General features: G+C 49.0%; 3 protein-coding genes and 2 long non-coding RNA genes across 5 annotated transcripts in view; 4 read left to right on the top strand and 1 right to left on the bottom strand.

The window, feature by feature from the left end:
• Nucleotides 1–785: 785 nt before the first annotated feature.
• Nucleotides 786–43,133, bottom strand: STARD10 (StAR related lipid transfer domain containing 10). Its single transcript, XM_039508658.1, has 6 exons — nt 42,373–43,133; nt 6,567–6,714; nt 5,765–5,868; nt 4,571–4,688; nt 3,554–3,606; nt 786–2,129 (listed from the first exon to the last, which is right to left on the bottom strand). Exons 1-6 carry the CDS (start codon nt 42,532–42,534, stop codon nt 1,902–1,904), a joined length of 813 nt encoding a protein of 270 aa, XP_039364592.1. The 5' UTR covers nt 42,535–43,133; the 3' UTR covers nt 786–1,901.
• On the top strand, nt 5,103–8,555 carry LOC120387691. Its single transcript, XR_005590299.1, has 3 exons — nt 5,103–5,250; nt 7,139–7,298; nt 7,450–8,555. It is a non-coding gene; the product is annotated as an uncharacterized LOC120387691 (long non-coding RNA).
• Nucleotides 43,134–43,140: 7 nt separating the features above from the next.
• LOC120387688 lies at nt 43,141–48,365 on the top strand. The gene is made up of 3 exons (XR_005590297.1): nt 43,141–43,364; nt 44,479–44,886; nt 45,355–48,365. It is a non-coding gene; the product is annotated as an uncharacterized LOC120387688 (long non-coding RNA).
• Nucleotides 48,366–63,304: 14,939 nt separating this feature from the next.
• CLPB (caseinolytic mitochondrial matrix peptidase chaperone subunit B) lies at nt 63,305–200,765 on the top strand. Its single transcript, XM_039520746.1, has 16 exons — nt 63,305–64,002; nt 68,327–68,378; nt 82,772–82,858; nt 96,870–96,973; nt 114,599–114,727; nt 147,783–147,880; nt 162,586–162,700; nt 175,187–175,264; nt 177,401–177,456; nt 181,160–181,204; nt 186,313–186,474; nt 190,563–190,719; nt 195,743–195,816; nt 198,448–198,567; nt 199,157–199,261; nt 199,860–200,765. Exons 1-16 carry the CDS (start codon nt 63,453–63,455, stop codon nt 200,109–200,111), a joined length of 2,184 nt encoding a protein of 727 aa, XP_039376680.1. The 5' UTR covers nt 63,305–63,452; the 3' UTR covers nt 200,112–200,765.
• Nucleotides 200,766–234,863: 34,098 nt separating this feature from the next.
• Nucleotides 234,864–235,018, top strand: part of PHOX2A (paired like homeobox 2A) — a 10,602-nt gene continuing 10,447 nt past the window's right edge. Inside the window, exon 1 of the mRNA XM_039518349.1 lies at nt 234,864–235,018. This exon is cut by the window's right edge and continues 68 nt beyond it. Within this exon, the coding sequence (XP_039374283.1) occupies nt 234,864–235,018 (155 nt within the window).

Genomic DNA, 235,018 nt, shown 5'->3' with positions numbered 1-235,018 from the left:
GCTGCACTCTAGGACTGGCTAGATTAGATCACAGCTTCCCCCCTTCCTGGGCATCTGTCCCAGTTGACCAGACAGAGACTTGGCTTTAGCTCCCTACTCCTATCTCCCAAAGAATAATGCCATCCCCCATGTGTCTAATTACTCACCGATGTTTACCAGCCAGAGCCTGCTGCCTCCTATTCATTTATGCTTGGTCTGATGCACAGCTGGGGCGTCAGCTGTGACTACAAAGCTGAGATCGGGAACAGCCGAAGCTCCAGTGCAGGTGAAGGTGTTTGCAGTGGAAGAGGAGGCAGGGAACGGGGGCCCAGCAGACCTCAGTCTGGATTAGCTCCGTGCTGTGAGATTCAGGTTGCAACCACAGTAGGGGAAGGTTTGAATCCCAATGAAACTCAGCAGGGCAGGTGATCTTAGCATCCCCATCTCCAAAGCCAGAACGCTGGGCCACAGGTAAGTGGATGGGAACCTGGCACCTGTAAAGAACGTGCAACCAAGGGCAGGGAAAGCCCGCAGGTGTGTCATAGCTAATAAAAACCACAGCCAAGGGTGGCACAATCCAGCCTGAGACCTCACTGGAGAGCAGGGCGAAGCCAAGCAGCGGCAGGCAGCTAGAGACTCCCCTTCCATGAGCTCCTGGACCCAGCTGGACAATAATCTGAGCACATCCCCATCCACCGTCACCTCTACCTGGGGCTAGTTGCCAGGTCGGTGGGAGAAGGCAGCGGGTCTGATGACGCAGGGGGCCCGACGGGTGGCGACCAAGCGGTAAGGAAAACGCCGAGCCATCCTGCTTGCCTGATTTATTCATTTTATTCCTAAATAAACTGCTCCAGTACAAGGTACAAAATCTCCTTTTCCCCCCATGAAACAGAACATGGGGTTTTCAGGGAGTGCTTTCAAGGAACCGGCTTCAAAATCCAGATCCAAGGCCTCTAATTCTAGCGCAGAGAAAATATTCAGACGTCAAGACCTCTGGGTCCCCTCTCACAGGAGAGCCCAGGGCCCCTAGGGGGTCCCACCCTCTCCGGAGAGTCCCAAAGTAGCTGGGCACACCCCTAGGGAGATGGGTCCGTAAACTGGTCCCCATCAGAAAAAGGCAGTTCTAACCGTTACAGGAGAACAAAGAAAACAGAGACGACAGCCATTTAACGACATGGGGAGCATGCGGCTTTCCAGGAGAGCCAGTCCCGCTTCAGTCATTTCGTTCACCAAAGGGTAGGTGTTTCCCAAGCCCTCCTCCCTTGGGGGAACCATGCCTGACACCCTCTCCCGCCACAGGCTCCATTCCCCGCTCCCTGCAGGGAGTGACTCTCCCTGAACGCTGACGGCACTGGCACCCGTTGAAGGGCCCCTGCCCTCTGAGAAGGCAGCGCCCAGCCTACAGTGCCGGGCAGACCAGGGAAGGTGGCTCACGCTCCCAAAGGCCCCCGTGAGATTGATTTTGAACATCGCTCGGCCCATGGTGACTTCTGCAGTGCCGCGGATTCCCCCCACACCCTGCTCTCCTCAGCCAGGACAGAGACAAGCTTCCCCTCAAGCTACGGGGCAGCCATCCTGCTCGGTGCTAGAGCGCTGGTGTTCCCACTGAACCCTGACCCTGAAAGGTATTCGACACTTAAGTCCCAGTGGGAGTTATACCTTTCAGGGTCCAGGCCTAAAGTACTAGCAGGGCTCAGCCTTGGGGAAATCCAGATTTCTGGCATCAAGGGCGGGACAGTCCCTCTCCCACCCCTGGCCTGCTTGAGAAATGCCCTAACAGCAGCCCTGTTAGCCAGGGTGGGGAGTGATGGGGTGGGGGAGTGTGTTACACGACCTGCACTGGATACACAGACAAAATAAACCCGGTTGGGCGGGTGCAGAGGGGTGAGGGGCTGGGGGGAGGAGGGGGGAGCGAGGGCGGCTCAGTTGACGCTGTCCTCGTCGCTGCCCTCGCCCCTGTCGTCTTTGGTCTCGGACAGGCTGCTCTCGTCGATGTTCTCCAGCGAGTCGGCGTGCTGGATGGAGAGCTCCGAGAGCGCCACGGTGGGGAGGGTGCTCTGCTCGGGGAACAGCCAGGGCTTGAAGTGAGGGTTGTGCTTCTGCTTCCAGTCAGGGTACTTCAGGCAGGCTTTGTACATCTTCTTCATGGCCTGAGGGAGCGGGCGGAGAAGGCAGGAGACAGGTCAGAGCCGCTCGAGCCATCACCGAATGAGGCATCTGCACCTAGGGCGGCAGATTGGGCCACTGGGTGCTACTCAAGTGTGGGGTGGCTGCCCCTCCATCGTGATGGAGGGTCTTCCGGGTCCAATCTGCCGGCCTAGGCCTATGGGGAGTGCGCTCAAGCTTTGCCCAAGGCTGCGGATTGTCTAGAGTGGCCTCTGGTCAGAGCCAAGGCTAAGAAACAACTAGGGACCGGCGCGGGGTCAAGAAGGCTACATCACGGCTGCATCTTCCCACCTGGATGCTTTCTGCAGCCAGCGTGGGCCTCAACCTTGGCTTAGGAGGGGCAGCGGGGCTGACTGAATCGACCCTGTCGCCTCGAGCCCATCCGCGAGGCACCGCTCTGAGCAGCGAGCCCGGCGCAGTCCACGACAGACCGCAGGAGGGTCACGCCTGCCTCCGGAGGCCCGTGAGCAACACCGAATGCACCAGTACAACTCAAGGGATTTGCAGCCTGTCGCTGGCACGTCAGCGACTCCTCCCCAGCCCAAGTGGGCAGGGATTGAAGCCCATCGGGTGACCTATGTGAACTGGGCAGTGGGGTCTCATCCTAGTTCAGGGAGAAGCAGAACCGGACTCTGCAGGCAGCCCTGTCCCGTGGGTCTCTCTGGCTGATCCAGTTCCCTTAACCCCCTGCAATCTGCCTTCTACCCCACCCATGTCACCAGAACTGCCCTTACCAAGAACCTGTGGTTGAACGAGACCCTCTTTTAGAAAGCCACCCCATCCCACCGCCACACGATGACCTCACCACTGCCCCAGAGCAGCAGTTCCAGTGGTCCGTGACCCTCACTCTTAGAGATCTCCAATTTCCATCCGGGATATTTTCTTATCTCAACTGCCAGCCTCTGGATCTCATCATGCCTTGGTCTGCTGGGATAAAGGCACCCTGACACCTGGCATCTTCTCCCTGGGCTGCTACTTATAGACTATGATGGAGTCGCCTCTTCATCTGCTCTTTGGAGAAATGATGGATGGCGGCTACCGCAAAGCCAGTCAGCCAAGAGGCAGAAATCACTGGGGCTCTAATGAAACTGTGGCGTCAGCAGCAGGTATCTCCATTTGCCACCATCCATCACTCTCTGACAATGTTCCAGGCGGAGGCTGGAGGTGACAGATTCCCGAACAGCCGCACCACCTGAGCTAATGCATTAAGTGCTGGGCTGATGGCAAACCAAAGCGACCCTGTGATAGCGAAGACCTGGGAGCGTCTTACAGCCGGCCACGTTTGCTAGGTCTGTGGATGTGACAGCTACAATCCAGAGCCAGAAGCTCAGGGTCCCAGGCAAGTGCCTACAGCGAGAGACGTGAACATGGGCTAGAATCGATAGCCAGGCCAGAGTGGGACACTCACCTTTGGAGCCAGAAATTGAGATGATTTGTTCACCACCCACTTGGGCAAAGAACCTACAAAACAGAGACAAGAAGAATGAGGCAGAGACCTGGGACCGCAGCTAGTCCGCACAGCACATCCCCAAATGCCTTGGAGACGACCGCCAGTTTGGCCAACACACCGGGGTTCGAAACACGAACCTCCGAAGCTAGAAGTATGAGCTGCAACCGCTTGAGCTAACGAACTGAAGCTCTGTAGCTGGGGCTGTAGAAGACTCATTTCCTCTGTGGATCAGCACAGAGGTGGGATCTGTAACACACTCACCAGTGGGTTAGACCTTCAAGGTAGTGGCAGTGAGCTGCTTCCAGCCCTCAGCGCTATTGGGGTCTGAAGAAAGCCATTCTGGGAGGGGTCATTCAGAGGAAAGTCTGCTTGAGGGATGGCACAGGTCAAGACCACCTTGAGAGCAAGTAGCAGTGGAGGAAGCATGTGGGGAGATGGCGGAAGTCAGGAGACGAAGAGGTCTAGATGGCAGAGTAAGTCCGAGACGGAGGGAGCATTCCAGAGCATGCAGGAGAGGGCCGGGGGGCCGGGGTCTGCCTATCTCCCTGAGCACCGCTGTAAAGGGAGCCCCTTGCTCTAAGCAGAACCGCAGTCTGCACCTGACAGGGCCCTGGGATCTCCCACCCACAGTGTTTCCCTGACGCTGCACAAAATCAATTTTTTCCTTGGAAAGATGGCGCCGCGCAAGTGCTCCACCGGAGTGTGCTACAGCAGGGCCTCAGCGACGCGGTTTATTCCGCAGCTTCCCACAGACAAAGGCCTCTCCTCCCAAAGAGGCGAGATTGCTAAGGAGAGGGGGTTAGTGACAGACAGGGATCCTGAAATGAATGGGGAGCTCATGGACGAGGTGATGTGGTTACAGCTCTTTGGACCCGCGAGCAATGGAAAGCGGTGGGGAAAGGGCTCTGATAGCGTCCCTAGAGAAACAGCCTCTCGGCCCCTCGGAGCCGGGAAGGCCCCAGGCCGCACAGTTACCTTTGGGGTCAACCTGGGCCAGGTAGGTGATGGAGCAGCTCTTGACTCCTCGCCCCTGGATCAAGTAGCCCGTCTGGATGGACACTGCTCTCACCAGGTCTTTCCTTGGAGGGTATTTCTGCAGAGAGTGGGGAAGGGGAACAGAAACAGGCTGATTGCGACTTGGTCTGGGGAGGACAGGGAAGGGACTGGATAACGCGCACTCAGCTGGTTAGCCAGAGGGTCCATTGGTCAGCAGCCCACGCCTAGCCCCCCACCCCCAGAGCTTGACTCCATGTAGAACTCAGAGCGTTGGCTAGTGAGGAGGAGGTAGCTCTGCTGGACAGCTGAGCCACGGGGCCTCCGTTCTGACCCACAGCTGCACCGGCCTGGCCTCTCCGGAGCAGCTAGGATCAAGGGGGGGCAGATTACACGCTGGCTTTGTGATCTACGGTAAGATCATAAAGGGCAGTAAGCCGAGAGCAGACCATTAAATCCAGACACGCAGAGATCAAAGCCTACTGCACGACTTAACCCCGTGCCCCACCACAGAGCCTTTCCCTACGGAACAATGGTGCACCGCAAGGCACTGTGGGTAGTGCAAGCACCACTGCTTACACCTGCATTATTGTTATACTAATAGTGAGGTGAACTGATGCGGTGTGTGCATGCCTGTGCAATACTGCCCTCTACTGGACAGGGTAAGAGTGCCCAGCTGTGTGTCAGAGGCCATATATGAGCTAATGGAGATTCTCCCTTAGGCCCCTGTTGCTTGATCCATCCTTTGGTGCAGGAGGACCCGAGCTCTAGCCCTGCTGTGAGGTTCCACGTGACCCTAGTGAGTAAAATTTCTTGGCTGTGAGAGTCCTGGGTGACCACAGCGTTGCTAGGACAGCTGATGTTTCTGGGATTCCTTTCACCCCCACATGCAGCCATCTCTAGTGTGCTAAGGCCCCGGCAGCGCTCGGCCTGCTGCACCACAGCAAGGAGGGGACAGGGCACTGGGGGCAACCCCTGGTCTTATGGGATCTTTAATGTCTGTGCAGAGTCGCCCTGCCAGGGTTTCAGCCTGTGGTTCTGGGGCACATGTGGAGTTGTGGCCTCCTGTGTCCTACTGAGCCAGTGCTGCAGGCAAGTTACGGTCAGAGCTCACAGCTGATCCCTTCCGACCCCCCAGCTCAGTCCATCCCGCCCCCTGGCGGGCAGGGCACTCACGGGGTGTTTGACCGAGTAGTTCATGATGATGTAATCGGCCCCCATGGGCAGCCAGGAGCGCAGGGTGATGACGTCTCTGTTCTTCAGGGGCTTGGGGCACTTCCCTGGGAAGGGAGATAGGGGGGAAGAAAGGGGATTTGGCTCTTGAGTTGTGATAAAAAGACTTCCCCCTCCCAACTCCCCAGGAGCGAGGGGAGAGAGCAGGGTGTCCTCTGTATCAGTAAACCGTCCCAGAGCCCCCTCCCCATCAGCCCCATGCTAGTATCCATTCCCAGATCACATCGTCAGCCCCATGCTAGTATCCATCCCCAGACAGGCCCAGATCCCCCATCAGCCCCATACTAGTATCCACTCCCTGCCCCCTCCCATCGCCCCCACCCTAATACATTCCCCAGACCTTCTCTTTACCAAAGCATTTACGCTGGGCTTCTCCTCAGGATGCTCGGGTCCCACATCCCCCCACCACTTACCCCCCAGCATTGTCTGAGATCCCTTGCCCCCACCCCCAGCCTTTCAGCAGAGGACAATGCTGCCCCTTCAGTGTCCCTGGCCCTGCTCCCTCCTTGCTGTGGGCTCTGTTCACGCTCAATGCAGCGGATCAGGCGCACTAGAGAGGCGACTGACCCGACGCTGTCCGAACCCCGTGCCCAGCCTGGTGCTCCAGTGCTAGCGCCCACTTCAAGCCCCTCCAGAGCGCCCCGCTAACCAACCCCCTTCCTCTACAGCAGCCGCTGCACAGATTTGGGGGGGGGAGGGGGCTCTATTCCCCTGGGACTCAGCCCTGCTCCCCCCAGCTCCTCACAGGCGTAGTAGCCCACGTCCGAGTTGACCGTCAGCTTCCCAATGTCGAAGGTCTCGATGACGTTCGTGTCCCACTTTTTCCGGTACTCGATGTCGTGCAGCACGTCATAGAGCGTCTCCGCGGCGATGTCCTTGCACTCCATCCTGCACTGCAGAGACAGACCGGGTGAGAACCTGACACGTGCAAGAAGGGCCACTGCCCCACTCCAGGTTGGCGCCTGGAATCCTACAGGACCGGCTTGGCCTGGCCTATAGACCGCAAGCTGTTCGGGGCACAGACCTGCGAAGGCAGGGAAATATTTGCAGATCAGAGAGGAAGGTCAACCCAGGGGTTAGGCACTAAACGAGGACTCGAACCCAGGTCTCCTATGTCCCCCCCCCCCCCGCTCTGCCTCTGTGACCGGGGGCAAGTCACTTAGACACTGCGTGCCTCAGTTTCCCCATCTGTACAGTGCTCTGCCCCATGCACTGAAGATTGTGAAGTGCTCCAGTACGGTGGCAATGGGTGTCGTATACCCACGGCAGATAAACGGCATGAGGAGAGCTGATCTAACCCTCCGTTACTCCTTCCAGAAGCTTTGGGAGAGGCACATACATCTCACCCAACGGGCTCTACACAGGTAGACGGGGCTGGAAGGCACCTCCAAGGCACAACCGTTGCGAAGGTAGGTCACTGGCTTAACCAACGTTTTGAATCGAGAACACACTGCACCGCCAAGCGGGCTACCTCAAGGTAAGTGGTTATTTAGATGTCCCGTGTCGATTAGCCCCCTTGAAGCCCAGCCCCTGTTCCAGAGGTTTTACCAATATAAATCTCCCCCCGCCCCCAGCACTGCAAGATTCAGTCAATCCAGCCAGCAGCAGAATCATTACGTCTCTTGCAGGCACCGAGGACCTCCTGGTTTCAGGCAGTGTACAAACGAATAACTGGGTTCAAGCCAACTGTGCATTTCTCTCGCTGCCTCTAGCTCCCTCTTGTGTCACGAAGTCTGTATTGCACTGCCTCCCTCAGGCCCTATTCAACTGCCGTCAGATGCAGCAAGTCTCTGGCAAAGGAACCAGGAGCGGTCTCGTCCCGAGTCTCGCCATAAATCAGGAACATCAACAGGGTCCGATAGGATGAGATTAAAGAGGTTTGAAGATTGACAGCTGGCTACGGAGCAGCACTACTTCCCAAAGGATGCCCTCCCCCCATCCCCACAGGCCAGTGATGTAGCAGCTATGATCAGAGGGTATTAAAGTGGGCTTCAGCGTGGACACCAACGGCACACGATAACATACAGCTGGAGTCTTTGCTTTAAGAGCTGACAGAGAGCGCCATTTCTCAGCATATTAACTGACACATCTAGAACGCCTGTGTCTCACAGCGCTTCATAGGCTGTGCACAGGCAGAGATCTCCTCCTTCACCACTGAAACGCAGCCAGCTCTGGGGAGGAAGGTGGCAGCTGTTTAGCAACGCAGTGCAGAAGCTATGGAGCCGTTTAGGACAGGAAGTGAAGAATGCTGTACCCCACTGAAGGTGGGGCAAGGGGTAGTTATAGCGAGGTGGGATGCAGTCCCATATCACTAGATATGATATTCAGCCAGGACACTGGAGCCAACATCTCTGCTCTTGGAAAAACAACATGAAGAAGTGGGATATTTGAGTCCTTAAGAAGATCAGCAGCACAGCACCCCCTGCGACACTGCTGGGCCACTATTTCGTACAGATTCCAGCGAGAGGGAAGAGCGCCACCTACTGAATCCCCAACACTGCACCCTGCAGCACCTGGATTTTCCTGCCCATCTACTGACCCTGCCTGACTACTCAGTGCGTGAGATCTGATGAAAACCCAGCCTATGGCTGCAGCATCTTAGAAGCCAAGACCCCCGGACAAGTCACATGGTCCGTCAGTGGCTCTTCGGCTCAGAGCAATAAAAACATCCTCACCATAGGGTGTCTGGACTTAAATTTCCTTCACCCTCTCTCTGTCCATCCCATCGGGGTGGAGGAAGGCGAAAACGCCTTCTAGATCCTCTCCCACTGAACTGCAAAGCTCAATTGCCCGAAGTCAGCAGCCTCTGAGCTGGATGATCAAAGCCGGGATGTGATCCAGACCCAGGGGGGGGTCACAATGGGATCAGAGGCAGGTTTAATTGATCAAAATACAAAGCGCCAGCTCCTCTCCGCCTCCCGCTCACTGTCTGCAGTAACAATCATACAGACAGTTGCCAGCAGATCCTCGGAACAGGCAGATCTAATTATTCCCATTTCACGGGCAGAGCAGCGGAGACCCTGGGAGGTTCAGTAACAACGGGGACCAAAGGGCAAGGGACAGGGATCAGGACGTGACCTCCCGGCGCGATTACGGGTACGTCTACGCTGCAGCTAGAGTGAACAGTCCAGCCCGGCTTGTGCTAGGGTGCTAAGAATAGCACCCATGCTGGCAGAGGCCCAGGCTGGCCACCTCACCTTGGACCTGGCGGGCAGGGTGGGTCCAACCCTTTGCCCACGGCCCCACCGTTATTTTCAGTGCACTAGCACGAGCCCTGCTAGCTCAAGTCTGCTGGCCCGGGCTGAGAGGCTCAGGCCCAGCTGCAGGGCAGGCATGCCGTAAGAGGGTGAACACAGCCCTGGGGCGTATAAGTAGAGGAACAGGGTGAGGGTGTCACCTCTGCATACGGCATTAGCATTCCTGGAGTGCTGGGTACGGTTCTGGGGTTTGCGTTTCAAAAAGGAGGTGGAAAAATCAGAAAGGCTTCGGAGAAGAGCGACGAGAACGGTTTGAGGTCAGGAAAATCCATCTGCCTGGTATTGAGAGAGTCAAACAGCTCGAATTACTCATTCAACAGAATTCAGAGTAGCAGCCGTGTTAGTCTGTATCCGCAAAAAGAACAGGAGTACTTGTGGCACCTTAAAGACTAACAAATTTATTGTAGCATGAGCTTTCGTGAGCTGTAGCCACAAGTGCCACAAGTACTCCTGTTCTTTTCATTCAACAGAAGGATCAGAGGTCATGATCACAGAGTCTCCGTACCTACTAGGGGAGGAGACTTGATAGCAGTGGGCTCTTTGATCTACCAGAAAGAGCCAGTGAGAGCCAATGGCTGGCAGCTGAAGCTAGATAAAAGTTTGTGCCTTATTTCTCATCTGAATTTAACGGGGAGGGAAATTAACAATTGGAACAACTTAGGAAGGGACAGGGTGGATCCTCCATCACCTGGAGTCTTTACAAAAAAGACAGGTGGTCTAAGAGCTCTGCTCTAGCTCCACCAGAAGCCATGGGCTTGATGCAGGAATTATGGTGGCAAAGTTCTCTGGCCTGTGCTATGCAGGAGGTCAGACTAGACAACCATAATGGTCTCTTTTTTTTTTTTTTTAGGCCAGAAAACTATCAGCTCGGGAATCCCTGGCCCCCAGGCCTGTGTTCCGACCACTCAACCTCCAAGCCGCTCTCCTTCAACTGGCATCCAGAAATGCCCTGCCCTCCTTCCAGCTCCTCACACCACGGGACCATGGGTTAGTTCACGTCACACAGGATGTCACAGGGACAGGCAGGGTGCTTTAATTATAGGGTCTGTTTCAGTGACTCCCACTCAAGCAGCTGGGTGGGGGTGGACAGGATGCCCTCAGGAAACACCCATCTCCCCATTGCATTAGCAGTGTCCAATATCAGACACTGCGACAGATTCCTCAGTGCAGATCCCAGCCAGGCCTCCTCCTCCGAGCCCCCCACCCACTCGCTCCCAGCTCAGAGCGCCCAGCCTTCCCTTGCACAGACGCCCTCTCTGTTCTGAGGCCCTGACCCCGCTGCCATCGACCGCGGCAGCAAAACTCTCCGAACTCGGTGCCTGAGAACAGGCTGTCAGAGGATCAGCCCGTTTCCGCAGCACGTTTTCCAGGCCGCGGAGCTCCAGGCATGTGGGTGTGCGCTGGAGGACTCTGCTCCTCGGGGGGCCTGTGCTGAGCGAAGCCACCTGCTCCAGGAACACCGATTGCTTTGCCGCTGCGCTTGTCCCTGAGGGAGGCCGGGCGGCAAGGCTGCCTTTGCCAGAACTGCCCAGGCACGTCCCCGGGCAGCACTCCCCCTTATAGCCACGAGACCCTTCAGCCTCATCTAACCCAGCCTCCAGCGTTACCCCACCACCGAACCCTGCTCAGAGCCTGGTGGTAGGAACACCCGCACCCTGGCTATGGTAGTGCTCCTGTAACACTGCGCCCTGGCTGGCCAATCGGGACCAAACCTGCGACCCTGGGTTCTGAGCACACGCGGCTCTACTCGAGCTAAGAGAGCTCAGTTAGCTAACGCTGTAGCTCGCGCTATGGCCCAGCCACCACCACAGGGAGACAGCACTGGGTGGGGCGGGTTACTCCCAACATTGATGCCGCAGCGGCGGACGATCAGAAAAAGGCCTGTGTAGACACAGCCAAGTTGTGGTGTCACCCGGCCTGAGGAGATCCCCAGCAGCTGCAGGCAGCCAGGGGAGAGGCTCTCCGAAGAATGAAGAGAGCCACGCAGGTCTGAACTAGGAGCACCCAACAACTCACCTGCTCCATGAGAGGACGGATGGGCTCCTGTGTAGGACCAGGACATCGCTAAGGAGAATGGGTGAACCAAGCCCTGGCTTTACCCCCAAGGACGGTGCAGGGTGGGGAGGCAGAGACACGTAGTAGTTAAACGCTTTACGTCCATGGTAAGACATGGCTTGGGACCCGCGCAGCAGATGATTGCAGAGGAGGGACCCCTCATCAGAGGTTCCTCATGGGAGGGCTGGGGTAATTACCAGCACCAAGAGGCAGTCTTGTCTAGTGGCTACAGCACTAGAGTGGGACACAGGAGACCTAGGTTCATTCACGGCTCTGGCACTGGCCTACCAGGTGATGGCCCCTCGGTTCCCCATCTGTAAAAAAGGTGGGGTGACTTTCTGACTTTCTTTGGAAAGCCCTTAGGAGGTCTGCTAATGAAAAAAGCTCTATGTAAAAGCCAGAGATTACAATTATTATGAATAAAACACAGGTGAGTACTGGGGTGCCTGGTAGGACTGAAGTCTGGTTATCACAATGTGCTGCTCTTGTTTGTATTAATCCTGTTCACTGGTTTCACTAAACTCTCCTGAACACACACCACCAAGGGAGGGGCAGACAGACGGAGTTCCCTGGGATAGACGTCCTGTGCCATACACAGGCTTATGTCTGGAGCTAGTCACTCAGATACCATGGCAATGGAGGGCCAGAGAAACAGATTAGATTAGATGGCTGGAAATAAAAAGGACGCTCCTAATGAAGTGTGTCCTCCTAGTACAGCCAACGAACGCCAATATCTTTCACCTTCCAGCCGCTATGATCCCGCAGGTGATGGCTTCAGACTCATACAGATCAGGAGAAACCCACTGAAATGGGGGCGCGACAGTAATACAGAAACCAGAGCGCCGTGTCGCTTGATGCGCAGGGGTTAGCGTGTGCGAGGCGGCACGGAACTCATGAGATCGGTGAGCTAAGGCAAGGGGGATTTGCTCGGGTCAGAGAGTCACAGAGACAGGTTCTTCCCGTGAAGGCCAGTGGAGCCGTCTGTTCTTTCCCGACTTGATTGCTGCAAAAGAATAGCCGGTGTCTTGAGACAATCCCATGCCGCGTGGGACTGACAACCACACAGCGAAGCAGAGAGAAACACAGCCACCATCGAGAGCTGCTCGGGAGGATAAGAGACACTTCGGAACACAGTTAGACTGAAGGGGCAGAGCGCTGAAGGAACACGGGAGCGAGGTGATTTTACAACCCAGCAGAAGATGAGAAACCAATGTGCTTTGTGCCGGGATGTGGAACGAAAGCTCCCACGTGAGAGGATTAGAACAGAAGGGCCGCATGCGAGCAGAGGCGGTTCAGCGCTAGGAGTCACGTCTTTCCTCTGCCTAGCCAACAGCCACCATAACCTGCCCCCAGGTCGGTATCTGGAAAGCAAAGCAGCACCTGGGACGGAGCAACAGGCGAAATATCAGCTCTCAGCGTGGTGCTGCTACGGGAAAGCTGGTGGTATTCACACAGGAACAGCACTGGAACAAATCTGCAGTCGGCTAGAACCCCAGAATGCGGCGCCCCCCACCGAGCTTCACAGCCACGGAGGGAACGGAAGTCAGGCCCTCCTGCTTCAGCAGTCACGGGGCCCTCACCAGTGATGAGCTGCCAAAATCTTAACAACCGGTTCCCTATAAAAAGTTCTGATTTAAGGGATGTGCCACAGTATGTATCTTTTGTGCCAACAGGGTTACCATACGTCCGTATTTTCCCAGGAGGATCCTCCACCTGCCCTGGGCAGTGGGGCTGGGGGGCAGGAACACTGGGTGGGGGGCTGCTTGGGGAAGGTCCACTGCAGCTAGGCACAGCTGCCCGCCTGGCTCTTACTGTGCCTGGGCTGAAGCGCCGAGCCACCATCCTCCTAGGGGAGAGCCGGGCGGGCAGCTGTGGGGAGCTGCAGCGTACCCTCCTCCAGCTCCACAGGTCTCCTCCCCTCCCCCAGCCAGAGAGCCGTGGCGGACCCTCCACCTACCCGCAGTGTGGGGGTGGGGGGCTGAGAGCAGCCTACGAGGGCAGGTTGAAGGTCCGTGACTTCATGCGGGCTCCCCACAGCTGCTCACATGCCTCTCCCCGACCAGGCTCTGGCAGGGGAGATGCCTCGGCACCTTAGCCAAGCCCCCAACGTAGAGCCCTGCAAATCTGGGGAGACCTGCATCCATGGATGTGGAGATCAGTAGATGATTTTTGCGGATAGTGCGTCGGATTTGGATACACATTTGTGTATCCACGCAGGGCTCTACACATACACAGAGACTTCAGAGTCTCTCTCTCAGGTTCTTAGCAGTATTGGTGCGTTTGCTGGCTTAAGAGTCCCTCTGGATCACACCCACAGCTTGGATGGGGCATTCAGTCCTTTGCTCAGAGCTTCGGCTGTAGCGAAGTCACACCAGAAGCAGGAATGAAGAGACAATGGAGAAGATGCAGCTGCCCTTTATATTCCTTTTGCCATGTGGCTGGTACTTCCTGTGTCCCAAACACAAGCCCCGCAGAGCCTGGCACAGAAAAGCCTTAGAGCTCCATCCATAGCCAGGCCTCTGCACGTCCTGCTGACTCACGGTGCAGTCCGTGGTCTCTCAAGGGGTTTATTGTACAGCTGATGGGCCATGGACAGGCCAGGCAGTGCTGATGCCAGTCGATATGGGGGTGTCACCCCAACACAGCACACATACCGTACCCTACGTATCTATAGCCCACAATACAAAAGGTGATACAAAACATATCAACAAGATGACCCTAGTTAGGGAATTATAACTCCCCCGCTGATTGCTGACCCGCTAGATCTGGCACGATTCAGTGCACTTTTACAATATCGGTATCAACAATATCATAAAGTATCTCCCATATTCCACGCAGCGTGTCGCTGCCCCGGCTGTGCCAAGTCCTACTCCCCACCGCAGAGCAAGGTATTAGACAGGCAAGCTAAGAAGCCACAAGCTGGAGATAAGGCAGGCAAAGATTCGGCTCCATGCACAGAGAAGAGTTCTTCACGGCAAGAGCAGCTGGGAAATGGGACACCGAGTCCCCGGGGAGACCAGTAATAGCAAAGACTTGGGGGCAGGTTAGCGGGGAAGATGAAGCCACATCCTATGGAGTCCACAGTGGCCCAGTGGCTTGTTATTGGCCTTGATTTTGGCTCCGGATCCCCAGCCCGAGTGTCCTGTCCCAAAAGTAGCCACCTCTTCCAGCTCAGCACTGTGCCCCCAGGCTCCATCTTCACCCCGCACCCCCAGTGCTCATGCCCCCTCCCACCTCCTGGTGTCAGGTGGCACTTTCAGAAAAAGAACTTCACACTGATTTCATAAGCAGTCAGGCTGCGGAGTCCTGCAGAGCCGCACCAAACCAGGCCCCTTTCTTTGGAGAGCCGCTTTGATGCGAGCGCCTGCTGTCCTCCTCCCGGGCTCCCGCTAATTAAGGAGCCCAGCTCCCCGGAATACATTTCCAGCGATTTCCATTCCGCTATTTGATCTTTCCTGAAGACGACCAGCTTTGATCTGAGCGAGTCAGCTGTCTCCATCTCCACGGCAGCTTCCACTAAACAGACACAAACACGGAGAGCTTCGTTCCCACTATTAACACCACAAACTATGACTATTAAGTATGCCAGAGAGCCGCATTTATTTTTACAGGGGCGGCTAGCGTTTGGATGAGATGGAAAATGGAGATTAGGGCCCCGGTGACAATGCTCCCCTGGCACCTTTTGCCAGATGTTAACCCCAGGGCCCCGGCTGAGTTCCAGATCTGACAATTACATCCCCTGTCTAAATTCCCCCATCATTTCAATTAGGCACGCTACGTTCACCCCCTTACCCAAGTTAGACTGCAAGCGCCTTGAGGCATAGACCTGGCCTTCTCGGTATTTGGAATGCACCGAGGGCTACAGCACTCGAGAGATCAGTTTCCGACTCTAAAACGTAGTGTGGTGTTGCTGAACAGCTGCTGCGTTCCACCCCAGAAGCAGCTGCATTTCAGTGATCCTTATGGCAACGGTTTGCAAAGCACTGTGAGATCTTTGTCTACATAGGTTTCAGTCTGAATATTTGCCATTACATCCTCCCATCCCACTGCCTCGATACAGTGAGTTACCCCACAGAGGGTGACCCCCAGGTGAAGAACACCAGGGCTAGTCTAGGTCCCTGGGTTTCTCCACTAACACCTCCCTAACCCACCTCCTTTGGGGTGCCGGCCGATACTGTTCAAACTGGCCAGAGGGTCACTGTTGACCACTGAGCATACCACTAACTCTGAGCATACCACTATGAGCATACCACTAACTCTGCACCCATCGCAGGCTTTGCTGGTCCAGGGAGCGAGAGCCTGGGGCAGTCTCACTCAGATCTCCTGGGCCACCATGCACCGATCACCCCATCAGACCTTCTTCCACGGTCGACCTTCTGAAGAGCCCCCCCTCCCCCCGGCAGGATGGCTCTGTGGGGTCGCTTTCATTTGCTTGTCCCCCTTTATAGACTAACACACAGCCGGATGCAGGGCACATAGAAAGCAAGTGACAGCCTCACAAAGGCATCACAGCCCCGAGTATCGTCCTGGATCACGTCGGGCAAAGAAAGGGTTAAAAGGAAAATGGATCCAACATTATCTCCTGCTTGCCGCGGGGGACATCAGCCCGGTCTCTGCCTGGGATACCGGATTCCTGTACCAACGGCAAACTAGAGAGGGCAGCTGGCATAGGCAGAGACTGTATCTGTAGTTGTCTGGCACGACACGCTGGGTTAGCAGAGAAGCACAGATCTCTGGTGTGCATCACTCCACTGAAAGAAAACAGCGCCGCACACAGAAAGGTTTATCCAGCAACAGGCAAGGCTAGCGATTGGACTAAAGCAAGAGAAAGGAGCAGGTTTTAACCCACTGGAAGCTCTTTTGGGGTGTGCTGGAGTTTCTAACCCATTAACAGAATGCAATGAACTGGCAAGGGCGTATAGACATGGCTGCCCACTGAAAGGAGTTTGAATGGTGTGTCAGACCCTATACAGATGACTGGTAATGGAGATTCTCCATTCACTCAAGTGGCAGGGCTTTCAGGGCAGGGGGGTCTGATTTCAATCCCTGCTCTTGCTGGGAAGTTCCCAGTGGCTGCACAACTGTCAGTCTGCTGGTGGTCGTGGATTGTAACCTGCAAACCTAGACAGGAGATTTAACCTGCTGCTAATGCAGAGTTCAGATCCCAGACCTGGTCCCTGGAAGTCCCAGCTCCTGCCCTGCTGGGACACAGCAGAGGGGCTCACTCCCCAGGAGAGCAGAGAAATGCCCACTGCCGTCACACCAATCTCTTCCCCAAGGGCGGCAAGGCAGCCTGAATGGCCTAGAAAGCCCAAGCAACTTTGGAGCAGGGGACACGGTGCTCAGACACCCCAGCATGGGACAGATCAACTGGGTAGGAAAGAATCAGCCCATCATCTCTGAGACGGGAGGCCTCTTTTCACAGCGCAGGGCCAGGCCTGGGCAGTGGCAGAGCCAGTTTCCCCTGCCCTGTCCACAAGCCTGTTCCAGCACGACCGTCTCCGGGACCTTGGCCGCTGCTGCTGTCGCTAGCAAGGAGCTCACGTAGTGGCCAAAGGTTTTGTGATTAGACACCCCCTGACTCCTAGGAACAGGGCTGAGAGAATCCACCGACCTGGTTCACACAGGGGCTGCAAAACAGCTGTTAGTAGACAGTGGCAGCTTGCAGGCAGAGCTAGCCGGAGCTGGATTGAAACTGGCGAGCGATAGGTAAAAGGCTCCATATCCCATTACCAGCTTGTGCTCTGAAGAGAAGGTTCTCGAGTGCCCTTGTCAGGTTTCCAGACATTTTGTATGGAGAGCCTTTGTTTCCAGGTGAGGCCAGGCCCAGTGCCAGCTCTCCGCATGGGACCTGGCTTTGTTCGGGTAGAGCTGTTCAAACAGCCTCGTTTCTCCTTCCAAGAACCGGCTTTGCAGAGATTCAGGGCAAGCCATGCAGACCGCAGCGACGTACAGATTCCTTCCTCTCAGTGCAGAGGGACTACAAAAGCAGCTTGCAAACACATACCGAGTATGTTATATTACTCTACACATTCCACGCAAATGCAGCCACCTCTGCAGTGGAATGTGGCAGCTGTTTAGCAGGACGTAACCACTCAACAGGTTAGGGCAGGAAGTAGAGTGCCATATGCGGCTGGTGTTGCAAGGGGGTGAGGGAAGGAGAGAATATCATTTGTTAACAAGTTTTGCAAACAAGGACCCACTAAAATTGTGATGATGTACCTAAAACACGGACATCATTGCAACGGACCAGGGCACAGTCCAGCTAGTGCCCGATATTGGGCAGTGAGTCCTGGGCAGAATTCCTTCCTGAGCCCAGCCAGAGTGCAGATCTGAGCAAGCCTTGAGCAGTAGCCCTGGCCATTGATTATCTTGAGTATGCTAGCCAGGAGACAAACTACACTATCTAAAAATGAGCAGAGAAAACATCCTTCCCCCATAGCCTGGAGCGAAGAGCCTGGCATTGGCTGTCATGACAGGGCCTGGGCGGTCTGACCTGTGATCGGAGCAGGAGTCAGCCTGGGTCAGGTACCAGGAGGCCAGAGGGCAAAACGGAGAGTCAGGTGTCAGGAAGCAGTTTACCAGGGGATCAGCAGGAGCAGGTGTCCCAGGGAAAGGATCCTGAGCAGGGAGAACCCAGTTGCATGGACAACTTCCTGTTCCTGTACTTGAGTTAACTAGAGGGTGGGGACTAATCAGATCCCGGGACGGGAGTCCTCAGTTAGAGTTCAGCTGCTATCTGGCAGCTGTTAACATCTTGGGACCGGGTAGCTCCTAAGAGCCCACGGTCCCTGACATCACCCTCTCCCCAAGGGGTGCCCTCAGGGCGATGGGGGCACCAGGCTTTTCGGGGTCATTCCTAGGGAATGTTTGCACAAGTGCAGGAGCGGGTGTAACCCGCACACCTCCTGGGCAGCTCTCACACACAGGTGCTGGAACTCAGGGACCGCCGCATCCCCTGGCGGGAAGTGGTTTCCATCATATCCAGGGTTTACTGTTTGGTTCAATGGTTCTCAGCGCACCCGCTATACAAAATTGTTCCCATGCCCCTGCTCCCACGCAATCCAGCAACTTGCGAATCCGGGGTAGCGGGTAACAATTCCTGATGGCTATCTGGTTCAATGCACAGTAATCAACGCAGAGTTGGAGACTGCCATCTTTCTTCTCAATGGAAAGGACTGGTGCACCAGCCAGCGAGGTTGACTTGCAGATAAACCCTCGGGACAGGTTCTTCTGGAAGTTCTCTCGGGAGCGCTGTCAGCTTGGGATCTGACATGGCACGAATGTGTCCAAATGGTATTTTTGCACTAGGCTGCAGCTCTGTTGGGCAGGTCAGAGTCCCAGCGTGGAGGTAGTGGTTCTGCATTCTTCTTTTTCAAAAAGATCGGCATAGTCTTGGTCACCCGAGGGGAGTTCAGAGGTGACATCCCTGGAAGGCTCTGGGAGTGGGTTGGGTAGGGTCAGCCAGGAAATAGCAAGGAGCAGGAGCAGGGGAAAGCAGAGAATGGATCACACCAAATGGTAACATTTCTCCGTGCTCCTGAATCATGGCCTCTAGGGGAGCTGTGTCCTCCGTTACTGGGACAAGAAGAGAAAGGGGAACTGTTAGTAGCCCATGTAAAGTGAGGAGTGGCCTTGTGTCACAGGGGAACCTGCAGGATCTGGGTGGCCACAGAGTCTATGAAGCAGTCAGCTATGCCGAAGTCAATGAAGGCTGGTAGATGGGATTTTGCAGGGGCACCCCCGGTACATGCAACTGGGCTGACCCCTGCAAGCGGGGAGACTTCAGGCAGGGCTCTGGATGTGTTCCAGTCCAGAGGTGACTTTTCCCTGATGCCCTGGAGTTCGAACGAGGCTGGCAGAGATGAAGTGCCCTGACTCGCTGCAGTACAAGCGGAGATGGTGCTGGCGGCGGCATGGGGGTGAGCCTTCGATGGCCCACGTCTACCGTCATCGACTCAGCAGGAGGCAGAGGTGAAAAGGCCACAGTAGCTGGATGGGAAGGTTGCAAGACCACCCTGGTTTCCACCCTTTGTTCCCATAACCGACTGTCTCTACAAACCCAACCGCTCACAGTCTTCCACTCTCCTGGAGAGCTCCTCCATCCCCTCCCGTTTCCTTTGCTATTCTGCGGATGCTGGGACCGGCTTCCCAGGCTCCTGCCGTATCATGCGCACCCTTGGTCGGACTCTGCTGCGGCCAGTCCATGCTCTCCCTGGGCAGGAGCTGGTCTGTCTCTGATCCAGAGGACGTTTCTCTTCCCCCAGACAGTTACGGTGACCAGACAGCAGGCGTAAAAAGTTGGGACGGGGGTGGGGGGGGGCAATAGGAGCCTATATAAGAAAAAGGCCCAAAAATCGGGACTGTCCCTATAAAATCAGGACATCTGGTCACTCTACAGCCAGTCTTCCTGAAAGGGTAGCCCCTAGCTGTTGCTGGAGAACCCATGGTACTAGGTCTCACTTGTATCCCGATGTTAGGGATTGTGGGTTTTGAACCCTGGTTCTTCAGAGCCAGGAATCGAACCCATGTCGCCCATACCCCAAGCCAGTGCCCAACTCAGTGTACGTCCTGCCTCCCACACTGGGACTGGGTGGTGGGCACTGAAGAGTTCCGAGCACCCCTTGCCACAGACTCTTCCTCCCTTGGGGCACTTACAGCCAGGAAAGGGGCCACAAGGATGCCCCGTGGAGCTGCTCTGTTCGGTGTGGCCAATTCTCCTGATTGTCTCGGGAGCTGTGAGATATTTGGTGGCTTTGCTAAAGCCCCAGCTCCCAAAGCCAGGGTTGTAGGCCAGAATCTCATACTAGGGCTGCAGAGAAAAGCTTAGAAATGTTCGGTTTGGTTTAAAGTCTCATGATTTTAACGCCACCCTCACAACTTTGGGGGGCCCCAACTCATGCATCTGGAGTGCTGGGCGTTGGCAGCACCAGGCATTGCATCTCACAGCAACCCCAGGCCCCACACACCTTTCCCCCAACTAAAGAAGTGATTTTTCTAACCGCTAGCACCAATCCTCAACCATCTCTAGGGGAACGCCAGCAACGGAAACCTTTCCAGCACAGCTCTGCTGCTGCTGCTGCACGAGGCACAACAGACTACTGCTTGTCATCCCAATCGCAGCCCTGCAGAGCTGGCACTGCGAACAGGAGTGATGAGTCAGCAGACGGAAGCCCCAGACCCCCAGGGAGCAGGGGATGCTGAGCCAGAACGGGGCCATTTTTAGAGTCACTTATCAGACCAGAAAAGCACCTTACAGGCCATTATGTGGCTTAAAAATTTCACACGTCATCACTGCTGGGGCCCATTAGTGCTACTCCTTCCAACCAGCAGAGGGCGATACTGCTACAGGTAAGAATCTCCCAGACCAGCTGATCAGACAAACCTCTGCACTCTGGCTACCCCCAATCTGCCAATCGCCAGCCCCCGGCAATGGAATATCTGGCTCCTCTAGTCACGGTCCGAGGCTCCCGGATCGTGCTGGGAAGCCGTTTTCAGAGGTTGAATCACAGGATTTGACTGCTCTCCCCTCAGAGCATCCTGGGTGAATGGAAACAGACCCATGCAGAGCTTTTAGAGTGATTACTCGGCCTGGCTGGACAGGTGGGGGGAGGAGGGTGTCTTAATATCCCTGTTCCCACCCCGGCCAAACCCTCCCAGCTTTACTCGGAACTGCGCAAAAAAAAAAGATTGGGTGGAAAATAATTCATAAATACCACCCCACTCAAACCAACCAACCCACCCAGCATTTTGTTTCATACAATTTCCTCTCCCGGTGACATCTTGGGGGGTTTCTGGGAAGTTTCAGGAGCTGGGACATTTTCTGTAGTGAAGAAAGTGGGGCAAGAAAGACAAGAATTAAAACAGCTACATTTGCTCAAAAATTTGCCTTTAGAATCTCACACACACACACACACACCCCTCCCCTAAAAGGCAGCCTGTGCTAACAGACCGAGCAGAGGGCTGGCAGGAACAGCTCCACCAACAGGCTATTCTCACCGGATCTACTCTGAAAAGGGCTTTGTAAAAAGGGCTTTGGGGGGCTCCATTCTACCATCTCCCAAAACAAATCCGATCAGCTCACGAGTCAAGAGATGCAGTTTTCCTTACTGCCGTCGCTGCAAACACCCTAGCATCTCTCGAGTCAAGCTGGCCTCAGGCCTCCCTGACAACAAAGATGCAGCCACTGGCACTTCGCTAATCACTAGTAGCGGAAAGCCTGCGCTTTCACACGGGCGCAGTTTGCAAAGTCACGTGAGTAAGGAAGCCAGCAATGTCTGAGCACTGAAAACACTGGACGGTAATGGATTGCAAATCCCAGTGATGATTGAACCTGGTCATGTTCTAAATAAAAAGAGCTCTCAGATGTGGTTGGAGCGGTTTCCATCGCTTCACGCTGCCTCAGACATTCCTGGCTTCAGAGTGATGTTTGGGTTATGGTGTGGGTGGGTCGTTTGGATTTGTATGGGTAGCAAGTGAGGAGTGAGCATTGCAGCGAGGGGCTGTGCGTGTCTGGGGTTATGGTGTGGGCTGGTTGTGTTGATTTGCATCCGAGGGGGTTGTGCACCTCTCCTTGTGTTGATTTGGTCAGGTGGCAATGAAATGGTTGCATGCAAATTAGCTGCAGAGTAAGGGTGGGGATTGGCTGAGTTACCTGTGATCTCACAACCGGCTCGGTCTCTCAGCCTGGCATAGAGACATAGCTCACTGGAGCCGCACACCACACGGGGTTAATCCATGAAGTCAAAATGGCTGAGGATGTAAAAGCCGGATGGTAATAGACCATGAGTCCCAGTGACGGGTCAGCCCGGAGAGATCCTGAACTGAGGGAGCTCTAGCCTCTCAGCCAGGCCTGTAGCTGGGTCCCTCCTCTCACACCCACTCAGACGTTTCAGGCTTCAGAGCAACACACCGAGCGACAGTCCTAGAACCCTCTTACCCAGGTGGGAGCCGCTCCCGCCCCCGGAGCTGCACTGGCTCTGCAGGGTGAATATCTTTTTGTCACGACGGCCGTCGCACATGGGACGCACATGGGACGGCAGGTCTAGCGAGCCAGGTGCTGCTTTCCCCGCAGCGGCACCGGGGCCTTTCCGCAGCCCTCTGTAAGCTGTAAGCAGACCTCGATCAGCAGCTAGCCCAGCTCACAACAGAAATAAACCGAGGGGCTCGGAAGAGAACCCAGAGCTCAGCGCCCAGGCCAGTGCTGAATCCAGTGCTCAAGTCCGTCCCTTCCGCTCTGTAGGTCCCAGATCCCCTGTCTTTCAAATGCAGAGAATGACCCCTGCCCACTGCCTTCCTGACAGGGGCCAGCTGGCTTGGCTTGCTGAGTCTCACTGGGCTCCTGGCATTCAGCGTCTCGGGGTATATCAATGATGCTTTGCAAGGCAACATTACAGTCCTAATATTCTGAGGGATGGAGGCGAGCATCCTCCAGGATCCCCCCCACACCCGCGTTCCTCTTTCCTCTTCTGGCATCATGAGGCAGCTGGACTGGGCCACTTACTCACCAGCGTTGGCACGATAGGAAGAAAGCCTCAAAAGGTCGGGAGCTAAGGAAAGGGAATCCAGGCCAGGCCCCTGCTCTGCTCTCAGTCTCCTGCCATTTGCTTTTCCTGACTAGGGTGACTGGGGATCACGCCGGCCGACCGCAGCTCCTCTCCCCAGCCGCTCAGTGAATCCACCACCCACAGGAGACCAGGGGGGCTGGCACTGGCCATAAGCTCCACCCCATCTTCCCCCCTCCACATTGGCATTCACTAGTATCCCCTGCAATCGCCACATGCTGGATCGACGCCCTCCATCAAGATGGCTGCAGGGAAACGATTTTTTCATCATGGCCGTACAGCACCGAGCGTAACGGGGCCACGGTCCGGATTGGGCCTCGTGTGATCACAAACTGCGCTCACCACCAGCACGAGCACGCAGCCAGAACCGGTTCCTGTCCCCTCCCAAGGCCGGTGCAAGGCAGCGGTGCAGCATTCGCTGTCAAAACGCGCCCGTGGCAGTGAACTCAGTGCATGAATCTCTGGGAGATACACCCACCACAGGGGGTTCAGAGAAACTCACGGTAACCATGACAGCAAAAATATCATCCAAAGAGATTCTGAGAAGGAAAAAAACCCCACCATCTTACCCAAAACAGAGGCCGGCAGCGGTACACTGCATTAGGGAACTGGCCTTTCTACTCTATAGGCCAGGACTCAAAATCCCAGCTCTGCTCACGTGGCAAGAGAGCAAGCGGCTTGAGGGTGCCAGGTTTGTATAATTTTTGGTGGTGCCCAGAACGGGTCCAAGCCCCGGGACGGACTGGGGCTACTGCCCCGGGGCCCACACTTCAGGTGGACACGGGATCCAGGGCGGCCTGGGGGATGAGCAGGGGGCCTGGTGCTGGCAGCAGCAAGCGACCTGGTGCCAGCCCGCCCCATCGGCTCCGGGCGTCACTCGGGGGAAGGGGCAGAATCCGGAAAGAGGCGGGGCGGGGGGCAGAGCAGGGCAGGGGGGGAAAAAGAGATGGGGCAGAGTGAAGTCACTTGCTGCTGCCAGTGCCAGGCCCCCCCACTAACCCCCCAGGCTGCCCTGGGCCCCATGTCCCCCTGAAGCACGGGGCCCCCCAAAGCACCGGGCCTGGGGCAATTGCCCCGGTCTGTCCTATGGATGGGACGGCTCTGAAAATATAACCCCAAACATTGGTGGAGCCGGGCCCACCTTCCTGAATATTGGTGGAGCACAGGCATCATGGGCCCATATAACTCACCGCCTATGGTGGCTCTCTCTTAATCCCCAACAGATATTGGTCTTCTGGACAAAGCCGTTTTGCATGAGTAGGGCTAGAGTAGCAGGTGAGGGGTGGGCAGGACTACACCAGGCGGGGGGCTGCGAGTCAAGCACGAGGTGCATCAGCAGAGCACCCGAGAACTGGGCTAGCAGGGACTTTTGCAGAATAGGGTCGAAATGCACTGGGAGAACTGGATTGGAGTCATGTCGAGGGGCTTGGATTGCGATAGCAGGGTGGGGAAGTTTGCATGAAGTGGCAGGGAGCAGAGGGGGAAGGAGGCCCTGCACACGCTGGAGACTGGAGAGCAGGAAGATGAAATTCAGTAACAGGAATAGTACGCAATCATGCCACATGCTGTTCTTACACACAGAGGAAACATTTGCATCTTGGGCGCATTCCAGCACAGGTAATTGCAGCCTGACTCAACGTGGCAATCGGATGCAGAGACTTCTTCCCTTCCTGTTCTGAACTTCCTTGTGCAGTGATGCTGAGCGCTGTTAAAAACAGCTGCTGCGTTCCAGCCCAGAAGTGGCTGCATTTCAGCATGGCTGAAGCAATCCCTGGAACGGTATATAGTTTGCATGAAATGCTTTGTGGGCAGTTACTTTAGGGCATCCCATGGTGACACTAACACATCTCGAAGGGGGCACACCTGGGAGAGAAACAGTGCGGTATGGGGGAGAGACCCCCTGTGGCCTGAAAGACAGGAGACTGGAGGGAGAGAACGGTGATGAACCGAGATGGCCAAGGGTCGCACTGCTCCTAGAATCCCCCTTCCCTGCAGGTGGTGGAAAGTTTCTGAGTCCAACTAGCCCAGGCTGATCAGAACAGGGACCCTTGTCCCCAAAGGGTCTGCAGTTTCCCCTGAAAATGAGGGTTCAGGTGGACCCCACTGCACCCCCAAAAGGGGAACCTTAAGACCTAATCCAACCCACCTCTGCTTTGCATGGGACTCCCAGAGAATTTCAGTGCTGCCTGAAGGGCTACTCGGCTCCACCGACATCCATAGGAGCTGGGATTAGGCCCCGAATCAGTGGGACAAGTAGGACTCCCTCCAGGAGAGGCCAAGCACGCTGCTAGCCTGACCCTCCAGGGCCGACAGACTCTAGCTCCGCTCTTCTGCGCAGCCATCTGGAGCGCTAACCACTAGGGCTTGCTGCCGCCCTGGAAACAAATGGGGTTAGTGCAAAGTGCACACAACACTAACGGAGCAGCCCGGACTGCACCAACGAAGTGGGAAGAGGAGCCGGACTCTGGCCTGGGGCAGGGAGCTGCTCTCAGCTCTGCTAGGCAGCGGGAGCCCAGCCAGCCATTCAAGGGGAGGTGACCCTGGCCAAGGGCGAGCCATTCAAAACCCCAAGCCAGGGACCATCCAAATCCCCTGCTGCTCGCACAGGATGCAACAAGCTAGCAGAGAGCTCTGAGTGTGGGCAGTTATTTCCCCACTCAGAGGAGCCTCACAGGCAGCACTCAGGGCGGCAAATATTCGGGTAGCATCCCACAGCCCCCAGTATGTGAAAATGGGGCCCTGATCCAGCACATGGTGAGAGAGACTCTGTCCCTACAGCTTACAGCCTGAATAGGCCGGACAGACAGAGGGGAAATAGCTAACCCCAGGTCAGACACCATGTCAGGGACCCCCTGGCTCCCCTTCCAGGGTCCAATCCACTACAGCCCACTAAAGCAGAATTCGTTGTTGGGTGTCTGTGCAGCTCCTAGCACAGTGTGTGTGTGTGTGTGTGTGCGCGCTCCTAGGTGCTGCTGCAATACGCACAAATGATGATAAACCCAAACAGGTCGTAACAGCCACTTCTGCCTGGAGCGTCGCCTACCAACGGGTGCAAAGCAAAGGGACAAGGTCTGCAGCATCGTCAGGCTGGGAGAGGGAAGCATCACACCCAGAACTAGAGGAGGGAGGCTACATTTCGGGCAGACACACAGGTGATGATGCCCATTCCCATCCCAGTCCAAGTCTAGCAGGTATCAGCGGGCACTCATGTCTGCCAGCACTGAATTAAACACGGCGCACAGGCTCTAACCGAGCTGCGTGAGCTACGCTAGGGTGAGGATCCTCGCCTGAAACCCAGCCAGAAGTCAGCAGCAGCAGCAACACTTGGCAGCAGATAGGGTCGGCCAGTCCATGGGCAGGCGGCATTACCGGCTCTGTAAAACAGAGCAAGTAACGAAGGCAAGAAGGATGCTCAGGACACTAGCTGAGGCCTATGTTCAAGTCCCCGATCTGCCGGACTTGGGTCAGACACTTGGCCGCTCCGTGCCTCAGTTTCCCCATCCATATAATGGGGATAACAGCCCTGCCCCATAGGGGGCGTTGTGACAAGGAATGGAATCAGAGCAGTGTACAGCTGGAAGAGGTCTTTTAGTCCACCCTCCCCGCCAAAGCAGATTATGAAGAGATCAGATACTACGGTGAGAGGCCAGAGAGGTGAGGTGCCCCAGGACACACAGGGAGTCAGCACAAGGAGCAGGACTGGAACACAGGTTGCCTGGCCCAGCGCTGTACGTACGAGATCACACTTGCCTCGGGCGCGTTACCTCAGACTGGCCAAACCAGCTGGGACACTTGACTCGCGAGAGACACGGCGAGCCAGGTTCTGCACCGGAACGGAGCACTCCTGGATCGACAGCGTACGGCCCGCGCCAGAACCAAACACGGACGCTGCTGTGAGCGATGAAGCAGCACTAGCTAAGCAGGAGAAGCCAGCATCACTGAGTACTTATAATGCACTTCCTGGGTCGCTGAGCGAACTCTGTTCCCTTTGGAAGGCTCAACACTGGCCTGAGTCAGTGAAGAGCACTTCCAAAATCTGCCCCCCCCCACCCCCCTCCCCCAGCTAGGGTGACCAGATGTAACAGTTATAGTGACAGTCCTGATTTTTGGGTCTTTTTCTTATATAGGCTCCTATTACCCCCCCACCCCCGTCCCAATTTTTCACATTTGCTGTCTGGTCACCCTACCGCCACCCCCGGCAGGTTCAGAGTGCCAGCAAATCAGTGGTGTAATGGGAGGAAAGAAGTGTGTGGAACTAACCTAAACTCCACATTCCCCAAAAGAGAAGCGGGTACAAGCTGTTTCACGGGATTGTACGTAGGGAACAGCGTGTACAGCTCACCGCTGGGACGAGCTACATACATGGGAAGGAGGGGCCAATCCTTCAGAAGGAAGCAAGATCCACCAGTCTGGGGTGTCAGGCTGAGTTTGGGCCCCCAGACCAACAGTGTCCTCTCTCTCTCTCTCCTTTCTCCCGGGGCTCAGCATCTGTTTTCCTTCTGGCTTCCAAGGACAATAACCCTCACATCCCATTCTTCTCTGGGGAGTCAGGAGGGGCTATTAAACCCATTTCACAGACAGGGACACTGAGGCTTAGCTTGACTGACTGACAGTGGCTTTGGGCAAGTCACGTAGTGTCAGAGCCAGGAACCCAAGCCAGACCTGCCTGACTCCAACCCTGTTCGTTCCCCCAGACTGCACCGCCCCCTGGACTTGGGGATTCATTCACAGGCAGATGCATAGCTCAGGAGGCGTCCAGCCTGTGGTCCTTGGGGAAGCTCAATTGTGGCCCTCAAGGGTGACTGCGCCAGAGAGAAGACATGTGCATCTGTATTTGATGAGGAACAGAAAAGGCATTTCGCCTAGAATGTTACTCAGTAGCGGAGGGGGAGCTAGGGACAGAGCTGGGGCCGGGACAGGGAGAGATCAGAGCCCTGGAGCTTTCCCAGGCTGGGGAGGGGAGCCTGGGAACAGCACAGCAGCTGGTGCAGGAGGAGCCGGGGTCCCCGAGACAGAGAACAGGAGGAGACAGGCAGCAGCAATTAGGATGTGTGCGTGTGTGTGGGGGGGGCAGCTGAATTTGAGCGTGGAGCAGGGGAAATAGTTTGAGAAAGGGCCAGCTCCAATGTTCCCTCTCATTTTTTACATCTATACGCGGAATGAATTTTGTCATGCGCACCAATATGGAGGGGATGTGTGTGGGGCCGAGGGGTTCAGAGTGGGGAAGGGGGATCAGGGCTGGGGGTCAGGGCTCTGGCTAGGGGTGTGGGCTGTGTGGTGGGGGTGGGGCCGAGGGGTTCAGAGTGGGGAAGGGGGATCAGGGCTGGGGCAGAGGGTTGGAGTGCAGGGGCTCAGGGCTCTGACTGGGAGTGTGGACTCTGGGGTGGGGCCAGGGATGAGGAGTTTGGGGTACAGGCTGAGCCAGGGAGAGAGGACTCCCCCCAGCCCTCTCTCACTGCAGCAGCACGGGGCTGGGGGAGAGGCGCCTCTCCAGTCCAGGCCCTGTGGCTGTGTGCCGGGGTGGCCCTTGATAGCCTGCTGCGTGGCCATGCGGCCTAGAGGGAACTTAGGTCCGCTCTGGGGCAGAATGGGTGGGGGTGGGGGGTCATGGAGGGACACATGGGAAAGCAGGCAGATTTGGAAGCCGCTCCTGGGAATACGGCCTGAGCTCCCAGGGGCTGGCTAGGAGGTAGGGGAGCAGGCCAGGCATCCCACGGGATAGAGGGATTTGTGCTCAGTCTTAAGTCGGCATTTCCCTGTCTGCAGCTGATCTAACTGCCCAGGACGAGCACAAGGAGAAAATTAAGCAAAAGGCCAGTTTGAGTTAACGATCAGGGACTAGCAGATCTGGCTGCTCTCAGAATCACCTACCCAGCGGGAAAGGCGGAAACCCCCTTCCACCAAGTCCTGTCAGTCATTCATTATTGGTATCACCGTCGTGCCTATTAGTCCCGCTGTGCCGGGCGCTGCGCAAACACAGAACAAAGCGGGTCCCTGCCCCAAGCAGCTCGCAGTCGAAGACAATGGCTGGACACAGACAAACCAACAGGGGAGCATTGAGCCTGTACTGGGCAGAGGATGGGCAGTGGTGTCAGTGCAACACCTGCAAGTTACGTTGTAGGCTGGAGAACCCAATCCTGTGCTGGCCCGAGGGAGAGACAAGCTGGAGCCTCTCTCCAATAATGTGATTTCGTACATCTACAGCAGCTCAGAGGAGGATCTCCGAGCACCTCACTATGCTTATTAGTTACCTGTATTACGAGAGCACCTGGGGACCCCTCTGAGATCAGTGCTGGATGCTTCACAGACGCATGCTCAAGGCAGGGACAGTCTGTCTGAAGAGTTTCCAAGCTCAGCAGGCAAGACAAAGGGTTGTGGGGAAACTGAGGCAGGGAGCGGGAACATGACTTGCCTAAGTTCACACAGAGTCAGGGGCAGAGACAGGAAGAGAACTCAGTTCTCCTGACTCCCAATGCAGCGGTCTAGCCACTAGACCATGTTGCTTTCCATAACCTCCCTCGGAGGTGAATGTTGACAGATTGGTAAACTGAGGCACAGGTTGGCACAGCAAGTTGCCCAAGCTCACACAAGGAGTCTGAGGCAGAGCAGGGGCTAGCACCCAGGATCGCTAGCTCCCAGCCAACAGCTCTAACCACTAGGTAGCACTCCCTCCTGATGATGCACATTAGAGTCCTAGCGCATGGCGTACTTGGGACAAAGGGATCAGCTGACTCGAAGCGCCTGTGTCTATGCCTACGTGTCACACGCTGGCCAGAACCGGCCCAACTGGAATGGTGGCAGCGGGTGAGTCAGCTCCCTCCAGCGAGAGGGGAGGAAGGAGACTGCCCGGTGAGGTCTGTCAGTATCTCCACACCCTCAGGCGACCAAGCCGGCACCGTGATCCTCAGCAATAGCCGGCCAGTCCCACATCACCAGGTGGGGACGGCACACGGATCTGGGCTGGGCAGGGTCTGTGACGTCGGCAGGTCCGGGAAGTCTCTCGGGTCTCACTGCATTCTGCAGCCTTGAATCAATATTGACTCTTGGGCTGTGACAGCAGGCGAAGGAGGAGGGGAGAAGGGCAGAGGAGAAGAGCCAGTGAGGTAGGGCAAATTGCCATTGTTTTTCTGTGTATTACAGTAGCACCCAACAGAGATTAGGGCCTGGACGTGCTGCACACTCTGGGTATCTCCACACTGCAGTTGGAGGGGCCGTTGCAGCACGTGTCAGCGCACTGAGCTGGCTTTCACCTAGGTAGTGTGAATACCAAGAGTGGCGAGATGGTGGCAACACGGATGGTCCAAGCCCACCCAGCCCCTGGGGTACATTGTTATCCCCCAGCTTTGCTGCTGCTGGTACCTGTGCCAGCTAGATCAAAGCTAGTGCCGGTACCTCTACATGTGCTGTGGTCTCCCTCTGACCACCGCTCCGAGGGTGCATCTAGCCAGCTGCGAGCCCCTGCTCCACAGAGCTCACGTTCTAAAGAGATGAGGGTGGTAGGAGGAAACCGAGACACAGGGAAGGGACGTGACTGGCCTGAGGTCACCCAGCAGCTGAGCTAAGAACAGACCCCAGGTCTCCCAATCCCAGGCCAGTAGCCTGGCCACTGAAGCATGCCAGCCCCGCCCCGCCACCAGTGGCCAAAGTCACAGGCTCTGTTCTCGTGGGTGCAACCAGAACCCTGCAAGACTCCAATTCGTTCCCAGCTCAATAAGCAGTAGATGAAAGGACACGAGGAAGATCTTGGGGTTAAGACAAAGAGCTGGGAGATGAGACAGCTTGGTTCAATCCCCCAGCTCTGCCACAGACTCTCTGTAGAACCTTGGAAAAGTCACGGATGCCTTCTGCCTCAGTTTCCCCAGCTGTAAACTGAGGGCACCAAGAGCAGCCGTATCACAGGGTGGTTGCAAGTCTTCAGCTGCTAACATCTGAGATTCTCACATGACTGTGCTAGGGCAGGGCAGAGTCTGAGCGATATTAATGCCACGCCGGCATCGGAATATCAGCGTGCCACCAGCATGCCCACCACCATAGCGTCTAGGCACCACTGTAATGTCCAGGGGCCACCGTGCCCCAGTACCACCTCCTGATGCAGTGACCCAGCAGGGATGTTAAGACAAAGCGGGCTCTCCCAGGCAGTTTACATCCGCGGATGAATTAGCCCTCCCAGAAGGAAGGCCTTATTGCCTCCATCTTACAGCTAGAGAATCTGAGCAACGGGGCCGTTAAGTGACTTGCCCAGAGTCACATGGCAACTCAGTAACCAGGAACAGAACCTAGGAATCCTGACACCTAGTTTCCCTCTCCATCCACTAAACCTCATTTCCTCCCAGATCTGAAGAGAGCCCCCAGGATGGTTTGAGCATTGGCCTGCTAAACCCAGGGTTGTGAGTTCAATCCTTGAGGGGGCCACTTAGGGATCTGGGGCAAAATCAGTACGTAGTCCTGCTAGTGAAGGCAGGGGGCTGGACTCGATGACCCTTCGGGGTCCCTTCCAGTTCTAGGAGATTATATATATATATATAAAATATAAACCAGAGTCCTAAGTCTGCTTTGACCCACAGCACGTGCTGTCTCCCTATTTTACCCCAGACGGTCAGCCTAGACTGTTAACAGCTGGACTCGGGCCACGCCGCAGCGGCTACAGAGCACGTGGGCAACCACGGGCACGGAGAGCAGCTGTCGCCGTGGGTCTGGAAGGAATGAGAAGATTTCCCAACCACACGGAGACATGGGTCAAACGCACAGCCAAGCCACAAGCTCTGGCTGACTCCAGTGAGACGCTCCCGAGCGTGTGTCTACTGTTGATGGGCGCTAGGCTCCTGCAACATCTCCCACTGCCCAGAGCCCGCCTAGGCCCCTGCAGAGCCTCTGGGAAGCAGCTGGCTAGCTTTCCTGGAGCCAGGTCTCCTGCTGGTTAGGGAGTGACCCAAATATTGGTCCTCCTGCACATTGCCATGGAGCGGTGAGGGGCTGGGGGGCGTTTGGGTGATTTAAACCAGATCCCAGGGTCTCTCTCTCCTCATTGCCTAGATAGATGCAGCTAGTAAAATAACTGGCATTGGCTAGTTCAAGGTACCCTGCAAAGGCTGGTGAACTCATTTGCTTTCTCTGAGATGAAGCAGCAAGCGCCTGGAAGCCTTTTCACGTCAATACCATCAGGAACATCCAATCTGCTCTTCCCTAGGGGACCCACCATGGGCTCGGTCACAGAGTGGCCTTCTTCTGCCTTTAATCGAATCCAGCACTTGCCAGACTGACCCGATCAGAGCTCAGGTCCCAGCAGCCCATCTCAGACAGCGACCAGCACTGGCTGCTCCAGAGCAAGGTGCCAGAAATGCCTCAGGGACCCATTTTGGAATCATCTGCTCCTGGAGGAAGTTTCTTCCTGACAGTGGGTGGCTTGTGCCCTGAAGCATGGAAGTTTATATCCCCAATGTTGATATTTTTAGCCTCTCCTGTAATTCTAGATTAAGACACAAACCACTAATCCTTCCCCACCACCAAGGGGTGGGGGAAGCTGAAACGTCCATCCCCCAAATGTTTCCCAGGCATTTGAGTCAAAGGCAGAGGATTTTAAACAGCCTGACTAAGTTCACCATGCAAGGGAAAGCTGGTTGCTCCGATGTCATAAATCTGTCAGGTTCCCAACCAGACGCAGACTGAGGCGGAAACAGATTAGACAAGACCTGAATTTCTAATGTAAAAACAAATCAGGAAAATGGCTTTAAGAGAGGCTGAGTTTCCTTTAATCACCCTAAAGCAACAGAACCAAAAAAAGGAGGTACAATCCCTTCCCCCGGCCCTGTCCTGTTGCTGGCCACCTTTACGCTGCTAGCCCCGGATGGCTGGACATGGTCATTTGCTCACATCCTTCACCCCACATCACTGCGCACTCGGTGGGGCTGAACATACCCCTGCTTTCACTCTCAGGAGCTTCCGGCTTTCCCACAGTGCCAAGCGCACCAGAGGAGACTCGCATCCCGGCGCGGGGGTGGTGGGTTTGCTTTTGGAGGAGCTGGGGGAAAAGCAGCCAAGACGAGAGGAGAGAGGAAGCAGCCGAGAAGCAAAAGGAGCAGGGAGGGAGGACCCCCCGGTGCAGAGCGAATCCTCCAGTGACAGGACACACCCTGCAGCCAGCGAGTCAGTGAGGTTTTATAACAGGGCCGACGCTCCCACACGGTGCCCCCACCCTCTAGGCATATGGCAGGCACAAGGCACCCAAAGCTGCACCCAGCGTGCACTGGAACGCCAACCCCTCGCAGTTTCCGGCATCCCCCCGGCCTGGCTGGCCTGCCACCTGCTAGTGCTGAGCAGGCTACGGACGCCAGCTCAGGAGCGGGATCTGTTTCCAGCAAGGCGTGCGGCAGAACCTGTCTGACGGGAAACTCAGGCACACAGGATGTCAACGGAGCGCGCCAGGGCTGGATTAGAGATCGCGGCCTGCCATGGGCTGCCCCTGGCCGGGAGCTGGTGAAGAGGCCTGCAGGGAGCAGGGGACAACACTGCGGCTTGCAGTGGCTGCAGGATGCCCCTCTGCTCCACCCCAATTCCATTCTCCCTTGTTCCTGCAGCAGGGGAGGGGCCATCTCTGAGCGAGCAAAGGCCTGGGCCAGCAGGCCCAAGGTCCCTCCCACTCTCCTCCTGCTCTGGCCACCTGAGGCGACCAGTTGAGCTGGAAAGCTGCTGGCTGGTCGACCTCGGAGCCCATCAGGACAGCGACGGAGCAACCTCTGCCTCCCTCGTGAGCCGGAGGGGCAGGGAGCTGGGTGGCTTTAGCCAGGTCAGCCCATGTCAGGGCCAGTGAGTGCCAGCTGCCTGGAGTGCACTAACACCTAGCGGTCCCACTCTCCTAGGCGCTGCCCCTGCCCCGAAGAGCTAGGCACAGTCTGGCTGTCTTACCGTTCCTATGCCCCAATACATACTCGGACTTTCCCTCCAGGTCACTGCCCCATCCTTGCCCACACGCCAGCTGTTCCGGGAACCCGACTAGACCCCTCGATCAGACGGGGCATGTCAGAGGCCAGGTTCTAGTCCACTGCATTCTGGTGCCAGCACGAGACAGACCCAAGCCACAATCCTGAATACCCCGTGCTACCCCAAAAAGGTGCCACCTTTTTCCCCCCTTCCCCCAAAGTTTATTCTGTGTTAGCTCAGCCCCTCTGGAAGTCTCTCTGTCTCTCACACACACACGTCCCCAGCCTCCTCGGAAGTAACCTTCAACGGCTTTTATCACAGATCAGTTTGGCCCAGTGGGTTGCATCCCTCCTGCGGAAGGGGCAGCAGAGTCCAGCGAATTGAATTCCCAAGTAGGTTACAAAGGGGTTTAATTATTAACCACAAGGTGCCATTCATATGTTCCAAACATGTCATTTGAGCCCAAGTCAGCACATCCTATTGTACGGTCTCAGGCTGTTTTTCTGCCGGATGGCTAATCATTACAGGCGACGATGCTCCATGACGCAACCAGAATACAAGCAGAGCTCTTCTACCTCCCTCTCATTCATACACCACGAAACCTTCCGCGCTTGGCACCGCTCAGCTCGGCCCCTTGGATAAACAGTCGTTTCCATACCGCCCTTGATCTTCCAAGGAGCCGAGAGTGCTTTCCACCCCCCACAGCCATGGCTTCCCCCACTGCTGGAATGTCAGACAGCCGCCTGCCCAAGAGTCCCGGGCACGAAGGGAAGCAGAATGCCATGCTGAAATCGCAGAGGGTGGCTTTGATCTGAGAACCGAAATCAAAGCCTCTGCCTCGGCCCCCCCAACTGGAGCGTGGCAGCACGTTTCCGTAAGCTCACAGGGGCCAACCAACGTCCAACAGGACGAGGACGGGAAATCCCTGCGCACAGCTGGAACCACACGGACAGTTTCAGAGGCTGTCCCGTGGGCAGGCCAAGCACATTTAACCAGAGTGGGATTTACCAGCTGGGCCAGTGCTATCACCTCCCACAGTGGCCAAGAGTCCCCTAGAGGTTTCCTGTCCAAGCCCAGACCAGTTAAAGCCCAGCTCATAGGCAGTGGCGCTGTTTCACTTCTGGAGATGGGGGTCACTGGGGCATCCCACAGAGACCCGTGGCCAGCAGCAAGTCCGCTAGCGGTTAAAGCACAGGAATGCAGCTCTCCCAGCTCCCACACAAGTCCTGTCTCAGCCATGGCTTGGCTAGGTGCTTATACAGCTCCCATCTCCAGCATCCTCGCGCCTGACAAACCTCGGCTCCAGCGAGGGCTCCGCTACATGAAACAAGAGCCACTTCCCGTCACAGACCGAGCATATGCCCATCAGGAGGTGTTTCTAGAGAAAGGCGGCAACTCTGACCTCTTCCAGGCCGCTGGAGCGCAGGTGAGTGCCAGCAAGTCCAACCCCACCCACTCAGACCTGAGACCAACCCCACCTGCTCAGCGAGTTTCTTTTGACGCACAGGCCTAACCTGGGAAGCTCCTTGGTTTGTGAATCCACGCTCAGGGTCAGAGGTAAGTGACTCCTATTGATCGGAGTAGGAGCTACCCTGTCATAAGACCAGAGGCCTCCCATCCCACCTGCCCTACAGGCACGTCTGGGTAGGCTCCACTGCAGGCAGGATCTCAGTGCACTCAATGGAATGCACTCTTCAGGCCAGGAAGTGGCCGAATGCTCCAGGGCTGCCGTTACTATTCAGCTAGAATGAAGGCCTTGAGACTTACAGAGGAAGGATGGTTGTGTGTTTAAGGCACTGAGCCAGAACTCAGGAGCCCTCAGGCTCCCAGCGTGAGCTGGGGTAAATCATTCCATCTCTCTGTACCTCAGTTTCCCCTCTGTAAAACAGAGAGATGAGTCCTTCCGGCCCCCCTGTTGCTGGTCTAGTTAAGCTGTCAGCTCTTTGGGGCAGGGACTGGTTCTCACCATTTGTGTGTCTGTACAGCGCCCTGCACAATGGGGCTCCAATCTCAGCTGGGGCCTCTAAGTGCTCCCGTACCACAACAAGGAAAGCAGGGGTCTACTGTGTTATTAACACAGCTTAGCAGCGGGTGCCATCACCTCTGCTGGTCTCTCAATCCGCTAGTGCTACGGAAGGGTCGAGAGACAGCTGCCTCCAGCAAAGCTCAGAGACCTCCATTAGGACTGAGAGCTTTTAGAGGCACGTTTCTACAATCATAGATGTGTCCGACTGGAAGGGACTTCGAGAGGTTGTCAAGTGCAGCCCCCTGCGCTGACGCCAGGCCAAGTAAACATAGAGCAGCCCTGGCAGGTGTGTGTCCAGCCTGGTCTTAACACCTCCAGTGACGGGGGGGGATTCCTCCCTCAGAATCCTAATCCAGAGCTCAACTCCCCCATCATCAGACAGGCTTTCCTAATATCGAACCTAAATCTCCCTTGCTGCACATTGAGCCCATTGCTTCTTGTCCTACCTTCAGTGGCCATGGAGAACTGGTCGATCCTGTTGATAACACACCTTAACAGATTAGAAGGCTGGTATCGGGTCCCCTCTCAGCCTTCTTTTCTTGAGACTAAACACGCCCAGTGTTTCTAATCTTTCCTCGCAGGTCAGTTTCCTAAACCTTTGATCATTTCTCTTCTCTGGACTCTCTCCAAAGTGTGGTGCCCAGAACTGGACACAGGTCTCCACCTGGGCCCTCACCGGTGCCAAGCAGAGCAGGACAATGACCTATCGGGACTTGCATACAATGCTCTGCTAATACAGCCCAGAATAGTTGCCTTTTTAGCAGCTGCATCACATTGACGACTGATATTCAACTTGTGAACCACTAGGACCCCGCAGATCCTTTTCAGCAGTGCTGCTGCCTAGCCAGGTACGCCCCAGAGCGTAGTTGTGCATTTGATTTTTCCTTTCCACGCGAAGTACTTTGCCCTTGTCGCTATTTAATTTCATCGTGTTGATTTCGGACCAGTTCTGATTTGTCACGGTCATTTCGAACTCTAATCCTATTCTCCAAAGTGCTTGCAACCCCTCCCAGGTTGTCACCCATAAATGTTATAAGCATCCTCGTCACTCCATTTTCCAGCTCATTCATGAAAATATTGAATAGTACCTGACCCATGACTGACCTCTGCAGGACCCCACTAGATATGTCCCCCCCACTTTGAGAACGAACCACTGATAACTATTCTTCGTGTAGGGTCTTTCAACCAGTTGTGCACCCACCCTATAGTCATTTCATCTAGACCGTATGTCCCTAGTTGCCCATGTCACATGGGACTGTCTCAAAAGCCTTATTAAAAATCAAGTTCTAGCACGTCTACTGCTTCCTTGCCCTTCCCTTCTTTGACAGGGAGTGACTGGCCTAGCGGTTTATAGGGAATGTGCTACCAGCCTCCCGAATCACAGCGCTCTCATACGGCAATGCCTCCAGGGCACGACAGGGATCAGCTGGTTTCACTGTTACAGCCCCTGGGGCATGCTCAGCCGGACATTATGTCCTGGGCGCTCCAGGCCAGAATTTAAGGAGGCCCTGAGTGATGAAACTAGGTAGCCCAGCCTCAGTCAGTCTGGGAACCAGAGAGCCGCAGGGCCTGGGTGCATCCAGCACCCTCAGTGGCCAATCTTCTTAACACAGTCCTGCCCCATCACGATGCTATCTGGGTGGGCTAGCGTGCATGGTTACAGACCCCAAAGCAGCGTGCAAAGGCCAGAGGCGGAGATGTGCTGACAAACGGGGGCAGGCCTCCGGCCGGCCGGCCTTGCTAGCTCGCTGGGGTAACCAGGAGCCGCTGCACTGCACAGAGTCGGCATAGGCACCGGAAGGCTGCAGCGCCCGATGCAATGCATGCTAAACTTCAGCAACGACGAGCGTGCCAACCTCTGCGCTTTCGCTGCTGCAAGGCCCCAGGCGGGGACACCGCAGTCAGTTACCAAGAGGGGAAGCCTGGGAGAATGGGGGCACCCTAAGGCCCCACCCCCCCAGGTCCCAAGCGTTGCTGCGTAGGTGATTTGCAGGAGTTCTGTGTGCAGACCGCATGGGAGAGGGCCAGGGAAAGAAGGGTCCCTAACCCTTGGGGAGGTGAGGACAGCTGACCTACAAAGCCTACTGCCACGGGATGCCAGAGGACACACAGATCTGTTTTCCTTTACGTGACTGAGCTGTCCAGCCCTCCAGCCAACAGGGAGGCTCTCTCCCACTCCCAGGCAGCAGCAGTCTCAGGAGGTAGGTTGCTCAGAGCCGCCAGCTCTGTTTGTTTGCTCTGCATCTGCAGTGCAATGTGCTGCCGGGCACACGCTGCTCCCAGCATGCTGCCAAGGACAGGCCAGAGCTTTCAGGCTTGTGTTGCAGCCAAGCAAGGTTGCAGTCAGTGCTGGGAGCTGTGGCTTTGCCGGCTCGGGCCTAACGGAGGCAATCCCTGTGCTTCAGGGTAAAAAAAAAACAAACGCTCTGAGCTAGAGGCTGGATAAAACAGACCCACTATAACAAAGCACTCCAAGCTTGATGGGGCAGCTACAGACCCAGAGGAGAGACGTATGGTCAACAGGAGCAGCAGCCCTATGGAAGGATGTGGCCTAGTGGCCCAAACACAGGACCAGCAGCCAGGACCCCTGCATTCTAGTCCCGACCCTAACAATGACTCTCACCAGGGCATATCACTCAGGCAGAGACTTTCAATTTTTGAGTGCCCAACACGAGCCCCCTAGGGCCTGCTTCCCGAGAAGCCGAGGACCCACACCATCCATGGACGTTGTGGGTGCCTCTGCATAGCCGAGTCTAGAGCATCTCAGGTCATGGAATCATGGACCACGAGGGTCATTTAGTCTAACCCCCTGCCAAGATGCAGGATTTGTGGTGTCTAAACCAGCCAAGAGAGATGGCTCCAGCCCCCTTCTGAAAACCTCCAGGAAGCAGTTTCCATGACCCCCTGAGGCATCTGTTCCACTGTCCTGCTGTTCTTACAGTTAGGAAGTTTTTCCTGAGATTTGTATCTGGTCAGGCACCTAAAAATCAGGGGCCCCTTTGGAAAGCTGTAGCTATATTCCCTTGGTGTCTGCCAACCCACTGATGAGAAGCTGCTTCCAACCCTGACAGGGGAAGGGGTTGTTAGTTTTTCCTTAACACATGAAGCATGAATTCACCTAAGTGTTGTTACAGAATTACACCACTCAGCCGGTGCATTATGGCTCTTTCACCTTCTCCTGAAGCATCAGATACTGGCCATTGAGGGACACAGGAAACGTTTTACATACAGACACTCAAGTATGTGTGAGAGTTGTCATGGATTTCAAGGCCTGCCAGGACCATCACAAGTAATGATGATCACCTCATCTGACCTGCTGCATAGCACAGACCAGAGAATTTCAGCCAGTCATTCCTGCATGGAACCCAATTACTTCTAAATGTGGAGTGGGTGTGAAATGTCATTTTGAGAGCCCAGACTGGCTGAAGCCTTCAATTTGCCCATAGTGAATTTTTCAAGTTCAACTCACCCACTCAAAATCTGGAGAGTGGGAAGCTCTCTATTCAGTATAGCAGGCTAAGTCAGTGATTTGTGCAAAATCTGCGCTTTCGGTTTAAAAACAAACAAACATTCAGTTTCTAGGCCTTACCACTGCGAAGAAAACCTTCCGATGTCGCCTTCCTGGGTCTGCCAGCAGGCAGCTCCAGTGCCTCTGCGGCTGATCAGCGTTTGTGAAGCAGCAGCCAAGTGAAAGTAATGACATTCTGCTGGAGCACCCACGGGGAAAAATTGGTGGGTGCTCTGCACCCACTGGCAGCTCCCTGCCCCGCCCCCCCACCCCAGCTCACCTCCACTTCCGCTCCGCCTCCTCCGAGTGCTCCGCGTCCCGCTTCTACCCCCTCCTTCCCAGCGCCTGTTTGGCGCTGCAAGCCTGGGAGGGAGGAGGGAGAATGCAGCGTGCTTGGGGGAGGAGGCAGGGAGGGGCAGAGTTGAGGTGGGGACTTTGGGGCAGGGGTCGAGTCAGGGCAGGGGCGCGAGCATGAGCACCCAGCGGTGCCAAAAAAAGTTGGCGCTTATATTCTGCTGCTGCCATTCATAACCCAGAAGGCTGCTGAGAAATGGTCAAGAAACCAGGTGAGTTTGGGGGAAGCGCCGAGCAGCAGCTGCAGAGGCAGGCACAGGAACTGACTGAGGAGGATGAGTATCCAAGGATGAAGGGGAGGAGAAGGGTGAGAGAGAGAGATTGCTCCTTCCTTGCCCTGTGCCACTGGGGCCAGGAGGCTCAAAGGGAGAGACAGAAAGCAAAAAGGCAGTGAAGATTCATTTCAGTCTTAGTTGCCGGTTGGTGGAGGCTGACAGGAGAGGGAAGCAGAAATCCCAGGATCCTCTTCCTTCCCAAGGATGGCTTCCTCATCCAGGTGCTGCCTCTGGAACTCCCCACCACCTCCTCTGCCCCCGGCTACTAGGAGTCAGGCAAGTTTTTCCAAGCCCTGAGCCACGTAACAGACCCAGTACAGGTAGCGTTAATGCAGACAGTGCCTCGGTCCTGTCTCAGTGGGGCATTCAGCCCCCATGCCCCTTTCAATCTACGGCCACTCTGCTGAGGCTGCCAATAAAGGAACCAATTAGTGCACGTTGGGAGGGGGGGGGAGAGGGGAGGTTCTGCAGAAGGGACACTTGTCTGCTCCTGAACTGAGACCCACAAATGCACCTCACGTCGGGGACACCGGAACAGGGGGCCTTGAGATAGGAGGGTCTTTCAGATACTCCTGACACCTGCTGTGAGCTGGAGTGGCAGGATCAGGAGCCCATTCTCAGCTCCCAGAGTCGGCCAGTCCCGCTGTCTCTTGCTCCGTGTTCTACAGCACCTTGCTCTGGTCCTGATGGGGCCCGGGGTGTGCCCGTAACGCAGACGATTGCTACCAAGAGCCAGAGTCCTACTCTATTCTATAGAGGCTCTTATATATCCCCTGGTACCTGAGCACCCAGGAAACTCCAGGTAGTAATGGATCCGGGACCCTATCACACACACTCCCCAAACCCCTCCTTGTGCGCACACTTTTCAGACCTGGCCACGCCAACTTCCCTGAAAATCCTTACAAGACACGGGAGATGGGCAGACCTTGCCCGCAAAGTCAGTCTATGGTACCACGCAGGGATCTCAGCCTGCTCTGGTCCCATCTAGCTACCTTCTAACTGCCCACACCCAGCAGGGGCTCTGGGGACACGGAGCCTCGGCAGCGGATTCCACGAGGATCCAAGATGGATCCGGCTACTCCACCTTGCGTTGAGCTTCTAGAGCTTTGCTGAGAGGGGAGGCCTGTACAGCAGGCGCTCGCGGAGGAGATAGAACGGTGTCATGCGTTTGTGGGCATGGGCTGGGTGGGACAAGCAGAAGAAGCCCCACTAATAGGCGCCGAGTTCATAACCGTTCTAGCCAAAGACATCTACGAGAGAAACGGAGTCCCAGCTGCAAGTTCTAGGCACCAACGCCCCTGAGCGCACACTGCACTGGATTAAGGTGACTGCTGCTTGGGGGCAGTCAGGGCAGGGGACAGAGTAGCTTCTCTCTGCAATTTGGGATCCAGGGCTCAGGCCTGTCCTAGCTTCTGTATCTGCTGCTTGAGGTGCTCCAGTTCCCAGTTCATCCCAATCCACTGGTGGAAATGGCCCTCAGAACGGAGGGGTCAGCTCCTGGTCAGGCACCTTTGCTGATCCCCACTTTCTGCCAAGCTACCAAGCAGAGAGCTCCCAGGGGGAGGCGAGCTGGCTGTCCTGACCCCTGCTGGCTCCGCGGAGCCAGCTGTCACCATTAGTAAGGGAGCAGGATGGAGAGGAAGAGACACAAGCCAACTGCAGATCAGCATCATGCACTACAGGCCTCGGAAAGGCACATTTGGGCACTTCCTGTTCACTCCAGCATATTGTCCAAGGAGGAGAAGCCCGTGCAAAATTCAAACGCAACACATTTCAAATGGAGACAAAATGCTGTGTTAAAGAAAGTCATTCACCTGTGGAACTCACTGCTACCAGATATTTAGGCAAATAGCTGAGCAAGATTAAGAGCAGGATTAGATAACATGACGTGCTAGGGCAGTGGCTAAAACAGAAGAGTTGTAAGAGATACCCAAAAAGAACAGGAGTACGTGTGGCACCTTAGAGACTAACAAATTTATTTGAGCATAAGCTTTCGTGGGCTACAGCCGAAGAAGTGGGCTGTACCCCACGAAAGCTTATGCTCAAATAAATTTGTTAGTCTCTAAGGTGCCACAAGTGCTCCTGTTCTTTTTGCAGATACAGACTAACACGGCTGCTACTCTGAAAAGAGATACCCAGTCCTTCCGCTCCAAGTAAAAAGCGTAATCCAGTGTGGTTAGGAAGAAATCTCTCTCTCACACACACATCCTTGTGGTTCAGTATGGCACCATTAGGGGTGTGTGTATAGGGGATTTTATGCCAGCATCCTGCCACTGGGAAACAGGATCCCAGGCCAGATAAGCTATCTGTTCCACTAATGTAAGAGAGAGTACTATATAAATCATTGATCTGATCAGGTGCATGCAGAGGTCCCTGGAAACACTCCCACACAAAGCCCTACAGTCCCACCAGCTTCCTGCCCTGCACAATGCGCCTAGAAAATGAAGAAATACAGAAGCAGCAAACACTCAAGGAGTCTATTGCAGCCCACTTCTGCAGTGTTTTGCAAACAGCCGGCTTAACTCCACAGTGCGTGGGCACAGACAACACCGAGGGTACGTCTAACATTCCCACAGATCCCAACCGATTTCTTACCTTGATTTTATGCAGGGATCTCTCCACCTCCAAGATCTGAATCCACACAACAATTCCCGATTTGTTATAAGTTTGACTCCAGCCTGCGTCCGAGTTGCATTCTGTCCGGAAATTATTAAAATCCCGATCGTCTGGGATCTGTACGCTTTCCCGGGTGGACATAGTCTTGGAAGGGACACTGACAAATTCGAATTTTAAGTTTCCTTAACAACAATAGGCTCTGTGGGCCTTTGACGGTGTCTGTCTCTCCCCCACTCCAAAAAAATGGAAATAGTGGTTTTGCCCCAATTAAGAGATTCTGAAACCAGAATAGCTGTTTTTAAAGGGGGGGGGGGAGAAGAGGAGATGGTTTCAGAACAGGCAGGAAAAGCAGATTTCAAAATTAAGTTCTCTATAGGGAGAACCAGAAGCTTTCTCCTAAGGATTCCTGGTGGGGAGGACTCACCAAATAGCTCCCATACAAACCAAAAAAAGCAGAAGAAAATAAATATTTCAGCCCAGGCTGGAGGAAAAACCCCTTGAAATATCACTGAGCTGCACTGGAGAAGTGGGTGTGTAGATGGAGTCTCTTCTCCCTGTGGGGGAGGCTTCTGCCTTGTCTCCCTGGCTTCTAAACGTTTAATGCCCAGTTGTGCAGCTCACCGCTGCCTCGAAACAGGCCCCTCCTGCCCAGGTGCGCCACCAATGGAGAACAGGTGAGTGTTATTACCGCGGCAGGTGGGGGGGGGGTGGCTGCTTCCTCCTCTAAGGATCTGCCTCTGTGAGCTCCCGCAAGCCACGCGATCTGCTTCCCCGGGAGGTGACGATGGCAGTGACCGAATCCAAACACAGAAAACCACCCCAACTCGGGGGAAGTGCTTGATTTCCCACGGAAAGCTGCAGCTGCAGCAGATCGTCCCCTCGCTGGCTCCAGCCCAGGCTGGAGCAGCAGCTGGGGCTCTGCAGCAGATGAGCTCGAGGAGGAGGAGGAGGAGACAGACAGCAGGTCCCTGGTGCGCAGCAGAATCGCGGCTCCCAGGGGAGAGGTTCCACCCAGGTCTCCCCGCACCTTGCACCGGCTGATCCTGCCCCCGCCCTCCGCAGGCCTGGGGGGCCCCGCTGGGTGCTGAGGGCCGCAGGTGGAAGCCGCCCCCTCCCCCTGCCTTTGGCTGCGCGGGGGTGTCGGTCCAGGAGGGGAAACTGACAAACCTCACCAAACCCCACACACAGCTGCACCGCCCAGGGCGCTGCCGGAGGATCCCGCCGGGTCCTAGCTTCCCCCGCACGCGGCGCAGCGAAAAAAGGATGTAGCGAGATAGTGTCGTAACCGGCCCTTGCAGAGCCGCCGCCGGCCGGGCAGCCAGGCGCGGGTCCGGGGGGCTCGCTCCCAGGGGAGAGGGAGGAGGGCAAGGCGCTGGCCTGGCGTTCAGCAGCTTGGTGCAGGTCCTGTCTCTGTGTGCCTGGCCTTGGGCAAGGCAACTCGACAGTCCTAGGGATGTTTTCTTTCTGTTTACAGTGTAAACCCACCCAGGCAAAGCCCAGGGCTCTGATCTTAGCCAGGGTGCTCCTGGGATTTAAATAAATAATGAGAATAGTTCTCGGCATCCTGCCCTCCCTCCCCCATGCAGCTGGTAGGAAGGAATCAAGGAGATTTACACCCTGCCATTAAAGGCAGTAAAGATGCCAATACTGAGCGGTCACGCTGCTTTGCAGTTTGAAAGTACTTTACCGTCAATAACTTATCAAGCTCCATCGTGCAGGAGTGTACACGCACCATTGCCTCCTCCTGGAGGGAAATGGAATTGCTCGACTGTGTGTCATAGGTGCCATACTGCCAACCCCTAATGGAGATTCTCCTTTAGCATCCATGCAGTTCTGAAGCAAGAGAATCTGAGTTCTGTAGTGCTCATTGCCAGTAACTGCCATGTATAGCAGCCACCACGGATTTCTAGGGGCCACAGATTTGTTGCAACATTACCTTCCTGTTTTACCGATGGGGAAACTGAGGCACAGAGCAAGAAAGTGACTTGTCTAGGGCCACACGCTGAATCAGAGACAAGATGAGAACATGGGTGTTCCCTGTAGTGCCCACTAACCAGTGCTGTCTTTCATTTCCTTCCCCATCAGGTGCCACATGAATCCAGATTGGGGTCTAGTAACACAGTTTCTAAGAGAGACCCATTGACTGTATGGATTTTAATTGCTGTCTTAATCCTGTATGATTTTAAGTCATTGGTTCCTGTTCCTGCAATCACATGGAGGCAGATGGATCCTTGCTCCCTCTTAGAACTAAGGGTTTGCCCACCTGGAGCCAACTGCAAGTTCAGGATCTTAATCCGTATTTGTTTGATTGTAGGATCTCGCACTCTAGTTGCCCAGTTATGATTTTTATTACAGAAACACCTAGAGCTCCAGCTGCGATCGGGCCCTTGTTGTGCTGGGGGATATACAGGTGCATAGTTCCTGCCCTGAAGAGCGTGCAATCGAGCAGACAAGTCAGCGAGAAGGACTGTTACAATTTGACAGATGGGGGAGGTGAAACCAAAGCAAAATGATTTTTTCCAAGCTCACAAAGCAAATCTGTGTCAGAGCTGGGGCTCAAACATAGGTCCTATGAGTCCCAGTTCAGTCCCTGAAACATAAGACCGTCCCTTGATATGTTATATCAATATTAAAGCTTGAGGGTCCTTGCCCACCCATCACTGAACGTGCCTTTGGAAATGATTGAGGCCAGTGGATGGGGCTGACTATGGCATGATGGCGAGCGAAGCAGAGCTGCAGAGGGGATTCCTCTGTATCTGTGCAGAGCAGACGAGCTGGGCTTGCACAGATAAAGGCGCAGCTGTTGCAATATTTATATAGATAGAACAAATAGATCAGCTTGTTTTGCCAGAAAAGGGGAAGAAATTGCCCGTGTCAAGCAGCTGCGTAGCTGACGGGCGGGAAGGTTGGATCTCATTTCAAAGGGCTGCCGCTTCAGGATTTCTTTCTCTCAATTAACAGATGCCAAAGATGTCCATTTCCAGCCCTAGGTGCCCTCCACTCGCAAAACCAGAACAGGCGGGTTAACGGGAGTGGAGGAAACCCCAAACCAGCTCAGCTAAGACCTGGCCTTGCTGATCAGTCTGGGCAGGAGCAGCGCCTAGACGAGGAGAGAGGCCAAGGGCGGGCACATAAATACCCTCCTTGCATAAACCGCTGCTTCAAGGTCTCGGAGCAAACCAGGGGCCCAAGCCTCAGTGAACTCGCTAGCTGGCACTAAAGATGTTTCCAGCATGGTGCATAATCTGTAACCTCTGAGGGCCTGCTCCCGCTGAAGTCCAGGGGTATTTTGCCTGCGATTTCAATGGAAGCAGAATCGGGCCCTGAGGATCTATCCCCAGAACGGGGGGAAATAAAATTCTGAACAATTTAAAAAAAACCCACCCACACAAGCACATTGAGGCTGGTTTGTCTGGGGGAGGATGGTGCAGTGGTTAGAGCAGCAGCTGTGTGGCTCCGAAAACCCCACCTCAATCCCCTGCTTTGCTACAGCCTCCCTGTGGGCCCTTGATCCAGTAATGTAGCCTCTCTGTGCCTCAGTTCCCCTTCTGTACAATGGGGATAGCAACACTGCCTTGCCACAGGGGTGGGGGCTGGGGAATTCATAGAACTGGAAGGGATCTTGAGAGGTCGTCTAGTCCTGTCCCCTGCATGAGAGACTGTGAGGTGCTGAGGCACATGTTAGTCTCTTAAATAAATAGATAAAATGCCTTGGTTTTAAACAACCACTTGCCTACCTGTGTTACTAAGAGCTCTTTCTTTAATTATAACTGACCCAGGGCCAGCCCCATAGCTAGTGTGCAGCAGTGTCACACCCGTTATGCCAGCTAAGGAGCTCTCCCTTCATTTCTGAAAATCCCAATTTACTTTTCAGTTTTGATGCTCCTTGGGGCCAGAGTGGGGGGGCTTACCAGTTCCCCTGCACAGTTTGGGGTCCAGAGGGTGCTGGGGGAGGAGTGGCCCCAGCTGGGCCCCATTCTTAACAGAAAGTTGGGCATGGAGTTTAAAGATCTGTCTAGATACCTCTATCCAACAGACCAAGACCCTCAAATGGTATTTAGGCTCCTAACTTCTACTGCAATGGTCCCCAAAGGTTTGAAGTCACGCCCCACTTACCCCAATGTAATCTGCCTACACCTCCTGGGAGCCATGGTCGGGGGCTGGGATGGGGCTGCGGCCGGAGTTTAGGAAACAGACAAGGGAGCAGTGGTCAGAGTCTAGCTCAGAACAGAGGTTTCCTGGGGTCAGACAGGTGCATTTCGTAAGTTACCTGAGACAGGGAATCAGCAAGGCTATGGGAAGCAGGACACCTCATTTGCACTATGGGACTCAGTTCATGTTTGCCAGCCACTGATCAGGGTTTAAAGCCATTTTCACTTCTCTGTGATGAGGCCGCGGCAATCGGGAGGAGAGGGTTACTTCTAGGGTGACGTTCTGGGCCACTTACAGCTGATCGGCACCTCAAGTGCTTGGAAACGACTGGCAAGCCAAGACAAAACGGAAAAGGCTGGGCCTGCACCCTCCACAGGGAGCGACCCGCGGAACAGAAGGAAGGTGCAGCAATCCCAGAACCACACTGGGCAGGGCACACACCTACGCAGCCGGCTGGCCGCCTCACACTGCAGGCAAGGAGCCCGGCCCTGTGCCGCACACACTTGTTCAGTGTCCAAGGGGCCTCCTCCACTCCTCACTGTGAGGGGGGCCCCCGGTTTAATCTGGGGGTGTGCACCGTGGCTGCCTGGACCGTTAACATCAAGATGCAGCCAGCGGAGATTACTCTGCGTACAGCCTCCACCAGGATCCAAGCCGCTAGCTCTGCATGAAACGGGATGGCAACAGCCCTCAGCTCCCGAGGATGCCTCTGGGGTCCTGCCCTTTCCTTGATGGCCTATGGGCCCCTTCAGTACAGAGCAGGGCAGAGCTGGGCGCATGAGAGGGCTGGCTGAGTGCCACAGCTCCAATGGGAAGGCAAAGGAGGAACCTCCCCCTCCGTTTTCCGATGCTGATGGAACCTGCAACGCATCCGGATACAGCCCCGTTCACACACCCAGCGGCCGGGAAGAGTCAGACAGACAGACAGACATGCTGCCACCTGCAGGACAGAGAGGGCTCTGCGAGCCGGGCTTGTCACCAGTAGCAAAAGGCTCAGAAACCGACAGCCACTTGAACGCTTCCCCCGACCGCAAATCAGCCGATTACGTCACAGAAAGGCCTAGAAGAAATCTTGCAAAATATGCAGCTAAAGTTGAGAGGGTGGAGGTGTTTTCACAGCTAGTTTAGCTACAAACTAAGGCCCAGTCCTCCAAGGTGTTTAGGCACCTAGAGTCCATTGAAATCAATGGACATTAGGAACCTAAATCCTTTTGAGGGCCTGGGCCTGAACCGCCTGCCAAGCAATTCCAGACCGTCCTGCCTATGGAAGACAGAGGGAGAGAGTTAAAGTTAACCAAGTTACCGCCACTGGGCATCGCTGGACACTGGAGGGCTTAGCCCTGCCACGTGACATGGAGGGGTGTTTTTTGGAGGTCCCATAGCTCAGCACTCAAAGGGATTTCAGCTCCTCCCTTCTGCTAATTTCAATAGAACAGAGGCCCCCAAACGGCGGGGACGCCCCTCGCAGGACAGTGTGCAGGAACATTTGGAGGGGCGGCAAGGCCAGGCCCCATGGGTGGTGGGGGAAAGTTCCACCCAGCCCCACTCTGCCCCCCAGCTCCTGGCCCCCAAGTTGGCCATGTCCCCCGGATGTGACTTGACCCCAGCTGCAGTCACACCTCTGGCCCTGGCCACGGTTCTGCCCCCTGCTCCAACCACAGCTGGGTGTCTGCGTGGATGAGCTCTCGCTGGACGTGCCTCTCCAGTGAATCCAATCAATGTAGCTGCAGGCTCCTCGCACCGCTGCGGTTTCGAGTGGCGTGGAAGCAACGCTGCTAGCTCTGGGCCATGGCTGCGTCGGCTCCTACGTGCAACTTTGAATCGAGCATTTCTAGCAGCGGTAGCTTGCCCCGAGCCAGAGACCCCTAGAAGGTGCAGAGAGAATTCCCACGGCTCCTGGGCTTGTCCGAAGTAGGAACAATAGAGGGTGCAGGCCTGGACTGCTCTCCTGCAGAGAGAGGCTGAGTGCTCCTCTAGAGCTTTCTGTGAGGGAGGTGGGCTGCAGCAGTCCACTCTGATGGGGTCTGGAACAGGACGAAGCAGGCTTTGCCCTCTAGGCTTAAACTGCTTGTTGCTGACAGCTGGCTTTGGGTATTGCGGGTCACTGCAGCACAGGGCGTGCAAGGCAAATGGATATTGGGGGTTTAATCTCTGTCCTGCACAGAATATTAAAATAACCTGCTTAACTAGGTGAATTGGCGCGACTAAAATCCCTTGCGCAGAGAAGAACCGTGGTAGTTCTAAGCATGGCTGGCCGGCCATCTCCTCAGAGTTTGAAGATTAACAAGACTGCACTTGCAAATCTTACTCTATATGTAAATCATGTGATTTCCTAAGGCTCATTTTGACTCCATTGAATAAAAATCCATTTCTTCTCCAATGCTCCAGAGCTCTTGCCCTCAGAAAGGAATGTTTTCCTGCTAAATTTCAGCATCCCATGTCCAACATTTCCATGCTACAGCTGTTTAAAAACCCCAAAGTCACAATATTTTCTTTTTAATTGTGAGGAAATTGTCATTTTGCCTCACTTCCCTCCAACTCAAAAAAGGCCAAATGAATTTTGCTTTTGGGTCAGGACTAAGCCTGGAGAATTTCAGCCAGAAAAGTAGAAGTCTTAGTCCAAACAATTTAAAATAGGGGGTTAGAATGGAAAAGCTTATGCACCGCAATTCTAGTTAATCCTTAACTGCGCTGGGGTAGTGATTGTGGAAGAACTGGGACTAGAACCCAGGGCACTGGATGGGGGACTCGAGAGAGTCTTTTCAGCTGAGTATCCTGAATAGATTGTCATTCTAGTCAGGCACTACATTGCCTCTTTAAAACTTTCAGCTAACCGCTCAGGTTCCTACTGTGTAGTAGCTGCATTAGCTAGGCTTGGAAGGATTACATTTTTATTGCTAAATGTTGGTAAGCGTCAATTTCACCATACACACAAACCGACCAAAAATATTTGCAGTGATAATAATCGACCTTTACAGCCAGGCGAAGTAAGAAAAATGCTCCTTGAGAACTCATTAGAATCCAAAATCCAGTGATTTAGATTTTGAAGTAGGCTTGTTACAAATGAACTAATGAAGGAATAGTAAAAAACAGGTGGGATATATAAAGCTTTAACTTTTTGAATCTTAGTGTCTACAATTGTCTGATGCCCCATAATTTCCTGCAACTGTGAAAATATAAATGGATTAAAATCTTTAAAAGTGCTTAAAAATAAACATTAACATTATCTGTCAAAAGAATAGTGCTCACTTTGCAAGGATTAACATCTTATTACAATCCGGGTAGCCTCCCAAAAGGCAGTTAATATGGTTAATACAGCAACACATCTGGTGTTTTGAATCGTAGCTAGACGTATGTGTCAGAGAGACATGAATCTTAAATCAAATCTTCTGTGCATATCTGTTTGTATATTTATTTGCTATTCAGATGTCAGTTCAACTAATAACAGTGTTTATAGGCATAATTGGTTTATCTGATACTCCCAACAATTTTCCCTCTGTCTCATCAGCATGTGAAACTGAATCAGTGTGTAAGTGTCGTTTTTGAGCTGAATGGGAGGTTGAGGGATGATTCATGCAATGCAGAACGGCTAATGGACAATGATTTTCTACAAATCCCCCGCAGGCACTGAGCTGATTGCAGTTTGTAGGGAATTTCCTGGGCGTTTATGGTCCTGTATAACCCAAGCTCCACCCCTCTGGTCGTCATTCCCTAGGAAACGCCATGTGCCAAAGGTTGCTATTATTGCATAAAGCACACATCTGAGAAGAGGCTGTGAAAATTGTCCCCTCCTTCTGCTCCCTGCTGGACGTATTGGAGTCAGCGCGGCTGACTTCAGCCAAGCAGAGCCACCACCTAGTGGTCACCATTAAAGAGTCCGCGTGGAGGAAAGAGCTGGATTCTACTGCGGTTCATGCATCATCGACATCATTGTTAACAAAGGTCCAGAACCTCAAAGAAACCAATGGGAGTTAGGCACCTAAATACCTTTGAGGAGCTGGGCCTAATTTCCAATTGCAGGGCCCAATCCTGTTTACATTACACCCGCGCAGCCAGGGCTGGCTTTAGCAAGTGCAGGGCCCGATTCGTACTCACCTGGCGGAGCTCCAGGTCTTCGGCAGCGGGTCCTTCACTTGCTCCGGGTCTCCCGCCACCAAAATGCCACTGAAGGCCTGGAGTGCTGCCGGGTGAGTAAAAATTAAAAAGGCACCGGCACAGGGCCCAATTTCGGGGAATCGGGCGAATCAGCCTAAAGCCGGCCCTGCGCACAGCCCCAGTTCAGAGGCAGTAAGGCTCCCTCGGTGTAACGAAGGGCAGATCTGAAGGCCACAGGCGCTGCACGGTTGCCACTGAGGTTACCATTCGCACCACAGAATCTTTATTTCTCAAGACCATGCACAAGCCAGAAAGAGGCCAGCTTGACTCTCAGATCCCGGAGGGAGTTCACAGTGCTGGCACTCTGGAAAAAAAAATCTTTCCGCTTGCAATCTGAGCACATTTGAGCTGGAGTCTTTGATGGATGATAAACATGGAGCCCCCCTAAACATGGAACATTAAAGATCCTGAGGCTTGACCCTCTATCTTTGGCTAAAATGTGCCCCTCCTGCCCTATTGGATGCTAGCTGGTTGCTGGCCTCCTCCCCAGAGGTGGGTGCATTTCAGTGATGTTAACTGTTCTGTATTTATTGCTTTCACTTGCATCTCTTTCCCTGGACAGGTCTCCCACCGGGTATGTCCTGCTGCCCATGGAATTACTTTAGGCTCCTTCTGGAAATAGGGGCTCCCTCACATGTAAACACAATCACGGTTAGCGCTCCGCACAGCTGCTGCTTGAGGTGGGGCGATACAGAGCGGCAGCATGGACCAGTGAGTAGAGCACTGGCTTGGGATTGAGACCTGGTTCTAGCTTCTGTCTCTGGCGCCGCTAATAACTCTGGGCCAGTCATTTCACCTCTGGTTCCCCTCCCGTCATTTGTCAGCCTGGTGTGTTTCATTTGTGAGCTCTTTAGGGCAGGGAGTGCCTCTTGCTGTGTGTTTGTACAGCACCTAACACAATAGGACCCTGGTCTCAGGTGAAGTCTCTAGGTGTTACTGTCACACACACAGTAATAGGGTTTGCTCCTAAGTCAATGGAAAGTCTCTCTGGATCCCAGCACAAGTGGGAGTGGACACTGGAGCGAGTGTGAGATTCCCCCTGTACCCACTAAGTGGAGCTTGCTGGAGCTGGGGTGAAAGCAACTGCTAAGGAGAACGACCTAGCAAGGGGACTTGCTCTTTGGATGGGGGTAAATACAACAGGGCCAGAGCCCCAGGCACAGTGGAGCCATGGGCCAGGCCCTGGTGACAGCGTCTGCGGGAAGGAGTGTTATTTGTTATTCTGTGTATTCCGAGGGGTCTCAGAGCCCTCGTGGAGATTGGGTCCCTGCTGCACCGGGCGCTGCACATGCACAGCGAGAGCCCCAGCCCGGAACAGCTACGCACCGAATAGACAAGACAGAAAGGCCGGGCCATTATCCCCATGTTACAAGGTGGGGAAACTGAGGCACAGACCGATCCCTGCGCTGGCCCAGATACCAGTCCGAGGGCAGTTTGTGCCTCCCCTGTGCAGAGACTGTGGGGGCCTTTCAACACTGCTCTAACCTCCCCTCCACCCCAAGGCTTTCCGGGGGGGGGGTGGAAACGGGCACCGAGAGCTGGCTTAGCAGCAGATCCAGGGGCTGTCTGTACCAAGGGGGATTCCCTAGGGTCCTGTACACCTGCCCTGCGATTCCTGCATGCCAGCCCAGCTGGGGGAGGCGAGGTGATGCATGCCATCGCTAAACTGTAGCCCCATGGCAGGGCTGTTGGCCAGCTGCAAGCTACGACTCTTATCTGCCATGGTGAGAGGCAGACCTAGGAGCCAGGCAGCCCCCAAACACCCCCATGCGCCGAGAGGCAGCTGTCAGCAGTTGCCCTGATGGGGAGCACTCATCCAGGGTGTATCTCGCCCCCTCCACGCATGTTGACTGCAGCAGGGGCTGGGGGCCCTCAGTCTCTCCGCGGCAGGGCTCAGAACCACGCAGGTTTGGGGCCCATGCCGTGCACGGGAGGCAGATGCACTGACCTCTCTACAAGGTCCCTGTGGGCAGAGGTGGGGGCACGGGGGCTATCAGGCAGGTCCAGCTGCTCTCAAGGCAGCTCCTCCACTGCCTGCAGGACCAGAGGCACAGACGGTGCCAAGCTTGACTTGAAAGGAGCTGCACTGTCTGATGCCTGATGGGGATCTGGCCCGGTAACGGGGCCTGTTGTCTTCAGCAAGGCCTCAGCGAGCAGCCAAAATCTCACTCAGGGTTTGAGGGAGCGGGGAACGGGCACAGAAGCCGACGGGTGGCAGGAGACAGCAGCCCCTCTGCTGCGGGCGTGTCTCTGAGGCAGGGAGAACGGCCTAGTCGTTAAAACACAAAGATTCTGGGGAGCAACCCGGGATCCCACAGCACCCCCGTGAGCTGGGGCAGGCTGGTAGCACTGGCTCCATTTCACAGGGGAGGAAACTGAGGCACAAAGAGGTCGAGTGACTTGCCAAAAGTTCAAGGCCAGAGGGGACCATCAGATTATCTAGTCTGGCCGCCTGTCTATCACAGGCCCTTACATCTCACCGTTACCCCTGTACTGAGCCCAGAGTCTAGTGTGTTTGCCTATAGCCAGTGGCATAGAACCCACATTCATGCTCCACTTTTCGCTTCACCTAAACTCCCTCTGAAATGTAGTTTCACATTGGATACAGTTTTCTTCCCTTCCTGTCGGGTAGTGTTGCCCTGCGCTGTTAAAGCAGGTGCCGTGTTCCACCTCAGAGGTGGCTGCAGTTCAGTGGCGAGAGGGCAAGCGTTGGGGCAAAGGATCTTAATAAAATTGCAAGACATTATGAGGCTCTTCATTGCCGGACACATTATCTTTCGGTCCAGTTTGTGTGGCGTTGTCCTGCCATCTAGTGGCCAGTTAGTTGAATCAGAGCGCGTGCTAGCCTGAGGCCAGGGGTGTCTGAACTGGCCCATCTACTTCTGACCCTACAGGAACATGAGCAGTGTGCCTGGGATGGAAGCCTGGCCCCACTGAAATCAATGGGAATTTTGTCACTAATGGGGCCAAGATTTCACATCCAAGGAGACAGCTAAATAGAAAAGACAAAATAATTCTTGCCAATTTATTTGACGCTCAGGTTCCCCCACTGGAGCCCATTGTAGTTTATATTATAATAAGCTGGCTAAATGTGTATGTGTCACTTCTGCCCTCTCCTGGATGGAATCAGAACTGCACACATCTGTGTCCTAGGCCCTATACTGCTAACATTTAATGAAGATTCTCCTTTCGTTCAAGTGGCAGGTGTCGGGCTTTAAGGCAGGAGGATGTGGGTCCAATCACGAAGGGCACTGGTATCTCTGTACAGCGGCAGGCTGTTCCTGGGTTTCAGCTCAGTTAAACTGTTCAGTTTTAAAAAATAAATAAACCCTTGTTTGCTGGACAGTCGGGCTGGGAGAGGGGGGTTGATAGTGAGTCTCTATCGCCTTGGATCAGGTGGGGGGATGCTTCCCTGCTGCCTGACCGTTCCTGCTGCTTATCAGATCTGTTGCCGTGGCAACGGAGATGCCCCAGTCAAGATCAGGGCTCCACTACACACACGGAGAGAGAGGCCCTGCCCCTTCCCCGGGTCCCCCACCGCGCTAGCCCTCCGGCCTGTGCCCAGAGCAGCTACTGCGCCACTTCGGAAGGGATGCTAGGGACGCAGGCAGGCCGGCCTTTCCGGGTCGCGGGGCAATGAGGTTACTCAATATCGGCACAGACGCTGCGGAGGCATCGAGCAGCGGGCACGTTGTTGTACATTATTTGTTTAGCTGGCGCGGCCGGGGGTGGGGAAGGCAGAAACAGTCTCTGGATTGTCACACGTTCCTGTAAACACAGACAGATGGAGAAAGAAATACCAGACCCGCTCTCCAAGGACGGACTCCCACGGGGAGACGTCTGCTGGAGCGAAAGCGCCTTCGCTAATATCCCCCCCTCGCCCGGCAGCGAGTGCAGACATGGAAAGTGACCAGCATCGTTCTTGCTCGGTAGACACCTGGCCCGTGTGTCTCTGAGTTGCATTTAGAGCTGCTGGCCTTACGGAGCCCAGGCGGTATGGGAGAGCTCTCGGGGCTCGCTGAGCGGGGCTAGGTTCCCAAGGCAGGGTCTGTATTACTGTGGTGGTTGGAGAGAGAGAGAGTCCCTGGTGGTGACAGCACCGGGAGTTAAGAGAACCCGGTTTTGCCTTGAATGGATTGAGCAGGGCCCCGCAATGGCTTTGTTGGAGTCGCTTTGAGACCTGCTGCAGGCTGTGGTAGCTGCGATGAACCTGGCTTGCTGAAATCTTACCCCTCCAGGGCAGCGTTGTCTTAATAGCATCCTCCAGTGTGGATTTTTTAAAGGCTGGGGGGGCGGCGGGGGCTGTGTATGAACCAGCTTTGCAGCAGGTGCACAGCACCTGGGGCCTGTGTGACCACTGTCCAGAACACAGCAGCTCATTCCACCCTGCTGGGGATAAGCCAGCACCGTCCCTTTACGGACTGGGGCCCAGGAGGTCGCAGCACTAGATTCCAGAGTCTAATCCACCTTGCAATGGGGAGGGCAGTTTGCAGAGCGGCATCTAGTTATTTGGTGTAACTGCAACCTACACTCTGGAAGGAAAATGAGAGAGTCACTGGAGAACTGAGTGAACGGCCTGTGGGAGGCATCTCCCTAACCAAATCTATACCCAGCAAGTTACAGGTGGGTTCTTCCAGCCCAGGTTTTACCCAGAGCCCAGTACACGCTGGGACAAGGGCGATGGGAGTCTGATCAGACATGTGGCTGTCCCTGCAGTGTAAACGTGATCAATGCAGTTCCCAGTTATGGATCTCACTCTCCAGCATCCACGCCTTGATTTAAGAAGCTCCTGGTGACAGAGGATACAGCAGGTGCCAATCCCATTCCCTCCCTCCCTTGCCCAGGTTGGGGAGCAGTGCAGCTTTCACAATGCAGCCACACAAATGCCTAGCACAGGCCCCCTTGTAACCCTGGCACCTGTGCACAGAACTAGTGTGGGTGAGGATCCTTGAAACAGCTGGAGTTACAGAACCCTGATGTGAATTCAATGGGAACACCTTGTTGGCAGGACGGCGGAGGGGTATCCTGACCTGTGCCAAGCAGCAGTTTCCTACTGTTAATGAGGTTTTATGGAGTGTCTGTGGCCTCTTGATTGTTGTTTACCATCGAGTTGTTGATCAGAGGGTTGCAAGGGATGTATAAACAGATACTGCATCCTTTTTGCGAGAGGGCTGCAAGGGCCGCTTGCATCTAGAGGTTTACAAAGGCTGCACTTTTGCAAGAAATACGACGGTTTTGTAAGCAAAACATTTCTTTCCCCAGGAGATGCAGTTTTCAGGAAGCTTCAATGACTGGCACCTGTCAGCTCGAAGAAACTGCCTTCAAGCTGGCAGGTGGCCTGCCCCTTCCATGTAGCTGCTCTGCTCTGACAGATCATTATTATTACACCCACCACATGCAGAATGGCGTGAGCAGCTGAATGACAGCAGCTCCTCCAGCAGGCAGGCAGCTCCTTACCATGTTATGTCACTTCTGAATATCAGTTACACGGGAAACCCCTGTAAGATGTAATGGAGCACAGAGCAGAAGATCTCGTGGGTGAATAAGAAACAAGGGACAGCGTCTGAGGGTCCATAGCACAGGAGAGACACGCTGGCTTGTTCTCTCTGGGAGAGATGCAGGATTGGAGGGCTGTATCTCCTAAACCTAGGAGCTAACTTGGTTGGGGTTAAAAACTATTCCACTAGGAGGGTGGTGAAGCACTGGAATGGGTTACCTAGGGAGGTGGTAGAATCTCCATCCTTAGAGGTTTTTAAGGCCCATCTTGACAAAGCCCTGTCTGGGATGATTTAGTTGGGGTTGGTCCTGCTTTGAGCAGGGGGTTGGACTAGATACCTCCTGAGGTCCCTTCCAACCCTGATCTTCTCTGGTTCTATGAAAAGCAATTGACAAATTTAGCAAATTTCAATAAAGTCTCATCACTGGATTATTCACATCAGAGAATCTGAGACAATTCGTGGTTACCTCTCAGGAAAAGATGCAGGGTTGGAGGTCTGAATAACCGCTACACTCTGAGGGTAGAAGGGGATGGGAATAGCAGGGGGCAATAGAATCATAGACTCATAGGATTGGAAGGGACCTTGAGAGGTCTAATCCAGTCCCCGGCACTCGTGGCAGGACTAAGTATTATCTATTCTAGACTATCCCTGACAGCTGTTTGTCCAACCTGCTCTTAAAAATCTCCAATGATGGAGATTCCACCACCTCCCTGGGCAATTTATTCCAGTGCTAAACCACCCTGACAGTTAGGAAGTTTTTCCTAATGTCCAACCTAAACCTCCCTTGCTGCAATTTAAGCCCATTGCTTCTTGTCCTGTCCTCAGAGGCTAAGGAGAACAATTTTCTCCCTCCTCCTTGTAACAACCTTTTATGTACTTAAAAACTGTTATCATGTCCCCTCTCAGTCCTCTCTTCTCCAGACAGAACAAACCCAGTTTTGTCAATCTTCCCTCCTAGGTCATGTTTTCTAGACATTGAATCATTTTTGTTGCTCTTCTCTGGCCTTTCTCCAGTTTGTCCACATCTTTCCTGAAATGTGGCGCCCAGAACTGGGCACAAGACTCCAGCTGAGGCCTAATCAGCGCCGAGTAGAGCGGAAGAATGACTTCTCGTGTCTTGTGTACAACACTCCTGCTAATACAGCCCAGAAGGATGTTTGCTTTTTTTGCAACAGGGTTCCACTGTTGACTCATATTTAGCTTGTGGTCCACTGTGACCCCCAGATCCCTTTCTGCAGTTCTCCTTCCTAGGCAGTCATTGCCCAGTTTGTATGTGTGCAACTGATTGTTCCTTCCTGAGGGGAGTGATAGACCAGGACGGAGGTGCTGTGGCTGAGCTGAGGGAGAGCGGGGGTCAGGACTGGAAAAGCAGGGGGCTGAAGATCAGCGTTAAGTTGCATGGCAGGAGGGTTGGACAGCAATTGCAGGGGCTGGCGTCAGCAAGCTGCTGGGGTGCATTTACCCTGCTGAGTGGTGCCCAATGCCCAGCACTGGCTTTGTATTATCACCGTTCAGCGCTCCATGGACAGAGCCTGCCACCCCACACAGCAGCCCAGGGGGGAGATAGTTACCCCCCCCAACACCCCACCCTATGCCCCTCAACCCCCAGGGCCTGCTCTGTGCTCCCAGGATCCCCCTTCCTTAGTGCCCCCGAGGCCTCCCCATGCAGTTCACCATCTGGAAGGCCCTGGATCTCCCCCCTGCACCAAGCTGCTCTCACCAGGGAACTGCACATGCTAATGAGAAGGGGGGATAATTATAAACGGGCGGAGGAGGGGAAGGGGGGACCTGACGCAAACGCTGTTGCTGAGGCACTGGCTGGAACAAGGGGGGGGAGGGGCGGTTAGCTAACAGCTGCCCTTGTTTAAGATTCAGGTGAATCCTCGCAGTCTCCCAACGCCCTGGTTGTCTGGGCTGAGTCACTGCCAGCATTGCTGGTTGCTCATGACCCAGCCCTCAGCATGCAGAGCTCAGCCCCTGTGCTAGGTGGGGGAAATCATTGACGCGTAGGACTGGAAGGGCCCTTGAGAGGTCGTCTAGTTCAGTCCCCTGCACTCAAGGCAGGACTAAGTATTGCCTAGATCAGCGGCTCTCAACCTTTCCAGACAACTGTCCCCCTTTCAGGAGTCTGATTTGTCCTGCATACCCCCAAGTTTCACCTCACTTAAAAATGACTTGCTTACAAAATCTGACATAACAACAGATGGGTCACAGCACAATATTAATGAAAAGTTGCTGACTTTCTCATCATATAACTATAAAATCAATCAATTGGAATGTAAATATTGTACTTACATTTCCGTGTACAGTCTACAGAGCAGCATAAACAAGGCATTGTCTGAAATTTTAGTTTGTACTGACTTCACTAGGGCTTTTTCTGTAGCCTGTTGTAAAACTAGGCAAATATCTAGATGAGCTGATGTACTCCCCAGAAGACTTCTGCGTACCCGCAAGGGGGACACCATACCCCCGGTTGAGAGCCACTAGTCTAGACCAGTGGTTCCCAAACTGGGGTGCGTGAACCCCTGGGTTAACGAAACGTTACAGGGGGTTCTCGGGAAAAAATTCCCTAATGGCGGACAGAGCTGTCCCTAGGGACCCTGGACACCACGGGGCCAGCAGCCTGGAGCCCTCAGACTTCCAAGAGCTTAGCTGATCAAAGCAAGCAGATCTATCACGCTGAGGAGTAGGGTGACCAGATGTCCCGATTTTATAGGGACAGTCCTGATTTGGGGGGCTTTTTCTTACATAGGCTCCTATTACCCCCCACCCCCGTCCTGATTTTTTATACCTGCTGTCTGGTCACCCTACTGAGGAGATTTAAACTTCAAGACTCCTTATAAAAAATGAAAAGGGAGGTGGATATTTTTTGCTGTTTTTTAAATTAAATAGACAGCTAGTATTGTTTTTTAAATTATTATGAAGAACAAGTTTAAGTTTTGTTGTAACCTGCGTTGTTTGCCTGGACTGCTCAAGACCTAAATGCTTGTGTAGGAGGAACTCTCTGAGTTGGCTTCTTAAATACTTTTATGCTGGTTTCACCTGATACTCCTTGATGAAACATAGGAGCCTTGTCTTATAACAGGCTTATTCAAAGTGATACAAGCTATGAAAGTGAGATCTTGGAAGAGTGTTGCTGTTTTCATAATATAATAAAAATACTGTAATGTAAATAATAATAGTGTGTAATAAGCATGTCATAAAAACAAATTTTATATTCCCAAGATCACTGCTTTTATAATTTATACTCTGATAAAGGAGAAAATCCCTGGAAATATTCATTTTTAGGAGGGGGTTTGTGAGACTTGACAGTTCAGTGAAAGGGGTTCACAGGTTGTTAAAGTTTGGGAGCCACTGATCTAGACCATCCCTGACAGGTGAAAGGGATTGGGGGTATCTGGCAGCAGCTTGGTCTCAGCCAGGGGTAGGGAATCTCACCCCACTCCCTGCTCAGCTCAACTAGTCACCTCAAGAGAAGCAGAAATGTGCCTCCCCCCACCTCCTGCCTGGTGTAGACAGTACAGTGAACCTAGGGTGACCAGACAGCAGGTATAAAAAATCAGGACAGGGGTGAGCGGTAATAGGAGCCTATATAAAAAAAAGCCCCCCAAATCAGGACTGTCCCTATAAAATCAGGACATCTGGTCACCCTAAGTGAACCCCCTACAACCTCAAGGCACTGCATGGGAATTTAATGGGGTTATTAAACACTATATGTTAAAGAAAGTGTAGATTCAAATGAAGTAAAAATCTTAAGCGAATCCACAGGTTCCATAGAGTCTCTATGGATAGAAATTTCATGCTCTAGTAAAAATATAACATTAGGGATCTATTATCAACCACCTGACAAGGACAGTAATAGTGATGATGAAATGCTAAGGGAAATTAGAGAGGCTATCAAAATTAAGAACCCAATAATAGTGGGGGATTTCAATTATCCCCATATTGACTGGGAACATTTCACTTCAGGACGAAATGCAGAGATAAAATTTCTCGATACTTTAAATGACTGCTTCATGGAGCAGCTGGTACGGGAACCCACAAGGGGAGAGGCGACTCTAGATTTAATCCTGAGTGGAGCGCAGGAGCTGGCCCAAGAGGTAACTATAGCAGGACCGCTTGGAAATAGTGACCATAATACAATAGCATTCCACATCCCTGTGGTGAGAAGAACATCTCAACTGCCCAACACTGTGGCCTTTAATTTCAAAAGGGGGAACTATACAAAAATGAGGGGGTTAGTTAGACAAAAGTTAAAAGGTACAGTGACTAAAGTGAAATCCCTGCAAGTTGCGTGGGCCCTTTTTAAAGACACCATAATAGAGGCCCAACTTCAATGTATACCCCAAATTAAGAAAAACAGTAAAAGAACTAAAAAAGAGCCACCGTGGCTTAACAACCATGTAAAAGAAGCAGTGAGAGATAAAAAGACTTCCTTTAAAAAGTGGAAGTCAAATCCTAGTGAGGCAAATAGAAAGGAGCACAAACACTGCCAACTTAAGTGCAAGAGTGTAATAAGAAAAGCCAAAGAGGAGTTTGAAGAACGGCTAGCCAAAAACTCCAAAGGTAATAACAAAATGTTTTTTAAGTACATCAGAAGCAGGAAGCCTGCTAAACAACCAGTGGGGCCCCTTGATGATCAAAATTCAAAAGGAGCGCTTAAAGACGATAAAGTCATTGCGGAGAAACTAAATGGATTCTTTGCTTCAGTCTTCACGGCTGAGGATGTTAGGGAGATTCCCAAACCTGAGCTGGCTTTTGTAGGTGACAAATCTGAGGAACTGTCACAGATTGAAGTGTCACTAGAGGAGGTTTTGGAATTAATTGATAAACTCAACATTAACAAGTCACCGGGACCAGATGGCATTCACCCAAGAGTTCTGAAAGAACTCAAATGTGAAGTTATGGAACTATTAACTAAGGTTTGTAACCTGTCCTTTAAATCGGCGGTACCCGATGACTGGAAGTTAGCTAATGTAACGCCAATATTTAAAAAGGGCTCTAGGGGTGATCCGGCAATTACAGACCGGTAAGTCTAACGTCGGTACCGGGCAAATTAGTTGAAACAATAGTAAAGAATAAAATTGTCAGACACATAGAAAAACATAAACTCTTGAGCAATAGTCAACATGGTTTCTGTAAAGGAAATCGTGTCTTACTAATCTATTAGAGTTCTTTGAAGGGTCAACTAACATGTGGACAAGGGGATCCGTGGACATAGTGTACTTAGATTTCCAGAAAGCCTTTGACAAGGTCCCTCACCTCACCAAAGGCTCTTACGTAAATTAAGCTGTCATGGGATAAAAGGAAAGGTCCTTTCATGGATTGAGAACTGGTTAAAGGACAGGGAACAAAGGGTAGGAATTAATGGTAAATTCTCAGAATGGAGAGGGGTAACTAGTGGTGTTCCCCAAGGGTCAGTCCTGGGACCAATCCTATTCAATTTATTCATAAATGATCTGGAGAAAGGGGTAAACAGTGAGGTGGCAAAGTTTGCAGATGATACTAAACTACTCAAGATAGTTAAGACCAAAGCAGATTGTGAAGAACTTAAAAAAGATCTCACAAAACTAAGTGATTGGGCAACAAAATGGCAAATGAAATTTAATGTGGATAAATGTAAAGTAATGCACATTGGAAAAAATAACCCCAACTATACATACAACATGATGGGGGCTAATTTAGCTACAACGAGTCAGGAAAAAGATCTTGGAGTTATCGTGGATAGTTCTCTGAAGATGTCCACGCAGTGTGCAGAGGCGGTCAAAAAGCAAACAGGATGTTAGGAATCATTAAAAGGGGATAGAGAATAAGACTGAGAATATATTATTGCCCTTATATAAATCCATGGTACGCCCACACCTCAAATACTGTGTACAGATGTGGTCTCCTCACCTCAAAAAGATATTCTAGCACTAGAAAAGGTTCAGAAAAGAGCAACTAAAATGATTAGGGGTTTAGAGAGGGTCCCATATGAGGAAAGATTAAAGAGGCTAGGACTCTTCAGTTTGGAAAAGAGAAGACTAAGGGGGGACATGATAGAGGTATATAAAATCATGAGTGATGTTGAGAAAGTGGATAAGGAAAAGTTATTTACTTATTCCCATAATACAAGAACTAGGGGTCACCAAATGAAATTAATAGGCAGCAGGTTTAAAACAAATAAAAGGAAGTTCTTCTTCACGCAGCGCACAGTCAACTTGTGGAACTCCTTACCTGAGGAGGTTGTGAAGGCTAGGACTATAACAATGTTTAAAAGGGGACTGGATAAATTCATGGTGACTAAGTCCATAAATGGCTATTAGCCAGGATGGGTAAGGAATGGTGTCCCTAGCCTCTGTTCGTCAGAGGATGGAGATGGATGGCAGGAGAGAGATCATTTGATCATTGCCTGTTAGGTTCACTCCCTCAGGGGCACCTGGCATTGGCCACTGTCGGTAGACAGATACTGGGCTAGATGGACCTTTGGTCTGACCTGGTACGGCCTTTCTTATGTTCTTATTAAACCTTAGCAGCTAGTGTGGGGTGGGGGTTGTTTCACAGACTTAGTTCTTGGCCTGATGGGGGGAATCACAGCAGGGGGTGGGCAGCCCTGGTCCCACGGTGGGTCAGAAGAGGCCCCCTGGGTGGGGGTTGCACTCAGCTCTAGGAGCCCATCACCATCATCCCGTTGTTGGAGCTCCTGAGACCCAAGGTCTGGATCCTGATCCCCTGGCAGGAACAGGCACCTACCCCCTGCTCTAGCCCCCAGAGCCTGGAGTCCTCCTGGGCTGGGAACAGACCCCCAGAGACCTACGGGCCTCTCAGCCCTGGACTCTCCTTCCACCTGGGCTCGAACCCAGAGCCCCGCGTTCCCAGGCTTGCGCGCTAACCGCTAGGCCACGCTGTCCCCTACCGGCAGCACTGGCTCACGCCGCCCTGTGAAGAGCAGCAGGGCGCCCGCAGCCTTGTCACCAAAACGCCATTCCCCAGCATGCCTTGGGATTACGCGGCCCGCCGCTGAGCGTCGCGTGTGAGGAGGGCGGGGAGTATTGTTTGCGTATAACCAGGGGCCTCATGGGAGTTGTAGTCCTCAGCCGGACATCCGCGGGGCTCTGCCTCCGAGCAGACTACAACTCCCACCAGGCAGTTCGCGCCGCTGCGGCGTCCCGACGCCGCGTCTCCTCTGAAGCATTTTCTCGGGGGCCGCCATCTTTGTTTTTCTCCTCTGCCGGCGCCGCGGAGGGGCCCGAGCGAGGCCGGGCCGGGGCAACGATGCTGGTCTCCCTGCTGTCCAGACCTCCGCCTCCGGGCCTCGCCCGGCTCCTGAGGGCCCGGCCGCCGCCCTCCCGTGGCGCCTCGGCGCGGACAGACCCGGCGGGCGAAGGCGGGGCCGCTGGGGGGCGCAGGGAGCCGCAGTACCGGGGAGCGGCCGCTAGGGGGCGCGGGGCGGCAGAGCTGCAGTACCAGCGCGCGGCCGCCAGAGCACAGGGGCTGCAGTGCCTGGGGGCAGCCGCGAGGGGGCGCAGGGAGCTGGAGCAGCTGCAGGAGCTGGGCCTGGGCCTGGGTGAGTTCAGGATGCCAGAGCTGCAGGAGCTGGGCCCATGCACCACAGGGGCCAGGGCACCCGAGCGGCTGCTCTTAGTGGCACCCAGCCGGGAGCTGGAGCTGCAGGACCCAGGACCGGCTGCGGAGTGGCGTGTTCGTCTCACACCAGACCCCGCGGGGCATCAGAAGAAGAGGGAGAGCTGGACTTGCCGGGACGTGCTTCCTGCGTTTGCTGCTGCGCTGGTGTATTGCTACAGCAAGGGCCACGCATCCAAGGGTGACTATTGCTGACCCCTCTCTTTGCACTTGTGCTGTGTTAAAGCCCAGCACTCCCAGTGGGGGATGTTCTTCAAAGAGCGCAGAGGCATTTGGGTGCCTTCAGTGGAGTCCAGGCTTCGCCTGATCTCTGGGGGCAACTCCTCAAATGCAGCTGCCCTAATCTTTTCATAGAGGGGAGCGGCCCTGGGAGCTGGCAGGACCCATGCGAGCTCTTTGGGGTAGAGCCTGCCCTGTATTTCTATAGTTTTTAGCACGAAGGGGCGCTGATCTCTATTGTGGCTCCAGGTGGTACCATAAAACAAAGAAGAATGAGCCAACCGTCTTCTGTACAGATACAAGTTCCCAGAATGCAACTGTCCATGGTTTGCCTGCCTCAAGGTGGAGCACTGCATAGCTGGCTGTCGTGTGCCTGTGGACCACCCACCCGTGTTAGAGCAGAACGCATCTACAGGCTGTGGTTGGCAGGCTGGGCTGTTGTGGGGGGATGTGCCAGTCTTAGGCCTGTATTTATCCATTGTTTTAGTCTGTGTGTTGGAAGAGTCTATGTTTTCAGATTATTTTAGGGGGAGTTTTCTGCTAGGGAGGTTTGTCCAGCCTTAGGCGAGGGGGTGAAATGGTTCTCCAAGAAGTGAGCCTCCTTTGTACAGTGCATGCAAGTACAGTGCTAGAGTTGCACTGATATTTTAACTCAGGGCAGTTCGCTGCTGCAGACAAGTTTAAGACGTGTGTGCAGTGGAAGAGTTATATACACACCTTGTTAAGGCCAGGAGGCGGAATATTCTGAGCAATCTGTGTCTTCCACAGTAATCAATTGGTGGCAGCCTCTCAGCCGTTGCTTCTCAAATTCCCCAAACAATTATTTATGCACTTGACTTTACTCCCAGTCCCTTTTACTCACATATTCAAAGTGCCATGTGTGTGTGAATGTTTGCAGGATTGGGGCTTTAGTGGTTCTCATGCTTGGCACTTCATAGCGTTTTGTGTTTCAAAGCACTGGGCAAACATTAACGAATTAGGTCTCCCAACCCCTGGCAAAGCAAATCAGTGTTGTTATCTCCATGATGGGGAAACTGAGGCACGGATTGGTTGTGGGCTCCCTAAAGTCACTGAGTGGAGCTGGGAGTGAAAGCTCAGCTCTGTGGTCTAGCCTGCTTGCCGCTCTGCTATCTTATAGACAAACAGAGCCTATGATAGCTTTCAAACCATCAGCTGTCTGGTAAGTGCATGCTTTACAAAAAGTGGGGGTTGAGATGCAGGATTATTCAGGGGCTTGGAATGAGCTCCAGTTGCTGGGGTAGAAAGCCCATCCCTGTTGTGTCCTCCTATATAAATTAACACATGCTGTCGTTAATGACTTCTATGTAAATGACTGCATTGTTTGGAATGAGCGTGGGACTGGGAAATGAAAGGTCCTGAGTTCTCTTCCCCTGACTCATTCTGTGGCTTTGGCTAAGACACGCCCTGTGCCTTGGTTTCCCCACTTGTAACATGGCTGAACACTGTGATGACTGTTGAGGGTGAAACGCCCTATATAAATGCTACATTTGTTTGTAAGTCACCTGAGAGAGGGTTGAACCTCCCAGTCTTGCTTCATGGGAGCTGAAGAATCTCCGAGCACTTTCTAACCTCCTTAGAATGCAACACATCTGGCGCCAGCTAGGACTGTGCATTGGTCACACGGAATAGCTCTTAATAGCGCTGGTGGGGATAGAATGCAGATCGTCCTCCAAAGCCGCAGGCCCCACGACACAGCAGCAGCCTCTCCTCTAGCTGCAGGCAGTATAGAGCACGGAGTAGAGCGGTTCTGATTCTGTCCCGGAGACAGCAGTGAGGCACAGGCACACGAGCCTGCTCATTACAATTGAAAAGAACTCTGTGTAGCTGACATGTGACTGCTGTTTGCACATCAGCAGCTATTGCTGGGCTAGATGGATCTCCCAGGGAGCCCGTCACCTTTTAAAAGGACAGTGGAAATGATTGAACAGCCGCTTTATTGTGGAGTTCTCTGAGCTGTGCCAATGAGCCAGGGCTTTCAAGTGTCTTTCCCCAGCCCTGGCTCTGAGTATGGAATTTATTTGCTAGTTTATACCCACTGCTGGCTGCTTGCTGGCTGCACACTGCTTGCTGAGCATTAACTAGCTAAGATATAGTTGCACTGTGACACCCCGGGTCTGGGTAAGCTCAGTTTGACGGGACATTGTCAAGATAAATTCATAATTTAAAAAAAAAGTCCCATCTGTCCCTGCAATGCCAACAATACCAGTGATGAGTAGGACTGAAAGATTTTTTTAAACTCTGTGGTATTTGTCTCTATTAATGCTGCTTGTGCTTGGCCAAGGCATTTAAACTGCTGTGTGCTGGTCAGTTTCGCTTTCTGAGGCCGGTCACTTTAACTTTCTGGTTCTTGTGCGCCAGCCCAGTGCTGTTGTGTTGGGTTCCTAGCACTGCAGGTGAATCTAGACATGAAAAACAACCCCCCCAAATCTCCATTTTAAACGATAATCATTCAAACATTTCTCTCTCAGATTTTGTAACATACCTGTCTTTCCTAAAATCCCAATTTCAGTTTTAGACTAACCAGCCACAAAAAACCAGCCACGCATAGCATGGCTGAATATGGAGGCTGTAGAGAGTCTGATTTTCAGATGCACTGAGCATCCACAACTTCTGCTGAAGTCAGTGGGGCTATGGGGTGCTCAGAATCTCTGGGAATCTTGCCATAGAAAGAGGGATATTTACTGGTGTGGGAACAGTGGCCTGGTCCTTTTAAGATTAGAGGCTAGCTTTTGTACTTTGCAAATGGAAATTGTCTGTGGCAGGTGGAGGGTTCTCACACCAGAGATTCGCCAGAGTGAGAACCTTTGACTCTAAAGGCCTTTGCGTTTTGTGGAGGGGAGTCAGTTCAGAGTTGAATCTAAGACTGGAAGGAGCCTGTGTACCAGATCTAGTTCATTCTCATGAGATTTTGCTTCTAATGTCTTGTCTTCCCGATGGGACTCTTGAAATCCTGAGTACAGCTTGGTAGAGCTGCTCTGGTCATCCACCAGGAGGCAGAGAGTCACCTGTTATTGGTGGGACTTGTACGCATGCAGCAATGCAGTACTGTTCCTCGTTCCATGTCATTTCCAAAGGAAATTTGGCTTTGCACTCAGAATAGCTCCTTTCCCTCCCAGACACTAAGCTACTTCCTCTGGTTAAATCTCCCCTAAAAGCCTCTCTCTTTTCAGTCTAGGAGTGACATTCCCTGTAATGTGCATGTGCTTCCTGACGCTCAGCTTGACCGATGATGTGTGTGCATTAAAACTAAGAGCAGTGTAGTTACTCCGTTGAGCCAGAAAGTGGTGCTCTTAATCTACGGGGGAATGTTCACTCTCATTTTGGCCGTTGCGCTCATGTTTGGCTCTAAGAGGGAATGGCTTTGGAGCCCAGTGCTAGTGAGCCCAGTAATGCACGCTGGGCATAGTAGCCCCAGGTGTCAATTTGCTTTTCAGTGCTGTACACAGGAAAAGTCCTTGTTTCCTCTGTCACCGAAACGAGCTCCCTGCTTCCTGCAGTACCATGAGAGGTGCAGCATCTGGAGTGACTCACTCCCAGCTCCCAGAATAGCTCCTGGGCCCTCTCTCTTCTACTCCCTCTGCTGCCATCCTAGTCCTCTCTCTTTTCTGCAGAACAGTGTCAGCCTCCGGAACTCAGATGGCTGGTGCAGCCAGCTGGAGCAATCATCATTTGCATTTGTGTGTCGTGCCACCTACAGTGTGCTAGGTGCTGTCCGAGCATTCAGGGAGTGCTGGTCCCCGTCCTGAGGACGTGCACATCACATTGCTGTAAACTGCACGTTACATCAAGGGTGGCTGGGCGCAGCACACCATGTTTTCTGATGTGCCAGCAGCCCCCCTCCCTTAGCATCCAGACCTGCAGAGCTACACGCTCCATCCAGCAGTGTTCCACCCAGAGTCAAATGCCAGTGGCTAACGTGAAGCTTTGCATCCTGGGAGCTGTAATCCACAGGCCAACCCGCTGTTTTTAAAATGAGGTAATATAGGAATTTCCGCATTTGATCAGACCAGGTTATCCTGCGTCCAGCAGGGACCAAAACCAGCTGCTTCAGAGGAAGTTTCCGTAAATCCCCTAGCGGACAGGTCTGGAATAACCTGCCCATAAGGAAGTTTCTGCCTACCCAGTGTTGTGTAGTAATGCCTCTGGAGCACCAGGGTTCACGTCCCTTAGACATAAACCGTACCACGTGCAGGTTATATGTGTGCATTTGGTGTGGGCCTCTTGCCAGCCGCTTTACTAGGGTTTCTCCTCTTTGTCTCTCTTAGAAGATGCCCTGTTGGAAGCCGCAAGGATCAACAACATTTCAGAAGTCGACAGGTGAGTGACTGTTTGGATACTTACGCAGTGTGTTAACATCATTACCCGGGTGGGAGTCTGTCCTGAACCCTTTGTTGTCACATGGGTCCTGCTTTCCTCCAAGATGCTTGCTTTGATTTCACAGGTGTGTCTAGTAATGTGGCTGCTTGGTAGGGTGCGGAGAAAGGAGACCAGCAGTAATGGGAGCTGTGGGTGCTTAGTTCACTGCTTCAGATCTACCTGAGGCCAGTAGTGACTGAGAGTTGCTCCGGTCTGGGGGACTTTGTCAAGCTAGCCAGTGGCCTCAGTCTGCTTCCTAGTGGGTAGGTGTCTCCATCTGTCAAACACCCTTGGGCCTGGCGCTCTTGCTGACAGTCCCAACAGGGAAACCAGGGACTAATGGGCTGTGCAAACTGAGCACCCGCTCACTCCTGCAGGCAAGGTCTCCTGGGTGGGCTGAGACAGGCTGACAGTGCTTCTGCTGTACTGTTCTGTGCACACGTGGGGACATCAGTCTGGCCCCGTAAGTCCCCTGGAAGATTAACAGATGAATGCATTTCCTGTGCCCAGAGCACCCCTGCCGGGGACTGTGCATGGAAGAAAAGGGGGGTGTCACAACTAAAAACTATTTATGCCACAGGATTCTTTGCTGCTTTTAAAAACTATCTGACGCTCAAGAGGAGAAATCTGCATCCCCCACCTGGCCACAGCCTACGCGGCCTCTGTCAGAGGAGCCTTCCACCTTGTGTATTATTCCACTCAGCCTCTTCCGTCCGGCCTGCCGGCTTCCCGGGAGCTCTTTGCTGTAGGATGCTGCTTCTGTTTCCTCTTTCTGGGGCCCATCTGGCTCTTAGTCACAGCCCCAGCCTAGGGTAGCCCCCTTCCATTCTTCCCGGGATCTCAGAGGAAGCAGCCTTGTTCTGGTGCACCCGAGGGCCGAGATCTGGCCTAAATCAAGGTTCTCGTAGGATGTTGGTGTGCGGCTAATTGGCACATGTGTTCTGCTGTTGGTAATTGCAGGAAGCTGTTCCTTAGTGATGTCTGGGTGATTTGTGAGTCTTGCCAGGGCGATGAGTGGCAGGGCTGTGCGCCGTGTTCTCTCTCTGTGCTTCCCGTGTTTACACTAGTGTCTGTACAGACTGCTGCTGTGCATTATGCAGCTGTGTAATGCACATTCACTGCCCCGCCTGTGCTTTCATTCCCTCTGACTGCCCCTCCATTTCTATTGCTTGTGCTCCTCCCAAGCTGCTCTCTTCTCTGCTCCTCTTTGCTCCCGCACTCATCTTCCTTCCACAATGTCCCCTATGCTTGAAACTCCCTGCCTCTCGTAGTGCACCAAGTGACCCGCCTCACCATGTCCAGATCACTGCTCCCCCAGCCCTTTCGGGGGGTGCCCACGCTGTAGCCTTAGCCCATGTTTCTACTCGTGTTTTTGCCCAACCCTCTCCAACGCTCCACACACGATCCTCAAGGGTGTATTTTTGCTTTGTAGCTGTGCTTGGTTGCATGGCTGGGGGTATGTGTTAAAGCCCGAGCTGTGTTTTAACTCCAGCTGGAACCGGCCCACTCTGCAGTGAGGATACAGGCAAGATCATTCAAGTTGGCAGTCCTGCAATGCCCTTCCCACAATTCCCCACAGTTGACTGGGAAAGAATCCTAGAGCATCTCACCACAAAGAACCATGGGACATGCCCCCCACACACAGGCGAGTGCAGAAGCAATGAGGACACAGTAACACAGGTGGAGATGGTCATACTCAGGCTAACAGTGCACAATCCTGGGTGCCAATCCCCAGGCGAACTGAGCAGTGTGGTTATGCCCTCAGTGATAGCCATAGGGCACAAATTACAGACCATAAATGTAAAAACAGCCCCACCCCCTCCAGCCAACCTGCAGCCATCCAAGACCTTGATGAAGACACGACCAAACCTCCAAAAGCACAGGGCCATTTCCCTGGAGCAAAGGAGAATTGTCTTTAGTTAGTAATAGTATAGGGCTCATGACACATGGCTGAGCAGTTCTAATTCCGCACAGTAGAGGGCAGTGCCATTCATAGACACAACCCAATTCATTACAGTATCGTGTATGTGTATATATACATAGGGATATAGGTATATATGGATTTTTGCCTCTGTTCAACTGTGTGCACTTCGTTTTGCAAGAGAACTTGAGCTGCTCTGAGCCCCAGGCTCTGTGGCAAAGTAGACAACAGAGAGGCAGACTGCTTTAGGGTTTTAAAATTTAATTTCAGACTTGATTAAACCGTAATTTATCCCCTGGCCTCAGATCACTGTATTATAATTATTGAAACGCACTGAAAACCCAATCAGTGCACTAGGCTAAGCCATTGCAGGCCGTGCCTTGCATATCCATGCAGTTGACATCACAGTAAGAATCAGGACATAGGTTCTGTATCGTATCATAACCTGTCTCATTAAGCAGCGCCAGTAAAACTGAACAGAGACCGATCATTGCCTGGATTGTAGAACGGCTACTGGTATTATTCAAACCTCGGTCATTTCAGCTAACAGGCTGTGGGGAGAAGCCCCCAGATGTTTGTGAGAGACTGGACCAGGCTCTCTCTCAAACACTGTCTTCATCTACTGCTTGCGTTTTTGTTCATTGCTTGAAGGGGCTGACAAGCTTTCTTGCTTTTGCAAGTCAGTAACACAGGACAACTCTTTGTATAGTGTTTTCCGTGCAAACTGTACCTCAGAGCATTTTACAGGGTTAAACAATGCGACTACCAACATGACTAGCAAGGAGAGAGAAATTAAGGGGAATTGGCGAGGGAGAGATGCAGTTTTTCAGTTGTTATTTGACATGAGATGGAGAGTGAATGAGGCAGAGAGATACAGATGAACTGTTCTAGATTCATAAGCTGCAGAGAAGGCAGCTGTGAGGATGTGAGTTGTGTTTCTTTAAAACTGCTGGGAGAAGCCAGGCACAGGGGACGGGGGCCGAGGAGGACCTAGGCAGACCTGTACAATGAAGCAGAGAGAGAGAGACAGAGGAGCTTTAGGGATAATACTGTGTTCTTTATTCCGACAGAGTTCCTTGTTCAGTGTTAGAAGAAAACTGCTCTCTCTCTCTCTCTCTCTCTGATTCTTTACCATTGTCACGTGATAGCGCTAGCACCAACCGTGGCCAGAGGGGAAGAACAACCTAGTGATAGGGAGCCCCCTGGTGGCAGGGCAGTGAGTTTTAGAAAATCCACAGGGGGTTTCATAGACATAGAGGGTAGTTTTGGACTGGATCCTAAAAGGAACGAAGAACCAGTGGGACATTTGAGGACTGCACTTATGTATGTGCAAGGAGGCGGGCAGCAGCATTCTGTGTGCGCTGCAATCTGAAGAGATGGGGATTCGGGCAGCCGTAGGGAAATGAGCTACTGTATTGTAGGGGGTGAGGATTTCAGTGAAGGTGGAGAATAGGCAGCAGCATACAAGCTCTGCTGGCAACAGTCGGTTCTTCAAACATAGGAGATACGAGAGGAGAGAGCAGGGATATGTATGCTGGAATCCAGTGGGAGACTTGAGTCCAGGGAGTCTTGTCTTGACTCTCAGTTAGGTTCTTACCTGTGTGTCAGCTGGTCCCAATGAAGCAAATGTAGGCTGATTTTTGCATTAAAAATAAAAAGAAATTCCCCTTTGAGGAGTGATCCGACTCCCATTGGAGCGGATGGCCAAACTCCCATTAACTTCAGGCCCTGTATGTATTTAGCCATAACTGCAGACAATACCTATTATTCTGGATAGTTTAGTTTCCCCAACCTCCGTTGAGCGGTGTGTGTTGAGGGGGAGAGGCAAGGGGAAGCAAGAAGCAAAAGCTTGAAGAAATACTGCCTCCATCCTCTTCGCCTTTATATACAGTATTAATATTGATTCTCAGTGGTTCACTCTTATTTTTTAATAAACCACCTACAAAAATATGGGCTTGCAGCAGAGTTCCTTAGCCAAATAAATATGATGGAGCAGTATTCTAATAAGCGCTGTGTGATATTGGCTCACAGAAACAAAGTACATGTGTCAACGCACAGTTATCAGGGCAATTTGTAACAGCGGGCTCTCGCCGGCATCTGCACGTTTAAACGTTCAGCAGGCCAGGAGATTGGCACGGAGCTATTCTTCCTTCAGAGCAAGGAGGGGTCAAGAAACTTCACCTGCCCTTTTAAAAGGTGCATTTTGGGCAGTTGAGATTGTCCCGCTCTCTGGATTGATTTTAACTGGGCTCTGTAAAACCCACTGAAAAATTAAAACTGGTTGGGCGACTGGCCATCCCTACCTTGTGTCAAGCAATTGAGCGTGTTTCAGTTGTTCTTTGCATGCCCGGGTAGTCTCGTTGTTTCATGGTCCTCTCCCATCTGGCTGTATCCACCTGTTGACTCTCGTCTTCTAGATTGTCAGCTGTTTGGGGCAGGGGCAATCTCTGTGCAGCTTTGAGAACTACGGGGGCCTGCTCCGGGACTGGGGATTTTGGACAATAGCTCAAGACAAATAATACATCATAATTCCAAAACAGACACACAATGGACCTTGGTGCCCCCTGTCCGCCTGTGGCACATAATAGCTGAGTTTCCTGAGGGCTGTGATACTTATTTCAATTCAGGTGGTTGTGTTCAATGCAGGGGTAACCAGGTAGGGTTTGGTGGCCTGTGGAGCACAGGAGATCAGACTAAATGGTCTGGTGAGTCCCTTCTGGCCTTATAATCTATGACTGTGAAAATCATGTAAGGCAAGTACATCCGGCTCTGCCCAGTCAAGGGGACATGCTGGCAGCTCTCAAAGAGCCACAGGGCTGCACCTAATATATAATAAAGGGAAGAGATTGCAGTTACCATCCTCTCTGATACCATGGTGGCCCTTATTGCCTACAGATCCCAGCATGCAATGCCTCCAGTCAGATGCAGGTGGAGCGCTGTGCGCTGGGATGTGTAGTCTCCAAAGGCAGTATTGCCGTCAGAAAGATGAATATATTTGAGTGCTGACACTGTGCTGAGCAGTGTACAGACTCAGGGAGTCCCTGCCCCAAAGAGTTGACAGCCTAAAGCAGACACTGAAATGCTGTTCAAATCTATGCAAAACACAGAAAGACCAGTCTTGGAGCAGTGGTTTTGTTTTTTTCTTGTAGAAATCTCTTCTGGACTTTGTGTGTTTTGCCACATTTGGCCATCCTTGATTTAAATAACCGGGAAGAGCCAAGCTAACCTTTTAAAGACTCCACTGACACCACAAGAAAGCCTTGGACTCTTTCTACTTAGAACTAATTTTGCTGCTATTTCCTGCATTTCTCACCCCTTTGCTTTTTACAATCAAGGAGCTTTGCATGAAAATTGCATCCTAGTTGCTTAGGAATTCATCCGTTCCATCTCAAGCTATAATCCTGTGCTTGTGGATCAGGGTGATCCAGTCAATACAGTGTACTTGGACTTTCAGAAAGCCTTTGAGAAGGTCCCTCACCAAAGGCTCTTAAGCAAACTCAGCAGTCATGGGATAAGAAGGAAGGTCTTCTCATGGGTCAGTAACTGGTTAAAAGATAGGAAACAAAGGGTAGGAATAAATGGTCAGTTTTGACACTGGAGAGAGGGAAATAGCAGGGTATGTACCAAGGCCCAGCGCTGTTCAACATATTCATCGATGGTTTGGAAAAGGGGGTGAGCAGTGAGGTGGCAAAATTTGCAGGTGATACAAAATTATTCAGGATAGTTAAGTCTAAAGCAGACTGCGAAGAGTTCCAAAGGGATCTCACTGAACTGGGTGACTGGGCGAAGAAATGGCAGATCAAATTCAGTGTTGAAAAATGCAAAGTAATACACATTGGAAAACAGAATCCCAACTACGCATGCAAAATGATGGGGTATAAAGTAGCTGTCACCACTCAATGTGCAGCGGCTGCCAAAAAATTGAACAGAATGTTAGACGCCATTGGGACAGGGATAGATGATAAAACAGAAAATATAATGTCACTAAATATATCCATGATATGCCCACACCTTGAATACGGCGTACAGTTCTGGTCGCCGCATCTCAAAAATTATATATTAGAATTGGAAAAGGTGCAGAGAAGGGCAACAAAAATTATTAGGGGGATGGACCAGCTTCCATATGAGAGATTAAAAAGACTGGGACTGTTCATCTTAAAAAGACAAGTAAGGGAGGTTATGATAGAGATAAAATCATGAATGGTTTGGAGAAAGTGACTAGGAAAGGGTTATTTACCCCATCACACAACACAAGAACTAGCAGTCACCCAATGAAATTAATAGGCAACAGGTTTAAAACAAACATAAGAAAGTACTTGTTCACGCAACACACAGTCAGCGTGTGGAACTCATTGCCAAGGGATGTTGCGAAGGCCGAAAGAATAACTGGGTTCAAAAGAGAACTAGGTAAGTTCCTGGAGGATACGTCCATCAATGGCTATTGGCCAGGATGGTCAGGGCAAGGTTCTAACCTCTAAAGCTGTATGTGTATGTGATGATGTTTGATGCATAACAACTTCTGCCATACATGTTTCAAATCTCTCATCTATCACCATGTCCTGGTATTTTCATGCCATGTGTATTAAGACATGAAAAGTAAAAAAGAGGTTTCTGTGACTCCTGATTGTGTCTCTCCATTCAGCAGTGGCTTACTACTTAGATATCACGCACCTCCTTAAACAACGCTGCTGGCTTCCTGTTCGTTTCTGGGTACAGTTCTTTCCCTTTCCCCCAAAGCCCTCTGAACTTACTCCAGCATGCTTCCTTGACCACCTGTCTCTCTACTCCCTGCTCACCGTCTCTGCTTATACAGGAGAGTGGCCTCCTCTTTGTCCCTTCAGACCATCTCGCCACACTTCGTGTAAGAGCCTTCTCCTCTGCAACTCCTCCAGCTAGGAGCAGGTTGTCTGTCTTCCTCCATCTCATTTCAGACCTCAGTTGAAAATATCTGTCCTCAGCCTTGCCTATACGTCTTACATTCTCTCTCCCTGTGCTGTGGTTTAACTGTCTGTCTTGATTCCTTGTAATGTTTTGGATTGGTTTCTATATACAGAATAGTTGTACTGTACCAAGGCAGTAATTATTGGCCATTAGATGATCGCTAAAGGATTCAGAAGCAACTGTAGTCTTTAGGCAGCCTGCCTCTAGGAAGACAAGAGCATGATCAGAGGTTTTTGCAGTGGCTTAAGTAGTCCTCCTGGATGGACAGACCCTTTCACCAGAGTTTAGAAGAGGAGCTTATGCTGTAATGTTAAAATATACTGTTTTTTCTTGCAGTTAAAGTTGCAAAGCTGAGGGCATGTCCCAGGAGAGTGAGCCACCCCTGCAGTTAAACCAGGGGTTCTCAAACTGGGGGTTGGGAGCCCCTCAGGGGGTCACGAGGTTATTACATGGGGGGTCGCGAACCTTCAGCCTCCACCCCAAACCCTGCTTTGCCTCCAGCATTTATAATGGTGTTAAATTAAAGACACTTGTTTATATATTTATAAGGGGGGGTCGCACTCAGAGGTTTGCTATGTGAAAGGGGTCACCAGTAAAAAAGTTTGAGAGCCACTGAGTTAAACAGTAACATATTGGGGTGGGGGTGGGCGGAGAAATGTTTAAGCGACAGACCGAGAGAAACAGAAGCTATTGTTGTTGCAAAAGTTCAAGTTTCCTCTTCCTCCACCTGTCAGGAGGGTGAGCTGGGCATGCTCCCAGGCGCTGAGCACAAACTCAAACATGCCCTCTGGGCTCTGGCTTTAAGCAGCAGTGTCACTGAGTTACTCACCCAGAACTCATGGGATAGGAGGGATGAATAGAAGCCACATCTGTCTAGGGGCAGCCTCGGGGGGAGAAGAAAAGTTGTTGCATTGCAACAGGAGATACTCGGCGACAGGGAAGTTGGGTCCTTTATCTCTTTTCTGGGTGGATCAAAGTGTCAGAGTTTTAGGTCCTGTTTACTTCAAGGCAAAATAGTGTCTACTCCAAAAGCAATGTGTGTCACTCTCCCCTCGCACCCATCTTGAGCCCTGTCGGAAAATTCCAAAGCACCTCAAGATACTCTGCTGGTCAGCTCATTGAGTCATATCAAACCCTCTTCTTATTTAAAAGGAGATGTTGCCCTGCACAGAGTTACTGGTGAATCTTTGCATTGTTACCAACTAGGCAAAGGGCAGTTTTCATATAGAACTGGAACCAGACGTGCCCAGATACCACGAGAGAAACTGTTCTCAAGGAAGCAACTGTACTGGAAATTTCACAAGAAAATCCGTCCTTGTGAACTGTCCAGCTTGGCTTAGAGGAACATCCAAACTCTTTGACACCAAAGCAAACTGAGTCCGAACTTTGATAATCCTGAGATTCTTTTGAAACCCTTTAAGAAGCTCAGCCTTTCATCAGTTCACACCCCAGATGTTTACTTATTGACACTGATTCCCCGTGTACCCAACAGCTGAGGATGCGTTTGTCTCATGAAAAAACGCGGTGATGGTATTCATGTTGTTGGAAGTGCACGTATGTGTTAAATTGTTAATAGCTAGCACCCTGGATCTTGTTTGGTTAAAATGTCGATAGACATCCTAAGCATTGATCAGAGGATTTTATTTAATTAAAAAATATGTCCCGGCTGGTAAATACATTTGACTGTCTAGGATCTGAACAGTGGTCGTCACTTTATCGATTGTCATATCATTAAATCAGGCTGGGAAAATATTAACGATAGACTCACGCACCCTGAACATAAAGTTCAGTTGTCTAGCAAATCTGTTAAGTTGCTCGGCATCTTGCGGTGATTTAAAAAAATGCTCCTAAATGAAATGTCAATGCATATTACGCTACATGATGTGACTCTAGTAATTTTTCATACTAGGTTTGATCATTTGGTGTTCCACATGCTTCAGATTACTTAAGCTGGGTTCCTAAATGGAAAGCTGCTTGATTAATTCCAATACCTTAGGCCTTGACCCTGTAATCAGCTCCTCTAGCGAGTACTCTGGCACCCTTCGCGTGGGTATGGGGTCTTTCATAGGAGGTTTAATTGGGGCATCAGGGCCATCAACAGTTGAATGATCATGAAAGAAGAACACATATGGTATATATTGATAAATGAATTTCCAGAGCAGTTTTTAGGAAAAGCCTGTCACTGTTTCACAATCTCCCTAATTGTGAATGCGCGGTGCCTTTGCACCAGTCCTTCCCAGGACGAGTTGCACCTTCCTGGTGAGGAGGAGTAGGGCTGAGAGGGTCCCATTTGAATTCAGGAGAGAGCAGGCACTTACAAAGCTGTTGTGTAGCAGGTTGCATGAGATATAAAAGCAAACACTTGGGGTTTTTTCAGGGAGTCACAGTGCTCTTGTTGCTAGTATAGGGGAACGGGGAAATCTTGTTCATGGCTCTGTCACTGACTGGGAAAGCCGATTACACTTCCTGGGTCTCAGTTAACTTAAATGGGGCAATTCTTTGTGAACTATTCTAGCCCCTCTGATGAAAGATACTAGATAAAAGCCAGGCACTATTATTTATTAGTTAAAAAAACAAGTAGTTTCACAAGCCAGACCTGCCCACTCCTGAATTCTGCCAGTTTTGTAGCCTTAAAGTGTTTTATTGCCCTGTTACTGTGTGAAAGACCCACCCAAAGAGGGGAAATTGACTAACTGACTGTACAGGGGAAATGGTGAAATTGACTATGTACAAAGTGCTTTCAAATGGTCAAAGTAAACCAAGTGAAAAGGTGACACGGTTTGGTTGCACTCTTTCCTCTGAGTCATTACTGAACTATGGCCTCAGAGCCCTAGAATTTCAGGCCAGATGGAACCAGCAGGTCAGCTGGTCTGACCTTCTGTATCTAACAGGCCACCAGCCCCACTCAGCACCTGCACACTAAACCCAACAACTGAAATGAGACCATAGTAAAGGAGACCCACAGGAGACCAGACTCTTGTGTGCGACAGGCAGAGAATAGGAGGTACTGCTGTGCACCAGTGCTCGAGGTCCCTGCAATGGTAGGGAAATGATTTAATGCAATACACCCAGATAATCCTGGCAAGTGACCCGCACCCACATGCTGCAGAGGAAGGTGGAAAACTCCAGGGTCACTGCCAATCTGACCTGGGGGAAAATTCCTTCCCTACCCCATGTATGGCGATCAGTTAGACCCTGAGCACGCGAGCAAGAACCAGCCAGCCCGGCACCTCTGAGGGAGAGAGTGCTTGGTGCCGCCTCAGAGCCCTGGCCCTCCCCGCCCAGCGCAGTGTTAGGATGGCAGGAAGTGGCTGTGTACCGTGGTGGGTGAAAGAATTAGGTATTAACATAAAGGACGTTGGGCTGGAGTCAGATGGTAAAGATCAGACATGAAATGATACCATTCTCCGCCTCTGCCTCCTGTTGATTTGGGGCCAAATTCAGCTCTGTTTTGAGTGGATGCATTAACTTCGTTGGAAGTCAGGGTTGAATTTGTCCATGGGGCTACAGTAAGCTGGGACTCTCTGAAGTGGGCAGCTTGGCATTCAAACTCTGTGAGGAGACAGTGCCACACAAAGATCCTCCCAAGGAAGCCTTTGTTGGGGTTATTGGCACTCCATTTCTGTCCAAAGGGACTGTGTAAAGTGAAGTTGGCAGATGGAGCAGCGGTGTGGATTCATGCTGCAGGCAATGCCACTTCGAGCGAGACACTTAACCGCCGTGTCCAGAAGTGGCCATGAGTCTGAGACGGACTAGCCCAGCATGTCTCTGTTATTACTGTAAACACAGCCCTTATGCACTGCTGCTCACTAAAGATAACAATCTACGCTGCACACAGGCTGCCATGCCATGTGCTCCAGCACTTACTGTGCCTTACACAGGGACAGGAGAGAATTCTGAACAGGCAAGGATGTTTTTTTTCTTTCTACCGACTTGTATCTAAGGGCTTATCTACACCACACAGCTTTTAAAAGACTTTTAAAGTCAGTGTGCATAAACGCTCTTTTTTGGTACTTTGTTGGCACTTTTGCCGACAAAATACTTCCAGCCCCACGAGTGGCATTAGCTTTGTTGGCAGGAGAGTGCTCCTGCCGACAAAGCCGCATTCACACTGCCACTTATGTCGGCAAAACTTTTGTCTTTCACGGGGGGGGGGGGGCTTATTTAAGTACCCATGAAAGACAAAAGTTTTGTCGACAACTTCGCAGTGTAGACAATCGCCAAGAGAGCTTTTCAGATTGCAAGGGCATGCTTAAAGTTCTGTTGCCTCTTTTCAGTGATTAGACTCAAGAATGGAAGGAGGTGCAGGGGGAGGTGGAAGACTTATCTCAAGGATGAACAAAGACAGATTGCTTGGAACACATCAGGATTATATGGTGGTAGCACCATTTTTTCATGCAGTGACTAAAATCGTCTGGATTAGTGACGTTACTGTGAGTGTGATAGAAATCTGGTAAATGTTTACTTGGAAGTCTGTTCATCTCCCAAACGTTTGTTCCTGTCACTGGCCCATTGAACTATGAACCCATCTAAGATGTCCTTAGTGCTGACTGTATCCCTGTAGTGATCTTGGTCAATTTCAACATCACTAACTCTTGAATATAACTATCCAAGAAGTCAATAGCCAGAAGATTTAGCCTGCTGACTGTCCCTGCTCACCATGTGCACTAAGGCTGTAAAAGGTTAAACAGTTAACTGGTTAACCAATAAGCATTAAGCTTACCATTAACCGGCCTTAACTGTTAACCCCGGCGGCCCGTGGCAGTCGAAATGACCCCAGTCCCGGCCATGCCACACCGTCCGGTTTAACTACATTGGTCAGTAGTGTGAAAAATCCACACCCCTAAATGGCATTGTTAAGCTGACCTAAGTTCCTGTGTAGACAGTGCTAGGTGAATGGAAGAATTCTTCCGTCCACCTAGCTACTACTTCTTGGGAAGGTGGATTACCTACACTCATGGGAGAACCCCTCTCATCAGCATACAAGACCTAAGAGATTCAGAGTTAAAACTCCACAAAGATGAAGGGAGATAGAGTCAATACCTTTCTTAGGGGCAGATCTGTCCCTTTTCCATGGCTATGCGGGGCCCCTTTGCAGTGGAATCGGTGTGCCTTGGCGGTTTGGGGAACTCCTGTGAGAGATGCACACAACAGACTCAGCCTCTAAGGGAGACGCCGCTATTTACCTCTCTCCATTCTGAAAGTTGACCATTTATTCCTACCCTTTGTTTCCTGTCTTTTAACCAGTTACTGATCCATGAGAGGACCTTTTATCCCATGATTGCTTACTTTGCTTAAGAGCCTGTGGTGATGGACTTTGTCAAAGGTTTGCTGAAAGTCCAGGTACACTATATCCACTGGACCACCCTTGTCCACATGTTTCTTGACCTCCTTCAAAGAATTCTAATAGATTGGTGAGGCATAATTTCCCTTTACAAAAGCCATATTGACTCCTCCCCAACAAATCGTGTTCCTCTATGTGTCTGATAATTCTGTTCTTTACTCTAGTTTCAACCAGTTTGCCTGATTCTGAAGTTAGGCCTACTGGCCTGTAATTGCCAGGATCTCCTCTGGAGTCTTTTTTAAAAACTGGTGTCACATTAGCTATCCTCCAGTCATCTGGTACAGAAGCGGATTTAAGCGATAGGTTACATACCACAGTTAGTAGTTCTGCAATTTCATATTTGAGTTCCTTCAAAACTCTTGGGTGAATAGCATCTGGTCCTGGTGACTTATTACCATTTAATGTATCAGTTTGTTCCAAAACTTCCTCTACTGACATCTCAATCTGAGACAGTTCCTCTGATTTGTCACCTAAAAAGAATGGCTGCAGTGCAAGAATCTCTGTCACATCCTCTGCAGTGAAAACAGATGCAAAGAATTAATTTAGCTTCTCTGTAACAGCCTCATCTTTCTTTAGTGTCCCTTTAGCCCCTCAATCATCCAGTGGTCCCACTTTGTTTGGCAGGCTTCCTGCTTCTGATGTACTTAGAAAGTTTTTGCTGTTAATTACTGAGTCTTTTGCTGAGTTGAGTTGCTGAGTCAAGTTACTCTTCAGATTCTTTTTTGGTCCGCCTAATTAACAACATAAGAACGGCCCAATGATCCATCTAGGCCAATATCCTGTTTTCCGATAGTGGCCAATGGCAGATGTTTCAGAGGGAATGTACAGAACAGCAATCCTTGAGTGACCTGCCCCCTGTTGTCCACTCCCAGCTTCTGGCCATCAGAAGCTAGGGACACTCAGAGCACCGGGTTGCATCCCTGACCATCTTGGCTAATAGCCATTGATGGACCGATCCTCCATGAACGTATTCAGTTATTTTTTGAACCCCTGGCAACAAGTTTGACTGTGTATTGCATGAAGATGTGCTTCCTTTTGGTTTAGCTGACTCCTGGTTCTTGTGTTATGTGAAAGAGTAAATGACACTTCCTTATTTACTTTCTCTGCACCAGTCCTGATTTTACAGACTTCTATCATATCCCCCCCTCAGTTGTCTCTTTTCTAAGCTGAAAAGTCCCAGTCTTATTAACCTCTCCTCAGATGGAAGCTGTTCCGTACCGTTAATCCTTTTTGTTGCCCTTCTCTGTACCTTTTCCAATTCTAATATATCTTCTTTGAGAAGGGGCGACTACATCTGCACTCGGTGTTCAAGATGTGGATGTACTATGGATTTAAAATGTAAAAGTCTTGGCCATTAACAAAGCAATCAAACTTACTCAATACTATAACAAAGAATAATAACAACAAAGAAAAACACCTTTCTAGGATACTGCTTGGGATCAGTTGCAAATAGGGTCTAAGCTAATAATACTGGAGGTATAGGATTAGCGGCAGGGGAAGAAATAAAGCTAGCAATAAGAAATAAAGAAATAAAATAAATAATTAAGAAATAAAGCTAGCAATAGCCAGGTAAGAACTAGTTTTGTAGTGGACGCTAGGAGTCTGTTAGGAATGTGGTCCAAAAGGAGTGGAAAGATCTTTATTGAAAGAGCACAAAGGTTTGTTTGATGCCTCTATAAGACTTTTATTGCCATGCAAGAATGCTCCAAAATAGTGCCATGTTAGTATGTGGCATTTCAAGAGCTGCTGGCCTTCCCCTGATACCCAGCCTTGAATCCTTTATGGCTATTACTCAGCGCAAAAATTCTAGTCGTCCCATCAGTATGTGTGTCGACCAGCTTCCCCTCCTCCAGCATATTGGTGAATTGTTAAGATCCATGTGAGCAACCTTAAAAGGATTCAGGCCTGCTAGTTATGATGTTACCTGTCTACTAGGAATTGGATTGAGACCCACCAATTCATTTCTTATCGGCTGCTGAAGAGCTCTTAGACCATAACAACTTTCAGTCATTATTGGCCGGGGCTGCATTGAAACCTTGAGATGAAAGATTCTGTATTCTGTTACCAGGCCCGTGATCCATTCAGCACCCTTGCCTCTGTCGGGGAGAAACAAAATCTTATGAAGCCATCTCTCTCTGTTTTGTGTAGGTTGTTGTTGGAAGGCACCGATGTGAATGCTAGGCACAAGCTTGGCTGGACAGCCCTCATGGTGGCAGCTATCAACAGAAATTCTAGGTAAGTTTTTTTTCCAGCGTTGTTTGCGACCATCCTGGGTAAGTTGCTATGCTGCGTTCTCCTTTTGATAAACCCATATGGATTCTTCCTCTTGTGCAGTTCTGGGATGTGGTTGCTGGTTAAACCTGAAACCGTATACTTATACTCTTCATTTACCTATGTACAGTATGACAACCAAGAACTCCAACTGGTTTACTGGCTGAAAGGGGAGATCACTATGCATTGAATCACCAGTGCCGTTTCCTTGCAGCATTCTTGTTTTCTTGGGAGGACACCCATCCGAGCATGATCAGGCCTAACCTGTTTATCTTGAGATCTGAGGAGATTGTAGCCTTGCGGTGGTACTGGTACAGGCCGCACTGTGTCAGTAACTGAGCTAAAGTCTCAAGTTGCTGCAGTAGGATTTGCTGTTTCTTCCCTAGCTTGTGGGGCGAGTGCTGTGGCTTTCATGCTATGCCTTCATGAACCAAAAGGGCTGACTCTGTGTCCGACCTCTTTAGTTCCCAGGATGATCACTGTGGTTTCTGGTAACCTTTAAAGGCACTCTTAAATATATTCAGTCTACAACTAAATTCAATTAGTTTTTATTTAAAAAAAAGAGAGAAAGAGAAATCCAATTTCAGAAAATGTGGGACAGACGGTAGAATGAGCTTTGATGTTACAACCTCTCAGAGATGCTTTACTTAGTCACAAGTTCATAAGCAAAAAGGCTTAATTACTTGGGAAAACACAGGATTAAAGCGGGGCACAAAAGCTGAATATCCGCTCTCGGGCGACACGATTCGAATCCGTGTGCTGAGTTCGTGTGTGGTGCAAACTTTGATGTGTGCGATGACAAGCTGAAAGTCGTGACCTCCTCGGGGAGCTCCTTAGGATGGGCAGAGAGGCGGGGGCTTGGGTCTGTTTGTTTAACTTTGATGTCCGAGCAGCAACGGGCCTCGTTGTTTGCATGTCCGCAGAGGGATGGATTTGGAGCTTCCCACCTTTGCTGATGGACAATGGTCAGCGATGGACTGTGACGATTGTTGACCATTCCAAGTGACTGGTGGACCAGAACAGGGCTTGGGGAGGTGCAAAGGCTCGAAGGGAGACAAGGAGAAAGGCTGTTCATGGTACAATAATTACCCCAGATGGATCACCCTTCTTACTATTTAAGATACATAGCATAAAATCAGGTAGAACTGGTAACAAAAACCTCTAAGCACTAAAAGGCCTTCAGGACCCAGTCTAGTCTTGTTCTGCACTGGCACAAGACTAACAGCTGGGTTTCTTATTTGAGTGTCTGGCAAAAAGACTGAAACTTTGAGCTGTGTTGGGCGAATCAGGTTTATTTGCCACACATTGTGGATGATTATTGCCTATAATTTTAAACAAAGGCCTTGACTATCTGAAACTCACTATGACTCGTTTGTAAACGTAATGAACGGTTAATTAGATATTTCACTTACTTCTGGAAACAAGTATGCACTACGGCCAAACTCATCCCTAGCGTAACTACTCCATTGGCATCACAGGGGTAACACCAGGAGCATATTTGACCTCTGCTGCTATTTCTAGCCTTACAGTGTACCCAGTAGGGTTTCGCCATTGGCCAGGAAATGTGCTGAGCTGGAAAACGACACAAAGAATGTCTGAAATTCCCTCCAAGTTGTCCACTCGCAGATGCAGTACAAGCACTGACCTATTTAACCTGACTCCTAAAGAGCCTGGCCCTGGTATTAGATATGTAGTTTGGGGCTGAGGTACTATGTAAATGGAGCTAAAGGAGCACTAGGAGTTGGTGGCTTTGATTCAGTGACACAGGTTTGCCCATAGAGTTCTAGATAGCTATACATCTCCTTTCCAGTGCAAGGTGCCTCTTGGTTTTCTGGACATGTTGTAATTATTTTCTTTTTCTCTCATGTAAAGCTCCATTTGCGGTGGGGTGAGAACAACATTACCTGAACAGGTTAAAGATGTCAGTCCCCTCCATGCTGGCCATCCAAACCGCACACATGCTTCATAGTGATCTGGGCAACATGCTTTCTGGCACCTATAGGCCGAAGTTAATTGCATTGTCTGACTTATGCTAACAGTTGTAGGATGCTGAATTTTTTGAAGTGTCTCTCTGCTCTGACAAGTGACGATGTAAAAACGGGTCCTCCTTACTTAATAGACCTGCCGCCGTGTATATCCAGCCATAGCAGCAGATGTTACTGACCAAAGTAAGTTTTTACTCTGTGGCCCTTCATAGCCCAGCAGAGCCAACATCAGTATGAGAAATCACGCCTCAGCAAAACTGTGAACGAAGTTCCGATGGCACATGTTTTAGGTGTTGCTGGTACTTGAGCAAAGATCTCAGGTTGGCATTCAGATGCCAGGGGAGTTTACGTTGCTGGCAGTCTGAATGAGCACGCTCAGTCGGGAGTCACTGAGAGAAAATAAACATAAGCCCCACAATGCCATCTTTACAAAGTCGCTTTTGGAGTGCACTGCACTTCAAGTCCTCACTGCACTGTTGATGCTGTTCGTGACATCTTAGTCGATATAAGACCACCCCATAGATCAGTACTTTGCAGCTGTCCCAGCCAGTGCCCGCTCCCTTCTATTCCATTGTGACCCTGACTCACAGTGGAGACCTGCCTGCTTTAGGAGCAGAGGGTTGGGCTGCCCTTTGAAGCTCCGTTGAAGGTTAGCATGTGAACCGCATATGAGGAGGCAGGGAGTGTGGTGCCTCAGAGCCCATCACAAGACTCATTGGGAAGGAAGGGAGGAGTCTAATATTCTGGTCACAAAACCCTGGGCCCCTTTATCAGTGTTTGGGAAACACTGCGAAGCCAGTGAACTCAGATCCTATTGGGGGAAGGCCAGTTCTTGCATCCCTCGCCTGTGACCCCTGCAGCTGTTGCTGTCCAGTCCTTCTCAGCTGGGAAGATGATGGTTTCAAGGGGGTTGTGGAAGGAGAAAACAGGGCTAAGGTATTTGTAGGGCTCTGGCAAGGCTAGTAGACGGCAGGGAAGATTGAAGTAATGTTAGGAACCGGAAGGGAAAAGCTTTCATTTCCCTCTTCTGCTGGTTGCTGCAGATAAAGAACTGGACAGATTCAATGGAAAACCTGTCTAATGGGAAATAAAATCACTTGCGTTTCAAAACCTTGAGCCACCTGCTCATCTTACACTAAGGTCTTGCTTCTGCGGGATATTTGTCACACAGAGATACATGCTTTTGGAGCATCCTGATACGGTTCTGTTAATTTCAGTGTCTTTCAGTCAGTGCCAAGCTTCCTTTCACTTTGACTGTGGCCCAGCTGATTGTTCTCTGTAACCAGGACTCGTTTCTAATCCTACTTGGAATCCTTTTCCTGAGGTAAAATATTATTCCAGTGTGAGGTGTGTTTCCAGTTCAGCATATACACCTCTCAGCCTTGCCTAGCTAGGGAGTTTTGGAAAGAAGTGGTGGCTCATTTACCTAATGCAGAATAGCAAAGTTTAAGGCAGGTGACACTGGGTTATTTAATAGGGTGCATTCCTGTGTATTTTAACCAAGTGTCAATAGTGTCAAGTTGTAATCTTTCTCGTCTCTGGATCAGAAGCTTGTGGATTCAGCTGACGCCTATGGTTGGACTCAGTCGTTGCTGACAGCACTGTTATATTAGAAATGGATATTTCCTCACCAAGTGGAATGAAGGTAGTGCGGTCCAGACGGCAGGACACTGGACTGGGTGCTTGGAGACCAGGGTTCTGTTCCTGACTTTGCCATGAGGTTGTCCAAACTGTTTTTAAAATCCTCCCATGATAAGAATTCCACAAACCCCTTTGGAAGCGTATTCCAGAGCCTAACTACTCTTGTACTTAGAAAGGTAGTCCCAATCCCTCACCTTGCTGCAGATTAAGCCCTTTATTTTTTGTCCTACCTTCAGTGGCCAAGGAGAACAGTTGATCCCCATCCTTTTTATAACAGCCCGTAACATATTTGGAACCTCTCTTCTCAAAACTAAACATACATCCAGTTTATTTACATCTTTCCCCATCGGTTAGGTTTGCTTGGCTATTTAGACTGTAAGCTCTGAGGCAGAGGCTCTCTCTTACTGTGTGTACGTACAGTGTCTAGCTCAGAAGGGCCCTGACCTCAACTTGGGCCTCTAGACATTACTGGAATACCAATAATAATAACAACAAAGGGAAACCATCAGGTAGTTGAGTTTTGGTCTGGAGTTCTTAGGTTGTCTGTAAAAACACACCACCAGCATCATTTACGTTTTTAAAAAACGGATGTTGAGAGAAATGTATTTTTGATTTTTATCTAAGGTTCTTGTATTCGAACCTGCCCTGTAGCACGGGCATCTTAAACTGTGCAGCATTGCCCTGTAAGTGGGAACCTGAAGGGAACGTTTTAGTTCCGCTGTCCCAAAGTAAATAATGTGAATGGCTTAAAAGCTTCAATTAACTTCCTCATAGCCTGCTGTGTGGGAGGTAGATGTTGTTATTAACTCAAATGGACACGTGGGGAAACTGAGGCACGGGGCAGTGAAGAGACTTTACCCAGGCAGGGCCGCCCTAAGCATTCTGGGGTAGGTCTTCAAACTGGTTTGCCTCCATAAATTTCCGGCTCCTGTCCACTGTAATCACACCATTATGTGCAGGGCTGGTTGGAGGGTTGTGGGGAGGACTAGGAAGATGATTCCTGAATTTAGCAAGTTGTTTGCATTCAAGTGTGTTGTAGGGGAAGAGATCTTTTGTGCTCACCCAGCTAGACTGCCTCCTGATGCCTACTTGAACCAGGGCCTCTGCACAGTAGATAACACTTTAGCTAGTAGGTATGCTGTTTGTGTTTTATGGATGAGGTGGAAACTAAAGACACAAGGATTAAAAAACTTGACCAAGGCTGCAGAGGGGTTCTGTGTCAGAGGCAAAGTCCTTTCCCTGGATAGTGTACAACGGTGGGTCTCAAACTTTTTTACTGCTGACCCCTTTCACACAGCAAGCCTCTGAGTGAGACTCCCCCTAATAAATTAACACACACTTTTTAATATATTTAACACCATTATAAATGCTGGAGGCACGCGGGGTTTGGGGTGGAGGTTGACAGTTCATGACCCCCCCATGTAATAACCTCGTTACCCCCTGAGGGGTCCCGAACCCCAGTTTGAGACCCCCTGGTGTACAACCTAAGAGGACAAAGCTGCACAGAGCCTTTGGGAAAGGGACGCAACATATAAGCAACATGATCAGGGTGATGATAGGCACGTGACTTATTTTTATGTGTATCTATAATTCCTTTAGTTCCCCATGCCAATTTACAGCTTCATTTCCATTGTCCATCCCCCTCCCTCCCAACATTCGATTCCCCCCTCTGCACTGAAATGAGCAGTTCACACCTAACACCAATAAATGACAGAGCTGAGCAGAGGCCCTAGTCAGCTGATCCCCTGTAGGTGCCGTGAAGAAGTGGCTCTCCAAAAGGAGCTTCAGTAAGAAGGAAGGGATCTCTGCACGTGCGTGTCCCACTGTGAAACTTTCCCTTGTAAAGATCCCATAATGCTCTCTTAAAGGAGCAGGGACTAGTCCTCGTGTTTATTGGTACGTGTGTTCTTTCTCCGTAATGCGTCCCTGTCCACACCTGCTAATGCTTTTAACTGAGTCCCTCCCTTAGCTCCCTATCTCTTAAGGGGATGTTCCGCATCCTTGCTCACAAGGCCATGTGTAATCTTGCTGCATCTGTGGTAGTCACTGCTGCTCTCACTTTATCCCCTTCCCCAATTCCATCTCCTTCTCGCGTTCTCAGCTTCATGCCCTCCCTGCTGCAATCCCACACGTCTGGATCACCTTCCCTTTGCTCACCCACCAAGCACCTGGTCTTTCGTCTTTCAGATCCCTCCAAAACACCCTACCTCTCTGTGCAATTTTCCCCTGCTTCTCCTGCTCGCTAATCCCCTGGCCCTCCCTCTCCTGCGTGTCGCCTGGTTTCAATTGTTAGCTCTTTGTGGCTGGGGAATATGTCTCTTCTTTGAGTGAACAGCACTTTGTACGTCTAATGCGCTGTATACATGGTTTTTATTAATAGTAATAGTGCATCATGCACGGTATAGATCAGTGGGTATGTTCTAAGGCATATTATGAGTGTGACTTGTCTGGAGCTATTCTCTCAGTGTCTATAGGCAGTGATGTGATTAACTGGCACAGTCTAGTACCTATATTAGGTACATATGTCTGCTTCATATCCTCGCTTTCAGTCTTTCCACTTCAGGCATATAATTCGGAGGTCTCTGAAGCAGAGCTGGGCAACTGGGATAAATATCCTGAAGCTTCTAGAGTCAGGAGCTTCATTGGCATGTAGACTTGCATGCATAATGTGCTAGCTATGCAGGTGTGGGCTGTGCTGTCTTTGCATAGAGCCAGTTGGAGAGGAGGCTCTGATGACATCCCTTGGGTGTTGCGTCAGTTGTTGCAGTATAGTTTTCTTTCAGTACATGCCCATGGGGATCCCGTGCTAGGGACACGTGCACCCCATGCAGGCAAGATTGAAATCTTTTGAATAGCAGTGTCTGTAGGGCCACTCGTGTATGAGTTAGTCCTTGTTCCCTCAAGGCACAAAGGTTGGAGCGGCCACAAGCATCCTTCAGTTCTCCCAAACCTATTGTCTGTCTGCATGCTTCAGGAGCATCCCCATAGCTGAAATTTGTGAGGCAGCTAAATGGAATAACTCCCTGACTCTAATTAAACACTGAACCCTTGATGTAGCTGCAAGGTCAGATGCCAAACCTGGTAGGGCAAGGTTACAATCGCTGTTTAGTTAGTGGCAGTCACGACTCCTCAGTCCCACTGTCCAGTGACCTGGAGTGGGATCCCCCCACACACAGACTCAAAGAACAGAGAACGGTTAAGTACCTTGTAGTCATAGGTTTTAAAGCCACAAGGGACCACCCGATCATCTAGTCTGACTTCCTGTGTATCACAGGTCACCCACACTACCTAGCACCTGCCCCCTAATCCCAGCAACTGAAATTAAACCAAAGTATTACAGCCCTCTGGCGACTAAGCTCTTGTATGCCACGGGTACAGTAACCTCAATTCTATGAGATGTCATCCATGTGGATCCCCGACCCACCCTCCATCCCTGCTTTTTTGGAGTTCTTCTTTTTCTGGGATCCTGCATTAGCAAGGGAACTGAAGGATGGTTGCAGCTGCTCTGCCACTTATGCTCTACGGTGTGTGTGGTGGGGGTAGAAAGGCATACATGGCCCAGATGCAGCCCAGTGGAATCTGCTATTCAAAAAAAATTCTGCCCTTGCATGCATAGGGTGCGTGCGCATCTAGTTTGGGGTTCACACGGATGACAACGTCTTAAAGAATCACAGTTACGGGAAGGTAAGTAACTGCTCTTTCCTTACAACCACCCCTCTATTCCCATGCTGAGTTCTACAGAAAGTTAAGATATAACTATTCTAGGGATCCTCTTTGTGTCCAGCAGGACTTGCGGCTTCCACTAAAGCCCAGCACTGCCCCTCATCAAAATCCCTTGAAGGCCTTGCATTGTGTTTTGTAACTCCCGGTCACTAGGATCACTGCCCTTCTTGGTTCACCAACTCCAGCTGCCTGAGTGTTGGTAGGTTTGCGGGGCAGTCCCAGCCAAGGCCAGCTCTCTCACCCCAGGTGCCTTGCTTTTTTTTTCTTAACAATATGCTGGCCCAGCCTCTAAAAGCAGAAAGCACTTACTGCAATCGATTGAACTGCCCAGTGAACTTCAGTTAAGCATTGCCTTCTGAGTCATCACCAGGGTCAATTTAGATTTATATTTGCACAGATGCACAGCCTCTGCCTCTGATCAAATTAAAACTCGATCAGCAAATTAAACCCAGGGCTTGATGAGGCTATTGAGCACAGGTGAGTTATCGAGGAAAGCCTGCCTTTACAGCTCAGACATACTGCAGGTCTCTTCGAGCACACCACCTCGCTGAGGGAAGAGTAGTACTCTGCCAGAGCCACCCAGTAGCCTGATGGAGGGAATGAACAGGAGGTACATCATAAAACAAGGTGAGGGGAATCCTGGATTTAAATCACAGCCTTTGCACTGACTCACTTACCAGTAATAATTGTGAGCTGGTGCAGAAGAAAGAACAGGGCACAAATCATGATGGAATGTACTTCCCCTCTGCCGTTCCGCACGGCACTGTCATCAGTGGCTCTCATAATGGTTTATAAAGCTTAATTAAGCTCAGAGGTAGGAATTACCCCCATTTTACAGATGTGGAAACTGAGGGCCAGAGAGGTGGTGTTCTGCTCAGTGTCACCCAGTGACAGCAGGCAATAGAACCCAGGACTCCTGGCCCTGTTCCCTTCCTCTGACCACTAGCCCATACTGCATCCTTGTTATATGTATATAAAAAACTGTATACAATTTTATATACATTTTCAAGTTGCCTTATTTCCTCTGATTATGTTCACATGCTTTGTTGATGAGTATGGCGACGTCTGTATTTCCATTGCACTATCACTGCACTATTAGCAAAGGCTACTTTGCTTGAATGTCTCATTACCTGCAAATTGGACAGGTGCAATCAATACTTGTGATTCCAGAAAGGTCTGGCTGGCTCTGTGAAGGACAATTCGGTGACATTAGTTGCCTGGAGGGGACCGCATGTCACAGAAGGAGGAGGTTAGATTGAAGGATGATTGGATAGAGAGGCTAATCGTACAACAGACGATTGTCCTTTTGAGTTGAGACTGGCAAGCTCTTTTCACTTCCTTTTTACAGCAGTCAGATGGGAATTGATTTGGAATGTGTGACATGCTGTATCAGAGCTGTCCTCTTGGGACAGGGTTCTGTACTACCAATTTTTAGAGTTAAGGTTAGACTCCCAGTAGCGACTCGTGCTGCTATTTTATGAACCGTTCAGCCTCCCAGCAGCGTTATGAGGTAGAGAGGTATGGCTACATACTTACAGATCGGGAAAATGAAGCAGACAGTTGTACAGAACAGAACCCAGGAGTTCTGCCTCCATGTCCTCCTGCTCTCGCCACTATTCAACACTGCCTCTCTGTAGCTCTTTAACATTTTTATGAAAAGAAACATTATCAAGAAACCTCTCATGGTCTGAGTTATGAATGAAGAGAAAGAGGCTTCCTAAGAGATGCTGAGAACATAGAGGTTGACGGTGGATAAAGAGCCTGGGAAGAACACTCAACAAACACAGCCAGGGAGAAGGGAAACGCTGATGGAGGGAGTTGCCAAGGGAGTTATGAGTCATTGTTTATGTGTTAGCCGTATGACTCATTCGGTGGCTGTCTCCCCACTCTAGGCTAGAAGGTTTTGGATTCAAGTCCCATACTGGAACTTGGGCTCATTCTTCTTAAAGTAGGGTTTTTTATTCTTAAGATGGGAAGGATGGACCCTATGATATCTCATAGCCTGTCAATTTAACTACAGTAGTGGGGACCCTTAAAAAACAGGCAGTCTTTGAGTGCAGATACCCTTCAGGACAAGGCTGAAGAGGAGGACTTGAATGTAGCCAGAACCTTCATTGCTGAGGGCTTTAAATTGCAACAATATCAGCTTGGAGCATTCTGGACAAGCTGCAAATGTCAGAGAGGCACTGCTGGAAGCCCCACTGAGAGAGAGAGTTGCAGTAATTGATCTGGTGTGCGCGGGTGTGACAGAATAGTAGTGCAAAGTGCACAAATGAAACCCCCCTCCCCCAATCACAGATTTTGTACCTTTGTCTCAGACTTGGGGTTTTCCATGGTAAGGGTGTGGTTGAAGATAATGCTGGTATCTTTAAACTGGCCTGCTACCTTTGAACAGGGGACTCAAAAGAGGAACATAAGAACGGCCGTACTGGGTCAGACCAAAGGTCCATCTAGCCCAGTATCTGTCTACCGACAGTGGCCAATGCCAGGTGCCCCAGAGGGAGTGAACCTAACAGGCAATGATCAAGTGATCACTCTCCTGCCATCCATCTCCATCCTCTGACAAACAGAGGCTAGGGACACCATTCCTTACCCATCCTGGCTAATAGCCATTTATGGACTTAACCACCATGAGTTTATCCAGTTCTCTTTTAAACGCTGTTATAGTCCTAGCCTTCACAACCTCCTCAGGTAAGGAGTTCCACAAGTTGACTGTGCACTGCGTGAAGAAGAACTTCCTTTTATTTGTTTTAAACCTGCTGCCTATTAATTTCATTTGATGACCCCTAGTTCTTGTATTATGGAAATAAGTAAATAACTTTTTCCTTATCCACTTTCTCCACACCACTCATGGTATCCATGACTCCTGTCTGGCACCTGTTTACTGAAGACTGAGAACAAGGTGACAGTGACGCATCCAGATGGACATCTCATCCAAACAGTCCTTCAAATATAGGCTCCACAGGACAATAAAGACACTCGTATATCATCAGTGTGCTGAAGGCAATCTGCTCTGCATTTAGAAATGATTCATGAGTTCATATATTAAGGGCCAGAAGGGGCCACTGTGGTCATCTAATCCAACCACATGCATGATACTACAGATGACAGTTTCCTAACTCAAAAAGTGTTGCATCCAACCTCAGGGAATTGCATATTAGAGCTCATCTTGACAGAGAAGAAACTGAGCACATCATTAAAAATGGTAACTTTGGTACAAGTGAACATGACTTCTTGGTCACATTTACAATGTGCCAACAGAATAAAGTCCAAATCAATAATATATATATACTTGGTGCTTTAAAAGGGCCAATTTCACAAAGCTCAAAACAATTATGAGCCAAATCAGCTGGGAAGAAGGATCTAATCAGAAAAATGTGAATGATATTGGGAATTATTTAAGAACACTTTATTAGATGCCCAAAAAGCTACAGTCCCACAGCTGAGGAAGAAGCTGTGCTGTTTAAACAAATGGAAGAAAAGGGAAGTTGATAGTAATGAATATAAATCAGAAGCTAGGAATTGTAGGAAATTGATGTGGGAAGTAAAGGGACTCAAGAAGAAATCTATAGCTAGCAGAGTTAAGGACAATAAGAAGGAGTTTGTAAAGTATATTAAGAACAAAAAGAATCCTAACAAAGGAATTGGTCCATTACTAGATGGAAATCAATAATAATACTGAAAAGCCAAAAGTGTTCAATGAATATTACGGCTCTGGATTTGGGAAAAAGAACAAATATAGTCTTATCTGATGATGATGATGACAACACTCTTTCCATTCCAATAGTATCTCAGGAGGATGTTTAACAGCAGCTCCTAAAGACAGACCTTTTTAAATCAGTGGTCTAGAGAGTTTTAAAAGAGCTGGCCTATGAGCTGATTGGACTGTTAAAGTTGATTTTATATAAGTCTTGGAACACTGGAGAATTTCCAGAACATAGAAGAAAGCTAATATTGTGCCTATATTTAAAAAGGGAAAACAGGATGACCCTTAGGCTGGTCAGTTGGACATTGACCCTGGGCAAGATAATGGGTCGGTTGATATGGTCGGTCAATTAATAAAGAATTAAAGGAGTATTATGTAATTCATGCCAATCAACATGGATTTATGGAAAATAGATTCTGGCGAACTAATTTGATTTTTTATGAGATTACAAGTTTGGTTGATAAAGGTAATAGTGTTGGTGTAATATACAGGGACTTCTGTAAGATGTTTGTCTTGGTACTGCACATCTTGATTAAAAAATTAGAGTGGCACACAATAAATGGATTAAAAGCTGGCTAAACTGGCGGGACTCAAAATATTATTGTAAATGGGGAACCATCATAGAATAGATGTTTCCAGTGGGATCCCACAGGGATTGGTTCTTGGCTGTTTAACATTTTTATCAATGATCTGGAAGAAAACATAAAATCATCACTGTTAAAGTTTACAGATGACACAAGAATGAGGGGAAGTGGTAAATAATGCAGAGGGCAGGTCACTGATTCAGGAGACCATTTTGATCTTGAACGCTCCGTTTCAGCAACATGGGGGCATGGATTTCAGAAGAGTCAAACTTCCTCAGCTTCATTTGAAATCTGGGGGATGCAGATGCTAAGCGCCTCTTGAAAAAACAGACTCAAAACTGAAGCCACATCTGAAAATGTGACCATAGTGAAGTCCCTACAATCTCACAAGAAATCAGTGATATAGTTGAGAACACAGGTCTCCTGACTCGCAGCTTTGTGCTCAGTCCACTAAATTGGACTTTATACGCAATTGAGACTTGAATTGTGGAAGGCAAGAAATACACCTCTGCTAATGTAACTTATTGAAAGTGCAGAACACCTGCCTTCCATTCTGCTAATTGTATTTACCGTAAAGGGGTAAATGGGGGAGGAACTTAAGGTAAATTTTAAATGTAACTTGACAAGATGCAGCCTGCAGATGCATGTCAGTCAATCTGTGGTGCGCATAGTCAAGAACCTCTGCCAGCCTGTAAGCTATCTCGCCTGTGATCAATACTGTATAGCATTTTACTGGCTAGTTGCCATGGAAGGTCTGAACCCAGGAAAAAGAATAACTGGCTTCAAGCTGCTTCCAGAAACGGTAAGAAATCTAATTCTTGCCTGATGGTTGTTTGGTTCAGGAACACAGAGGCCTCCTGCACCAAATCTAGCCCGTCTTTTTTTTTGTGCTGAATAGTCCTGCTGGGGAATGGTGACCATTTGGACAGCTCTGGAGAGTACAGTCCAATGTCTCCAGACAAGCATGAGCAGAAGCAGTGGGAGATTCCCCAACCCTCTTCACTGCTCTACCAATATGCCTCACCACTACCTTTAGGGATGATGAGAATCTGATTATTTCTCTTCCTCAACCTCTATCCTGGGACTGCCACCAAAGGGGACAAGTATTGTCAATTATAACTGTGTTTTTTGTGATAGGGGCACTGGCCTATTGTGATCACCAAATTCAGTTCGCTGAGGATCTGCAAACAAAACCATACCTCATAGTCTCACCCTGTGCTTTCATCATCGTTGTTTTCTCTTCCCTCTCTCTCGCCTCCTGGAGTCTTCTCCCCAAATTCTTCATTGGTGTTCATATTAAAACAGCAACTAGTTATCTCCTGAACCTCAAAAAATAAAATCACTTTCTAAAAGTCCTTCCAGCTACTGAGCTGCGTCCCATGCACTGGACTCTTTCCATTGATAATTTCACACCAGTTGTTGGGTCCCCAGGAAAACGCTCATATGGCATAGTGTCAGTTAGTAGTTACATGTTTCATTTTCAATGCACAATAAAATGAAAGCAATTGAAATCTGTTGTTGGGATACTCAGGTGGGTCCTTTCCTTGTGATGGCAGAAAAGGGGCTAAGGACTGATCCATGCTTTTCGTATCCGACCTTGGATGCAGGAGAGTTCCCATTTCAAGGGCCGACTCATTTAGTTGTGTCCAGGCAAAGTACAAATCTCAAGTGAAAGCGCCATATCAAAGGGTAGGAGTCTAGATAATCTATAGGTCACCTTGCCACCCACAGCTTCCTTACTGAGCTTCTGTGGTGCCAGATACTGGAGTCCCATGCATTTGTTGTCTTAGATGTAAAAGAAGCCCAGATGCTATGGTGACTAGCGCCTTAGAAATACGTAACAACAACATAACTGAATTTTGCTTTCCTTAGGCTGCTGTGAGAATCCATCCTTTACAAGGGTCTGACATCAAATGTTTGGCTGCTGGGTGTGTCTTGGCTGCATTTTCAACTATGAGGAGTGAATTATGGGATGGCAGTCCAGTCCAGTGCGCTGGAAATGTAGTGCATGGCACTCAGTCACTTCTGTGCAGATGTTTTGGACTTGGCCTCTGTTGAACATAGATATATTTCACAACACATGTGGATCTACAGAGCAGCCCACTTCTCCGAATGCCTCCTCAGTCCAGTCGTCTTATGATTGTTAATATTGCTAAGCAGTGTCATTTTTTTTTAACTCTCCTTTGCTGGCAGCAAATTTTTTGCTGAGTCCTCCTCCCACCTTATGTGCCTTGAGATTTTTTCCCTTTGCAAACTCTGAAGGTGTCTAGTTCCTGATGTTCTTTCTGATTGAGAAACTTTCCTGATGATCCTGTTCTCATTATATTTTATAACAGTGTGCTAAAGATCCTGCTTGCAGCTGGTGCTGACCCAAACCTCGGAGATGAATTCAACAGCGTGTATGAGACTGCCAAAGAAAAGGGACTCCATTCATTGGAAGGTAATAAAAGAGTTAAACTTTCTGTTGTTACCTTATAGGGACAGTATGTCTCTCTCTATGCCCAGAGTTTGGTTCGGCCTTTGGGTAATTCTGATCCACTTGTGCTTTTTACTTTCCCTTAGACAGATGCTATCTGTTATATTCTTTAGGCATAAGTCGTCTGTTACATGCCATGCCCTCCAAAATACAGACTTGAAACAGCAGACTCTAAAGTCTAGGAGAGTACCTGAGCCTTGGGAACACCCTGCTGCAATAACTCCTCTGAGATGCACCACTGCATCTCCTGCATTGCTTTGAACTCCACCACTGGAGGAACTCTCTCCCACTGGAACAATTTACTTAGGAGTGGGGTGGATTCCCCAGTGCTTGAAGTCTTTGGACTGGATGTTTTTCTAAAAGTTATGCTCTAGCTCCAACAGAAGTTATTGGATTAGATGCAGAATTCACTGGGAGAGGTTCCCTGGCCTGTGTCTTCCGGGATGTCAGATCAAAATGGTCCCTTCTGGCCTTAAGTCCTGTGACTCTATGAAAACTGAGGCAAAGGATGTGGTTCCAAGTTAAATATAAGGTGTTTTATCTCATCCAGCTCCCCCAGGCCATTTCCATTAAAATCACTAGCAAAAACTCTGGCTCACATCCCTTTTGTAGAGCAGGGTAATTGTTTACCCTAAATTTCTGTAGCTGCTGAAGGTCCCGGGACCTGGATACCTCCTCCGATTCTTCATGGCCAGGCTTTCTTACAGTAGTCCCACTTATTCACATCAAATGGATTAAGAACTGGCAGATCTCAAAAAGTATTGATCAGTAGGGAATTCTCACCGGCAGGAGGTGTTTCCGGGGGGTTTCTGCAAGAACTGGTTCTAGGCCCAACGCTATTCAACATTTTCATCAATGATCTGGAAGTTAATATAAAATCACTGCTGATGAAGTTTGCAGATGACACAAAGATTGGCGGAGTGGTAAATAATGATGATGACAGGGCAGTCCTATCGAGTGATCTGGATGGCTTGGTAAGTTGGGCCCATGCAAACAAAATGCATATTAATACAGCCAAATGCAAAGAGATACATCTAGGAACAAGGAATGCAGGCCGTACTTACAGAATGGGGGACTATATGCTAGAAAGCAGTGACTCTGAAAAGGATCTAGGGGTAATGGTGGACAAGCAACTGACCATGAGCTTACAGTGTGATGCTGTGGCGAAAAAGGGCTAATATCCTTTGAGGGTGTAAACAGGAGATCATAGAATCATAGAATATCAGGGTTGGAAAGGACCTCAGGAGGTATCTAGTCCAACCCCCTGCTCAAAGCAGGACCTATCCCCAGACAGATTTTTGCCCCAGATCCCTAAATGGCCCCCTCAAGGATTGAACTCACAACCCTGGGTTTAGCAGGTGATTTTACCTCTTTATATGGCATTGTTGAGACTGATACTGAAATAGTCCATCCAGTTCTGGCATCCACATTTGTAAAAGGATGTTTAAAAATTGGAGGGGGTGCAGAAAAGAGCCACAAAAACGATTGGAGGGCTCGCGAGCTCCGTGTGTTTAGTTTATCAAAAAGAAGATTGAGCAGAGACTAGATTAAAGCAAGTAAGTACCCTTATGGAGAGAAAATAGTAGGTCCTAAAGAGCTCTTTAATCTATCACAAAAAGGCAGAACAAGAACCAATGGCTGGAACCTGAAGCTAGACAAATTCAGATTACGAATAAGACACCGATTTTTAACTGTGAGGATGATTAATCACTGGAACTACCAAGGAAAATGGTGGATTCTCCAGCTCTTAATGTCTTCAGATAAAGACTGGATGCCTTTTTGGAAGATGTACTTTAGCCAAAGATAAGTTTTGCTTTATTGAACCACAAGTTATTGAGCTCAATAACTCAGGGTGAAATTTAATGGCTTGTGATAGACAGGAGGTCAGACTAGAACATATAATGGTCACTTTTGTCCTTAAACTCTGTGAACCTATCAACATTTTACAGTATAAGACCCTGCTTCCAGTTGCTTATAATTTTATGATATTTTAACCATTTGGGCTGAAATTTTTCATTTTGGGTGTCTGCCTTGGGCTGATTTTTTTTTTTAAATTTCAGCAAACTGGTTCAATCATTTATGAGAATGAGGCTATGGAAAATATTGTTTTGCCCATATTTAAAAAAAAAAAAATCTTCAGACCTTTTCTTTGAACAGCTCTAGTGTCTCCTTATTTTGGAATGTGGACTTGAAATTTAGCAGGGGCTGGCCTTTGAGTCAGAGGTGTGCTTGTGCTGTATCTGTGGGAATCTAACCAAATGCAGGCAAGTTATAAACCGTGGAAAAAATCTCAATTCACACATGCTCACTAGAGACTTCTCTGATTTTAGTAGTTAAATCACTGAAGATTCTGTCCTCATTGAGCATGCTCCATCCTCTCACTGCTCCTAGTGTTGACCAGACTGCATGTGCACCATGCACCATCCTCACAGAGCAACTGAGCATACTCCAGTCCAGGGATGTAGGAGTAAAACCAGGTTTTCCCTGTAATTGCTGCTTCCGGCTGCTACAAGTCACGGTGGGGCCTGGCACGGAGAGCAAGGAACCTGTCTCACCTATGCTGTGAATGAAGCCCTTGCTGCCAGCGAGACAGTGTGGAGGAGGAAGCAGTTTCATAGAATCGTACGACTGGAAAGGACCTCGAGAGTCATCTAGTCCAGTCCCCTGCACTCATGGCAGGACAAAATATTATCTACATCATCCCTGACAGGTGTTTGTCTAAACTGCTCTTAAAAATCTCCAATGATGGAGATTCTACAACCTCCGTAGGCAATTTATTCCAGTGCTTAACTGCCCTGAAAAGAAGTTTTTCCTAATGTCCAACCTAAACCGCCCTTGCTGCAATTTAAGCCCATTGCTTCTTGTCTTGTTCTCAGAGGTTAGCAAGAACAATTTTTCTCCTTCCTCCTTGTAACAGACTTTTATGTACTTGAAAACTATTATCATGATTCGTCCTCCCCTCCCCGGTCTGTTCTTCTCCAGACTAGACAAACTTGGGTTTGTCAATCTTCCCTCATAGGTCATGTTTTCTAGACTTTTTATCATTTTTGTTGCTCTTCTCTGGACTTTCTCCAATTTGTTCACATCTTTCCTGAAATGTGGTGCCCAGAACTGGACACAATACTCCAGTTGAGACCTTATCAGCGCGGAGTAGAGCGGAAGAATGACTTCTCATGTCTTGCTTACAACACACCGGCTAATACATCCCGGAATGATGATTGCTTTCTTTGCAACAGTGTTACACTGTTGACTCATATTTAGCTTGTGATCCACTGTGACCCGCAGATCTCTTTCCGCAGTACTCCTTCCTAAGCAATCATTTCCCATTTTGTATGTGTGCAACTAATTGTTCCTTCCTAAGAGGAGTACTTTGCATTTGTCCTTATTGAATTTCATCCTGTTTCCTTCAGACTATTTCTCTAGTTTGTCCACATTGTTTTGAATTTTAATCCTGTCCTGCAGAGCACTTGCAACCCCTCCCAGCTTGGTATCATCTGTAAACTTTATCAGTGTCCTCTATGTCATTGTCTAAATCACTGATGAAGATATTCAATAGAACGGGACCCATAATTGATCCCTGCGGGACCCCACTCGTTATGCCCTTCCAGCATGACTGTGAACCACTGATAACATAACATATAACATAAGAATAAGAAAAGGGTCCCATATAGTCCAATCTAGCCATCTATCTGTCTCCCAGGTGCCAATGCCCTGCAGGGTGCCCTGAGTGAGTGAACCTAACACAGGCAATGATCATGATCTCTCTCATCCTCTCCATCTCCCAGAGGCTAGGGAGAGGCTAGGGGGACCACATTCTTACCCATCCTGGCTTAGCCACTTTATGGACTTGCCCCATCCATTTTCCTTTCCCTTTTATTTTAAACATTGTTATCACCCCCCCCTCCAACCTCCTCAGGTAAGGAGTTCCACAAGTTGAGTGAAAGAAGTGAAGAGAAGAGTTTTTTTTTTTTTTTTTTTTTTAATTAATTTTCATTAATTTCATTTTGTATTATAGGAGTAAGTAAATAATATTTATATTTTCCACTCTTTTCTCATATCCACATTCTCAACATCACTCATCATTTATTCCCCCCCCCTCTCCTCTTTCTTTCTCTGACTCCCTCTTAGCCCTTCCTCCCTCTTTCTAATCTCCTCATATGGGACCCCTCTATTATAGTTTTTTTTTTTTTTTTTTCTTTTCCTAGTCTTTAGCTTTTTTTCTTTTTTTTGAGGAGATCACCACATCTGTACACAGAGATGGATGAGATGTGATTTATATAATTATATAAATATATATATATTCTTATTCTCTCTCCCCTTCCCTTTTATTTTTATCCCTAATCCTGTTTTTTTTTTTTCTCTCTGCACACTGCGTGGACATCTTCAGAGAACTATCCACGATAACTCCAAGATCTTTTTCCTGACTCGTTGTAGCTAAATTAGCCCCCATCATGTTGATAACTACTCTCTGGGAACGGTTTTCCAACCAGTAATGCACCCACCTTCTAGTATAGCTCCATGTAGGTTGCATTTCCCTAATTTGTTTGAGTAGGTCAGTTGGTTGGGCAGGGAATATTGGGATTGGCCGAAGAGCTGTTGGAGGAAGAGAAAGAGACGGACCGTATAGACCAGGAGACTGGGGCTTAGAATGGTGGGTTGAGGGGTGTTCAGACAAGGAGCTAAGGTCTTGGGGGAGAACTCGGACTTGTTGGGGAAGGAGACTTGGACAAGGAGCTGGGGTGGCCTGGGAACCAGTGGGAGGGAGATGGGACAGACAGATCAGACAAAATGCTGGGAGAGAAGAACTGGGACAGGCTAGGCAAGGATACTGAGAACATAGACTCATCGACTTCAAGGCCAGAAGGGACCATTGTAGTACCTCCCTACTTTGTGTCATCTGCAAACTTTATTAGCACGTCCCACTTTTTGTGCCAAGGTCATGAATGAAAATGTTAAATAAGATTGGTCCCTAGACCAGTCCCTGAAAAACTCCACTAGTGACCTCCCTCCAGCCTGACAGTTCACCTTTCAGTATGACCCATTATAGTCTCCCCTTTAACCATTTCTGTATTCACCTTTCAGTTCTCATACTGATCCCCATGTTCTCCAATTGAACTAATAATTTCCCATGTGAAGCTGTATCAAATACCTTACTGATACCCGGGTAGATTAGATTTACTGCATTTCCTTTGTCTATGAAAGCAGTTATCTTCTTAAAGAGATCAGGTTGGTCTGGCATGATCTACCTTTTGCAAAACCATATTGTATTTTATCCTAATTACTGTTTACCTATATTTCCTTAACTACTTTCTCTTAGTGGTAACTATAGCAGGACCGCTTGGAAATAGTGACCATAATATAATAACATTTAACATTCCTGTGGTGGGAAGAACATCTCAACAGCCCAACACTGTGGCATTTAATTTCAGAAAGGGGAACTATGCAAAAATGAAGAGGTTAGTTAAACAGAAATTAAAAGGTACAGTGGTTAGAGTGAAATCCCTGCAAGCTGCATGGACAGTTTTCAAAGGCACCATAATAAAGGCCCAACTTAAATGTATACCCCAAATTAAGAAACACAGTAAAAGAACTAAAAAAGAGCCACCATGGCTTAACAACCATGTAAAAGAAGCAGTGAGAGATAAAAAGACATCTTTTAAAAAGTGGAAGTCATCTCCTAGTGAGGTAAATAGAAAGGAGCATAAACACTGTCAAATTAAGGTTTCAGAGTAGCAGCCGTGTTAGTCTGTATCCGCAAAAAAAACAGGAGTACTTGTGGCACCTTAAAGACTAACAAATTTATTTAAGCATGAGCTTTCGTGAGCTACAGCTCACTTCTTCGGATGCATAGAATGGAACACACAGACAGGGGATATTTATACATACAGAGAACATGAAAAGGTGGAAGTATGCATACCAACAGGCAGAGTCTAATCAACACGCAGGGCTGGCAAATGCCCAAGCTGGAAAAAACAGAGACAAAGCGTTATGTTTAAGCTTCCTAGGAAGGGGTCCTCTTGCCACAATGGCAGGTGAGGAATGTTTCTGACGGAGGTTTTTCGCCTTCCTCCGCAGCATGGGGCAGGGGTCGCTTGCTGGAGGATTATCTGCTACTTGAAGTCTTTAAATCAGGATTTGGGGACTTCAACAGCTGAGTCAAGGGAGAGAATTATTTCAGGAGTGGGTGGGTCAGCTTTTGTGGCCTGCATCTTGCGGGAGGTCAGACTAGATGATCATAATGGTCCCTTCTGATCTTAAGTTCTATGATTCTATGAGATGAGCTATCGTTAGCAGGAGGAAAAAAACTTTTTGAAGTGATAATTAAGATGGCCCATAGAAGGTGTGAGGAGAACTTAACATAGGGAAATAGATTCAATTGGTGTAATGACCCAACCATTCCCAGTCTTTGTTTAACCCACAGTTAATAGTATCTCATTCATCATTCATGCCCGTCACCCCAACCGGGGTATGGGCCGCCAACCACAGATCTCCAGAGTCTTCTATCCTGGGCCATTCGCTCTAGCTGGTTCCAGGTATATTTTTTTTTTTGCTATCAACCTGAAGTCGCGCCGCCAGGTATTTCTTTGTCTGGTTTGGCTGTGTGTGTCCTATCAGCCCCACCTCCTTCTCCCTTCTAATTTTCTCCTTTCTTCCTCTGCTGGGAGTTGACTTGAGAGGTGGATGTGTGGGTGTCTGTTCTGGATCTGGAGAATCTCTCTCTCCTCTGAATATCTGAGGCAGCTAGGATCTTCCTGGTGGTTGTTTTTTTGGTTGTTTGTTTGTCCTTTCAGCTCCATACAGTAGCCACAGTTGAGGACTGACGCGCTGGCTGTGAACAGTCAGTCTTTAAGACAGAAGACTGGAGCTCCTCTCTTTCTTTGATGCTAAGAGCTGCTGCAAGGCTGCTCTGCCTTACCCTTTGATGTCTGCGTCTGTGCACCCCTGCCCCCCTGCTGGTCGATGATGCTACCTAGGTAGGTGGTACTTCTTACTTTCCAGTCCATTCAGTCAGTGTGACTTGTGTGTGATGGAATTGATAAGGATCTTGGTCTTGTCTTTGTGTGTGATGTGAGGCCAAACCTGTGATGGCGTGGCTGCACTCCACGTTGGTCTTCTTGCATCTGCTGTTTACTGTGTGAAAGGAGTGCAAGGTCATCAAGTCCACTGTCCACTGGATTCCGCGTTCCGCTCGGGATGTCTGGATGTCTAAATAAAATCGATGAGAAAGAGAAGAAGTGACAACAAGCATCCTTGTTGTCCTCGTTCGCACCTCGAAGCTGCTTGTTGTTTTGTGCCTGGATCACTCACCTCTACAGTGTATGTGTATCGTACGCCGAGTTCTGATCAGGTTGACCACCTTGGGATGCCATGCGCCTGTGAGAAGAGCTTTCCAGAGGTCTCTCGATCCACGCCATCGGCTTTCTCATAGTCAAACAGTTGATGTACAAACGAGAGTTCCACTCCATAGACTGCTCAACTATGATAAACCCTGTTCATCTCGTAGCTGTGGATCTCGGCATCATTTCATTCTTCTCTCTAGGAGGAGGAAGACCTTCCTGGCACACGAGCAGGAGTGATTCTCTCTAGTTGTGGCACAGTTGCTGAGGTCCTTCTTCTTGGGGATTTTGATGAGATATCTCTCTTTCCAGTCAGCCGGAATCACTTTCTCTTCCCATATCTTCTCAGAGGGGGTACAGCATTTCCACTGAAGTATCCAGGTCTGCTTTCAGGGCCTCTGCTGGGATGTTCATTTGGATTTTCTGATCTCGGCTCTTTCTTGTTGGTTATTGAAATTGATTGGGAGGTCTGCTTGCTGGGTCGATGTCTGGTGGGTTTGGTGTGGCTGGTCTGTCTGGTTCCTCAGCTCTGCAAGTGCTCCTGTTCATGTCTGTCTGTTCTCTGTTATAGATAGACTTTCCCTGTCTGTCTTTAACGGACGTTCTGGCTTGCTGAACTTTCCAGACAGTGCTGCCTGCTCTCTGCCATCCCCATAATCCCATCCATAATCTCTTATCCTTCCTAATATTCTCTTCTGCTGCTCTGGCTTGGGCTTCAGCATTTTTTTTTTTTTTTTGCGCTTTGCCTCTGCTGCTGCTGTTGTTGCTGCCTCTTCTTCTTCTTCTTCTCTTTCTTCTTTCAGGAGTCTCTGCTGCTGCATCTCTTTTCTCTGGTTTTTGTTTTTCCAGCACTTTCCTGGCATGCTGACCTAAGCGTGTCTCTCACTTTCTGCCATCTGTTGAGTACACTGTCTTCCTCTTCCTCAGACCGATCCTGTAGTAAATAGTATCTAGTTTGCATATTAATTCAAGTTCAGCAGTTTCTCTTTGGAGTCTGTTTTTGAAGTTTTTTTTTTTTGTTGCAAAATTACCAACGTGATATATGCCATCATGTGCCAGCAATGCCCCTCTGCCATGTACATTGGCCAAACTGGACAGTCTCTATGCAAAAGAATAAATGGACACAAATCTGACATCAGGAATCATAACATTCAAAAACCAGTGGGAGAACACTTCAGCCTCTCTAACCACTCAGTGACAGACTTGAAGGTGGCAATTTTGCAACAAAAAAACTTCAAAAACAGACTCCAAAGAGAAACTGCTGAACTTGAATTAATATGCAAACTAGATACTATTAACTGTGGGTTAAACAAAGACTGGGAATGGTTGGGTCATTACACCAATTGAATCTATTTCCCTATGTTAAGTTCTCCTCACACCTTCTATGGGCCATCTTAATTATCACTTCAAAAAGTTTTTTTCCTCCTGCTAATGATAGCTCATCTCAATTGATTAGACTCTGCCTGTTGGTATGCATACTTCCACCTTATCATGTTCTCTGTATGTATAAATATCCCCTGTCTGTGTGTTCCATTCTATGCATCCGAAGAAGTGAGCTGTAGCTCACGAAAGCTCATGCTTAAATAAATTTGTTAGTCTTTAAGGTGCCACAAGTACTCCTGTTTTTTTTACTGTCAAATTAAGTGTAAAAATGTAATAAGAAAAGACAAAAAGGAGTTTGAAGAACAGTTAGCCAAAAACTCAAAAGGTAATAAAATGTTTTTTACGTACATCAGAAGCAGGAAGCCTGCTAAACAACCAGTGGGATCCCTGGACGATCGAGATACAAAAGGAGCACTTAAAGACGATAAAGTCATTGCGGAGAAACTCAATGAATTCTTTGCTTCAGTCTTCACGGCTGAGGATGTTAGGGAGATTCCCAAACCTGAGCTGCCCTTTGTAGGTGACAGATCTGAGGAATTGTCACAGATTGAAGTGTCACTAGAGGAGGGTTTTGAATTAATTGATAAATTTAATAGTAACAAGTCACCAGGACCAGATGGCATTCACCCAAGAGTTCTGAAAGAACTCAAATGTGAAATTGCGAAACTATTGACTATGATTTGTAACCTGTCCTTTAAATCCGCTTCTGTACCCAGTGACTGGAAGATAGCTAATGTAACGCCAATATTTAAAAAGGGCTCTAGAGGTGATCCTGGCAATTACAGACTGGTAAGTCTAACGTCAGTACCGGGCAAATTAATTGAAATTATAGCAAAGAATAAAATTGTCAGACATATAGAAGAACATAAATTGTTGGGCAAAAGTCAACATGTTTTTTGTAAAGGGAAATCATGTCTTACTAATCTATTAGAGTTCTTGAAGGGGTCAACAAACGTGGACAAGGGGGATCCAGTGGACATAGTGTACTTAGATTTCCAGAAAGCCTTTGACAGGGTCCCTCACCAAAGGCTCTTACGTAAATTAAGCTGTCATGGGATAAGAGAGAAGATCCTTTCATGGATTGAGAACTGGGTTAAAAGACAGGGAACGAAGAGTAGGAATAAATGGTAAATTCTCAGAATGGAGAGGGGTAACTAGTGGCGTTCCCCAAGGATCAGTCCTAGGACCAATCCTATTCAACTTATTCATAAATGATCAGGAGAAAGGGGTAAACAGTGAGGTGGCAAAGTTTGCGGATGATACTAAATTGCTCAAGATAGTTAAGACCAAAGCAGACTGTGAAGAACTTCAAAAAGATTTCACCAAACTAAGTGATTGGGCAACAGAATAGCAAATGAAATTTAATGTGGATAAATGTAAAGTAATGCACATTGGAAAAAATAACCCCAACTATACATACAATATGATCTGGGCTAATTTAACTAGAACTAATCAGGAGAAAGATCTTGGAGTCATCATGGATAGTTCTCTGAAGATGTCCATGCAGTGTGCAGAGGTGGTCAAAAAAGCAAACAGGATGTTAGGAATCATTAAAAAAGGGATAGAGAATAAGACTGAGAATATCTTATTGCCCTTATATCAATCGATGATACGCCCACATCAAAGGCTCTGCTTCTCTCACAGCACACTGCTCCCTACCAGCTACTGCAAACTTAAAAAAAAAAAAAGGGGGGGGGGGAGGGGAGAAACTGGTATTAGCTGAGAAAGGAGACTGGCACTCAGGTGCGGGGAGAAGATTGGGACTGGACAGTGAACCTGGAGGAGAGGACTAGGACTGGCTGGGTGAGGAGGAGGAGCCTGAGAAGTGGAGATTGGGACTGGGTACTTAAGGAGAATAGGACGGGGACAAGAAACGAAGAGTGATTCACAAATTCTAGGGCTGGAAGGGACCTCAAGAGGTCATCATATCCAGTCTCCTGCCCTCATGGCAGGACCAAATACTGTCTAGACCATCCCAGATAGACATTTATCTAACCTACTCTTAAATATCTCCAGAGATGGAGATTCCACAACCTCCCTAGGCAATTTATTCCAGTGTTTAACCACCCTGACAGCTAGGAACTTTTTCCTAATGTCCAACCTAAACCTCCCTTGCTGCAGTTTAAGCCCATTGCTTCTTGTTCAATCCTTAGAGGCTAAGATGAACAAGTTTTCTCCCTCCTCCTTATGACACCCTTTTAGATACCTGAAAACTGCTATCATGTCCCCTCTCAGTCTTCTCTTTTCCAAACTAAACAAACTCAGTTCTTTCAGCCTTCCTTCATAGGTCATGTTCTCAAGACCTTTAATCATTCTTGTTGCTTTCTCTGTACCCTCTCCAATTTCTCCACATCTTTCTTGAAATGCAGTGCCCAGAACTGGACAAAATACTCCAGTTGAGGCCTAACCAGCGCAGAGTAGAGCGGAAGAATGACTTCTCGTATCTTGCTCACAACACATCTGTTAATGCATCCCAGAATCCTGTTTGCTTTTTTGCAATAGCATCACACTGTTGACTCATATTTAGCTTGTGGTCCACTATAACCCCTAGATCCCTTTCTGCCGTACTCCTTCCTAGACAGTCTCTTCCCATTCTGTATGTGTGAAACTGATTGTTCCTTCCTAAGTGGAGCACTTTGCATTTGTCTTTGTTAAACTTCATCCTGTTTACCTCAGACCATTTCTCCAATTTGTCCAGATTATTCTGAATTATGATCCTATCCTCCAAAGCAGTTGCAGTCCCTTCCAGTTTGGTATCATCTGCAAACTTAATAAGCGCATTTTCTATGCCAATATCTAAGTCGTTGATGAAGATAATGAACAGATCCAGTCCCAAAACAGACGACTGCGGAACCCCACTTGTTATACCTTTCCAGGAGGATTGGGAACCATTAATAACTACTCTCTGAGTTCTGTTTTCCAGCCAGTTATGCACCCACCTTATAGTAGCCGCATCTAAGTTGTATTTGTGTAGCTTATCAATAAGAATATCATACGAGACCGTATCAAATGCCTTACTAAAGTCTAGGTGTACCACCGCTTCTCTCTTATCTACAATACTCGTTATCCTATCAAAGAAAGCTATCAGATTGGTTTGACATGATTTGTTTTTTACAGATCCATGCTGGCTATTCCCTATCACCTTACCACCTTCCAAGTGTTTGCAGATTATTTCCTTAATTACTTGCTCCATTATCTTCCCTGGCACAGAAGTTAAACTAACTGGTCTGTAGTTTCCTGGGTTGTTTTTATTTCCCTTTCTGTAGACTGGCACTATATTTGCCCTTTTCCAGTCTTCTGGAATCTCTCCCGTCTCCCATGATTTTCCAAAGATAATAGCTAGAGGCTCAGATACCTCCTCTATTAGCTCCTTGAGTATTCTTGGATGCATTTCATCAGGCCCTGGTGACTTGCAGGCATCTAACTTTTTAAAGTGATTTTTAACTTGTTCTTTTTTTATTTTATCTTCCCAACCTACCCCCTTCCCATTAGCATTCACTATGTTAGGCATTCCTTCAGACTTCTCGGTGAAGACCGAAACAAAGAAGTAATTGAGTGGGGAAGAGACAGGACAGGGCCAGGTTGGAGGAGGGGACAGGGTAGGAGTCAAACATGGTGGGGAATGAACAGAAGAGTCTGTGCCCACTAGAACACACTCTCCTCCAGAGCCTGGAATGGAACCTAGAAACCCTGAGTCTCACCATTCTTCTGCCGTCAGCAAATATCCATGAACCTCCTTGCAAAGTGTACTTGAGTTTTGCAACTTCAGTAATGTTCTGTTAACATAGCTTTTTGTATGTAATATATAGTGTTTGTAATTCTATATACCAGGTTGATGCTGGCAAAAGGAGCTAATAAGTTTTTAAAAATCTACTGCCTTTTTGAACGGGTAAATGAATATAAGTGTGTCATTTTGTAAGACAAACTATTATGTTTGTGTCCCTTTGGGCCTGGTAGTTGGATTGCCCATTACCAGCCACAAACACAAGTGTGGTGCAACGGGGACCTGCCTGTGATTCTAACATTCCTAAAATCTTGTTTACTGGGATCAAAATGGAAATGTCACCTCACTTCAGGAAACTGCTTCACGTTCAGTTTAAATGCAGTCTAATTGATGGGGGGAGGGTTTGTGTGTATGTCAAGATTAGAGAAATGATCATGAGCCGACGTCCTTCAGTGTCCTGGAGGTGATGTGCAGACGCTGCCGCCCTGCTGACTAACATTTATAAAGCTGCTTTTATCTGGAGGGACGCCAAAGCACTATGCAAAATTATAGTTAGACGATTTACATCATCCACTCAAATGCATCCACCTCTGGAGTGAAGTAAGGCTGCTCTTGCACCAGCAACACTGCACAAGTTTTTAGAAGTGGATGAAAAACACTGAATAACTTCTCTAGTTGAAACTGCAGGCGAATGTTCTGTGGACAGACTGATTGCACCTGTTTGGTGTTTGGCAAGGTATTGGCGCTAACCTCCGTGCTCTGAATGCAGCTGGATCTTTTACAATCTTTCATGGTCAGCATCTCAGTTTCACATCTGATCTGAAACAGGCTCCAGCACAGCAGTGCTCCCAAAATTGGGATGTTGGTTTAGTCCTGACCCAGATAAAAGGGCATCACCTACTGACTCACCAGCACCACTTCCTGTGCCATCTGGCTCTCGTTAGAGATGTCTCATCCATCTACGCAGTGAGCAAACCTTAGCTTGTGATAGCCGATGAGTCCGAGATGCCAAACATTCTGCATGGTTTCTCTGAGGAAGGCAAGTCTAAGCAGTATCTTTCTGGTCCCATTCCATATCACCTCACCACAACTCATGCAGCTACCAGAACTCCAACCTTTCCTGGCACTTGTAACTAAATTAACTATAGCTCCTACGCTTTGACCTTTGGCTCAGAAATTAAACATTTCCTGCTTATTGTGTGGAGCAAATTTAGGAAACCCGATTACATTATCAAAGGCAAATAGTGCTTCTCCTGCATTATTTGCAGAATAAAATACCGCTAATTAGTCTGATAGCAAAGACAGAACTGTGTGGTGAGATTGTCCATTGGTTTAGTACAGCATTTTGGCCTCATTGCTGGGAGCTTAAAGTGAGATAAAGTCAAATGAAGGTGTAATCTTTCAACCTTTGCCTTTGATAAAATGCACGTTCAGAAGATGGATCAACTCTAGAGCAATTTTGACAGGGCGTTATTTTATTTTTAAATGCTCCTTGCTCTCATCCCTCATTGTAACATATTAGTTCTACCGACCCTCTCGTTGATGGGAGCTGCGAACGCACATGCATCAGGCTGCTGTAGTGGCAAATGCAAAATGCATGAAACAACATTAAAAAAATGAACAATGGAGTGCCAATACATAATGCATGTGCCTAGACTTTATTTAAGACAAAGTATATCAACCAATAAAGTTAATTGTTTTTGTCTGCATACAGTTCTCTAAACTAATATATTTTATTTTTGGGGGGTGGGGAGAAATAAGTCCACTCAGTTAGAAGTTGCATTAATTCTTTGGTTGACATGTTTTATTAAAAAGAATAAATTCAGTTGCATTTTTAAAAAGAGAAAGAGAGAGGGAGAGAGCGAAACTGCCTCTTTTTAAACCGATTTGCATATTTCGTGTATAAATATTTTTTCATAAAAACTTCCAAATCAGGGGGATACACGCCACACGCACTGCACAAAATATATTGCAGACATTTATATGGATGGCAGGAAGGGAGACAGAGGCCTGAAAATTTCCAGGCACCCAGTGATTGATGGCAGACGAGGCTTCCCCTGACGCTTTATTGAGTTTCCGATGATTATCTCTTGCTGAGACATTTTTTACAGATGACGGCCGAGCTGTCACAACGGACCATGGGGGAAAAAACCCAACAATAATAACACTTTAATCTTTTTACTGCACTGCTCCCTAGTATCTCAGATTCATCTTCCCTGACGCACGCAGTCATTATCTTGCCCCTCCCTGGATAGGAAATGAAGACAAATAAATAAATATACATATACCCCATGTATGCGTATAGAAAATGCCCGCAGAAGGAAGGAAGTGTCACGTTAATTGCTCTCTTTGCAGGTGCTGGGTTTTAGTAGCAGAGGTGCCTGGCTGGAATGGGCTTGGCTATTAGTTACAGTATTATATTCAGGTTTTATTGCAACTTTTAAGTGGTGGAATCAAGCAGTAGTTATGGGAAGGTAATGTAGGCACATTGCATTGTGGATGGTCCAAGTCCTGTGTCTGTTATTACTGTCACCAATTGTTCTGTGCTCGGAGCTGTACAAGATCCTCACTGAAAAGTCCTTGCCTGCAGGAGCTTACAGTCAAAGGGCCTGTTCTGCCATTGGCTATGCACATGTACTCCCACTGAAGTCAATAAGAGTTAAGCAAGCACATCCAAGAGCGGAAAGTGGCCTGCCATGTCGGAGATGTTCATTCAGAGACAGCATGTGCAAGGCCCTTCCTGTCACTTACGCCTTATGGTGGGGATGTACCTCCCCCGGCGGGCTCTGTGCTTCCAAATAACTCCAGCTAGGTTAGGGCAAGCCAAGAGATTGGCTGCTGGATCCACACTTCTGAGGATTGATTGCCCGAGGGAGAGGAGAGTATAACAAAAGGGTGACTGATCTTTATTTTCTGGCCTCAGTCATACGACATGGGTCAGGGTTATAAAAGCTACGTGGCAGGGGTCACATGTCACATGGCAGGGTTCAGTGACTCCAGTGGCTGGTATTGTAGCGTCCCTTTCTTTGAAAATCAAAGGTAAGTAAAACACAATATCAACCAAAACCAACAACCACTGGGTAAAACAGCCAATCAAGAGAACAGCAAATGTGTATTGTCTAGGGTGAGGGAAGCCTGAATCCCCTAACAGATGAGAGGATTGTGCTGTGTGTTATTGGACTTTGGTCAGTCAATGCTATCTCTAAATCTTCTGGCTTTCTGATCACATGGCCTCCTTTTGGTCTCAGAACAGTTTCTTCAATGGGGTGTCTGGCCTCTAAGGTGGATCCTTATGCAGTTCCTGGTGTCATCTTTTTTCTGTGACTAGGACGGTGCAGGTTGTTTCTGTCAGCCATGAGCACTCTCAGGGTATGTCTATGCCATGGTGAGACACCTGCGGTGCTGTACCTGTGCCGCTGTAGTGCCATAGCTGTAGTAGGAAGAGAGCCTGAAACATACGGCCTTGTATCAGCAGCCTGGTAGGAGGGCTGAGGCCTTAACCAAAGTAGTGGTCAAGCTTTGCTGATATACAGCAAAGCTAGCAGAAGTCAGGCTCTGCCTACTGGCAATACCAGCCCTGTTCTTGCCAGGTTCTGAGAGCTTGCAAGCAGGCAGAGCCTGACTTCTGCTAGCTTTGCTTCTTTGCTTTATGTTACACCATTGGGAAAAAGGATTCCAGGCATCCTTAAGGGGTCATGAAATGGTATTTTTTCTGTTGTGGTAGCACTAGGAGCCCCACTCATGGCCCTGGACCTCACTGTGCTAGGATCTGTACAGACCCAGAACAAACGAACAGTCCCTGCCTCAAAGAGTTTACAGTCTAAGTATCAGAGGGGGAGCCGTGTTAGTCTGGATCTGTAAAAGCAGCAAAGAATCCTGTGGCACCTTATAGACTAACAGACGTTTTGGAGCATGAGCTTTCGTGGGTGAATACCCACTTCGTCGGATGCATGTAGTGGAAATTTCCGGGGCAGGTATATATATATGCAAGCAAGAAGCAGGCTAGAGATAACGAGGTGTATATGTCCAAGTATATGACAAGGGATAAGTGGTGGATACAGAGGACAAGGGAGCACAAGGAAACAGTGGAAATATATATATAAAATAAAACCTTAAGCTGAATATTGTGCTCAGGCCAGGATAATTGTTATAGAAGGTATTTCTGGTGGGTTGGTTTGTTTTTGGTTTTTTATGGTAGCCGTTTGAAGCTTCTGAGAGGTGTGGAATATTCGAGGCAGCCCCAACAGAGCTGGATTAGTGGGCAGAGGGCAGGTGAGCAAATAAAGCTGTGTGGTAAATGCAGTGTACTATTACTGTGGGGAGTGTGTGTGTCCAGTATGCAGGTGCACACACAACTGGTGGTGGTGTAGCTGTGCCGAGGCTTGTCAGTGGGTGCCTTTTCCTAGCCCTGATTTGCCATAGGAGACAGAGATGGACCATAAAGCAAAAGTCTCCATATTGCTCACTTGTATTTAAAAGTAATTTCAGTTAAATGAAAAAGAGGCAGCTAAAGTTGCGGGGTTGGGTGGGTGGAGGGGTCTGTGAGGAGAAAGGGTCTTGCTTCCGCTCTGGTGTCCCTGCTGCTGCCAGCGAAGGTGAAGATAATTGACCACTAGTAGCACCTCTGAGACCTCTTCTGCTTGGCGGAGAAGAGGCCCGGGCTTTCAGCAAACTCGCCCTCCTCCTTGTTACGGTTGTGAGGGCATGGAGTGAGACCCTCAGAAACCCAGCCCACCCTGGCTCCTGCCCACTGGGGTGGGGGTACCGGCCTACCAGCAGCCTCCCCTGGAGCTCTGGGCTGTTCCCAGAGAAGGTAAGCAGGCCTCCAGCACCTTCCTCACCTCCCAATGCTGAGTGGTGACTGCCTCGTAAACCTTGTTGGATGGAGAGTGGGGCAGCCTGCCTCCAGCAGCCCTTTCCTCCCATTGACCCTCTGCTGAAGGGGGAGTGGGACTGGGTGACCAGGGGCCTCCCCCCCTCATCCTTCGGGAATTATACCTGGGGTCATAAACTGCTTCCTGGGTAGCTTATTTTGACAGTTTGCGTTGTTTCACCCTGTGAAAAGCCAGCTGCATTTTTAACCCAACTGGATCTTTACTTTGCCCCACTTTATTGAGCTGCATGTTCACTCCTCTCCTTCTGCAGTTCTGGTAACCCGGGAGGATGATTTCAACAACCGCCTGAACAACCGAGCCAGTTTCAAGGGATGCACGGCTCTGCATTACGCTGTGCTCGCTGACGACTACGTGACTGTCAAATTGCTGCTAGACGGAGGTAAGGTCCATGGCTTGTAGAGGTTCCTGGGTCAGGATCACAGCTGTGGACTGTGACCTCACTCCTTATTGATTTACAGTATGAATTATGATTTACTGCTATGTTGGATGTATTTATCCGCCCTTCCTGATGTTCCCTTTTGCATCTCCAGGCCTGTCTTTCATACCACTTCCGATGCCTGGAATAGCCTCCCTCCTCCTATACATTATGTGTCCTCTCTTTTCTCCTGAAAATCAGCACAAAAAGACAGAACAAAAACCAATGGCTGAAAGCTGAACCCAGACAAATTCAAATTAGAATAAGGCACAAATGTTTAACAGTGAGGGCGATTAACCATGGGAACAAACCACCAAGGAAAGGGGAGGACTGGATTGCCCATCTCTTGATGTCTTCAAGTCGAGACTGGTTGCCTTTCTGAAAGATAGTATTTTAGCCAAACGCAAGTTATTGGACTCGATGCAGGGATGAATAGGAGAGATTCTCTGCCCTCTGTTATACAGGAGGTCAGATTAGAGGATCTCATGATCCCTTCTGGCCTTGAAATCTGTGAATCTCTCCTGACAACTCATTATTTTCCAGCTTGCTCTTCACAGCAAATCTTTGCTTAGCTCCTGCCAATGCCTTGGCTATGCCTGTCCATGTAATGTAGATGACAAGACAACTCAAGGAGAGCAACTCCTTAATAAAAGATGAGAGAGGAGGAAGATTGTTCCCTCTGACATGTCCCCCCGTTCCCTTTTTGGGTAACTCTCTTCCTCCTCGTCCCACCCCCTGCCTTGTCATGGCTTATTTGTACTGCAGTCACACCTAGAGGCTTCAGCTGAGTTGTGGGTCTCTGTGCTGGGTGCTGTAAATACATATATTAAGTTACAGTCTCTGCCCTGAAGAGCTTACAGTCTATGCAGACAAGACAGGCAGAGCAAATACCATTGTCCCCTTTTGCAGAGGGAGAACTGAGGGCCGAGGTCACATAGACGGTCTCTGTGAGCGCCAGGAGTGGCGTCCTGATCTCTGAGTCCCAGTCCAGTGCAGAAAGCACAGGACCGTCCTTCCTTGCTAATGTGCAGTATTTACCTCATGCACTAGGGGCACGGAGCATGCTTTATTATATTTTGTGTCATGTGCCAGCCACACCTATGGTGATAGATCAATATTTTAATAATAAAAAATAATGTACCTTTACCTTTATTTATTTCCACTACTTTTAAAAATTCCCATCTAGTAGGCTAGACTGATGCTACCATGACATCAGTTCTATATCTCTCCCTTTTTCCATCCTAATTATATTTATTGGGGTTTCTCTTCCCCCCCCCCCGTATAATTCATAAACAATACATTGCTATAATTATTTAACTTTTCTATTGCGGTAGCGTCTACAAGGGGGGCATTGTGCAAGATGCAGCACAAAGGTGGGGTGCAGGTGAAAAATTAAGAAAGATGGAGGAATGTGGCAGCAGAGAAGGCTAAAAGCACTAGGAGGAGCTGGGAGAAAACTGATAGAACCCTGATATCCCAGCGAGTAATGTACTCTACCATTGACAAGGCAGAGAAGGAAAATAGGATGAGATCCTGGGCCTCCTGAATGGTGTAGCTCTCATTGATTTAAGTAAGTTAGAATTTCCCTCAGCCCACAACACATCCAGAGCCAGACTGTTGGGCGTGAGAGAAGCACTGACAGGGAGCCACCAAAAGAAAAGTTGATGCAAATAAGCGTATCTAGCATCTCCCGAATGAAGAATCTGGGCTGAGACCTCAGTAGCCCAGATAAAGGAAACGGAAGGGTATGTGCTGCCTTCCAAGTGCCATGATAAGTGATGCCACAACAAGGGTACCAGACATCCCAGAGAATGATAAGAATTATTACTGATTGGTAAAACCCCAAAGTCTCCATAAGTACAGTGTAACAGGCTGCAGTGCTTGCAGCGAACCATAAAGAGTACAAGGAAACAGAAACAGTTAATGTAGCTTTGCAAGGGGCTTCTCAAAGGTATGGCCAGTGGATTTTGAGATACAAATTATAACATGGGAGAATGGGGAGGAGGAGTTGTGATTATTTTGTTATATTTATTTGTATTACTGTAGCAGCCAGGAGCCCCAGTCGTACTAGGCACTGTACAGACACAAAACTAAAAGTTCTTGCTCCAAAGAGCGTGCAGTTCTGAGAGTCGGAGATTCCAAGGCCAGAAGAAACCATTGTGATGATCCAGACTGGCCTCCTGTATAGCACAGGCCAGAGAATTTCCCCCCAAATAATTCCCAGAGCAGATCTTTTAGAAAGACATCCCATCTTGATTTTTAAATTGTCAGTGACGGAGAATCAGCAGTGATCCTTGTATATACTTTCAACACAGTCTAAGTATAAGACAAGAGACAACAAATGGAGACAGACAGACAAATGATGAGACACTGTTGGTCAGCAAGATGGGCAGTGGTCTCAGCACACAGCAGCCTGGCCATTGTCAAGTTTTCTGTAGGTATCCCAGCAAAGGAGAGTTTTGGGAGGGATTTGAAGGAGGGATAAGGACGTAGCTTTGCAGATGTTTATGGGGAGCTCCTCCCAAGATTGTGGGGTAACTTGGAAAAGAGCATGAAGGTGCTTGTTTGAACATTTAACAAGTGGGCAATGAATGAGAGGTGATAGATAGGGTGAGGTTTGTCAGTGAAGGTCTTTGAGAGTGAATATAAGCCGTTTATGTTTGATGCATTAAAGGAGGAGAAGCCATTGGAAGGATAGGGAGCCCAGGGAAGAGACGGTGATGTGGTCAACGTGACAGGCTAGGAAAATGATCTTTGTAGCAGTGTTCTGAATGGATACAAGCAGGGCAAGATCGCTTTTGTCCAGGCCAGAGAGAAAGATGTTGCAGTAATTGAGACAAGGTGATGAGAGACTGGATGAGAGTTTTAGCTGGATGGATGGACAGGAAAAGCTGTATCTTAAGGTACATCTACACTTGTGGTGGTGTGTACGGTACAAATGCTGCACACACAGCTGTCACAGGTATAGACAGTGAGGCAGGGCTTAAATTAGTAAAGTGCCCTACACTCCTAACCCCTCAGGCTCTCCACACACCAAGCGGTGCTTCCCACGTCTACACTGCTGCTTTTAGTAGTGTCGTGTCATGCTGCTCCCTGCTACCAGAGCCTTTCACTGCGGCATGTAGCTACACCTATAAAGCCTGTAGTCTGCACACTGCTGTAAGTGTGCACGTCTAAAGACGTAGCTTTAGAGAAATTACTCAGAAAGAATCTGCAAGATTTAGACATAGCCTGGAGGTGAGGACCTAGAGAGAGGTGCACGTCAAAGATGGTGTCCAGGTTACAGACCTGAGTGACAGGCAGGATGGTGGTGTTCACAGTAATTGAGACAGGAGGTGACGGGGTGATCTTGGGGCAGGAGGAGATTAGGAGCTCTGTTTTAGCTTTGTTGAGCTTGAGTTGGCAACTAGACATCCACGAGGAGATGTCAGAGAGACAGGGTCAGGCTGAGATTTCAGTTAGGTGCCTAATTGCCATGTATGCTTTGAAAATCTCCCCCAACTTGTGCAAAGTCCTGGAACGCCCATGCAGGAGTTAGAATTTTGCAGCATGAGCTCAGATATATTTGTACCTGCAAAGCGCAGTTGTAAGTATCAGAGGAGTAGCTGTGTTAGTCTGGATCTGTAAAAGCAGCAAAGAGTCCTGTGGCACCTTATAGACCAATAGACGTATTGGAGCATGAGCTTTCGTGGGTGAATCCCACTTCGTCGGATGCATGTAGTCCGACATGCATCCGACGAAGTGGATATTCACCCACGAAAGCTCATGCTCCAGTACGTCTGTTAGTCTGTAAGGTGCCACAGGACTTTTTCCAGTTGTAAGTATGTGTGTATGCAGAAGGGGGATCAGCCTTTGAGAATTTAGGTCATAGTGTGTCATATATTTTCCAGGGCTGCCCAGAGGATTCAGGGGTCTGGGGCAAAGCAATTTCAGGGGCCCTTTCCATAAAAAAAAGTTGCAATACTATAGAATACTATATTCTCATGGGGGCCCCGGCAGGGCCTGGGGCAAATTGCCCCACTTGCCCCACCCTCTGGGCAGCCCTGATATTTTCAAATCTCTCTCCATCTGATCTATGTATCTGGACACTGTTATAGCACTATATGAGTGCTGTTATCAAATCTGGTTCCAGGCTGAAGAGGATTTGATGTTTTTTGTTTTGTTCTAAATCTGTTCCTGATGGACATTTGTTTTGGAGCTGATGATATCTCTGTGAATGAACTCCTCCAAATTCAGGTCTGATCACAGACTTCTGCTCGTGTCAGATTGGCTCAGCGCTGAAGGATTCACTCTGATCTTAGAGAAAATCCCTTAATACAATGGGGGGTTGTTTCACTTTTTTTTATTTTTTACACAATATCTTAAAGTAATTACACTGAGTCAAAGATCTAAATTTAATCTGTCAAAGCACTGGAATTCAAAGGCCCGATTGACATTCTGCCCTTTTTAATATGACCCACTGGAATCTTCCCAAATACAAATTCAAGTCAGGATGTGCTAAGAATGTGTTTCCAAAAGAAGGCTCTGATCCTGCAAAGATGTGATCACATGTCTAAATTTATAGTCCTGCTGAAGTCCCATGGTGAGAGTACTCCCAGTATGTAAAGCTAAAGCACACGCATGTCTTTGCAGGATCTGGGACTAGATTTGCAGTGTATCTCAGATCTACCTGTCTTTACCAGTCCAGGTACTATATCCATTCACCCTCCCTTTGCCATCATGATTATGAGAAAAACTAATGGTATTTTACTCACCAGTTAAAAAAAAAAAATTATGCCTCCCTTGGCAAGCAGAATTCTGCCAGACTGATATTGTTATAAAGTCTCTCCAAACTCTTTCCTTTGATCTTCCACTTTTTGTGCCTTGAAGTTAGATTTCTCATTGTATTGGTTCATGATTAGTATGGGACATGAGGTTTTCATTGCATTGACTCCACGTTCCCCCTCCCCCTCTGTGCATTAACAAAGCAGCGGTTCGGACATTCTTGTTAGTGTTATCCGAGATGAATACGTAGCTGTGAGTCTGAAGGTCTCAGAAGTAGGGATCGAACACCTTTAAAAGTGTGCCTGCCGCAGGCCCTTTGTGAGGATAATTTCCCCATGTGGTCTGCCTTTGACATCTGAGAGAGGGATGTTTCCTGTTTGCTGACATGGAACAGACTCTCTTCACTCCCTCCTTTATACTTCCTACACCTGCCTTTTTACTGAGTGTCCATTTACTCTCTCCTCCACTTCCTCCACTTGCCGTCCTGCCCTCGGGGCCAGAGCCATTAACCACCAAGGCTTCTCTCCCTTCTCTGTGCTTAAACAACTACCCCTTCTTCAGGGCTTTTTATGGGGAGCTTCCATGTGCTTGGCTACAGGCAACCTCCCCCTCACCCCACCTCTTTGGCCTTTTGTGGCCTATTCACTGGCTCGCTTGACCCTTCCGGGACCTTATCCCCTTGTGGTCAGCGTGTGTGCGTGCCCAGCAGACCGCGAGACTCAGTCACTGCTCTGTTGTACTTTTGGGCAGTTGTTGGTGACATTTCACAGTCTCCTGATCCGAGCTGACATAAACGGTGCTTATCTGAAGGAGTGGGTGGGAGCCTCCGAGCCACACAGAGCCTTTCAGCTCGCTCAATGCAGGATCAGTTCGGAGGGGTTTGGTTGATAGGAAGGAAGGCCGGGCCTATAACTAGTAGCATATATAGGTCACTGGCTTTTAGGGATGATTTAATAAATTTATATTTTGATCTACTGTATTATTATACTAAGGCCATGATGATATTCAAAGGTCTTACCCTTATGGAGGTTTTTAGGCCATCCTTAGTATAACAAACTTTGCCCTCTTTTAGCACCTTCCATTTCAAAGTGTGTTACAAGCCTGCTCAAGCCTCACAGCCTGCCCCTGAGGTAGGTAATAGCCCCTTTTTTACAGATGGAGCAACTGAGCTGCGGAAAGCTTGAGTGACTTGCCCAAGTGCATGCAATGAGTCAGTGGCAGTGCTGGGAATCAGAACTCAGATCTTCTGACTCCCAGCACAGGGCCTTATCCACAGTGCCGCATTTGTTTATGCTTCAAGGCTCCTTGCTGTAAACGCTAAATCTCTGGCTGCGTGATTATTGATATAGTGCCACAGGAGAATGTGTGGTTTGCAAATTCATAAGGAGATGGGGTCCCTGACCCGATAATATCACACTCTTCTTCAGACAAGCCCAGTAAATGAAAGCTAATAATGGAGGCTATGATAGGAAATACGTGTTATTTTGTGTAATTTTTTACTCTTTGGTATTCTGATTTTTTTCCCTTTAATTTAAGCGCCGTTTGACCAATACAGAGCAGGGGGGTTATGACAAAAGAATAAATACAAGCCCAAGATTCAGGCACAAGTTGTGACTGTACCTTGGAGTCGTGTTATTAGGCTGATGTGTGGTGAGGACTTCAGTTAAAAGCTACCTGCTAAAAGATGGGGGAATGAATAGGAGCAGGCTGTATGATGGAAGAGATCAATTCTGGGCGGCTAGAGAGGGCGCTCGGACTACAGTGATGAGAGTCAGGTAAGTACCTAGATAGACTGAGAGCTGTATTTTCACGTCAGTGCTGAGGTTTTACGTGGCTAATTTGAATTCCCAGGACAGTCGAGCAGGGTAGGTTTTCGTTGAGTGTCATCCCAGAGGAAGTGCTCCCTTTTTAACAATGCGGTGAGAAAAATCTGGGTCCTTGAGGTGCTGTTTCCTCCCCTGCTTTTTACCCTGGGTTCTAGAGAAGACCTCCCTCCTCCCCCACAATTTCCCTTGTAAAACAGAAACACACGTCCCAGCCTGGCCTCTCTTCAGTCCCTTGTCGTCTTAACCATCATCAAAGTGTAGCCATCTAGGCGACGGGCACAGGGATACAGGGCTGCACATATATAACGCTCAGCCTGTTCTTCAACCTGTGCATGAGGACGTAGAACGAATGAGCCTTGCGGGATCAAAGGCTATCTTGATTTCTACCTGCACAGCTCCACCGACATCAGTCAGGTTCTACTCCTGAGTGACTTTGCTTCTCTGTGCCTCAAATTGCCCAGTTGTGCAATGGGTATCATAATACCTGCCTAGCAGGGGTGCTGGGGCTTATCTAATCAGCGTGTGTGCAAAGGGCTTTGAGCTACTTAGCAGAAAGATGCTGCAGAAATTCAGTGTATTTGTTTATTACCCATCCCCTGTTTTGATCTAATTTGAACATGCCCTTCAAGATTTAAAGCGACCTTCTGTGTGAGTAACTAGCTTCCTGGAAGGCCTTTTCTGAATCCTCTTCTATGGCATCCTTCATGACCTTTCTGCTGCCCGTTATAGCAGCTGTGCTAGGCCATTGCCCTGAGGGCTGGCTTGGGGTCACCGTGCTGCAAAGCATGCTCTTTTAGTTACTATTTTCTCTTCACAGGCTTTTAATTGTGAGGAATTTTGCTGGCTGTGATACGCTTATAGTAATTTAAAACAGAACTGGACAGAGCAGGGGAGAATATATTACAGGGATGATCCCGCACTGGCCTGAAGGGATGGATTAGTTAAGACCTAATAGGTCTTCTCTGTCTCTAATTCCTTTGTTTCTGTGCTTGAACACATTAAATGCAAAACAACAAAACACATGCCAACCGGCCCCCCCACCCCACACACACTGGGTTAAGACTGAGAATGTAAATGCACAGAAGTCAAGAAATCTAGAAGCTTAGGTTCCCACAACAAAGTTAGCTCAGCTGCATGGCACATATGACATCTGTAGTAGATTGGATTACTCTTCAGGCTGCTAAATGTATGTTTTTATTTAATAAATATATGCACTTTCGTGTGTCTAAGTGCATCACTCTAAGAGTGCACTAAAACAGGTGGGAGTTTGTATTTAATGTCTTTGTTTAAAAGTAACAAGTGTCCCCTCTCCCCCAAACTGATCACCTTCCAGCTGCTGACCCCCCTCACTCTCCATTCCCATCCGAGTGACAAACTTCCAGCTGCTGACTCCCCTCACTCTCCATTCCCATCCGAGTGACAAACTTCCAGCTGCCAGACCCAGACCGTCTCCTCCTTGTGTCTATCAACTGCTCCTATCAAATTCTCCCTAAATCTGCCTAACTCATTGACAAACTTACTACCTCCTTCCTAGCTTTAAGAACCCAGTTGCCCCCTGCTTCTTCCTGTGACCAAGTGCCCTAATATATGCCAGTGTGTGGTCCGTTTAGAGTCTAGGAAGTATGGCAATAAACCATCCTGGCTTAACCAGGAGATCTTCAATTATCTAAAAATCAAAAAAGAGTCCTACAAAAAGTGGGAACTGGGTCAAATTACAAAGGATGAATAAAAACAAATAGTACAAGTACGTAGGGATAACATTAGAAAGGCCGAGGCACAAAACAAGATTCAACTAGCTAGAGACATACAGGGTAACAAGAAAACATTCTACAAATACATTAGAAGCAAGAGGAAGACAAAGGACAGGCTAGGATCATTACTCAGTGAGGAGGAAAAACAATAACAGAAAATGTGGAAATGGCAGAAGTGCTAAATGACTTTTTGGTTTCAGTTTTCACCAAAGGTTAGTAGCAATTGGATGTCTAACATAATGAATGCCAGTGAAAATGAGGTAGGATCGGAGGCTAAAATAGGGAAAGAACAAGTTAAAAAATTACTTACACAAGTTAGATGTTTTCAAGTCACCAGGGCCTGATGAAATACATCCTAGAATAGTCAAGGTGCTGGCTAAGGAGATATCTAAGCCATCATGGAAGATGGGAGAGATTCCAGAGGACTGGAAAAGGGCAAATATAGTACCCGTCTATAAAAAAGGGAAATAAGGACAACCCAGGGAATTACAGACCAGTCAGTTTAACTTTAGTACCCGGAAAAATATTGGAGCAAATAATTAAGCAATCAGTTTGCAAACACCTAGAAGATGATAAGATAATTAATAGTCAACATGGATTTGTCAAGAACAAATCATGCCAAATCAACCTAATAGCTTTCTTTGACAGGGTAACAAGCCTTATAGATAGGAGGAAGCGGTAGATGGGGTATATCTTGACTTTAGTAAGGCTTTTTATACTGTCTCATATTACCTTCTCATAAACAAACTAGGGAAATACAACCTAGATGGAGCTACTATAGGGTGACCAGATAGAAAGTGTGGAAAAACTGGGACAGGGGGTGGGAGGTAATAGGCACCTATATAAGAAAAAGCCCAAAATATCAGGATTGTCCCTATAAAATCGAGACATCTGATCACCCCAAGCTACTATACGGTGGGGGGCATAACTGATTGGAAAGCAATTCCAGAGAGTAGTTATCAGTGGTTCACAATCAAGCTGGAAGGGTATATTAAGTGGGGTCCTGCAGGGATCGGTTCTGGGCCCGGTTCTGTTCAATATCTTGATCAATGTTTTAGATAATGGCGTAGAAAGTACACTTACAAAGTTTGCGGACCATACCAAGCTGGGAGGGGTTGCAAGTGCTTTAGAGGATAGGGTTAAATTCAAAATGACCTGGACAAACTGGAGAAATGGTCTGAAGGAAATAGGATGAAATTCAATAGGGACAAATGCAAAGTGCTCCACTTAGGAAGGAACAGTCAGTTGCACACATACAAAATGGGAAATGACTGCCTAGGAAGGAGAACTGCAGAAAGGGATCTGGGGGTCATAGTGGATCACAAGTTAAATATGAATCAACAGTGTAACACTGTTGCAAAAAAAGCAAACATCATTCCGGGATGTATTAGCCGGTGTGTTGTAAGCAAGACATGAGAAGTAATTCTTCCACTCTACTCCGCGCTGATTAGGTCTCAACTGGAGTATTGTGTCCAATTCTGGGCACCACATTTCAGAAAAGATGTGGACAAATTAGATAAAGTCCAGAGAAGAGCAACAAAAATGATTAAAGATCTAGAAAACATGACCAATGAGGGAAGATTGACAGCATTGGATTTGTTTAGTCTGGAGAAGAGAAGACTGAGAGTATGTTCTTATGTTCTTATGACATAACAGTTTTCAAGTACATAAAAGGTTGTTACAAGGAAGAGGAAGAAAAATTGTTCTCCTTAATTTCTGAGGATAGGACAAGAAGCAATGGGCTTAAATTCCAGCAAGGGAGGTTTAGGTTGGACATTAGGAAAAACTTCCTAACTGTCAGAGTGGTTAAGCGCTGGAATCAGTTGCCTAGAGAGGTTGTGGAGCTCTGTCATTGGAGATTTTGAAGAGCAGTTTAGACAAACACCTGTTAGGGATGGTCTAGATAAAACTTAGACCTGCCACGAGTGCAGGGGACTGGACTAGAGGTCCCTTCCAGTCCTACGATTCTATGATTCCCACACAGGAGATATTTGACAGTAAATGGCAATTTACACCAGTTCTCTGCATACTATTCACAATAATTAACACCCGCCGTGGCTTCTGTGTGCTGTTTATCTCCTGTTCAGAATCACTGATGTGTGCATTGCACTGAATCTGATCCCTGGCACTAGTCCCCATTTCAGACCAGTATTAAAATAAGTTAGACTGGAATTTAAAACCTCGGAGGCACAGAAAAGCTGAATAACCGGCCCTAGGCCGATACGTGATGTCACTGGCAGAGATGGGAATAGGACCCAGGTTTCCCATCTCTGTCCCTTGCTGTAACCAGAGTGTTGCTCTAACCACACTCCCTGTGACATGTTACCTCTTTGAATGACTGTTGGCAGTAACAGCCACATTCATGCAGATTTGGTGCCTGATTCCCCTCATACCATGCTTAAGCTGTAACCATCAAAATACACACACATCTGTAATTCAAAAAATATAGGAAAGGCCATTTATAGCGGCACAAGAACCTAGACCACAGAACTCCGTATGCAGTAAATTTAGCATCATACATTTGTTGGTAGTACTTGGCATTTACTTGTTTGGTACATTATAATTACTAATATTGGATATAGAATAAATGATAGGTAAGTGAATTACAGGGCTACAGTTACATGGTATGGTTCTTTTGACATCATGAAGCCAGAATGGCTTGTGGTATGATCAGAAAATTCCAGGATATAATTATAACTGTTTTCCTACATCTGAAGTCAGCTTAATAAGAAGATTCCTAGATTTTAAGACCAGAAGGGACTCTTGTGATCATCTAGTCTGACCTCCTATATAACACAAGCTAGAGAACATCCCCAAAATAATTCTCGTTTGAACTACAGCGTATCTTTTTAGAAAAACAACCAATCTTTATTTAAAAATTTCCAGCATGGAGAATCCACCACAACCCTTGGTAAGTTGGCCCAATGATTAATTACTCTCACTGTTAAAAATGGGTGTTTTATTTCCATTCTGAATTTGTCTAGCTTCAACTTCCAGCCATTGGGATCATGTTCTGCCTTTGTTTGTTTGTTTGATTGAAGAGCCCATTATCAGATATTTGTTCCCCATGTAGATACTTATACACTGCAATCAAATCATCTTAAACTTCTGTTTGACCAAGATTTTTTTCCAAGGGTTGTATCCTAGATGGGGGCACTGTTTAGGCAATAGCTGACAGCAGTGGACTGTTGCTGGAGGGGACGAGCACATCCTCGGAAATACAGTTGTCTCGCAGCCACAAGATTCAGATCGTAGTATTCTGTTGTAAATCAGCAGGGCTCTTGTAATCAGTGGAATTACACCAGGATAAGAAAGAGCCAAACTAGGCCCATGGTTTTAAAATATTTTAAGTCACGAGTTAAAAGGCGGGAGAGCCACAGAAATTCAAGTTGGTGGGTGGTTTGTTTCAAGAACTCCCACACCAGCTCCAGAAATTGTTTGTGGGATTTCTCTGTAGCTGCTATGGCAGCTTTTTCCACCTCCCCTCTTAACACAGCCACAGGGGAAGCGAGTTGACGTTTGTGTGTACAATAACAGCAAATGTACGGCGAGCCGTCTATGAGCCAGGTTAGCTTCTTCCGTGGCTTTCATTTTAGAAATGCCTGCCACAAATGAGTATGTGTCTGTGATCTCCTGAAGGGAGCCAGAGGTGATTGGACCTTGTCTTCAGCTCACCCATAGTCTTTAACTTGACCTGCTGGTTAGTGTGAAAACTACAAGCTGCCTTGTTTTCACTAGGGTTTTACCTCATGTTAGCTAGGTCAAGGTATGAACACACCTTTTTTTCCTAAAAGCGGCAAAGAGTTCTGTGGCACCTTATAGACTTACAAAAGTATTGGAGCATGAGTTTTCGTGGGTGAATACCCACTTCGTCGGATGCATGTTTTTTCCTAGTGACACAAGGCCATATTCTACTTACAGTGTGCAAGAAATCTAAACATAGCTTAAAAATAATAATTATTAGTTTGTATTAGAGTAGCACTTAGGGGCCTCCAGCACATCTGGACCCCATTATGCCGGTTGCTCTGCGCACACGCACACACATGAGGAAATGTTCCCAGACACAAAGAGCTTACAATCTAAATAAGAGCTCCTTCAGGGAAGAGCCTCTCCATTCCTTATACAGCTCTGAAAGCTCCCCTTGCTCCCCTCACTACTCTCAAAACCCTTTGTCACAGCCACCCTCCTCCCAGCTAAGGAGGCATGAACAAATCATATTCATAAATGAGCTGGAAAAAGAGGTAAACAGCGAGGTGGCAAAATTTGTAGATGATACAAAACTATTCAGGTTAGTTAAGACCCAGGCAGACTGTGAAGAGCTACAAAAGGATCTCTCAAAACTGGGTGACTGGGCAACAAAATGCCAGATGAAATTGAATGTTGATAAATGCAACGTAATGCACATTGGAAAACATCATCCCAACTATACATATAAAATAATGGGGTCTAAATTAGCTGTTACCACTCAAGAGAGAGATTGTGGAGTCATTGTGGACAGTTCTCTGAAAACATCCACTCAATGTGCGGCGGCAGTCAAAAAAGCAAACAGAATATTGAGAGTAATTAAAAGGGATAGATTATAAGACAGAAAATATCATATTGCCTCTATAAATCCATGATACGCCCACATTTTGAATTCTGCATGCAGATGTGGTTGCCCCATCTCAAAAAAGGATATATTAGAATTGGAAAAGGTTCAGAAAAGGGCAACAAAAATGATGAGGGGTATGGAACAGCTTCCGTATGAGGAGAGATTAATAAGGCTGGGACTGTTCAGCTTGGAAAAGAAACGACTAAGGGGGGATATGATTAAGGTCTATAAAATCATGACTGGTGTGGAGAAAGTAAATAAGGAAGTGTTCTTTGAGTGCTTGCTCATATCTATTCCAGTTAGGTGTGAGCACGCCACGTGCACAGTTCCCCGGAAGGTTTTTCCCCTAGCAGCAGCCGTCGGATCAGCTCTGGAGCCACACCTTCATGGCACTGCATATAGGGCCCTGCTGACCTGCTGCCTCTCCAGTTCCTTCTTACTGGCAGTGGCGGTCGTCGGAGCGTTTCGTCTCTCATCTTCAGTGAGCGATCCTCTAGTGTATTTTCTGTAAATAGTTAAAGATAGTTTAAAAAACTGTTGTAGTTAGTTAGTTAGACATCTGGACTTGGGGTACTGGAGGGTGTTTCCCTCCCCCATTTCCCCGTCCCTCTTCTAGGCCATGTCTTGAACCCAGGGATTTAAGCCATGTGGGGTTTGCAAGAAGCCTATGCCCAAGGGCGACCTGCACTCAGCTTGTCTAAAGTGCTTGGGGGAGGCCCATCAAGCGGACAGGTGCAAGATTTGTTGGCGCTTTCACCCCCGCACAAAGAAGGAGAGGGATCACAGACTTAAGTTGCTGCTAATGGAAGCAGCTCTCCGCCCTCAGTCTGAGTTGAGCCCCATGGACGCGGCACCGGGCTCTTCAGCGTTGATGCACAGCACGCCTGCTTCAGTCTGGGAGGTGCTGAGGAAGGACTCTGGGGTCAGAGACCCTTGACACCATCATTCCCTGGCACCAAGCACGGTGCAGGATCAATCTCGGCACCTCTCACAGTCTGCTGTCCCGAAGAAGCAGCCCAGGAAGACTGATAGAGGGCGCTCCCCTTCCCGCGCATGGGAACTGAAAGCAGGGAGACCGGTGGGAGACTGCACCTCCCCTCCAGCTCAGCAGCCGGCATTGTCGACTCCGGGCCCACAGGAGGGACCGTTGAGTCCGGTGCCACCGGAGGAGACCCAGATGGAGGATTTGGACCTCCCTTCCACACCCGAGACTTATGAGATGGCGCGGGACCTGATAACACTGACAGGTCCACACTCCCCCGACCACAGTGTCACGGCACTGATCCCGAGTTCCCAAATGACTGAGGCCACCGGTGAAGTCCAGGAGCAAGCTGGCTATGACTCGGCAATGATCTATATCACCCTGGCACCGATCCCCGGCACTGACGGGCACGGCACCACCATGGTCCCCAAGCACGGACTCATCGGAGTCCACATCAGACACTGACTCATGCGTCCCGGAGAAGCTGACACCGTAGCTGCCAGCACTCCCAGTCAGCAGGGAGGAGCCAAACTTTTCCCCCGGTACCGTGACCACCACAATGGCAGGTACTGGCTTACATGCCGACCCAGTGGCCCTTCTCGACCCCATGGGCTTACCACCAGTCCCAGGGGTCTGCCTCGGTATGCTTTTCGGTCATGTCTGAGAGAAGGACTGTGTGTAGGGCCAGGGATTTTTCCTGGGCTAATCCGATGGGTGCTGCTAGGGGAAAAACCTTCCGGTGAACTGTGCACGCGGCACGCTCATACCTAATTGGAATGGACATGAGCAACACATCTTGAAGAACAACTGTCACAAGAAGGTGAGTAACCATTTTTTATTTACTCCTTCTCGTAAGACAAGAACTAGGGGTCACCAAATGAAATTAATAGGCAGCAGGTTTAACACAAACAAAAGGAAGTATTTCTTCACACAACGCACAGTCGACCAGCAGAACTCTTTGCCAGAGGATGTTGTGAAGGCCAAGACTGTAATAAGGTTCAAAAAAGAACTTGATAAGTTCATGGAGGGTAGGTCCATCAATGTCTGTTAGCCAGGATGGGCAGGGATGGTGTCCCCAGCCTCTGTTTGCCAGAAGCTGGGAATGGGTGACAGGGGATGGATCACTTGATGATTCCCTGTTCTGTTCATTCCCTCTGGGGCACCTGGCATTGGCCGCTGTCGGAAGGCAGGATACTGGGCTAGATGGACCTTTGGTCTGACCCAGCCTGGCCGTTGTTATGTTCTTATCACCGTTACAGTTCCTTGAGCCCAACCCATCATTGTCAGAAGGGGGTGCTGTTGAGCAGTTCTAGGTACATTCACCCAACCCCTCCCCAAGAATGAGTGCACTGCCTCTACAGCCTTCCCAGCCCCTGCCAGGCTCCAGGGTGGCAGCGAGAGGACAAAGACCAGGGGTTCTTGAGAGCCCCCCACATGCCATGCTAGGCTGCCCAGCTCTTTATGTTCCTCCACACATGGCTTACACTTAAAAAACAGGGATGTCATTGCGCTGCTAAGGCACATTTGTCCCAGGCCTTTTGCTGTGTTAAGAGTGTCTTAAACTCTCTGCTCATATTTACAAGAGAATGTGATAAATTCAGTATTGATTCCTTCTGTTACACTGTAAATTTTGCAAAAGATGATTAAATAGCACAATAGTGTCTGCAGGCGTCATGGCTCAATATGTTGTGGGCCAGCGTATCGACCCCCTCTGTCCAAAGGCAGTGAGTTCCACTCCCAGCAGCCCCAGACCAGTAATTAAAATCCTCGGAGACTGGGATTTAAAATCCAATCATATCATTGCACTGAGGCTTCTAATGTCCCACCATGGCGAGTGTAATAAGTGTGTGAGCACAAGCACATTTATGTCCATGTCGAAGCTTTTAAGAATAGTTTCCCCACAGGGTGGGGAACAAATAGATCCCTTTTGAAGTCTTTCCGGGCACAAAGCCTTGCACTGACATAACCATTTGTAAGGCATTTAATAGTTATATATATTTATGGAGAGAGAGAGAATATATGAAGAGAGAGAGTATTATTCTTTAGTTTCCCTTTTCGCGTTGATACCTTAAGATCAAGGTTAAAAGTGGTTTTGTTCCCCCTAGAAATGAGGCACTTATAAAACAATATGAATACTGATATGCTAATGGAATTATACCAGCGCGAGAAATGTGACTGAGCAAACACTCCTGAAACACCAGGACACAAGCAGCAAAGACTTTTCCAAGCCAAAAGTACAAAGCCAGGATTATGACGGTCCGTCAAGGGGTAACTACAGCTCTCCCATCTGATACATCCTGGGGCGCGAATGTATCTGATGGCAGTCCCAAATCAGTTAAATGTTTAAGAAGTGGGTAATGTTGAGGCACATGTACTGTGTCTTGAGGAGTTTTCCTTCTGTGCCCACATAATATCTGGAATCAACTACGTGCATGCTTCATATTTGACAGGTGTGTTCTGCAATGAGCTGCATGCATGCTTTATATTTGATAGGTGTGTGTAAAGTGCAAGCTTGCTTAACCATTATAATACTGGCACCATTTGAATACGATCCGTCTTCAGTTGTACGAGACAGAAGGTTCCAAAATATTGCACTATGATTAGAAGGTTGGTTTTTTTTCTTACATGCTTACCCGCTTACAGAATATGTCTGTTTGGGATAGTTCGAGATAATTCTTGTCAAATAATCCAGTGGAATCATTTTCTATTAACAGTTAGGGCCAAATTCCAATCTGAGTTACAATGCTGTAAACCAGGAGTAAGTCCATCGAAGGCAAGTTAGTCCCTCAATTTACACCAGCATAACAGAGCAGAACCTGGTACTTAATTGTATATTTTGGTAAAAACGTTTTATGTGATAGTGAAAATATATAGGCAGGTGTCCAGCGTGTATTATGTTTGAAAAAATCAAATGAAAAAAACAAGTGCAGGACTAGCTTGAGATACAAAGCCGGTCTCTGAGCAGGCTGGTCCCTGGTAATGGAGACACAGAAAGGCTTAGCAATGGCTAAGACAGTCATCAATAAGGAGCATAGTAGCAAACTAAGAAAGGAGTGGAAAGATTTAACTCTTTTTCTGGCAGAATTGATGCAAAATTATGGCTATGGGACCAAATTTTTCTCTGAGGAACATCTGAGAAAAAAACGCCTATGCAGGAGACCAGCACAAAGCTCATGCAATAGTTAGGTGCTACTTACGCCCTCAAAATAGCATAGGGTGGAATTTCACCCTTAATAAAGCATACTGAGATACTGTAGCCATTGGTGCAGTAGGAAGAATTTTTAAAAAGATGAAAGAATTTTTGTTAATTTTTTAAATTTAAAACAATCTCCTGTAGTTTAGAACTTTAACACTGCAGTACTGTGTAACTAATCAACCAGTGTATAACTAGGGACCAACCCTCTCTAGTTTCAGTGGTCAAGGTAAATTAAATACAATAAGCATGTGGACAGAGCAAGGAAGGGACTGGAACTCGGAAGACCTGGAAGCCTCTGTTCTTCTTCGAGTGATTGCTCATATGCATTCCAGTTAGGTGTGTGCGCGCCGCGTGCACGTTCGTCGGAAGATTTTTACCCTAGCAACACTCGGTGGGTCGTCTGGGCGCCCCCTGGAGTGGCGCCGCTATAGCGCCAGATATATACCCCTGCCGACCCATCCGCCCCTCAGTTCCTTCTTACCGCCCGTGTCGGTCGTTGGAACAGTGGAGCGCAGCTTAGCTGACCTCCACTTCCCTAGCTACTCGTAGTTTCTCTCATTAATTCTTGTATATAGTTCAGATTTATATAGTTGTAGTTAACTTTATTCGTTTGTAGTATAGTTAGTGTATTTAGTTCACAGGGGTTCGGGGATTATCCCCTTCCCCGCACCCGGTGCCGGGTACGATGCCCGGTTCACAGGGTTTCACAATGCTCGGCCGGCCACAAGCCGATGCCGACAAGAGATCCTCTCCTAAGTGCCTCGAGGAACCTCACCTAACAGATAAGTGCCGCATTTGTAAGGCCTTTAAGCCGAGAACAAAAGGGGAGCGGGACTTGCGTCTCAAGCAGCTCCTGAGGAAGGCAGCTCTTGCTCCTCCGCTCTCGGCACCGAGCGCTGGTTAGTCTTCAAGAAGCGCTCCCTCGGCACCGGATCGCGGGTACCGCCAAGGCCTCTTGGCACCGGCCGTCGCTGGCTCCGACGTCCGCTCGGCATGGATCCCTCTCCTGGAGGATGAAGAGGCACAAGACTCTTGCTGCGTCCGAGCCGCCTGCTCCGCAGCCCGAGCGCTATACTAAGTCGGACCGCCCGGCACCGATGTCTGCCGCGGCACCGACAATATCGGCACCGTTAACTCCGGCCATGCAAGAGCCGTCGAGTCCGGTGCTGGAAAGCTCCCCGGTACGAGCCGTGGTCGAGCTCACTATGAAGCTGTGTCAGAGCCGCCTGCTCCGCAGCCCGAGCGCTATGCTAAGTCGGACCCCCCGGCACCAATATCTGCTGCAGCACCGACAGTCTCGGCACTGTCGACTCCGGCCATGCAAGAGCCGTCGAGTCCGGTACCGGAAAGCTCCCCGGTACGAGCCGTGGTTGAGCTCACTATTAAGCTGCGTCAGAGCCGCCTGCTCCGCAGCCTGAGCGCTATAATAAGTCGGTCTGCCCGGTTCTGATACCTGCCGCGGCACCGACAATATCAGCACCGTCGACTCCGGCCACGCAAGAGCCGTCGAGTCCAGTGTCTGAACGCTCCCCGGTGTGAGCCGTGGTTGAGCTCACTGTTCCCTCCACACCAGAGAAATTTCCACGGCGAGGGAGTTGATGTCAAAGACAGCGCCTGCGCTGCCTCAACCCCCGGCACCGCGTGTGCGGGTTATATCGTCGATCGGCAAGCCTGCCTTGCTCAGACCACCCTGCGTCGGCACCGCAGAGCGGCAACATTCACGATCGCAGTCCCGCAGATGTTCTCGGTCCCGTCGCCAAGCCAGGTGCCGACACCGCTCACGGTCCTGGCACCGTTCTCCATTTCGGCACCGGTCGTACTCGCAGCACCGGTCAGCGTCCCGTTCGCCGACCTGGTACACTCGGCGCCGATCCAGCTCTCGGCACCGCTCCAGGCACTGGATCTCGGTCGACCTCCCGGCACTGCTCCGGTCACAGGTCCCATTCTCGCTCTCGGTACCGGTATGCCTCCCGGTACCAATCCCCGGTGCTGCGTCGAGCGACATCAGCTAAAGAGGGAGACTCTGCCCAGGGCTTTTAGCTCCTCCATGGCCATCCATTCGGATGTGCACACCAGAGTCTTCCAGGTGCCCAGGCACAGGGCCCTGACCCCCATCAGTGGCCACCCTATACACCTTGGGCGTGCCATCAGGCCAAAGGCCTACCTGTGATCCCATCTCACTCTGTTCCGTCAGAGCACTGGGTGCCAGAGGCGACAGTTAGCCGTCCCCCTCCGACCGGTACGGAGGAAGCCCCGGTTCAGCCACCGGATTCCCACATCCCACCGGATGAGGAGGTCGCCCAGGAGCATGCGCCCACACAGGACCCACTTGTCCCCGGCCTTTCTTCTCCCTCCTCCCCAGATGAGGCGGTGGCAGGAGTGTACTCCTCAGGCCCTCCCCTAATCGACTTGGGGGCCCATCAGGACCTCCCGAGACGGAGATTCATATTGAGTGCCACCCAAGTGGCCACTATCCCGCCCGTGGGCACGGGAGTCGAATGCATGTGCATGGTATCCTCCAGGGGTGACAGGCACCTATATGTACGTCTTTCCCCCTGCTCCCTTGTCATCTAGTCCGTCAATGAGACGCAACGCCATGGCCTACAGGGACCAGCCTCTATGTCCAAGGGGGCTAGGCGAATGGGCTTCCTGAGCCATAAGATGTACTTGGCAGGCACCCTGCAACTTCGCGTAGCAAACCAGCAAGCCCCGCTTAGCCGTTACTAAGGGGTGGCGGTGGGAGAATTTACGGAGTCGGTTTCTCAGATCTCCCGTCAAGAGTTTGATGCCCTCCTGGAGAAAGGGACAAAAGTGGTGAGAGCTTCCCTCCAGGTCTTGTTGGATGTAGCTGACTCCGCAGCCACGACTCTGGCCTCGGGTGTTGCCACGAGGCGCATTTCATGGCTCCAGTTATCGAGCCTTCCCTCGCAGCTGCTGCACACTATACAGGACTTGTCCTTCAATGACAAAGGCCTGTTCTTAAAAAGAAAAAAAGAAAGAAAAAAAAAACTGACCCTAGGCTGCAAGGCCCAAAGGACAGCAAGGTCACTATGCACTCCCTCTCGGCATGTACATGCCGATGTCTCACCGCCGACCTTTCCGCCCAGCCTCGCCGCCCTTACCCTGCGCCTAGACAAAGACAGGGCTTTGCCAGCAGGCGTCGCTAAGGCAGTCGTAGGCGTTGGTCAGGACCCCAAAGGGGCCAAAATCAGGGTCCTCCTAACCACCAATCGGGCAAAAGCCTATCCCTCCTCGTTCCTCTTAGGCACCCCTCTCACAAGCAATTCCTCTTGCAAGACGTGCGGACGCTCCTCCCCATCGGAGCTATAGAGGAGGTTCCAAGGACGAAAGGGGCAAAGGGTTCTAGTCCCACTAATTCCTGATCCCCTAGGCAAAGGGAGGTCTCAGACCTATCCTAGACCTGCGGGAGCTCAACAAGTTTATGATATATCTGGAGTTCCGCATGGTATCCATGGGGACCGTCATCCCATCCTTGGATCCCGGAGACTGGTATGCCGCCCTCGATATGAAGGGCGCGTATTTTCACGTCGCCATTTATCCTCCTCACAGAAGGTACCTCTGGTTTGTGGCCAACCGTCATTTCCAGTTTATGGTCCTCCCGGTTGGCCTCTATACAGCCCCATGTGTATTCACAGTGTTTGGCTGTAGTCGCCGCCCTCTCTGCCACCGTCGGATACACGTTCTCCGTATCTAGACGATTGGCTCATTCGAGGGACCACCGGGGCCCAAGTTACCACTCATGTGAGCGTCGACACGGTCCTATTCCTGCGTTTAGGCCTGATGATCCATATAAAGGAATCCACCCTGATTCCCACACAGGGAATAGACTTAACTGGGGGCCATCCTGGACTCCAGTATCGCACAGCCTGCTTACCTATGCCTTGATTTCACGCGATGGTAACCATTGTACAAGGTCTACGGACCTTCCCGACAACTTTGGCTCGAACTTGCCTAGGTTTCCTGGGTCACATGGCTGCCGGCACGTTCGTAACCAAACATGCCAGGCTTCGCCTCCGTACACTTTAATCGTGACTCATCTCGGTGTACCACCCAGGCAGAGACAGCATGGTCATGGTCACCTCGATTCCCCCCCCCCCCGAGCGTTCTAGGCTCCCTCGACTGGGGGTCAACACCCTCCCTGATGTATGCAGGGATGCTGTTCCATCCACCTCACCCTTCGGTGTCCCTCATGATGGATGCCCCATCTCTCGGCTGGGGTGCCCACTTGGGTCAGTTTCGCACTCAAGGCCTTCGGTTGGCTCAACAGCCGGCCTTGCCCATCAATGTCTGGGAGCTGAGAGCAGTCTGCCTTGTGTACCAGGCGCTGCAGCAGCACCTGCAAGGCTGTTGTGTCTCGGTGTTCACAGACAACACAACGGCCACGCGTTGCATAAACAAGCATGGAGGAGCACGGTCCTCCCCTCTTTGCAGGGAGCTATCCAGCTCTGGGACTCCCGCACAGCCCAATGGATGGACCTGGTAGCGTCCTTTCTCCCAGGGGTCCGGAACACTCTGGCGGATCGCCTCAGCAGATCCTTCCAGTCTCTCAAGTGATCGATTCCTCCGGACGTTATCCATTCCAGTCCTCTTCGCTCTTGCGAGAACAGAACAAGAGAGAAGTTCTGCTCATTCCGAGGCCTCTCCCCGGGCTTGATTTTGGCTGCTTTTCTGATGCCGTAGACGAGCCGTCTGCCGCACGCTTTCCCGTCGTTCCCGCTGGTTCACAGGATCCTGCTAAAACTCCACAGGGACAGAGCGCACCTGATCATGATCGCTCCAGCGTGACCCAGGCAGCACCGGTACACCATGTTGCTAGACCTGTCGGTAGCCAACCCGATTCCCCTGTCTCTTTGCCCAGACCTCATAACGCAGGATCACGGCAAACTTCACCACCCAGCCCTGCAATCTCTGCACCTCACAGCATGCCTGCTGCGGGTCTAAACCGATCCGAGTTAGGTTGTTCTGCCTCGGTTCTACAGCATTCTCCTGGGTGGTAGGAAGCCTTCCACTCGGTTAACGTATCTGGCCGACTGGAAGTGTTTCTCTTGCTGCTACGAAACGCCAATGTTTCTCCCACCGAGGCTCCGATCCGTTCCATCTTGGACTACCTCTGGTCTCTCAAACAGCAGCGCCTGGCGCGGTCATCATTAAGGGTTCACTTGGCAGCCATCTCTACCTTCCACCCAGGGGAGAGTGGCCACTCCATATTCTCACACTCTGTGGTTTCTAGGTTCCTCAAGGGCTTGGGGTGTTTATACCCCCAGGTTCGCCGCCCCGTCAAAACCTGGGTCTTCAACCTGGTTATAACCAGACTCATGCCTGCCCCATTCGAGCCACTGACAACATGCTCGCTGGGATACCTGCCCTGAAAGACAGTTTTTTCCTTGTGGCCTTTGCATCGGCCAGACGAGTCTCCGAGCTTCAGGCTCTCACGGTGGACCCACGGTATACTGTGTTTCGCAAGGTCAAGGTGCAGTTGTGACCACGTCAGGCCTTCCTCCATAAGGTGCTGTTGACCTTTCATATCAACCAGGATATCTTCCTTCCGGTCTTCTTTCCGAAGCCATATTCATCGCGAAGGGAGCGCATTTGCCCTCCCTAGACGTCCGTAGGGAGCTCGCTTTTTATTTCGAGCGGACAAAGCCCTTTTGTACGCCCCAACTCTTCATTGTATTGGCAGACCAGATGAAGGGCCTACCTGTCTCCTCCAAGAGGTTTTCATCTCAGGTGACGTCATGCATTTGCACCTCCTGTGACTTGGCCCATGTTCCATCAAGCCACTTTACTGCTCGTTTCACCAGGGCGCAGGCTTCTTCTGCTGCCTTCCTGACTCACATACCCTTCCAGGGGCTATGTCGTGCTACTACCTGGTCCTCGGTCCACACCTTTGCCTTATTGGTCTAACAGTCCAGAGATGATGCAGCCTTTGGCTCAGCAGTTTGCATTCTGCAACATCTCACTCCGACCCCACCGCCTACGTAAGGCTTGGGAATCACCTAACTGGAATGCATATGAGCAATCACTCGAAGAAGAAAAGACAGTTACTCACCGTTGTAACTGTTGTTCTTCGAGATGTGTTGCTCATATCCATTCCAGACCCGCCCTCCTTCCCCACTGTCGGAGTAGCCGGCAAGAAGGAACTGAGGGGCGGATGGGTCGGCAGGGGTATATATCTGGCGTTATAGCGGCACCACTCCAGGGGGCACCCAGCCGACCCACCGAGTGTTGCTAGGGTAAAAATCTTCCGACAAACGTGCACGTGGCGCGCACACACCTAACTGGAATGGATATGAGCAACACATCTCGAAGAACAACAGTTACAACGGTGAGTAACCATCTTTTCCCAGTTCTGATATAGACCTGCTATGTGACCTTGAACAACTCATTTCTCCTCTCTGTTCCCTTTTCCACACCTTCGTCTGTCTTGTCTATGTACAGTGCAAGCTCTTCTGAGCAGGGATGATTTCTGACTATGGATGAGTTTGTGCCTAGCACAGTGGGGATGAGCGCTACCGTAGCACAAATGATGTAAAAATCAGATTTGTTTCAGTTTTAATTACCTGAGGAGGTAGAAGTCAAAGGTTAGGATGATTTTTAAATTATTTCTAAACAGAGCCTTTAATAATGCTACTAACATAAGAACAATCCTGCAATTGAATAAAGTGCCACCTTAATCAGACTCTGTACTAAATAGGACTTTTAACCTGATGGTACCTATTTAAAAAATGAAAGGTGTTCCTAAAAACATTGGGGAAGAATAATCACACATACAGGTGATGATCACAGTAAAAACCCTAAGCAGTCCCAGGACTAGCCCCAAAGATTCTCTTCCTGCTTTCATAACTTCGGTGTTTAAGCCCAGAAAGGGACTGGTAGATCATCCAGTCTAATGTCCGTTATATCACAGGCCATTAAATTTCACCCTGTTAGCTCTGCAATGAGCCCAACAACTTGTTTTGTTAAAGTAAAACTTGTGTTTGGCTAAAGCATGTCATCCAGAAAGGCATCTGGTCCTCGTTTGAGGACATCAAGAGATGGTGAATGCACCACGTCCTTTAAAAATGTGTGCCTAATATCTAATCTGGATTTGGCTGGCTTCAGGTTCTTGTTTTGCCCTTCTTTGCTAGGTTAAATAGCCCTTTCGAGCCAGGTATTTTCTCCCCATAAAAGTACTTGCAGACTGTAATCAAGTCACCTCTTAAGCCTTTTGATAAGCCCTACAGATTGAGCTCTTTGACAAAAATTAGGAAACTAGTTAGATGGAAATTAAAAGGAACAGTCACAAGAGTGAAATGCCTGCAAGCTGTGTGGAAACTTTTTAAAACAGCCTAATAGAAGCTCAAACTATATGCATCCCCTAAATAAAAATTAAAGAAACCAGTAAGAGGACCATAAAAACTCCACCATGGCCAAACAACAGAGTAAAAAAGGCAGTTAGAGGCAAAAAGATATCCTTTAAAAATTGGAAGTCAAACCCTACTGAGAAAAATAGAAAACAGCGTAAACTCTGGCAGGTCAAATGTAAAAGTATAATTAGGTAGGCCAGAAAAGAATTTGAAGAGCAAGTAGCAGGAGTCTCAAAAACTAACAATAACTTTTTTAAGTACATCAGAAGCAAGAAGCCTGCCAAACAATCAGTGGGGCCACAGGACAATCAAGGTGCTAAAGGAGGACTCAAGGAAGATGAGGATGTTGCACAGAAGCTAAATGAATTCTTTGCATTGGTCTTCAGTGCAGAGGATGTGAGGGAGATTCCCAAACCTGAGCCATTCTCTTTAGGTGATAAATCTGAGGAACGGTCCCAGATTGAAGTGTTGTTAGAGGAGCTTTTGGAACAAATTGATAAATTAAACAGTAATAAGTCACCAGGACCAGATGGCATTCACCCGAGAGTTCTGAAGGAACTCAAATATGAAACTGCAGAACTACTAACTGTGGCATGTAAACTATTGCTTAATCAGTCTCTGTATCAGATGACTGGAGGATAGTACATGTGATGCTGACTTTTAAAAAATGCTTTGGAGGTGATCCTCGCAATTGCAAGCTAGTTAACTCTAACTTCAGTACCAGTCAAATTGGTTGAAATTATAGTAAAGAACAGAATTATCAGATATGTAGATGAACATGATATGTTGGGGAAGAGTGAACATAGCTTTTGTAAAGGGAAAACATGCCTCACCACATTATTAGAATTCTTTAAGGGGTTCAGCAAACATGGGTGATCCGATAGTGGATATAATGTAATTGAACTTTCAGAAAGCCTTTGATAAGGTTCCTCACCAAAGGCTCTTAAGAAAAGTAAAGAATCATAGGATAAAAGTGAAGATCCTCTCATGGATCTGTTAAAAGATGGGAAACTAAGAGTAGGAATAAATGGTCAGTTTTCACAATAGAGAGGTAAATATTGATGTCCCCCAGGGATCTGTGCTGGGACCAGTGCTGTTCAACATATTCATACATGATCTGGAAAGGGGGGTAAACGGTAAGGTATCAAAATTTGCAGACAATACAAAATTACTCAAGATAGTTAAGTCCAAAGCTGACTGCAAAGATTTACAAAGCGATGTCACAAAACTGTGTGACTGTATAACAAAATGACAGATAAAATTCAGTGTTGATAAATGCAAAGAAGTGCACATTGAAAAACATAGTCCCATCTATATGTACAAACTGATGGGGTTGAAACTAGCTAGTGCCACTCAAGAAAGAGATCTTGGAGTCATTATGGATCATTCTTGGAAAACATCTGCTGAATGTGCGGCAGCAGTCAAAAAAGCTAATTGTTAGGAACCATTAGGAAAGGAATAGACAATAAGACATAAAATATCATAATGCCACTATACAAATCTATGGTATGCCCACATCTTGAATACTACTTGCTGTTCTGGTCGCCCCATCTCAAAAAATGTATTTTAGAATTGGAAAAGGTACAGGGAACTGCAACAAAAATGATCAAGAGTATGGAACAGCTTCCATGTGAGGAGATATTAAAAAGATTGGGACTGTTCATCTTGGAGAAGAGACGACGGGGGCGGGGGAATGATATGATCGAGGTGTATAAAATAATGAATGGTGTGGAGAAAGTGAAGAAGGAAGGGTTATTTACCCCTTCACATGACACAAGAATAAGGGGTTACCCAGTGAAATTAATAGGCAGCAGATTTAAAACAAACATAAGGAATTACTTCTTCACACACTGCACAGTTAACCTGTGGAACTCATTTCCAGGGGATGTTGTGAAGGCCAGAAGTATAACAGCATTCAGAAAAGAACTAGATAAGTTCATGGAGGATAGGGCCTTCAATGGCTATTAGACAAGATGTTCCTAATATACTTAAAGAAAACTTCTTTCTATTGTCCTTAGCCCTGCCAGCCATGGATTTTTCCCTGATGGCTTGAGCTTCCTTTATCAGTTTTCTACTCTTCTTAACTTCTAATTTGTATCACTTGCTATCTATTTCCCACGCTTTGCATTTGTTATATGTTGCTTTTGTGTTTCTAATTGCTGTTTTTTCTTCACCACTGAACTAGGATGAGCTTTTAGGCACAGTTGTCTTCTTTCTTGATTGTGGAATCTTGGCTTTTTGGTCATTTAATATTTCTTCTTAAAGAACTCCCAAATTTCATTTTAATTTTTCTGTCTAATTTTTTCTTTCCAATCAATTTTGCTCATGAATTTCCTCAGCGTTTTTAATTGCAGGAAATTAGCCCTTTGGAAACACAAAGTGTACATGTATTGCTGGTTGGACCTATCTTCTGTTAACCCATATGGAATGTAATCTGATCATGATCACTTGTCACTAGGCAACCACTAACTTCCAGTCTAATGATTAATTCATCTTTATCCATCATAATAAGGTCTAAAACAGAGTTATATTGTGTTTGGTGCAATACCTGTTTGCATTAGAAGATTATCATCTAGAATTCCTAGAAGCTCTAATGATGTGTTACTAGTGGCTGCATGAGACCTCCAGCATATGTCTCCCAAATTCAAGTCCCTCATAACTACACAGTTTGGTTTTCCACACAAAACAGAGAGGTATAGCAGGAATAACTCATCCTGGTTTGATTCAGTACTTCTGTATAGACCCCCAGCAGTACTCCCTCCCTTCTTAGCTCATTGATCCATATGCATTCAGCACACTGCACTTCTATCAATAACTCCAAAACAGGTATTAATGTCTTTAATGTTGAGTGCCACTATTCCCCTTATCCTCCCTGAACAGATTATAACCTGTGATTGTAACATTTGGATCAAGCAGATTGTCCCACCAGATTTTAGAATGGCCAATTATATCAAATTTCTTCCCATCAATGAGAATTTCTAATTCCTCTTGCTTGCTACCCAGACTCCTGGCACTGGTATATAAATCATTGAAAAAAAAAAGTCTTCTCTTCGGATTCTTTGTTGCATTGATTTAATTTGTCCATGACATGGCTGAGTTTGAGTTTGTACCACATTTGCCTTCTTAGCATCCTCCCCTTGCATTTCTAGTTTGACACCTTCCTGACTGCTCCAGCTAGTCTCCAGCGGAGAAATTGAGTCCTCTACCCGTGAGATTCAGGCCTTCCTGTTTATATAGCACCCTCTCTGACTGAAATGTGGCCCAATGTGCCACAAAACCAATACATTCAGCTAGTTGTGCAGCCTGTGGTTCACCTCCAGTATTTCTTCCTTCTGCGGTTCATGCTTCCTTGGAAGGGTCTTTGGAAAGATGCTTTAAGAGAAATGTCAGAGTCTCTCTCATGCCCTGACATGAGGACCTGTATAAATCATGTCAGAGACTTGGGGGTTTCTCCTTCATCCCTTACTTGATGAGCTCCCACTAACTTCAATGGGAGATTTATCCTTGAGTACTGGCTGAGGGTCAAGCCCTTATTGTCAAATCAAAATGTGGGTTTGGAACTGGTTTATGAAGAAACAGCCAAAACAAGGTGTAGGGGAGAGAAGACACTTGTCTTTGGGCTGCATTCTGCCCTCATTGACGTTTGTGTGTAATCCTATGGAAGTTGGTGTTTTCCTGGGTGCAACTGAGGGCAGAATTTGCCTTGATATGTAAATACACTGAGAGGGGTCAATGGACTCCTAAGTGGGGAAAAATACCCATGGACATCTACAGGAGTTTTGCCTAAGTGAAGGACAAGCAGGGATGGGTTCTAAAAGACCTAGGGTGTAATATTCAAATGTTCCTACAGGTCCTAAATCATTCTGGCACTCTTGAAAATTTTACCCCATATCTTCCCTTGATGGGATATGCACATCTCCTAGGGTGTGTGTGTACCCAGTGAAATCCAAGCTGCTGGAAGCATCACTTGAAGGAAGAAGGCCAGACTCTTAGCAGGAATAAATAAATGGAGCTACAGCAGTTTACTCCAGCTGAGGATCTGGCCATGATGTGGTCCTTTTATCTTTCAAAAAAAAACCAAAACACCCCAAATTTGATAGGATTACGGGTCTGCAGTGGCTACGGCAGCAAAAGCTGTTTAATGTTAATACTGTATGTTAAAAGCTACCTGTGAAATATTTGTGCCTTATTGATTTAAAAACAGGTTTATTTTACTGGAAAAAAGGGTGATCATGCTAATTCAATCACTGAGGACTCGGGAGGACAGAAGTCTTTGTATATTACTTTAACTAGCCATGTAGAGCAATAATAATGTCACTGCTTGTCAAAGCTGATGGCTGATGACATTGTGTAATCCCCAGCAAGTAATACGGGCTGCTATCTCCTGGCGAATTCTTGGCTATTTTGGTGCTCAAAACAAGGCCTTGGAGAGAAGTAACTGTAGTGGCAAATTGGTTTTAGCACACCTGAGTGTGTGGGCAGTGCATGTAATTAGTTTCAGTGTCTGGCAGGTCTGAGGAGCTGGCTGTGGGTCCAGAAAGAGACACTGGCATTCAGTGTGTCTTTCTTGGGCATCCCCAACAGCATCCATCTTTATAGGTTTAGGTTTCCCCAGTTCTGTGTGGAATAAGAGAACTGTGTTTGCCCGAAAGAAACTGTGGACCTGACCCTGCAAAACCTTGCTCTCTTAGAACAGAGTTCTGCCCTGAATTCCACCAAGCGTGCTGGGATGCAGTGCCTGCAAGCTGTGCTGTGGGTTGGGTCCCTAGGAGGAATTCAGCTAGAAAGACACCTGGCAGCACACACCAGACTGTGAGCTGCACCAGCCGTACAGAGAGGGGGCAGTGTGCTCCCTGCTGTATGCCTAGCCGTTCATGGTGAAGCTACCCCTCCCTGCCCAATTTCAGACAGCTAGTGCTCTGGGAGATCGTCAGGAGTAGAGACTTCCCTCCCCAAGGAGATTCTGGCTAACCCCGGAGAAGTGGCACCGGGGTTGGGGAGCAGGGGGCCAGAGCTCCTTGTGCTTTCGCCTCACCTGCACAATAGCAGGAAGCCCTGACTGTGAAATGAGTGACTCTGCTTCTGTCAGTCTGGTTTTTACCTTGGAGTTTACGTTATACAAGTAAAAATTAAAAGCCTTTGCCAGCTGGTGAAGATGATTGTTCTGTTTGTACCACAGCGGCTCTGCTGACAGTTGTGGGGGTTACAATAGTTATCATTATCGTCCTGTGATGCCTTCAGTTGGTGCACGAACAAAGGAAAGGAGGATTAGTGGGTGTCTCATTTGGGTGGCTCCCCTGAATTTTAATTATTCTGCTCAGGCTTCTTTGCAAACAGCAGCTCTCACTAACGGCACCAGGACAGGGATGGTCTCGTGATGATTCCCAACAGATACTTCATCCATGTCACGGACACCAAAGAAGGGTGATCTATGAAAGAGCAGGTCAGGACTAGAACAGTGAGAGGAGGTCTGGACTAGGTCCATTGGTAGAACTGCAGTCTGTATGATAGTTTGCAGAACATCCAATTATACTGTGTGCCAGGTTCCAACTAATGCAATTTATTCTCCTCTGTCCACCTCTGCCAGAAAAGTAATTACCTACTGATGTACATATAGCCCCATCAATGTTGTTTGAGCCCCTCATAACATCACTGTGAGGTGCTGAAGTATTATCCCCATTGTACAGAAGAAACTGAGGGATTGAGAGAGAAACAGAAATGACTTGCCCCAAGGTCTTGCCTGGAGTCTGGCAGAGCTGGGAATGGACCCCAGACATTGGTACCAATGCTCAGGCATGTTGCTGGGTCCCATCTCAGCAGCTTGTGACTTAGACAAGAAAGTCACGATAAAATCACCACTAAAGATCCTTATCTGCCCCAACCCCTGCCCACTCCCATCTTTGCAGGAAGCTTGGGAAAGCTTCAGTCTCTCCTACGTTCTGTGCATAGGATTGTCCTTTTCATGTGGCGTTTTCCCCCCACTAGGAGTTATTAAAAACTTGCCACCGAATAAAACAGCATAATTCTGTGCGGTGCCGGTACCCACCCATCCTGAGCCCTATTGACAGTTATCTGGAATCTGAAGGAATTCAAGACAAATTGTTAAGAGGATGGAGTTAATAAAATTTGAAAAATTGAGACCTGTCACTCCACTAAACTTTTTTCAATACCACTGACAGAAACATATTTCCCCAATGAGTGACCTTCTGCAGCTGCTCCGGTGCCTCGTTGCTGCACTGATGCTAGGAGTGAACTAGCCTGCTATTTATCAAATATTATAAGCTAGAGCCTACTAATATGAACAGGGGAAGGGGGAGGTGGGTGCCTTGCACAGCCTGGGGTGTTGCCCAGGTGTTGATCCCCAGCTAGAGACAGCTAGTGGGAGGTGACAAATTGCCTACTATTAAGGATCTAAAGGTTGGAGCCCTCTCAGGGTGCACACAATAGATTGCCAAGACTGCTCTGTCCAAAAGGCTCTGCTCTCTGGGCCAGCTGCTTGGCTTGTGGGGAGGGAGGGGGGCAGAAGGGGGGAAGGCGAAGGAAGGTCAGGCCAGGGCCCTTATGAACTAGTAGCCACTTTTGTGTTCTATTAGCAAACGGAGTGACACTGTTATTTATTAAAGCGTAATATTTTATTGAGGTGAAATCGACCAGTTGTATGAGTCAGGTTCTATCAATTATTGCGGCAATTAGTCAAGTCATCAAAGCCATTAACAGGGGGATTAGGCCAATATTGGATAGCCATTATTGATAGATCCAGGGCAAAAAGAAACCCTCGGCCCTCCTGAAATGAAGGCAGACCTGGCCTCCAGGGTATCTTCATTTGGAGAGCCCATAAAACTTTTCCCCACTCCCTGTCCAAACTAACACAAACTGAAGGTGTTTTTAAAATCGTCAGGGCTGCAGGTGCATTTTGGGGCCACTGTCTCTTTAAAAGATATTGAGTGGCCAGCCCAGGCAGTATACAATCTCACCTGTCCCAGTCATATTCTTTATTTGCAATGACAAGGCTTGCAACAGAAATTACTCTGTGTCGAATGTTTATGGAGCACATTTTTCATTCTGTAAGCAAATATAGATCCCCGATGCCAGCGCTTAAAAATGGCTAATCTCTCCAGTTCGTGATAGCAAAGAGCCCTCTCAGCGACAGCTCTTCAGTTTAATATGATTGCTGCTCACTGTTCCTGAGTGCGGATAGTGTGCTTTGTGCGGCAGACTACATTGTAGAGGCAAAAATAGAGCCTCATCAGTATATGTTAATTGAAGCAACCGAGTGCTCGTTTCTGAGTTTGCTCTTCCAAATAACCCATGTAGACTAGTGGGAAGGAAAGAAGGGCAATATTTATAAAAGCTTGGTCTAGTTGAGGGGATGGCATAATACTGCTTTGGTGCTTTGCATTTTTTCTTAGCACTGTACAGATATTTACAGTCTACCCCTCCCAGGTACCCCTGTAAATGTTATCCCCATTTTACAGATGGGCAAACAGACAATGAGTCGCTGTCAGAGCCACTGAGTAGAACTCTGGAATTCCTTGCTCCAGGCCCTCTGTGCTTTATCCACACAACGTCTCTGCTTGTCAGGGTTTCACAGACCACTCTCATTTCAGAAGATATTGACTGGCTAGTTCATTCAAGCTTGCTGGGTAGAGCCTCAGAGCTTTGAGTTACAGGCAAATTGGATATTTTCGTAGCCCTTGTTTTCTGGTTGGAGATAGCAGGCTGCAATACATGTGGTATGTGGCCTTGAGATGTATCTCTGCCTTTGCAAGTATATCGTGAAATGCTAGGATACACTGAGGTCTCTGATGCTTGTATCATTGACTACTTCCCTAGACATCCTTATTACATCTGCCAATCCTAATCTTGGACCACCATAGCTAGTGGACCATATTTTGCCCTCCATGCCACCAAGGCACTGGGGATCAGTTGATTTGACCTTTTTGCTACCCCTAGTTCAGTCTGGTTCAGATGGTGATGGGGCGGTGGGAAGCTTTCTCAGTGTTAGGGCAATGTATGTAGAGCTTCTCTCATGAGGGTGCCTATCGGAGTCTCTCTGACTGTTTTTGTAACTCACAAAGAGATTAGTTGCCCCGATGAAGAAGAACCACTGCTGAAATGCAGTCACTTCTGTGGCAGAAGGCAGCAGCTGTTAAATAGGCCACAGCAATCCTAGACAACAGGTCAGACCCGGAAGTGAAGAAGAATACCGTATCCAATTGAAATTGCAGTAGTTCCATGGAGCTGCCATAGACCCAGTAGCTGGTGCTTTTATGAAGCTATGTTTTGTTTCGGGCACTCCATGTGCTTTCATCATCACAACAGCTTTTCCCTGCCAAGCCGATTGTTACAGTGACACTCTCCTTTTGTTGTTCCCCTGACATCCTTACGTGTGCTGGTTGTACATTGTCCCTTTCTGATCTGAATACCCCTCAGAGCAAAGGTTAGAAGAGGACACTGGAGAGCGTGGGGGTTGCAAGTTGTGCTTCATGTTCATTCTGCCCCAGGTTTGAACTCTGATCCCTCCTTTTCCCCCGGCGATCAGGTGCCAGCCCCCTGCAGAGGAATGAAATGGGGCACACACCACTGGATTATGCCCGTGACGGGGAGGTCATGAAACTTCTGAAAGCTTCGGAAACAAAGGTGAGTCTGATTCAGGTGACTTACTATTTCCTCTTCAGGCTTCAACGAGGGGGCCTGTTCCAGCCCCTACGCGCCTTCTGGAAGGATATCTTAGCATGGTTACATCTCTGATCCTTTCGGTGTCTCTGGAATGACATACAGGGTATCTTCAGAAATGACTTAGTTATATGATGTATAACTCAAAAGTGTTAGAATTATCTTCAGATATATCTGTGGCCACCTGTTCTGCCCCTTGTGTTGCTTTTTGTGGCTTATCGTTGAGCTGCATACCACAGATAAGATCACCTGTTGTCTGCTTACCCCAGTAGCCTCTAGGCAGAGTATGGTAAAATCAGATTGCTGTCTCCGTCTTCTCTTCTGAAACGCCTGGGATTTGTGAGTTCAAGACAGATCCTTGTATGAGGTCTCAGCTAGCGCTGGAGTCTCAGAACTGGGATCTGGGAACTCCTAAGCATCGGTCTTAACTTCTGGAATGGCCTTGGGCCGTTCACCTAACCCCTCCCAGAGTCATTTTCTCCCTTGATACAGTGGAGTCATACATACTGACAAGGATGTGTTTGTAAAGGGGAGAAAAAAAACCCACAGTTGCAGTAATTGACATCAGCAGTTGCAGTAAAGGGTCCAGGAAGTGAATAGGCCTGGAGCGGGGGATGCTTGCAGTGCCATTATGTCCATTTTATATATGGGGGAATGGAGACACAGAGAGGCTAAGTGACTTACCCAAGGTCATACAGATGAGTCTGGCAGAGCAGAGAATTGAACTTGGATCTCCTCCATCCTTCTTCTCTTCCTTGTAATGATAAAGCTCCTGGTCATTAGATAGGGAGAACTGATGCCAGTATTAAACAGCATTTAAAGCTATTAGGTACAAGTATTTATTAAAATAGTAATGACATCATTATGAAGTAGTAATAATGATTTGCCCTTCTGGAGTGCTGTTCTTCCCAGAATCTCAAGTCACCCAGTGCATTAAGCTTAACAACCCCCCTGTGCAGTGGGTAAGTATCAGTGTCCCCATTTTACAGATAGGGAAGCTGAGGTCCATACAGGTTAAGGCCCATGTTTTCAAAAGTGGCCTCTAATTTGGGATGCCTCCATTTTTGGTTACCCAGCTTTAGACATTGAATTTGCCGTCTTGAAGATGTGGGCCTAAAAACCTGTCTAATCCGGGAAACTGAGAGGTGTGTTAAACTGTGTTAACTAGCCTGCTAATTACATGGTTTTAAGCAAAGCCTAGCATTTAGTGTAGACAAAGTAAAACCACATTCACTGTCCATGGTCAAACCTAGAGCCAAGGTCACAGAGGAAGTCTTTGGTGGAGCTAAGAGTAGAAGCCAGGTCTCCTGACCACTAGTCTCCTGCTCTAACTACTAGACTAATGCCGCATCCTCTAACTCTATGCACTGCTGTTACAAGGAGGAAGAGCTTGAATGTGGCATTTCTCCATAGAACTGGTGCTTCTCATATTAGCCCAGGGCATTGCTTGGAGTGAGCTGTAACAGTCAGGGCTGCTCTTTGGAAGTTTTAAAACAGAAATGTTGAGAACAACATTCTTAAATCATTGAGAGGAGAAAAAAATTATCTCTTGGTTAAATGGCCTCTGGAGTCCAGTGTCAGCGAGTGAGTAGATGGAGGAGAGAGAGGAGATAAATATATGTAGAGGTTGCTGATGAAAATGATTCAGGGTGTATATAAAACATAAGTCGGTGCAGCTGGTTTGTGATGAATATTCTGCTGAGGGGGATGTGGTGGTAGCAGGGTTACATTCCCACTCCTGCATCTGCATTCCACTGAGAGTCTTTGAGAATTTATTTCTCATTTTAATCACAGTTGGAGAATGAATTGACAGGACTATTCACCAGATAGACATATCACATATATTTTATTTACATATCCTGGTGACAGAGTAACAAGGAGTTTTCATATGTATTTTTAAATCTGTTTTTAAAAAGAGTTCTGTGCATGCTTCTACTGTGTTATAAGAATCTTGTTTTGTGTATAGACCAGCTTATTCATGTTGCTAAACAAGCTAATGAAACTTGAATGTATTGCCAAACAGACAGGGCTAAGAGCAAAGGGATAGGCCAAAGTAGGTAAATAGGTGGTAAAGAGGCCAGGTTCTTGTGTGACTTTTACTGCTGGTGAAAGCTGGCAGATTAACAGCCCTGAAGACTGAAGTCCTTATATTTATCCCCAGAATAGGGGAAATGAAGGCATCTTTCCCAGCATTAGCTTGATGGTGTGCCTCAACTCAGTTAGTTGCTGTGCCAGTTCTGTTCTTGACCTCTCTGCTGAGTAGGAAAGCCAGTACTGACCAATGTTTCTGGTGACTACAGGCTTGTCTAAAGCTGCACATCCCTGTCACAGCCAGAACTAGAACGTAGATCTCCTGTATCCCAGACATCTTCTTAAACCACTAAGCCCCCGTGTTCCTGATGGCTTCTTCTCAGGCCAGGCCCTTTCTGTTTTGGACATCCCTATGCAGAGCGTCCATCCATGGAGTCGCACAGTCAAAGATAGAGCAGGATCCTAATAACCTCATAAGAAGCAACGATCTCGAGCCAAATTAATCCTTGCTGTAACAGAGTTACTCCAGGAATAGATTTGGCCCATGATGTGAATGATCGGCCACCCAAAATCTCCAAAGACTGCCATTACTTAAATAGCTTAGTTTGTATCCCTGACACGTTTTCCAGCTGAAAACAAATATATAATCCTAGTTTATTTAATTTTTTTAATTCCTTTTCCTGTAATGTAAAAGAGGTTGTGTCCTACACATGCCCAGGTTCTCTGCAGACATTCAGCCTCACTAGCAGCTGTGCTTTTGAACCTCTGTTCTTTGAATATTTTCCCGTAAATGAAATCATGGCTGGGAGGGGTGCCATACTGGATAAAGAATAATAAAAGCCAGTGATCACAATTACCAGGCTCGTATCAGCAACTGGGAGCCAGGGATTGCTATCTCAAGGTGAGGTCTGACAAAGCTAATAAAGTGCGTCTCTTATTAAAAAGATGGGTTCTCCTCCTTTACATTTGGCACTATGTCACAAGAACCTCTTAGCCCAGGTGAACCTAGGAGCTTTGTTGCCTCCTGCCTAGCACGAGAAGAGCAGCGTATCAGTTCCTGCATCTCTTTCAGAGCACGTAACACTGGTGTAATCCACTTACATGGCAATGATGTTCCATAAAAGTTTAATCAGAAGAACTAGAGATCAGTTATCGGAGGAGGAAAACAGTCCCCATTCATAGCACTTCACGTCGTGTAATGGGGTGTCACTTTCACTGGTGGCTGGTTACCTGCCCAGAGAACATTTGACTAAAGTCAAATGGAAACAAGGTCAGGCTCTCTTTGTGGTTTCCTCTCTGGTAGTGCCAGTGTAGCAGTAACACAATGCGTGGCCGCGCATTGCATGAGCCCTGGCTTTCACTGACTGCCCCAGTCACTGATCATGGGCGTTCATTGGTCTCAGGGTGACAGAAAGGAGGCAAGCAGTGCAGATTAAGGAACAATTGTGACCTGCTTTGTAGGGAGCCTTGTCCAGTCGTGCACAGGGAGAAAAATGGTTGGTGTAAAAAATCAGTGAAAGTTGTCTTGCTACTAAACAGAGAGTGAGATCCTGACCCCCCACTCCAGCCCCTCTGTGGGTAAAAGGGCTGGAGCAGTGTGAAGGGGCTCTAAAATCCCCAGTTCAGACTGGAGGAGGAGTCCTCTGGCACAGACACCAATGAGACAGACGTAAGGCTGCCTCCTGAGGACTGGTGCTGGTGTAGGGAGCGTGCCAGGGATGGGGGTGTGTTGTGAGTCCCGTTGCAGCCCACAGCCCTGCAGACATTCAGAGCTGTGCTGCAGCCCATAGAGAAGTCCAGGGCTGAGTTACACCAGGGACCTCTCCAGCCCTGGAATAGCCAAAAATTAGGAGGGCAGAAAGTTGGCTTAAAGCCCCTGGAATCCCACACCCTCCTGGGCTGCAAGGTTTTTGCGGTGCCTCTTAGAATCACAGGACAGAGTCACACCAAAAGAACTAATGAAGGCAGGTCCCAGCACTTCAGTCTTTCCTCCCAAACTTCGGCAGGTTGCTGTCATCAGCTATATCATTGTTTCCGTGACCCTCTGCAGTCCTTGCCCTGTCATCACCCTTGTGGCTAAGAGTCGTTTGCTAAGGCAGAAGAAGTGCTGTACTTCATCCAACTAGTCTGGGGTGCAGGAGACTGGCACAAGCCCAGCCCTCTCTTGGAACATCAGCTCCACCACATTGCAGGCCTTTGGAGCAAGAGTTTTGCTTCTGCCCCCAAATTTTAGACTTCGGTGTGTTAAATTAAAAACAAAACAAACAATTAATAGATTCTAAGGCCAGAAGGGACTGTTTTATCATCTAGTCTGACCTCCCGAATGACACAGAGAACTTCCCTACAATAATTCCTAGAGCAGAAAAACATCCAATCTTGATTTTAAAATGGTCAGAATGCACAGTAAATTGTTCCAATGGCTAACTATTCTCACTGTTAAATATGTATGCCTTATTTCCAGTCTCAATTTGTCTAGCTTCAACTTCCAGCCAGTGGATCGTGTTATACCTTTCTCTGCTAAATTAAAGAGCCCATTATGAAATATTTGTTTCCCATTTAGGTATTTATAGACTGTACTCAGTTCCCCTTAACCTTCTCTTTGTTAAGCTAAACAGACTGAGCTCCTTGAATCTATCACTATAAGGCAGGTTTTCTAATCCTTTAATCATTCTTGTGGCTCTTCTCTGAACCCTCTCTAATTTATCAACTTCCTTCTTGAATTGTGGGCACCAGAACTGGACACAGGATTCCAACAGTGGTTACACCAGTGCCAAATAAAGAGGTGAAATAACCTCTCTGCTCCTTCTTGAGATTCCCGTTTATACACCCCAGGATCACAGTAGCTCTTTGGCCATAGCATCACATTTGGGAGCTCATATTCAGCTGATTATCCACCACAACCCCCATATCTTTTTCAGTCATTACTTCTCGGGATAAAGTCCCCTATCCTGTAACTATGGCTGACATTCTTTGTTCCCGGATATAGGCATTTACATTTAGCCATATTAAAACACACATTCTTTGCACCCAGTTTACCAGGCGATCTAAATCTCTGTGAATCAGTGATATGTCCTCTTCATTATTTACCATTCCCCCAATTTTGTGTCATCTGCAATCTTTATCAGTAATGTTTTAATGTTTTCTTCCAGGTCCTTGATAAAGATGTTAAATAGCATAGAGCCAAGAACCAATCCCTGTGAGACCCTTCTGGGACCACTTGATGATGATTCCCCAGTTAGTTACATTATGAGACCTATCAGTTAGCCAGTTTTTAATCCATTTAATGTGTGCCATGTTAATTTTATGTCATTCTTGTTTTTGAATCAATGTGTTGTGCAGTACCAAATCAAATACCTTACAGAAGTCTTAAGTATGTTGCGAACCTAGTGAGCAGCGAAGAGAGAAGACCCAAACAGAGGGAGTTTGTGTGGGCGTTTGCCATGGGGGAGAGCCCACAGAGTTTCTGCTTTTCAGGCTTGTACAAGCAGTAAATACATTATCCGAGGAGGCTCTTGATACATTACACGGTAGAAAAAATGGATAGTGAGGGATCTGCTGTTATGACCTGCACAGGATGTGCCATGTGTATCTTTCCCTTAGAGGAGAGAAGTGACTTGGTCTGTGCGAAGTGTCAGCTGGTCTCCATACTGGAAGCAAAGGTCAGAGGACTGGAGGTCCAAGTATCAACCCTGCATTGCATCAGAGAAAATGAAGACTTCCTGGATAGAAGTCCGGATTTGGTACTGCGGGCACAGCATGCCAAAGAATCAGGGAGGGCAGTGGAGGGGGGACTGAAGAACAGTGAAGAAAATTGGAAAGGAGTCGAAGGGGGCTGGCAGTTCCTAAAAGATGTAAGAATGGAGGCTCAACATCAAGCTATTCCGCTGCAGAGGAAGGAAAAGAAGAGCCAGAGGTTAGTGTGGCTGCACAAGGAGCTTTTGAGTTATTTAAAAACCAAAAGGGATACATACAGGAAATGGAAAGAGGGGCATGTCACCGAGGAAGTATACATGGGAATAGCATGAGTGTGTAGGGACAGAATCAGGAAAGCCAGGGCAAAGAATGAGTTCTAGCTGACAAAGAATGTAAGGGACAACCAGAAGGAGTTCTTCAGGTATGTCAGACAAAAAAGAAAGATCAAGGACAGTGTGGGTCTGCTGCCCAGTGTTGAAGGTGAGCTGGTAACGGAAGATGATAGGAAAGCAGAGCTGCTCAGTACCTACTCTCACAAAAAAATAACATGTGACTGGATGACTAGTGAAGTTACCATTGAAAATAAAGAAGGGATGCAAATCGGGATAAAGAACACGTCAGAGATCTTCTGACCAATTTGAATGATCAGCGGCGCCAGATGCTATTCACCCAAGAGTACTGAAGGAATTAGCTGAAGAAATCTAGGAGCCACTGGCGATACTATTTACAAACTCACTGATGATAGGAGAGGTCCTAGAGGACTGGAGAAGGGCTAACCATCTTTAAAAAGGAAGAGCCGCAGAACAATAGGCCCGTCAGCCTGACTGCGATACCTAGGAAGCTACTAGAGTAATGTATAAAACGTTCAATTTGCAAATACCTAGAAGATGAAGAGGTAATTACTAGCAGCCAGCATGGATTTACTAAGAACAAATCATGCCAAACCAGGTTGATTTCCTTCTTTGACAGGGTAACTGCTTTTGTGGATAGGGGGAATGTAGTGGACATAATATACCTGGACTTTAGCAAGGCTTTTGATACAGTCCTACATGACATTCTGAAAAGAAAACGGGAGAAAAGTGAACTTGGTGGAATTACCATTAAATGGATACATAATTGATTAAACAACCACAAACAAAGAGTACTATTAATGGAATGATGTCAGATTGGAGGGACATCTCAACTGGGGTTCTCTTCAGGGTCCCATCTTGTTTAACATTTTTATTAATGACCTGGGTTTAGGAATAGAGAGCATACTGATCGAATTTGCAGATGATTCAGAGCTGGGGGGTAGGGGGTTGCCAACACTTTGAAGGGTAGAACTAAAATCCAGAGGGATCTTGATAAATTGGAGAACTGGGGTAGGGACAAAAAAATGAAATTCTACAAAAACAAAGGTGCTACACATAGGGAAGAAAAACCAAATGCACAAATACAGAAGAGGGGATAACTGGCTTGGCAGCAGCCCTGCTGAGAAGGATCTGGGAGTTGTGGTGAATCTCAACCTCAACGTGAGTCAGCAGTGCAATGCTGTTGCAAAAAAAGCAAATACAATTTTAGATTGCATTAACAGAGTCATGGCATGCAAATCATGGGAGGTGATAGTACCACTCTACTTGGCTTCAATTAGGCCTCAGCTGGAAAACAGTATCCAATAGTGGTTACCAATGTATAGGAAGGATATAGAGAAACTGGAAAAGGATCCAGAGGTGAGCAACAAAGATGATCCAAGGGATGGAATGCAAACCATATGAGCAAAGGCTGAAGGAACCGGGTATATTTCGTTTGGAAAAGAGGAGATTAAGCGGGGACAGTCTTCAAATACTTGATAGCAGTCTTCAAATACTTGAAAAGCTGCCATAAAAAAGATGGAGAAAAGTTTTTCTCTCTTGCCACGGAAGGCAGGAAAGAGGCAATGGGTTCAAACTACAGCATAGCAAATTCAGATTAAATCTTAGGAAAAACTGAAAGAATACTAGGCCAATGGAACAGATTGCCTAGGGAGGTTGTGGAAGCTCCTTCACTGGAAGTTTTTAAAAGGAGGCTGGCTAGCCATCCTGTCTTGGATCGTTTTGACACAACAAATCCTTCATCTTGGCAGGGGGTTAGACTAGATGACCCTTGCAGTCCCTTCTAGCCCTATGATTTTATATTATGTCAACACTATTACCTTTATCAGCCAAACTTGTAATCTCATCAGATAAAGATATCAAGTTATTTTGACAGGATCTAGTTTCCATAACCCATGTTGATTTGCATTAATTATATTACCGTTCTCTTGTTCTTTATTAATCGAGTCCCACATCAGCTGCTCCATTATCTTGCCTGGGATTGATGACTGACAGGCCAAAAATTACCTGGGTCATCCCATTTACCCTTTTTAAATATTGGCATAACATTAGCTTTCTTTCAGTCCTTTGGAACTTCCCCAGTGTTCCAAGACTTATTGAAAATCAGCATTAACAGTCCAGTGAGCTTCTCAGACAGCTCTTTTAAAGGTCTTGAATGCAAGTTATCTGGACCTGCTGATTTAAAATATCTGACTTTAGGAGCTGCTGATTAACATATCCTCCCAAGATACTACTGGAATGGAAAGTGTGTTATCATCATTGTATAATATGACTAGAATCATAGTTATGAAGCTTTTCTTGAGATTAAATTTGCCACAGACTACATCATCTGTTTTCCCTCAAATATAACAGAAATATTTATTGAACACTTCTGCCTTTTCGGCATTAACATTGATAATTCTACCATTTCCATCTAGTAACGGACCAGTATAACTGTTAGGATTCCTTTTGTTCCTAATATAGTTAAAGAACTCCTTATTTCCTTAACTATTGGCCATGGCTTTCTCCTTGTGTCCCTTGGCTTCCCTTACCAATTTTCTACAATTACTAACTTCTGATTTATATTCATTACCATCAACTTCACCTTTTTTCCATTTGTTAAATATTATTTTTTCATTTTTTTACAGCTGCCTTCACCTCCCCTCTCAACCAGATTGATTTTGTAACCAGTGCAGCCTTTTTCCTCAATAGTGGGATTGTGGCTTTTGGTGCGTCTAGTAAAGTGTTCTTAAATGATTCCCAATTATTTACAGTTTCCTGATTAAATTCTTCCTCCCAGCTTTTTTGGCTCATAATTATTTTCAGCTTTATGAAATTGGCCCTATTAAAGCACCAAGTGTATATATATTACTACTCTGGACTTTATTCTGCTTACAACTTATAAATGTGATCAAGTCATGATCATTTGTACCTAAGCTACCATTAACTTTTATTTCTGTGGTCAGTTCCTCTTTGTCGGTTAGGACAAGGTCTAATACAGAATTCCCTTATGTTGGCTAAAACACTTTTTGAATTAGGAAATTGTCATCTGTAATGTTTTGAAATTCCAAGTAGCATGAGACCTCCAGCATATGCCACTCAAATTGAAGTCTCTGATGATCACACAGGTTTTTTTTTTCTCCTACACATTATAGATAGGTGCATAAGGAGCCGGTCATCCTGTTCCCTTGTATGATTTGGTGTATGTAGCAGACACCAACTAATACCCCATCTTGTGCTTGATCTGTTAGGATATGATCCATAAGCATTCAAGATCATTTTCTTCTGAGTTACCAGTGACTCAGAAACAGGTAATGCCATTTTTGAGGTAGAGTGCCTCTCCCCATCCCATTTTGGCTGCTCGATCCTTCCTAAATAGGTTAGAACCATTGATTTTAACATTCCTATTGTGCAACTCATCCCACCAGGTTTCAGTAACACCAACTAGATTGAATTTATGTTCATAAATGAGCAATTCTAATTCCTCTTGTTTGTTACCCAGGATCCTAGCATTAAGGTAGAGGCCATTTTTTTTTCTTTTCATGTTGTTTGGTTTCTTGATGAAGTTTATTCACAACATCTTGATTTTTGTGCTGAGTGCTCATATCTTCCCACTTTTTACCTCCCCTTTTGCTATTAGTTTAACCCCCTCCTGACTACTCTAGCCAACCTGTTCCTGTGGAGATTGGTCCTCTTTCTACAGTTCAAGAATCTTTTCCTCCCAGTATAGCCACCAAATTCCACTTCATGCCCAGGAAATCCCTTATGTCATCAGGCAGGAAAGAGAACATTGCACATCCACTGCCGGTCACTGCCACTGTTCCGTCAGTGGCCATCTTGAGATCACACACAGTGCTGAACCTGGAAGGAAAGGCTCTCACAATTCCTTTCATAACTCCCCTGTTAGCGGCCTCTGTTCACAGCTCTCGAGTTCGCCTAGCAAGTGACCACGTCTTCCCTGCTTAGCTCAGCTGAGCTCCAGGGGCAGAGACTTCAAACAGCTGGGCTGATCAAAGGTCCAAGGACTTACTCAGGGGCCCAGAGCCCAGCTATGCAGCCTGTACACAGAGAGCGAACAAACAACAGTCAAACAAACAATCCACAAAGGGACCAAATACACCACTCACTAAATCCTGCTACCTCCAAGCACAGAAGTCTGTAGCTGAACCTGGTGCTTCTCCTGCCGAAACTCCCCTGTAAAAAGCCTCTGTTTGAACAAACTTCTTCCAGGTAGGGTTAGGAAGAAAGATCCTGTTTGTCAAAAACTTGAAGGGGCTCTAGATATTACAGTGATGAATGCAGTATAAAACCAAGATAAATGGGCAAGGATACTGGCCTGACCTTGGATTCTGTTTTTTATAAAATGGTGGATTTTCCTCTTCTATTTTGTTCTCTGCTGTCTCCATTTTGTGAAAAGTGTCGAGGTTTTGAAATGTATTGTCTTTCTGGTGAAGAATGAAAACGAGACCTTGGGGAAAAAACTAGAGAGAGACCGACCCCGGAACAGCCAGGCCTGATGGTTCAGGCACTCACTGGGAAGTGGGAGACCCAGGGTCAAGTGTCTGCTCCAAATCAGGCAGAGTGAGGGCTTGAGCCAAAGGACTCTCCTGTCTTACTGGACTGTTGGCTATTCCAGAGATGTCTCCCTCTGTCTCTCAGAAATTCCGTCCTGGACCTGACAAACGTTCCCCACAAAACCTTTGCAAAACATGTAATAGAAAAACAAAGTCTCAGGAAGATGATGGTGCTGGCTTTGCCCTCACATGGGCCTTGTCTACACACATAAGCTGTACCGTTTTTAACTACACCAGTATAGTTAAAGCAGTACACACACACACAGTGTGAATGCAGTTATACTGGTATAAAAGAGTTTATATTGGTATTGGTTATTCCCATATGGGGAATTATGCCTTCTTTTACTGCATAGACACTGTAATAATAATCTGTATGTGTCTAATAGGTCATATCTGGGGCCCTACCAAATGACGGTCCATTTTGGTAAATTTCACAGTCACGGCATTTTAAAAATCTTGAATTTCATGATTTCAAATATTTAAATCTTAAATTTCACAGTGTTGTAACTGAGAGGATCCCAGCTCAAAACAGGGTCACCGAGGGGTGGAGGGAAGCACACAGCTATTGTAGGGGGGTTGTTGTATTGCCACCCTTACTTCTGCACTGTCTTCAGAGCTAGGTGGCCGGAGAGTGACGGTTGGTGGCCAGGAACCCAGCTCTGAAGGCAGTGCTGACTCCAGCAGCAGTGGAAAAGTAAGGGTGGCAATACCATATCATGCCACCCTTACTTCTGTGCTGCTAGTGGTGGTGGCACTGCCTTTAAAGCTGGGCATCCAGAGAGCTGCGGCTGCTGGCCGGGCACCCAGCTCTGAAGGCAGCAACGCCACCTACAATAGCCAGATTTCACAGGGGAGACCAGATTTCACAGTCCATGACATGTTTTTCATGGCTGTGAATTTGGTAGGACCCTTTTCACATCCATTTCCCAATGGGCTCATCAGCACTGCATTAAGCATTGTAGCTGTGGGGAGCCTGAGTGCCCTGTTTATCCAATCGCAGTGTAACTTAAGTGTTTTCCTGTTTCAAACACAGCTTCAGTCATAGGACGAGGGAGTGGAGCACAATAATGCAAGACAGAATTCAGTTCAGAAGAGAGAAGTGGGCATGCTCTCACTCAACACGGTGGTGCCTCTTTTGAGTGGCCTGCCCTGAAAAGATGCTCAGGCAGAGGCAACGAGAGGGATTCTGCAAAGCACTGGCTTGTCTTTGCTCATGGTGACGTTAATAAGTGCAGACTGTCTTCATGAGCTGAATAGTCTCGCTTCCTTCCCCGAATCTCTTGTGTTCTCATGTTTTAAATTCTAACACCATGTGTCACAGGTCTTGGTCTTCCAGAGGGAGACGGTTCCCAAAGAGACGAGCGCCACAGTCCATTCCATTCCTTCTCCTGTTGTGCACTCCCTTCCTTTTACATCTAAACCAGAACGGATCATATGGATTCCACCAGCACAGCTTATATTCCTCACACTGCTTTAAAAAAAAAAAAGTATTTGTCCTGATATATAGAAAGACATAGATATATAGAAGGAGCTGCAGTAGTTTGAGCCTGGTGATATATATGAAGCCTGCGGGAGATACACAGTTGACACACTGGATTCTATCCTCCATGTGTCATTCCACTGGGATCAGCAGTGAAGTTATTGCTCCATATGAAACATCAGGACTGATGGGATCTCTCAGTTATACAGTAGACTGATAGCAGAAGCCAAAATTGGATTGTTTGCTATTTATTTTTTTTAACTTCTGTCAGGGTCACTACCATAACAGGGAAACACTGGCAAACCGGCTGATGTGTTTTATCCACTCTGGCTGCTGCAGCTTTCGCAGCAGAGTTCGGCTGTTGTTGTGGGAGTGTCCCCTTCAGAAGACAGTTTAAATGCTTAGATTGTACACCAGTCAGAATCCCAGGTGTTCCCTTTTAGCTAAATCTCTGCATTGCATCAAAGTCTATTATCAGGGTGCTGTGTTTTCAGCATACCAACAAGGCATAGTTGTCTAGTGGTTAGAGCACAAGAGTGTTAGCCAGGGGTCCCACTGACTCACTTGTTGACCTTGAGTAAGTCACATGCAGAGGGATGTTTAGACGGCCACCTTTGGTGCTCTGCTGAGGAATTGGATGGTCAGACAATAAGCAGAATTTCCAAAGCAGAAAACTGGCCTTGTTTGTCCTTTGGAAAACTGCTATCAGTACTGGGTGTCAAAGCTACCTGGATACCCAGTCACAACGAGGTGCTCCGTCACTGGGATTTTCAAAGCATCACTGCTATGTTCTTCAGGCCTTTCTGTTCTCCTTGTTTCTAATTGTCACAGCTTCCCCCAGTGCAAGCTCACTGGAAAGGCAGATTTTTTCCTATTAAGTTCCAGGGGAATTCAGAGAGCCACAGTGTACTCCAGGTTCTTGACCAGGAAACCAGGGCTAAGAACCCTACACCTGTGAATTGTAACATGGGGATTTTAAAAGGGAAATGTCTGCTCAAATTACTCAAAGTTGACCAGTTCAAGTCTCCTGACAGAACCCCCTTTAAATAGGATGTTCCTCCCGACACCTTTGCAAAATACCTTTTAAAACATTGCTCTAAGTTTTGTCGTCTTCTCATATGTAGATGTTTGTCAGCTTCTTTCATGTTGAAAAGACCCTATCAATTGATCTATCATAGGCTTTTTGTGCTGTCGCCCATCACCAGTTTCTGGGCACTTTCCATGTAAAATTTGACTGGCAATAGCAAAATCCCTAGTGGACTTCATGTGGTCTCTAGTTCTTCTCTTTTTGCCAAGTTATAGACTCTGTGTTCAGAGTTGGATTTTTTTCAATTTCAAGTTGAGGAGTAGAGGATAGTTGCAGCTGTGAATGTCATTTTGGTAATGGTGGGAAAGGCTTTCTCAACGTTCACAGCATTTCCTAAAGATTGTCAGAGCCTGGATTCAGCTAATCTCCTGAAAGTTCATTTCCACATCTCGCTCTCAGCTTTGTGATCTGCCTCGTTCCAGAGAAGTACCGCTGGCTTGGTGGTTCAGAGATGGAGGCACAGTGTCTAATGTAGCTGGGACTGGATCTGTTAATGATTTTAAGGCCTTAAACTGTCAGGGGAAGGGGACTGGGAGCCAGTGGAAGGACTGAAGCACAGGCCTGATGGGCTCACGGTGGCCTAACCCATGAAGGAGGAGGTGGGAAGCTGCACATTGCACCAGCTGGACACTTGACATTGTTTTCAGCACATTTCAGTAAGGGTGCAGAGAGGACAAATACATGAATCCCTGGGCCCAGCTCCTCATGCGAGAGGAGCAGGACTGATTTCCTTGTGATCTGGAGCTGAAAGAAGGCAAATACTCAAAGTAAACAAACTTCTGTCCATGACTCCTTTGTACATTATGTATATGCAAAGCCCTTTGGGATCTTTGGAGTTTAGCTGCTCTGTGCCTCATTTTTCCAGTCCATGAAATAGGATAATAATGGCTCCTCCATACTTCACAGGTTGTTGTAAGGCTTAATTCAGTAGTGTGTCGAGACCCTGGAATAGAAGATGCTAAGGAAGATCCAGATATTATTAATTAGTATTTTTATTTATTGAGATAAGCAAGCTCACGCTTGTTATTACATGGCAGGGCGATTTACTAGGAAGTGCTCGTCCCACTCAGTGCTAAATCACTGGCATAGCAAAGTGCCATCTATTGGTGCCATCTTTCAATTGAGATGCACAATTAAGTTTCTGATCACTCCTAGTCATTAAAGACCGCCCAGGTAAAATCCAGCTTGGCTAATTACATTCTGCCACCTAAATTCCCCCCTTCATTTTCTCCCAGATACAGTATTTTTCATTTTCTTTCTTAAATGTGTACAGTGTTGCACTGGGTGCTGTTAACAACTGCCATGTCCCACCCCACATATAGCTGTTTTCAGTGATTAGGAGAAGTGATCCCTGTGTATAATTCATATATATGTTTGCAAAGCATTTTAGGGTCCTTTGCATGAAAGGCACTATATAGACATTAGTAGTTTGATGAAAAAATATTTTGTTCATAGTATTTGTTTCCTTTCCACAGTTCCAGGAGGAGCAGCGTAAAAGAGAGTTAGAGGAACGACGCAGATTTCCACTGGAGCAGCGGCTAAAAGAGCATATCATTGGGCAAGAGAATGCCATAGCAACAGTGGGAGCTGGTAAGATCAGTTACTGTTAATTGTTCTACATCCCACAAAAAAGAGAGCATGTAGTGTTTCCCAAACCTGTGATCCTGGACTAATTCCTACCAGATTATTGCGGTGAACTGATGTGCAGAGGTGGGATGGGTGCCTAATTCACAGTGAGGCCCAGTAGGTTTTTCCATTGCTGCAGAGGGCTCCTGCTCATTGCCTGAAGAGACTGGGATTCACGTAACACATAAGAGATTCACATAACACAAGAACTAGGGGTCACCTGATGAAACTAATAGGCAGCAGGTTTAAAACAAACACAAGTAAATACCTCTTTACACAACACACAGTCAACCTGTGGAACTTCTTGCCAGGGGATGTTGTGAAGGCCAAAAGTATAACTGGCTTCAAAAAAGGATTAGATAAGTTCATGTAGGATAGGTCCATCAATGGCTATTAGCTAAGGTGGTCAGACACACAATCTCCGGCTCCACCTCCAACTGCCAGAAGCTGAGACTGGACGACAGGGGATGGATCTCTCGAAATTGTCCTATTCTGTTCATTCCTTCTGAAGCATCTGGCACTGGTCACTATGAGAAGACAGGATACCAGGCTAGATGGATCATTGGATCTGACCCAGCATGGCCATTCTCATGTTCTTGTGCGGGGTTTGGTGGGGACATTGGTTCATCTGGCCAATGTAGGAGTGACATTGACTGGCATTGAAATGTGGACTAATATCTCGTCTTTCTGGATCAGATGTATCGTGATTCCAGTATGGGGCCTCAAGGAGGCGTTTTTACACAGGAATAGATTTTCTGTGCGCTCTTGTTGACTGGTTTGTTAGTAGGGCTTCCAGATTAACTGCTCCACTGCTTACCCTCAGCGCTAGATCTTGTCTCCTCCAGCGTGTAGTGGTGCTCTTTTAACACCCCATCATTTCATTTCAGTCTCAGTGAGGCATCATGATGTACCTAGAACATGGGAGAGTCACAAGGAGGACTGTTTTGCACAGTCCTGCTGGAATGGTAGGCAGCAGAAAAGCGGGGAGGGTGCCTACTCTTGATAATTTTCCAGACACCTTATCCCTCGGTGGGGAATTGACTGAATACCAATAGAAAGGGGAATAATATCAGAAACCTCATTTCCTACAGCACTGCCTACAGATATCTAAGGCTGCTAACACCAAGGATTTAGTTCATTTATTTTGCATTGCAAAATGTTGAGGATTGGAGGGTTGTTGGGATTCTTCTCCCCCCCCCCCCCACCCTCACCCCCCAAAGAGTACTTAAGAAAGGGAAAATGTAGGCTGAGCATCAGAAAAGGGTCTGATGATAAGATTGTTAAAGCTGTGGCATAGTCTCCCAAAGCAAGTCTTGGAAACCTCACTATGTGGAATACTTTAAATCTAGATTGGACAAAGCATCAGAAAACACACTTCAGGGAACAGTCCTGCACAGACCAGGACTGGACAAAGTGACTTAATAAGTCTGTATCAGCTCTAGTGTCTGTAGTGCCATGAATGCCTCCCATCATATGCAGTGTTGTTGTAGCTGTGTTGGTCCCAGGCTATTAGAGAAACAAGGTGGATGAGGTAATAACTTTTTCGGGGCTAACTTCTGTTGGTGAGAAAGACAAGCTTTCAAGGTACGCAGAGCTCTTCTTCAGGTCTGGGAAACTTAATCAGAGTGTCACAACTAAATACAAGGTTGAACAGATTGTTTAGCCTAAGTAGTTAACAAATATTGCAAGGGACCATTCAAGGTTGACTCTGTTAAATTTGTTAGATCTGACAAGATCTCAGGCTGAGGTGGAAACTGTCTACAAACATTGCCAGGCTGTGAATACCAAGTAGGGAGAGGAGTTGTTTAGGGAATGAACTGTGGAATGAAACCCCCCAAGAGCCATCACCAACCTCACCACCTTCCACTCCAAGACCAAGATATATTTCTTTGACTTTGCCGTCTCTAACATTAACGTTTAGCAATGTGTACATTTATTTTTAAAAATTAAATAAAAGCCTACCAAGACAAGACTTTCCCCCGGAGAGAGGATGAAAAAACAGACAACACCTGACAGATGTGTTGGCTTAACACACTAGTGGAAGTTGCTCAGATGTTACCGTGATGAGCGCAGTACATGAACATATACAGAATAGAAGGGAAAGGAAGGGTATATAACTAGCAGTCATAGAACAGCACTGGGCAATCGCTGTTACCGAACTTATTTTTTGAATAGGGTGTTGCAAATTCTCTTACCACCTCTAAAACTTCACTTATTTTGGGTGATCACTTTATTTGTTTTGCCCATTTCTGTAAATAATGGATGCTAATTTACCTGTTTCATTTACCAAAAAGAAAAAGAAAATTGTCCACGATGTTCACTGATTCCCACAGTCTCCTAGAGACAGTCCTGGAGTCTTTTTAATGTTGATGAGAGGCAATCCATTAGGAAGGATGTCTTTAGAGAGCAGGTCATTGATGTCCTGTGATGATGGTTCTCTGAAGATGTACATTTTAGCGGATTACCCATGTCCTTTTCCACATAGTTCATATTATTAATTGTTTGTGTGTTTTATTTTCACGTCCCTCTTCTAACAAACGCTGCAGCTGTGTGAGATGCCTCTTGCTGAGCCCAGCGGTTTATAGTTCTGGAGCTACAAGGGTTCCACATGTAGGTGCAGAGTCTCTCAAGTGACATGCATTGAAAAGTTTTACCTATGTGTGTAACTGTTTTCATACCTTTTATTGGTCACACTCAGAGCAGGACTGAGCCCCTCAGTCCCCAGGGGTCGAATTAGGCCAGTTTGTGGCAACTCAGAGAGCTGTTACTTTCCCCTTGCAGCGATGTCTTGTGCTCCAGAGTCTAACCTTTCATTGTTTTAAAAGAGAGAGAAAAAAATGTAGGATTCTAGCCCTTATGGTTGTGAAAAACATCTTTAAAATGTGAGCCAGTGTGATCTTCCTGAGTCTGCAGACAGCAGAAACAGTAGCTCTGAGAGGTGTGAAGTGCCCATATTTGTTTGAAGGAGTGGTAACTCTGAAGCCTAGCCAAGAGAATTTAAATGTGTAGTGTTAATTATTTCACTGCTGATCAAAGCACATAAGAGACAGTCACACTGCAAGTGGCCTCTCAGTTGGCACCCCAAGTGGGTGAAGTTGCATTAGTACCATTCAGTGTGTTTTAACAGTTTGATCACAAGCAATTCATTTCACACAGGCTGCCTGAAAAGCTGTGAGGCAATAATGACTTTCAGTTACTAGCAACCTGGGCTGGATTTGATACGTTGACCCAGACCCGAAAGCCTCCATATCCTGTTAATAGTTCCCTGAACAATTCCGTCACCCAGATTCAGTGTCTGGAAATAGGACAATAAGGTGAGACAGAGCTAAGGTCAGAACACAGGCGCGTGCAGCTGATGATCATAAATACAAAACCATACCAATATCGTTAACAAAGACAGGCCCTCGCAGCCCATGGAAGAGCTGCCTCTCCCAGTGCTAACACAACAGACACCTTCCCTGTTTTGAGAACGGTTACGGCTGTGCCTGGAGGCAGCAGTACGGGCTAATTGGGAAGCTTTGATTAATGGGTAGTGCCTGTTTCTGACACAGGTGGTGTTTGTGCACATTAAAGCAGTTGCCTTTATGGAGGCTTCTCTTATTGAATTATAGGGAATGCGCTAGGTACCCCAGCAGCCTCGGGATATTAGACTGATATCCCCGCTGCCCCTTTTTTGTTGTTTTGTTTCAGTAATGCTGAATTTAGACAGCAGTTAGCCTTCTGAGTGCTCACTGTTCAGTTATTTCTGCAGCCACTTTACGGAATCAGTGTGCCCTTCTGCTTTCCACCGCGGATACAATGCATGTTGTTTCTTTGGCTAGGAGACAGACTATACAATGTCTCCTAAGATTTACCAAATTTAGCTGATATGTTTAGATTTTAATTTATAAACTCTTCCTTAATGTAATCATCTGATTTGATTCAGTGCCTCTTGTATGATCCCAACAGTCTCCAGAGACTCCCATCCCAGAGTGAAAAAGAGAATGGGGTTTAGAGCACCGGTCTAGGAGCCGGTTTCAGAAGCAATGGGGCCCAGATTCTGAGGAGAGCAGTGAAGCTAAAACACTGAATCTTGCACTTTCTGCTGCTGTGCTAAGCATGCAAGTTACATTAATTTGTGTGTTCAGAAGCTTCCTCTGAACTGACTAAATCTGTTTTAATTCTCACCTCTTGTTCTTTCAGTGCCAGTCTATGTGAGGGCACATTCTCATTTGGAATAAAAGATTCCAGTAAACTCAAGTGCACTCTCTTCAGACTCACACCCACTTGCTGATGTGCAACTTCCATCACCTAATAGAGCCGTTCTGAAATTAGGGGCTAAAGGAGGCTGGGTTGGGGGATTGGTGCAGTTTGCACAACCGGAAGCTGGAAGAGACGAGTAGAGCAGGAAAAAGAATTAATATGAGAGTAAAGGAAGTTGGTTTGGTTTGCTCTTCGCAACTGCATGATTATCTCTTATATAGTATTTGAGCCTCATGTAGTAGAACTAAGACGGGTACAGTACCTGATTCACTATGTCGTCATGAATGAAGAAGCAGTATTCCTCTTTGATCTTCCATAGAATTATATCTCAGTCCTACATCTCCACTGACTGTTCTGCTCTAGAAGGGAAGGACCAGGGCAGGACTGTGATAGTGTGGGATTACACCTAGCGGATCCTGACAGATGATCTCTGCTCACCGCTCCAGGGGAAGGAGGGAAACCCTAACTGTCCGCTGTTCCTGCCAGTACTCTGAATGGGGAAATTCCTTCCTGTCTTCCAATCTGCTGATCAGTTTAACCCTGTGGAAGGGAGGAAGCGTAAATGTATTTAAGTGATGCTCTACACTGTACAGATGTGGATACTCCCTACTTTCTATGATGTATTTTAATGCAAACAGGTAGCACTGAAACATCCAAGAAAAAAACAAGCAGGTCTCTTCTGTAATGTTAGAAACTGACAAAGACCTAGATGCTACAAGCGCTCATGCAAATGAAGAGCTAAATGGTTTATGATTATGTTTCCAGGGCACTTTAATAAATCACTGCACTCCTTCTGGCTCTGATCAACTCTTGTTTGTCCTTGCGCACAAACATACAGACACGGGTAAATTCACTGCATGCTCTGGTGATTCCCAGGAAGGGATCCCTTCTCAGATTATTTAGCAAAGGGTGAGAGCTCCTTAAAAAAATGTGTATTTTCTGTTTCATGTCCTCACATCCTCTCGGTAGACAATACGTAATTGTTTGTGTGTGTGTATATAATATTAATAGTAATACATTGGGTGCCTGGTAGCAATCATTTATAGTTAAGGTTGCCACGGTTTTCAGTTGTTGATTTTCTGAACCTTCAGGACTAAAATTTCCCATCTTTGGGTTCTGCCCAAAGGAGATTTGCCTCTTGTGTTTAGGTTTTTTTTAAGTTTGAGCAAATACTCTTCAGCCATTTTGAATGAAAGGGGAGTGAGAGAAAATCCACTGTTCATATTACAAAATTACACAATGACCTTTCTGAACAGTCCTACAGCTAAGATATCTGAGGGTTGAAAGTTGCCATCCGATAAAGGAAAGAATTGGAGCAGCACCTGGCCTTGATCCCAAGGAAAATGGCTTTGATAGGGACAAATTGCAAATCCCATACCTGAGCATGCTTAGTACCTGTCTTGTTAAGGGTTCGACTGGGGGGGAATTGACTGCACATGCACAACTATCTTAAGTGTACACTGAGCTCTCTAGTCCTCAGAACAACTCCCAACCAATCAAGACAAGTGGGAGACTCAGGATCCAGTAAAAGGGATTCTCTTCCTCCATATCTCACAACCTCCATACAGCTTGGCACAGTTAGCAGTGTTGTGCTCACCCAGTGGCTCAGTTCAGATTGCTATAGATCCTGCAGTAAACTTCTAACCTGGCAAAATCTGAGGGCTCCTGAATACCCTTGTTAGTAGATTCAGAAGCTCACCAGATGGAGGGTGGACCCTGCAGTTGGCACACACCTGAAGAGAGTCACCCTGGTGGTCCCATGAATGTGGGCAGTCTAAGAAGCACCACTGAATGAATTGATTTGATAAATGGACATTTATTACACTCACAAATTGGCTGAAACCAATTTCGGTCACATCAACCCCTGATAACTGCTGGGGTATTGATCTGTGTAAAGTAATACAGTGAATTTATCAGTTCAATAGCGAGCTGAAGGGCCTCTCAGAGACACAGCAGCACGGTTACACTGTTACAGATGTACGAAATTAAGTAAGAGCTCTGCAGTGACGCTGGAAATGGCTCCAGAAAGAAGGCTCAGATATCATCATCATCCTTTCCCATTGCAACGGGTTTGGATTTCTTTGTGAGATTTCAGTAAAGCAGCAGTACCTGAATTTTCTTCACATCTTCAGCACTGAAGGAGGCATCGCCACCCAAAATATGGATTTCCTGCATGAATGTTGATGAAAAATTCATAACGTGGTGGGCAAATACATCGTGTGGCATGAACACCTGGAACACCATGTCATCCAGGGTGCTGCTCTCTGAGCCTGCCACTGAAGTTTTAATCTTCCCAACCCTGCATTGATGGCTTGCTTGAGGATCACTCCATCCTGAGATGACCTCTTTGTTCCTTTTGTCATAGCTAAGCAGTGCAGCAGCCAGCACCAACTAGAGGATAGGTGGACAGCTGCTTAGAGTCATGGCTTCCTTGTTGCAATCTCTCTTTCTAATTGACCTGAATCTTTCATGTTAGATTTGTGCGGCTAGGTTACTTAGGGCTAGTCTACACTTACCGTCCGGGTCAACGCGGTGAGTTCGAATTCTCGGAGTTCGAACTATCGCGTCTGATCTAGACGCGATAGTTCGAACTCCGGAAGCGCCGCGGTCGACTCCGGTACTCCACCACTGCAAACGGCGGTGGTGGAGTCGACGGGGGAGCCGTGGAGTTCGACCCCGCCGCGTCTGGACGGGTGAGTAGTTCGAATTAGGGTACTTCGAATTCAGCTACGCTATTCACGTAGCTGAATTTGCATACCCTAATTCGAACCCCCTTTTTAGTGTAGACCAGGCCTTAGTTGGACTATGATCATTATTTTAAGGCTATATACAAAACCACTTTGACACATGCCACTCTAGGTTGTTCTAAATAACCTACAGGAGCTGAGTTTCTTCACTGCAATGACTGAGAACTCTTTCTAGCTTTCTATCAAGAACTTCAGTCTAAAGTCATCATCCCTCATTTTATGATAGGCAATATTCTCCAAACAGTAACACAACCAGATCTGTGGCTGTATCAGATACCCATGGGATTTGCCATATGGGAGCTGACCATTTGTCCATCTAGTCTAGGAACTTGATCCAGAGAGAAGTGAAAACATGACCACAGTGAACCCAATTGTCTGTGCAGTGTTGTATATGCTGACCCCTGCAGGTAATCATTTTGTGCTCTGATGCAAGAGTTTAGTACACTTATTATCTTAACTGGCATAGTTGCCAATGGTGGTGGTGGCCATAATAGTCTCCATCCGAGTTTTTATTTTGTTTAAATCCACCCACATTATTTGACCTCTCGTGTGCATATTCATAAATGATCTGGAAAAAGGGGTAAATAATGAGGTGGCAAAATTTGCAGATGATACAAAACTACTCAAAATAGGTAAGTCCAAAGCAGACTGCAAAAAGTTACAAACTGGGTGACTGAGCAACAAAATGGCAAATGAAATTCAATGTTGATAAATGCAAAGTAATGAACATTGAAAAACATAATCCCAACTATGCATATAAAATGATGGGATCTAAATTTGTTGTTACCACTCAAGAAAGAGACCTTGGAGTCATTGTGGATAGTTCTCTGAGAACATCCACTCAGTGTGCAGCGGCAGTCAAAAAAGCAAACAGAATGTTAGGAACCACTAGGAAAGGGATAGATAAGACAGAAAATATCATATTGCCTCTGTATAAATCCATGGTACGCCCACACCTTGAATACTGCATGCAGTTCTGGTCACCCCATCTCAAAAAAAATATATTGGAATTGGAAAAACTACAGAAAATGGCAAAAAAAAAAAAAAAAAGATTAGCGGTATAGAACAGTTTCCATATGAGGAGAGATTAATAAAACTGAGACTTTTCAGCTTGGAAAAGAGACAACTAAAGGGGAATATGATAGAGGTCTATAAAATCATGACTGGTGCAGAGAAAGTAAGTTAAGGAAGTGTTATTTACCCCTTCTCATAACACCAGAACTAGGGGTCACCCAATAAAATTAATAGGCAGCAGGTTTAAAACAAGCAAAAGGAAGTATTTCTCAATTAAAAAAAGAACTAGATAAGTTCCTGGAGGATAGGTCCATCCATGGCTATTAGCCAGGATGTGCAGGGATACAAAACCATGCTCTAAAGTGTCCCTAGCCTCTGTTTGCCAGAAGCTGGGAATGGGTAACGGGATGTGTCACTTGATGATTCCCTGTTCTGTTCATTCCCTCTGGGGCACTTGGCATTGGCCACTGTCCAAAGACAGGATACTGGTCTAGGTGGACTAGGTCTGACCCAATATGGCCTTGTTATGTTCTTATGTGAACGATAAAGACCAAGGGCAGACGTAGTACATTCAACCACCTGGGAAGTGTGAGTGTTTAATAACACTCCCAAAAGAACCTGTTGTAGTTGTGATCCTAATCACGCTATAAATCTGACCTCTCCTTATCATTATTTTACCAATACACCAATTTTTGTGACACCTATAAACTTCACTAATGATTATTTTGTTTTCTTCCAGATAATTGATAAAGATACTAAATAGCATTATGCCAAGAACAGAACCCTGAAGGACCCCACTAGAAACACCCCTTATTGGATGATAATTCCCCATTTACAATTACTTCTTTAAATCGATCAGTTAGATAGTTTTTAACTGATTTCATATGTGCTGTCTTGATTCTGTATAGCGGTAATATTGTAAATCAGAATGTCATGTGGTACTAAGTTAAATGCCTTACAGAAGTCTCTCTCTTATGTCAACACAGTTACTTTTATCAACCAAACTTGTAATCTCATCAGAAAACAATCAGATTCATTTGATAAGACCTATTTTCCATAAATCCATGTTTGTTGGCATTAATTATGCTGCATCTTTTAAGGCTTTACTGATTGTATCTCACATTGGCATTTCCATGATTTTGCCCAGGATCAGTGTAAGGCTAACCAGCCAGTAGTTATCTGGGTTGTCCCGTCTTTAAATATTGGCACAACATTTGTTTTTTTCCTGTCCTCTAGGAGTTTCCCCAGTGTGAAGAGATTTGTTAAATATCAACATCAATGGCTCAGAATGCTCCTCAGCCAAATCTTTTAAAGATCTTTGGTGCAAATGATCCACTCCTGCAGATCTAAAATATTTAAGCTTTATCAGTTGCTTTTTACACTCTTCCTAGTTACTGTTGGAATAGAAATGCTTTCATTAGTGCTATAAACTATAAATAAATCATCCAACTTCTTTTCAAATATAGAATAGAAATATTGAACATTCTGCCTTTTCTGTATCAAGATTAAAAATTTTCTACCCTTATCCTCTAGAAAGTCGTCCTTATCTATACTACTGCTAGGATGGCTTTTTTTCCTGATACATTTTAAAAATTCCTTCTTATTGTCCTTAACTATACTGGCCCTAGATTTTTCACTGATACCTTTAGCTTCCTTTATCAATTATCTGTATTTCATAACTGCTTATTTATAGTGATTGCTATCCACTTCCTCCTGCTAGCACTGTGGAGACAATCAAGTTCTAGGAAAGGGAGCTGGAGTCACTTCTTTCTTGTGCATCAGCAATAGCATTGTTTACTGAGTTCCTGTCAATTGTACCTGGAGGCAAAGGTGCTGCATCGGGATTGCTGGGAGCAGAATTTGACCTGCAGAACTTTTATTAAGATCCTAAGAGAGATGGGCAGATGAGGAGGAAAGAGCCCAGCTTGACTCTCAGATCCCAGATTGTATTTGCTGGGGTGGCAGTCAGAAATAATAAAACGGAGTGTATTTGGTATGGAAATCACTGAAGGACAATAAACATGGAGCCTCACAGTGCCACTTGTACAGTGAAATTCTACTCTGAAAGCAAGAATTTCACTTTAAAAGCACAGTAGAGCTCCAAAACTCTAGATCAGGGGTCACCAAAGCAACGTCATCGAGAGGCATCACTGCCGAAATACCGCCGAAATTCAGCGGCATTTCAGCAGATGCTCGACCGCCGCCACGGTCCTTCGTCTAGCTAGAAGGTTGGGGACCACTGCTCTAGATCATTCATTTTCTCTACATTTTTCATCCTGCCTGCCTTTTACCTCTGCTACCGTTATTCTCCCCTGCGATCTTAAAAGTATTTTAGGCTGTAATTCCTGAAAGCTTGGCATTTAGCCTGTTTATGCAGTACTTATATCAAACATGATATGCTGCATCTCTGGTCTCATTGACCTCTGGCAACTGCTGAGACAGGTCTGTGTAGAATTTTAAAAAGCACACTACAGGTAAGTTCTTAGGAGCACAATTTACAACACAATGCCATTTATTTTTATGTAGCTTCCTTCTTACCAAATGTCACAAAACGCTTTCCAGCACCCGCCAATCAATACGGCAAGAATAACTCCTTATAAGAGCTGTAATAGAGGAGGCTTTGTTTTAAATAATGCAAATAACTCAGGAAGGCCTCAGTGGTCTGAGACATGATTCTGTCTCTTTTCTTCTGAACTAGTAGACCCCCCACCAGTAAGCAGAATATTCAGTATCCTTTCACTACCTTTATGCTCCAACCATGATTGTGAGAACCCTCTGAGCTAAGATTTGCTCTTTGCTGTTGGGTGTTGTATGCTTTGTATCTATAGAGCAGGATGCCCACGTTTTTCCCAACCAGGGCCCCATCCTAGATCATTAGCCGGTCATATTTAATGCAGAAGGGTGGTCTCCTGAGACCTCAAGTCCCAGCTACAATGCCTCATCTTGGTCTGAGGGACCTTCCGATTGGACCAAGTTGTCTGTGGCCTGCTGGGAAATGTACTTTCTATGGGATGTGCCTACATATACAATAATACTTGTTTTTCTCTCCGAGAACTCAAAGCCGTTTACAAAGCTGGGTAAACATTACTCTCCTCATTCAGAGATTCCAGATCTGAGCTGGGGGTTGGGTTTGATTGACGCCCATTTCTAGTTAACACCAATTCTGTACTTAAACTAGAGCTGGACGACATCCCTTGGTTCAGGCTTTGTGCATATTCCAAAGACGCTTAGCCCAGGCCCATTGCAAACCAGTCAGAGGATCCAGGCCAATTTAGGATTCCAGTGCAAAATCTGGACAGATTTGACTGAGCTTTGCTTTGAATTTTTGGAGTGGTTAGAATCTGCAACTTTGTGAAACTCCAGGGGATTCAAAGCTCATGCAGAACAAAACCCAGAAATGGCTGTGTGAGGCCTCCAAACTCCCACATGAACTAAAGCAGCTTTATGACCATAGGAATGGCCGTGTTGGAACAGTCCAGTATCCCAACTAGTCCTGTATTTTGCATATAGCAGTGGCTGCTGCCGGATGCATCAAAGGCCAAAACCGCTAGGGTCCTAGTGTACCACCCTAGCTCACATAGTGTCATGCTTTACTTTCCCTCCCCCAACGTACTTCCAATGATTTCATTGTTTCAGGGATGCTGCTGGAGGAGGCAGGTACTCCTCAGTTTGACTGAGGGTGGCAGAATCGAGCCCTTAGCAATTGCACGAGCCCACTTTGGGTGAGAGGACTCAATCCCGACCCCTGCAGGCAAATCAGTCAATGCCCTGAAGCAGGAGGGTGGTTTGACCTTCAGTATTTTGTAAATGAACATTGGACTTTGCTTTCTAACCAACCCTGGCCTTTGGGGTAGAGGTTTCCGTTTATATCACTGATCCATAACGCACATCCATATCCCTTTGCAGACATTCATTGCTATCTCCAGACCATCCCCTTTTCCAATGTTTTTAAACAAAACTTACGGCGGTATGTACATCAGTTCAAGGCTGCCATGACCTTGAATCCAAACATCCCCCCCCTTTCAATTTGCATAAGGGAAAGAAGTGACAAACTTCTCCAAACCAGCCCTTTACATAAAGGTTGCACTTACAAGCTGGAAAGCTAACACGCCTCTTGAATTCTCTCTCTACCACCCTTTCTTCATTCATTCAGTGTCCACCCTCCTTTCTGTTTCCCTGGCAACGTTGAGTGCACATCCTGGAAAACTTTATCCGAAATCTGCTCTGGGCAGCTTTCCAAATCCATGCTAACCTGATTAGGTGTCTCTGGGGGCCTTGCTGGCTAATCAAATTAGGTAGCACTAATGGTAGTGAAGACTTTGAGTGGGCAGAGAGCAGTAAAACATAGTGTATACTTAGTGATAATTATACTTGCTTTTGTGTCATTGATTTATATGCCTCTTTTTTTCTCTCTTCCTCCTTTTGTTTTCGTTGTGTTTAAACTCAGCAATTCGGAGAAAGGAAAATGGCTGGTACGACGAAGAACATCCCCTGGTTTTTCTGTTCTTGGGATCATCAGGAATAGGTAACATATGTGTTGTCATGTGTCACGAGGGAGAGCACAGCTGATGAGGCCTGATGTAGGCATCATCTCGTGGCATGTTCTGGACATACGTGTGTGTGGAGAAGGGGGAAAGAGAAGGAGGTTACGGTAACTTGCCCTGTTACCCAGTTGTATTCCAGGGTGTGTCACCACACACACTAAACCTTGTTTTCAAGGACTTATCACTCACTTGTCAAACACATCATCACCTCCTGTGGCCGGAAAGGGATCTCCAGTGGGTCCTCTAGCCCACCCTCCTGTGTTTTGTCCAGGTAAACGAAATAGCTTCAGTCTTAAATTCATATGTAGGGCCAGATCCCCAGCTCGTGCAGGTGGAGCTAAACTGATTTACAGCAGCTGAGAATCTGGGCTTTCAAGTCTCAAGAAGGACACTTTTAATAATAAAAATGTTGTTTTTAACAGATTGGACCTTAAAAAGAAAAACCTGTGCACAGGTGTGCAAAATAACCAATTCAGAGATGGCTTTTACATCGTCAGCACTCCAGGGCAAGGACCGTAGTTGTCTGCAAAGCACCTAGCACACTATTGGCACTAATATTTTTCCTGACCACTTAAAAAGGTTAAAACCATCAAAATGTGGCCTTTGAAAGACAACGGACATTATACTTTACATGGCCTCCCCTGCATTGGCTTGGCTGGCTGGAAGATGCACTAGTTGTACAGGTTAAGGCTACTGAGTATATGCAACCATTATTGTCTGTCCAGAGTCCTGCCTCAGGGCCGTACTAGGCAAAGCATTTACTCTCAGTGAGTTGCTATGTAACTATCTGAAAGCAATAAGCAATGTTAACTCTAAATTTTCTTGCTTTTGAATGTTTCTGTTGGACATTCAGAGCGAAATTCTTCCTTGACTAACACCTCCATTGACTTCTGTGGGATTAGACCTGCTGTAAATCAGGGCAGAACTTTGCCTTTAAAATAATTACTTTTTTGTGGGGAGAGGGTAAAGTGTGTATGCCATATGCATGAATGCATATATATGAGCGTAGGTAGGTGTATATTTAATATATAATGGATATAAATTGAGTATTGGAGACGTAAGTACAGATGCCGTACCTGGCTTCGAATTTATTTCCAGGCATGACATAAGCTATTAATTTTAACCCATGAAGCCTCTTCTGGTTTGGGTCCCATGTATCTCAAAGGCTGCCTGTCTCCTCTTGTGGTACTCAGGCAGTTGAGGTGAGCTGGGGTGCTCAGAGTGAAAACCCCTGAGGTTGGCAGTGGGGCATTCTTCCTGAGGGCCTTTGGAGTATTCTGACACCCAAGGCATGTTGCAAAGCCTGTCTGTTTACCCAGGCTCTTTCTGAATAGATAGAGTGAGAGGACAGGGTCTCAGTTTTCTTGAGCCGGTGTGTTTGTTGATACAATGTCAACATAGATTTATCCTGTAATATATGTTTTGAATTATTGATTGTTCATGTGCCTAGAGTTTTATGATAGACTCCTTGGATAAATCAAACAAATAAAGAATATCACATTTCCCAGCAAATTCACTTCTCATCGGGAAAGTAAAGACATTGCACATGAAACCTGGGATGTCTGCCACAAATGTAGCAAAAATCTGATCCAAGTGTGCAGCTTTTGGTCAAAAGAATTAGAATCTCTCTGGATCTCCATTCAAGAATAAACCTATTAAAGGTCAAGCACAAGATCCTCTGCTCAGCCCATGATGCAGCCTTCATCGCCCACTTGTTAAATTTTCAACAGCACCGAGCATAGTGGGAGTCTGGTCCATGACTGGGCTCCTAGGGTGCTGTTGCAATACAAATAATAAATAATAGTTGCTATTAATAGGTGCATTAAAATTATTTGTACTAAATGGGCATCAAGTTTTTAAAAACTAATTGTTCATTTTGGGTATCTCAGTTTTGGCATTTCTGCCTTGATATTAATACACCTGCTTAACATGAAATACTGTTGCAGAGAAAATCTCCATACATGGATTGCTCCTAGTGTCTGAACTGGGCTCAAGTCCTGTATTGAGCACATGGGTTATAGAGAGTTAGACATGTGACTCTTGCAATCATTCATTGTAAATGGAACTTGCATTCTGATTGTTTTAACGCAAATCTTTTCTTACTATTTTCTGAATAGGTAAAACAGAGTTGGCCAAACAGACAGCCAAGTACATGCACAAAGATGCCAAGAAGGTAATCCCTGTTATATTTGTATTTTATCAATCAGCTGGGCTTTAGATAGCAGCATGGTTTTGTCCATCCCTGATGTACTACTGCATGCATCACTGCATGGTCCTTCTGTGCGGGGGAGCCAAACTCACATTGTTGTCCATTTTGGATCACGGCCGCACTTCATTCAACAGCTGAAAGGAAGCATCAGATTTATCTTTGTGCATCAGTGAGGGATGCTATTGCTTTAAAGCAAACTTTAAAAAAAAAAACTGTGTCACTGCCTTTGTTTTTCATAACACTTTAGTAAATTAAAAGAATTTAGCAAAAGCTTGTTTAGCTTGTTTTCCTCGTTTATGAGAATACTGTTAATTTGAACATCCTTTGTTGTGGACAATACATTTCTTTGCTTATGTCACTAATAAAACCTTAGATCATTAGAAGTGAAGGAATTCTAAAAGTCCAATTTACTTGTCACTATGTGTGCTATTTATTTGGTTTTTGCATTTCATTCAGCTTGGACAGTGAAAATAAGTGATATCACATTTGGGTTCTTAGTGCCGGAGTGTTTGGGTTTCAAGCACTGTTGCAGATTGTTTATCTGTTTAAAAACAGCTATTTTCATTGGATTTTTTTAAAACGCTGTATTATAGAAACATTTTTAGGTAGTATTAGGTTTTAGAACATCTTCAGTTTTTCTTTAACAAAATTGGGCCAAGATTTTAAAAATTAGGAGCCTAAAGTTAGGCTCCTAAATCCATGTTTAAGCATCTATTATATTTCAGAATTCCCAGCTGCTCCCATTGAGGTCAGTGGAGATACACTAGTATAAAACTGGTGTGAGAGTCAGAAACAGGCCCTTTGCATTCAAAGAGGAAAATGCAGAGATGCAGCACCGAGGTGTCCTGCAAACTGGTGTTAGATCAATCTGCCTCTCCTAGAAGTTCTCCAGTGTAGAAAAGACAAGATGAAATGACACACATTGAAAGAAGATCAAAAGTAAAACAAGGCCATAAAACAGCCTGTTCTGGTTTCTTTTCCTCATCCATCTATAATTGCCTTTTAAATGTAATAAATTCCACTTCCTGGAACTCAGGCACCTTAATTCAGAGCTGCTGCACCTGGAATTGGTCAGTGCTTCAGCTAAACATCAAATGGAAAAATCAGCCAAACACTGAATGTTGTGTTAATTCAGTAGCATGCACAAATCAGGGTTTTACTGTTTGGCAGTCATTGCAGTAATTAGCCCTCTGAAGAGAGGTCATAAACTATATGGCTAGTTATAGGGGATGCAGCTATTAGCAGGAATGGACTGATTAAGAAAGAAGAATTCATAATGGTCTCATTTTCATACTGACAGGTTAATATTTAATTACAAATGCTAATATCCTTATATGGCCTGCCTTAATCTGTGCTGTACGTACAATGAACACTTTGATGATTTGCTGATACAAGAGGGGTTAGATCACAAATGACTCGATTCAGAAAAGGGAATTTAGAAATGTCTTAGGGCCTGGTGCGGATCTTGCTCTCACCAGGGTAATTCCCTGGACTCTGGAGGGGACACTCCTGATTTACACCTTTGTAAATTAGATCAGGATCAGGCCTGGAAAATCACCTTTAGAACAATGGCACTGATTTTGCTTGTCTCTACTTTTGATGCCCAGTCTGAAACTGGCAAGGATCCACAGCTCCCATTGACCATCCATAGAGTTGTGGGTACTCAGGCCTTGTGAAGATCAGGTCCTGTGTGTCTCAAGTTGGGCACTCCAAAGTCAGTGGCTGTTGGCCATAAGAGCGTTGGTTTGCGTAGCAGTGACGCAGTCTAACTGGCATGGCAATGTTAATTTAGAGCTGGTTGAAAAAAAAAATTTCCAGAACAGTTTTCCATTAAAAATTGCAATTTTTTGGTGGCACTGGGTCAGTTTTGACAACTTTTTTCAAAAAGAAAAAGTCTAAACATTATGTTTCAATAGTGTCAAAATGTTTGGGTCTGATGCAGCTTCAACACTGCATACTTGTTTTGATTGTGTCGTTTTGATTCATTTTGTTTTGACTTTATAGTGTAATCGAAACAAAATGAATTAAGATGACACTATTGACAGAAAATATTTTGATGGTTCCAAATAAAAAATTTGTAGATTTTTTCCCCCAGAGGGAAATTTTGAAATTTCAGCTTTTTGTTTCAAATTGGAACAAGTTATTCTTTGACGTGTCAGCATTTTCCACAGAATTGAAATTCCAGTTCTTAACCATCTGTAACACCGGCATCTTTGTTCATATACAACTCCAGTTGTGTTCTAGACTTACATTAAAAGCAGATCCTCTGGGGAGATACTGAGCCACCTCCGCTCTCCATACCTTGCGAACTAAATCTAGCATCTTTCCGTGTTAGGCTCATGGAGGGATTGGAAAGCCAATAGGAATTCCCATTGACAGCCAGCATTCAGTAGCTAAGTTTTTATACTTTTACCCTTTTTCAATTATTAGGGAACTATTTACAGTCCCAGTCTGTTTCTTCCCTACTCTTCTGTGTTTCTATAACCATGACTGTGTCTCAGTGAATAGGGGATGTTTAGAAGCATGTAGGGAGATGTGCTCCTACTTCATTTGATTTATTTATTTTTGTTACCATATCACTATTCTGAGGTGGATTTTCATACATACTGTCTTTCCACAAAACAATACCCACCTTCACATCTATCTCTATCCACTCTTCTGTTCCACCTTCAGCTACTGTTCCTCCACACAAACGAGTGTGTCACAAATAAGATGGCTGATATAGATGAGTAGAAGATATAGTCAGCTAGCTTCTTATCGGCCTAGTGAAACAAGTTTCAGGAGGGGGAGTAAATGCTACTGAATTGCCAGCAGGTAAAATTTACTATGCATTAAGCACAAAGCCTTGGTCTAAGCTAGCATCCAAGGATCTCTAGCACCCACAGAACACTCGCCATGGTTCTCCAGCTGATACAATTATGGGATGAGTCATGTATGTCACACAGCATGTGAGTCACAGAGGTACGAGCTGCGACTAGAAGAAATGCCTTTGGGGACCTGGCTGGTTGTCAGGTACTCCCATCCCTGCTATCACTGCTAGGAAAGTTCAAGCTTGCCTTTTCATAGCAATATGAGCTAAGTTATAGCTGCGAGCATGGGAAATTCATTTTCTGCAATGAACCACCAGCCCTTTCAGACATAAAAGGAGCTTTGTGTATCAACCTATAAATTCTGTGACAATATTATCTCAATGCTGTGATCATCCAAGTACTTAACTTACCTTGACTTTATGATTTTATTTTTTTTTACAGGGTAGGCATTATGTTTTCCTGTTGATTTATTGCTAAACAGTTGAACAGTAATAATGGCCATTTTATGTAGCAAATTGCAAGTCCCATTTTCATCCCCACCACTGTAGTGATGAGAGCAGGTCATCTTAATTGAACTCATTCAGAACAAGGGTAGCCAGATTTGGGACCATTCTTACGTACCCTTGAGAAACCATGGATTTATTTCCACCCTTTTCTTTCAGAATCAATCTCAGCCTTTTGCAGTAGATTTATCTAAGCATTTCATTGACAGGCATCCTTGGGAACAAACACACACACACACTTCGGCATGTCAGTCCCCCTCAGCAGCTGCGCTGGATCCAAAGATGCTATTTAAACGTAATAAAATTTGTAGAGCATTAATCAAAAATAATGTTGCTTACTTATTTCTGTTGCAGGGTTTCATTAGACTGGACATGTCAGAGTTCCAGGAAAGGCATGAGGTTAGTAAATGGCCTGTCTGTATTCCCAGGGACTGAAATTCTAGTTTAATCAGTAATTTAAACAAATCATGTCAATTGCATCTCTCTCTCTCCCCTCCACCTGCCATCACTGCCCTCTGAGGTGCTGAGCACCTCCTCAACTCCCATTGAAAGCAACAAGCACCTAACAGGTTTTGTTCCTTAGCAAGGGATCTAATCCTGAGAGCAAAATCAGTGGGAGCTGTGGGTGCTCAGCGTCTTTCAGGATGAGGCCCCTGGTCTCCAGGAACTGAGAAGTGAAATGTTGCAAACAGGAATGCAAGGAGAAAAGCAAAGGCTGCGGTCCCAGCTGCAGCCCCGCTCCCAGCTGTGTCTCTGGCCACCTGCCACGGCTCAGCCTGCAGCCCCGGCCCCCAGCCACAACTCCAGTCCTGGCAGGGGGCCCACAGCTCAGCCTGCGGCCCCAACCACAACTCCACTCCTGGCAGCAGACAGGGGTGTGTGGACACATTCCATTACAAGTAAGCGGGGGGACCATGAGAGGAAAAGTTTGGGCACCACTGCACTAGAGTGTAAAGTGCCAAGGCAGACTAGGAGCAGAGGCCAAGTCAAAGGAAATGCTTGATAACAGTATACATCCTGTATTGTGGCCTCTGCACATGATGCCAGTGGTTTCAATAGCAAGAGTATCAGACGGGAATAGTGTTCAGGAATGAATGCTGTCCGAATGTACATGATCAGCCATATTGTAATAACCCCCACTAAAGCCATGTAAAGTCATGTTAATGGGGACTACAGGGGCAGAAATCAAAACTGAAGAAGAGAAACTGGAGAAGGTGGACAATTTTACATCTCTTGGAAATACCATCAGTCAAGATGGTACCAGTTCTGAGGAAATAAGAAGAAGAATTGGGAAGGCAAGCACTGCATTTGGAAGACTCAAAAACATCTGGCAACTCAAAAACATCTCCCTCAAGACAAAACTGTGAACGTGTACAAAGCAATTGTTATCACCACCACAACATATAGCAGTGAGACATAGCAACTTACCAAGAAAGATAGGCAAAAGCTGGATGCATTTCATCACAAATGGCTGAGAAGAATATTGGGAATAACATAGAAAGCTAGGAAGATGAATGAAGAAGTCAGAAAAATGACTGTACAAGTCACCTTCTCACAAATAATCTACAAAAGAAGACATCAGTGGCAGGGACATATGCTGAGAATGAATGCTTACCAAATACTGCCCTTCAATGCAAGGCAGAAAATGCAAGAAGAAAAAGAGAGAGAGACCGTGAATAACTTGGAAATGAACAGTTCATCAAGCACCTCAACATGAAATGGGAAGATTTGGAGAGAAGGGCAGTTGACAGGCAAGGATGGCAAATGTGGGTAGCCCAATGTGCAGCAAAGCACGGCGTGGACTAAGGTCTAAGGTAAGGTACTTTAGAAGAGCTGTTGGTGATACTGTGTGTCCTCTGAAAGGTTCATGCATCCATAGAAAAGAGAAGGAATTGAATGAAAGGATGAAGAGTCATTAATAGACTTTACAGATGATGCAGTATTCCTAGCAAATCTGCGTAGCATCCTGAATGAATACTACCTCCACCATTGGAAGAGAAGCAGAACAGCTGGACTAATGACAGAAGCAGGGAACACCAGAGACTCAGGAGATGTCTACACAGCAAAATCTATGCACAGGCTAGTTTGAACCCAGCTAGTGTGGAGAACAATAACAGTGAAAACAGAGCATCATGAGCTTCACAGCAGACTTGTGAGCCAAGTTAGATACTCAGGGTCCATGCTGAGCTTGTACTATCCTCACTGAAGCCAGAGCTGTCTTCTCTGCTGCTGTTACCCCTGCTAGCTGGATTCAAGCTAGCTTGGGCAGTCTCCATGCACAGCTGTTGCTGTGTAGACATACTGTGTGTGTCCCAGTGCAGGATTTTAGGAATGAAAGTCTTTAAAATGCATGGAGTTGAATGTGTAGGATGTATCTCTCTCTGTGAGAAGCTGTGCCACAAAGGGATTTAAAGCTGTAGCAAATAGAACAGGAAAATCTGATGGCACTAAAGATTTCAGACTGGAAAGAGGTAGCTCTAGCGGCTTTCAAGCGCTGCCAGCGCTTGCGCAGCGCGCAGCCGCGCTAAGTGTAGTCAGCGCGCAGCGCTGGGAGAAAACTCTCTCCCAGCGCTGTCCCACACTCTCACTTCTTGGGGGGGACAATGCTGCTGGGAGGGCAGGCGCGGGGCGCTGGACTACACTGGCGCTGGCGCGGCGGCCGCCATGCAGCGCTGCAGAGCAGAGGAGCCACACCCCCTGCTGCAGCGCTGCAAATTTGTAAGTGTAGCCAAGCCCGTAATCTATAAAGAGTGTACAGAGTTTTACACCGGGTCCCTTTCTTCTTCTTGACAGCTGAAGATGGCTTGCAGATCTTTATAGACAGTAAATAGAACAAGGTACATGGAGATCCTGAAGAGTGCGAGTTAGGAAGTAAGTTAAAGAAGAGACCCATAACAGAAGCAGCTACTTCCTTAAAGAGTATGCAAGAAGGAAGGAAAATGGGAGCGTCTCGTTAGCTCAAACTTCAGAGGATGGTCTGTGAGTCAAGAGAGGAACTAGGGTGTTTGAGAGACGACCTTTCAGGGGAAAACCCTAGAAACAGCCCGTTAAAGCTAAGATCTCTGTTGATTGTTCCAAAATATAAAGGAAAAGCTCCAGATTGGGAGTGTCAATTTTGGACACTAACAGGATGTGTCTGCGTGTGCGTGCACTTACATGTTATGCTCTAGAGTGGAGAAAGGACTCCGCTGGTTCAGCTTCCTTGGTCAAATCACTTAAATCCTTCTGTGCCTCTGTTTACTAGACTGTGACAAGGGCTAATAATTAATAATAACGCTGATGTATCATAGAGGGCAATTGTGAATCTCAGTGTGCTTGCCCAGCACATTGAGATTCTTAGAAGGAAGGGGTTAAAAAAGACCCAAGATACTATTATTTACCACAAAGCATTGGAGAGGAAGGGGTATAGAGAGGGAAAATAGAAGAATGCTCAGAGACCCATTGATAGATGATTGCCAAAGGGTCGTACGATAGGTGTGCTCTGTACAGTAGCCGTAAATACATAAATGACAGTGTTGATGATAGAGACAGAAGAAAAAAGAATCCAGAGTCAGAAACAGCAATATGCAAAGTATGAAATACCATACACTGGCGAGGGTGACAGAGATGACAGCATGTAGGGAAGAGAATGGAAGAAATAAGGAAAGCAAAGGCAGAGAATTGCAAAGAAAGATAGAATATGTTTTTCATGCAAGCCGGGATCAAGAGGTCAGTGCTGGAGACAACCGTACTAAAGAACGGCATGAGGAATCTGACACTGCTGAGGGCATTGCTAAAACAGTTGGAATGAATGAACTTCAGCCAAATTTTGTCCAATGAGTGGGAGCTTCTCGCCTATGCGGTAGAATCTAGCACTCTCAAAAGAGGATGGGGGCCAAATGCCAGAAGCAGATGTGCATTTCTCAGGAAGAGGAGAAGGAAGTAAAGATCCCAGTTCTCCCGAGGCAGACAGATCTGTGCAAAATACCCTACAAGTGGCAAAAAGCAGGCACCAGCCTTTGTGTGAGGAAGTACTGTGGTTCATTCAAAGGATGGGCCTAGGTTGGCTTTTTTCCTCCCTCAAATTTCCTGTATTGCGCTGGAGAGGTAGGAATACTGAAAGGGAACTGCAACTGGGAAATGCAGTTATATCAGGTGGCAACATGGGCAAATGGCTGTAAAAACACAACTGTTATTCTCCAGCACAAAGTTAGTTTGCAACAGATTCTTCATCATGCTGGGCCATGTCATTGTTCCAGAACAAGAAGTTGTGAATTCTCTTTTTCTCAAGCTAAATATTTGAAGGATTTGTTTTTCTGTTCCAAATGTTCCATCTTGGCCCCTATTAACTGACTGCAGCCAGCCTTATTAGGACATCACATGTTATAAGGCCAAGATTTCCAGAAGTGACTGGTGATTTGGCGGGCCCAGTTTCAGACACCTTAAAGGATCCTCATTTTCAGGAAATGCTGAGCATCCGCCGTCTGAAAATCAGGCTCCTTTAATGTGTCTTAAGTTGCGCACCCAAAATCACTAGGTGCTTTTAAAAATCTTGGCCAAGATAGCTGTACTGTGGTGAGCAGCCACCACTTTTGGTTGGTCACCACAATACAGCTATCTTGGCCAAGATTTAAGTAGAAAGGGCAAATATTTTTGTTATAGTTTTTTTTTCAGTTCATTCTATGCACAGAATTCCTTTGTATTTTTCCTGTGCTCTGACTTCCAGTTGGTTCTCCCAATTGGGAGAGAGCAGAGGCTCCATCTTTCACCATCTGCCTGGGACCTCTTCACTTTCTTAGCCAATCTGAAGTCCCTGCTTCCTCTCCACACTTTAGATCTTCCACTGAAGCAGCTAGCTGTCCACATTTCTCAACTGTCCTGCTCTTGAAGTGTTTTAACAGATATTAAAGGAGACCAGAAAGATGGCCATTAAAGATCCCCTGGTGCTTGTCAAGAAGAGTAGGAATTAACTGGTGTCATCTGGCCACAATCTCTCTGTTTGACTTTAAGGCCATTTAGTTCTCAGCAAGCTGAGGTATAAATCTACAACGCATCAACACTAACTGGCCATGTAGACTCTGCTATTGCACATTAAAAGTTCTGTAGTACACTTTGATCTACTGTGGTTTCAAAGAGAGGTAGGTCAAAGTGCACTATTGAATTTTTTAGTGTGCGGTAGCAGGGTCCACACGGCCAGGGAGTGCACGGCAAGGCAGAGCACTCTAGAGTTACATCCCAGCTTGCTGCACGCTAACTGACACATGTAGACGTTTTTCAGGTTCGAATGTCCAAGGCTGTGAGTGAGCTGTTACTGAGTGTTTAATGCTCAGCAGTCACTGTGTTACGTGTATCTAACTCATAGCTTGTCCAGATGCTTTTGAGGTACTTGGCGAATAAAAGATGTCACAGTGTATATATAACTTCATTCTTATGTAAAAAAATAAAAATTAGTGGTCATTAGCTCCTATATAGAGAGGAGCTCCTTCCATCGTCTCTTACATGTCTTGTTTTCAATCACTTCCTCTTAGGTTGCCAAATTTATTGGCTCTCCACCAGGCTACGTTGGCCATGAAGAAGGTGGGCAGCTAACCAAGAAGCTAAAGCAGTGCCCAAATGCTGTAGTCCTCTTTGACGAGGTGGACAAAGCCCATCCAGATGTTCTCACCATTATGCTGCAGCTCTTTGATGAAGTAAGTCTAGGTCTCCGTGTCAGAGTGTGAGCATATGCAATACGATAGTGACTGATACAAGGGGCTGACTGGTACAGCTGGCATCTGGGTGTCTCAATCTAGGCATCCCAAATCACTAGTCAATGCTGAAAATTTGGGCTAGCAAATAACCCCCATCTTCCTATTTGAAGAACATAAGAACAGCCATACGGGGTCAGACCAGTGGCTCATCTAGTCCAGAATCCTGTCTTCCGACAGTGGCCAACGCCAGGTTCTTCAAAGGGAATGAACAGAACAGGTAATCATCAAGTCATCCATCCCTTGTCATCCAGCCCCAGCACCTGGCAGTCAGAGCCTAGGCCCTAGGGACACCTGGAGCAGTGGTTCTCAACCAGGATCCGGGACCCCCTTGGGGGCTGCGAGCAGGTTTCAGGGGGGCTGCCAAACAGGACCAGCGTTAGACTCGCTGGGACCCAGGGCAGAAAGCCGAAGCCCCACAACATGGGGCTGAAGCCCAGAGCCCTGTCACCTGGGGCTGAAGCAGAAGCCTGAGAAACTTAGTTTCTCAGTGCCCCCTGTGGTTTGGGACCCCGGGCAATTGCCCTGCTTCCTACCCCTTAATGCCAGCCCCGGCTTTTATACGCAGAAAACCAGATGTTGTGGCACAGGTAGGCCGGGGAGTTTTTATAGCACGTCGAGGGGTCTCAGGAAGAAAAAGGTTGAGAACCCCTGACCTAGAGCGTGGGGTTGCATCCCTGATCATTTTGGCTAATAGCCACCCATGACCTATCCTTTGTGGACTTGTTCTTTTTTGAATCCAGTGATACTTTTGGCTTTCACAACATCCCCTGGCAACAAGTTCAACACACTGACTGTAGGTTGTGTGTCAAAGTATTTCCTTATGATTCTTTTAAACCCGCTGCCTGTTAATTTCATTGGGTGACCCCTGGTCCATGTGTTATGTGACATAGTAAATAACACTTCCTTATGCACTTTCTCCACACCAGTCATGATTTTATAGACCTCTATCATATCCCCACTTTCTTGTCTCTTTTCCAAGCTGAAAAGTCCTAGTCTTTTTAATCTCTCCTCAGATGGCAGCTGTTCCATACCCCTCGTCATTTTGTTGCACTTCTCTGCACCTTTCCAAATTCTAATGTATCTTTTTTGAGATGAGGCAACCAGAAGTGCACTCAGTATTACAGGTGTGGGCGTACCATGGATTTATATAGTGGCATATGGATATGTACTATCTTATTACTGTCCCCTTCCTAATGATTCCCAACATTCTGTTTGCTTTTTTGACTGCTGCTGCACACTGAGTGGATGTTTTCAGAGAACTATCCACAATGACTCCAAGATCTTTCTTGAGTGGTAACAGCTAAGTTAGACCCCAGCATTTTGTATGTATAGTTGGGATTATGTTTTCCAATGTGCATTAATTTGCATTTATCAACATTGAAATTCATCTGCCATTTTGTTGCCCGGTCACCCAATTTACTGAGATCCCTTTGTAACTCTCCTCAGTCTGCTTTGGATTTACCTGTCTGGATTAATTTTGTATCTCTGCAAACTGCTTACCTCACTGTCTACCCCTTTTCCCAGATCATTTATGAGACAGATTAGGAAAGAGCTTGTTACAAGATCACTGTAGGCCCAGAATGCAGCTGTCTAGTACAGCTAACCCCTGTCTTATCCACTGTACCACACTGCCTTTCCTGTACTACACTGCCTTTCCTGTACTACACTGCCTTTCCAAGGACTTAACCCTGGGAAACAGCATAGTGCAGAGGTCTAGTGGGCTAGATTAGTGGTTCTCAACCTTTCCAGACTACTGTACCCCTTTCAGGAGTCTGATTTATCTTGCGTACCCTAAGTTTCACCTCACTTTAAAACTACTTGCTTACAAAGTCAGTCATAAAAAGACAAAAGTGTCACAACTCACTAGTACTGAAAAATTGCTTATTTTCTCATTTTTACCATATAATTATAAAATAAATCCATTGGAATATAAATATTGCATTTACATTTCAGTGTATAGTCTATAGAGCAGTATAAACAATTCATTGTCTGTATGAAATTGTAGTTTGTACTGACTTCGCTAGTGCTTTTTATGTAGCCTGTTTCAAACTAGGTAAATATCTAAATGAGTTGATGTAACCCCTGGAAGACCTCTGTTTACCGCAGGGGTACACGTACCCCTACTTGAGAACAACAGGTCTAGCTTACACCTCCAGTTAAAGGACGAGATTATTTTGATGGGTAATCAGAAATGAAGAAGAGTGGGACTGCACAGATTTTACTGAGCAGTTGAGAAGGATAATGAATAATAATAATATCTGGGTAGATCGTGCCAAGAAAAGGTACACAGTCTCCTGTCCATTGCAGAAAACACAAAGAGTGAAATAGCAGCATTCTTCCTGTTTCACTGTGCAGACTCTGAGCGGTTAGGCTGTACCCCTTTAACATAAATAACACTCTCTTTAGCAGGCACATATTGATATATCACTGCACCATACAAAGAAACACTATGGACTGAAAGGAGACCCAGGAGCCTGTTGAATCTGACCTAGCTACTCATCTAGTAGAAAACTCCATCAATATCTTATTTCTTATTAAGTACTTGTCTACTTTCTAAGTCAGCCTGATTGTGGTTATGATTTCTCTGGCAGGCTGTGATAGCATGTCCTACGGCTTTACTCCCCTACCCATGCACACTAATCTGGCCCGAGCAATAATATTAGAGAGGGTATTGGCAGGAATCACAGACTCAGGAATCCCTGGTTGCTTGGCATGTGTACTGTTTGCTCTTCAAGGGAAATCTCTCCTCATTCTCTGTCTTTGGAAGCTATGGCTGCACCTGTATAAGCTGATGGGAGGACAGAGGTAAACGCCCTGTGTCTCAGTGAGTCAGCTTAGTGCTTAGAAATGGAGCTGGACAAACGTTATAGGTACTCCTGCATGGTAGATTGAGTGTACAACCTATTATGGGAGGGTTTTGAAGCCTCAATCTGTCCTCAGAGGCAAACAAACTCCAACCCCCCTTTTCTTTCTTTGAAGGATTAATAACACAATTTTTTCTTGCATAGATCATCACAGCAGCAGCTAAATGTGAAATCAATTCCTGCACCACATGCTTGACAGGGCAATAACCTAAATGTTAATATCAAGCACCCAACATGGATTTGTGTCATTGTGCTGAGTATCTGCTGTTGTGTACATGTGGCCAGGGGGGGAATTGCCTTGGGACCTTGTTCTTTTTTGTTATTACTAAAGAAAATTAGTGTTTTTGAAAGGTTCCTATTTTAGTATTATAGGAGGAACAATGATACAAAGGAGATCGGTGTTCACAACAGAGACAATCACCCCCCTGTGCAAGACACAAGCACCTGCTGCTATCCCCTCCAGTTAATACACTGCGTGTGATATTGGACAGTAGTTGCAGTTATGAGCCCTGGTTTGATCTGGCTGCGTGATCCCGCTGTACCATAGATTGCTCTGTATTGCTCAGTGCAGTTGCACTGTCAGTCTAACAGCTCGTCCCCGTAGTGTCCTCAGAAAGCACAGAGTCACTTAGAGGAGCCTAGCTCCCCTCTCTCTCTCTCTCTCTCTCTCACACACTCTCACACACACACACACACACACACACACACACACACACACACACACACACACACACACACACACACACACACACACCCTTAGTCTATAATGATGATGTCCCCATTATCAGTTTTCTGTTGATGATTTCCTAACCCTCTGTGGGTCATCGTCGTCGTCCCCCCCAAGGATAATTGTGCCTCCCCAGTGATCTGAAAGCACTTTGCGAACACCCATTGCACTAACACTCCCTCCCTGCCCCCCATGAAGGGTGCAAGGGTACCTATGTTACCACCACAGCTCAGAGAGTTATCTAAGTGACGTGCCCACAGTCACACAAGACACTAGCCCAGGCTTCCTTTCAGCACTTTTAGAAATATCTCCCTCTTGGGAGGAAGGGTTTGGCACTCACATATTTGAAATCTCCCCCGTGCTTTTTGGCTGTCTCATGCAGTGTCACAGCACAATATCCCTGTTAATGCAGATTTTGTTGTTTGTTCTTGTTGAAGGGCAGGCTGACGGATGGGAAGGGAAAGACCATTGACTGCAAGGATGCCATCTTCATCATGACCTCCAACGTGGCAAGTGATGAGATAGCCCAGCATGCCCTGCAGCTCAGACAGGAGGCCCTGGAAATGAGCAGGAACAGAATTGCCGAAAACCTAGGTGATAACCTCTACTATATACTCTAAATCCTCAAAGGAACCTTCTTCATAAAATTACCTCTGCACATCCCCGCGGTGTGGAGTCACATGCTTCGCCTCATAAGCCACAGAGCCTTTATTGACAGGAACCTTCCAATGCTGGTCAATCGTGCATCACCGGCTTCTTCTACCTTAGCCACTTGGACCTTCAAGCTAGTTCCTTCTTCCTCTAAGCCAGCCAAAGAATTCCCAGCAGGAGCTGCAGTTGGATCCTGGTGAATGTTGTGACCTCATCTCTACTTTAGCCAGATGGCAGGCACCATATCCAGAGCCTCCCATAGGCTTTTGATCAAATATCTGCTATGGTTTCTGCATCCTATCCTCCATCAGGTTCTTGCTGGGGTTGACACATTTCAGACCCCCAGTTCCAAACCCCCCCATGTGCCATGGGATGGTTTGTCATATGGACAAAGCCTTTGAGCTACTTGGTACCCATGAGATCAAGTTGTTAAGGGGAAAGTAATTTTCCTGGTGCAGCAACTTCAGCTCATTGAGTGAATGTGCTTCAAACTGATCCCCCTTACACCAGATTCTGCAGAGGTTAAGGTGGGGTTGTGGACTCCTCCCACCGTCCTTCCTAAGATGGCGACGGAATTCTACCTTCATGAACCAATCTTCCTGCCAGTATTTGTTCCACAGCCACATGCTCATCCCATTGAGGTCCTTCTGCCCAAGCTCAGTGTTAAAAACTCCTGGAGCTTCTGCCAGGAGCAGACTAAAGGTCTTAGAAAGTCCATCCAGTTGTTTGTTTCCTTTGACACCAACTCAATAGGCACTTCTAAACAGGTGCCTAGTTCTTCCTGAGGGGAGCTGTGGACCTGCAGAGGGCATATGCTGTTGATCATGTGAGCTGAGACAGAGCAGCTTTGGTTGCAGGCCTCAGGCAGTACAGGACATGCAAGGCATCACGTGATCTTCCCTGTGTACTTTTGTGAAGTTGGGAACGTAAGACTGGAAGGAACCTCCTAGGTCACTGAGTCCAGGACCCTGTTCTGTTGCTTAGATTTGGCTTCTGGAGAAGCGTCCTGGTTCATGGTCTCATTGAGCCTGTTATTGAAGTAGAGGTGGCTACACAGGCTCAACAACTTGACTCTTTTTCTCTTATTGTATCTGTTATTGGAATTGGCTAGTTTTGTAAAGTCTTCTTAGTGAAGGGCAGATCCTTGGGGCTCTGACCATCTATGCCTCTTAGTCAGCTTTCGGGGGAGGTATTTTACCCCTCCTTCCAACTTTCCTGTTCATCTGTTGGGCATTTGCCTTTCTTCTCAACACTGCCTGTTGCCGTGACTTATCGCTGTTCCTTTATGTTGAGACCTCTTCAGAGATTCCAAGACCAGAAGGGATCATCCAGTCTGACCTCCTGTTTAACATAGATCACAGAACTTCCCCAAAATAATTCCCAGGGCAGATCTTTTAGAGAAACAGCCAGTCTTGGTTTAAAAATTGTCCGTGATGGAAAATCCACCAGGACCCTTGGTAAATTGTTCCAGTGGTTAATTACTCTCACTATTAACAATTTACGCCTTATTTCCAGTCTGAATTTGTCTAACTTCAACGTCCAGCTATTGGATCATGTTACACCTTTCTCTGCTAAATTGCTAATAAATATTTGTTCCCCATGTAGACTGTAATCAAGTCATCCCTTAACCTTCTCTTTGTTGAGCTAAATAGATTGAGCTCCTTGAGTCCGTCACTATAAAGCATGTTTTCTAAACCTTAATCGTTCTCGTGGCTCCTCTCTGACCCCTCTCCAATGTATCAACATCCTTCTTGAATTGTGGACACCAGAACTGGACACGGGATTCCTCACATTCCTTCCGCTCCAAGAGTGAGGCTCTTGTACAGATGGTAGCTTTATTGACCTGTAATTCTGCCACATGGAAGATCTCATCTCAGAGGACTCCCCTTCGTCTACTCACCCATCTCCCTTCGAAGGCTGAGGACCCAGCTCTTGAGGGGCCATATTTTATTTAGAACTTTTCTTAAATTACAGAAATTGTTTTTGTTTGTCCATTTTTGTGGTACAATTTCCAGATGGCTTAGTTTTTGAGGTGCTCTTGCTTCCCACACAATTCTTGAACTGGCTGGATGGTTCTAGGGTCTGTGATGGGGATGGGTGTCTGACAAGCACAGAGCAGGGATTTTGCATTATCCTTTCTTGCTTCTGAGCTCCAAAAACTTCTGAGCTAGAGACGTTTTACCTTGATTCATGCCAGAAGCGTCAGACCCAAGAGAGAGGATCCTGTGAGATGATCTTCAAAGAAGCAGAATTACAGGTAAGTAGTTTTCTCTTACTGAACGTCAGCCGAGGGTGATGGATAGGATGTGTCTTTTAAAAATTCAAATAAACCATATTTGTAAGTAATGGCCATGGCTGAGAATTCAAATGTACACCGTAGTCCTCCGCTGCTCCTGGTCTTGAGTAGTAGTTGTTTATAATCATAGCACCTAAGAATGCCAGTCACAGACCAGGCTCCCCTTGTGCCAGGCACCGTACAAACACAGAACAAAAGGACGGTCCCTGCCCTAAAGATCTGACGATCTGAACATAAGACAAGAGACAATGGATGAACACAGACAGACCAATGGGGGAGTACAATGGAACAATATTGGTCAGCATGATAGGTAGTAGTTACAGCACGCCATCTGTAATGACTGTCATCTTTATAGTGGGCTGGTAATTAGGGGAGCAGTTGTTTATTCTTGGTGCTTAACCATCTATGTGAGAAGAGTTTAGTTTCTTTTTGGTGTCTTAAGCTTTCTGGAGAAGTGACTGCTCTTGTCACACACATACAGCATCCTCGCAGATGGTCCTTCCAATGAGAACTTCACCTAACTAGGAAACCCACTGGAAATGGCTGAGAATTTGTTCTGAGTGATCTGAACAACCCCACAACTCTCACTTTCATGAAACCAAAAACTTTAATTCTTAGTGCTGGCCACGTACGTTTCTCAGCTTCTCTCTCTCGCTCTCTTGCTCTCTCTCATGCATTTTTTATCTTGAGTGGTAGGTGGCAGAACTCACTTTATACAGAACCTTTGATATTCAGTCAAAATAGGTAAAGAACAAGGCACATTTACAACTTTCAAGAATAACATTTTAAAATGCCAAGTGCCACCTTCTAAATGAGGAAAGAATTGAATTTTAATTTCTGGGAGATTAGTACAATTTACTGAGATAGCGGCAATGAATGACAAGCTGCAAAATGTATTTTGGACTCTAAAATCTGGCTGCAGTAGATTTTCATCTGCCGCCCTGTAATTTGTTGAGTTCTCAGCTTTGAGAGCTGCTTGAATGTTATGCGGACGAGCTCAGTGTAAGCACCTGGATAAATAGAAGAAAGCTGCTTCTGCAGTATCTTTACATCTGTCTGTGAAAGCAGCACGTGTTACACGTGGAGAAGCTGTGCATCGAGGTTACCGTCTTTGCTCTGTTTTGTTCAACCTTCAGCTTACAAAGGGCCTGCACAGTGGAACAACACCATGCCAAATTAATTGTTGTGTATTTAAAATCCCCCTTTTATCACTAGCTCTCGGCTTATGTATCACATTTTAGTACAGAGTGGTCCTGGGTCTGTATCCAAAGACCCTCCCATCCCACTCAACCTGATTCTCTCCCCAACCCTGCTCACCCACTCCTACCCAATGAGCTGTCCAACAGGAAAACATCTGTGCATCAACACATGTGGGCTCTGTCATAGTAATGGAGGGGAGCAAATTCCAGAATTCAGGGGCCATCACATAGAACGCTTCCCATTTAACCCAGGATTCGGTTAGCTCCAGCACCTCAGCTGCCCTGGTATCACATGGGGAAAAAGGTGATCGCAAAGGGCCTGCACCATTTGGAGATTTGCATCTAAAAACCAACACCTTCAGTTGTCCCCAGACATCTACAGCAGAACAATGCCTCTTTAGGGCCCTGCCTGCCATAGCTTTACGTGACTAATGGATGCCAGTGGTACTAGCCAGGTGGGTAAGGCTTTCAGGATCCAGCCCTTAGCGCGTATAAGATGGGACTTTCAAAGAGCTGACCATTGGCATGGTTTCAGAAATTCTCTCCATAGTGTCTTTCACGCAAGCAATAGCTCAACAAAAATTGCTGCATTAAATAATGTAGCTAACTAATTGCAGAGGGAGGGAGAAATGAAGAGAGATTTTTTTAAGCCATAAACAGCTAATTGCTAAGTGCAAGTTCTACTGTTTGCTAAAGAGATTTAAAAATGCAGAGCTCAGAAACTAGTGGAGAGCCTACGCCTGTATGTCTGACTGATCAGGTGTGACAGCCATAAGCATAACAACACTAGACGGCGGGGTACTTTGTGTGTAATGTAATCAGCATCGGTCATGACATTTGATCCACAGTCCATAGATAATCTATGGAGGCCAGGCCAGGTCCTTTGTTATCAAAGAGGTCTCCTTACGGAGATGAATTGAGAGCTCTCTGGGATTATGAGAGCAAGTACTGAGCAGGTACAGACGGTCCCATGCACAGTAAGTATCATCAGTGAGCTGTGTCCCCTCTGGTATATGCAGCTGGCACAGGGTGGGTCCATGGGCTATGAGATCTCCGTGCACCCCAGTCATAGTGAGGCCATTTGCTCTCGTATATTTGACAGGCACAATGGTTCCCGTGGAGTAGAAGGTCAGTGGGGGTACAAAGACAAGCGTCCTCCCATGTGTGCTAATTCTTTAACCTGCTTTTTCTTGAGAAGCCGGTGGGCTTTGATCGCAAGTGACGGTCATGGCATGCACAAAGGCAATAGTACCTGTGCGGCTCTTGTGGCAGTGCATGCCAGGCCTGTATGAGGACTTCCTGGGTCTCTTTTCCAGAGTCTCCCGTAAGCCTCAGGCTTCTGTTCCTGCCCATTTCCTCACTCCTGTGCAAAGTGTCGTGTCCTTTCGCTCTTCCTGGGGTCAGTGAGACACGAGGCGCATCCTGTGCCCTGCCTTAGACATTTATACTCTGTGACTTTGTCTCCTTTTAGATGATGTCCAGATAACTGACAAGATAACCATCTCGAAGCAATTCAAGGAGAACGTTATTCGCCCAATCTTAAAGGTACAGAGAGTTTTATTTATTACCTGTTTCAGATATCCTAGATTTTCATCCCTGGGCCGTTGTCGCTGTTTATTTTCGATCACCCAGAAATGTGCTAGGTGTGCAGCCTCTGCCTTGACAACTTACAGTCCAGCGGGCAGCCTGGCAGGGGAAGGACTAACTTGGGATTCTCCCTCATCCCAATCCTGGCCTGGCCTGGCCTCTGTGCTGCTGCAGCAGAGTGAGGGGACCAGAAAAGCATATAATGCCATGGAGATTCTGGGTGGCGCTGCTGCCCATAGGCAGCTGAGACTGGGCTGGGCTGCCTAAGTTACACCATGACTGCACTGGTCCCTGGAACAGCCCAGAGTCACGCTCCTTGTAACAACACAGCGGGAGTGAGCTTTGGGGAGGGCTTTGGCTGAAGCGGGATCTAGGGTGCGGAATGGACCGTGGGGAGGCAGGAAGCAGCCAGGCCTGGGGCAATGATCTTATCATCCACTCCCATTTCAATACAGCCAGGCCTCAGGGAGAGGGTGAGCTTGGGCTTTATGTGGCATGCAGGAGCCAGTCAGGGAAGGCATGTGCTCACAGTGGCCTCCTCCAAAGATGGCTTCAGTGTTGCTGCTGGGTTGGCCAGAAGAAAGCCACTGGCAGGTTCCCCCGGGTTCTCTGACTTGTCTCATTTCCGCCAGTCTGTGGAGCAGGAACACAAAAGCTCTCCCACTACCCAAGCCTCCCTGGCCCACTGTGAAAGGCCCCCAAGAGTGAATGGCAAGGAGCTCTGATTATTCATAGTGCCCTTGACTCAGTTCTTGTGGGCACTGCAGGTGCGGGTCTGAGTCTGGAGGGCTGTGAGTGAAGGGAGATGGGAGGCTAGGCCTGCTGGTACAGAGAAGGTGTTCCAGGCATGGAGGGAGGCATGGGGAAGGCACTGAGATGATCATGGTAGGAGAGGACAAATGGGGGCATGTGGCATCACTGGCAAAAGGGGAGAAGTGATAAGAGACCAGATCAGTGATGTAAGCCAGAGGAGCCTTTACATTTAAGCTTGATGCAGTGGATAATGGGCACCCCGCCCCAATCCAACTAACCAACATTGCGTGGTTTTATACACAGGGCTACGGCAAATAACCCCCATCCTCACTCGTCAGGAAAGCCTGTTAGAGCCCCGCTACCAACAACTGCCTTTAAGCCAGTGTGGTTCTGTTCCCAGTATGGACAAGGCCAAATTGGGGAGCTGAGCCCCACGCCCAATGCCACGAAAAAATAGCAGTAATGTTACCCTCCATCATGTGGTGTCACACCCACATGTTCAGACATAGTGTCTCACGCGTGCGCACACACACATAGCTCCTGGTGCTGAGGGGTTAACTCGTCGGTGGAGGAGGTTCTGCTGCTGCCACAAGCAGTGAGTGTATGTGAGCCGGTTAATGGATGGCAGCAGAACTCCCAATTGAATTACAGCCCAGTATTCAATCACCAACGTAAGGGCCGTGCACAGAATTGACATGTTCCAAATATATATATATAAAAAACACATGTAATGTGTCAGAATGACAAATTCTGGAGCTCAGCTTCTGTTCTTTTGCTCTTACGCTTCTTTAAGAAGTTTCTAAGGCAGCTCTGCGTGCTGCCGGACTTGCCCTTCCAACACAAACAAGGAGCTTTGCCTTCACTGCAGATGGCACGTTCCTTGTGCAGACGTGGAATCAAATCACCTCTTGCTGACCAGAGTATCATAGAAGTTAGAGATGAGAGAAGAGTCCATTTCACTATTCCCAGACAGCACAGGATCATTCCCAAAAGCGGATTCTTCAGTGCTTCTGTCTAGTTTTGAAGAGAGACCATTTCCCACAGCACCTAGCAGGCACTGGAAGTTTCACTGGTTGTAGGCAGCTGCCCAGCTCTGTGCCACATAAATCTGCTATTAATAACAACACTTAACGATGGCATGGGGTGTTACATCTTCAGAGCACTGTACAAACCCGAAGGCACCTTCACAACCCACACGTCAGGTAGAGCAATATTTGTTTAAAGCTGGAGAAAATGAGATCAAAGCCGCCTCTAATTTTGAGTGCCTGCATTTTTAGGCACCCGTCTTGAGATGCTCAGAGCTTGAGGTTCAAAGCACCCACAGTTTTCATAGAATCATAGAATGTCAGGGTTGGAAGGGACCTCTGGAGGTCATCTAGTCCAACCCCCTGCTCAAAGCATTAGCAGGAGCTGTGGTGCAGGAGTCTCAGATCAGACTCTCAGAAACACAGGCACCCAAAATCAGGGGGCACTTTGAAAAATGGGGCCTAGGTGACTTGCACAATGATACAAGTGAGTGTCGGAGCCGAACTCAGAACATGGAGATTTTCAGTCCCTTCCTGTGCTGCTTCTAGACCTATGAATCCCTCCCCTTAGCACCCAAGCATCAGTGCGTGAGAGGCTCTCGATGGTGGGGATCTGGCATTCCTGGTGCATGCACTTGGCGCAATGGTTATTAGCCACATGTTGTGTTGTGGGAGGCAGTGTGAAGAGCAGTCTGGAGGCAGGCGTGATTTCCTGGGGATCTCCTCTTCTAGTGCCAGTGGCTATCCAGAGTGGCCTGCGGCTTGGATTTCCAGCCTGCTGCTGCTGATCTTTGCCCTTTCTCCTCGGCAGGCTCACTTCCGAAGAGATGAGTTTCTGGGAAGGATCAACGAGATCGTTTATTTTCTCCCCTTCTGTCACTCGGAGCTGATCCAGCTCGTCAGCAAGGAGCTGAGCTTTTGGGCTAAGAGGGTAAAACCAGACCATTGCTGAATGTATTGCTTTGGGGTTCACCTTCCCCTTAATCCCTACGCAGCCGGGGGCCCTAACCAGACTTTCGTCCTATAACTTTCTTGTGCCAGTGTGGACTAGTTCACAGGCATGACCCCTCTCTCCTCCTTGCCACGCTGGAGCAGAGCAGCGTGGGTTCCCTAAAGCATCATGCGCTTCTTGGATCTTATCAGAGTCACTTGCTGCTCTGCTTGCACATGGAGCTGAGTTGCAGGGGCTTGTGGGTGGGGGATTCTGGGGGTGTGGGTGTGGAGTATGTGTTACGCATTTTTAGCTCGATCGTCAAATGAGAGCAGGGTACCTGGGTAGTTACATTATACACCTGTGCGGCTCAGGACCCTCCAGGCCAGGAAGACCCCCATGACCCACAGCCCATGTTATACAATTTCAGTTTTGTCTCACCAGAGCTCTGGCTGGGTGGTAACCTCACCATCCCTCCATGCCATGCTCAGTGTGGCCTTGGCCTCCAGATAATCATGTCCTGGAGCAGGAGAGTAGCTGGAGCCAACTGGACAGTTCGTTAACATGCTCTCCCTTTCTCATCCTGCAGGCCAAAGTGAGACACAACATCACTTTGGTGTGGGACAGGGAGGTGATGGATGTGCTGGCAGACGGCTACAATCTGCACTATGGCGCCCGGTCTATTAAACACGAGGTAAGGCATGATGTGCTACCTTGCCCTGTCCATCTGCATTCTGCACCCAGCAGCGCAGACTTCCCCTTGCACACCAGCCCGCGTTCTGGACAGGCCACGTGTGTTACAGGCGATCTGCTTGGGAACGGCTGGAGAGAGGCAGGAAACTCTTCGCTGGGGTTATCGTTTGTATCTTTCCTGTGAAGAGAAGCTCCTTCGGTGACCATGAGTCTGAGGGAGAGAAAATAGTGACTGATAGTTTTGAAAACACACAGATACACACCTCTCTCTTGGTCTTGCGTTTGTTTCTGCTCTGACACCCGTTAAAGTCACAAGGAGATTACTCGATTGAAGGGTTCCAGGCATAAGGGGTTCAGAAGCAGCTGGAGCCATTTGGCGTTCAGGGTGCATACTGCATTCACCCAACAAAGCAGTGCATGTTCACTTCCCCCAACTCCAGCCCGGCCAGTGGTGGTTGGCCCTGATCCTAGGAGTTAGAGATGAAAGAGACCCATTAGATGTAATCCGCTGTGTCCCCTGCAGATGCCAGGTTGTTCCCTACCAGGCCGATCTAAGAGGGCAGAAGATTTGCTAATGGCGGGTGTTTTCCTTCCCGCAGGTGGAGCGTCGTGTTGTGAACCAATTAGCTGCCGCCTATGAGCAGGACCTTCTGCCAAGAGGCTGCACCTTGCGAATCACGGTGGACGATTCGGACAAACAGCTGCTGAAAACCAAGGACAGCTCCTCCCCTGAGGAGGAGGAGAGGAAGGCCCCGACGCTGCGGCTGGAGATAGTCGAGAAGGACAGCAAAAGCCGAAAACTGGACATCCAGGCTCCCGTGAGCCCTGACGAAATCTCCTTTATGTTATAGCCACAGGGAACGCCTCGCACACCACACTCAGCCAAAGCGGCCCACGCCGGCACGCTTCCGGTTGTACTGGTCATGAATAAAATAACCACGAGATACGGAATTTGCAAAATGGCCCATCAGTGAGTAAGGACAATGGTGGTGGATCCCAGCCCCCGGAACTGGAGGGTGGGGTTCTGGAAGGTGATGCACTCTTGGTTTTGTTATTGACTCTCCTAGGCAGGAGAGACCATAGGCTAACTCTCCTGTGTCTGCACTGCGTCAGGGTCGGACACCTCCATCGCAGGCAAGAACCCTAGCCACTGTCCCAGTGACACGCCGTGCTGCCATTCGGTTTACCTGAAGGATGTGGAGAGGGGGTGGATATATTGCAGTGTGGAAACTCTTCAAGTCAGAGGAAGTACATAGGGGTTTTCAAAGGCACATTCCAAGTCAGACCAGCTGTAGCGAGTCTGGCTCCGGTAAGGATTTCTGGAGAGAACAGGGGTGTATGCACAGCTGACTGCAGAATGTGCGGGGATGGCTTTGCAGCTGAGAGGAGCCATGTCAGATGGTTAGCTGTGTGGCGGCTTGGTTTTCACAGTCCCCGTGTGTCCCCCGGCCCCATGGGCTTCAGACACATCCTTTAATTTATTTCAATAAAATTCAAAATCTTCATATGGCATTCTGCTTCCTAACAAGGGTGGAGGGATTGCGATTGGTAAGAAGGAAATGGGGATTTCCCCTCCCTTATGGACAGGAGAAAGTGGTGTAATGGTGGATACCTGTCTGTGAAACCCCTCCCTTGCCGGCTCTCAATTGGGAACCATGAATAATAGAGACGAGTTTCCATCTTTCAGTCCTGGCCTGGTGAGATCATGGTATAATCCCAGTCACTGAATGCTGATGCTGTTCCTCACGCTTCCATCTCTCTGCTGCTGGCTAGATGGTCTCTGCTCTGCAGGTCCACTTTCTGGCAAATATTCAATATTTCAGGGTTAACCTAAACGTCTTAGCTGTCTGCGATGTCAGAGCAAAGTTCCCCAGGCCAGACAAATTGAAAGATGCATTGTCTGTTACAAGTAAAAATTGGATTTGTTCCCTGAGCGATTGTAAGGTCCTCCCTCTGCAGGTTTAACTCGTTAGAGATCTCACCATTGCTGCACTAACTGAACCATTTGCGTGCCGGATGCCCTTGGTTGCAAACCTAGCAGTCTCTCACTTCTGTGCATTCAAATCAACGCAGTCATTTTGTTTGGTTTGGTGTCTGTAGCATGAGCCCCACTGAACACTTCACGAGTACTTACTCCTGGCTTCAGAGAAGGAAAACAGTCGTGTGCTCAAAGATCCTGTTGCACTTTTTGCAAGAATCGGGGGTTAGCTGCAGAATCCAATAGGATACAGAGTTCTGCAGAGCCTCTCCTAAAACCAGCTGCTGTTATAATCGGGCTGTGGGTCAGTGGTGGGTGAATGACCCCTTTCTGGTATTTCCACTGTCTGTAAAACTCTGGGATCCTCCCAGGTGAAAGATGCTGTGTAACGATAGGTCATTATTATGAATATAAAATGAAAGCAAAGCTGAAGAAAAGCCCTTCAAGTAAATGACTTGGAGCCCAAACCTCATCGATTTCAACAGGAGTCCAAGGAATAACAGACCAGGTGTCTCAAATAGACATAGATACCACAGGGACAGGAGCAATATAAGAATCTGAATAGAGAGGGGTGGTCCAGTGATTAAGGCCTAGGACTTGGGAATGCTGAATGCAACTCCCTGCTCTGCCAACTCTTGAGTGACCTTGGACAAGTTCCTTAATCTCTGTGTGCCTCAGTTTCCCATCTGTAGTTCCCCACGTCCTTTCCTCACAGGGGTGTTGCGAGAATAAATGCAAGGCACCTGGGTACCACAGTAATGGAGGCCACATAAATACCTGGAATAAAATAGATCTGGGCCTTAAAAAGCTGAATTTAAAATAAGCCAAAACGTCTGTATATCCAGTGCTAAGAGACGCTGCAGCCCTGGGGTGCAAGATAGGCAGAAGGCAGCACCAAATGATGGCGTTCAACTTTAGGTTGATTTCAAAAGTGCAGCTGAATCAGAATTCAGGGTGGTCCAGCGCTATAGGAAACCAGCCACATCACTGGGTAACTTGGGGAGAGAGCCTGTAATCAATGTATTAGCAGGAGTGTTGTAAGCAGGACACAAGAAGTAATGGCTGCTCCACTCCCATCCTGATTTGGCCTCAGCTGGAGTATTGTGTCCAATTCTGGGCACCACATTACAGGAAAGAGGTGGACAAACTGGAGGAAGTCCAGAGAAGAGCATCAAAAATGATTAAAGGTCTAGAAAACGTGACGTCGGAGGGAAAGTCCACGTCGGTCAGCCCCTGCTGGGAGGCTCGCTGCTGTGAGCTGTGCAGCCGTACCCACAGGGAGCCAGCAGGAGAGCCAAGGATAAAACACAGGAGTCTTGTCAGCCTCTCCTGGTGAACAGAAATAGCCAAAGTAAGAATACTTAGCGCTTATAAAGCGAGGGTCTACTTTGCAGGGGCATCCTGAAGCAGCTGTGAAAAACAAGGCTGGGAGAGACTGAGACATCACTGCTGAAGCTGATAGATCAGACCAATGGGCCACAGTCGCCCATTGTGGTAAACACACAGTATTCACTTAGGGCGATGTGTAATCCTTGAATAATAGAGTCCTGGAGCTGGGGTGGGAAAGACCTACTGTTCTTTTTGTCTTCCTCTAATTACCCCCCTTGTATCATAGAATCTCAGGGTTGCAAGGGACCTCAGGAGGTATCTAGTCCAACCCCCTGCTCAAAGCAGGACCAAGCCCCAGACAGATTTTTGCCCCAAATCACGCCCTCAAGGATTGAACTCACAACCCTGAGTTTAGGAAGCTAATGCTCAAACCACGGAGCTATCCCTCCTATTCACTGAACAATTACCCCCCTGGTGTTCGGCTGCCCTCAGACTGGTGTAAGGCAGTGGGGATCAGACTTGGTGGGATGGCAGGGGGCACCTGAGAGCAGAATTTGGCCCTTAAATGTTTCTGAAGGTGACATGCAAAGGAAAATCACATTGGGACTGGGCCCTTGCTTGCATTTTTCTGACAGAAAAGAAAGAGTGCAAAGATCTTGGGGTTTTGTTGGCTCCCCCTCACCTTAAAAAAAACCCAGTTCCTAAGCTTAGAAAGTCAAGTCTCCTCTGTGCTGGAAGACTGTCTAGATGGCTGGAGAAGTGGGAGTTTACCATGTTTGATGTGCCACGGAAACGGAGCCCGGTGAGCGGGGCTGTGATTTGATTTGGGTTTTGTTACTTCTATTTCTGTTTCTCTTAATACCTGTTCCCAGGGCCGGCTCCAGGCACCAGCCCAGCAAGCAGGTGCTTGGGGCAGCCAAGGGGAAGGGGCAGGTCCCTCTCGGAGGGAAGGGCCTGCCGCCGAATTGCCGCCAAAGAAGAAAGCGACGCGGTGGAGCTGCCGCCGATGGCGACTTTTTTTTTTTTTTTGGCGCCGCTTGGGGCAGCAAAACCCCTGGAGCCGGGCCTGCCTGTTTAAATACTTGGAAGCAGAGTTCTCTGTTGTGAAGGATCCCTTCTGCTGGGGTTTGAGAAAGCACCCAAGCCACATCTTGAGTCCTCCAACAGAAACTGAGAAGACAAGGTTTGACATTTCTAAGCTACAACAGGGGAAAATATACTCTTGGGGAGGGGGGCGGGCTTTATTCACCACAAAACCACAAACAAATCTATTTTCCCCTTTGCAAATCACCTTTCGGTGCTGCCCATAAATCTATCCACGGGGGCTTGCTTTACAAAGGTCCCCCTATCAGCTTGTGCTCGCGTCCTGTTTCAAATCATAACCAAGGGCTCCCATCAGTGGGGATTTCTGGTTGCATCTTACCCCGCGCTTTGCAGGGCCTGTCTGTGACGGGGGAGCACTCCCAGGCTAGCTGCAGCTGAGGCCGCGCGGGCTGCCTCATGCCACCTGCAATGTTGGGCATGTCAGCTGGGGCTAAAGAAGAAAAGACCCTAGTTAGAGAAATGTGAAAAATGTGTCTCAAGGGACTGGAGTGAAAGGGAAGGGAGCTGCGGTTTGGCTGCTGACATTCCTGGTGAGCTGGGCCATACATATGTATCCCTGGGGTGTGCTGCTAGAGAGACATTACCATTGTAAAAGGGAAAACCCAGCCAGCCCTCCCACTTAGTCAGGCCAGACCTCCCACTACCCAGCAAAGACGGGAATATCGGCCACCAAGCACCATGCGGGTTAGGGGGGTTATCCTTTTACTCACTGGTTCGTGTCTGTGATCGTAATTGTGTGTGTGAGACAAGGTGGGCCAACTTCTGTTGGTGAGAGAGAGGAGCTTTCTTCACCAAGTTCTGCGTAAGCTCGAAAGCTTCTCTCTCTCACCAACAGAAGTTGATCCAATAAAAAGAGACCATCTCATCCACTTTGGGTCTCTAATATCCTGGGACCAGCCTGGCTGCACCCCCGCTGCATGTATCTATCACTACAATTTTCAAACCTCAGTGCCTAAAGTTAGGCTCCTCAATCTACATTTAAGCCCTAAACATTAGTGGCCTAAACATCAAGTGGGTTGAAGCCAATAAAATGTGCAGGTTTCACTACTGAAAATCAGGCCATGTATTTAGTGGCCTAAATATTGATTTAGGAGCCACCTCAATGTGAAAATTTTGTGTGTGTGTGTGTGTGTGTGTGTGGCTAGATGCTTATCAAAATGCACTATCCCAGGCAGAAAATCTACTTACCTGCCATTTATTAGGATCAAAATGAAAAAACTGCTATTTTAATCACCTGTCTGAGTTAATTCTTGCCCTAAGCGAGTGCAGTGGAATAAGAGTGAAGGCCCCTATCTACGTGCTATTGCCCTGGAAAGAGTCTGATTAACTGCACAGCTTGGATGGCACATGAACTGTTAGAATAATCCAAAGTCAGTAGCAAGGAGGCCAGCTGGAGAATGGAGCGCTGGATGTTAGGCGGGGTCCGTGAATGGGTGGCTGGAGTATACATTCACATACCCATGCTAGACTGCAGGAGTGTCAGAGAATCATAGAATATCAGGGCTGGAAGGGACCTCAGGAGGTGTCTAGTCCAACCCCCTGCTCAAAGCAGAATCAATCCCCAACTAAATCATCCCAGCCAGGGCTGCGTCAAGCCGGGCCTATCCATAGAACAGTCTGGATTTGCTTCCTCCGCATCTCTCAGACGTTCCAGAATAAACACAACCTCTCTCCAGCACTATTTCTCAGGGCCACCCAGAGGATTCAGGGGGCCTGGGGTCTTCAGCAGTGGGGGCCCCCGCTTCGGTGGTAATTCGGCAGTGGGGGGTCCTTCCGCTCCGGGACCCACTGCCGAAGTGCCCTGAAGACCCGCGGCGGGGGTCCCCTGCTGCTGAATTACCGCCGAAGACTGGGCACTTCGGCGGCGGGTCCCACTTCGGCGGTAATTCGGTGGCGGGGGGTCCTTCCGCCCCAGAGCAAAAGGACCCCCCGCCCCTGAGAACCTGGAGCGGAAGAAGCTCCGGGGGGCCCAGCCCCACAAGAGTTTTCCGGGGCCCCTGGAGCGAGTGAAGGACCCCGCTCCAGGGGCAAATTTCCCCACTTGCCCCCCTCGGGCGGCCCTGCTATTTCCCTTCCACTACTAAAGGTTGAAGGTGCCGTGTCGATATACGCTGCAGCAGGGATAGCAGATTTTCACATTGTGGATGCCTTTTTTGCATTGCCTCCATGTGAGAGGAAATGTCTGCGAGTTCCAGATTCAACCCCTCTGTGCCATCAGTGGAAGGCTGGGGAATCACTCTGTTCACATCTCCGAGGCATCCAAGGAGACCTCCAACAAACCCAGGGAAGACAATCGGACACTTCTGATGTGTCTAAGATAAACCAAGCCGGGGGGAAACCCTCTCAGAACTTCTGTATCCCTCCTAAAGATGCAGATAAGGTTACAAACCTGAATGGTTTTTCCTTGGTAGGTCACCTTTACCAGTACTCTTCTGTCTTTCATCTTTCGCGGGCAGGGGAATATTGCTGAGGCTTGTGTGCAGGCAAGACTACTGCCCCAAGCAGACAGACAGAGCTCCCTTGATGAATTAACTGCGGGGGCAGATTTGTAAACTGGTCTCCTAATTTGGGGCAGCCCGATAAGGGAGATTTGGTTGCTTGGGGTTGGCAAGACTGTTGTGCGCTCTTTAGAAACAGTCTGGAAGCAGAAGGTGAAAACCCTACGAGCTGAGATAACGGGGTTGGGAAGGAGCACGCTGCCCAGCCTGATCCCTGGCTCCTAACGTCTCCCCCCTGAATCTGCAGCGATGGCGCCCTGTGGGCAGTCTGTCCCACCGGCTGCTTTTCCTTCCTGTCAGGACTCAGGGCCGCCAGCGGAGCCAATCTCCGAACAACCTAATGGGCACCACTGGCTCGTAGTGGGCTGCCTGATTGGCTACCCCACCTGACTGCTTGGACGGGTCAGCAGACTGGCTCTTAAACCCTGGATCCCAGTAGAAGCAGCTGAGTGGCTGATCAAAGCATTTGCTCATAGCTCCTGCCTTATTCCAGCCCTGCTCCTGCCTTGCCTTATGCCAGGTACCTGGCTCTAGGGAGACCAGATGTCCCGATTTTATAGGGACATTCCCGATTTTGGGGGCTTTTTCTTATATAGCCACCTATTACCCCCCACCCCCATCCTGATTTTTTACACCTGCTGTCTGGTCACCCTACCTGGCCCTGACCCTCAGTTCTGCAAGTTAGGATCTGACCCTGGGCTCCTATTCCTGACTACCGACTTCGGCTCTAACCATTAGGCATGACTCCCTACAGCCCAGTCTCTGACTCTTGCTTTTTGCTAATGTCTCAGCCTGATCCTTTCCTCCTTTAACTTCGGCCAATCATTCCCTCACTGATACCTCCCACGCTGAAGATAGGTGATAGTATCCTCACCCTTGGGCTGGGGCCCTTCTGGACTCTGTATATTTGTCTCCCCTTGTGCATCTCCCCCAAAATATTCTTGGGCATAAAAAAATGTTGCCCTGCCCCCATTGAGCCTTTCACTCTTTCTCTTTAATCACCGGCCCTGCTCCCCACAGGTGTCCTGGTGGGCCCCATGTGGACGTTCGGAAGCTAATGCAGCCTCCATCTTCCCCACCAGCTGGAACTTAGGCAAAGGAGAGAAGGTGCCCTCACGCTCCAGCTCTGCCAGTGCCTCTGTGCTCGGACACTCTGGAAGCCTTTCCACCCCCGAGGGCTCCTGTAGAAAGGAGAAATCCCCCAGTGGTCTCTCTGAAGAGCTGGGGCTCTCCCCCTGCATCATGCATTTGGGTGGCTTGCACTTCCCCTGTGTTAGCTCAAGCCAATGAACTTCTCATTTATGGTGCATCATGGGGGAAGAGGGGGAGCGCTGTCTCCCTAAGTATTTCTAAACCTCCCATTATCGTGGTATCTGGGCACTATCCTCTGGACTGCTGGAAGTGCAGGTCCTCTACTCAGTGGGGAAGGAGAGCGAATAACATGACTTCAAGAAGGTGGAGATGTTCAATGCCTATTTTGCTTAGGTCTTCACTAAAAAGATAAATTGTGACCAGCTACGTACCGCAATGTTAACAACCAGGGGGAAGGAACACAAGCCAGAACAGGGAAAGAACAGGCTAAAGAATATTTAGGGAAGTTAGATGTGTTCAGATTGGCAGATTGGCCTGATGAAATGCATCGTAGGGTACGTAAGGAACTTGCTGAAGTAGTCTTGGAATCATTAGCAATTATCTGAGAACTCACGGAAGCCGGGCAAGGTCCCAGAGGACTGGAGAAGGGTAAACCTAGTTCCTGTCTTTAAAAAGGGGAGAAAGACCCAGGGGATTATAGACCAGTCAGCCCTAATGTCTGATACCAGGAAAGATACTGGAACAAATTATTAAACAACCAATGTGTAAGCCAAACTTTTTGGCCTGAGGGCCACATCGGGGTTGCGAAACTGTATGGAGGGCCGGGTAGGGAAGGCTGGGCCCCCCCAAACAGCCCGGCCCCCGCCCCCTATCCACCCCCTCCCACTTCCCGCCCCCTGACTGCCCCCTCAGAACCCCTGACCTCCCCCTCCCGGGACCCACGCCCACCATCCAACCACCCAGCTCCCTGTTCTCTGACTGCCCCAACCCCTAACCACACCCCCACCCCCTGACAGCCTCCCCAGGACTCCCACCCCCTATCCAACCACCCTCTGCTCCTCATCCCCTGACCACCCCCTCCCAGGACCCCCAGCCCCTACCTGCCCCCCAGGATCCCACCCCCTTATCTAACCCTCCCTCTCCCTTGACTGTCCTCCCGACTCCTATCCACATCCCCGCCCCCTGACAGACCCCCCAGGACTCTCATTCCCAACCCTCCCTGTTCCCCATCCCCTGACCACCCGCCCAGAACCTCTGCTCCATCCAACCATCCCCTCCTCCCTGACTCCCCCCAGTACCCCCCTGCTCCCCGCCCCCTTACCAGCAGCAGGAGCTCGCAGCCACGACACCCGGCCAGAGCCAGCTGCGCTCCCCACGCTGCCCAGCGGGAGCAGCGGGCCAGAGCTCAGCCCACACGGTGGCATGGCTGCGGGGCAGGGGGGACAGCGGGGGAGTGGCCGGGGACTAGGCTCCCCGTCCGGGAGCTCAGGGGCCGGGCAGGACGGTCCCGCGGGCCGTAGTTTGCCCACATCTGATCTAGAGGGTAACAGGGTGAGAAGGAAGCCACCATGGACTTGTCAAGAACAAATCATACCAAACCAACCGAATTTTCTTCCTTGACAGACTGACTGGCCTAGGGGATATGGGGGAAGCAGTACACAGGATATATCTTGATTTTAGCAAGGCTTTTGTCACAGTCCCACATGACTTTCTCATAAGCAAACCAGGGAAATGTGGTCTAGATTAAATTATTAGAAAGTGGGTGCATAACAGTTTGAAAGACTGTATTTAAGGAGTAGTTATCAATGGTTTGCTGCCAAACTAGGGGGACGTATTTAGTGGGGTCCTGCAAGGGTCTGTCCTGGGTCTGGTACTTGTCCATATTTTCATGAATGACTTGGATAATGGAGTAGAGAGGATTCTTATAAAATTTGCAGGTGGCACCAAGCTGGGAGGGGTTGCCAGCCCTTTGGAGGACAGGGTTCTAATTCAAAAGCACCTCGGCAAATTGGAGAATTGGTCTGAAATCAACAAGATGAAAATTGAATAAAGACAAATGCAAAGTACTACATTAGGAAGGAAAAAGCGAATGCATAGCTACACAACGGGGAATCACTGGCTAGGTGGTAGTGCTGTGGCAAAGGATCTGGGGGTTACAGTGGGTCACAAATTGAGTATGAGTTGTCAGTGAAATGCAGCTGCAAAAAAAAAGTTAATATCATTCTGGGGTGTCTTAGCAGGAGTCTCATATGTAAGACACAGGAAGTAAACGTCCTGCTCTAATCCACACTGGTGAGGCCCCAGCTGGAGAACCGTGTCCAGTTCTGGGTATCACACTTTAGAGAGGGTGGGGACAAACTGGAGAGTCCAGAGGAGAGCAACAAAAATGATCAAAGGTTTAGAAAACCTGAGCTGCGCGGAAAGGTTAAAAATACTGGGAATGTTTAGAATTGAGAAAAGAAGATTGAGTGGGGAGGGGATCTGATAACTGTCTTCAAATCTGTTAAGGGCTGTATTAAAGAGACTGATGATCAATCCCACCCCCAAAAAAGAACAAATGGACAAAAATCCTGCAGGAGTAAAAAGAGACTGCCAGTAGAAGTCCAGCAACAGCGTGGGGGTATCCAGTCTACTGCACCCAATGCAGCATGTATGATACCTGCCCTGTGGGCGGGTGGTGTACGTGTGCATTCGGTGACAGGAGCTCCTGGCCCTCAGAGACCCCGTACGGGCTCTGGAGACCAGAGTGGCTGAGCTGGAGAAGCGAAGGGAGACAGAGAGGCACATAGATGGGACTTTCTGGGACACAGTAGAATGGTCCCACCCTTGGTCTGACAGCCTCAGTGCTGTTGAGGAGGATGAAAGTCCCGGGGAAGGAGAATATCCAACTGGAGCAGAAGGAAACGATCCCATAGTTGGGACTCTCCTTCCAGATGATGTCACGGGATACTCTCGCACTGGGGACACCCCTCCAGAGGAGGATACCCCAGTTGTTAGGACGTGACAGATACTAGCAATGGGGGGATTTGATCATTAGAAACAGAGATCGCTGGGTTTGTGATGACTGGGAGAACTGCATGGTGACTTGCCTGCTGGATGCGAAGGTTGCGGATCTCTCAAGACATCTAGACAGACTTATGTGCAGTGCTGGGGAGGAGCCGGTGGTTGTGGTACATGTAGGTATCAGTGACATAGGGAAGGATAGGAGAGAGGTCCTGGAGGCCAAATTTAGGCTGCTAGGGAAGAGATTGCAAGCAGCAAATTTCTGCTTGCATGCAAAGAAGAAGTATCACCCCACAAAGCTCATGCTGCAAAACTTCTGTTAGTCTATAAGGTGCCACAGGATTCTTTGCTGATTCTACAGAACCAGACTAACACGGCGACCCCTCTGATAGGTAAGAGATTGAAGTCCAGGACCTCCATGGTCGCATTCTCTGAAATGCTTCCAGTTCCATCCACAGAGACAGGCAGCACTGCAGGGTCTCAATGTGTGGATGAGACGATGGTGTAGGGAGGAGGGATTGAGGATTGTTAGGAACTGAGGAATCTTTTGGGAAAGGAGAAGCCTGTACAGGAAGCATGGACTCCACTAAACCAAAATGGAACCAGATTTAAAAGGTTGTAGAGGAGTTTTTAAACTAAGGGCTGGCGAAAAGCTGACAGATCCTGAGAAGTACGTGGTTTGGACACAGACATCCCTGAGGGGAGGATTTATTAAAGGGGATACTCTATATCCTTGTAAAGAGGAGAGGATAGAAGTCGGTAAAAAAAATACAGGTAAGAACTGAAACAAAACAGTCAAATGGAAAAGTCCAATTCAATTACATCACATTTAGGCCGACAACTAAATATTGACAAATTTTATACATGCGTGTATACAAATGCTAGTCGTCTCAGTACTAAGATGGGTAAACTTGAGTGCCTGGTAGTAAATGAGGATATTGATGTAACAGGCATCACAGAAATGTGGTGGAATGATGATAATCAATGGGACATGGTAATCCCAGGGAATAAAATATATCGGAATGACAGAGTAGGTCGTGCTGGGGGGGAGTGGCACTACATGTGAAAGAAAGCAGAGAGTCAACTGTAATCAAAATCTTAAATGAGTCAAACTGTACCACAGAGATTCTGTGGATAGAAACTCCATGCTTGAATAATAAGAGTCTAGCAGTAGGAATAGTCTACTGACCACCTGACCAGGATGGTGATGGTGATTATGAAATGCTCAGGGAGAGCAGAGAGGCTACAAAAGCAGAAACATCAGTAATAATGGGGGAGTTCAACTATCCCCATATTGACTGGGTATGTGGCACTTCAAGACAGTATACAGAGATCACATTTCTAAACACCATTAATGGCTGCTTCTTGGAGCAGCTACTCCTTGTACCCACAAGGGGAGAAGCAAGTCATGATTTAGTCCCAAGTGGCGCACAGGATCTGGTCCAAGAGGTGCATACAGCTGAACCACTGGGTTATAGTGACCATAATGTAATTAAATGTAACACCCTTGTGTGCGGGGAAGGAGGGACGCCTAAAAAGCCCACCACAGCAGCATTTAACTTCAAAAATGGGAACCGCACAAACATGAGAAAGTTCGTTAAATGGAAATTAAAAGGAACAGTCACAAGAGTGAAATGCCTGCAAGCTGCGTGGAAGCTTTTTAACACACCATAATAGAGGCTCAAACTATATGCAGACCCTAAATAATTTAAAAAAAAAAAACAGTAAGAGGACCAAAAAAACCCACATTGCTAAACAGCAAAAGGCAGTTAGAGACAAAAAGACGTCCTTTCCAAATTGTCAGTCAAATCCTATTCAGGAAAATAAAAGCAGCATAAACTCTGGCAAGTCAAGTATAAGAGTCGAATTAGGCGGAAAAAGAATTTGAAGAGCAACTAGCAAAAGTCACAAAAACTAACCATTTTTTAAAGTACATTAGAAGCAGGGATCCTGCCAAACAACCAATGGGGCTGCAGGACGATCGAGGTGCTGAGGGAGCACTCAAGGAAGACAAGGCCTTTGCGGGGAAGCGAAATGAATTCTTGGCATCCGTCTTTGCTGCAGAGGATGTGAGGGAGATTCCCACACCTAAGCCATGCGTTTTAGGGACAAATCTGAGCAACTGTCCCAAATGAGGTGGCACTAGAGAAGGTATTGGAACAAATAGATAAATTAAATGGTAATTATTCACCAGGACCAGATGGGATTCACCCAGGAGTTCTGAAAGAACTCAAATGTGAAATTGCGGAGCTATTAACTGCGGTATGTAACCAATCACTTAAACCAGCCTCTGTACTAGATGACTGGAGGACAACTAATTTGAGGCTGCTTTTTAAAAAAAGCTCCAGAGATTATCCCGGCAATTACAGGCCAATGAGCCTAACTTCAATACCGGCAAATTGGTTAAAATGATAGTAAAGATCAGAATTATCAGACAGCTAGATGAATGCAATATGTTGGAGAAGATCAACATGGATTTTGTAAGGGGAAATCATGCCTCACCAATCTATTAGAATTCTTTGAAGGAATGAACAAACCTGTGGAGGAGGGTGATCTCATGTCTATACTGTACTTGGACTTTTAGAAAGCTTTTGACAAGGTCTCTTACTAAAGACTCGTAAGCAAAGTAAGTAGTCATGGGATAAGAGGGAAGGTCTCTCATGGATCAGCAACTGGATAAAAGACAAGAAACAAAGGATAGGAATAAAAGGTCCGTTTTCAGAATGGAGAGGTGTAAATAGTGGTGTCCCCCCGGGATCTGTACAGGGACCTGTGCTTTCCAAAATATTCATAAGTGATCTGGAAAAAGGGGTAAACAGTGAGGTGGCAAAATTTGCAGACAATACAAAATGACTCAAGATAATTAAGTGCAAAGTAGACCACAAAGAGTGACAAAGGAGTCTCACAGAACTGTGTGACTGGGCAAAAAAATGGAAGATGAAATTCAGTGTTGATAAATGCAAAGTAATTCACATTGGGAAAAATAATCCTAAATACATACAAAATGCTGGGGTCTAAATGAGTTGTTACCACTCAAGAAAGAGATCTTGGAGTCATTGTGGATAGTTCTCTGAAAACATCCACTCTGTGCAGTGGCAGTCAAAAAAAAACAAAAAAAAAACAAGCTAACAGACTGTTAGGAACCATTAAGAAAGGGATAGATAATACGACAGAAAATATCATGTAGCCTCTATATAAATCCATGGTACACCCACATCTTGAATACTGCGTGCAGATGTGGTTGCCCCATCTCAAAAAAGCGATATTAGGATTGGAAAAGATACAGAGAAGGGCAACAGAAATGATGAGGGGTATGGAACAGCTTCCACATGAGGAGAGATCAAGAAGACTGGGACTGTTCTGCTTGGAGAGGAGATGACTAAGGAGGGATATGATAGAGATCTATAAAATCATAACTGATGTGGAGAAAGGGAATAAGGAAGTGTTATTTACCCCTTCATGTAACACAAGAAACAGAGGTCACCCGATGAAATTAACAGGCAGCAGGTTTAAAACAAACATAAAGAAGTACTTCATCACACAATGCACCGTTAACCTGTGGAACTCCTTGCTAGAGGATGTTGTGAAGGCCAAAAGTATAACTGGTTTCAAAAAGAACTAGATTAGTTAATCAAGGATAGCTATAACTGGTTTCAAAAAGAACTAGATTAGTTAATCAAGGATAGGTCCATCAATAGCTATTAGCTGAAGATGGTCAGAGACGCAACCCCATGCACCGGGTATCCTTAAACTGACTGCCAGAAGCTGGAACTTGACGACAGGGGATGGATCACTGAATAATTGCCCTGTTCTGTTCATTCCCTCTGAAGCACCTGGCATTGGCCACTGTTGGAAGCCAGGATACTGGGCTAAATGGACCATTGGTCTGACCCAGTGTGGCCGTTCTTATATTATGCATCAACTGAAAGTAGGGCAAGAATTAATCAGTTTAATGTGCAGCAAGGGAAATGTAGGTGATACGTTAGGAAAAACTTTCTAACTCTCTGGGGAGCTAAGCTCTGGAACAGGCTTGCAAGGGAGGTTGTGGAATCCCCGTCACTGGAGGTTTGTAAGACGAGGGCTGGTCCAGGTTTACTTGGTCCTGCCTCAGCGGAGGGAGCTGGATTTGATGACCTTGCGAGGTCCCTTCCAGCCCTGCCTTTCTCTGAGTCAGCCTTGATGAACTAAAGGTCTGATATGCTATGAACGATGCTCTGGTCCTGTCTTACACCTGGATAGTTGTACCCCTTTACTGCTTAATGGCCCCCATCACAGCGACCCCTGTTCATCCCTCCCCTTCGTGGGCTACGGAAATAAGGAAACTCTGCATTGCTCTCAACACGCTCATAACACTTGATATTAAGACGATGATTATAATCCAGTCTCATGGTTCAGGGCTTCAGTGTGTCACCTGTGGGGGTCAGGAAGGACTTCACCCCACCCCTCCCATGCACAACTGGCCAGATGTATTCCAGTTTTCTGTTGTTTTTTCTCCCCCGCCACCTTCCTGTTAAGCATTAGGGCTCAGCCACAACTGAAGACAGGACATGGGCTGGGTAGAACTAGTGCTGTAGGGTGGTACAGAGACTGTTCTGCCTTAGAGATGGCTGGCTGGTGTCTTGCTCGCATGCGCAGGGTCGAACTAGTCACCAGATTTGGAGCTGGAGGGTGGGGGGGCAGCTTGCCTTTCTCCGCAGCATGGGGCGAGCATTGCCTGCCGGGCTCATCTGGGCGTGGCTCACCTGATCCAGTCCCTGACATCACAGGGGCGTCGGGCATTGGTCCCTCCTGTTCTCTGACGCTAGCTCACAGAAATGCTGCAGTCAGACCCAGGCCACTGGGCTCAGCATAGGGGTAACTGAGTGGAGTTCCCCAGCCTGTGCGGGGCAGGAGGTCAGACTAGATGATCACAGTGGTCCCTTCTGGCCTTAAATCTTCGCTATTAAATCTACCGTCCCACCACGCAGTCCCCAGGCGCGTGTCTTTTCACTGGCGGAACCGGGTACTGCTTCACCGCTCCAGCGGGTCAAAGACTGCAAAGGGCTACAAAAAAGCTGAATTCATTGTCAGCTTTCGCAAATGTCCATGAAAACTGCTGGTGTTTGTGCTTAGCGGGTAGTGTTTTCTGGTTTCAAAGCGAGGCCTCATTTTAAAAGTGGGGCGTTGGCGTCAGGTGAGTGGGATTTTAAAAAAAAATCACTTCAACTTTTTTTTAAAGTTCAGATTTCTTATTTTGTGAACCACAAACGACAAGAGATGAGTGGGAAATGGGAACCTTTTATTTGTGAAAATTGCAATAGAAGTTTCATTCCCCACATGGAAAAACAAGAATTTTCTCTCTCTCTCTCTCTCTCCCACACACACACGGCATTTTTTGCATGACAGAAAGTTTATTTGTCTGTTTAAAAAGCCCCGTTGTTCCATTCAGTCCCTGCCTGTCTCTGCTCACAGGCATGTGGCAAACCCCTTCTCGCTGTGCTCTGGGAGTTACGTCTACATGGCTGTGGGAGTGGGATTGCCACGGGGGTTGCTAGCTTTGATTTCGCTAACTCAGGTCTCAGTAGCAGTGATGCTGCAGCAGCACGGCCTCCAGCGTGGGCTCGCCACCCCGGTAATTATCCAGGGGGCCGGGTGGGTTTGACGAGTCAGTGCTGCTGCAGCTTCGCTGCTGTTGGCACCTTGGCTAGCTAGATCAGAGCCAGCTCAGGTCTGTCTACACAGGCTGCAATCACCCCTCTGAGTGCGGTGGCGACACACCCTGAGTGCCGAGTCTCCACAAAGACCCTCATTGGTGGTGCTGGTATTAGACACCTCCTTACGTGGCCGTAACAAGCTGCACCCTCGCCTGGGAACGCACCTGCTGGTGCTGCTAATACCTGGCCCTGCTGTGTTGTCAGCCATGCAAAGGACATTTTACAAACATCAGTGAAGCCTGGGAGGTTGGTCAGTATCATTGTCCCCACTTTACAGGTGGGGAAACTGAGGCACGGTGCCCCACTAAGGGTATGTCTGCACTGCAGCTGGGAGGTGTGACCGCAGCTCAGGTAGATGTACATACGCTAGCTCACATCGCGTCTGTGACACGGGCCGCAGCAAGGGCCAGCCACCCAAAGACGTACCTAGGATCTCTGACCGGATTGTCCTGCCTGAGCCACCTTCCATCCCGCTGTGGTCAGGGGCATTCTGCAATCGGCGGGTGGGCAGGCTGGGTGTACCAACAGGACAGAACAGGCAGCTCATCAGATTGCCAGCAGCCCATGAGCCATCAGCCTAGGAGAAGGGGTCAGGTTCCCAGGTATCTGCCGTCCATTCCCCCCCCATCCCTGTCCCATGTCAGGGGCTCATCACGGGTGGAGCGAGAGCACCCACCTGGCTATGGAATGTTATTCACCTTTCTAGTCCTCCCACTAAGCCGCTCATAGGACCCCTGCTTGGATAATCTCTTCCCGCAGTGAGAGGAAAACAGACACTCCAGCCCCATGCATGTGATTTCTTCCAAGCAAAGGGTCTGATTTCTCCTGTGGCCCACTGGGTCGTCGCTTGCCCTTGGGCTGGATCGATGAGGGGCACGTTGCACCAGGGAGTTGGACAGGCCCAGCACGGTCACAGGCCAATCTCCGTGGCTGGAGGACCTGTCTCTTGGACACTGAGGTTGCTCCTGCCTGCGTTCCTGGTGGTCCTGCTGGGATCTGGAGCCCCTGGGTCTGTCACTAACCCACCGCCCCGAGCGCTCACCCCGAGGGGCAGGATCACAGCTCCCACACTCTACGGTTTGGAACGGTCGACTCCTGCTTTCTCCCTTCTCCCTCTTTCCACACTCCAGGCCTGTATTTCCCCTCAACGGTAAAGATGCCATCGGCCGCACCTTCACGAGAGACGCTGTAGAACCGTAACAAACTGGTGAGTGACCCTACAAATAATAACAAATAATAACAAACCAGAGTGCATGGCGGGTCTGAGGGGCCCTATGCTAACAATTGTGTGCACAGCACTCGTGAGCGACCCTACAATAACAAACCAGAGTGCATAGCGGTTCTGAGGGGCCCTATGCTAACAACCGTGTGCACAGCACTTGTGAGTGACCCTACAATAACAAACCAGAGTGCATAGCGGTTCTGAGGGGCCCTATGCTAACAACCGTGTGCACAGCACTTGTGAGTGACCCTACAATAACAAACCAGAGTGCATAGCGGTTCTGAGGGGCCCTATGCTAACAACCGTGTGCACAGCACTTGTGAGTGACCCTACAATAACAAACCAGAGTGCATAGCGGTTCTGAGGGGCCCTATGCTAACAACCGTGTGCACAGCACTTGTGAGTGACCCTACAATAACAAACCAGAGTGCATAGCGGTTCTGAGGGGCCCTATGCTAACAACCGTGTGCACAGTACTTGTGAGTGACCCTACAATAACAAACCAGAGTGCATAGCGGTTCTGAGGGGCCCTATGCTAACAACCGTGTGCACAGCACTTGTGAGAGACCCTACAATAACAAACCAGTGCTTACAACCCAGAACTCCACACCCTGCACAGTAACTCCACAGTCAGCCCAGCACGCAAAACTCTGCAATAACAACTCAAGATACACCTAGCACAGGGGTTCTCAAACTGGGGGTCGGGACCCCTCAGGGGGTCATGAGGTGATTACATGGGGGGGTTGCGAGCTGTCAGCCTCCGCCCCAAACCCCACTTTACCTCCAGCATTTATAATGGGGTTAAATATATATAACAAGTGTTTTTATTTAGGGGGAGGGGGAGGTCGCACTCAGAGGCTGGCTGTGGAAAGGAGTGAGCAGTGTAAAAGTTGGAGAATCACTGGCCTAGCAGCACTGACGACCTTCCGGCATGAGCCCAGCCTTGCAGTCACGAGACACCTGCTCCTGTAACAGTGATGTGCAGCTCAGTGCTGGTGACTGGCAGGCCAGAGGGACCCTACAATAACTCAGCTCTGTGTACCACACCCTGGGCCTGGGTAGCCCTGCCACAAGAAAGCGGCGCGCTCGGCCCAGCTCCTTTTCGCAGGGTGCTTTGGCAAGTTAACAAGGACTCCCAGCCTGGAGATGGGCTCAGATCCGATCAGCGCCCAGCCGTAGCAGCCGTCCATAGCGCTGTTCAGCCATGCCACAGCGCCAGGCTGTTACAAACTGGCTGAGTGGAGCCGATTGGAGGGAGGAACCCACTAGGACTCTGAGGCCTTTCCGCAGGGGACAGCGGGGCGGGGACAAAAACCCTCCCAGATTGTTTTATTTGTTTTTAATTGTGTTTCAGGGAAAGGAGCCTGTGTGCCTTTAAGCAAACAGCAGAGGGTTAAAGGGCTCCCTGTGACAGATCAAATAAATGTGCCATTGCAGCCTAGCCCAGAAACAATAAAACCCAGGCAGGATCTGGCGGGGAGAAACATCAGGCTGTGACGGGAGAAATTCAATTACTGCCAGCCTTCAGCCCCGTGCCGGGCTGCTAATTTGATTAGAAGCAGGCAAGCTCCCGCTAGTGAAGGGGCCGCAGAGCCGGTCCTAAGTCAGAGCTCCTCATCTGTGGTAAAATAAACAATGCAGCAGAAAGTCCGGAGGCCGCTGGCAGCCAGCATCGAAAACAGGGCTCTGCCCTGGTGTGTGTGATGCATAAAGATCCTGGACGTTAGAACAGGGGTGACCCTGGCCCAGGCAGGATCGTTCCCACCGGGGCGGGTCCCACTGCTTTACCTGGGACGGCTGCGTGGGAGTAGGGAAGAGGGTCTTGCTATTACGGAGAGCTCATTTAGGCACCCAAACGAGGGGCAGGTTGCCAGACGCTCTGCACCCCACAGCTTCCGCCGTCACCCAGCTTTGGTGAAAACCCAGCCCCATGTGCGAAGGCCATAGGGTGGCAGAGCTCATTGCACTGTTGCAAGCCATGTCGCCGTGAACCCTTCTGCTGGAGCTGGAGTTCTGTGAAAAGCTGAGTTCAGGCCGGGCCAATGCTCGCTGTGTGAGGGAGCAGCCTGCTTTGTCTCTCTCTGGTTTGGGTTCCTGTGTGCTACGGTTCTGGACTTTAGGAATAAAAGTCGTGTTATGCTGCATCCTTCCAGTCAGAGTATTTATGTTTTTAGCTACGTTCCCTGCGTGAATGCTGGGAACATAGCAAGCATTTAACTCTGGGTTCACGTAGTCCCCAGTGGTGTGGCACAGAAATGCCCATGGGAACCTTCTTCTTTCCCTGCTTTTTCATGGTACTTTGTAGTGAATGTCGTGTGGGTGGGAGGTGCTGGCCTGTCAGTGCTGGAGCTGACGGCTTGTATCTAGCCCTGGGCAGAGGCACTGCAAGCTTTCCTCAGTGATGGGCAGGTAGGGACCAGTTTAGGGGTGAGAATGGAGATCCGTCCTTCTCCCCTCTGCTGAGCCTGCCAGCCAGGGGGACAACTGGTGCCTACTAGCGCTAAGCACTGGATTGAGACCCTCACTCCTGGACCACCCGATGACTGTGGATCACTACAGGCCTGGTCTAGCTTCCAGGCAGCAATCCTGTCGTCCTCATGGGCCTGATTCTGGCCTCACGCCGGTGTCAATTGGCAGCCACTTCCCTGGTGGCCAAGGAGTTCCACGGGGTGAATGGGCAGGGAGCAGGGTTGGGCCCGCTGATTTCAGTGGGAGCGTTGGGTGCAAACAGAGGAGGCAAGCGCTTTCAGAAAGGCCAAAGGCTTAGGCTTTGGTCAGAAGGCTCCTGCGGGGAACAGAGTCTCACAACATGCTACACCCCCCCCCCCGATTTCTTACAGTGGGGTGACAGCAGCACAACAGTTAGATATTTAGGGACAGACGCGTAAAGGTCTTTAAACCCCGGCAGACGGTCAGCTTTATAAACCTGGCCCAGCGCTGCTGTTACCCAGGACTCCTCGATTTCCCACTACATGCGAGACGCAGATTTGCAGCTAAGCCCCGGTCTTCTGGAACAGCTTTTAGAGCCTCTTTTTAATCAATCCTCTGTTGCTTGAGCGCCCTCACTTTGAACAAACTCACTGGTCTGAAACTGACCACGTGACAAGGGCCCCAGACGTGCTGCCCGTGCGGAGCGGAGTCGGAGCTGCTGACTTGTGGGAGAGCGTTGAGTTTGTTACTAAATAGTGCAGTTAGCCTAAAAACGCGCTGCTAGGACGACATTTATACCCCGACCAGCCCTGCAGCGTCAATGTCGCTCTAGGCGAGGGAGCTGGCATCTCATCTGGCTCAGGCGTCACCAACAGAATTATTAATTATGAATTAAGTGCCATGGCAATATCCCGTGAATCATAACAGGCACCTGATGTCAGGAAGGCAAAACTTTGGATTAGTCACTGGGATTACCGGCAGTGGGCATCATTCGAAAATGGTGAGCAGAGCGTCTGCCGAAAGTCAAGGGAAAAACAGAGTCTCTAGGGTGAACTATACAAAACATGCAATGTACTTAAACGAGGATGCGCCAGTTTGCTTTTGACAGGGGTCGGGATCAGGGGCGGCTCTACATATTTTGCCGCCCCAAGCACGGCAGGCAGGCAGCTTTCGGTGGCGCACCTGCAGGTGGTCTGCTGGTCACGCGGATTTGGGGCATGCCTGCGGGAGGTCCGCCAGTGCTGCGCCATTGGCATCCCTGCCGCCGAATTGCCGCCAAAGCCATGGGACCGGCGGACCTCCCTCTGGCGCGCCGCCGAAAGCCGCCTGCCTGCCACCCTCACAGTGAGCGGCCGGCTGCCCCCCCCCCCCCCCCCCGTGGCTTGCCGCCCCAGGCAGGTGCTTGCTGCGCTGGTGCCTGGAGCTGCCCCTGGTCGGGATGATCGGTCATAACTCTCTGTGGCAGGCCCACACCGCTGGGTGGCTGGAGGGCATCCCATGTGCAGCCAGATAAAAAGCACTGGTTTAGTGTTCACCATGGTTTCCTTCTCTCGCTCATAGAAATCTTAGGTCTGATTTTTTAAAATACCCCATTTTACAATGGTGGAAATAACGGGCGAATCAGGCCCATTATTTCATTCAAAAAGCCTCAAGCTGGAGCGCCGGGAATGCTGTATTACGGTTGCAGTGTTAGGTGCTTGCAGCGATATGTGTGAGGTTTGGCGGTCCAGGCATGGGTGGCCCTTGGTAAACAGGGCTGACAAAGTTGGGCTGCGAGCTGTGTGGGAGCCTGTTTGCCTATGTCTAGTACATTGCTGTTTTGTTTCGTAAATGCCACCCGTTTCAGAGGGGCCCGTGATTTCCCGTAGCGTGACCCACGGGCAGGCTGGGGCCAGCTGCTCCAGGCTAGGGAAAGTAGGTTCTGGCTCTGGACATTTGCCCTTTCAACCCTCGGTTGGGCAGACTTTTGGCCCCTGTTATAAGAAATGGCTGGCGCATGTAATGGAGCTGGCTGCTATGCAGAGAGGCACTGGGTCTGGGGGTCTCCTGTCTTCGTCCATGAGGGATAAGGCTTTGGGGAGAGGAGCAGTAATGTTCCCCACAGCAGACAAGGGGAGGGGAGCTGTGCCCTTGAAAGCTGCAGAGACAATTGTGTAAGAGCAAGACGTGCAGCGGGTTTGCCTCCACGTTCCTAACGGGAGAGGCATGTGGCCCCTGCTTGCCATTCTGCCTGTCACCAGCACAGCTCCGAAAACATTGTCTCTCAGCAGGCAGAGCCCGCTCTCATTGCTAGACTAGATCGGTGCATGGAGTTCAGCTTTACTGGCATTGACCCTGAGGTGCCGAGGTCAATGGTCTCACACACACACACGCCAAATAGCTGCGACACCATATTAGACAGTGAGGATTCTGCACCTTAGTTTCCCTAACCAACCGTTTGGCTTATCTGTGCAGAGGGTGAGCTCTGTGGGGCACCATAACCACCCCTCCCTCCCCCATCATTCCAGGCGTTACTGTAAAGCCAGTCAATAACCAGAGAAACCCAGGCCATGGCTAGGAAGCTTGAGGGAGCTCCCTCTGGCAGGAAAACAACAGGAAACTGAGCAGTGGCTCCCAACCAGCTTTGCTGGGTCTAGCAGCATCTGACCTCAGTAGATCTCTGATGTGGATGCGGGGAGGTGGCAAGGGGCGGTCACAAGACACACCCCAGCGTTTATGGAGAGGCAGGAGAGGAGACACTTCCAGGTACGTAAATCCCAACAGGGGTAATTAAAACAATTCTGTGACCAAGAGCAATGAAAAATAGCAGAAGCGCAGGGAAGTGGCTGGGGAGAGAGATTCCAGGAGGCGGGAGGGAACGGGTGGCAGCAAGGACTGTGTGTGTCTGATTTCTAGGTTAAAGAGGGCTACCCTTGGGCACTGGCCATTCGTGTTGATTTCAGCCTCTGTGGCCAGCAGTCGATGTGGCTGCATTGCCAGAAGCAGGGAATGGGTGACAGGGGTTGGATCACTTGCTGATTCCCTGTTCTGTTCATTCCCGCTGGGGGGAGCAGCTGGCATCGGCCACTGTTGGAAGACGGGACACTGGGCTGGATGGACCATGGGTCTGACCCTGGGCGGCTGTTCTAATGTTCTGTTCCTCTTATGCTACCACTGGGCAAAGCTACTCTAAGCTGTGATCCGGACCAGTGCAGCTCATCGTACCAGGGCCAGCCCCACGTCTGTGTTTGACCCAGGGCAGCCTAGGCAATGGCTGACAAGGCCTGAGAATCCCTGGGAAAAACCCAGCCGCCTCTGGCATCCGGACGTGTCCAGCTGTGGCCCTTCGGGGACGGCCGGGTGGGGCTGAAAGTCCAGCCCCACACGATAGGGAAGTGTTGGGGGACACTAGTGAAACCGGGCTCACACAGCAGGGCCTCACAGTGCTGGAGAGTCGCTCTGCTGTGTGTGTCCGCAGGTGCTGGGACGAGCCAGCCCGGACTGTGGTTATCACCATCAGGGTTTACACGGCACCAGAACCAGGCCTGGTACCTAACGAGGCAGGCCTGGCCCTGCAGACCTCATACTCGGGCCTATCCCCAAACAGTGGAGCTCCCAGTCGCAGCCATGAGCAAACCCTGGCGCCATAGTTCCTTGGCAGGTGCATACTCAGTGCTCGATGCCCCGTTGCCTTGCACCTTGTGCCACCATGACGAAGTGAGGGCCGCAGCAGTTCCACGCTGAGGCAAGATGCCCCTAATCCCCACCCCACTGCCTGACATGTTAGCTGCCTGCAGCTGTACCCCCAAGGCCTTTCCACCAGCTTGTTTGAGCTGCCTTGTTCCTGTCTTTTGTGTAGCCTTGATGTGAGGCCGTTCATCCCAGGCAAGCAGGCCCTCAGCTAGCTACAAATTTGCCCCATTACAGCAGTAAAGCAGAGGAGAGCTCCCTCCATTCCCCCAGTGTGTGTGGGGGGGTAACTGCATGCCCCCACAGTGCCCTCGCCTTAGTGCCCCCGGGTGTTTCAATGTATTTTAACCCCTTGTGGTAGATCACCCCGATCTTCATAATGTGACTTTCCCAATATGGTCTTGTGTGCTCTGATCAGCAGTGAAATAGTTCAAACTATTGAGATTTCAGAGTTAACATGGCATTGAGATGACTGCGAGCAGTTCACACCTCTCTTAGTGCAGTTGTTTCAGGCTGTCTGCAGACTCAGGCAGGCATCACTGTGTCAGTCACACTCCGGTTTGCTTTGAAGCCACATGGGCTAGAGCCTTAATGCATTTTGTTTTAAATGGAAGCTGAGCATCTCATGACCGTACTGGCACTGCTGCCACAAGTTGGACCATTTGGACCCCTGCTGGGGTCGATGGCCCGAACCACAGTAGCCAATCCAGCTGCAGCACTGGATGGTGCACAGCTGGTGGGGAAAGTGAGGTGCAGAATGAGATGGCCACAGGTTTCAAACCTGGCTATCTAAAGTTAGGCACTTAAATGCAGCTAAAAAAGCAGCCTGATTTCAGAGGTGCCAAGTGCCAACAATGTCCATTCACTTCAGGATCCCTTATTTACGTTCCTAAATATCTGGCTTTTAGTCACATGGATTTCAACATTTTGGCTTAAGTGACCTGCCTAGGGTCACACAGTGAGTCAGTGGCAGAGTCTAGTATAGCACCCAGGGGTCCACTTCTCCCCCCTCACCTGAGGCAATGGGCATTACCTTCTGCTCCAGGTGTGTCTATTTCTCTGGGTATTTCTAGAGTGCTCATTTCTGCCATAGCGGCACTTCAGGGAGAGCGTGAGAGAGCCCTGCCCACTGGAATACACTGCCCCATCCCACAGCTTGTCCTCTTCCAAGCCGAGGTTTCCCCCCCTTTGCTCGCTGGCTGCAGCTACAGTGCAGCAGCACCGCTGGTACCAATGGGCCCATCTCCACTGCACACTAAACCCAGGCTCTGACTCAGGTTTGAGCCCAAGCCCCTCTACTGTCCACACACAACTCAGTCCAGCTCAGGTCAGTGGGTCCTGGGATCCTGCTAGGAGGGTGGGGCAGAGCCTGAGTCCTGCTGAGGCTCAGTTTGCAGCCCTGCAGTGTGGACGCAGCTCAAGCCCAGTCAGAAGGCTGCATAGCTCAGTGTGGACGCACTAGCACAGCTCTGAGACCCGGGTTTACAATGCAGCGTGGACGCTCACGGGCAGGCTTGGAAACACCGAGTCCACACGCCCGGATCCCACAGACCCAGGTTTACAATGCAGTGTAGGCAGAGCCTGTGTGTCCGATTTCTGCCTGGCTATTTCCTAGCTATTGACCCTTGTGCTTCAGCTAGTCTCTAACGGCGACTGTGAGGTTCTTTCCCCTTCCTCAGTAGCATCTGGTGCTGGCCCTGGTCAGAGACAGGCGCCTGGGCTGGCTGGAGCTTGTAGCTAAGCCAGGGTGACTGTTCCCATGGGCTGGGCAGGACTCACTAATCTGCCTGTGCCCCTGGCCTCAGTGGATGTCTCTCGCCATCATTTTTTCCACTCTCTGCACCTCTTTGTCCTTTCATTTTCTCTCTGTCCATCTTTCGCTTTGTCCATTTTTCTTTCTTCCAACCCCCCACCCCCTTCATCCTCCCTCCTCTTCCTCCCCCTCTATTCTGCCCCTGGCTCCGGGTAGCAAGAGCAGCAGCTCCTCGCGTGGCAGCTTGCTGCCTAATTAGTTTAGAGGGAAAACTTAATTGAATTAACTTTTTCACAACTCCGCCAGGCTGACAGTTGGGGCTCTCTGTCACCAGCCAGCTTCCAGCTCCTTGATCTAATTAACTTGTTTAGCAACCTGCCTGGGTCCAGAGACAGCAGTTCCAGGCCAGCACCCAGCCGCAGCAGCTGGGCGTGGGGTGGGGAGGGGGAGGGGAGGAGGTTACTTTAAAAAAAAAAAATCTGTGTGCTGCCCTGAGGGGTCACACAGGTCTGCAGCAGCCCGCTCAGCCCCAGGTTCCCCAAGGCACTCGCCTGGCTTTGCACAGGTCCCGTCTCCATGCCTGGGCCTATGAGCCAGCTGCAGTCATGGCTGCGCTGGTGCCCTTGGCAAAGGGTGGCTGGGAATGGGATCCCCTGGCAGAGTAGATCTAAGGATCCAGGAGGGAATCGCTCTCCCCTTCTCGGGCTGAGATCCAATGGAGAGTAGCCTCCCCCCAGCAGAGTAGAGCCAGGGCAGAGATCCAGGCAGAGGAGCAGAGGAGATGTTTCCTGGCCGAGTGGAGAGTGGGTCCTCGGGCCAGCAGGTTCCCACCCCCCTCTCTCCCTGCAGAAGGGGTCCTGTGAGAGAGCAGCTCTCTCCGGACAGGATCGTGGGGCAGGACAGGCTCCCCCGCACCCCAGAGCTGATTCTAGGCAGGGTTGATCCTGAGGCTGAGCTAGGATCTTCGCCCATGTGTGACACCAGAGGAGCCTAGTGAGTCCACAGTTCGCTGCCATTCCCAACATCCCAACATCTTCTAGCCCAGAGTGTCCCGGGGGCCGTCCTGCCTTGAGGCCTCTGGGCCCAGCTTTCGCTCGCTAGAGCCTCCAGTCCTGGCAGAGGGGCTCCTCGCTGCAGGAAGCCGGGGCAGATCCCTCCCCCCTTAGCTGCATCCCAGGGAGCAACTGGCTCATTGAAAGCGCCCAGCCCAGGCGGTGACAAAGCCCTTTGCCCGGCCTGTAATTAGACTTTTAAATCCTCTTTAGTGAAAGTGGTTGTCTTGAAAGTGGCCCTAATCCTCCCTAATGCCTCCTCTGATGTCTCTGAAAGGAGACCAAGCCTTTAACTTGGACTTTGCCATTCAGCGGTGCCCAGCGGGGTATTAACGAGCCAACCTTTCACATGCCCGGGGAGCTGGCGAAAGTCAGTGGGGACACAAGTCAGCTCCGGCGGCAGGGGACAGAGAGAGAAGGGGGTGCGGTGGGGGTTGGCACGATGCACAGCTGGTAAGGCCAGGAGGAGCCGTTAGCGTTCCAGCAGAGCAGGGGCCAGAGGATTCCCCCCCGTGGAAGGGACGTGGCCTGATGGAGAGAGGGGTCGTATCCTGCGCTGGTATTACACTAAAGCCCGGTGTGACAAGCCCAGACTGACGAGCTCGGAAGGGCCAGTGTGAAGGCTGCTTCCGCCACCCCCGTGTGCCCTCCATGTTTGTGGTTTTAATGGAATTCGTTTCCCAGGAGCACCTAGAGGGCCCAGCAGCGATCAGGCCCCCGCTGTGCCAGGTGCTTCACACACAGAGTGACAGCCACTGAGGGTGACCAGGTGTCTGGCTTTCGACCAGGTCGAAATGGGATCCTGGCAGCTCCAGTCGGCACTGCTGACCAGGCCATTGATTGTCCAGTTGGTGGCACCATGTGGATCCTGGAAGCAGCGGCATGGCCCCGCTCCAGCTCCTACACGTAGGGGCACCCAGGGGGCTCCACACGCTGCCCTCGCCCCAAGCACCGCCCCCGCAGCTTCCATTGGCCAGGAACCATGACCAATGGGAGCTGCTGGGGTGGCATCTGCAGATGGAGCAGCGCGCAGAGCCACCTGGTTGCTCCTATGCATAGGAGCCGGAGCGGGGACATACAGCTGCTTCTGGGAGCTGCTTGAGGTAAGTGCTGCCCAGAGCCTGCACCCCTGAGCCCCTCCCTGGTCCCAACCCCCTGTCCCAGCCCTGATCCCCCTCCCACCCTCCGAACCCCTCGGTCTCAGCCCGGATCCCCCTCCTGCACCCCAATCCCCTCAGCCTCAGCCCACCCTGAGCCCACACCCCCCAGCCAGAGCCCTCACCCCCCTGCACCCCAACCCTCTGCCCCAGTCCAGATCCCCCTCCCACCCTGTGAACCCCTTGATCCCAGCCCAGAGCACCCTCAATCCCTCATCCCCAGCCCCACAACAGAACCCATACCCCAAGCTGGATCCCTCACCCCTCCACACACCCCAACTCCCTGTCCCAGCCCGGAACCTCCTCCCGCACCCTGAATCCCCATTTCTGGCCCCACCCCAGAGCCCACACCCCCAGCCCTGAGTCCTCACCCCCTCCTGCACCCCAGCTCCCTGAGCAGCCCAGTGAAAATGAGCAAGTGAGTGAGGGTGGGAAGACCAAGCCACAGCAGGAGGTGGGGTGGAGCGAGTGGGGGCGGGGCCTCAGAGAAGGGGCGGGGCATGGCCAGGGCCTCAGAGGAGGGGCGGGACAGGGGGCAGGGTAAAGGTGTTCAGTTTTGTGCCAGTAGAAAGTTGGCGACCCTAGAGTCACCCCCGCAAAGAGCTCAGAGTCTGACAGCTGCTGCCCCAGGTTCTGACAGGTCAGGTCGTGCTTCGTTCGCCTTTTCCCATGTTAGTTAGTCGAAGGCTGGTCTTGGAGTTACAGTGCTGGGCTGCCCTGGCGAGGGGCCGAGTCCGTTCCCAGCTCTTCCATCAATGCCTTTAGCCTCAATTCCCCCCCTGTAAATGGGGGAGAACGCGCCCTTCTTTTACACTGAGCGTGTCCGCTCTTTGGCCAGGGCCTGACCTTTGCTATGTATGTACAGCACCTAGCACGCCAGGACCCTGAGCTCAGTTAGGGGCTACTGTAATACAGTGAGACATAATAGTAATGGCACCAGAAGGACTGACACATCCCAGAGACAATGACAACTGTGCCACATCTCTACGGCAGCGTCTGACGCCACAGCACTGTTAGCAAGTGGGTGTTTTCCGTACAGGACAAGAGAGTATAAAAAAAAATAGCTAAGATTTTTTGGCAGGGGACATCGCTCCAAATCTCTTTAACCCTCATGCTCCAGGGCATGAGCCAACCTCTAACTTAATGGGGGTCAGGCCAGAACCTTCCCTGGTGGATGATTATCGAACTGCCAGCTGCAGGGTTTCTTCTGCCGTCCTCCGATACCTTGTGTTGCTGGCCACCGTCAGAGCTGGGGCACTACCTAGATCGGGGGCAGCTCTAGGCATTTTGCCACCCCAAGCACAGCAGGCAGGCTGCCTTTGGCGGCTTGCCTGCGGAGGGTCCGCTGCCTGCGGGAGGTCCGCGGAAGCCGCGGGACCAGGGGACCCTCTGCAGGCAAGCCACCGAAGGCAGCCTGCCTGCCGCCCTCCGTGGCTTGCTGCCCCAAGCATGCGCTTGGTGTGCTGGTGCCTGGAGCCGCCCCTGGCCTAGATGGACGGGTGGGCTGAGCCAGCCTGGCAGGTCCTATGTTCCTGCCAAGCATCAAGAAAAATAATAATGGTTCTGATCAACGCCTTGTGCTGTTCAGCCGTTGATCAGCAAAGCTGAGGCAAGCTGGAGCAAGGACACAATGAAGGGAGGGGAGACACGGCCAAGAGGGAGGCTGAGCTGCAGATGTCTTTGCTGACATGAACCAAGACAGATTTGCCATGGATGCAAGAGAGGCCGTGAATAGACACGGGGGCGCTGGAAGATGGATGGATGGATTGATGGATGGATGAGGGGACATAGGGAGGGGGGACGAGCGATTGGAAAAGGATCCTGAATGAAACGATCTGCTCCCTGCCTGGAGTTTTGTGGCAGGGTCCTTCCCTGGACCAGGGAACACTTTGTTCATTTGCTTCTAGGGGACAATGAAGATGTTGGGGAGGAGCTGAGCTTGTGGCTTATTCACTAAACCCCTGAAATCCGCCCTTCCCTCCCACCCAAAAGCTCTTTAAGGATGGAAGCGGCCCCCAGGTGCATCCCGCCCACAGGTAAAACGTACGCTAGGCCTTGGCTCTTTCTGGAGTGTAAACCCAGAATTAATGAGGAAGCAGAAGACGAGGCCGGTAAAGCGTCTGGGCCCCAGACTGCAGGGCACTGATTGCAAAGGAATTGAAAAGTCTGGTGAAAGTGCACGAGCCCATCCATCCGCACTGCATGTGCCCATACAGCCACACCCCAGATTCTCCTCCATCCCCCAGATTTTCCTGCTCTGTGTTGATTAAGCAGAGGAAACCCCAAAAATCTGCCATTCGGTCAATTGCACGTTGTTCGTTTTTGTCCAGACTCTGGAGTTCCAAGCCCACCCTGTGGTGTCCAAATCAGAAAGCAGCAGCAGCTGCTGGAGAGAAGACCCCCAGTGGGGGGCCTGGGCCTGACGGACAGGGGTGACAGAGAAATTTCCCCCAGGGTTAGCCCATAGCTGTTTAGTGCCCCGTCCTCTGGGGGAGGATAGCTCAGTGGTTTGAGCACTGGCCTGCTAAACTCAGGGTTGTGAATTTAATCCACTTAGGGATTTGGGGCACAGAGTGGCTGTGCTGGGTGCAGTATGTGCGGGGTGGCCAGGCTGGGTGCAATGGGCACAGGGTGACCAGGCTGGGTGCAATGGGCACAGGGTGGCCAGGCTGGGTGCGATGGGCGCAGGGTGGCCGGGCTGGGTGCAGTGGGCGCAGTGTGGCCAGGCTGGGTGTGATGGGTGCAGGGTGGCCAGGCTGGGTGCAATGGGCACAGGGTGACCAGGCTGGGTGCAGTGGGCATGGGGTGGCTGTGCTGGGTGCAATAGGTGTGGGGTGGCCAGCCTGGGTGCAATGGGCACAGGGTGGCTATGCTGGGTGCAATGGGTGCAGATTGGCCATGCTGGTGCAATGTGTGTGGAGTGGCCATGCTGGGTGCAGGGTGGCCAGGCTGGGTGCGATGGGCACAGGGTGGCTGGGCTGGGTGCAGTGGGCGCAGTGTGGCCAGGCTGGGTGTGATGGGTGCAGGGTGGCTGGGCTGGGTGCGATGGGTGCAGGGTGGCCGGGCTGGGTGCAGTGGGCGCAGGGTGGCCAGGCTGGGTGTGATGGGCGCAGGGTGACCGTGAGGGGTGCAGGGTGGCCAGGCTGGGTGCAATGGGTGCAGGATGGGTGCAGGGTGGCCAGGCTGGGTGCAATGGGCACAGGATGGCCAGGCTGGGTGCGATGGGTGCAGGGTGGCTGTGCTGGGTGCAATGGGCACAGGATGGCCAGGCTGGGTGCGATGGGTGCAGGGTGGCTGTGCTGGGTGCAATGGGTGCAGGGTGACCAGGCTGGGTGCAGTGGGCACGGAGTGGCTGTGCTGGGTGCAGTAGGTGTGGGGTGGCCAGGCTGGGTGCAGTGGGCACAGGGTGGCAATGCTGGGTGCGATGGGTGCAGATTGGCCATGCTGGTGCAATGTGTGTGGAGTGGCCATGCTGGGTGCAGGGTGGCCAGGCTAGGTGCGATGGGCACAGGGTGGCCAGGCTGGGTGCGATGGGCACAGGGTGGCCAGGCTGGGTGCGATGGGCACAGGGTGGCTGGGCTGGGTGCAGTGGGCGCAGGGTGGCCAGGCTGGGTGTGATGGGTGCAGGGTGGCTGGGCTGGGTGCGATGGGTGCAGGGTGGCCGGGCTGGGTGCAGTGGGCGCAGGGTGGCCAGGCTGGGTGTGATGGGTGCAGGGTGGCGGGGCTGGGTGCAGTGGGCGCAGGGTGGCCGGGCTGGGTGCAGTGGGCGCAGGGTGGCCGGGCTGGGTGCGATGGGTGCAGGGTGGCCGGGCTGGGTGCAGTGGGCGCAGGGTGGCCAGGCTGGGTGCAGTGGGCGCAGGGTGGCCAGGCTGGGTGCGATGGGCGCAGGGTGGCCAGGCTGGGTGCGATGGGTGCAGGGTGGCCGGGCTGGGTGCAGTGGGCGCAGTGTGGCCAGGCTGGGTGTGATGGGTGCAGTGGGCGCAGGGTGGCCGGGCTGGGTGCAGTGGGCGCAGGGTGGCCATGCTAGGTGCAGTGCGTGCAGGGTGGCCGTGCTGGGTGTGATGGGTGCAGGGTGGCCAGGCTGGGTGTGATGGGCGCAGGGTGGCCGGGCTGGGTGCGATGGGTGCAGGGTGGCCGGGCTGGGTGCAGTGGGCGCAGGGTGGCCAGGCTGGGTGTGATGGGTGCAGGGTGGCCAGGCTGGGTGCGATGGGCGCAGGGTGGCCAGGCTGGGTGCAGTGGGCGCAGGGTGGCCGGGCTGGGTGCAGTGGGCGCAGGGTGGCCGGGCTGGGTGCAGTGGGCGCAGGGTGGCCGGGCTGGGTGCAGTGGGCACAGGGTGGCCAGGCTGGGTGTGATGGGTGCAGGGTCACTGGGCTGGGTGCGATGGGTGCAGGGTGGCCGGGCTGGGTGCAGTGGGCGCAGGGTGGCCGGGCTGGGTGTGATGGGTGCAGTGGGCACAGGGTGGCACTGCAATATCTGTACAGTCCTGTCTGGCTGCAGCCGAGCCGCGCACCAGCTCCGCCTGGGCCCCAGGTCAGGTGCCGTCTCCTGGCCCCGTCGCCTCTCGCTCCAGCTCAGCTCAGCTCGTTCCCTGGCGCTGGAGCCAGCCCGACCCCGCTCCCGCTTGGCGCACGGGGCCCAGGGGCCTGGGGCGATGGGCTGCGGCGCGGGGCGGGGAGGGAGGGGGGGTCCATGGCCTCCTGCTGCGCCAGGCTCCGATCGCCCCTCGCCCCGCCCGGAGCCACCGCCACGCGTGACATGAGACACGCGGGGGGACGGGGGCTGCTGAAAGTGACAAGAGGGCGAGGCGCTGCACGGGGCGGGGGGGGGCCTCTTCCTTCAGCTCCCCGGGTCTTCACCGCCCCCACGTCCGGGGCTCCCCCCCCCCACCCGCACGTGGGCCCCTCTCCCTTGGGTAGATGTGTGTCAACGGAGGCCGGGAGCGCCGGGGTGCTGGGGGAGGGGGCTGATTGCACTGGGGGCGGGGCAGGGCAGGGCTGCTTAGCGGGAAGAGTGAGTGACGGGAAAGGTTTGTCTCTGAAAGGGATTAATGGCCACAGGAACCGGCTCATGCCCCCCTCCCCCGAATAACCAAATATACCCCCCCACCCGCTATCAGCCAGCCAGACCCCGCCCCCACGGATCTAGCCCCCTCCCCCAATGCTCCATGTAAACAGCCTCTGCTCCGGTGCCCAGCGCACCCCAGGGTCCCTGCCCCGGTCCCAAAGGCCCTTTCCTGCCGCCGGGATCCGGCCTGCGCCCCCGCTCCAGGCCCATGTGTCTGTTGCTAGAGCCACACCCACCCACCCCCCCACGAGTCCGCCCCCCCCCCCCAGTACTCCGCTGGTCCAGTGCCCAAACTCTAACCCCCGCCCAGGCGAGGTCCGGGGGGGACTCTAACCCCCCGCCCAGCCCAGCCCGCTCGAGTTTATAGACCAGCCCCTGCCCGCCCCCAACAGCCCCGCTTCTCGCTCCCCCCCCCCCCAAAAGGAAAGCGAGCCGGTCTCTCCCGGCGCGGGCGGGAGCCGGGGACTCTCCCTGCCGGGCCGGCGGGTGGATTTGCCGTCCCCGGGGCAGGGGTTCGTTGGGGGAACGTGTCTAGGACGGGTCCGCCCCCAAACCCGCTGCCCCGGGGCTGGGGGTGGCCAGATTTTGTTTTCATCGCAATTTTCCTGCCCCGATTAGCCCCAGATCTGAGCCGGGCGCAAACAGCTGCGGTGTGTCCCGAGCCAAACCCGCTCGGTTCGATCCAGGGAATAAAACACAAGCACGAGAGCCCCCCCTCTTCCCCCAAATAGTCAGGAGTCTTGGGGGGGGGCTGGTGGGGAAGAGGCTGAATAACTGGAACAGCACAAACGAAACCAAACCCCGGGAAGCCGGAGCAGGGAAATAAACCACACGGGGCGCGGGGGCGGGGGGGGCTCATTTTCTAGACATCTCGGATTGGGAAGGACGGAGCCGAGGGTCCAGGTGGGAAGAGACTCCTAAGAAAGAAAGAAAGAAAGAGGTAAAGAAGGAAGGAAGCGCTAGAAAAGAAAAGAAAAGAAAATAAAAGAAGGAAGGAAGCACTAGAGAGGAAGGGGAAAGTAAAGAGAAATGAAAAGAAGGAAGGAAAGGAAAGAAGGAAGGAAGGGCTAGAAAAGAAAAAAGAAAAGAAAAGGAAGGAAAGAAAGAAAGAAAAGGAAGGAAGAAAGCACTAGCAAGGAAGGAGAAAAGAAAAGAAGGAAGGAAGGAAAGGACAGAAGCGCTAGGAAGGAAGGAAGGAAGGAAAAGAAGGAAGGAAGGAAAGAAAGAAAAGAAAGGAAGGAAGGAAAGGACAGAAGCGCTAACCAGCACCTTTCCCCGCCCCGCCCCGCCCCGCCCCGCCCGGCAGGAGCCCGCAGCCCCAGGGATCGCACCGGGGAAAGCTGCACTTTGCTGGCGGGAGGGGCCCCGCGGGTGGCTTCGCCCAGCAGAGAGGCGGGGGGGGCTCCCCACCCGCCGGAGCAGCAGGCACCGGGTTAACTTCGAGCTGGCCGGGGGGTTCCCGCGGCAGGCCCCGATCCTAAACGCCCGAGCTCCTCCCGTCCGAAAACTCCCATTGCCCCGGGGGGTCGGGCCCTGCGTGGAATGGGGGCGGTGCGGCTCGGGGCGGGGGGCGATCCGGGGGGGCCGCTCTCGCTCTCACATCCCCTCCGACCCCGCCAGGCCGCTCCTGGGTTTCCAGGGCTGGGCAGCGGTTCGGGGCAGCGGTTCGAGGCTCCGCTCCGGCGCGCAGCCCTGGGCGGCGGGAGGGTCCGAGAGGGGAGAGAGACCCCCAGGACCGCAAGGGGAGCCCCGGGGGTGCTGCCTCTGGGGCTCGGGCAGGAAATAACGGGCTGTGGAGAGTGTAAGACCCGATGGGGACGGAAGGCCCCCGTGTGAGCCCCTGGCACCAGCCCCCTTCCTTGGCTCCGTTTTCAGGGGGGGCTGGCCCCGATCCTCCCGCCTGGTCCCCGAGCCCTGGGCGAGCCCCCAGTCCGAGCGCCTCTGGGGCTCTGCTAACCCCGCCGGGCCAGCGGCGGGCCTGGACCTTGGCGAGCTCCTCTCGCTGCTCCCAGCCCCGCAGGCAGGGCGCACTGGGGCGGGGCAGGGGGGTTGGACCCACTCCGCTGGGCTGCTTGGGCCAGAGACGGCCCAGCTCAAGCTGGGGTTTCTCGGCTCCAGCAGCAGGACACCCCCCCCCGCCCCGCACGCCACAAAGGGTTAAGGGCTGAATTCGTGATGCTCAGGGGTGGGAGGCGCTTCCCCCCGTTCCTGCTGCCCCCGATAGACTCCGGAGATATTGTCATGCAAAACCAACCGACGCCTTCCCCATTGTCTCCCCAGACCCAGCCACGTATATTACGCGGCGGCCGGGCCCGCCAGCCGGGAGCAGAGGGGGGAAGCAGCGGGAGAGGGGTGCATGGAGAGGCACCTTCTCCAGGCATCCAGGAACTTGCTGAGCCAGGAGGACCAAGAGCTCGGAACAGGGGGTCGAGTGGCAGCCGGACCCTGGGGCGCTGAGGCTGGACCCCTGGATCGGACTCCAGAGACCGACCCCTCCGGTGGGGCCCTCGCTTCTCTCCCTCCCCCGAGCTCTCCGGCCATCCACCTGTGACCTCCTCTATGTACAAAATGGATTACTCCTACCTCAACTCCTACGACTCCTGCATGGCCGCCATGGAAGCCTCCGCCTACGCGGACTTCAGCTCCTGCAGCCAGGCCAACACTTTCCAGTACAACCCCATCAGGACCGGCTTTGGGACCAACCCCGGGTGCCC

Source organism: Mauremys reevesii, linkage group 1 (assembly GCF_016161935.1).
Source record: "Mauremys reevesii isolate NIE-2019 linkage group 1, ASM1616193v1, whole genome shotgun sequence".
Taxonomy (NCBI): domain Eukaryota; kingdom Metazoa; phylum Chordata; order Testudines; family Geoemydidae; genus Mauremys; species Mauremys reevesii.
This window is presented reverse-complemented; position numbering and strand designations above follow the sequence as displayed.

Coding starts and splice junctions, on each gene's coding strand:
- STARD10 (XM_039508658.1), bottom strand. CDS start 42,534: ATGTCCACCCGGGAAAGCGTACAGATCCCAGACGATCGGGATTTTAAT. Junction 4,689..5,764: donor ACTACTCGGTCAAACACCCC/GTGAGTGCCCTG, acceptor CACTCTCTGCAG/AAATACCCTCCAAGGAAAGA. Junction 2,130..3,553: donor CTCAATTTCTGGCTCCAAAG/GTGAGTGTCCCA, acceptor CCGCTCCCTCAG/GCCATGAAGAAGATGTACAA.
- CLPB (XM_039520746.1), top strand. CDS start 63,453: ATGCTGGTCTCCCTGCTGTCCAGACCTCCGCCTCCGGGCCTCGCCCGG. Junction 64,003..68,326: donor CAAGGGCCACGCATCCAAGG/GTGACTATTGCT, acceptor TGTCTCTCTTAG/AAGATGCCCTGTTGGAAGCC. Junction 114,728..147,782: donor CAAATTGCTGCTAGACGGAG/GTAAGGTCCATG, acceptor CCCGGCGATCAG/GTGCCAGCCCCCTGCAGAGG.